At 40.1% G+C, this 288,358-nt stretch overlaps 3 protein-coding genes, 1 long non-coding RNA gene, 1 other non-coding gene and 1 pseudogene across 11 annotated transcripts; 3 read left to right on the top strand and 3 right to left on the bottom strand.

Annotated features, from left to right (window-relative positions):
- The first annotated feature begins 15,056 nt into the window (after positions 1 to 15,056).
- Positions 15,057 to 79,615, top strand: AFTPH (aftiphilin). Of its 2 annotated transcripts, XM_037806712.1 has the most exons (10): positions 15,057 to 15,255; positions 44,662 to 46,622; positions 57,460 to 57,611; positions 59,008 to 59,134; positions 59,561 to 59,617; positions 62,528 to 62,650; positions 68,318 to 68,378; positions 69,905 to 69,988; positions 73,966 to 74,089; positions 78,484 to 79,615. In XM_037806712.1, exons 2-10 carry the CDS (start codon positions 44,694 to 44,696, stop codon positions 78,626 to 78,628), a joined length of 2,802 nt encoding a protein of 933 aa, XP_037662640.1. In that variant the 5' UTR covers positions 15,057 to 15,255; positions 44,662 to 44,693; the 3' UTR covers positions 78,629 to 79,615. The 2 variants fall into 2 exon arrangements, with proteins under 2 accessions (XP_037662640.1, XP_037662641.1); XM_037806713.1 differs by lacking the exon at positions 69,905 to 69,988.
- LOC119512188 (mitotic-spindle organizing protein 1) lies at positions 42,488 to 43,506 on the bottom strand. Its single transcript, XM_037806714.1, has 2 exons — positions 43,397 to 43,506; positions 42,488 to 43,261 (listed from the first exon to the last, which is right to left on the bottom strand). Exons 1-2 carry the CDS (start codon positions 43,479 to 43,481, stop codon positions 43,092 to 43,094), a joined length of 255 nt encoding a protein of 84 aa, XP_037662642.1. The 5' UTR covers positions 43,482 to 43,506; the 3' UTR covers positions 42,488 to 43,091.
- A 6,945-nt stretch (positions 79,616 to 86,560) lies between the features above and the next one.
- Positions 86,561 to 87,671, top strand: LOC119512002. The gene is made up of 3 exons (XR_005212302.1): positions 86,561 to 86,813; positions 86,979 to 87,131; positions 87,380 to 87,671. It is a non-coding gene; the product is annotated as an uncharacterized LOC119512002 (long non-coding RNA).
- Positions 87,672 to 111,620: 23,949 nt separating this feature from the next.
- On the bottom strand, positions 111,621 to 232,688 carry SERTAD2 (SERTA domain containing 2). 6 transcript variants are annotated; one of them, XR_005212348.1, is made up of 4 exons: positions 231,995 to 232,688; positions 210,115 to 210,426; positions 209,078 to 209,248; positions 207,934 to 208,232 (listed from the first exon to the last, which is right to left on the bottom strand). XR_005212348.1 is itself a non-coding variant. In XM_037806827.1 (2 exons), the coding sequence occupies exon 2, from the start codon at positions 116,862 to 116,864 to the stop codon at positions 115,938 to 115,940; it is 927 nt and encodes a 308-aa protein (XP_037662755.1). In that variant the 5' UTR covers positions 116,865 to 116,868; positions 231,995 to 232,688; the 3' UTR covers positions 111,621 to 115,937. The 6 variants fall into 6 exon arrangements, 2 of the variants coding, with proteins under 2 accessions (XP_037662755.1, XP_037662754.1); XR_005212350.1 differs by lacking the exon at positions 231,995 to 232,688 and adding an exon at positions 211,808 to 213,000; XR_005212349.1 differs by lacking the exon at positions 210,115 to 210,426.
- Positions 232,689 to 253,083: 20,395 nt separating this feature from the next.
- LOC119512610 lies at positions 253,084 to 254,748 on the top strand (annotated as a pseudogene).
- Positions 254,749 to 258,082: 3,334 nt separating this feature from the next.
- Positions 258,083 to 258,189, bottom strand: LOC119513016. Its single transcript, XR_005212524.1, has one exon. It is a non-coding gene; the product is annotated as a U6 spliceosomal RNA (small nuclear RNA).
- Between the last annotated feature and the right edge of the window lie 30,169 nt (positions 258,190 to 288,358).

The following is a 288,358-nucleotide window of genomic DNA, read 5'->3' as shown; positions in this document are numbered from 1 at the left end:
AGCTTGCGTGTGTAGTTGGTGTTGCCTGCCCTGTATGTGGGGCGTGTTTCTGGGCAGTTGGGGAGGGAGGGTGGCCCTAACAATCAAATCTCCCTGATGATCCTAGAGTTTTAAAGCTGCTGCAATAGTCTAATCCTTCAGTTCAGTCCTGCCACAGTTTGTCTCTGCCACTGACCCACAAGTCTTTGGTATTGGCGTATGGCTCCTGAGACTTGCAAGTGGGCCCCTCTTCCAGGCCGTGCACCCCGGGTCCTCTGTTGACGGATGACTGTGCTATGTCACAGGTGAGTGCCGTCCCCCCAGGGCAGTTCTGGGCTGCTGGGCTGTGTAGGGAGGCTCCCAGTCTGCTCAAATGATGGCTGATTGGGGCTTTGTTAATTCACACTGCTCCACCTTCCCAGCTCTGGGACAATCAGCTGAGGTTGCAGGGAAGGCTAATGTCCACGCCCAGTTTTGTGGTGTGTGCCTGTTATTTGAAGCACTTCCGTCACACTGGGTTGTCTGGGGCAGCTCTGGGCTATGGGGCTGGCGATGGGCAGGAGTGTTTCCTGTCCACCAGGATGGTGGCTGTGAGCGGACAACCCCCTTTTCTTGGGAAGTTGTGGTGTTTAGTGAATTTTCTCAGCCACTGGATTATTGCCTTTTGTCTCAGAGCTCTCTTAGTTCTGCTCTTGACTTGACGTGCCCAAATTGCAATTCTTTGAAGCTTTCTGTATTGGGCTTCTTAGAGTAATTGTTTTAGAAAAAGAAAAAAGGATTAAAAAAAAAAAAAAAAAAAAGGGCCCTCCTCAGAGATCTAATGGGTTATTGAAATGCTAATAGACAAAGCAACCAGGGCCATTAAGGAAAGGTCCACAGGGCGGAGAGATCAGCTTTTCTTCGGGATTTGCATATGCGCCTCAAGGCCTGAGCTCCGCCCTTCCCCTTTCTGTGTTCACCAGAACTCCAAAAATCCTCTGCTTTTATTTTGGACTTTTTCGTGTTATTTTTTTTTTTCTATGCCCGTCTCCTCTCTGCTGGGCTGGCAGCTCTCAGATTCTCTGGTGTCTGGTCTCAGTCTATCTATGGTTGGAGTTTGAATCAGTAGAATGAGTTTCCGAGAAGGGCTACCACTGCAGTTCTCTCTTCTCCTTCCCGGAGCTGGCAGCCCCTCCTTCCACGGGACTGAGCCTGGCAGGGAGGGGCGCGGGTCCCCTGGCCGCAAAAACTTACAGATTTCGCTGATCTCAGCAGTTTGACATTTTCATGAGTGTTGTATGAAGTATGCCCAAAGACAGATTGCTCTGTGGTGTCCAGTCCACGCAGTTCCTGGCTTTTTACCTACTTTCCTGGAGGAGTAACTAAAACTTACAGCTCACCAGTCTGCCATCTTGCCCCGCCTCTCACCAGAAAGCCATTTTGAAACCAGAACTTTGGAACAGACACCAGTCACATGCCTTCCTAGCTAACAGAGGTTTTCCGGACGCCATTGGCCATTCTCCAGTGAAGGTACCCGATTGCTGATGTGTTACCTTGGACACTTTATGGCCTTAAGACTGTAACTGTGTAACCAAATAAACCCCCTTTTATAAAAGCCAATCCATCTCTGGTGTTTTGCATTCTGGCAGCATTAGCAAACTAGAACAAGCCTCAATAAACTAAAAAATAAAATTGAGTTTATTCAAAGCACGTTCTCTGACCACAGTGTAATACAAATAGAAGTCAATAACTATCAGAGACTTAGAGAATTCACAAACACCTGGAGGGTAAAAATGAGGGGGAGATGAAAACATTCCCAGATAATCAAAAGCTGATGGACTTCATCACCAGTGGATCAGTCCTATAACAAATGCTAAAAGGAGTTGAGCAGGCTGAAAGAAAGGGACACTAAACAATTGACTGAAACTACATGAAGAAATAAAGATTTCCAGTAAAGATTACATTGTAAATATAAATACCAATACTACTGTATTTTTGATTTGTAACTCCACTATTTACTTCCTACAGGATCTAAAATACATAAACTGTATTGATAAATCAGTGGTTTTGGACTCAGTGTAAAATATGTAATTTTTGACAAGAACAGCATAAAGGTGGGGGAATAGTGGAATATAGGAACATAGTTTATGTGTCCTATTGAAGTTAAGTTGGTATCAAAGAAAAACAAGATTGTTATAGATTTAAGAAGTTAAATTTAAGCCCCATGGTAGACACAAAGAAAGTATCAGAGAATATGACCATAGAGATGAATAGTAGAGTAGGGGTTACAAGAAGTGGGGGAAGGGGCAATGGGGAGTTAAGAAATAAGTATAGGGTTTCTGTTTGGGGTGAAGAGAAATTTCTAGTAATGGATGGTGGGAAGGTGATAGCATTGCAACATTCTAAATGTGATTAATCCCACTAACGGAATGCTAGGGAGTGGGTAGAATGGGAAGATTTAGGCTGTATATAGGTTTCCACAATTGAAAAAAAAAGACAGTCTAAACAGATGACAATTAAATGCCAAGGATGATCCTGGATGGGAACTGAGGATGGAGGAGAAGAGGCTCAAAGGGATACAGATGGGACATAAGAAAAAAAAAAAGGAAATACAGAAGGTAAGCTTTGTATCAATGTTGAATTTCTTGAACTTCCTAGCTGCACTTAATGGGATTGCATAAAAGAATGTTCTTGTTCATGGGAAATGTACATGTGAATTATATTGTTTGTTCAAAGATGTGTGTAGCTTGCTCTCATATGTCCAGAGGACATAACAATAGATGATGGATGATAAGGAGGGAGGGAGGGAGAGAAGGAGGGGAAGAAAGAAATGGTGGTGTGACAGGATGTTAAAGTTGGTGGATTGGGGTATTGGGGGAGGCGGGTTGGGGTATGCTGGAGTTCTGTGTATGGGGTTTGTATTTTCAACTGTTCCTGTAAGCTTGAATTTATTTCAAAATAAAATTTAAAAAAAAAAACACAAAACACTATGGTAAGTTCAGGGATGCTAGATTTTCAACACTTGTGACTTTACATGAGGAGGCAGGGAGCTCAAGACCCCCTACCATTCCTCTCTTTAGCTACTTCCAGCAGCTGTTGGGAATTATCCAGTTTCCATTTTTATAAAGTGTTTGGAGAACAGTAACTTTTTATTACTGACTGATGATGGACAGTTCCAATTTCCTTATTGAAGACCTTATTTTCTGGGCTTCGGTGGAAGCTCAATATGAAGTTCTTCAAGTTATAATCTGGATCTGGATTGTAAGATAGCTCATTCTAAAAGCAGAGTTAATACTTTTAAGAAGCAATCTACGGTAGTTGGAAGATTTATGTACCCCAGAAAAGGCCATATTCTTTTAATCCATTCCTGTGGGTGCAGACCTATTGTAGGTGGAACCTTTTGATTAGGTTATTTCAATTGAGATGTGATGCACATCCTTCAAGGTGGGACTTAATCCTCTTACTAAAGTCCTTTATAAGAAGATAAAAGCCACAGATAAGATAAGAGATGAAACTGAGAGAAGCTCACAGAGAAAAGCTGGAGAAGCTAAGAGAGGACCCACAGAAAACAGAGAGGAAGCCACCGAAGCCAGAAGTTGAAAGTAACAAAATCTGGGAGAGAAAGACCAGCAGAGGCCAGCCGTGTGCATTCCCATGTTACGGAAGTGTCCTGGATGCAGACAGCCTGTCTCCCGAGTCCAGGTATAGTCCTGTCAATGTCTTAGTTTGGACAGTTTCACAGCCTAAGAACTTAAATTATATTGTTAATAGCTAGTTCATTTCTGAAATATTGCATTTTGTCAGCTTTACCAAAAAAGGAAACAGAGTCTATATAAGTGGTGTCCTTGCTCATGTGAATAGTGACCCTGTCTCTTTGAAGACCCACTTTGGCACTAAAACCTGTGTTCAGGAGTTCTGAGATGGACCATGGTACTCAGAGTTATGCCTTTCTCTTTTTGGTATGATTCACCCAGCCAAACTACATGCAGTTGGTATATCGGGAAGAGATTGGGTCTATCTCCCACTTGATAGGGATACCACACCCCTGGAATAACCACAACAACATCAGCCACATTTCACAAGTACTGGTACTTATTATATCCCAAGCCCTGTGCCCAATATTTTACTTAAAGCATCTCACCTAGACCGCATATAGATCCATGAGGTAGGGACTGTTTTAAACGCAATTTTATTGACATATTCACATACCATACAAAGCATCTAAAGTATACAATCACTGGCTCACAGTATCATCACATAGTTGTACATGCATCCCCATGATCAATTTTAGAACATTTTCATTACTTCAATAAAGAAATAAAAAGAAAAAAAAAAAAACCCAAATCCTCCCATACCCCTTAAACTTCCCTATTATTATTGACCCATAGTATTGGTGTGGTACATTTGTTACTGTTGATGAAAGAATATTAAAATATTACTGTTAACTATGGTCCATAGTTTGAAATAGGTACATTTTTTTCACATATACCCCTCTATTATTATCTCTCTGCAGTAGTGTTGTACATTTGCTCTAGTTCATGAAAGAGCTTTTTAATATTTCTACAGTTAATCACAGATACTTTCCACCACAATGGTCACTGTATTATACATTCCCATGCTTTAATCTCCAACTTTCCTTCTGGTGACATACATGACTCTAAACTTTCCCTTTCCAGCACATTCACCACACCATACAGCACTGTTAATTATTCTCACAATAATGTGTTAACATCACCTCTATCTATTTCTAAACATTTAAGTTCAACCTAGTTAAACATTCTGCACATATTAAGCAACTGCTCCCCATTCTTTAGCCTCATTCTATAACCTGGTAACTTGTATTCTTTATTTTATGTCTATGAGTTTACATATTATAATTAGTTCATATTACAGAGATCATACAATACTTGTCCTTTTGTGTCTGACTTATTTCACTTAACATAATATCCTCAAGGTTCATCCATGTTGTCACGTGCTTCAGGACTTCATTCCTTCTTACTGCTGAATAACATTCCATTGTGTGTGTGTGTATACATACATATATATACACACACCACATTTTTCTTATCCATTCATTTGTTGTTGGACACTTGGGTTGTTTCCTTCACTTGGAAATTGTGAACAATGCTATTGGAACAATGGGACTGTTATTTTTAATTACTGTTTTTTGAGGTGTAGAACACACAGAAAAGTACACAAAATACATGTAAAACCTTTGTATATACCTGACACTAAGCTGCAAACTCCTGGAGAACAGGGAGTGTCTTATTCATTTTTATGCCCCCAGAGCAGCTGGCACAGGCCCTTAACATACTGGTTAATGTTTGGAAATGGTTAAATTATAAGCAGATAGCCAATAGAAAATAAATGGCCCCTTGCCTCAGTAACTCTCAACTTTTGGTGCACTTCACCATCACCTTTGAATGGTGGAATTTTGAATGATACAGCTGCCAACACCCTGGAAATCTTCATGTACTGGAGGAATCCTAATTCAGTAGCTGGATTATTGACCATACAAAGATTTTCAGTCACCTTTAACCTTGAGAAGAACAAGTTTGCTGTGACTTCGCTAATTCCTAAGGCTAGCAGTATCTTGATGTGCATCTGTTATTTATTTATTTCTAATGTGATTTTTATTAGGCAACTCTTCCTCCCAAATAGTTAAAAATTTCCAGGGAATATCACTATATGAGTCTTTTAAGTCTACCTTTCAACATTTTTACTTGAAAAAGAATAAAAGTATTCATTGGAACAACAATGAAAATTTCTCCGGCAGTACATAAAATGGAACAATTACCAGATTGAGAAGGAATTCATTTAGATTATGGATATAAGTAATATCCAAAGAATTTACCATGATATTGTATTAAAGCAATATTCTAAAATTCGCTCTGTTTTGAATGTTATAGATGTTCTATTAGAACAAGAATGTAAATGATATTAAAAAAACCTACCTTGAAATGATACCTATTTATGTTTAAAGCTGTTATAAATTTAAGGCTAAATTTCACATTATCAACTTCAACCATTTAATTATTCATTCAACAAATGTCAGATGAGCACTTTATTAGGTATTAGAGATAAAGAGATGAAAATATACTTCTTTCCTTTAACAAATTATCAGGTTATGATCAATCCCTGGAACTTTGGGTATCTGTGTGACACTTGAAACTCAGAGCTGGAACTCAGCAGATATGAATGTCAGTATAAGCACATATAGCAACTGTTTAAAAAGCTGAAAAAGAATCCAGACTTCAACTAGAAATATGAATGAAGCAGATGTGGTTATGACTAGGGCAAATTGGGCCAAAGGGTAAAGGACAATACTGACTGCGTTTTAAAACTTCAAATTCCATGTGAGACTAAGGGAAGAGATGTTTAGTTGGGGCTAGATCTTTATTTCCTGAGCAGTTTAACTCACACAGTTCGTTCAAATACCATAATTACATAGGACTTTTAATAGGAAGTAAGACCTGGTAGGTTTGTATAGGTTAGTGTGAAATAGAGACACATCCCAAAGCAATTTGGACAGAAAATAAAAATATATATGCAGGGCCTCTCTGAGGAGCTAGGGGAAAATGCAGAGGTGTCGGGCTTCCTCACCTGGATTATTGCTGATGTTCTCACAAACATTGGGAACTGGCAGTTTGATGTGCCGAGCCCTCTATCACGGGACTTACCCTTATGAAGCTCGTCACTACAAAGGAGAGGCTAAATCTGCTTATAATTGTTCTTAAGAATCTCCCCTTGAGTGCCTCTTCGTTGCTCAGATGTGGTCCTCTCTCTCTCTCTCTAGCTAAGCCAACTCAGCAGGTAAACTCACTGCCTTCCCCCGCTATGTGGGATCTGACTCCCAGGTGTGTAAATCTCCCTGGCAATGTGGGATATGACTCCAGGGGATGAATCTGGACCCGACATCATGGGATTGAGAACATCTTCTTGACCAAAAGAGGGATGAGAAATGAAACAAAATAAAGTTTCAGTGGCTGAGAGATTCCAAATGGAGTCAAGAGGTCACTCTGGTGGGCATTCTTATGCACTAGATAGATAATGCTTTTTAGGTTTTAATGCATTGGAATAGCTAGAAGTAAATACCTGAAACTATCAAACTGCAACCCAGTAGCCTTGACTCTTGAAGATGGTTGTATAGCAATGTAGCTTACATGAGATGACAGTGTGATTGTGAAAGCCTTATGGATCACACTCCCTTTATCTAGTGTATGGATAGATCAGTAGAATAATGGAGACAAAAAACTAAATGAAAAATAGGGTGGGGGGGAGGTTGGGTGTTCTTCTTTACTTTTATTTTTCATTCTTATTTTCCCTTTTTCTGGTACAGGGAAAATGTTCAAAAAATAGATTGGGGTGATGAATGCACAACTATATGATGGTATGGTGAACAATTGATTGTACACTTTGGATGACTGGATGGTATGTGAATACATCTCAATAAATTGAATTAAAAAAATTATCAGGTTAGTAGGATAGACAGTTTAGGAAATCAGAAAATGCAATGGACTATATAAGGGCAATATAATAGATAAACATAAGGTGCTGCAGGGGCTTAGAAGAAGAGCAACAAATTTGGGAGTAGGAAGTCAGGAGGTGGTATCAGTGAAGGCTTTAAGGAGAAGTAACTCTTGAGCTTTGCATTTTTTCTTAAGTTAAAAATAGGAAGTAGCTAGTTTAAGATAAGTGTCTGTCAGAGTTCTTGTCACAAACAACAGAAACCAACTTAGTCACAAGCAACAGAAATCAACTGAGAAGAAAAGAAATTAAAATGATGTTAGGTAACAGAATTTCCTGGATGACTCAAGAATCAGGCTCAGAGGCCACACACCAGAAATATCTCGAAACTCAGGCTGGAGAACTGGTTTAGTGAGCATGCTGCTGATGTTGGTTTTGCCAGTACCAATGGCCTTGGATTTAAACAGCAGCCTGCCCCTGCTGCCTCAGGAGCTCAGTCTTGCTGCAATTGCTACCAGCACCATTAAAAAGGGTTTTCTGTGGTTCTTGCTTCTAGGTGCCATTAGCTCCTAATTCAAAGTCTGGGACAGAGGCATCAGATCAGCAGAGCCTAGAACATATGACATCTAGCTGCAAGGGAAGAAAAGTAGAGAAAGTAGATGCTAAGCTAAGAAAAGTTAAGAAAGTAGATGCTAAGCTAAGAAAAGCTAAGAAAGTAGATGAATACCTGTTTTGGTTATATATTGCTACATAGCAAAGCACCCCCAAACTCAATAGCCTCAACATCAGCTACCATTTATTTTATCACAAGATTCTGTAGGTTGATGGGGTTCAGCAGGACAGTTCTTCTGTTCCATGAGGTGTCTGCTGGGTCTCAGGTCATCAGAAGGCTCACCTGCCTAGAATGCCCAAGATGGCTCACTCACGTGGCTGGCTGCTTGCTGGGGGCTCAGCTGGGGCTTGGCCCAAGTGAGCCTCTTCACATAGATTGGGCTCTCTACAGCCTGGTGCTTTCAGATAAAATAATTGTATATTTAACGCAGTATCTCCCTTTTAAGGTGGAGCATTCCAAACAACGAATCTCCTAACTTGCCCTGTCTGGGAAGTTACCCAGCACCCCTTCCACCAGGTTCTATAGGTCAAACAAGTTACAAGCCAGCACACACTCAAGAATAAAGGAGACAGCTCCATCTCTCAATGCAAAGAGTGGCAAAAGAATTGCAACTATCTTTAATTCCCCACAAAGGGCATTTTTACCTAGACTCATAGAGATTTCTCCAAACATAAGACAGGGGTTCAGATGCTGAGCTGCCAAAACAAATGACAATTGTCCACTATAAGCAGGAGGACTTCCAAACAAAGGGAACCATATTGGTAAGTCACAGAAGAAGCTTCAGCGGATACTGCCATTTAAATAGTGCACTACTCATGATAATGTAATCCCTGCTGTTCTCTTGCTAACACTGTATTAGAACTGCTCCTTGTTGAGCAGAGTTGTAATTCTACAGTATTTGTGCATATTAGAGGGTTTAAACCAATTACAATTGATTTGGAGGTTGCAGTCCTTGCTTATTTTCCCCCTTCTACATCTTTAAAACCCTTTTCAAGAACACTGTTTACAAGATCTGCTCCAGAATAGGAAATTTGTATTTGACACATGGTTGCCTAGGGAATACAGTAATTTGGAAATAATTGCAAGGAAATACAGACCTTATTTGTAGATTCAGAAATTTTTTTAAATAAACTTTTCTTTTTAATTTCATTATGAAAATATTCAAAGTAGCAGGAGAATAGAAAGAATAGTACAATTAGCACTAACATACTGACCACCTAGATTCAATTAAATAATATTAGCATTTTGCCATGTTTGCTTTATATGTCCATCCATTTCCTGAACCACTTTAAAATAAATTACAGGCATCATGACATTTCAGGCATCTCCAAAAGGTAGGGACATTCTCCTACATATCTACAATTTCCTTATTATACCTAAAAAAATTTAACAATAATTCCCTATTGGCATTTAATGCTCAATCCATATTCAGATTTCTTCAATTATCCCCACAATGTCTTTTAGGTCTGACTATTAGAATAATGATCATATCAAGAATAATGTATTGCACTTGGTTGTTATTTCTCTAAATCTCTTCTAATCAAGAATATTCTTTTTGAAGAGAGGCCAAGTTATTTGTCTTGTAGAATAACCCGTGTCCTAGATTTGTATGATGGTTTCCCTGCAGTCCTGTTTAACTTGTTCTTCCAGTGTTTCTTGTAAAGTGGAAGTTAGATTTAAAGGCTTATTTAGATTCAGGTTAAATATATTTGGCAGGAATACTGTGTACTTCTGTGCTCCTGTGCATCCCTTGAGGAGGCTCATTGTGTCTAATCGTCACTGTCTTTTAGTCGAGGGTTTTTTTGTTGTTGTTTTGAAAGGGGAACAAAAATAATGTATATCAGGCTGAATAAGGCAAAATAGTCTGAGACAGATTGGGACGCTGAGAAACAACAATGGGAAGGATAATCCTTATATTCTTTAAGTAATTTACATGATCCTAGCTTTAAAGAAGCCTGAGGTAGTTCAGGAGTTGCAGCAGAACAGTGTCTGGACAAACCACACTTCACGGAAACAGCACAGGGTTGAGAGAAGCACACCCTGAACAACCCCGGATAAGAAAGGGCTGCTGCTATAGAGGGACACAGGGGAAGAGCCCAATGCACTAGGCATCAAGGAGCCCAGCTCCCCTCCAGCAGGACCAAATGGACACAGTGGGGCAAATACGTTTGGAAGTGAAGCATTTCCCGACTACTACAGCAGATCTCCTCTTCTCTGAACTCTGGTTACTTTGATGGTCAGTACTATGCAGCTCAGCATTTGTTCTCCACTTAATAGTATCAGAAGTTTCAAAGTGGCAGTTGTTTTAAGCATATTGGTCTTGTCTCCCTAACTGGACTGTAAACTCTTTTGTTAATGTGCAAGAATCAAGGCCTGTTTCTTTATAGTCCCTCAGCACAGTGCTGAGGGCAAGAAAGTGTCCAATAAATTGTTGTTAATTAAAGGACAAATTATAAAAAGTAATCAAAGATAGATCATGAATTAATTACACCTAGATAACTACAAAACCACGGAAGGACATGATAAACAGAAAAGTCTCAAAGAAAAGCTATTAAAATTAGAAAAAAAAAAATTTCTGGACATGCTCATTCCACTGATTCAAGAGAATGTCATTCATTCAACAAATATTTATTGTTATCAGCCATGGGCCAGGCCGTGTTCTTGAAGCTGGGAATAGAGCAATGAACAAGACAGACAGAAAGCTCTATTCCTAGAAATTATCTCTGTTATATTTCCTGGAATCCTACCACCACGTAAAGTTCAAGACAATGTAGGTTTTTTTTGCAAAGGTAATTCTGTGGTTCAGCATTGTCGTATGTCATTTTTAATTTTCTAGTAGCTACATGTAAAAAAGTGAAAGGAAATAGGTGAAGTTAATTTTAACAATATATTTTATTTAACCAAATATCCAAAATATTATCATTTTAACAAATGGTCAATTTTTTAAATTACTGAGATAATTTATTTTATTTTTGTACTGGGTCTTCAAAATCTGTTGTGCATTCTTACACTTAAAAGCACATCTCAACACAGGCTACACACATTCCAAGTACTCAACTGGTACATGTGGCTAGTTGCAACCACATTGGATAGTGCAGCTCTAGCTATTTTTAAAGGAGCATATTAGATTTGCCAATCCCTTCTGTGATGGCCATTTCAGAGTGTTAATAAAAAGGAGTCAAATTCATACATTAGAATAACCCTCTTTCCCTAATTCCAGGAAATGCCTTGGGAGTCGTTGATTTAAATGTTATGCACAAATAGGTGAATTCTTACTCCCAGGAATCTATCCTTCAAAATTTTGCCCTTGAAAAAGGCCTATATACTGTGGCCTGACATATTGAATATTTCTCCAGAATGTTCTGAGAAACTACTGTAACACCAAATTGTAAAGTTCATTACCTATGCAATAAACTTCATAAGCAAGTCCAAGAAAGACCAGTGGGAATGATTAAGAAATAAAATCTTTGTTGTTTATCACACTTAGGGGACTTTGTGAAATCCCCATCAGACCAGTAACAAAAACATTAGCAATACAAAAAGTTTAATTCCTACCATTAAAGTTTCTTTTTAATACTATATTCCATATGATTAAATGACCCCACAATAACTATAACATAATTTATACCTGACATGAATGTTTTTCTTCAGTACATCTTATATTATGGCCACAGCCAGTTGAGCATACAGAAAACAATTTTATCTAAGTTCCTAATGGTTTTGGTTCCTTATGTCGTTTGGCAAAAAAAAAAAAAAAAAAGATTGTAACAAAAGAGAAGTAGTGTGGGGTAAGAGTGGAAGTTACTCTGGTTTAGGAACATGAAACCTAGCTTCTAGTACCCAGTTCTCTACAAACCAACTGGTTGACTGGGGACGTCATTGCCATTTAACCTTTTAGGACGTTATTAATCTTACCTGTAAAATTAGAAGGGGAGATAGGGAAGAGGCTGCTGTTGGACGAGATGATTTCAAGAATTGCTTCCAGCAACTTTTTCAAACTTTTTCAGCAAATTTTTCAATGTCTCCAATTCTATATACACAATATTTTAGGATATGATAGTGAAGGATCTCTCAGTTTATTAAGTATTCATTGTGAGAAGGAATAAATTCCATAACAAAATAATTCAAACATGAAGAAAATGGGGGAAAGTGTATTAAATAACAAAATAAGTTAAACTGTCTTTGGCTATGAGGAAACTTGAGGGGCTACAATATTACCGTTCTATAAAGTGAGAAGTCCAAACGGTGTAGAGGGAAAGAATTCTAAATCACGAGACCAGGGTTCTAGTGGTAATTCCATCTCTAACTTTTTGATCGTCTACAAATCTCAAACTCTGTTATCATTTCTTCTTCTGTAAAATGGGATTAATCTGCCTCAAGGGATCTGTGTGAGAATCAAAAGCTATAATATACTTGAAAACACTTTGAAAAGTTGTGCAGATCCGACATTTTTTTTCCTTTAATTATTATCTGCTACTGGTGAGGAGGTTGTAAAATTCTCCTATATTACTGGTGGCATTGTAAATTTCCCTTTGGAAAATAATACGAGAAGGTGAATTGCCAAGAAAACATTCATAGCCTTTTGGCCCAGTAATTTTTGTATTAAAGAAATTCCTAAAATTGGACAAAGTCACATGCACAAAATGCTCATTAAATTATTATTTGTAATGGTGGAAAATATCCATAATAGAGTAAGGGATAAATCAAGATATGTCCACTCAATTGAATACCATGTAGGTCATTAAAATTAAGGTTTTATAAGATTTTAAGTAATAGGAGGAAATCCTTACATTACATTAGGTGGAAAAGAGGATACAAAATCTACTTATATCATGATTACAGTTTCGTAAAAGGGAGGAAAAAAAGGAGTAAATACAACAAATAACTGGTTATTTGTTTTTTCTTTTCTTGATGCCAAATCTTTGGTAGTGTGGTTATGGTCATAACTTTAAAATATAAACAAAAACATACTATCATTTGATCCAAATGCAATGAATTTTACTAAGTATATTTTCCACAGATTTATTTTATCATCTTAAAAGATTCAAAGATAAAGACAATTTCATAAGTATTAGAAGCTGTCTTCAGGATTACCTACAAGAGTACCAATTACAGGTTGGTTAACTGCACTTACAAGTCAGCTGGCCAGTTACTCAATTTCCATACACAAAACAGGAAGCTAATTTTTTGAGTTATCCTTAAGTGAGTAAGATTGGCTTCTGCATTTACTTGACAAAAATTCTTCACTTGTGATGTACAGAAATCAGGAAGATATTTTACTGAAAGCAGGGTTTTGATATTTAAATTCATTACTTTGGTTTAAACCTTTTCTTGGTAGGGTGTGCTTTAGGATCTTATCATATTCATATCCCGATACTTGTTTCATATAGCTATCTAACTAAAACAAGCATGTGTTCGTCTAAAATCAATTTCTTTCCAGTTTCTCCACGCACACACACAAGTATTTTTCTTTCTTTCCTTCTCGGTCAATAAACATTTATAGTAACATATATATTTTTTGTTCAGCTTGCAAACGAGCTAAACCAGCAGGGGGCGAGATACAATAGGAATAAATTTGAAAAACCGTATAGCTTTTTCTCACTTGTGACTGAGCAATAACAAAAAATCCAGCACCACCACAAAGCAATCGGTACTCCAATTTAAAGTGATGCAGTCTCCGTATATCTTGAGCGATTGAGTTGTAAAGAGACAAATATGGGTCTATTTTAGCCTCCAGGTTAACTTCTATAGAACATTGCAGAGGCGGGATAAACAGCGATAAACTGCTATTGTCCTTTCTTTCCCTTGATTCGTGTAATTCTTTCACTCAAAGGGGTGGACACTTCTCCATGGCTGAGTGTTTTCCTTCGACTGCTGAGCTTGCTGTTTTGGAACTATTTTAAATTATTCAAATTACCAGTGCAGATTAGGTGAACATGGGCAGAACTGACAGAGCTCATGATTTGCAGGATAGGACCCCGAGTTCATCATCCCAGACGGTAACAATAATCCTTGCAGCCTAGTGACATAGTCTGAGTTCTACAGTGGCCAGTGTTTTAACAGATATTCCTGATAAAGGGGGGCGGGGCTGGGGAGGAAGGTTATAAAAACGCAAACTGCCCAAGACTCATGATAGAAATAGAAACAAAGATCTCTTATGACCTCTGTTAGAGAAATGCTTTTAAATACAGTCGTTATTCGATTTTTTTTAGTTTCATCAGATATTTTCCCGCATGGTCTATGAAAAATGACCATCTTCTCCATCCTTTAGAAAAATTCTGGATTTCTGTGTTGGTGAGGGTCTCGAAGATGATTTGTCAGCTCGGCGGCCGCCTTCCCTCTTGCTTCCCACCTTCAATCTGATTTATAACAATCTCGTCTTTGTTACTTGTTAAACATCGGCTTCCTCTTCTGCCGGTTTAAATAAAAAAGAGGAAGGAACTCTGTGAATGAAAAAGTCGTTTTTCGGGGCGCAAAGGGCAAGCTGATAAGTACTCTCCAGTAGGTTTCTGATGGAAAAAAGATTTTGAAATAAAGAATAGGCTATGTTTCTGTATTTCAAAATCTTTTCAATTTTACTTGCAGAGGGAGAGACTTAACTCTGAGCTGAACGTTAACAGTTTCAACCGGCTGAGAGAAACACCTGTCTCACAGCCGGGAGCTGCCTCAGAAGGCAGTAGGGAGAGGGGGGACGTCTTTCCCTTCAGCTCGATGACTCCCGAGGAAGTAAAAATAAGGGGAGCTTGCCCTCACCCAAAATGGCGGCCGGCGCTCTACGCGACAACGCCTGCGCAGGGGTAAGCGTCTGTGACACTCATTCCTCCGGAGTGTCCTCCCCACCCGACTCCCCCCTTCCGCACCCACCAGCACCCGGCCCCGACCCAGCCACCTGCGCCCGGAAATGACGTATCGGCGGCAGCGGTTCCCCCGCTGCATGATGGGAGAGTGTGTGGAGTGGGCGGGGGGTCTCCGCGGAGTAGGAGGAGGAGGTGGAGGCGGCGGCGGCGGAAGAGGGCGGAGGGTAGTGGGATGGGGGTCCCGCGGAAGCGCTGAAACTCCAGGTGGGCGTTCATGGCACTGCTTCAGTGACAGGGCTGTGAGCAGCCTGTCTTCCGCTCTTACCAGCACCTCGTCGGAATAGCCGGTTCTTCCCCGGGGAGCCAGTCCCTCCCCGTGCCCCTGAGCCATGCTCATCGAGGCCGTCCCGGACGAGCCAGGTAAGCGCCACCGCTCGGCTCCCCAAGCCGCGCGGGGAAAAGAGGGTGCGGAAATCGGGCCCAGCCGGTCGGCCAGATTCCTCATCCGGGCTGGGGGACACTTGCTCGCCAGGGAGCCGGGGATTTGCGGGGACGGAGCCGGCTTGGCGGGCCTCTGGGCTGCGGGTTCTGGGCTCGGGCTCTGCCCTCACTCGCGGCGGGTGCGGGGACGCCGCCGGCGGTGCCCGAAGCGCGCGGCCCTCTCCTCGTCATTCTGGGCACCGGCCGGGTGTGAGACGCTCCCTCCTCCCCAGCCGCCGCCTGCTCGCCCTGCCCCTCGGCTTCCACCTGCCTGCAGCTCGGCGCTGGCCGCTGCCTCCCGGAGCTGTTGAGAAGTTTGGGGCTTTGCTCGGGCTTCCTCTTTCTCCCTCCCTCTCCCTCGTGACAGGTGTAAACACTGCTTTCTTAGCCCAGGCCGGAGGCCGGCCGCGACCGGAGTGTGCTGCTTCCAAGGGTCTCTGAAACAAGAGGATTTCGAATCCTCCAGCAGTCAGAGGAGATGGCCCTAAAGCTTATGCATCCCTTCCTGAAAGGACCTTTTTACTCCCTTCTTGCACTCTTCAAGAAATAATCTGCGTCTCCTCCCCAGATTGCATTTGGAAGAGTTGGACCATTCTTTAAGCGCCCAGTTTGGCAGGTGCTGCGTCTTGCTTGGGCAGAGGAACAGTATGGAGTGAGCGATGATCGGGTTCTTTCTACTTTAGTAACATAGTGGGAACGGCTAGGTTTTTTTTTTTTTTTTTTGGTTTATGCAAATTGTAACTTGGTTTCCCCCTCGAGTCTTCTACTGGGGGGCTGAGGGTAGGACTAATTCATACATGAAAATATTTTACTGAAACAAAAGCAGTCGTTCCTTTTCAAAGTTCTCAGTTTTCGGAGAAGAAAAGTAAAACTACTTTTGAACTTTTCCTAAAGTATAACTCTTCCCTTCTACTGAATACGTTCTCATCCTCCGAGTTTCTGTTTTTGTTTTTCAGGAGGAGAGGGGGTACAGAGAGAGGAAACAGGGTTTATCCTTGAAGGTTACATTAATTGTTGCTTTCAGTTAACCTTTCGGAGAAAGAAATATATGCTCAAGTCTAGGGGAAAACAAATGTTTCAACACTATTGTGTTAATATAAATAGCACAGTTTATCTGCATTTTATGTGGTTTACCAGCTTATATGTTGGGTTTTGCAGTAGTGATTAACTGTTTGCAGAAGTGTATGTGTTTAAACAAAGCATCTGTGGTAGTCTTCTAAATTCTGTCCCTAAAAATATTTAAAATGGGTTAAAAGATGCTGTGTAAAACATCTAGCACAATAAACGGCCCATTAGATCTAGTTGTCCCTCTGTGTGTGTATCAAATTAGATATATTAAGTGATCATCAAAGCATAGATTTACTTTTAAATCTTTAAAAAGCTGTTGAAAGAAATTCAGAATTCACTTAGTATGTAAGGCATTTAAGTTTTGATGTTTTCTGATTATTATGAAAATAATCATATATCAAAACAAAGATAATGTATCCATAATTGCACTGTTAAATTTTGCAGAACCAAATTGCCTTTATGTAAATCCTGTAATTAAGATGAACCCTATTATAAAACATCATTTCACATTTTAATTTGTTCTGCTTAGAGTTAGTTAAAACTAGTAGAGAATAGTAGTAAAATTTCAGTACCAAAGAATGTGTCTCCCTCAACAGACTAAGAAGTCTTTGAATAACATTTTGTTGAGGGATTGCCCCTTCCCTCGCACCTTAGCCTCCCTCCCCAATCTCATTAAAGGAGACCACTGAGTGTTTAAACTGTCAAATTATTTAAATCAGATGTTTACATTCTAATGTAATATAAGCCTACAATTAGTATTTTTAAAAATAAAGGCTTATTTCTTTCTGTGGTTAGCACTTTGAGTTCCTCTTTAAGTAGGCTGGTGAACATCTCCAGCCGGAACTTCATAGTATTTCAAGTATCCATGCAATTTGGAAAATATACGGCATTATATGGATTTTATGTGTTATCTTGGTAACTAATCTTTTCTCAATGAAGTTATCTATATATATACATATATACATATATATGTGTGTGTATATATATAAAATAAACAACCACAGGTACTTTTGCAAGTTATATGGTAATTGCTAACACAGATATAAACTACCTCCTAAGAGCAAGATACTTTTATAAGTGCTTTAAACATATTAACTCATTTAAACACAACTCTGTAAGGTAGTAGATAGTATGATTTTCATTTTTCAAAGAAGAAAACGAAGGATGGAGATTTAAGTAATTTGCCCAAGGTCAGATACCTGGCAAGTGGTAGAGCTAGGATATAATGTGATACCATGTATATAAAGTTTTAAAACATGCAAAACTCTTCTATATATTTTCTATAAATCATGGTATATGTAGCAAAAGTATAAAAACATGCATGGCAATGATAAACAGCAAATCAGAATAAAAGTCACCTGTGGAAAACTGGAGAGTGAGAAAGGATCTAGGAGAGACTCGTGAGTTTTCAGCCATCTTTACTGTCTTTAAAATATATCTGAAGCAGATTTGGGACAAGGTTGAGGTTTTACACAGCTGGACAGTGGGTATTTGATCATTCATTGTATTTTTTTTCCTAAACTTTGTTGAATGCTTCAAATTCTTTATAATAAAATATAAAACTTAGATATATAAAGGAGCACTATATCTTTCAGCATTGTATATTTAAAAGGAGGTCAGGGAGGGATTTAGTGTTTTGTGTAGACTTCTTTTTAAAATAAAAGGAGCCTCTAACATAAAAATAATTGAATTAAGAAACTGTTGCCCTCCCCAGGTTCCCCTACAATAACTTCCCTTTCCTAGGCTCCCCTTTAATTGCTGCCCACACTTTCAACAGTTCTGTATCACACTCCAGGTTTCTATTTCTGGCCTTACCCTATAGTAGGTGATCATGGTTCTGTGAATTAGACCTATTCAATGGGAAACAGAAACCCTATTTGGTGGGAAAGAAGTGGGGGGTGGGGGATGGGGGCGGTGTGGTAGGTCGATGGTCATTGGTTTGAGAGAAGTGAAGAGAAAGATAGTACAAGATTCTAGACTATCCACCACCTCTATTCCAAATAACTAACCTAAAGGTAAACTTTGCAAAGATAAATTGTTAATAAGTTAAAGGTTGCCTATATGCTCAAGCTTAATTTACAAGAACGGTATTAATGAATCATTCCCAGAGGAAAGTTAAGTAGTAAATTGGAATAAATTCACTGTAGGTTTTATTTATGTAAATATTACTGTATGCCATAAAACATTTCAATTAAATATCTGTTGAAACCATGATATTCTTTTCCTTTCATTCACACAGCAAGTATTTACTGAGCACCTGCTATATGCCGTACCATATTCTAGGTATTAGAGATACTGAAATGAACAAATAAGAAAAAAAAACCTGCCTGCATAGAATTTCAGTTCTCATGTGTGTATGCATGTGTACATGTTTCTATATGGAGACAGACAAAGTAAAATAATGTAGAGATGGCAGATGATGTTAAGTCCTATGGAGAAAAATAGAGTTGGTTTTGGTAGATAGAGGAGTACTGACTTTTTGACTTTGAATTGGGGGGTCAGGGCATGCAGCTTGCTATTTATTATAGAGTGCAAAGAAATCTTAAGATTTGAAGGAGGTGAGAATAAGGAAAGAATGGTAAAGGCAGAAGCATTCCTGGAATATTCTAGGAACTGCAGCAGGGATGTCCTTTGGGCTTGGAGTACGGTGAGCAAATAGAAGAAAGAGTAGTAGGAGATGTGATCAGACAGTTAGAGGGTGGGAATTAGAGGGTCTTTGTAGAAATTGTAATGACTTTGACTTTTTCTTGTGAGCTGGGAAACTATCACAGGATTTTTGAATAGAAGTATGACATGATCTATGTCTTAAAATGATCCATTTGGCTGCTGTACAGAAAATAGATTAGAGGAGCACAAAAGTAGAAGCAGGGAATGTCAAGTGGTTGCAGAGATAGAAGAGATAGCAGTGGCTTGAATAGAAATGATAGAGTAGGGGTGATGAGGAGTGATAGGATAGTTCCCTGAACTGGAACCACCAATAATTCCCCATTGCTAAACTCAAAAAACTTGCAGAGGCACGCCCTCCCGAAAATTCCAGGCCCTCGTAACCTACTTTCCAGCTTTCTGCCTGCTCCTTCATATATCCTTCATTCTAACCAGACTCAGTATATAACTTACTGTTCCTTGACAGTGACCTCATGCTCTTTTCTTTAGTGCCTGCCAACTGTCTCCTTCATGAAGCTTTTTCTCGTTTTCACATTCTTCCTTTTCCTAATCAAGTGAGATCTTTTCTGAGAATCTCTGTAGCCACATTTTACTTCATATGATGTTTATATTCTGCTTTGCACTTCTTTTACTGTTCACTCATATCTTTTCCCCCCTAATGAATTGTAAGTTTCTTTAAGGCTGTGACTTCTTTATTCAGTTCCACCCTTTTAAAAACCTAGCAGTTTTGTATGTAGTAAAAGCACAGTAAATTCTGGGTACATGATTTATTTTTTAGATAATTTTTTATTATAGAAACAGTACATGAGCATCCTAGAAAGAGAAAAGGAAATGGAAAAAAAAAAACACATTCCCGCTAATCATAGATTCCCCACTTTTCAGAGTTGAAGTGTATAACTTTCCACGATCTTTATATATTAATGTGTACTTTTTACCAAAATGAAATCTGATTGTAAAACCTGTTTTGTAGGTGTTTTGTTTTGTTTAGTCAGCTAACTCACTTTACTATTTCAGGAAATTTTAAATCTAAATTTCAAATCTAAGCTAGTACTCATGGTCATATTAAAATTCTTCCTCAGTTGACCCAAAAAGGTCTGGTATAAGGTGATTTGCCCAAATCAGTGTTCACTCCTTATTATATTTTTCTGGTTATTAAAATTATGAAAAGGTAATATATTTATTTCAGAAAATTTGGAAAATAATGGAGAAGTGTGAAGAAGATTGATAAGCCCTATGATGACTGTGACCCAGTCTGTCTTTGTGCTTGGCACAGAATGGGCACTCGATAAATACAGGCTAAAAGAAAGGAATAATAGAAGAAAAATGTCACTGGTTATCACACTACAAGAATATAATTTAACATTTTAGTTTTCCATCACTTGTGTTTGTTTCTATGATATGTAAATTTCTTTCATATATGTGTATCCTATGTATATATGAATCATTCATAGGTTTTTCTTTTGCTTACTATTAAATTCTGTTTTTGCATGTTATTAAATAGTCCTTAAAACATTTAATGACTGTAGAATGGCATCAAATGAGTTTCAGGTTATCTCTGCTGACTTATTTTCCTCTGATTGATTGTGTTTTTCCAGTTTTTATGATCATGGACAAAGCATCTCAGTGAACAACTTTGTACATAAATCTTTGACCTTGTCTTTGGTTATTTCCATAGGATAAAGTCTTAGAAGTGGAGTTACTAAATCAAACGGAAAGCCAATTGCTTTCCAAATGTTGTTATAAATTCACTCCCACCAGCAATGCCCATTTCTCTTATCCATCTTCCTATAATTGCCTCAGATGATCAGTAAAGATGCAGTTTTAAAATTACTTACCTGCATTTTTATTTTGGTTTTAGGCTTTTCAGCAGTGTGGAATGTTCGCTTAATTTAAAATTTTTTTAAGGATTGAAACATGAGGCATGTCCTTGTTTGATATGAAATTAAAGTTGCTTAATGCCATGCTGCTTTTTAAAATATATTCCTCTGATTGTGTTTGCAAGCTATTTAAGTACAAGAAATACAATATTATCTTCTAGAACTAGGCTGTCCAATACAACAGTAACTAGCCACATGTGGCGCTTGAGGCTAGTCCAAATTAAGATATGCTGTGACTTCAGATTTCAAAGACTTAGTATGAAAAAAAAAAAGAATGGGAAATATGTCAATAATTTTTATATTGATTACATGTTAACATAATATTTTGGAATAATTTGGGATATGGCTTGCATTATATGATGCTATATATATGCCACTTCTCTAGAACATGTTACTGATATCTGTTTATCTATGGAGAAGAAATAGGATTATGTTCACTGTTCTAGAAAGTAGTAAATAGGTTTTTAAAAATCACACATTATAGTTAAGCCTGTTTTTTATAGTATCCATAGTTTGCACAGTTTTTGAATTGTAAGCATCTAACTAAAGCTATAACTTATTTAGAGTTCTTATACTTTGAAAGAAATATATGTAGGAAGACTTGGGAAGGAGGGTGGTTAGGAAACTTACCTGAGGAATTGATCCCTCACCTAAATAAAGGATGTGTGGGACTGTTTTAGGCATTGAGACTGCAAGTTCAGTGGCACCAAAAAAAAAAAAAAATTGGTATGGGTATTTTTGTTCTATTAATAGATCTAAGGAAAAATTATGTTGTCTGCTTTTAGAAAACAAAGAAGGCCTACCTAGAGTGTTGAGAACAACAGGGGAAGGGAGGCAGAGTGTGGCTGGAGAGATAGGAGGTTTTATTTTTATCACAAACAGGATTGGCTTGATCAAATTTGACTTTTAAAAAGATTACTTGGGTAGGACATGATTGGATACTAGTTAGAAAGACAAGTTTAGATGATAATAGTAGCTTAGACCAGAATGGAGGTCTAAAGAGGAACACATATTCCAGAATTGAGAGATTTATGAAATTTAGACCTAGGGTAGGGTGATGGTGGGAAGCTTTGTCAAGGCTGGCTCTTAAATTTCTGGCCTAGTAACTGGATGGATGGTAGGTTCATTCACTGAGTTACAGAGCCCTGGAAGAGGGCCAGATTTGGTTGATTTAATTTGCAGGAGGGGAGTGATGAAGCGGGAACAGTCAAGGCTAACAGTCAAGGGTAACACTCAGATTTCTGGACAGCATGATTTAGTGCTAGCAACTTAGAATTCAGAATATTGTAGAGGAACAAGTGGTTTCTGTTAATTTCTTGAGTGGAGATTGATTTCAGTTTTGGACTTGGAGAATATGAGATGTCTCTGGGATATCAGGTAGAGATACTTAAAAAGGCATTTGGGTAGGCATATCTGGAGGTAAAGCAGGCCACTGATAGAGGTTTGCACATTATAAACATATAAAAGCAAAGAGGTGGATGAGATATCTCAGGGAGTGTGAAAGATAAGAATATAAGGAGGCCAAGGCCTGAGAACAGCCATGTGTGAGGCAGCAGAAGAACAGACAGGTGAAGAGAAGGAGAAAGTCTATGATGGGTAGGACAATCAGGAGAGAATGCCTTTCAGAAATGCTTTTTCACTTAAAAATGTATTGATAACACAGCTTTATCTTCTTTTTTTAATGGCAGCACTTTTTATTTACCCTCTTCCTTATTGGTAGATATTTGTTTTCAGTCGTTTTTTGTTTTCAACAATGCTGGAATTAACATTTTTTGTGAAAATATCTTTGCACATTTGTATGAATGCATCTGAGGGATTCTTATAGGTGAAATTGCTTAGTGAAAGAGATGTGCATTACAATTTTGGATACATTACTAAATTGCCCTACAAAATGTATGAACCAGTATAGACTCCCACCAACATTATCTTTTAGAGAACTTTTAAATTGTACATACTGCACACAAAATTTAGTATTAGCAAACTTAAACAATTGGTAAATGCCTTCTGAAAGTTAAGTGTCTTGAAATTTGCTAAAATGTTCATGTTTTGTATAATGGGTGCTTTTTAAAAATTTCATCCTTAAAGGGACTTTCTTCCTAGATTGAAGATAGTAAGAATGTGAAGAAAAATAGTTTTTTTAATTTATAATTTTTATGCCAAATTCTATAAAGACAAAAGGAATGCTTTCATTTCATCGTATTATGTGGTTCATTCATATAACGTAATTAATGTAATTTTAAAATGCATTTTGTCTTTGTAAGCACCAGGTCAAGGAGACGATCTTACTTTAATTAGAGGTCTAGTTCTTTGTTTTAAAAATACCCCTGTTCCCACCTCCTCTGTGCTGGGAGCAATAAGCGGATTTAGAGGAAGTGGATCAGAAGGGAAAAAATGATAGTATTATTGTGGGGTGTATTAAACCTCGAACAAAATTGCCATGAACTTACTGGTAATTACTGACACATTATATGAGTTAAGACTTTTCACAGAAAATATTTTGAAATTTAATTTTTTTTGCTTCTTGTAGCAAAATGTAAGCAATGGCTCCAGGACCATAAAATGAAGTTATTCTTATAAAACTTTGCTCAGAGAAGAGGTGATATCCTGGACAATACCCAGTGTAGAAATACTTCAGAAGCTTAACCTACCTTAAATCGCACTGCTCACACAAGCTAAAGGTTAAAAGAAAATGGACAAATTTTACAGCTTAATTTTTTTTTTTTTTATTAGCTGACATTGTTCACAACAGCTGTGTGGAAGGAGCCACTACCTTTCCCCTAACTCAGGGGTACTAAATAGTATTTGGGGGTGGGAGGTGACTAACTGTTAGTTTTAGTCATTTTCTCTAAATTCTTCAGCGTCCCTTATGTCACACTTTTTTATTCTTTGGATTATGACCTATATATATCATTTGTAAAATCAGTTTAGGGGGTTGTGGCTAGCGTTTAAGAAAAAATGAAATAGAACCAAAAATGTAGAATAAATGGAGAGTAAGGGTAAATATGTTTGGTGAAACTTTTTTTTTTTAAATGTATATTTACATATGTTGGGTCATCATATAAAATGCATTTCTTCTGTGGGTCACAGGGACAAAAGGTTTTTAAAAACCCTGATTTACATGATAGGCTAATTCTCAAATCATTTCTAACTAAAGGTATATGGTATATTACAAATAATATGTTATCTGTTTTTTCCCTGTTTACCCATTGGCCTTTCTCCATCTCAGGAAAAAGTAAAACTTTAAGCCATTAAAAGGTCAACCAGCTAGAAATTTGTTTACCAAGGGAATTCCTTTCATAGTTACTGTGGGGTTATCAGTTCAGGTAGACTTACTTGTGACTTGACCTGTATATAACACACACACACACATACACTCATTGAGCACTATTTTAGAATGTTTACTTTTGATTATTCAGATATATGAAACTTTTGTTTTATGGTATTTCCCCCCTAGAATGTAATTATCTGTTTTTATCTGGGAATCATTTATGGCAGTTTTGAAGACTGGTTTGTTGTCTGGTTTCCTTCTGTCACTTCACGTGTCTCTAGGCCATCTTTTTCTCTTAGTTGGTAAGTGGACAGGGAACAAATTCTAGTAAATTAGTAGCACCTGGCAAAGACATAATTTGTAAGGTAAACTTGCCCTTACATAGGTCATATTTTAAGGCCAAATTGTGATTTTTAGATTATCTAGGACATTGCTTTCTTTCTTTCTCATTGGCTCAGATAACTGAGTTCTAACTACCTTTGGTTGCAGTTTTGTAACCTTTACTAGGCACGTCTTTTACTAAAAGGTGAGTTGCTCTTGTAGTAAGCATTTATAATAGGGTAGCACTATCACAGGAAGGGCAGCTGCCAAGACCTGCCAAGGTGTATGTTTTCTTAGTCACCAACTAGAATGGTGTCCTTGCTTTTGAAAATTTACAAGTAGTTTTTTTATTTTCTGAATACCCTACACTCTTGAGGTTTTAGCTCATCAGCCTTGACCAGAATGCTAATTTAAAACTTTACAGCAAGAAATTTCTTTCAGAGCATGTCAGCTATTCATGTTGGCTGATTGCAAAGTCTTCTGTGGGAAATTTTACACGAAGTACTAAAGAAAGTTGATGGGGAGCAGAGAGCTAGAGCAAGGGAAGTTAGTTGGACTATCCAGAGTAGCATCATGCTCTGGTAGTTGATGATTCCACTTATTCTGAGAAATTGCTTCAAATTGAAGCAGATGTTCATTAGCTGATCTGGATACCTGCTAAAAACACACTCACAAATTTTTGTTCTTTAGTTGTTTTCTAGCTTGCATGTAAATTACTTCCCCTCTCAACATATTCTTTCTTTAGGTGGGTTGCAGCCAGAACGATTGGTTTGCTTTCTTTCACATTCTTCACATTTCAGCCAGCCTCCCTCAGATCACATTTACTTAACCTGGATTGAAATTGGGTATTTCCTAACTTACTTAGTGGTGCACTAGAAGACCAGAGGTAGAGTTGTAGAAATATAATGGTGGAAAGGAGAGTCCAAGAGTATCTGTTAAATAAATGTCACTGCGAGAACAATGATAATATAATTAGTCCCAACTGTGAGCCAGGCCCTGAGGATGTAGTGGTAAAAAACAGAGGCCTATGCAGGTACATTTTCTGTCTTTAAAGATCAAATACAGGAACTCTTGCAAGAGCACTTTCAGAGGAGTGGTGGGATGGAAGCCAGATTGTGTTGGGTTGAGGAGTATGTGGGAGGTTAGAAAGTCTAGATAGTGAAATGACAGGGCCCTTTCAAGAAGCTTGATGGTGAGGAGGAGAGCAACAAGAGCACAGAAGGGAAGTGATTTTGTTTGATATTGCTCTGATTTGTTTTGAGGATGGAAGAGTTTTGAACATTTATGGGCTGATGAGAAAGCATCAATAGTGATTGGAGAATTCAAAGAGCCCCCTGAGCAGGCAGTTGGGAAGCAAAATGGAAAGTCCAGGGATTATCCTTGGACAAGATTGTGGATGTAAGCAAGGAACGTGAAGCTGAAGCAGTTCCTGCCTTTTAGATTTTATTTTCGTTGTAAAGTTTCAGATATATTAGGATGGAAAATTAGATGACTAATTAATCCTGCCACTACAGTAGTGGCGGAGAGTACTGTGTGTGTTCGGGTGAAGTGGGGGGGATCTAATGCATCCTGCTGCTTCTATTTTGTTGCCCTTGTTATCATCAGTTACTCAATGCCATCTATCCAATTTCAAGTTGGAATATTTTTTAGGAAAAATAGCTAGCAGACTCTCAAATATACTAAGTTGATGCAAGGTAAAGGTAAAACAATTTCTAGTGTTTTTATTTATCTTGTTTAATTTTAACTGTGAAACTATCCAAACTCAGTTATAAAATGCCTTATAGATTTGTATAGAAGATTAAAAATGTACCGTGAAAAAAGAGGCTTTTCATGGGAATTTTTGAGAACCAGCTTCTGTAAAATAACTTATTGCTGTTTAGCAAGATGTTTTAGTTTCCTAATAGTTAAAACAAATACCATACAATGGGTTGGCTTAAACAACGGCAGTATATTGGCTCACGGTTTTGAGACAAGAAGCCTAAAATTGAGGAATCAGCAAAATGATGCTTTCTCCCAGAAGACTGTGGCATTCTGGGGCTGGCTGTCAGAAGTCCTTGGTCCTTGACTTTTCTGTCACAAGCCATGTACATGGTGGTGTCTTTTCCTTTCTCTTCCAGGTTCTGTTGACGTCCAGTTTCTGGCTGTTCCCGGTGGCATCTCCCTCTATGTCTGAATATCGTTCTGCTTATAAAGTACTCCAGTAATTCAAGTTAAAGCCCAACCTGATTCATTTGAGCCACACCTTAACTTAAGTAGCATGTTCGAGAGATCCTATTTACAATGGGTCCTCACCATCCAGAATGCAGATCAAGACCAAGAATGTCCAAACTGGGTTACATAATTCAGTCCGCCACATAAGATAATTAGCACATGAAGAGTGAAATGTATGTTGCTGCTCATGTTGTAATTGACAAGAATGTACTTTTGTGATGAATCATAATACTTACTGATATCAAAAAAAGGAAAACAGAAAATTTGATATTCACTTTTGGCAGACTGGCCTTTTGATGGTGGTCACCTTGGGCATAAAAATATTTTACTGCTTATTTTCATTGTTTGCTCACATTTAGCATGATGTACATTCGTAAAATAAGATATTCACTTCTTGTTGATTATACTTTCTTCATCTGAACTTACAAGCATCTTGTTTTCCCCTTCAAAATTACTGTGGAAATTTCAGAAAACTTTTTTTTTAACAACTCAGAAATTTTTGGGGGAGAATTCCTGTCAATCATTTCTGCAGTATTATAAGACGCTTCAAATATTTTATTAGCTCGTGACTAATTCACCACTTATTAGTTATATTATCTTAAAAGATTATTTAACCTCTTTAGGCCTTTATTTCTTCCTCTGTAAAATGAAGATAATAATTCCTGATTTCGTAGGTTAGTTGTGAGGGCACAATGAGATAATTCAAGAATGTTCATCACATAATACTGGCACATAGCAAGTCCTCAGTAAATATTAACTTAATATTGATATAGGTGTGAACAAAGAGGGATGGTACACAGAAGATATAATTTATTTAACATATGTCTTAAATAACACTGCATATTATTATGCAGTTGATGGCATGTTGACCTGCAGTGGAGATCTGTGATATCTTGGGATTTTTGTTTTTAAATTGACAAGCTCGGAGGAATTATGATATTTTTTAAGAATATTCAGCTTGGGGTTGTGGAAATTTGATTAAGTAGCCTTAAAGTTTACTGCCTAATGTTAAAGGGAAAATGATAGTCCTAAAACAAAACAACCAAAACTACAAAAACCAAAAACAAAAAAAACCCCACCTTTCTCAGAAATTATCTACTTATAATGGCCCACCCTTTGTTAGCCCCATTGAACTAATATTCTGAGGACAAACCACTCAAAAAGAGAATATTAAGAAATTATCCATTTAATAGATTTAAAATTTTAGAGGCATGAAAACTTTTGTGACATCATGGTCTAATCATCTTTAAATATCTTGAAAACCAAAAAATTAACTGAAATTCAAATCTTTATATGGCTCAGAGGAAGGGCTCTCTCTTCTGTTTCTCTGTGATATGCAAACTCTGCTCCTAATGGGACAAGATGATTCTTAAGCAAAAATGTAGGCTGGGCAGATTCATTGGCAGTACAGTTTGATAGTATCTTAAAACTCCCATGAGGATATTACAGTAAAGATTTGAAGAATTTGAACTACTGCAATACCAGGCAACATTTGTAATGCAAGTTAATGTTAATTGCTTATTAACATTTTCATTCATTTTTCTAATCCGGTTAGAGGATTTTTTTTTTCCCAAATGATTTAACAGGTGACTAATTTAAACCTCAGACATATTGTGGTAAGAAGGCAGTGACTATTTTTTGTGATCTATTAACTATACCTTGCTAGCGTGGTTTGTACTATTGCAATCAGTAGCATAACTTCAGAACTTCAGATACAGTTTTGACTTTCTTTTTCCTGTTTTTTATCACCATCCTTCCACTTATGCTCTCTTTTACTCCCCCATCACAGTCCCTGTTAAAATAAAAGTGTGGAGAGAAGCGTCCTTGGTAAAGCTGGATTGTATAATCTAGGTCTGTTTATTTGGCGTTGGGAGGTGATATACACATTGATTCAGCTAGACTGGTACCCTGTAAAAGATGTGAGTTTCTTTCTCATGATCATTGTGTACTGTAAGCTTTTAGCTTGTCTGGAAGGATCCCTTCATGTTTGATTCTGGGAGAGTCCTACATTAGAGACCACTGCTGCTGCCAAATGTGAGCCCAAGGCCTTTATGATGGGTGATACTTTGTGTGGATGATTGGGAATGCAGGCAGGTTTTCTTTAGAGGAATATGTAGGGTAAATTGAAAAGTCCTTTCCATCCCAACCAGGCACTTACTTTAGACCTTTATTCTTGTGATCTTCTGGATAGTAGATTCAGCCAGTTTACTTCAAGGTGCTGGTGAGAATTTCTAGGTTGTGTTTTCCTATTTCACTTCAAAACTTCATATCTTAACAGACTACTGCTAGTGCCTTGAGTTGGTTGAAAAGTTAGAGACTTAATTCTTCAATCTTGGAGTTCAGATTTGGTGTATTATCAGGTCCCAAGCCTATGACATTAGATAATTATATAAGTTAAATTTCATATTTTCTAGGAATTGCTTATAAAAATTAGCAATAAAGTAAAACTCACATATATTTAGAGTTGTTAGGAATATTTTTCTTAAATAACTTATTATTTCTTTGACCATTTAAAATATGTACAGAGTCATGTGGGTATCTGTGCCAACTAAGCAAACATTGACTAGATTTTGTTAAGGGTAGATTATCATTTGAACCATAGACTTGATGAAAGTTAAAATGTCATAGTAGTTGATATTGAGTGAGGGCATAGAATGTGCCAGGTATTGAAGGTCTGTTATCTTTAATCCTCACAACATCTGTGTAGATGAGGAAACTGATGCTCAGAAAGGGCAAGTCACACAGAAAGAAAATGGGGAAACTAGAATCTGAATTTAGGATCTACGTGATTCCAAATCCAGGATCTTTCCCGTGTACCATACTACCTCCTGAGACATGTATACCTAAATTGCCTTAAATCCCAGAATTAGACAAGGTATAAATAACCGAAGTTTTTTTTTAATAGAATGGTATATTTCTAACTATAGTCATATATTTATCTGCTTGTAATATAGTTGCTGTTAATCTAAGTATGTTGATCTCCTGAGAAACATTTTAATTTTTTATCAATGTAAATATGTAAAGTTCACAAATCTTAAGTGTACAGCTGGATAAATTTTTACAAATGTATATGCCTGTGTAACCAGTACCTACCTAGATCAAGAGACAACATTTTCAACACCCAGCAGGTTCCCTTAGTCTATTTCCTGCCCCCATAGGGAATCGCTATTCTGACTTATCGCCATAGATTAGTTTTGCCTGCTTTGAACTTCATGTAAATGAATCATACAGTATGCATTTTGTTCATGTTTGTCTAGCTTCTTTCACACATTATGTCTGTAACAATCATCCATATTGTTGCATGTAGTAATAGTGCATTTCATAACCATGTAGCATTCCATTGTATGTATATATCACAGTTTATTTTAACCATTCTCCTGTCGGTGGGCATTCAGGTCATTTCCAGTTAAGAATAAAGTTCCCATGAGCATGTCTTTCAATGCACATATGTACTCACTTTTGTGGGGTGTATTCAGTTTTAGTAGATACCATGAAACATTTTTTCAAAAGGATGTTCCAATTTACACCCTCATCAGTAAAGTAAGAGAATCCCAAATGCTCCTTGCCAACAGTAGCTATTGTTAAAATTGTTTTGTTCTAATTTTAGCCATTTTGATGGCTGTGTAGTGGTATCTTGTTGTGGTTTTAATGTGCATTTCCATGATGACTTTTCATATGCTTGCTGGCCTTTTTTATATCCTTTTTTGTGAATTACCTATTGAAATATGGTGGCCGTTTTTCTATTGGGTTGTCTCTATGATTTGTATATTTTGTGATGGTTATGTGTATTGTGAATATCTTCTCCCAAGCAATGGCTTGCCTTTTCACTGTTTTAATGGTGAACTTTTTTTTCTTTTAAATTTTGTGATGACATAAATAACATAAATTTGCCATTTTGACCATTTTTAAGTGAACACTTCATTGGCATTAATTACATTCACAGTGTTGTCCAACTGTCACCACCACCCATTACCAAAACTTTCTCATCACTTCAAGCAGAGACTCTGAACTCATCAGGCACTAACTCCCATTTCCCCTTCCCCAGGTCTGGGTAACCTCTATTCTACTCTCTGTCCTTATGAATTTGCCTATTCTAGGTATTTCATATAAGTGAAATCATACAATATTTGTCCTTTTTTGTCAGGCTTATTTCAGTTAGCATAATGCTTTTCAGGTTCATCCATGTTCAAATATGTATCAGAACTTCATTCCTTTTCATGACTGAATAATATTCTATTGTATAGAAACCACATTTTTTAAATCCATTCATCCGTTGATGGTAGTTTCCAGCTTTAGACTGTTGTGAATAATACTGCCATGAACATTGGTATACAAATATCTGTTTGAGTCCCTGTTTTCAATTCTTTTTGATATATACCTATGAACAGAATATTTGGGTCACATAGTATGGTATGTTTAACCTTTTGAGAAGCCACCAAACTGTTTTCCACAGTAGCTGCACCTTTTTACGTTCCCACCAACAATGTGTGAGGGTTCCAATTTCTCTGCATCCTCACCAACACTTCTATTTTCCATTTTTATATGATAACCATCCTGGTGAGTGTGAAGTGGTATATCATTGTTTTGACTAATGATGCTGAACATTTTTTTTTTTGTGCTAATTAGCCATTTGTATATTCAATCCCTTTGCCAGTTTTTTAATTGGGTTGTTTGTCCTTATGTTGCGTTGTAAGAGTTCTTTATAGATTCTGGATATTAAACCCTTATCAAGTATATAGTTTCCAAATATTTCTTCCCATTCTGTTGATTGTCTTTTATTCACTCTTGATAATGTCCTTTGATGCCAAGTTTTTAATTTTGATGGAGTCCTATTTGTCCATTTTTTCTTTTGTTCCTTATGCTTTTGGTGTAAAGTCTACGAATCCATTGCCAAATCCAAGGTCATGAAGATTTTCCCTTATGTTTGCCTCTAAGAGTTTTATAGTTGTAGCTCTTACATTTAGGTCATTGATCTATTTGAGTTAATTTTTATATATGGCATAAGGTAGGGTTCCTCTTTCATTCTTTTGCATGTGGATATCCAGTTGTCCCAGCACTATTTGTTGAAGAGACTACTTTTTTCTCCATTAAATGGATTTGACACTCTTGTAGAAAATCAGTTGGCCATAGATATATGGGTTCATTTCTGGACTCAATTCTCAATTCTGTTCCATTGGTCTTTATTTCTATTCAGAAGTTTTTAATTTTAATGAAGTCCAATTTATTGATCTTTTCTTTTAATGCTTACTGTGTCGTATTTAAAACATTTTTGCCTTTGCCAAGGCCATGAGAATAATCTCTTATATTATCTTCCAGAAGGTTGATACCTTTCACATTTAGACCTATAATATATCTGGAGCTTGTTTTTGTGTAAGATGTTGGGTAGAACCAAAGACCTTATTTATTTGTCTGTTTATTTTTCTGTGGCTATTCAATTGATCTAGCAGCATTTGTTGAAAAGGCCATCCTTTCCCTACCACACAGCAATGGCAACTTTGTTATAAATCCCACAATCTTGGGATGTAAGCCAAGTCTTTATATCTGGTAGTTTAAGTCCTCCAACTTTGTTATTCTTCAGAAACAATTTTTAAATGGTCAAATTGTGTCACGTAACAGTTGGTCACATTTTCTCCTTTCTTTCCTCTGCCTTCCCAAACCCACCTTGCCTCTTGACCACAGATCTCTCAACCTGTAGGCTCACCATCTCTTTTGTTTTGTGACTCTTTGACAGTCAAAGCTAGAAGGCTAAGGCAAGTGCAGCCCTCTTTTGGTGAGAGATTAATACTTAATCACCTTTATCCATTGTTTGCCCTGCCATCCTAGCTGCTAATTTGGCATGGGGCTTAGGGTTCCACTGCTGATTGCTGCTGAATTTCTGAATTGTTCCCCTGATCCCTGTGTATTATACAAAGTCTGATAAAAAACCTCCTATATTACAATCCCCCAAACCAAGCCCCCTTTATTGTCTTAGTTGATAGCACTGGAAGTCTGCTTTGGCTTGCATTTTTAATTACTGCTATTCACCTATACTGTCTCCTAGTCTCTCTATAAGAATGTGAGTTCCCATGGACAAATCTCCACAATGCAGGAGACCTGCCCTATCTGCTTGCGCTGGCTACTTTTAGAATACTCCATTTACTACCCAATCTTGAAAACTTCATGTCAACTATTGTGTATACTGTAGCTTGAATCTTCTCTCCCTACCAAACCTGTACGTTCATTACTTGTTTACTCCTCTCAAACAAGTCTTGGAATAGCACACATAAAAATGGCAAGTTGAGCACAACCCCCTCTATACACACATACAGAGACACACACAGACATGTGCACAGGTGCTTGTTCAGGTTATAAAGAAATTAGTCAACTTGTTGGGACTCCTTGTGTTGTTTGAATAGTCCATTAAGAAGGATAAAGAGACATTTATTGAGTTTGCTATGTGCCATCCACAGTATTGAAGTAGTTCATCTATCCTTTTTTTTCCCTTAAGTAGGAACAGCTATTTAGAAGAAGTGAATTGGTCTTAATTACTTTATTTGTAAATTCATTATACTAATAATACTTCAGTTAACTAAAGCTTCTTTTAATTAGAATTGGCCTGGACATGGAAGAATTTTCTGGAAAGTTTTGGGCCCCATCTTCTCTGGTTGGTTGGCATTCTTGGCTGAAGTATGGGAGTACTCTCTTAGGCACTCTCTTAGAATTCTGAAGGGTGAGCTGGGCCAGGGCCAAGACCTGCTGGAGGGGGAATGTGCAGCCCAACTTCTTCCCATCAATCAGTGACTCAGTTTTCAGAAATGTTGAAATGTCCATAGTCTGGAATGCTGATAGAGCTTTTCTCACCTGGAAGGGAAAAGTGAGGGAGTACCTTGCCAAGGTGCAACAGGAAGAAAAACTACTTTCTTTATTGTTGCTTTGATTACGAAGTTCTTGATTAAGATGTTTGTATTTGCATTAACACCTGAGTTTGAAATAGACCTTGAAACAATCACATATTTCATTTTCAAACAATGAAAACTTTTGGGAAAAGCAGTAGGCAAATGATCTTGGGGCGTGCCCTTATGAAGCTTGTTGCTGCAAGGGAGAAGCTGAGCCTACTTATAATTGTGCCTGAGAGTCTCCCCCAGAGAACCTCTTTGTTGCTCATATGTGGCCCTCTCTCTCTCTCTCTAAGCCCACATGGCAAGTGAACTCACTACCCTCTCCCCTATGTGGGACATGACTCCCAGGGGTGTGGGTCTCCCTGACAACATGGGACATAACTCCCAGGGATGAGCCTGGACCTGGCATCGTGGGATTGAGAAAATCTTCTTTACCAAAAGGGGGAAGTGAAATGAAACAAAATAAAGTTTCAGTGGCTGAGAGTTTTCAAATGGAGTCGAGAGGTCATTCTAGAGGGCATTCTTATGCGCTGTATAGATATTCCTCTTTAGTTTTTAGTGTATTGGAATAACTAGAAGGAAATACCTGAAACTGTCGAACTGCAACCCGGTGGCCTTGATTCTTGAAGACGATTGCATAACTATGTAGCTTACACTGTGTGACTGTGTGAAAACCTGGTGGCTCACACTCCCTTTATCCAGTGAATGGACAGATGAGTAGAAAAATGGGGACAAAAACTATATGAGAGATAGGGTGGGGTGGGGAGTAGTGGTGGAATGTTTGGGGTATTCCTTTTTACATTTATTTATTTATTTATTTATTTATTTATTTTTGGAGTAAGGAAAATGTTCAAAAGTTGATTCTGATGATGAATGTACAACTATATGATGGTACTGTGAATAGTTGATTATACATTGTGGATGATTGTACAGTATGTGAATGTATCTCAATAAAACTGTATTTTAAAAAAAGCAGTAGGTAAAGAATGAGCAAATTATGCTAGAAAAAAAATCAAATGTTTTTTTAAAAAATAAGGCATTATGGGAGTGTAAAAAAGTACAGCGACTCAGAAAAATAGCGTGACAGTTTTTTATAAAACTTAATATGCACTTACCATAGGACCCCTCAATCACACTGTTGGGCATTTATCCCAGAGAAATGAAAACTTAAATTGACACAAAAACTTGTACACAAGCTTTATTGGTAGCAGTAAAATACTGGAAACAACTTACATGTCCTTCAGTGGGGGGATGGATGAACAAATTGTTGCATCCATACAATGGAATGTTACTGAGCAATGAAAAGGATTGAACTATTGGATACATGCAACAAAGCAGGATGGACCTCAGGGGCATTTTGCAGGTTGAGAAAGCAAGCCTCAAAGGGTTAAGTACTGTATGATTCCATTTACATAACAGTCTTGAAATGTCAAAACTGTAAAGATGGGGAACAGATTAGTGGTTGCCAGGGGACAGGGTTGGGGGTGGGGGGCCGTTCTGTAACTTGATATTGGTGGTAGTTACCCAGATCCGTACGTGGGATAAAATTGAATAGAACTACACATACACACAAACACAAATGAATGCATGTTTAAAAAAATAGTGAAAACTGAGTAAGATCTGTAGTTTGGTTGACAGTAATATACCAGTACCAAGAATGTCAACTTCCTGGTTTTGATATTGTACTACAGCAATATAAGATGTCACCATTGGGAGGAGCTGGGTGAAGGGTGCACAGGACTCTAACAGTTTGTAGCTTTCTGTGTCTATCATTATTTCAAAATAAAAAGTTTTTTTAAAATCAGGTATAATTGCAATAAGTAACACATTTATTATAAAATGTACATTTTTAAATGCAGGCATATACATTTCCTTGGATGCTTTTAATGATTTTCATTTTTCATTTTGAAAAACAAACATAAAAAATTGCAAGTTAAGTTACTAATAACTTCTTTTTCCTGAGCAGCTTGAGAATATGTTGCCAACCCAATGCCCCTGACACTCCCAGATACTTCAGTGTATATTTACTACATTCAAGGACATTCTCTTATATAACCACAATACTACCATCAAGAAATTAACGTCTGTACTTCACAATTATCTAATCCTTGGACCTCATTCAAGTTTTGACAGTTACCCCAATAATGACCTTTATAGAAAGGGGTTCCATTTGAGAATCAAGTATTGTATTTAGTTGTCATGCCTCTTTAGCCTTCTTCTGTCTGGAACAGTTCTTCAGTCTCTCCTCAACTTTCTGACCTTGATACTTTTGAAGATTACAGGCCAATTATTTTGTAGACTGTCCTTCAGTTTGAGTTTGGAGTTTCCATGTGATTAAATTCAGGTTATATGTTTTTGGAGGAGTATTCCAGAAGTGATCCTGTGTTTTTATTGCATTTCGTTAGGTGGTGCATCATGTCTATATTCCTACTACTGATTATGTTCACTCTGATCACCTGATTAAGGTAGTGTCAGCCTTCACCACTGTAAAGTTACACTTTTCCCCTTTGTAATTCAGTATGTTGTAGAGAGGTACTTTGAAACGATGCGAATATCCTGGTTCTCATCGAATTTTCAGTTTATTCACTTACATATTTATAGCTGAGGACCCATAGTTTTTTGTTTTATTCAGTGAGTCATAATTCATTATCTTTATTTCAATGCTCAGTTTGTCCCTGATTTGGCCAGTAAGAGCCCCTTCAGGCTGGTTTTTGTGTTCTTTTGACATGTCTCAATCATTCCAAATGCGTTTATGTTTTTAAAAAATTCAGTCATGTTATTAATGGCTGCATAATATGTCATTATAAGAATATAGCAAAATTGAATTAATCCCTTTGGGGCATTTTGTTTTCCATTTTGCATATCATAAAGTATACTAATCATCTTTTTACCTATCTAATAAGAAATACAAACCTGTATAAATATTTCCTTAGAATGTATCACTGGAAATGCAATTGATGAGTCAAAAAAATGGTGGTTTTTGTTTTGCTTTGTTTCAGGGTTTACATACTTATAAGCAAATTGCCTTCTGGAAGCGTTATAACAATTTCCACTCCCTTCCCGTAGTGTGGGTATGTGCACCTTTCCCCACACTGTCTTTAACAATTAGAGTATATTTAAAGTAATAGGGACTTCATAATTGCAGAGAAACTGTTAAAGATCAAATTTCTCTGCACACAATGTATACTAAGGGAAGTTACTGGGACACCAGACAAGGAATAAAATGGGGTTTATGTGTATCTTTTGTTGTTTTTTCCTTTTCTCTTTAAACCAGCAGCAGAAAAGAAGGATATCTCAGAAGTAAAACAATTATTTCCTTCTTTATGATGCTGATTTAATAAAAAAGATAATTTGAAGTAGATATATTACAGTGGAGTCTTTTATTTTTCTTGTGATTTGCTCATTTCTTTCAGATAACTCATTGACCAACCAGTCGTTGACTTCAAATATCTTTTTCATAATTCTGAAACTCTAACACAAGCATCAGGAGAGATTTGGGTTCTGTTGCCATTCTCCATTAGTTAGTGGTATTGTATGATACTCACCAGTAAACCCTGTTTTTCTTTTCTCTAAATTACATTATGTGGTTTCTAAGGTAACTTCAAACTCTAAAACTGGAAGATCTCCTGAAATTTCATTCTGGAAGAAAATGACTTTTTCTAGCTTGCAAATCTGGTTGGATCCTGTAGTAAACATTTTCCTCGTATATCTAACTTGGCAACTGTGAGTTGCACAAAGTACCACTTCATTGTGTATGGGTTGGAATACTAGGACATTGGTTATAAATCCTGCCTTTGCTTTAAAAAAAAACAAAAAAACAAAAAAACTTTTTGTTTATCCACCAATTTTATAACATTTTGCCACATTTGCCAAATCATTCTGCAGCCAATTAATTATCTGTCAATCCATCTATTGTCTGTATGTCTGTCTGCATATCTATTATCGATCCATTTTCTGACCACTCGAATATAGGTTGTATACGTCAGGCTCCTTGAGCAGTTAATACCGCCGTGTACATCTCCTAAGAACAACGGTATTCACTTATGTGTCCTCCTTAAGTGCAGATATCAAGTTCAAGAAATTTAGCATTAATATAAAGCTTATAGTTTATATTCCAGTTTTTTTCCATATGTCCCAATAATGTCTTTTTGAGCCTTTTCTCCCTTTTAGATCCCATCCAGGATTACATATTGCATTTAATTGTCATCATCTCTTTAGTTGTTCTTTCTTTTTTTGTAGTTGTGGGAACATATCCGCAACATAAACTTTCCCTCCTCATTAATAGGATTAATTAATTACATTGTTGTAGTACCCTCATCACCATCATTTCTAAAATGTCCCCCTCTCCCAAAACAGAAACCCTACACTCATTATGCATTAACTCCCCATTTCCTTTACCCCCCACGCCTGGCAACCTATACTGTAATTTCTGTCTCTGTGAGCTTGCATATTTCTGATATTTTCTTTGTAGTTACCGTGGGGCTTAAATTTAGTATCCTAAATCTGTAACAATATCATCTGCTTAGATACCAACTTAACTTCAATAGTAATCGCAAACTATGTTCCAGTACCCTTCATTCCCATACCGTTACATACTTTTTGTCACAATTGCTTATCTATATATTATGAGTTCAGAACCCATGATTTATCATTACAATTTATTCATTTGCCTTTTAGATCCCATAGAAAATAAAAAGTAGAGTTAGAAACCAAAAATACAGTAGTATGGTATTTATATTATTAATTCATATCATTACCTTTACTGAAAATCTTTATTTATTCATGCAATTTCCGTCTATTGTCTAGTGTCCTTTCCTTTCAACCTGCATAAGTCTCTTTAGCATCTCTTGTAGGATCAGTGGAAATGTCTTAATCTCTCCCTCATTTTTTTTTTAAATCTTCATTTTATTGAGATATATTCACATACCACGCAGACATACAAAACAAATAGTACATTTGATTGTTCACAGTACCATTACATAGTTGTACATTCATCACCTAAATCAATCCCTGACACCTTCATTAGCACACACACAAAAATATATATATTTTTCCCCTCTCTCTATTAATATCCTTTAATGTACCCGTACCGAATCTCTTTAGTACTGAACCTTTCTCCATGTCTCTCTCTCCTTTCTTTGTTTCTCTGTCTGTAGGGCTCCCTTTAGTATCTCCAGTAGGGCAGGTCTCTTGTTAGCAAATTCTCTCAGCATTTCTTTGTGAAAAATTTAAGCTCTCCCTCAAATTTGAAGGAGAGCTTTGCTGGATAAAGTATTCTTGGCTGAAAATTTTTCTCACTCAGAATTTTAAATATATCGTGCCACTGCCTTCTCACCTCCATGGTGGCTGCTGAGTAGTCACTACTTAGTCTTATGCTGTTTCCTTTGTATGTGGTGAATTGCTTTTCTCTTGCTGCTTTCAGAACTTGCTCCTTCTCTTCCATGTTTGACAGTGTGATCAGAATATGTCTTGGAGTGGGTTTATTTGGATTTATTCTATTTGGAGTTTGCTGGGAATTTATGATTTGTGTATTTATGGTGTTTAGAAAATTTGGGAAGTTTTCCCCAACAATTTCTTTGAATACTCTTCCTAGACCTTTACCCTTTTCTTCCCCTTCTGGAACACCAATGAGTCTTATATTCGGATGTTTTATATTATCTATCATATCCCTGAGGTCTGTTTCGATTTTTTTTGATTTTTTTCCCCATTCTTTCTTTTGTGCTTTCATTTTCCATTCTGTCATCTTCCAGGTCACTGATTCGTTGTTCAGCTTCCTCTAGCCTTGTACTATGAGTATCCAGAATCTTTAATTTCCATAAGATATCTATTTTTTTATTTAGTCTTGCAATGTCTTCTTTATGCTCTTCTAGGGTCTTCTTGATATCCTTTGTATCCCGTACTATGGTCTCATTGTTCATCTTTAGTTCTTTGATTAGTTGCTCTAGGTGCTGTGTCTCTTCTGATCTTTTGATTTGGGTGCGTGGGCTTGGGTTATCCATATCGTCTGGTTTTTTCATATGCTTTATAATTTTCTGTTGTTTTTGGCCTCTTGGCATTTGCTGAACTTGATAGGGTTCTTTTAGGATTTGTAGACCAATTGAAGTCCTTATCTCTAATTTATCAGATCTACAGCTTCGTGGAGTACACTTTCTCTAGCTAACCAGCAGGTGGCGTCCACGAGCCACCTGTTCTCCACAAGCCAGTTCTCCCCTGCTTTGCCTTTGTGGTGAGTAGGGGAGTGAGTCTTGTGGGGTCCAATTGGTGTACCAAGCTTGCATGTGTAGTTGGTATTGCCCGCCCTGTATATGGGGCGTGTGTCTGGGCGGTCAGGGAGGGGGGGTGGCTCTAACAATCAAATCTCCCTGGTGGTGTTCCTGGAGTTTTAAAGCTGCTGCAATAGTCTAATCCTTCAGTTCAGTCCTGCCACAGTTTGTCTCTGCCGCTGACCCACAAGTCCTTGGTATTGGAGTATGGCTCCTGAGACTTGAGAGTGGGTTCCTCTTCCTGGCCTTGCACCCCCTGGTCCTCTGTTGAGGGATGACTGTGCTATGTCACAGGTGAGTGCCGTCCCCCCAGGGCGGTTCTGGGCTGCTGGGCTGTGTAGGAAGGCTCCCAGTCTGCTGAAATGATGGCTGAATGGGGCTTTATTAATTCACACTGCTCCACCTTCCCAACTCTGGGACAGCCAGCTGAGAGTGCAGGGAAGGCTAATGTCCACGCCCAGTTTTGTGGTGTGTGCCTGTTATTTGAAGCACTTCCGTCACACTGGGTTGTCTGGGGCAGCTCTGGGCTATGGGGCTGGCGATGGGCAGGAGTGTTTCCTGTCCTCCAGGATGATGGCTGTGAGCGGACACCCCCCTTTTCTTAGGAAGTTGTGGTGTTTAGTGAATTTTCTCAGCCACTGGATTATTGCCTTTTGTCTCAGAGCTCTCTTAGTTCTGCTCTTGTCTTGATCTGCCCAAATTGCAAGTCTTTAAGGTTTTCTGTATTGGGCTTCTTAGAGTAATTGTTTTAGAAAAAGATCTCCCTCAGTTTTGAAAGATGGTTTTGCTGGATATAGAATTCTTTGTTGACAATTTTCTGCTTTCAGCACTTTGAATATGTATCCCACTGCCTTCTTGCTGCCATGGTTTCTGATGAGAAATTGACAGTCTTATTGAGCCTCCCTTGTATGTGACATGTTGCTTCTTTCTTGCAGGTTTCAAATTCTTTCTTTTTCTTTGAAATTTGGAAATTTGATTGTAATATCAAATTGCACTGTGGGTCTATTTGGGTTTATTTGAAGTTCGTTGGACATCTTGAATGTGTATGTTCATGTCTTTCATTAAATTTGGGAAGTTTTCAGCCATTATTTCTTTGCATGTTCTCTCTGCCCTGCCGTTGCTTTTGATGTGAAATCTGACTTGTGGCACTTTTGACTCCGTAGCACAAAAGAACAGCATAATCCAGAAATAAACTCCATGTAAGAGTTCAATGTATGAAACAGAAGATAATCATAAACTAATGAGTATAGGAAGGATTATTCAATAAATGGGATTATAACTGGTTGGCTGTTTTAAAATTTTTTCACTTAGAGCCTTGATTTACAACATAGACCAAAAATAAGTTCCAGATGTATTAAAAATTAAATGTAAAAAATCACCCTAAAACTGAAGAAAATAGAAGTGAATATTTATTAAATCTTAAGCTTATTGATAGCAAAAGAATAAAGAAAATTACAGATGAAAAGATGGATTTGACCACATACAAATTAACTTGGGAAAATATTTTGGCAGTTTCTTACAAAGTTCAACATGCATTTTCCATATGATCTTTTTTTTTTTTTTTTTTTTAACTAAAAAATCATCTAAATATTTATTTAATATCTCTGGGAGCACAAGCTGAATTCACAGATGCAATATTAAATCAAAAGTACATGCCAATACCTCCGAAATGGTTTTAATTTTGTCACTGACAATACGCACACACTGCAACTGCATCGCTATTTTGTTTGATTTCCTTATATTTAAGTACACATTAAAAATATATGTTTACATTTCAGAAATGTAATACATTAAAGAAGCCCTCTGTAAACAATCCCTTTTCAATATATTTTCCGGCTTTGTTTCATACATAAATAACTTAATCTACAAAATCATAAATAAAACTATCAACTTTTAAGGCCTGAGACTATATACAAATTTTGCTCAAATTAAGAGCTTGACAAAAGTGTTTTCTTTATATGATTTTATAAATAACATGCAGTGTTTTCAGTGTTTATCAATCAAATGACTTGTCACAAGTTATTGTCTCTCAATCAGTTCTGTCAATAGACCTTTCCAACGTGCTTAATAAAGATGCCATGTGTTTAAAAAGCCAAACTAGTTAAAAGACTGGATTTTTAAAACAGTAAAGTTGCTATTTAAATATTACTCTTTTTTGAAACCACTTCAGCATGTCTGAAAAAAAAAATGCTACTAAAGAGGGAATGCTTGTACTATCATTTAAATGTCAACTTAAAAAGTCTAAAATTTAAGAAACAATAAAGTCAGATTAAATTCATATTAATCTTGTGAAAAATCTTCTATTGAAATTCTGTTACAGGAAGAGAATAACACTATCCTAAGTTTTACTCAAGATTTGCTAGTTAAGACTCAAATTACTTTTATGTAATAAAACCAAAAGGGAATTTTGCATGTTGGCCATATTTCACTTTATAAATTATTTTTTTAGACCTTCATTTATAGGGTCTAAAACTTAGAAAGTAAAACATTCTCATTAGATTTAAATGAATAAAACTACAAATAATACTAAGTTAAGCACTATCATTAGTTTTAAATCTAAGTTTCTAAGCTTTATTTTTCAGTATAAAAATGATCTGATTCACATTAACAGCCAGCCAAACTTTATGTTTATAAAACTAAACATTCTTCATTAAAGAGTACACAAGAAATGCTTTCTATGCTCTTATTTAAAATAAAAAAATTCTAATATTCATAATGAATCTAAATAAAAATTCACAAATGGTGGCTGCAATTGTCAACTTACAGCTCAACACAACTAAATCCACAATTATTATGCATAAACAATTCAAAATTAAAGTTTATAATGGAAATGTTAACAAGTCATTATTACTATATCACTACTGATGGGTTCCACTAGACTCAACCAATCACAGTGATGTGCACATTTTATAGACAGACTGCTTAGAAAATTAAAGCTATCAGAGCTATAAATAAGGAATACATAAATATGAACACAGCAATGCCAAAGCATTAGGGCCTTTAAAAAAAAATGAATATGATGCGAAGTAAACATATTTGATAGTTCTCTCTTAAGCCACTTTCCACTGATTTATACAGCTATAGTTTATAATTCTTAAAAAAACAAAAACAAAAACAAAATATTTCTATACTGCTGCATGAAGTTCATTCTACATTCCTGACTACAATGCAATCTTTAAATCCTCTTGCAGAGCTGGACATATCTCATCAGGATTTCTCCAGAAAGTCAACTTGTCATATTTTCAGCAGCCTTTAGTGCTTCGGAGGCCTTGCGAAGTTCCTTAATAACTGATGATAAAGCTTCTGGGTTAATTCCTTGTTCACAAAGCCGTACACAAATAGACAGAGTTTCCATATCTAAGCCAGTATTCAAAATTCTTGAAATCTCAAGCAGAACTGATAATCTTTGGATGCCAGACACTGTGACTTGATCTTGTTGAGTGTTGGATATTTATATATTCCTATAAACATTCTTGAGCTTTGTTATATGATGCAGTTATTTGGAAATGGTTTTCAGTTCCTCAAGTTGACCATCCATGGTCTCCCTCACAGCATTCAGATTCGCCGCCGAGGCCGCCCCCGCAGCCGCCGCCCCGGCGCCGCCACTGTTCGCCATCGCTGAGGCCGCTGAGGCGGACGGAGGCGGACGGAGGCGGAGAAGGGCCTGACCCGGAACTTCCATATGATCTTACATTCACACAAAAACCTGTACACAAATGTTCATAGCAGCTTTATTTATATAGTAAAATACTGCAAAGAATCCAAATGTCCTACATGGAGTACATGGATAAACAAACTGTGGTACAGCATAGCCATACAATGGAATATTACTCAGCTATAAAAAAGAATGAACTATTGATACTTGCAATAACTTGAATGAATCTCGAGGGCATTATGCTGAGTGAAAAAAGCCAACCTGAAAGAGTTACATACTGTATGATTCCATTTACATACATTCTTGAAGTAGCAATTTATAATGATGGAGAACAGTCAGTGGTTGTTGAGGAGTTAGGGTTTGGGGACAAGTGTGACAATTAAGGTTTAACACAAGGGAGTTTCTTTGTAATGATGAGACAGTTCTGTATCCTGATTGTAGTTGTGGTTACTCAGATTTATACATGGGTCAAAATGCTATACATACACACACAAAATGGTGGTCATAACCTGAGTTAATAATATTTGCTGATGTCAGTTTCCTGGTTTGAGAACGTACTATGATTATTTACCATATTGTCATTGGGAGAAGCTGGAAGAAGTACACACAGGAATTCTCTACTATTTTTGCAGCATCTTGTGATTCTTAAACTATTTCAAAATTTAAATTTCTAAAATATTTAACTTGAGTCAGAAATAAACTTGAGCAAAGTGAGGAAAATATTTGCAGCAAATATTACAGATAAAATTTTCATATCTCTTATTTATAAAATATAACTCATACAAATCCATAAGGAAAGCACTGAGTCCCCAGTGAACTTAAAAGAGCCTAAGAGGACAAAGAAGTATTCTGAGAGAATTTTTATAAGTGTATATTCAAAATTCTCTGGAATTTCAAAATTCGATAATGTTCTACCAGTTCGCTTGGTGACATACACTAAAAGAGAGAATTTTTTTTTGCCAGTAGATTATAGTTGTGTAAAGTAATATCACCTAAGAGAAAAATAGTTTTAAAGATCCAAAACAGAGCAGTGTAAGTTTGCATTGTTTTAAAGTAGCTTTGGGAGAATTATGAAAAACTTTGTTAAATGTACTCTGTCTCCTTCCAAAGAAAATCTGTTTGTTTGTTTGTTTTTTTTCAGGTGTAAATTAATTCCTTAAAAGCAGTTGAACAATGGAGCCAGACATCATTCGAATGTACTCTTCATCCCCACCACCACTAGACAATGGAGCCGAGGAGGAGGAGGAGGATGAATTTGGGGAATTTGGGGAATTTTCAGAAGTTAGTCCTCCTGGTGTAGGGTTTGTTGATTTTGATACACCAGATTATACTCGTCCCAAGGATGAGTTTGTACCTTCAAACCATTTTATGCCAATTCATGATTTCTCAGAAAATGTTGATAGCCTTACAAGTTTTAAATCCATTAAAAATGGTAATAAGAAGGACATCACTCCTGAACTTTCTACTCCTGTGAAAGGACAGTCGGATGCTTTACTTTCTACCACCAGCAAAGAAATAATTTCAACAAAAACTTTAGATACTTCCACTGATGGAGTGGAAAGTCCAGGAGATTTAAATAAAGTCGTAGAGCAGAGACAGAATATTGAAACATCTGAAGGTTTCTATACAGGAGATATTAGAACTGATTCGAATGTTGTTCTTCAAAACAAGCCATTAGAGAGCTGCAATGGTGAAAAGCCTCCTTGTCTGGAGATTCTAACAAATGGGTTTGCAGTATTAGAAACTGTAAATCCTCAGGGAACAGATGATCTGGACACTATAGCCGATTCAAAGGGAATAACGCCTCTTAGTACTCATAGCACTGAGTATAATTTAGACTCTCCACCTAGTCCTGCTGAGGAGTTTGCAGATTTTGCCACATTTTCCAAAAAGGAAAGGATACAACTAAAAGAAATAGAATGTGCAATTTTAAATGATAGAGAAGCACTAACCATTCAGGAAAATAACAAAATTAACAGAGTCAATGAGCTGAATTCTGTAGAAGAATTGTCTTTGGATAGAAGCCTTGATAATAAAGGACATGCTGGTGGAGAGAATCAGGTTTGTGTTTCAGAAATAAGTGTAGTGAGTAACGAAGATTACAGAATTGAAAAACAAGGCCCTGCCACACTGCAACAGTCTGAATTTTTAAATTCAAGTGTTCAATCAAATGCTTGGAGTTTGTTAGACACAGCTGATAATTCAGAAGCCAGTAGGAGAAAACAATATAAAACTGAGGAAAAACTTGATCTGTTTACTTCTAAATGTGCTGACCTATGCATGGATTACATTAAAACTTCTGATGCTGATGATGGAGTTGGTTCTTCCAAAGAAGAAATTATAAAGTTTACTGATTCCCAAAGCCCCAGCATCAATCCCACAGAAGAAAATGTTTTGGATGATTCTATAAGTGTAAAAAATGATAGTAGTAACGACTTTGTGACTTGCAACGATACCAATGAGGATGATTTCGGTGACTTTGGCACTGCCAGTGGCACAACTCCACCTTTTGTTACTGGTACTCAAGATTCAATGAGTGATGTCACTTTTGAAGAGTCCTCAGAAAACTTTCCACATTTTAGTGAACCAGGTGATGACTTTGGAGAATTTGGAGATACCAGTTCTGTTTCTTGCCAAGAGGAAATTCTATTTACCGAGTCAGACCTAAAACAGACTTACGACAGTTTATCAGAGGAATGTAACTTGGCAAGAAAGTCTACTGGAACAGACACTGAACCTGTTTCAAAACTGAAAAATGACCAAGAAGGTGAATTTGGAGAGTTTGATTCTGTGCCAAATGTTCAAGATGACTGCAGTGCTTTTCAAGACACTGATGATTTTGCAGACTTCAGTTCAGCTGGTCCTAGCCAAGTTGCAGATTGGAATGCATTTGAGGATGGGCAGAAAGATAGTTGCTCATGGGCTGCTTTTGGAGACCAGCAGCCTACTGAATCTCATCATCGAAAAGAAGCCTGGCAGTCACATAGGACAGATGAAAATATCGATACTCCAGGAACCCCCAAAACTAACAGTGTCCCTTTATCAGCTTCCAGAGGAGCAGTTGCTAGTGGACATTTACAGGAATCAGCCATTTCAGTTCAGGTATTTACTGATTTTCTCTATGTTTTATGACATATTCATTGCTGTGGAGGCTTCTAAGTCATCTTTACAAAAGCTATATATATATATATATTTTAAATTTGGTGCCTGTTAAAGGCATCTCTTTATGATACATGAGGCTTACTGATTTGTGGATTAGTTACATTTTTCACAACTCTTTGGTAAATTATAGATTGCCCTATAGTAAAGCTTGGTAACGTTTTTCTTTATCTCAGTGAGGTTCTTTAATATTGATAGAAATTCATTAACTTGATTTTATGGTTTGTTTATGAATGTCAGTAGCATTGATGAAAAAATTCATTGATTAGCTAATTAACAATTATATTGAATCTTTTAATTTTTACGTTTATAGTAATTTAAAAAGAACATTAAACTGCAGTTTAGAAGACTTTTTTTAAAGCTTCAGAAAAAAAATGTATGTTAAATTTTTCTATTGAAGACCTAGGAGATTGAAGTACAGTTTTGATTTCAGGAGAGAATAGGCAGAAGTTGAAACCTCAACCGTGATGAAGACTATGGTGAACTGAACAATAGGAAAAGAATTTGATAAAAGCAGATTTGGATTAAATAATTTGGGAGCCAGTAAAATACCTGGGGTGAGGGTATGGAATAAATTAAGATTTGGACCTAGAACAAGAAATAGCCATAGGTTGACTTATTGTGGTTATATTAATTTGCGTATAATTTCTTGCAAATATATTTATGTTTACTCTATTTAGAGGATAGGTATGTCAGAGAGAATATTTCACCCCTCAGCCCCTGTACTTTATCCTTTTCTGCTCCAGATTCATTTAGAGAAAATTCAGTGAGATTTGTTTTGACCTAAAATGGTTCCAAGAGGTACAACTTGATGTCTAGGTTGTTCCCCAGTCCTGAGTTTTACCCTGTGCTAAATTTCACCTTTCCTCAACCCCAGGGGAGTGGAAGAGGGCACTCCCTTAAAAATCACTGCTTTATACTGATAATTGATATATTTGACAGTAGGTCCACAGGCTTATTTTGAAGATGTGGTGAATAAAATCATATTGTATAAACTTTAGTTCTCCAATTATCTTTTGCTAAGAAAACCATTTTCAATTGGAAATATTTCCAAAGTCCGAGTGTTCATTAAAATGTTTATACACTATTGCATTGATACTTTTGACCCTTTAAAATATCAGAGAAATTATGGTATTACCAGTTGGTATGCCCAGCTAATCACTTTTCATTTGCCTTTGTATGTCTGAATAGTTTAATTTGCTAATTCAGTTATTACATGGTTTGTCTGGTGTGTATTATTCCTATTGAATAATTTATTATTGAGGCAGAAGTTGCAATTTTAAACAAGGAGTGAATTAATTATAATGTTGGTTTTGACCTCTTTCCCTATTTAGTTTCATCTTATTAGAGTATAGAGTGATACTGATATTGGATAATCTTTAACATCATCAGATAATGAATTTTTAAAAGTATGAGCACTTCAAATTGGAATTCCTTGTATTATATAAGTTGATGGAGGTTATTGATGTATAATTTAATAACTGAAATATAGGGGTACTAAAGCATATGGGCATTTTGTAACCTGACAGATCTGATTTGAATATTGACTCAGCCTCTAATAAGATTTATGATTTTGGACAAGTTACTTCTCTGAACTCAGTTGTCTGTAAAAAGGAGATATCTGCTTCAAAGGACTTTTGTGAAGATAAAATGAAAGTAAATGAGAAAATGAGTGAAAAAAATCAATCTGCTGAAAAATAGGAATTTTGCAGTATGATTCTATTTTTGTGAAAATAAACAAAAACTGCATTGATGTGGCAAGATGTGTTGAGACTTACTGAGAAGTACTGAGATATATTTGAGAACCAATAAGTGGGCTTGCTTGCTTAGGTCTCAAGTTTTTATTTTGCTGAATGGATTGTGCAAAGGAGCAGAAATTTGAAGATGGATGTTGGGGAGAAGTTGCCAGAAGGGGCTGTAAAGAAGTTGGGTTAGGGAAGTGGTAAGCCCTGCTGAGAGAGTGAGTTGGAAGTGAATAAAAGATTATACAGTGACTTTCATTCTTACCCTGCTGTTTTTTGTGAAGGCAACTTGTGCCTTGGCCTACGGTTTCTTCTTTGGCCTTCAGATTCTGCTGGAGAAGTACATTAATCTAGTCCCCTTGGAGAGGGTTAGACTTATTAATATTCTTCTTAAAACGTCTCTCCTTACTGCTGCAGTGTTGGGACAGCACAAAAATCTTCATGTGTTAATGACAGTAACGGTTAGGTTTTTTAAATCGTTAAACTTGAAATGATTTATTCCTCTTCAGTCTTATCTGTGTGCAGCTAGCATCCTGAACGGAGTGCCATCAAGTGGTTTTGTCCAAATTCTGCTTTGACAAAATATTTGAGACTTTTTTAGAATTCAGAGCTCACTTAATTCAATTAAACAAACGTGAGAAAGAATTCTTTTTTATGCAAAATCAGACAAATGGTATAGTTATTTCAGATTCTTCTACTTTTCATTATGTTTGGTATGTAACATTATCAAGGTCCCTATTTTTTAGTTCTTTCCTTTTATCAGCCTATCAAAAGATATCTTTAAATTTTAATAAATATATATTCCATGGGTCAAAAGACAATCAATCATTACAGCTTTGTTGCAGTAATTTGTTAGATAGATGGGAAAAAGTCAACCAAGAAGAAATGTTTCAAACATTTAAGACCTTCTCAAACTAGTTCTCAGATGTGGGCCCAGTGAGCCTCAGAGGGCTCAAGCTTTGATGTAAAAACCATACCAAGTATATTTATTGAGAAAGAGACATTCTTTTCTCTTGGATGAATTTTTTTTTCTAAGAATGCAGAGTCCAATATATTTCATTCTCTTAAACATTCTTAAAAATTGAAGAAAAAGGCGAGTGCTGGTATCTCCAGCATACAAATGGGAAAGAAATCAAAACTGTTCTTCAGTTTTAGGGCTAAGATTTAAAACAAAACAAAATGCTGCTGATAAGAAAAACCCTTTTTTTTTTTAGTTCGGTTTTATTGAGATATATTCACATACCGTACAGTCATCCATGGTGTACAATCAGCTGTTCACAGTACCATCATATAGTTGTGCATTGATCACCGCAATCAATTTTTGAACATTTTCCTTGCACCAGAAAGAATAAAAATAAGAATAAAAATGAAAGTAAAAAAGAACACCCAAATCATTCCATCCCTCCCATCCCACCCTATTTTTCATTTAGTTTTAGTCCCTGTTTTTCTACTCATCCATCCATACATTGGATAACCTCTTTACTTTTAAAGCAGTCCTTTTTTCCAAAGATCATTATGTATATTGTTTTAACAATTTTCAGCTCTTTTTTTTTTAACCTTTTAATGTTCCAGAAAGGATTCTTGATTGAAATAGCCTTTTTCTTACATGTATGATAAGAAAGAGAATGTCATAAGTATTCCTTTTAACCCTGAGCTATTGTAAAATTTTTAAAAATCACTCTGGGTGTTTTTTAAGAATTTAGGTGATCTCTTTATATTAATTGGCTATATAAAGGGAGACTATGAGTCATTTTTTGTTGTTAGCCATCTGATGTTGCTAGGAAATCTCATTAGATGAGGTTTAAAATTTTTGAGCGTTTCACAAAAAGGAAAAAGAGGATATGCACTAATATTTTGGCTTATATAATTTCTAGATTACATTATTGATTTGTTCACCAGAAAGTCCAGAATTCTCAAACTGAGTATAACTAATCCTACATTTTTACCTTCATTTATTTAAGCATCTACCTAAGATTTGTACAATTTTTCCCTTCCATGGGTGAATAGTTGAACTTATGATTGAAAGCAAAGGTAAGCAGTAAGGTAACAGAATTATGACTTAAGAAGCTTTGACATTCTCTGGTCTTTAATTCCAAAATAGAATGAAGTTTATCAGACTTATTCCAGAAATTTCATCTTTTTAGATCTTGACAAATATTACAGTTGGTTACTCTTGTTTTTATATATCTTGAAATTAAGGATTGATAAGTATATAATTGTAGATTGTACTTGATATCTTACTTAATATTTAATGATGGTGAGGCATAAGGTACCCTGTTAAATGGAAGATTAAATTACCCAGTGGATTTTATGTTTCTTCTAAACTTCCACTTAAGTGTAAGACCTCATGCTATCAGTACTAAAATTATTGACATTACTCAACTTCTGTTCCTAAGCAAGAAAGAAAAAATAACTGGAAATTTGTTGAAGGAATTTTAAGAGTTACCTAAAATTCAAGATACTTTGAAAGAGGTATGTGTTGGAGTGGCATAGTCTAGAATCCTATGTGCTAATCTTAAACACATCTGGGAAACTGAATGAGACTTTCAAGGCACTTAATATTTTTATACCTTGATGTAGTCATTTATAAGGTAGAGGGGACACCATATGTCCACATGTAGCTTTCAGGATTTTTAAAGACTTGTAACCTGTTTGTGACTGAAACATTCCAGTCAGGAAGTTCTGCATTAGGTAATATGACTAGATTATACCAGTACATAAAATAGAATAGCAGTTTATATACTCAGGGCTTTCTTCTCCCACACCCAGATACAGAGATCTGAAAGTTGTGAATACACCATGCTTTGTCCCTATTGATGAGATAAATGGTTGGGTTCTTACTTTCCCAGAAATCTAATCTGGTTTGAAAAAAATAACTATAGGTACACTCAAGATAATGAAGAATGGTGATAGGAAAACAAATACAGGAGAAATGAGAAAACTGGGAAAGAGAGAGAAATACTATAAAAACCATTGTACCTTTGGGGATGTGGTATAGCCCAGGTCATATTATGACTCATCTGGGCCTCAGATTCAGAGAGTAACAATAGTACCTACTTCAAAACTCTCATTATAATAAAGATAAAATGAAACTGTTTGTATAAAGCTGCTTAGCCCAGTACCTGGCAAGTAGTAGGTGCTCAGTAAATATTGTTGCCCCGTAACCTCAGAAATGAACTTACTTCTTGGAAAATGTTCTTCAAAAGGTGTAGGAAACAGTGTTGCCAACTGGATTTTTTGGTGCATAGTAGAAAGTAGTAGGAAGACAAGTCAGAACTTCTGTGTGCTTGTCCCTAGTTCTGGCTTTTGACAGTATACTCATCTGTCAGGCTATTTTGAGAACAAAAGCTACCACTTTTGGACAGATAGGGACTCTTCTGAGCACAAGTGCACTTCTGTGCAAATAGCAGACTGCTCCTTTGGCTTTATAGCATCGGACACTAATAGAGACAATTAAAAGCAAGTCTGGCATCTGCCTTAAAGAGCATTTGACTTTGAACCCTACATTTCTCAGTCTCGATTCTTAAAGTGTTTAATGGCCATGTATGTTGCTGTTTGCCAGGCTCCAACTTTGGTACATGTATGAATGGAAGGCCATGACTCAGTTACATAAATTGGTATTCAACTAATGAGTCACCAGTTTCCTTATTTCAAACTCTAGGGAGAACTGACTGTTTTTCTTCTTTGTACTTTAGAGTTGAAGGCATATCAAGTTCAGGTAATTGGTGTGAATGGGATTTTATTTAATTTGCAATTTATATAATTTTGTAAACCTCAACTAAATATTTAGTTTGTGTGCACTTACTCGTTACTAATTGTTCTAGTTTGCTAATGCTGCCGGAATGCAAAATATCAGAAACAGATTGGGTTTTATTAAAGGGGGTTTATTTGGTTACACAGTTACAGTCTTAAGGCCATAAAGTGTCCAAGGTAACGCATCAACAATCGGTACTTTCACTGGAGGATGGCCAGTCGCGTATGGAAAACCTCTGTTAGCTGGGAAGGCACATGGCCAGCATCTGCTCCAAGTTCTGGTTTCAAAATGGCTTTCTCCCAGGACATTCCTCTCTAGGTTTCAGCTCCTGAAAAATGTCACTCTTAGTTGCTTTTGGGGCATTTGTCCTCTCTTAGCTTCTCCGGAGCAAAAGTCTGCTTTCAAAGGCCATCCCCAAAATGTCTCTGTAAGCTGAAGCTCCTCTCTCCATCCCAGTGCGTTCTTCAAAGTGTCCGTCTTGGCTGTAGCAAGCCCGCTCCTTCTGTCTGAGCTTATATAGTGCTCCAGTAATTTAATTCAGACCCACCCTGAATGGGTGGGCCAACACCTCCATGGAAATTATCCAGTCAGAGTCATCACCCACAGTTGGGTGGGGCACATCTCCATGGAAACACTCAAAGAATTACAATCTAATTAACACTGATAGGTCTGCCCACACAAGATTACATCAAAGATAATGGCATTTGGGGGACATAATACATTCAAACTGGCACCTACTCATTTAGGTGCAGCACTAGCTCTTTAATAAAAATTTGCAGTTTGCTTTGTCGAAAATTATGAATTATAGCATTACATGAAATAGTTTGCTTTTTAAGCGTAGTTATCACCTCAACTGTTAAAAGTGAACCCTTTATCTGATGGCTGAAAATGTTTGAAAAACTGCAAAAAGTGGGTAAAGGCATGATTTGGTGAAAAGAAGGCAGGCTTTGGAGGGAATCCTTGCTCTGCACCATACCAGCAGTAAGACCGTAATTAGTTATCTCAATCTCCCTCTCCCTGAGCTTTAAATATAACCAACCTGTGTACAAAAATGATTTAAATAGCTTACAATAAGATATACTTTAATAAGTAGAACGAATATGCCCACATACACACACACAGTCTTAAATGAAAGTGAAATGCTGTTTTAACCCAGTGCCCATTGATTCAGTTAGCATTTATGGAATACCAGCTATGTTCAGGAACTTAGGTGCTGGAGATTAAAACATAAAACATGCTCTCTGTCCTCAAGATTCCTATAGTTTTTAGAAATTGGACTTAAAACTCCTTTGATGATAACTTAATATAGTGGTTAAGAGCAGTATTTAATGTTCCTGGGTTAGAATTCTGCCTCTCCACTTAATATGTGGACACAACACAACTTACTTAACCTCTCTGCTCCATTTTCCTTGTTTATAAAATGGGGGTAGTGATACTACTGTTACCTCCCTCCTATGGTAAGAGACTTAAATAAGTTAATATTTGTTAAGCATTTAGCTTAATGCCTAGCACATGCTAAGCACTATGTAAGGGTTTAAACAAAAACTATAATGCACTGTATCAGACTTCTGCAGTTTTTGACCGTGTTTCAGAAAAACTCTTTTAACTGTTTGCTGAATTTAAGCCCTCAGTTTCCTGAACTGGATTATGCTGATGCTTGCTTTACATAGCTGTCTTATCTGCCTAGGGAAAATGGAGCTCAGCCAGGCTGACTTTACCAGGAATTCCAAATACTAGATTATAAGTTTTTAGAATTTTACATCTAATACAAGTTCAAATGTACTTTAATATATTAATAAACATTACTGTTCTCTATCTTCTTTTTCTGAGTAAATTAGCTACAAGAAGTTTTAAAAATTGAGTGGGCCCTCCATTTAATCTACTCTAGTAGTAGATATCCTCTTATGTCTAGATACTCTATTTAGAAACAAGTTCATATAAGCAGGGTAAATGTAAACAAAGTTGGTTTTTTACTCATAGAATAAAGTAGAATAAATCCAAGCTTAAATAATGTTTCACTTTATTGACTCTAGCTGTGAATGAATTTTATTACTGACTTAGCTTTAAGTCTGCTGCATATGTTAAACTATCCTTAGCTGATAGTGCTGAGGAAAAAAAAAAACTGTATATATTTTAAAACCATTAAAATTATTTAGTAAATTTACCCAAAGGAAGTGAAACTTTTCCCAGTATCACAGTTTTTATGTACATTATCTCAGATGCTCAAATTTATGTTCAAAATGATAATGATTTTTTAAAAATTTTGTGTTTGATATAATCTGTTTTGGAAAATTTGTTTCTTGAGAGAAATCCATCTGCTTAGTCACAAGAGAAACCATTCCTGTGGTAGGTTAATTTCTCTTCTCCCAAGCATTTTGTTAGTTAAATTCTTGTACCTTTCTACTTAGCAACTTTCTTGGACTATGTTCCATCATGTGTTTGAACTTTTAACTTTATTTTGCTTCTTGAAGAAGCAAAGAACTCTTAAACTCACCTACAATTGTGTTGGTATGCTTTCTATTTCATAATGCTGTCAAGATTTAAGTTCTAACTGACAACAAGCCAAGCAAAATGTTCACTAATTTCCAAAGTTTATAAGTCCCAAAGATTAGCAATAGCAGATTCTATTTATTTAAGAGGTTCTTAAAAATAGATATTTGAAAACTAGGCAGGGCTTTTGTTATTGTTGTTTAACTCAATAGGAAAATCTTGAGATAATGTAAAAATGCTTAGGTTACTTAATTTCTTATAATATGATAGAAATTGATAGATTGAGAAGACAGTTATTTTCACAATGATTTAAAATGCTAAATAGCAATAGAGAGACCTTCTTAGTGAACTTTGAGTCTAGTTTTGACACTCATTTATTTTATTCCCCGGAGTCTACTTGTATCATCTGTATATTGACAATAGTAGTAATAAAAGCTACCACCTCTTGAGCATGCCCTGAGTGCCAAGTATTTAATCTTCTACTTCATCATCTACCCTGTGATGTAGGCCCTGATATCTCTAGTTTATAAATGCAGAAACTGAATTCAGGCCCTTGGATCCACAGCCCTCTATTGAAGTGTTATAATTATTTTAGCCATTTGTTCACTAGAATACACTAGCAGTAAATTAAATTTGGCATTATTTATTATAATGAACAAGATGGTACTCTTTTCTAAAGGATGCCCTTACTATCAAACTGGTCTTGTGGATTATTGAAAATTGATTTATTTTTAAAAGTAAAATGTCAGACCAAATTTCATTTTAATCAAAATCTTCACTAATTCTGTTAGCTGCTTTTTTTTTGAATTGTTGAGTTCCCTCCTTGTGGTAGGTGATGACATTTACTTAGTGAATTCTGGTTATTTGATTCTAGTTATGTGTTTATTGTTCTACCTCAGGGGTTGGCAAACTATGGCCCATTGAACAAATCTGTCCCTCTCCTGTTTTTGTAAATAAATCTGAATTAGAACACAGTCACGGATGGCCTGCAAAGCCTAAAATATTTACCCATATGGAAAAGATGGCTGACCCCTTCTCGACCTCATTCAACAAAAGATTCAAAATGATCAACTTTAGTATCTGATCCTAAAGACGTGTGGTACTTTCTTTAAAAATCCCATGTAATTTATATCCTTTATGGGAAAAGGTTGAGGAGGAAGTAAACATTGAAGTGATTAGGCTAATGTTTACTTTCCTGGAGTGTACTCCACTAATTTGAGGATTTGCTCATTGGTGTCTTTAAGGTCATTTCTTCCTTCCTTTAATAAACTTTTTTTTTCTATCCCATTAGAAGTATAACAAAGAGGATACATGAAAGATTCTGTTTTAATTTTACAAAGAAAATTTGGTCATGTGTGAGTTTTTGTTTACCTTCCCTGCCCAGGAGGAACAAAAGCTGCATCATGTTTCCAATTAGACAGTTATCTGATCCCTTTAAAAGTGCTGTCTGTCTATACCCTCTGTTGAAGAGAGTAAGTGCCAGGTCCCCTTGACGCACTCAAGTTTCACAAGCCTTGGGATCTTGAGTTTAGGTTTCATAATTGATAGTGAGAACCTTTTCCCATATCACACACATGAGTATAATGAAGGTGTTAGAGTAACTTTTGTAGAGTTAGCAGAAGAGTACCCTGAGACTAATTATGCAGTGTTAAGTTTTTTACCCTGATACAGCTTCCAAAAGAGATATTTTATATTTTGGTTTGGAAAATTTGCTGGTGGAAATTTTTCCTTTTGTTTTTCATTTTCCTAGCTGCTGACTATACTACAACAGAAATCAGGCACTAACTTGTTTTTGTTAGTTGGCAGGAAGTACCTCCATGATGTGGCATTTTCTTGTACAATGAGTGTCATTTCAGTAGTACACTTAATCTTCCTGCAGCTTAACTTATTTTAACAGTTTCTATTTCTACTTGATGTTTAAGTAGTAAATTGAGCTAACTTGGAAAGTATCTTCTGTGGATCTGAAATACAGTTAGTAAAGTGGGAATAAATGTTATTGTAGGTTGCATGTGTAGAATAAACCTAGTTGCACCAAAAGAATGTAAGTTAATCTAATTCAAATACTCCAAGATGTCAAGAAATTTATCTGTTTGACCTTAGTGAAAAGGCTGAAGAGAATATACAGGCTTTGCTTGGAAGGAAGGTAGTTTTGTATTATATTTCTAAGATATATATATCTATATATAAATATATTAAGGCACCATACAAGAGTAGAGAATGAGATTTCTGAAAGATAATACACATCATCAAAATGATAAATGAGCAGTTGAATGTCTTATGTAAAAATTGAGGGTTTTTTTTTTCCTACTTTGGTTTGTATTACTAACGTTAGAGATATTTCTAAAAGGGTTCCTAAGTTAAAATGTTTACATCTAAGAAAAAGGTTTTGTTCAGCTATAATAGCATAATACTTTTCAAAAGCATCCAGTCTTACTGTTCCTAAATATCCAGATACGCCATAGTGCTAAGAAACATCCCAGTGTGATGGAAAAGAAATGAATGCTGGCTGTTAAGTACCAGATATGGTATTTGGTATGTAGTTACATTTTTTGGCATCTACTGTATCATCACCATGATTACTTAAAGTAATCATTTAGAAAATTGTTCTATGAGCAGTTATGTTCCTTTCACTTATTGTTTCTTGTACCTGAGCAGTGGTTTCCCTCTCTCTCAGTAGTGGAGAGGGTGTGTATTTGTTTGTGTGTGTGTGTATGTGTGTGTTTTAATTATATAGCTATGACATTGTTAAAATTAGAGAAATAAAAATAAACCTTTTGGGGGTGTTTTGATGCAGACAGCTTTACTAAACCGCCTGGAGCGAATTTTCGAAGCATGTTTTCCTTCAATCTTTGTCCCCGATACTGAAGAGGAAGTTACTTCTTTGAAGCACTTGCTGGAAACAAGCTCCTTGCCCATAAAAACAAGAGAGGCCTTAGCTGAAAGTGGGTAAGTAGTAGCCAATTTTTGGATAGCATGTATTTTTATTCTAATTTATAAGCCTATTTTAAAACCTTAAGATTTTTAAAACAGTAAGATTGTCTTAAAACATTAAGGTTCTAAAACATTATTGTGTTAAAGTTTAAAATACCGTATTATACTGTATCATATTGTACTAAAAGACTTATAATGAAAAAACTCCCTGCCTCTCCACTTTAAGCTATTTTTTTTGCTATTTCTAAATCAATATTTTAATCAATCAATTTTATAGGTTACATCTTGATTCCTAGTAAGATAGGTCAGAATTTAGATCTTAACAGCTGCTATTCTCCTTTCTTTATCCTCTCACTGTACTTCCATCACAGTTTTTAGTTAAATTGTTATTTGGTATTTTCATTATTAAAATCACTTCTATGATTTTATAGTTTCCTTTATAGTACTTTAGAATACAACTTTTTCCTGGACTTAATAATTGCCTCTTTTCATTTACTAAGTCTACCTCCAACATCCTGTTAATTCAGTTTTACTTGTGGTGAAACTTAATAGATTTTCCATTCTTTTTTTCCCCCTGGAGCCCTCCACCTTCCTATTCCAACCTGGAATGTTTTCAGTCTAGGTGTCTTACACATATCTTGTCCTGGGACTTGTCTTTTTACTTAGATCCCATTTTGCTGGAGTACTTTCTCTAATAGCCTCCTATGAAAAGGGGTACATGGGAGGCAAAATTTTATTTTATTCTACTCTCACATTAAGTTTATAGTTTGGGATCTTTTTTTCTTTTTAAACAGTTGTTCTGGAATTTCACAATGAAGTGGCTTGGTGTAAGGTGTTTTTCATTCATTGATCAGGGCACTAGGTGTAGTACCTTTCAATCCAGAGGCTTCTGTTCTTCACTACTGGGCAATTTCTTGGATTATTGCTTTGACAGTTTCCTTCCTACCATTGTCTTTGTTTTCTGGTCTCCTATTAATTGGATGTTAGAGAATCTAGATTGATTTTCTAATTTTAATTTCAGAGTTATTCTTAATCCTGAGCTGTTCTCTTGCCGTGCTATATTGCTACTTGTATTTGTGGATCGCAACTCAAGGAGAAAACAAATATTGAATAACTGTATTAGGATGGTAGAATGCCAAGTGATATTTTTTCTTCTTTTAAATATTTTTCTGTTTTACAAGAAAAAAGGAATAATATGTAGTCTAAATTTCTGCTTCATTACTGTGAGTTTAACTTACTTTTCTAATGACTAAGTATTAACTGTTGGTGTCATGCAGATAATAGTTGTATGCTCATGTTAGATGTAAGATTAATAGGAATGTATAATATCATTGTCATATTAAAAATAGAATTCATGGTGAAAGCTATTGAGTAATCTATTGTTGGTGGTGACTTCATCATGAACTTGCAGGGAACTGCTGGATGTATGGACTGAGCTACAGGATATCCACGATGCACATGGCTTGAGATATCAGTGGGGTGGCTCCCATAGCAACAAGAAGCTTTTGTGTTCCTTGGGAATAGACACTCGAAACATTGTAAGTTTGTTAGTACCTTTAATCAACCTATAGATGCTTTTTAATTCTGTTACAGTTCTAGTCAAGCTATGATAAACTAGTTCCTCAGAAAAATAAAAATTAGTTTAAATGTTCATAGATTTTGAATATGCCAATTTTTAAATATTAATCTACTTAGATTTTTTTCCAGTCGATATTTGTTTTTATGAAAAGTTGTTTAGTGTTTTTCCTTAGCTATAAAATGAAGGAATTGAACTAGGAGATAAAAAAAAAAAAAACCCATATGGACAGTTTAACAGTTTCTTCACTTTATCATACACAATATAAGTAATTAAGCATTGGAAGCATACTCTGGAAAATATTACATTGTATGACAGATCATTCTCTGAATATGTGCCTTTCTCATTCTCTAAATATGAGTTCTTTCTCTCTAATACATGTATGTAGCTCTTCACGGGCAATAAGAAGCAGCCTGTTATCGTGCCCATGTATGCAGCAGGATTGGTAAGTACAAAAATGTCTCTGTGGTTACTTATCATTACAGCACTTACTCTGTAAAATCATCTTACATAGCATACCATGGAAAGTGTTTTTTAAGGGTCGTTTAGTGTGGGAAGTTTAAGGGTACAAATATCCTTTTTGAACTCAGAAATCACTTCAGTTTTTTTGTTGGTTTTGTTTTGTTTTGTTTTTTTATTTTTCTATATTCCGTTAATTACAAATATTGTTTTGGTTTAGATTGAAAATTATTTTTATCATAGTAGTATTAGCACTCATAACTCTTTGTAAAAAGCACTTTTGGAGGTTTCTTTTTTCTTTTTCTAAATTTGGTTTTAAAATGAAGAAGCTAAAGTGTGTCTCTGGGCTTAAAGATATAATTTGTTTTTATCTGGTTGCGATTAACTTTAAATGCAATTTTGAGGCTGTGGATTTATGTAAAAGCTAGAAATACCAAATTATAGTCAATGAAAATGAGCTAGAACCCATAATTGGTCCTTAGTTTCTCCATTAATGTTTTAAATATGTTACATTTTTTTTTTCAGATCTGCCAGGTAGGTCCAGGATAACTGAGAAATTTTCATTCTGTACCTTATCAAGACTCAATAACATTTTAAAGTTTGATGTATTTGTGTTTGTTCATGTGTCTTTTGAGTTATCAAAGAATAAAAATGTCCTATATATTAAACTAAAAATTTTGAATATTTCACTAATAATTTCCCCTTTTGAAAATAAGGGGAAAATCTTTAAGAAAGAAATTTTTAAAAAACTAAGGAATCCTTGGTATGGAATTTAAATTATAAAACCCATTATGTGCATGTTAAAATGAATTTGCTGTGGAACTTGAGTTTTGTTTTGTTTTGTTTTATCTATAGACTTTTTTCCATGAGCACTAATTATTAAAATTGAATTGGGACATTTTTCTTGGTTTTGTTTTTACAGTTTTGTTTGTTTTGTGAATGGGCAAAAAAAATTCTGTTCTTGAGCTTTTTTTTTTTTTAAATCAATTTCTGCTCCTTTGTACTTTCAGAACACTTTGGTGATTCCTGCATTCTTTTCTATTGTCAGTAAACAGAACATTTCTTTATCTTTTTGGTCATTTGGATTTCTTTGTTTCTAAAGGAGTAGCATTCTACAGAGTGGTGGTGGAGGTCACATTCTCAGTAGGAACTAGGAATTTAATTTATGGGAACTTTCATTCAGCATGCTGAGAAAATGATCTGCTTAATGCTTATGTGTAGCCTCAGCACATTTTCCAGTTCTTTGATGTTTGTGAGGCATTGAAGGCTAAGCATTGTGTTTTATTTTTTCACCTAATTACAATCTTTATTAGTAATAATTCTGCTGCTTTTTATAAACTGTGACACCAAAGTTTATTTAGTGAATGTATCTCCTCCCCATTCCCAACTTTGTGTTGTCTTTCATTTAGAAGTATATTCTTTTTAACATCTGGTTTCCAATTTTAATTATTCCTGAATTTTTCCCATGGAGGAATAGTACCTCAAATGATCATTTAAGTCACTGGGTTCTCAGACTTCAATGTGTATCAGAATAACTTGAAAAACTTTTTAAAACACAGATAACTGGCCCCACCCCCAGAGATTTTTATTCAGCAGGTCTGGGGTGGGGATCAAGAGTTTGCACATCTGACAAGTTTCCAGGTGACACTGAAGCTGCTGCTTGGGGACCACTTTTTGAGAACTACTAGTTTAATTGACAGTTGACATCAGAAAAGGAGGCCGAAGCCAGTAATTGCCGAATATGTTGTCTGCTTGCATAAGAGCACACTAGAGAGCCTGTATAAAGTATATGTATAAAGTATACGGTTTTGAATTAGACCAGGAAATTGTTTTTGTTTTTCTAACTGCTAGAGTCAAGCCTTTCATGTGTACCATTGGTAAGAACTGAACCTGTAAATTGCTTTAGTCAGCCCTATTTTATGGGGAGGAAAAGTTCTCCTGAAAAGTTGTTTTTAGAAATTTACAAATTTTCACATTACCAACACAGCACCTTCAGTTTTTCTCCCAATTAAGGGAGAGTTTTGTCTGGAGTATAGCCTTTGATAAATAGTCAAGGGTTTATCAAATTATTATTTAAAAATGTGTAAAAGCTTGACTTTTTTTGTGGTCACAATCCTGGATTATCATCCATTTAGTGTTTGGTGGAGTGTTGGTGCAAAATGCTGACTGTTTTTTCTTCTTTGTTTCTGTACCCATCCTGAATGTCTTCCTTTCTTATCCAGAAACTGTGTTAGATACGTAACACACTCATTGAAATATATAAGATGTTTTCCCTTCTGTGATGACTGCATCTGTGTTTTGCCAGTCCAAGTAGCTAAGTACCAAGGCTTCAGTGTGTGGGGATCAGGATCAGACATTAAGTTCACAGTGAATGATTTAGTCATCATCACATCATATGGCATGTTTTAGAATGAGCTCTCACTTCTCCAAACACCACATTTTATGTAATGTGTATGAATCGAGTCCTTTCCTGCAATTTCTGTGTCTAAAACATCATAAAAGTATTATATTCTTAGGCCTGGATATAATATTGTTGTGCTCTCCCCATCCCAAATTGTACTTATGCTTTCATATAACATTAATAACTAGGTCCTTTAAAATAAATCTGATTTAAAATTCAAGGTTTTGATTTAAAATACAAGGTTTTGCTTTAAAAAGTTTTGGTTCCAAAGGAATTATTGCAAAGCATTTCCCATTATAGTGCTACAAGATTTTCTGTAAGCAAAACTGAGAATAGTTACTGTTTATCTTTAGTACTTTCCAAATGACTTGGGGTTTTTTGTGTTTTGTTTGTTTGTTTGTTCCTGCTTTCTGCTAGATTAACTTTCTTGTAAAGCCTATAGGTTAATCCCTCCCCACCCCCCACCCCGGTTAATGGCTATATACCTTTTTTCAGGGTATGTTAGAGCCGACCAAGGAACCATTGAAACCACTATCTGCTGCAGAAAAAATAGCTTCCATAGGTCAGACAGCCACCATGACACCAGAGATGAACCCATGTACATCTGATCAGTTCCAGGTAAATATATCCGTATGTATAGATATGTTTACAAATGTATATACACATACATACATACACACACTGTCTTTTCCCTTAATGTATGAATTTTGGTCTTTTAAATATTTTTAGAGTTTTATTTAAAAATGTGATTTTTGATTGTTTATAAAAATCCTTTAGAATACAAAGAACAAATTATGTTTAATTTCAAAAAAACACAAAGGCACAATTTAAGAACTATGTCATTATGGATAAGTCCTTTAAACTCTCTAGGGCTTAGACTCTACCAATAAAATGAAGAGTTTGAAGCAGGTTATTTCTAAAGTCCTTTGCATCTTGAGCATTGTGTGATCTTAATTTTTAACACACAAATCTGATAAGTGGTAAATTTCAAAAAACTGGGATTTACTGCATTTTGACCAACTCTTCTAGTCCACTATTGTGTTTTTCTTGACAAATTTTAAAATCTTAAATTTCCTGAGGATTTTTATATAGTAATAAAATTTAGGTGTGTCTGTTGCCTCAAAAACCACTGTGCAAGAGTCTGAGTAAAACTGTTATTTAAATTGAAAGGATGTGGCCTTAGCAAAACATTTTGTGGATTGGGAGTGAAGGGAGGTTGTCTTACTCTATTTCTATACCTCCTTGCCACATTTAAGCACAAATTTTATTTCAGTCTAATATGTTTAATATTAAAGTCTTCCCTCTTTTTATCTGGGAAACACTGGGTCCTTTTCATCTGTGTACTTTTCCCGCATCAGATTAGAAACTGACTCAGTACAGGTTAAACATTGCTTTTCAGAAGATTAATATTTTTATGTGAACATTACCATTTCTAAAACATGTTCTTGCCATGTTTGTCATTTTTTAAACTTAGATATCGTTTTCAGTTGTATCTAACACAAAAAATGTATGTTTCTACAGCATATTAGTTTCCTAGGGCTGCTGTAACAATTTACCACAAACTGGAGCTAGAAGTTTGACATAAAGGTTTTGGAGGGCCATACTCCCTCTGAAGCTCTAGGGGAAAATTCCTTCCTTGCTTTTTCCAGTTTCTGGTGGCTCCAGGCATTCCTTGGCTTGTGGCAGCATCACTCCAACCTCTGCCTCCATCTTCACATGGCTTTCTTCTCCCTGTGTGTCTCTGTCTCTGAGTTCAAATTTCCCTTTTAGAAGGACACCAGTTGTATTGGATTAGGGCCTACCCTAACCCAGTATGACCTCATCTTAACTTGATTACATCAGCAAGACACTATTGCCAAATAAGGTCATATTCACAAGTACCAGAAGTTAGGACATGAACGTATCTTTTTTTTGTGGGGGTGGGTGGAGAATGCATTTCAACCCACAACAGTCAGCCTTTCCCAAAATGTGCATTCCATAGAACACTTATTTCCTGAGATGCTTCTCTAAAGGAAGGTTCCAAGGTGAAGTAAGTTTGGGAAGTACTTCATATTATACCCCCATCAGCATGCTTGGAGATTCACAACACACGTTAAGGACTCCGAAGAGTCCTACAGTAAATAATCCTTCTTAATTTTAAGTCATCATTTCTCAGATTTACTTGTCCTCAGAACTCTTTTTTGCTGGGGCAAGGGAAGATAACACCTGTAGAACTAGTGTTTGGATAATATACCTTAGAATATAAAGATGTAAAGTATGGATCCTACACTTTCAGATTTGTCTACCAAGAAACATCTAATATTGCTGCTGTATTCCACTGTGGTTTATACTTAGGCATAGCTTAAGCATCACTTTGAAGCCAGCTTCTTACTGGCACTGAATTAGTAGGCAGGGGGGCCTGTCCACTAGGAAGTCCTAGCCTTATCTGATGGTTGGGCAACAGGCAAGGTGGCTAGGGCAAAATATCTTACTAGATAGAATCTGTCCTTAGTTATCTTTCTTTCATTGCCCTGATATTACCCATTGGCTCTCAACAGCTCTCCCAGGCCTGCTTTATTTATGCAGATTCCAAAATTATTTCTCCCATAGCACATCCCCATTTCCACCTTAACATTGTTATTCCTGTAGTGCTAGGAGTAACTACTTGTTACATGTACAGAAAATGAAACTGTTCTTATCTGAGGCCACTTGTTGCCGATTTTGTGTTCTTCCTTCTCTCTTCCTCCTCCATCCAACCCGTTGCTTATTTTATCAGAGGTAGTTGTCATTTGTACCCCTTGCTGATTTGCTCCATCTTATGTATTTCATTTTACTTATACCTTATAACTAATCTACTTTTTGATATTTAATTATAAACTTGACTAAAAGCAGAATATTTAGGTGACCTAATGAAACACGTGAGTGTTAATTGAACAGAAGACTTTTGGAGGGTGGTTCCCACTCCATGATATGTGTTCAGTAATTTATTGTTTAGTACACACATTTCTGTTTCTAAAAATGCACATGTACAAATATTAAATTAACATGTTTACCCTCTGCTATCTTGTGATAGTTTGTGATCCTTGGCTTTAGTTTTTAGATTTGGGGGAGAACCAAAGAAAATAATATTTACCAGTGGAAGCTGTTGTTCAAACTTATTTCTGAATTACCTCAGGCTTGTGTAACATGTAGACACAGTCAAACTGAAGATTTCAGTATGTATATTAGAATTTTTTGTTGAGAGACCCCACTTCCATGGTTGAATTATATAATCTTCATTTGATTCCATACCTCTCATTCAGGTTAAAATATTTAACAAACATCTGAAATGCATTGTAAAGATTCTCTTTATATTTCTTACCACTATTCTTTGGCATGTCGTGTATACTTCTTGGCCATGCTGTAATACTGCCACATCTTCTTGCTGGTCATATTTTTCAGATGAAACAGCCATAGCCTTTAGTACTAGAAGCTTAGCAAAATGTATATCAAGGAAAACCTATTAAAAACTTAAATTTTTTTTTGAAAACATGTACCCAACCTTCCTTTATGTTTTTGCTTTTGACATCATTAAATAGTGACTTCAGACAGCACAGTTGTGTAATTCCTATTATGTTTGCATGTTTTTGGTATATTTACTGCTATCCAAATTTTGATACTCATTTTATTTTTTTTCTTTCAAATTGATTTGAATTCACTAATCTTGTAACCATTGCGTCTCTTGTTTAGGAATTTAATACTTACAAATAACTGTCAATGCTGTTTTCTTTTATGATACGTTTACCTGAAAAGGTGATTTTAGGGTAAAAACATTAATGATGCCTTTGGGTTTTTTTAATCTTCAGCCATTGAATTTCAAGATCACACTATTCATGGAGCCATTACTGATGCCCCTCTTAGTATCAATACTTTAGCCATACTTTATTCAATGTTTAGTAGAGTCAGCTCTCTGGCTAGCAGTTATCCAACCAGTTACCACTGGCACACTTCCTCTCTTAAGCCATTTGATGTGACTATCTCAATTATGAATCAGAATTAGGTGGAAGAAATTTAAAATGACCATCTAATACCATGCTCCCTTTTTACAACAAGAAAACGTATTTGGATAGGCTAAGTGATTCAACCAATATCATATATTGTTGGTACAGTTAGGACTAGAGCCCAATTGTCTCCATTCTCCATTTTTGTGCTCTTTTTATTATGACCTTGTTTCCTTTGGGCTTTTGTCACTGTAGTAATCATTTAAACCACATTGCTTCAAGTTGTTCTGGAATGCCTCATTTCAAGCTTTCTCTTTGAGTTGCCTTACTTGTGATTGTCCTTAGTTAGCCTGTCATTGCTTAGGTGTCCTGTTTTTCATCTTCCACATTTTCACTAAAGTTGATTTGTTTTAGCACCTCATTATTTATAATATTGATGATGCCTTCAAAATGCGTACACCTATATGAAAAGCTAAAATTCCAAGCATATCACTGAAATATTTCTAAGCTTCCAGCTACTTGACATCGTTTAGATTAAAAATGCTAATGAAAGAGCTTTGCTCTATTTATCATAAACCTTATTACCTAGGCTTTGTCCATCCATGCAATACTGAATACAGTCATAAAGTGCCACTGATCTAGAAGTGGAATAATATCATTTGAATCTGTTGGAATGCTTAGAGGTTTTTGTTTGTTTGCTTTTGAGATAAATTAAAGAAGTTCTTTTCTAAATATTGTTTATCAGTTTTGCAGGTAGGTTATAAACTAGTTTACACCAGTATTCTTTATTTTAACATTTTATTTTGAAATAACTATAAATTCACAGGAAGTTGTGAAGATGGTACAGAGAGATCCCATGTACCCTTTATCTAATTTCCCCCATGGTTACATCGTACATAATTATAGTACTCTATCAAAACCAGGGATGTGACATTGGTACAGTATAGTGTGTATCATCATTTTACACGTGTAGATTGGTGTAACCACCACTGCAATTAAGATACAGAAGTATCCCATCACCAGAGAGATCTCCCTTTATAGTCACACTCACCATTCCTAACCCCTGGCAACCACTAATGTTAGCATTTTGTTTGGTTTATACCTCCCCTGACCTCCAGGCCTGATTTCTTTGGGACTAAATGTAATTTGTCTATCATTGGTAGCCCAGTTATCAAGATAACTGTAACAAATATCACAAGTCTAGACTTTCAAAAATTATCTATCTATATCCCTTTCCTACAGGGAGCAATGTCTTAATCGACCCAGAAGGAGATGAAATAAATAGTATTAATAGTGCCTACCATAGAGTAAAGCATAGTGATAAGCAATACCAAAAAAAAAAAAAAAAAGTTGGTCTTTATTCAGAAAAACCTGGAAATATAGGAGTTTTTCTATTTTAAAACCTCTCTAATCTCTACCAACATAATATATTAAGAGTCTGATATAAAGGTTATTTCAATAAGTGTTGTCAGTACCCCCCCACCTGCAAAAAAAGAAGAAAGAAAAACAGAAAAATCCCAACAATTTTTTCTCCTCAAGAATATTCTTAAAATGAAGCAATGCTTATTTTTTAAAAAATTGTTATACAACCATCCATGTTTTATGTACCGTTTGCTCATTTTATCTTTATGTTTTAGCAGTTACAAAATTTAAAAACAGAATATTAAAATCAGTTATGAATATCCTTTTTAGTACATTGCTTTTAAAATTAGATTCTGAGATCTGATCATAAGCGATTTCTAAATTAGAGAAGGTCAATTAAAATAAATATTTTTAATCAGTACTTTTTAATGTAAATGTAGTTCCCATTTACTGGCACATAGTTTTCTCTGGTAAGAAAATTTAGGTAGCTAGTAACTTAAACTAGCATTTTCACCTGTGTCTCATGTTGGACAGAATTCACATGTACTTTTTAAAATAACTCTTTACTGAAAAAAGCAATGTCATTTTTTAATACTTTAACATTCTTATTGTAATCAAGCCAATAGTTGGAATCATGATTTGAGAAACAATTGGAGTCAGGACATAGAATTAGTCCATAAATTTCTGTTTGAAAATTTAAAGATAATTCCAGTTCTCAGATAAAACTCGTTTAAATCAGTAAGCTCTACTGTTTGTCAATTTTGCAATATCAGTTTGTGTTAGTATTTGCAGGTGACCTTCGGAATTAAAAATTACCCCAATTTTGTCTTTAGGTTTTTTGTTGCCTAATGATCTTGCTATTATAGTTTTTTTGTGGGTTTTTGTTGTTATTGTTGTTTTTAAAATTCTTTACATTGCTACAACCTGTACTGATTAATTTTGATTTTCTGGTTTTCAACTCTAGGAGTCTCTACCACCCGTCCAGTTTGACTGGAGTAGCAGTGGCCTTACTAACCCTTTAGATGGTACGTCTCTCCGTAGAGCCTCTAGCACCAGAGCTAGAGTTAAGAAAGCTACAAAGTTCAGACAAACTTCTCTCTGCTGATTTCCTTTTTCATTTGAACATAACTTCTTATTCTTATCTTTGGAAATTCAGGCTTTCTTTCTGAATAGTAATTTGCATAAGAAACCAACTGTCACTATTATTAACAGTATTCATGTCCAAATATAGGTAGTAGGCAGTAGGTAGAATTTTAGTTTCTTTATCTGAAGTCAAAACAAGCTCATTTTTATTTTTCACAGATATCTAGGTACATTACATAATATTTTGGCTAGGTTCAATTTGCTTGAAATTTGTTTCTTCATTTTAATTTGTGGAATTTTCTTGGGTGCAAAGTCTTGTGGCTAGAGGCTGCTTCAAAGCACAAAGCACAATTATTTAACCAAAAACAATGTGCATATTTATTGACTCAAAGTAGTTTTCAAATTTAATAACATTTTATAGAGTACCTATATGCAAATGGAAAATGAGTGGTTTTCACAATCTTTTTCTAAAACTTATCTCCAAATGCTAGTAAGCATTTCCTGAAATAATTGGTTTTACTACGGCTTTTTAAAAATCCTGAAAAAGAAATCATTTATTCCACTAATTTGGGGTCTTTGAAATAACACACAGTGTTAGTTTTCCAGTGTGTTGACAACACAAGTTTTAAGTGGATCCCAAGATACAATTATTCGTACTCCTTGTACTTCATAAGTTGTTTGAACCATTGTCTATAACTCCTGTCACTCTTATCAGCTTTGCCTTATAGTGGGTATCCTAGAGTATCTGGAAAGCATCCAATTGAATAGCAGTGCTGAAAGAAAGCCTGGATGCACCTTTTGCTGTTGTCTGGTGTCTTATTCAGTCAAATCATCATGCTTTCTATTAACAAACAACTTCTTCAAAAATGTATACTATTTCTGTTACTGTTTCAGAGTTAAAGGGGAACAGTACAGCTTGAGGTTGCACATCAGGGTAGGGCAGTCATGGCATTCTTTATCACGATACTTTATGTTAAACTAAGTTAACGTGTTGGTGCCTGTCTTGAAACTGACAACTTTGTCACTTTTTAAAAATCATTAATTAGAAACCAACTTTACTAACATGGAAGATTGGTTTGGGCATGTACAGTGCTTTAACGATGGATTGAGATTAAGGTATTGTTTCCCTTTAACGGGTATACTTTCCCCCTTGGCCTTTCTGGTATGGCTTCCAGTTTTGATTGAAAGAACTGAACTCCTTCCAACTAAAACCTTACTAAGTGTTAAATGATTTACGTTGTACATGAAAAAATGTACATTGAAATAAATTGTTATTTTAGAAATGTCCTTAGTAATGAAAAACTAATACTGTACACATTGTTTTAATGTTGATTTTTAAAATGTGTAATGACTACTAATTATAACCTGCATGTTCAAGTGTGTGTCTTACCCCTTTTTACACATAACCCCTCCTCCCTTGGCTTACCTTCTGTGTGGCTGCCTACCAACACGGTCACTGAATTTCAAGCTAGTGGAGGTTCCACTCTTCTGAACCTTGATTTCTTTGGGCCCGTGGATGACAGTAGCTCTAGCAGCAGCACCACAATCCCAGGTCAGCAGAGTGTTAAAACCACAATTCTAGTTTTTTTACTAAAAGCATGACCATTTGACTTTCCTATAAACAAGGAAACTACTAGATTGTATTCTCTAGAATGTGTTTCTAATACTTTCCTTTTATCTGTCGTTATTTTCTAGTATCTGACTACAACAAATGACTTCACATGAAATGTATTTTGAGGAAAGCATTCTCAGAATGTAGTATTCAGAGCTGAAAGTAGTTTCTAGGAATAAGACAGCCCTAATGTCCTTACACAGTTAAAGGATAGGTTTTTTTTCCCTGTAAGTGGAAAATGTGATATCTTGTATGCTTATTTTTAAAAGCACATTCTATGAAGCCATTTGAAAAAATACAAGTTTAGAGATATAAGAATATTTTAATACAGAAAGATGACTTTACATTGTAGTGCCTGTGACAGTAGAATCTTTACAAATTCTAGCATTCAACTAGTTAATTGTTTATTAGTGATGCTAAATGTATAATTAGTTTCCAAAATGTTGGAGTCTAGAACTTATACAGCCCCACATAGAACTAATACTGTTTTTTGTAGCTCTTAAATAGAAAGTATACTGTTAGTTTTCCATGGAGGAAAAAAATGTTACATAAGTTAATGATAGAAAATAATTGCTATAAGATATAAAAGCTAGAAATTAAAACTTCTTGGAGTGCCTGTTAATGTTCAGCCCTGCAAAAGTTCGTTTCATTGACCGAAGGACTAATGTACTTTGTCATTTTCTAACTGAATAAAAGATTAAAATTATAATGGCATTTTTATGTTTACATTTTATTTAATATGATTTTAATGAGTCCCTGTCATCCCAACTTGTGATCTGGTAATCATGCCCCTTGGTCACCAGACAGCTGCTGGGGTGCTGTATAGATGCTGTTGCCCAGAATGCATGGAGAGGATCTCTCTGCCCCCACTAGGGGCCAGTTTCCCAGCCAACCTGATCCCTGAGAATTTGCTGGTTTTGTTCTGTTCCATTCGATAACCCTGCCACACACTTCTAACAGTTTAGGAGCCCTGATGGGAAATGGGAGAGACCAAGAGAGTCAGCTGAGGGTGAGCCTGGGATCAGGATGCCCTTCTCTAAGATCTGGTTATGGAAATCTGATCCTGTACCAGGAAGTCCCAAGGTCATTAGTAGAATGACTGGATTCCTCAAATCTAAGCCCCTGGCTATCATTTTCATTGTTCTCAAGATTTTACAAATATGAAAAACCAAACTGCCTGGTTTGACTTCAAAATGTTTTTTTTTTACTATATCTTAAATGTCTTCTAAATATATTTGGACTATGAAATAACCTGGGTGAGCTACTTAGTTGTCTGGCATTTTTAAATACTTAATGGGGGGTAGAGGGTAGGGGGGAACAAAAGCTTGTATATCACTGTCCTTATTACTATAGTATTCCCAGGAATAAATTACCAAGCTCCTATTAAATTTGCTCTCAACTTTGTTTTGTCATGATCTGTATTATAGTTTAAGTGAGTTTACTATTTTTCTTTTGGAGGCCTAAAAAACCTGGTTTAAATTTAATCTTTGATTACATTTCAAACTCATTTAAAAACCATCCGTAGGAACACAAATTACCTGACCATATAAAGAAGTACAGAAAAGACCTGATAATCAGGCTCAGAATACAGAGCTGCAAGAAGAGCAAGCAGTTGCAGAAACTTAGAGCTGTAATGGAAGGGAAATTAGTATGGTCAAATGCAGTCCTCATTACTTTGGACTCTTTTAAATATTTTCTTTCAGTATTTTCATTAATATGCCCTAGCTGCTATAGCAATTTGATTACTGTAAATTAGCTTTGGCTTCTTTTTATTGCTCTTGGGTTTTGTTAAAACTTACCATGAAGCTACAGGTATCAGCACTTCCTTGCTATTCCATTTCACCACTTGCTTGCACTTTTTCTGACTTGTTTCTGGGAAAGTCATTTTATCTTAGCTTGCGGTTATTTAATGATTTTGTGTATGAGACTTAGGAGGTTGGCATAGAACTTGGTTGGCTAGCTTTAGTTATGTAACTCAACTATGCCTCATTAAGGTTCAGTTAAAAAAAAAGAAAGCCTCTCCCATTAAAAAAAATTATTCTCCAATCGTTAACGTACAGAAAGTAGTTATCTACTTTTTGAGAAATAAAGCCACAGTAAGTCTTTTTTGTTGGTGGTAGTTGTTTGGGGTTGGGGAAGGAATTGATTTTTTTGTGGTTAATACCATATATATATATTTTTTATCTCCCACTTAACTGTTTGATACACAAGTGGCCAGTATTTTACAAACTCGAGTAAGTTTTTCCTAGCACTATTGTCAGTCAGAAGCAGTTGTTTAGTCTGCATTATGCATTAGACATTAACTTAAATTTTGTGGCTACTTGGTATCTGACCTTTCAGAATGCAGGAGGGCAGTGCCTTGGGTTCATTTTGTCCCTTTACAGACATCCACAATTTTTTTACATTTTAATTACAACCCAGATACTTATTATAGAACTAAAAAGAAAAAGGCCTTTAAGAGTATATTTTTGAAACTATACCTTAATAAAATATTAAGAACTTGGGAGAGTCAACATACATCTTCTATAGCCTTCCTCCCTTGTTGGACATGGTAACTGTGGAAGCCGCTTTTGCTTGTTTGATTTCTGTAAACATCTGAGATCTATGTTTACATCTGCTAATCATCTGCAAAGTTGGTTAAAAAAAACAGTTACTGATTTTTTTTTCTTAAACTTGAAGTATCCTAAAAGGAGAAAACCTCTTAGTATAAATATATGTGCATTTACATATTATTTTATCTGATGATTTTGCAGGGCCTTTTTAGAAATAATAAAAGTTGATGAATTGATAAGCAAGTCTTCCTTACAGTATGCTGAAGTGTTACACCCTGAAAGTACTGAATTTTTTATTTTGTGTGATTTGTTTGTAGCAAGGACAATGCAGTGTTAAAAACTTTTTTTTTAATCTGATTATTTGTATTATCCAAAGTTTAGCTAGAATTTAAAACATTTTATTGTTCTTTCCAGTGTTTTTATAGTCATCACTGTTATTTAATATTATATCTATCTTACATGGGAGAAGTGAAAATTTATATGTACATCTTCACTAGTGAAGTCAGATGGAGAGAGAACTTTTATAGGTTTTTCTAAAATAGATTTTTGCAGTAAATCTAACCCTTTAACTCATCTTCATTTTGAATTGCTGTAATAAGATATTTGAACTTATAGCCTACCAGATTCAGATATGAAACTAGAGAAATATAATTAACCTTTGAGAGAAGAATTTTCATTTGTCCAAAAGTAATGCTTTTTATTCATTTTTTCTGAAAATATTTTATCCTCCCCACCTCTTACTAAAGAAAGAACAATGGGATGTATAGTTTATCTTTAGTAATAATTTGATGCTTTGAGTAATATTTCGTGTCCTCAGATAGTCAGAATCTATTTAAACTAACAAAATCATTTTCCATGTTTGAAACTGTGTATTAGACTCCATCTATTTTGGTATGAAAGAAAATAATAAAGAAAAAATCCCTGGGGTGCAGGAGCAAAGAGAGCCAAAAAATGAAGTTCATCAATTGATTTAAAAATTGAGGATGATTTAAAAATTGTATAACAGTTATGTGTATTTTATTTAACACATTGATACCTTTCTAATTGTAAAATTTGGGAGAGTTTTCTATAGTAGATAGAAATTTTAGAAGTATTCATAGGTATCTGCTACATAAATGTTAGATTAATTAAGGATATATTTATCCCAATTTAAAAGGAATTTTTAAAGATTTTCCTGTTTTATAAAAACTGAAAAGTATAGTTTATAATTTTAAAAGTAAGTGCATTACTACGGTACTCTAAAAATGTGTTGTGCTTGTAAAAGACTCAGATGTTTACAGAATATTGCCTTTTGCATCTTGGATTGTGGCTGATTGAATAATCCATTGCAGCTTGCCATCACTGACTATCATTTTATACTATAAGGTGTGGATCCAGAGTTGTATGAGTTAACAACTTCTAAGCTGGAAATCTCCACCTCAAGCCTCAAAGTGACTGATGCATTTGCCAGACTCATGTCCACAGTAGAGAAGACAAGCACATCGACCAGGTAAACCAGCTAGTGTTAATTACACCCTAGTTTTGAATTCTGTGTGAAATGAAACAGCCCAAATGGAAAAACATGTGAGTTGGCAGTATTTCAGTATATTATATTAAAATGAACTTTATATTTGCAGAAACCAATAGATGCTTAATTCTAGAAAACAGTATCAAATTATATTTAATTAGGAACTTTATTAGAGCAGAGCTATTTTATAAGAGGCTAGAAAGAGCTGACAGATATGGGTTTGTTTATGGTTTTTTTTTTTTCACTTTGTGGAGTAGAATTCTGATTAAGTATTGAAATCACAAAGCCATTATAGAACTTTCCCCTCCCCCACCCCACACCCCCGTAACTACTGAAACGATCATCTTTGGAAACCCAGTTTCACACTCCTACAGTTACCTAGGCTAATCTTTTCACTCTTGGGCTAAGATAGTCTAGGAAATGGCCACTCTGTTATTTTCACGCTTTACCCTGATGTGTTTCTTGGATTTGGGAGTGAGGCTTTGCTTTACCAAGCCTTCAGGGAGCGCCTCAAGACTTGAGAAAAGCAGTTATCATCAACCTGTGTAAGAACAGGTACAAGGACTGTCACTTGGGCCTTGTGTTTAGGATTCAGGAAATCTTTAGTTTTACATAATTAAGCACTGGAATAATCCACTGCTTTGACATGTCAGCCATGAGAATAAGCCAGTTCCTAATAGGAAGGCAGTCATTGTGAACCAGTAATCACTACTGCAAGAGCGAATGCTCACTGGTTGGCATGCCAACTCTGCTGTCCCAAAGCCGTGGTTCAGCAGCATTAAGTGCAAATATTTACCTGTTAGTTGCCCACTTTGGGAACAGTATTATAGATCATTCTTCTAATTAAATACATGCTACTCACATATCAAACTCAGATTTATCTTCTAAACCAATTCTTCTGTAGAAAAAACATCCATCTTAAAATTTTGACTTGATTATCACATTGCCTTTTAACCATTACTGTGTGCTTAAGTATCCATTCATTCAACAAATATTTATTATTAATGCCATTGATATGTATAATAGCAAAAAGCCATTATTATTCTTTCTATAATTATAGATACCCTTACATTTTGTTGGTCCACAGATCCCCTCTCCATTGTCCTCATTGCCCTTAAATTTTGTTTGTTGGTTTGTTTCTTTTGGGGGAAAGGTTACATTTTATTTCAGGGAGACAATGATTTTGCTAGAGGGAAGGACTCATTCTACCTTGGCTTTTTTTTTTCTTTTAATGTTTTGCTTTTGCATCTTTACCCTTGGACTCGAGTGCCTGACCCTCCAAGTCTGCTAAGTCCTTCAGTGACTTTTTATCACACTACATACGGCATTTTTTTGTAGTACAAAGTCAACACGTAGGTCTCTTTTTTTTTTTCTTCCTTTTAGTTAACCTGTAACATTTATTGAATAATAACATACACAGATTATCACTTAAATGCTCAACATATACCCAAATTAATTCATCACCCCCTTCTACCTCTCCAAACATATTCTTTGTCATCTCAGGGAATGACATCACTACTCTCCTAGTGACCTAGTCAGAATCCTAGAGGTCATCTTCACATTTCCCGGTGCTTTCTCACCCCTACACTTTTGTAGTGGGGTACTTGGCACTGTTCAAGCCTCCTAATAAGTGAACCAACTTGTAAATGAAGACCTTGTGGATTTTTTTGCTTGCTTTCTAATTTTACCTCTTTCTAAATAAGTCATATATTCAATTGAAATTATATATTCTCATACAAATTTCTTATCCATTTTTTTCTACGTTAACCAAAATTAAATCTCAAGATTAAAACTAATGCACCTTTGACTTTAAAAACAAAAAAAGCATTGCTTTTCTTGTTAGGCTTTCCCCCTTTAGTTTTAGGATAATCCTTTATGTACCATTTCCTCACCTTTTTACGCTCTCTCATTAAACAAAAGACAGTAGTTTTCAAAGTCCCAACAATGGGAATTCATTCTTTGTGCCATTAGGAGGAGCTCTAAACCACATTGTTAACTTGCTTGCTCTCATTTTTAAACTCAGCCTTGAAACATTGCAGGACACTAGGGTATTTGTTAAGCCCTATCACTTTAATAAGTTATTTTCATTTCCCCCCTTATTCTGTTCTGTTGTGGATCAACTAAACCTATAGTGTATCTCCTGGGTCAATGTTGTAGCTGTATTGAATTACTCGCTAGTATGTGTCCGATTTGATATTTAAAATAAAGTATAAACTGCATTTATCTTCTTGGCTGGTGGCAATACACAGAAGATAGAATGAAAAAGCATTGTGAGGGAATGTAGGGTAAGAGAGGGTTCAAAAACAGTGGTCTGAGTAGGGGAAACTTAACATGTAACAAACCATGCCCCATTCTCTCTCTCTCTCTCTCCCCCCCACCTCCTCTCCCTTTCCCCTCCCTCTCCCTCTCCTTCTCTCCTCCCACTCTTGCTCTTTCTCTCTCTCAGTGTCCTTGACTATGTAAGAGAAAGTACATGTGCTCTTTTCTTTTCATAGAGGTTGTAAAAGTGACTTCTCACTTTGAGTTTTTTAAACAAATGCAAGTTGTTGTTTGAGCCTACTTTTGCAGTCAGTGATCTCCATCTGTCAATTTCAGTAAATTTTCATTTCATCTCATACCCAGCTACATTCAAATTTCCCCAACAGTTTCCTTTCCATCTGGTTTTTCCAAATCAATATTTAGTCCTGGACTATCGTACCTGAATGTTACGTTGCTTAAGTCCCTTTTAAACCCAGCATTTCACTTGCTATTCCCATTTGTTTATCTTCTGTTTAATAACACCAGCTTTCTTTAAATCGGAAGTTTTATCTAAAGGCATGATGGATTCAGGTTAAATACTTTGAGCTAAAATGCATCATAGGCATTGTACCACATTAGAAGATACATGATGTCTGGTCAATTTTATCCAGAATGATACTAAAATTAACCACTAATGAGACAGGTTGACTTTTCCATTATATGGTTCCAGTTTTCACTAGAACTGTGTTCATATGATTGTACTTTGGAATGATGCAGATATCCAGTTTGTCATCAAACATCCATCAAAGAGTTTGGACACCATTTAGGTGCAATTTAAAATGTAGATTTAAACAGACAAAATTTGGATTGTTACTCCATTCTTCTCACAAACTCTAGAACTGAGTTTGGTGTTTGTTAATCTACTGATGGCCTTCAGTGTGCCTGAAGCTGCCTCCCTACTGGAAAAATTTGGTCCTAAAAGTCTGGTGTTGGGTTTTTCACTCATTCTATAAAAACTTGATTTCAGCCTGGATTCAGAAGTACTGACAACAGAAAAGTCTAGGCGCAAAATTAAGGCCTGCATCTGTCTTTTCTTGCTTCACATCCTGACTTCCTGCTCCCCATCTTAAAGGCAAAGAAAATATTGGGGTTGAAGAAATAACCCGTGTTACATCTAATTGAGTTGCAACTATCCTTTACCCTAAAAAAGAATATTGAGATTTTTATAGTCAATAATTTAAAATAAACTTAGTCTAAAATGAATATCTGTATGACTACAACCATTCCTTCAATATATTTGTCATCCTGAAAAAAAAAAAAAAAAATATATATATATATATATATATAGGTTGGATTACAAGCATGGGCTCAATTTGAGCCACATTGAGGTTCAGCTGGCATTTCCTGCAGCTCACCTGGGGTCACCAGGGGTTCTTTGTATCTGTGCTGCACACCAAACTGCCCACTTCTTATATCTGGGGCACTGTGGCAAAATTGTTGTAGGATTTGGAGATTACCCCTCTCTGAGTTCCTTCCTGCCTGTGTACATCCTCAACACCAACAGTCGTACCAGTTGCTGCTGCTTTTGAACCCGCCATTATGCCCCGGTGGGGCTGAGCCTGGGTGTTTCTGAGCTGAGGACTTTTTCTCTCTTGGAATTCCCCACTGGGGATCAGGAAAGCCTGAGGTTAAAATTACTTACAAGGCCTTGTGCCAGACATACTTAGTTTTATGTTGAGGTAATTTGGGTAGTTTCATGGGGAACAGGGGAAAATCCAGTTGGGTGGAGTGTTGTTAGGGCCTCAGCATTGTATTTCTGCTTAGAAGCATTTTTAAATTTGCCTGGATAGAGGCTTCTAGCCTCAGATGAAGCTGTGAGCTTTACACATGCACATGTGAATGTCTCTATATCTGTGTCTACCTTTAATGAACATACATAAACTGGGTGTCCATCTCTCTTCTTAAGAGGTGTGGCAGCTGGCAAGAAGCATGCACAGAACTATGAGATTGAGTAACTGGCAGAGGAAAAGATACTTGAGTCCCACAGTTGCTAACTGCCTAACTTGAGAGTGAATTTTCTCCTGTTTGACTTCCAACAAAGCCACATTAACACACTTTTCTCTTTTATTTGTCAATAGGAAACCTAAAAGAGAAGAGCACCTGAGTGAAGAAGCCGTCAAGGTGATCGCTAGCCTTCCTGACTTAACGTTCATGCATGCCAAGGTGTTGATGTTCCCAGCCACATTGACACCTGCCACAAGCTCCCGAGAGAAGGCAGACTGATAACTGATGTGAACTGGATGATTTCAATTGCTTTTCCTTTCCTCCATCCCTTCCCTACCATCAAAAGCATACCTGCTCTGATTTAAAAAAAAAATTCAAGTCCAGCTGATTTGTTGGTAAGCCGCACTAGAAAGGTATACATAGTAATGTATATTTATTTACATACTGAAGTCTTAAATTTATATTAGAAAAAAATGTAAATAATTGGGGGTGAACATTTTTGAAGATTATTCTTTTTGTGTTGCTGGGGTGTATACATTTATGTCTTTGTGAAATACACTGGTGGTGTCCTTCTTACTAAACTTTTGAAATAAAAAAAAAGAAAATTAAAAACTCAAATCTCCACTGTCTGTGAAATCCCCTTCAGTCTTTTCAGATTGCATTGAATGTCCTATTAATTTTTCATATCATATGTTGACTTCCTTTTGCTGTCATAAGCTCCGAAGTCCCCATTTATTTTATTTTTTAAAATTTTCTGTGTGGTGGGTTTGCTTCAGATCTAGCTTTTGTTAACATTTTGGGGGCTCTTTTTTTAATCTTTTCAATCTGGCATATTGCTGTTTGACCTTCTGCAAGGTACTTTCATCAGTTGCTGTTTTGTTTTAGGGTATGGATCATTGTCAGAATTCGATTGGAGGGGTTTGAAGAGATTGTGTCTGTTTTAAATCAGTTTGATTTGGAGAAGGACCAAATTAGATGAATGTCTTACAATGAAATTTGTTACTGATTTTGTTGTTGTTCTATTGTACCACTATTTTTTTGAGGATTTTGCACAGTGTAAAATGACATAATCATAGATTGCTATGGTTTAGGCTGTACATACAGTAAAAACTATGGGTTTTAAATGTTTGGGGAAATTCCTATGGAAAAAAGAGAGACATGTAGAAGAACCTCTAACAAGGTTAATGTGCATGCCCAAGGTCTTTTGAGATTTCAGTGTGTAAATTTCCTTTTAGCTTACACAGAAATAAAATAATTTAAAAGAAATTTGGCCTGATGTCTTTGTGCTTTGATATCTGAGGGAAAATATAATGAGTTTGAATGTAAACTTCTACTCAGTTTCAGTGTTTTTCAGTCCTGAGGAAATCATTTGGTGGGGCTTCCATTTGGTTGAAACCAGAAAGAATTAGAATCTGGTCCCTAAGAATTGGATCAGTACTTTTAGTAGCTGATCTGTTTTTAGATGTAGAACATAAGATCACAAAAGAAATTCCAGGGATTCGTTGTTACATATTGTCATCAGCATATTGGCAAGGTAGTAATTAAATAGAATTTGTAGGGAATTTTTTTCCTTTCCAAAAAAATATATTCATGAGCAGAAAATTGCTAAAATAATTTAAAATATTGTTTTAGCATAAAATTATGTGACATATTTCATATAATCAGCAGTCTGGCCAACAGTGCTCCACCTCATCCGCAGTGACAGTGTATCCATAGAATCATTTTGCGTCTCTGTTGTTGGCAGAGATTCCTGTATTTGCCCCCTAGGTTATTACTCGGCCATTGCTAAACAGTTGCCTGAGTGTGATGGAGTGACAAGATACTTAACCAGTCCATCTCCCACCATTCCTCAAAATTTTTTGTGTCTTTTCCAGAAAATGCCTTCCTCCCAAATAATCTCAAGTTTTCAGTGCCCAGTAGACCTTCCCAAAATATTCCTCAGCAGAACTTCACACTTTTCAATAATTAAAACTTCAAGAGTCACTTTGACAGTATGCTACAATAAATTGTGTAATGGCAGCTGTCACCAGCCTAAGTTCAGAGCCCACTTGTTAGCTGTGTTAATGTGAGAAGGTTTATCAATTTCTCTGAGCCTTAATTATATTATCTATAGAAATGGGAATGATGCTCCGTCTTGTGGGGTTGATGTATTAAGTGGTAGATGTCAAAACACTTGTCGCCTGAGTAGACAGAGTCAATAAATAAAACAGCAAAGCCTGTGAAGGCTCCTGGACTTTGGACAGATTCAAGAAGCAGTCACAGGAGAAAGGGCCACTTAAAATGTCAAATTATTACATTATTATTTTAAAAGATCAAGTAGGCCTTCCTCTTGAAAGCACCCTGGCTTTAATTAGAGAATGAATGTTTCATCTTTGAACCACTCTTAGACAAGCCAGATTTACCTTTTGTTTGTCATATTGGCCTTTGACATTTTAATCAAAAGAGACACACTAACGTTGCATTGCCATGGGTTAAAGTCAGCAATCAAGTCTTGAGGACCAAAAGTGCTCAGCTTTGAACCGGACCAGGATGTGAATCACACCAGGAAGACACAGCAGTGATAGGGAAAAAACTTCAGCATCTTGCTGGGATCTCAGCAAAGGGAGAGCCTATCAGCTGCAAGCTTGTCTTCATCATCACCTGCTTCTGGTGGCAGCTGCCCATCTGTCTTTCTCAAATTCAACCAGGAAAACCCTGTAGAGTTGGGGACGGGAAGAAACCAAGGAGTCAGAGCCCCTAATGGATACTGGTTAAACAATCAGCTTTGTATCCTTGACATCTTCAAACTAGCTCACTCATCCCCCAGAGTCTTATCCCACTTGATGACCAAATTCAAATAACCATACATATTCCCCTTAATCCAAGCTAGGCTGGGAAGTATAGAACAAAATTCCCTAAGTCAAGTCATGTTTCACGACTATCTTCATGAGTCATTCTTTTATAAAGAAACTTGTTCATCCCTCTATGTGATTATCATGTTCTTTATTTAGAATTTATCATGCTTTCTTTCCTTCATGTTTCTTGAGTAAGTTAGGATTAGGTTTGGCTATGAGTAACAAAAACCCAAAATATTGCATTTCATGTAATAATACTCTTGTCACATTTTAACTTCTCTGAAATTGAAATGTATCATGCAATTGGATATGGCATCCATTTAGTTGGCAGTGGTTTCTTTTTCTTCGTGATGCATAAAACAATGTTACGTCTTACAGCCAATGGCAGTCAATAAAAATGGTAATGGTGCCTTAAACAATAGAAGCTTATTTCTATGTCATGTGAAACACTGGAGGAAAGCAGTCTTAGGGCTGGTGAGGAGGCATCATAAGATCATCAGGGACTGAAGCTCTTAGCATCTTGTTGCTCCGCCATCCTCAACACATGGTTTCTACCTTATGGTCCAAGATGGCTGTTCAAGGTAAAGCCATCCTGCCTGCATTCCAGCCATCATGGAAGGAAAGGTGAAGAACAGCACACTCCTGTTAAGGACACTTTCTATAAGGCATGTTGACAAATACAATCCATTGGCCAGAACTTAGTTGCAGTGCCATAGACAGCTGCTAAAGAGGCTAAAATATTTTTATTCTGGGACAGCCATCTAAAAAGAGAGTCAAATACTAGGGAAGAAGGAAAGAACAGATACTGCTGGACAATCAGAAGTCTGGGTCACACCTATTTTTCTCTTCTCAGCCCATACAAACAGTATTTAATGGAGATAACAGAATACAGAGAAATGAATCCCAGGATCTTTGTCTCGCGCTGTAGTGACTCAGACTGGAACTATTCCTTTCTTGGTACTTTTCCAAGGGGGAAAAGAATCTATAGAGGGCAGCACAGGATTTACTGGGAACTTGGAGAAACAAATGCTAAGACAAACATGGGTGGAAGTAGGGAGCAGCCTGGTGGGTAGAAGGCACAAAGAATTAGACCAGGAGTTGTGTGTTCTAAACAGACCTCTGCCACTAACCAGCCCTAAGATCTTGAATAAATCCCAGGCTTCAGGTACTTCATAACTAAGGGATTGGAGTCCCTAGAATCATAAAAACTAAAGTAGGAAGAAATCTTAGAGAATCATTGACCTTTAGGGCTACAAGATCAGCTGGTCTAGTAGTTTCCAAACTAAGCCCAGGAGCCCTGCAGCAGCTTTCCAGGAGGACTCGGCCCCTGCTATGAGGGGCATGTCCAGTAGTAACACATCGGGCTTATATATCTGGGGGGAGGGTGACTGCAGAAGATTTCATTTGATTTCATTTTGCTACCAAAAGTTGAAAGCCAATGATTTACATTCTCACAGCTGGGAAAAGAAGCCTAGAAAAGGAAACTGACATGTGCAAGGTTACACAGGCAGGACCTGAACCCAGCTTTCCTGACTTGGGCTTTCCACTTAGACCTTCTGGCATGTCCCCTCTGAATAAGTGCCAATCCAGCCACGGCCTAAACACTCGCAGGGACTCCATGTGGGACGAGGAGCTCACAAGGCAGCTCCCCCCCCCCCCCACACACACACACAGGCTTGGTTGGGCAGCACTGATCATTAGGGCGTCTATTAAGTAGAAGTCTGGTTTCCCATATAAGCACCTGTTGGTTCAAGTTGTCTCTGCTCAAGCTGCACAGGATAAGCCTAATCCCTTTTCCACAAATATCTGAAGACCACTAGCCTGTCCCCCATAACCCTCCTTCCGGTGGGTCCCCCACAATGACATGGTTCCCAGGCCTTTCACATACACATCATTCTTCTCTGGATGTTGTTTCCAGTTTGCCAAAGTTCTCTTCAAATATGCTCCTTAAACTGGACCCCAGGCTGGACCAGATGTTGCCTCTTCAGTGGCCTGGGGCTCACTTTACATTATTTCAGACACTTCTTTAAAATGTAGCCTAAAATTGCATTACCACGAATGGCAATGATGCACCCTCTCTAACTCATCGCAGGAACAGCCTTTTCCCCCAACTGCCATCAAGCCAGATTTTCTCTTTCATCTATTTGTGTCACTGAGTTTTGAGAACCGGAAAACAAGGTTTTACATTTATCCTTTCATGACTTTGGTTGGCTTTGGACCATGGTTTCAGCCTGCCCCTCTCATCATATCATCATTACACCTTCCAGAACATGGTCTCAGCCTCCTTCCTCAGCTCTGACCCACATATTGCTAAATATCCTCCATGATCCAAATCTCCAACAGACATCAGCCAGTACATCCCTGCAGCTCCCCTCCTGCATGCTGGGAATGCTCAGGGTATGACTTTTCAACCTGCAGTGATGCCCACATTTCTCCATCTTGCCCACAGATCATAAGAACAAAGGCCTTGTCAAATCCACTCTTCTGTGCCAATGGCATGTCATGGGCCAACCTGAGCATTACTATGGATGATCTCCAAGACCTCATCCAACTTGAGAAATTCTGTGACCTAGTGGTGCTCCAAAGGGTGCATAGAGGTGATGCAACAAGCAGAAGATAAAACAAGGACAATCATATAATCATTCAGAATGGTATCTGGCACACAGTCAGCACTCAGAATTTTTTTTTTTATCATCACCATTCAGCCAGTTCAGTATTTTGTCTTGATGGTGCAGAGAGAAGACTGATTGTAGGAGAATATAGTTGTCTTACTGAAGTAAGTCAAAAAGTCAGCCTGCCCTCAGGAATATTCAAGCTGCCCTTACTGTATCTGTTATGTTTCAATTATCCATCAATTGTCCATCTGAGGACAGCATTTCAAATCAATCGACAACATAATATCTCATTTTGTTTTAAATTTACTTCTTTCAAAAGCTACTCCTTTCCCTAATTTTTAAAATATCAGGACTAGGGGAATAAAATGATGATCGCCTGCTTTAAACCCTGAATTGTTTTGTGAACTCTGGGCTTTCACCCCCCGGACCTGTCTTCTGCCTGGAGCCCATGCTCCTCTCCCGCCTCAGTGTCCCTCTCCTGAGGTCACGAACTAGGTTATGAAAGAACAAAAGGGTTGAGGAGGGAGAATGAGGAGCCCTTGTATAACGAGTGCCATGCCTACACAGGAAAGGGGGCTGCTCTAGTTTCCGCAAAGTATTTCCTATATAATATCCTCCATCAAAACAGTCAAAAACGTTCTTGATTGAGATCCTCATCCTTGCATTTCTCTCTTCCAACAGCCTCCCGGCCATCCCCACCTAGATGTCCCATAGACTCCTCAAATTAAGTGCTTGTACCACAAACCCATGCTCTTATCTGCCTGTCCCAAGCACTCTGCCCACACCCGCCACACCCCCTACCTTGGTGCCCGATTCTCTATTCATGGCTCAAACTCTGGACTCATTCTTGGCCTGCTCCCCTTCCTTGTGCCTAATCCTATCAGTCTTGGAGTCCTATAAGTTATACCTCCTAAATACCCAACCCCTCATGTCTGCTGGGTGATTTTGTAACAGCCTCCTGAGGCCATTCCTCTGCCTTTCCTCCCCTCCAATCTAATCTTCCACTCTGTGGACAGAGTCTCCTTTCCTATTAAAGATCCTTTACAACATCCCTTTGCCCTCTGGACAAAGTCCTAACTCCTTGGCTCCTCACACAACCACGTGTGATCTGTCCCCCTTGCCCTCGGCTGCCTGCTCCGGCCCCTCCGTGGGCTCCTGCCCGGCGACCAAACACACCCTGCTTGCTGGCCCAAGCTAGTCCCTCTCCCAGGAATGCTCTTTCCCACCAGCCAGGCAGCCTCATTTCCTCTGGGGGCCTTTCTGGGCCGACCTCCACCAGGCAGGGCCAACTCTCCATCCTCCCTGAGGATTTTGCAAACCTCTCTGATAATATAACCCTCATCATAACACTACCTGACATTTATCAGGACCACCACTGAGGGCCACGTATGGGCTTCACACACATTCTCTCTCTTAACCCTCCCTAGAACCCTGTGAGGCACCAGAATGTTCTTAGCCCCATTTTACAATTGAAGAAACAGGACCCGGAAGGTTAGGTAACTTCCTCGGGGCACAGAGCCAGCAGGGGCAGGCGTCTTGCTCCCAGGGCTTGAGTCTTCCTCTCAGCACCTCAACACTTAACTACAGCGTATCAGCTGCTCTCGAGTGTGCACCTTGCTTTAAGGTGACCGGATTGCCTGTTCTTCTCCCTCAGGCTGTGTTTGTGTCCCTGGTCCCCCAAACTGCACTTGATATGTGGGCACATTTTCACCTCGTTTGCTTTCTAAACCTGTTTTGCACGAACCCTGGGTGCAGTCGACAGGGATCTTCCCTTTGGCTGCAAATGCTGTGAACCTCACCTTCAGCCACATCTGAAGTCTGTCCTATCCTGTCAATCACTGGTTCAGTCCCCCAGGCCCCAAACACCAACCCCAGTGGCTTCCATTTACCTAATACTATTTGTTTTTGTCTGTTTTTGCCTCAATTCCTGACTTGTGCAGGCATCAGGTAAGGCCACTCCTCGGGTACAGCTCTGCAGCCCTCAACACCAGGCGGCCTCTGGTGGAAAAGCAAACAGCTCTGTAGGACCCTCCAAGCCTGGAATCTGTCCTGATGGCTCCTCAGAAGGAGAAAATTGGGAAATCAATAAAGGGGCCTCTGGGTCCCTGAGCAAGGCCTGAGTGTGGCTCAGGGGGTGAAATGACTGCATTCAAAGGACCGTAGTCACTCAGGTGACTGGCCAGGGGTCCCTGGAGACATGCTCGGGTTGAAACCTGCCAAGCCATCAACCCACCAGCTGTCAACCTCGTATTTACTCTCCCTCCCTCTTTTTTCTTTTCTGCTGTCTAAAGCTGGACTTGTGTTTGGACTGGAGGCGGTATGGGGGCAGGGAGATGCTCTGACTCTGTGGCCCTCAGGCCAGTCTCCCCATCACGACCTCACACTGCAAATCCAGCAGGCAGCTCCCCTCTCCTTATAAATCAAGCCACTCCCAGAGTCCCTCCGATGCATGGAGACATTTTACTGAAATTAGCATTTTTACTTAGCAGGAGGAGAGAAGTGTTTCCTGAGTACGGTCCAGCTCCTCGCTTAATGCTTTGGTCACGGGAAGCATCGGTTGGAGCAGGGGTAGAATCTGTTTCACTTTATTTTTGCTGAGTTGCCTCGGGAGCCTGAACTTTGATCTGGGTGGGAATCATTAATTTGCTCAAGAGAACGGCGTAGACCCGAGATCAACCTCTTGTCAGAATAAAATGATCTCCCTTGGCTCAATGTGAAGAGGCCTGAACTTTTCCCCCATTAACCTAAACTTTGTCACAGCACCCCATCCCACTTCTACCCCTTCCCCCCCACCTTATTTAATCACCTTTCTTGGCTGCCGAGGTCCTGTCAACGTGGCAACAGCTACAAACCAGAAGGCAGGGAGGTGGTGTTTCCCTTCAGCTACTATCTTGTAACTCCCTCTTAATTTACAATCTGTTTGCTATTTCAGATGTTTGGAAAGAAAACTCCTTAGTCAGCGGCCCTGGAAAGCTTCATTTTCAGTGAAATTTGGACACTCCATTCCCACCCCAGGTTTGTTTGGTTTTTGTGGCTTGAACCTAACATCTGTGAGGTGGGCGAACTCGGGGGCCCAGTGTTACCAGACACCTGTTGAAAGGATGCATTCGGGGACAGAAAATCTAGGCAGAGATGTGCAGTGACCGCTGGTATTTATCTAATATCAGCCTGTACCGACAGGGAGATGGAGGGCATCCCAGCGCCGAGAGAGCGGAACAGAGAAAGGTATCCCATCCCAGCTGCAGAAGCTCCTGCCACCCACTGGAAATCCCTCTCCCCAACTGACAACAAAGCCAATGATGTTTGAAGACATCACCACTTTCCTGGCTGCAGGTGAGTGTCTGGGATGGGGACGCCTCCCTCCAGGGGCTGACCTCTGGGTAGAGTCTTCCCAAGCACTTCCATAAAAGGCAACACTGTCAATCTGCCCTTGTCTTTAATCCTCTTGTGGTGTGCTTCTGAAAGATTGTTTAAGAAGGGGCATGGGTTGTTATTTTAGATAATCATTGCAACATGGGGCTTGGTAGGGAACAAAGAACACAACTGAACTGTTTGTGTGTGATGGCTCGGGGCTTTCCTAGGTAGCTGTCCCTAGAGAACAGGTGGTTGTGAACGCTTGGAGGAAATCCCAGGACAAAAGCCTTCAAGGGCCTTGGAGGACGGATGGGACATGATCACCACTACCAGGAGACAGCAGGAATCCAGCAACCAGAGTTTGACTCCTGGCACCTCTACTTCCAGTTGCTTAACATCTGTAAAATGGGATAGGAATTAAAGTAAAAAAGTACCAAATCAGAGTTCTTAGGATTAAAGACATGATGCATGTAAAACACTTTGTGTGACACTTAGAGCACAGTAGATGTTCAATATAGATGTTAGGTATAATTATCATTATTATTATTTAGGACACCAAGTTCTTCTAGGTTCCTACAGTGTGCCTCATCTGACTTGGTGGCTTTTTAGGGTACAAGGATGTTTTACACGCAGCACCTGATTAAATGAAATAATTAGGGACCAGCAGGTTGGCTATCCATGATCAAGTGATTATGGACAGCCTACTCTTGACCTGATGAAGAGGCGACAGTGGTAATCAAGCTCCACGAGTGGACCTGCCCTGCTGGGCTGAGGGGGCCGGGAAGGAAGACACCAGCATTGCTCAGAATCATCCAAGGAGACCTCAGAGGTGGCTCCTGCAGGGATGGATGGGCGGGTGCGAAGTAAAGGTGTGGGGACAGCGTGCTCAGCCAGGGCCCACCCTGGGAGGTGAATCCCAACAAAGGCAGCCCATTCATTCATTCAATGTCTATGAAGCACCCATGTACCGGGCATGCATTCCCATCCTGAACACACAGAGAGTGCCCTGGTCTTGTCACACATGTGGCACCTGGCCAATCCCAAGGGTTGAAATGTCATATTTCTTGGGCATTTCATTCTCCATCCTTGAGCCACTCCAAACCTTAGATACTTTGGATTGTATTTACTTATTTACTTTACAGAACCATTTTAGAATAAATTGTGGCCATCATTACACATCACTTCCAAACACTGCAACATCAGAAAAAATGGGGGGGGGGCATTCTCCTATATAATGCAACACCTTCATCACACCTAACAAATTAATAATAATTTCTGAATATCATTTGATACCTAGTCTATATTTGAACTCCCCCAAGTGTCCCTAAAATGTCTTTTGTAGCTTGCCTGTTCAAACCAGAGTCTGATCAAGGAGTATGTAGTCCATTTGGTTTCATATTTCTTTTAATCTAGAACAGTCCTCCCATCCTTTTATTTTTCATTATATTATACTTTTTGAAGAGGCAGACCAGTTTTCTTGTAGAATGTTCTGCTTTCTGAATTTGTCTGAAGTTTCCTCCTTGTATCATTTGACTTGTTCCTCTACCCCCTGTATTTTCCCTAATAATGTAGCTTTCCTAAATGTCAATGGCTTCAAACATCACCAACTTCATCTAGTTTTCTAGATCAGCAGATGTTCTGGGGCTCTGCAAAAAGTTGGTGCAGACTTTGGTTTCCATTCCAACATGTAAAGAGCTGGAGAGAAAAAAACACCTTACCTGTAGAGGAACACAGATGTGAAATACATCAAACTTCTTTTCACAAACCATACAAACAAGAAGAGAATGGAGTGAAACATTTAATGTGTTGAAAGGAAAAAAACCACCAACCTAGAATTCTATAACCAGTGAAATTATCCCTCAAAAGTGAAGAAGAAATAAAGATTTTCTCAGACAAACAAAAACCAAGGTAAGGTGTCACCAGTAAACCTGCCTGGCAGGAAATGTCAAAAGAAGTTCTTAAGAGAGAAGGAAAATTATACAGGTCAGAAACTCGGACCTACAGGTAGAAAGGAAGAGTGCCAGAGAAAGAATAAATGAAGATGAGCTGACTCAAATGTTGAACATTACATAAAAACAAACAGGCAAAAGGTCAGAATTCTGAAAAAGAATAATGACAAGGGGGAAGTACCTATACAAGAAATTAAAACAAATTTAAAAGCTATAATAACCAAGTGGTTAAAATGGGAAATATTATGGTGTGTGTGTGTGTGTGTGTGTGTGTGTGTGTATATACCACAATAAAAAAAATTTTCTACGCTATAATAATAGCAATATTAAAGAAGATGTGATAGAAGTGTTTCAGTTTCCCAGGTGCTAAAACATATACCATACAATGGTTGGCTCCACAACAGGAATTTACTGGCTCACCGTTTCAGAGGCTAGAAGGCTGGCTTCCCCCCGGGTTGGTATGTTTTGGCTGACTGGCAACCTTTGGGGTTCCCTGGCTTTTCCGTCATGTGGCAATTTGCATATGGCGGCGTCTTCTCCTTTCTCTTCCCGTTCCACTGACTTCCGGTTCCACTGACTTCCGGCTCCACTGACTTCCGGCTTCTGGCTCCTCCCTATGGCTTCCTCTCCTGTATCAAATTTCCTTTGCTTATAAGGACTTCAGCCATACTGATTAAGGCCCGCCCTCATTCAGTTTGGACTAATAACATCTTCAAAGGTCCTGTTGGCAAATGGGTTCACACCCACAAGACCAGAGACTGAGACCCAAGCATGCCTTTTGTGGGGAACATGATTCAATTACCAACAAGGGGGGATGAAGACGAGGGAGAAGCGGTGCTCTCGGCCAAGCAGCGAGGCTGAAACACACAGCCAGAAGAGCACGTGTGCCCCGAGAGGTCCCAGCGGAGGGCCGAGGGCGTTCAGCAGCCTGGCCGCTCGTCTGAGGGAGCTGACCCGGTGAGTAACAGTCCTGCTGGCTGTTCCTGTCCAAGCAGCACTCGCCAGCGGTGGGAGCCTGCCTTCCTCCCCGGGACCGTCCCCAGGCTTCTGCCTGGCTCCCCCCTTGCTCCTTCGGACCTCTGCTTGGGGTGGCCTTCCCTGACACCCAACTAAAACAGTGCAGCCTTCTCCTGCCCTGTTTTTCTGCAGCCTCTCTGCTGTATTTTTCTTCCTAGCACACATTACCATCCAGCATTTATTTCTTACTTACTTCGTGCTGTCCATCCCCCTCTAAGACTTAAGCTTCATTAGGACAGGGAACTGTTGCCTTGTTCCCCGTTGTATGCCTGATGCCAGGAACAGTTTCTCATACAAAGAAGGCATCTAATAAACCTTGGATGGATGGATGGATGGATGGATGGATGGATGGACCGACGGACGGGCCTCACAGCAAACAGCCAATTCCAAGCACATAATTGGCCCCAAGTAAACAGATATTGTCTGGGATTATCTTTGATCTTCATAGAAACATGTACTAAAAATCTGATATTATACTTAACCTCAAATGGAAAAAAGTGCATCATCTGTGAACAGCAGCAGCCAAATCTCCCCCTGCGGGTTGTCTGTTGTTCCCGGCCCTGGGTCGTCCCTGCCCCCTCCTTCCTCCAGCGCAGAGCTGCTGCTGCCAGAGTTTGGGCAACTCCTGGATCACTCAGTTCAGGGTGAGTCCCGGGCCTCTTGGCCATAAATACCGGTTAGTCCCACTCAGCACATAAGAGCCCTGTGAATTATGGCATTTGGTTGGGAGGATGACTCCTTTTGTCTGCTTTTTTTTTTTAGTCTGCCTTTTTTTTTTTTTTTTTTTTTTTTTTCTGTTTTTCTTTTTTAGCCCTCAAATACCGAACAGGTGCTGCATTCAACTCCTAGCCAAGGCTTGTGGCTTGGAGCGGGCACTGTGCCAGGGGGGCCTGGAGAGAGGTGGGGGGAGCCCGGGAGTCAGGGGGGAAGGCAGGTGAAGGGGCCCCTCAGAGGTGCCGCCTACTGAGTGAAGGAGGAGGGCTGGGTTTTGTTTTGTTGGGGTCATACCAACAAATGACACATGGGAGGCCTGTCGTCTTAACGAGGGGCATCCGACCCTGGTCTTCGGGGGGGTCCAGGAGGCCCTCGAGATTGTGTGCCACATATTGTGAAGACTTCTTGGCCCTGGGCCCCCTTCCGGAGAAAGGGTCAGTGGCTTTCACTGGTTTCCCAACAGAGCTTGTGATACCTCCTCCCCCAAAAAAGTCTAAGAAAAACTCAGAGGTAGCACCTGGCAGCCCTTTGGATACATGAATCAACAAAGTGTGTCAAACTCCTGCTCCATCTGTCCTCCTCCCTGCCCCCGACCCATGCTGGTTAACTGGGGAGGCAAAGTCCAACGGGGAGAGGCAAGTTGGGGTGTTTATGTTTCGTTTTCTTGAGTTACCATTGCCTGAGGGCTTCCTGTGTGCACAGCCCAGTGTTAACCCCAATACAATTTTTTAAAAAAAATCATCATCATCATCAAAGCCAGCTCTTTTCTACCACTTTGCACGTGTCAAGCCCTGCTCAGGGTGCATTCCATGTATTAGCTCATTTAACCCCTCAACGGCCCTGTGAAGCAGGTCCCATTATTCTCATCTCGTTTCACAGATCATAAAACTGAGGCACAGAGAGGTTGAGTAGTTTGCCCCATATCCACGGCAGGCCGGATGCAAATCCAGAGAAGCGACCTCACAAGCCTCGTCACCTCATTTGAGGTCCACAGTCACCACCACAACCACCACCACCCCCCCCAAATTACCCCGTCACCTCCCTTTTACGCTTGGTAGCGCTGAGGTGGGATAACACCCCCAAGGTGGCCCCGTGCTTTGCAGGCCTCCCACCATGAGGGCCGAGAGCCAAAGAAAAGTCAGGAATTCAGAGAGCTGAGAGGTCACTCCAGGCAGGGGTCACGGGAGGAGCATGGCAGGAGGCGGTGGGAATCTGGAAAGCCACAAAGCTCAGATACTTGTGCCTGAGGAAGGTTCTTGGGGAGCAGGGAGTCACCAAACAAGCAGGGGGTGTGCGTGGCTCATGGCCTTGGAGGTCTCTGAGTTAATGCCCACTCTTATTCCCTGCTCTGCATCAGAGTTACAGGGGCTTCCTCCCAGGGGTGCTTTCTAGGGCTCTCTAGAGAGAGATTAACAAAGCAGCCTCGCCCAGCCCGGCCCACCCTCCCACTCCCCTGGGGCCTGTTTTCCATTCTCATTGAGCAGGCGCCTGGGAGAGGTCCTCACTGTTCAGAAACTCGGGCCAGTAGGAGACCAGGCTCATTAGGGGCGACACCACAGGGCAATCAGGAAAGGTCGGGCATACTGCCACCGACCCTTGCACCAATGGCACCACATGGTTTTCAGATGGAAGATCATTCGGATATTTTGATTCCCACCACCATCCTACAAAAGAGGTAGAAAGAGAGGATTGTGATTCTCACTTGACAGATGAGAAAACTGAGGCTCATGACTCCTCTGTCATGGAGACTTGCGGTTTCCATCTATGAATCCAGTGCCTTTCTATTCCTGAAACCTATCCTGCTGCCCTAAGGTGGTTCTTAGAGGCTCACAGGGTAGGTAGGGCCTGAGCAATGGCTGTGTGGCAGACAGGTCCCCCCAGTGCAGTGTACCACACACACGCTCAGAGTACAGCATGGCCCCTGGGGAAACCAAGGCACCGTCCCATTGCCTGGTGCATCTTCAATGAGGCCTGTGTGTGTACAGGTACCTCAGGAGGCTATGTTTCTGAGGATCCCCAGGCTGCATGGTTGTCCTGAAAAAACAGGAATGTCCCCAGGGCCACCACGCACTGTGCACTGCACAACTCCAGGCAGCGAGCACCTTCACAGACTCGACAACACAAATGGCACCCCTGGAGGTGCAGTGCACAAGCTGCACCACTGTACAGGATGGTCTTGAACACTTATGCTCAATAGGTCATCTCCCCTCTGCCAGCCTGGCCCTGCCCTTCTGGTAGCAACTGTCCCACAGACTCAGCTGGTGGGACCCTGCCTGAGATTTGTACGGGCTTCAACAGCTCCTGGAGGAGGGGTCTTTGCTTTTTGGAGCTGTTACCAAAAAAGAAAGCAGACTCCCATGCTTCCCCCTTCCTTTTTTAATGTATTTTTTTTCCATTGGAGAAGTTGTAGGTTTACAGAAAAATCATGCAGAAAATAGAGTTCCCTAGCTGTCCCTCCTCCCATCCTCCCCTCCACAGTTTTCCCTACTAACACTTAGCATAGTGTGGGACCTTTGTCAACAACTGGTGAAACAATATTATAATTATACTATTAACTATAGTCCACAGTTTACATTAGAGTTCAACACTGTTTGTGTTGTTCAGTCCTAAGGCTTTTTAAAATTTTATTCCAGTAACATATGTACAACCTAAAATGTATCCCCTTTTAACCACATTCAGTGGAGTTTATTACATTCTCAATGTTGTACTACCATAACCATCATCCATTACCAAAACTTCTCCTTCACCTCAAACAGTTCCAATTAAGCATTAACTCCCCATTCCCTACCCCATCCCAGCCCCTGGTAATCTGTATTCTAGTTTCTGACTCTACAAAGTTGCTTATTCTAATTATTTCCTATCAGTGAAATAATGCAATATTTGTCCTTTTGTGTCTGGCTTATTTCATTCAACATGATGTCTTCACGGTTCATCCATGTTGTCACATGTATCAGAACTTCATTCCTTTTTATGGCTGAATAATATTCCATTGTGTATATGTATCACATTTTGTTTATCCAACTGTTGGTTGATGGACCCTTATTTGGGTTGCTTCCATCTTTTGGCAATTGTGAATAATGCAATTGTGAACATTGGTGTGCAAATATCTTTTAGAGTCTCTGTTTTCAATTTTTTTTGGTATATACCCAGAAGTAGGCTTGCTGGATCCTATGGTAATTCCATACTTAAGTTTCTGAGGAATTGCCAAACTGTTTTCCACAGCTGCTGCACCATTTTATATTCCAACCAGCAAAGAAAGTGTTCCTGTTTCTCCACATCCTCTCCTACACTTGTTATTTTCCATTTTTAAAAAAATAGTCATTCTAGTTGTCTTTGATCTATTTTGAGTTAATTTTTGTATATGGTATGACGTAGGGATCCACCTTCACTTTTTGCATATGGATGTCCAGTTTTCCTATCACCATTTGTTAAAGAGACTGTTCTTTCCCCATTGAGAGGACCTGGCACACTTGTCAAAATCAATTGATCATTCTTGACTGAAAGGGGGAAGCAAAATGAAACAAAATAAAGTTTCAGTGGCTGAGAAATTCCAAATGGAGTTGAAAGGTCATTCTGGAAGTTATTCTTATGTGCTATATAGATATCCCTTTTTAGTTTTTAGTGTATTGGAATAGCTAGAAGGAAATACCTGAAACTGCCGAGCTGCAACCCAGCAGCCTTGATTCTTGAAGACGACTGCATAACTGTGTAGCTTACATGGTGTGACTGTGAGATTGTGAAAACCTTGTTGCTCACACTCCCTTTATCTGGTGTATGGACAGATGAGTAGAAAAATGGGGACAAAAACTAAATGAAAAATAGGGTGGGGTGGTGGTAGAATAATTTTTACTTTTATCATGTCATCTGCATATAGGGAAATTTTTTCTTCTTCCATTCTAATTTGGATGCCCTTTATTTCTTCTTCTTGTCTATTTGCTGTGGCTAAAATGTCCAGTATAATGTTGAGTAACAGTAGTGACAGTGGGCATCCTTGTCTTGTTTCTGATCTTAGAGGGAAGGTTTTCAGTGTTGAAGGTTTTCAGTGTTTCACCAGTGAGTTTGATGTTAGTTGTGGGCTTTTCATCTATGCTCTTTATCCTGTTGAGCCTCTCCCTGGCCCAGGGCCAGGTAGAGCAGTCAAGGCCTCCAGCAGAGGTTTCTCAAATGTTTTGTGCAGCTTGTACGTTGCTCCACCAATGGTGGTGGCCCCTGGGACTGTCTGTTCACCTCCACTTTCAAAAAACAAAACAAAACAAAACAAAAACTGCTGGTGTGGAAGCTGCAGTGTAAGTATGTCTAAGTATAACTTAATCCAGTACCCTGAACCCTGCTGCCTGGTCCAGGTGTGAGCCCCTGACTGAGGCCCTCCAATCGCTAGCACCCTAACTCCTTGGCCACAGAGTCCCTTGCTCCAGATTTATGGAGAAAAATTGAGATGAGGATTGAAATTGTTATGCTTGGGAGCTGCCATCAGAGGTTCCCATCTGTGGAGTGTATGTGTAGAGTCCCAGCCACATTATGCCCTTCCTACAAATTAGTTAGTTAACCTTCACCTGGATTCTGTGAGCACCAACACTCTACCCCAACCCCCTCCCCCCTCCAATTATTTCTTTAAGCTACTAAGAGAGGAGTTCTGTCACTTAAAACCCAAACTGTCTCATGTACTCTTCTGGACCATCTGGACAGTTTGTGGGAGCTCCCCTTCCTGCAAGGGGACAGGAGTAGCTGGGGAGGACAGGAAGACCTTTGGAAGCTGCTGCCAAGCTTAACAATTAAGAACCAGCGTCTTTGAACGCACTGAATAAATCTACAGGAAAAGCATATCGTTTCCACATAGTCTTGGAAGCATGTGTATGCAGCTCCAAAGCTCCAGGTTACTGGACTTTCTTGCTCGGGAGCCCATGGCAGCCACTTCTCTGGACTGGGGTCCCTGGGGACCAGTATTGCACGTGACTGGGCAGGGGCCAGCCAGAACTTCAGCCTCCAGTGTGAGGAAGAGCCACGGGCTGTCTCTTGCCCAGCTGGATTTTCCAGTTGAGCCTGCACGTTCCTTCCTGTTCCTTCCCTCCCCCTCTGGCAAACTCTTGACTGCAAACCCACACACTAGGCGCTGAGCGAGAGAGGGGATTCCCGTGGGCGCCTTCGGTGGCTGGAGGCTGCCAGGGGCTGTGCCAGCGCGCTCTCGGCTGCCAGGACAGCGCGGGCTCCGCACCACCGCCAGGCTGGCCAAGCGGATTCTCCGCGCCCTTCCCCGCGGTCTCTCTTCCTTCCCAGCACCCACCTCACAGCCCTCTGCCTGTTTTCAACCCCTGCTCTCCCCGCCTGCACCAGCCGGGTTCCACCATCTGCCACTTAGACGTGTAAGGTGGAGAATCAAAGCCTTTTAGAGCTTCAGGAGCCTCAGACCCACCGCGTCCAACCCAGTTGCTTTATAGAGAGCGAAAGTGAAGCCAGGGAGGTGAAGCGAGCTGCAAGGGTCCCACAGCTGGGAGGGGCAGACCTGGGGATAGAAACCCCGTGCCAGTGCTCTTTGGGGGAAGGGGTGTATTTGAAGCTTTTGTCTCTTCCCGTGGAGAAGGAGAGACCCGTGCCCCAGTGACAGAAAGCTGGGGAAGCGGAGGGGCGGGACCCAGTCAACTAGACATTCAGGAGGGAAGGGGTGGACAGGCGTCAGCTGACCGTCCCTTCCTTGTGCCTCTGCCCTGGGGCGACGCGACTCCGTGCTTCCCCTTCTCTCCAGGTGGGTGCGTGAGGACTGTCAGCACCGGCCTGGCCCTGTGACTAGCTAGAGGCGGAAGGAGGGAAGGCTGCGGGGCCTTCCAGCCCGAGAGCAGGTCTGTGCCGAGCTGGACGCAGCCCCCAGACGCGGACCCGCACAAAGGCGCTGCACCGCGGGCCAGCAGGGGGCGTCTGAGTTTCCTGCCGGGCCGGGCGTCCGCGTCCGGGGCCCACCTCTGCGCTCGCCCCCTGCGCTGCCTCCCACGCGCTCTTCCCGCCCTCACCCTCTGATCTGAGCCTGGTCCTGTGTCCCCTGTGACGCCAGCCCTGAAGGTTTCGCCCTCCTCACCCCAGAGCCAGCACTCTTCAAAATGTGGTCCCGAGGCCAGAAGCATGGCATCCCCTGGGGACTTGTTAGAAACTGCAATTCTTCGGCCACCCCAGACCTCCCGAAGGGGAATCTCTGGGAGCAGGCCCAAGAATCTGTGTTCAACAAGGCCTCCAGGGGATTGTCGCTTATGCTGAAGTTTGAGAACCGCTACTCACTAAGCCCTTGTCTTCCAGGACAGACTGTGCTCTCCTTGAGGACAGGGTGCCCCATCAGTTAGCAGGGTGCTCTGTGCAGCCATTCCCCTCTGCTGATTATTGATGGGTGGGACAAGGAGAATTGTCCCTACAGGAGCCCCCAGGGTTCGTTAATAAAAATTGGCTTTCCCGGGTGGTGATCTGGAGTGACTTGGAAATGGACACAGGTTTCCTCAAAGAATTGATCCATTTAGCATTTGTTTAGATTACCAGATTGTTTACAGTGGAGCTGGAGAAGCCTCCGGTCTCCCTGACCTAGAAAACTATGGAAAAATGAAAAAACTGTGACCATGATTTTGTCCAGGATGTTCTTTAATATTTTTACGTAATATTTTCAATACATTTTAAAACATGTGCATAACTCTAATGTGGCCTATGCGCTGAGGCCCCAAGAGGGTTAACCTGGTTGCAGTGGTGAGTGGAGAAATACTGGTTTGATGCCCAAGTTCTCCTGCCTGAAGGCCATTTTACAGCTAACAACCTTGAGCCACTCTGGCCTTAACTCAAGCGAGTAATTCTGATGGCGGAGTCATGATCTCAGAGAGGGAGACTTGGGCATACGCTGGCCTGGCCCCTGAAGTCCCACCTCCCCGGTGGCCCCCCACCTGCTTGTTAATGTTTGGAAGGGCAGGGTTTGGGGTTGAGAGCCGGGTGCTAGAGGTTGGGGCTTTCTGGCTGACCTGTGGGTGTGCACTGGGTGGGTGAGGGTGGGAGAGGGCTGGATAGAACAGGAGTTTGTCCAGAGCCAGCTCCTGGAAGTATCCCTTCTCAGTGATTCCACTTCAGGAGTTTCTGTGATGGGAATAATCAGAGTCCCCTAAATGAACAACAGTTTGAGGGTGGTTTAAATCAGAGAGGCAGAACCACATGAGAGAACAATCTGCAGGGATCAAAAACCCCATTTTTGAAAAATTTCTAATGACATGGGGAATCAGTCGCGATGGAAAGTGAAAAAGCAAGATAGGAATTGGTTTTGTAGGATGCCTGTTTTATGCAAAATGCCTATTATTAGTCTCAGTGCTGGAGCCTGGGGCCCAGACACTGAGGCCGTGATTAGCAGGAGGGGGGCAGCCTGGGGCCTGGGAGACCACTTGGGCATCCTCTGCCCCTGAGGAACGAGTAAGTGGAGGGCGGTGGGGATGAAAAAGAGGATGGACATTTGGGAGCTGGACTCGGAGCCCTCAGCCTTGACTGGCAGGGGTAGGGAAAGGGTGAGGAGGGGTTTACACTGAGCAGCCCTGGCATTCACTGAAGCTTTACAAGGTGCTGTGTATACGTGATTTTTAGACCTCTGGGCAACCCCAAACATCACCCTAACTATCTCCATTTCACAGATGAAGAAATTGGGGCTCAGAGTCGCACACTAGCACAAAGTGACCCAGAACTTGTTCTTTCACCTTTGGGGCGCCGCAGCACCCGTAAGCCCTCACCCAGCCATCTCCGACCTGGAGTGGTGCTGTGCCAGTCTGGGGGTTTTCAGGGACCTTCCTGGGTGAATCACCAGAAAGACCCTTTCATCCCGTCCTGTCCCCCAGGTTGGACCAGGCAGCCTGCCCTGGGTGGAACAGAGGTGGAGAGGAAGGAGAGCAGATGGTTTGGATTTTAACTGAAATGAATTCAAATAAGTTTGTTCCAAGAGCGTCATAGCCCCTCAAGAGGACTTAGAGGACGCTGTACCTCCCATTTCAGGGGCCAGGGGTGTGGTTCCTCTCCAGATCACCCAATTCCTCCAGTCCCAACTCTTCCCTTCTCTCAAGCTGACAGCTGAAAGGTGAAATGTCTCAGGCAAACTCTAATCCTCAAATTGAAAGCCCCAGAGAAGGCAAGATTGCTGTGTGTGTTTCTGAAGGTGGGTGCAACGGAGAAGCTAGCATGTTCCTTAAATCCCCAGCTTTCCCTGAGTGTCTAAACGTGAGAGCTCTAAGTGGTGGGGAGGTAAAGTTTAATTGCCCGAGCAAGCTCCTGTAATTTTTTCCAATCCACATGGCAGTGAGCCTGACCACAGCCCCTGTCTCATCCTCCTTCCTGAAGCTTCTGCCTCCTTAATGGGATTTATAGAATTTGGGAAGGTGGAGGCTGTGCTGCTTCACAGTTTTGATGCCCATTTTTCATAAGAGAAAACTGGATGTCAAAGAAATGAGAAGTTGATTCTGCAATGAAAGCATGTAGAGATAATCATGGGAAAAATTTAGTTTATAACACTGGTTTTTGACCAATGACTGCAAATTTGAAGCATTTAAAAATTCTGATGCCCAGGTCCCACCAAATATTAGCCCAGGGGTGGGGGCCATTATTACTTTTTTATGGTATTTTTAAAAAATGTTTCTCAGGTGATTGTAGTATGCCAGTACTCATCTAAAATAAGACAGTTGCTTTAAAAAGAAGTATATCCAATAGAAAAATGGACAGGAACATGAATGGGCAATTCAAGAGAAGAAATAAAAATGGCTAATAGGTACATGAAAAACTGTTGACCCCAATTAATAATTAAAGAAATGCTAAATAAAACAATAAGGAGATAGCATTTCATGTATCAAATTGTCAACCTTTTTTTTTTTTAATGAAAGAAAATTCCCAGGAATAGCAACAGTATGTTTGTGTATGTGTGTGTGTGTGTTTGTGTGTATGTCCCAAACACTGTTTATGAGAATTAATGTCTATAACCTTTTCTGGGGGCAGGTGGCAACCTTTTGACCCATCAGTTTCATGCAAGGAACCAGATAAGGATGTACTGAGATTTAACTAGAGTTGTTGTCTTAGGAAGAACAAAAATTAGAAATTCCTAAATATCTAATATTAGGGGACTAGTTCAATGAATAATAGTGCAGTTGTAGAATAGAATACTATACAGCCGCTAAATATGAGATAGTGTATAAATATGTCCTCAATGGGGAAGATTTTCAGATAAATTAATGAGTAAAAATTTTTTTCCAAAAAATAATACTTTCTTTTTGAAAAATAGAGTATGAAAAGTGTATGTGTGTGAAAAGTTTTGGTAATGGATGGTGTTGATGGTAGTAAACATTGTGAATATAATTAACAATATTGAAATGTATATTGGAAAGTGGTTAAAATGGGGAAATTTATGTTGTTTATGTTACCACAATAAAAATAAAGATCAAAAAAAAGCAAGGGACTATAAAATCCAAGGAGTGAGCCCTAAACTAAACTATGAACTTTAGTTCATAATATAGTTATAATAATATTGGCTCATCAAATGTAACAAATGTAAGACTAGTGCAAAACGTTAGTAATAGGGAAAACTGTAGGGGAGGGGGTGTTACATGGGAATTTTGTACTTTCTGCATGATTTTCCTGTAAAACTATAACTGTTGTAAAATAAAAATTAATTTTTAAAAAGTGTATGTGTCTCCCTTTACCTAATGGGCAGATGCATAAAAAAATAAAGACAATAAATAAATAATGGGGGGGGGGGGTAAAGGGGTATGGGATGTTTTGGGTGTTCTTTTTTATTTTTATTCTTCATATATATATATTTGGAGTAATGAAAATGTTCAAAAAGTGATTGTGGTGATGAATGCCCAACTATATGATGATACTGTGAACCTTTGTATGCTTTGGATGATTATCTGCTATGGGAATGTATCTCAATAAAATTGCATTAAAAAAGTGTATGTGTCTATACTTAGAAAAAATATTGCTAGTATATACAAAAGTGTTAGCAGTAGTACAAATGTGAATGTTCATATTTTTATTTTGTTTCTCAGCATTTTATACCTTCCCCCCACAAAGTACATATTTGCTTTTGTCAAAAAGAAAAAAAATTATTTTTAATGTAGAAACTTACTTTTCAGAGTAAAATTTGCTGACCTGTTTTCTTTGGGGAGGGGAGGAGCTGACATCTCGGACTGATGAAATCCACCTATCCTCATCTCTGTCTCGTCTTTGACCAAGTAGCTGAAATAGATGCTCAGACTGGTTTTTCTTTTCCTCCCAGGCCTTTTCCTCCTTGCTGGGCTGTAAAATGGCTGAGGGAAGGAGAGTTGAGGTAAAAGAGGAGAATCCAGGGGTCTAAAGGGTCCCCATCAGAGTAGAGAAGGGCTTGGGCATGTGACCTTGAGCCAGGCCCTTAGCCTCTCTCAGCCTCAGTGTACACAGATATAAGATGGGGACAATGATGGTGCTGACCTCATGGGCGGATATGAGGCTTTAAGGAGACAGTGTAATGTAAAGAGCATAGCATGTTGCCTGACTCAATAAATGGTGCCTCTGGTCTTTTTTGATTTGGAAAGTGGAGGATGCTTCCCAAAGGGTGGGTAGAGGCACCCAGGGAGCCTCTGAGCAGTGATGGTCCTGACTCTCATCAAGCCCACCTGTGGCCGCGCTGAGAGGGAAACTGGAGAGAGAAGCCAAGCCCCAGAGCCGGGCTCCAGAGGGCCTTCCTGGACTCTGTGCTGGGACCTGCCCCCTGGGAGGCCACACTTGATTAGGGCTCCTGACCCCAGCACCACCTTTCCCTTGCCTCCACCATGTGCTCTGTCATGTTCCCAGAGTCTACTGTCCCCTCCTTCCAAAAAAAAAATAATAATTCAGTTTTATTGAGATATATTCATATACCATACAGTCATCCACAGTGTACAATTAATTGTTCACAGTTACCATCATATAGTTGTGCATTCATCACCAAAATCAATTTTTGAACATTTTCATTACTCCAAAAAAAATAAAAATAAGAATAAAAATAAAAGTAAAAAAGAACACCTAAAGCATTCCATCACCATCCCCCATACCACCCTATTTTTCATTTAACTTTTGTCCCCATTTTTCTACTCATCCATCCATACACTGGATAAAGGAAGTGGGATCCACAAGGTTTTCACAATCACACTGTCACCCCTTGTAAGCTACATTGTTATACAATCGTCTTCAAGAGTCACGGCTACTGGGTTGGAGTTTGATAGTTTCAGGTATTTTCTTCTAGCTATTCCAATACATTAAAACCTTAAAAGGGTTGTCTATATAGTAAGTGAGAATGTCCACCAGAGTGACCTCTCGACTCCATTTGAAATCTCTCAGCCACTGAAACTTTATTTCATTTCATTTCGCATCCTCCTTTTGTTCAAGAAGATGTTCTCAGACCCACGATGCCAGGTCCAGATTCATCCCCAGGAGTCATATCCTGTGTTGCCGGAGAGATTTACACCCCTGGGAGTCAGGTCCCACATAGTGGGGAGGGCAGTGCGTTCACCTCCCGAGTGGGTATTGCCCCCTCTTGACCCTTCCTTACGGTAATTCCATTTATTAAGGTTCACTTGGTGATGGGCCAAAGCCACCCAAGGCCTCTGAATTCATCTTGTGACCATCCTTCCCCCACCCCTTACAAGGATGTGGGACCTGGAGCTCCCGATCCTCTCAGGCCTCTGAGCCCCTTAGTGTCAGCCAAGAGGGAGCCGCTCCCCATCGAGGTCCCCCAGCTCGTTCGTGCAAAGCTGGGTGTCCACGTGGGATGCAGAGATCCCTGGACAGGGCAGCAGCCAAGACGTCTCATCCAGGCACACAGGGGCTTCTCAGCAACCGCGTGGATAGATGCCCTCTGACATAATCAGAACAGATGTGGCCCCTCTGGGAGCTGGAAGAGCTGCACCCGCCCCCAACCCAGAAGAGGCCAGACCTCTAGAGGCAGGAACTGCCCCCTACCCCATCCCCACACCACGAGTGGGGCTGCCTGGGACAGGTCCTCGGGAGCAGTGTTGGCAGGAAAGAGACTTACAGCAGCAGATTGGGCACCTGAGATTTCAAATTCCCTTCCCCAAAGTCCAGGAAAGAGTTGCGAGAACGTGGGGTTTTTAGTACAGAGACTGGTCTTGCCTTCCCCTCTCCTGAATGAGTGAGGGGATGAATGAATGGATCAACCAATGATATGAGTTCCCTCTTTCATTTCTAGAATTGATTCAGGTGGAGAGTGAATAAAACATCTATGGATGTGCTAATGGCCATTAGAAAATAGTTAAATAAGCCTAGACATCGAGCACAGAAATGTCAGTAGATGGCCCCATTTTGTGAGCATCTAAAGCAGAACTTGACCCATGGTGCAATAACTCAGTCCACTATTTGGTGAATGAGGGAAGGAAGGAATGATAGATATTTCCAGGCATCTCAGAAAAGGTGGGAAAAGGGGGTAGAAGCTGCATGTATGTGTCTCCACACACCCAGAGTTAACACGTGCTTCCTGGTGTGATTTGACAACTAGGGTGAGCCTTGGAATCATGCACCACAGAGGGGGACACGCATAAAAAAATAGGAAATTAACAAAGCAGTAGGGGCAGGGGCAGATCAGGGGGTTCAGCTCACATCCCAGGCTGCTCTCTCAGCAAAGCAAAACTAGACCAGAGCATCTGCTGAGTAAGCTAATGAAATAGTGCCTGCCCAGGCAGCAGAGAGCTCCCCTCGGAATTGCCTGGCATGCTACGATGGACACTTGAGCACACACCCCCCACTGCAACCCTGTCCTGGACTGTTCTGAGTGTCTGATGCTTGTGAGGCGTGGACCCCATGAACTGGGACTGGGTGTCTAAGAGCTGCCCCTCCAGAGACCCCAGACATGGGACAGCAGCCTGGTCTCAGGCCCCAGCCTTGCTGCTGACTCAGCTGGGCATGCCTGAGGCTTTGAGACCCTCTTCCGGATCTGCACTTACACCTTAGGGCTCCAATCTTCTGCCTGACCCCTCTCTCCTGTTTCCCACCCTTGGATTCCCCTGGGCAGCATCTAACGTGGAAGGCCAGCCCCTGCCAGGCCTGCTGAGGCTGGTGTTTTCCTCCTGGGGAGTGGCCCCCTTTGTGACTCAGACCCTGGGAATCTGGGAGCCCCACTCAGCTCTGGCTAAAGTTGGGCTCCCAGGGGCCTTCTCCAGGCTCAGTAAATGCACTTGGGTTTCTGAGCCCCTTTTGCAACCCCCCCACCATTCCCCTCAGTGGGTTCCTTTTGTCGTTACTAAATCCCCTCCAATCTCCCCTTCCAAAAGCCAGGCAGATCCAAGTGGAATTCAACACCCAAACACTCACACAAAGGCTGGGATTAATAGCTGGCTTTGTCTGGGCACAGATGTGCGGCAGCTTGGAAGGGGGGACATTCTTCCTGCCACTTGAGTCCACAGGCTGCTCTGCACTTGGGGGAGGCAGGGGGTGCTGCATGGATGCCCCCCTCTAGGGCACATGCCCCACTCCTCTGAGCAGAAATCCTGTTGGGGGCTGGGGGAGGTGGATTCTGGCCCCCACCACAGCTTTGGAGTCCACAAAGCTCCTCCCAGGCTGGGAGGCCTCTCGGCCTCCCCTCTCCTCCCAGCAAGTCACACTCGGCTGGGCCAGCGCTCAGCAGTCTTCTGGATTTGGTCCTGTTCTTCTGGGGCCTGAGCTTTGAAACAGGCCCCAGTGATCCTCAAAGAAACCCTGTGAGCTGAACCACCTGGAGCACTGATAGGAAGTCTATGGAGCTGTATGGGCAGGCAGACAGGGAAGGCTTCCTGGAGGAAGAGGGACTTAACCTGAGCTCCAAAGGATGGGCAGGATTTAATTAGGGAAGGAGGCAAGAATGGCATCCTAAGCAGGGGACTCCAGAAAGTATCAGTGAGGCAGGGGGAGAAGGGCCTTGAAGGCCTAAAAAAAAGGTTGGACTATCTTCTGATGGCAATAGGGAGCCATGAAAAGTTGCAGAGGAAAAGGGGCCTGAGCAGCACAGTGGGGTATAAGGAGAGCTATTTTGCCGTTGGGCATGGGACAGGCTGGAAGATGTGGCAGCCAAGGAGACAAATAGAGTGGCTGGGCCAGAGCCTGTTCTCACTTGCCCCCAACAGATCCTTTTTCTGGGTGATCCATGCTACAGATCAACTATGTGATTGTGGTTCTCATGAATTTGGTTCTTAGCACTTAGGGCAGAAACATCATGTTTCCCTATTGTTTGAGGTCAGGTAAATCATTTCCCAAGCAGAGAGCTGGTGGGAAAGTCAAGTCAGTCAAGTTTGGGTGTCGGGGGTGGCTCCCCCATCCCTAGATGGTACGAGTAGCTGGGGTTCCCAGCACATCTGGTCTCTGAGGTGCTCACTGGCCAAGGCAAGGTTTCCCTGCTGTTAGGGAGTTTCTATGCTAGAGGAGGGAAAAGAGGTAAGAAACAGGAAACAAATGAATAGATGAGATGACTTCAGATGGTGATAAATCCTGCAGAGAAAATAAAATAGTGATGAACCTGACATGGGTAGGGTGGGGATGGGGTGGTCAGGGAAGGCTGCCCTGAGGAGGGGGCATTTGAGCTAAGACTTGGACTCCGAGAAGGAGGGGGATGGACTAGGTGCAACCCTATGTAATCGCTGATATTCAACCTTTTTTGTTCTGAAAAACAAAACAAAACAAAACAGTAATTTAACAGGATTCAATATAATACAAAGATGGGGGGGGTCAGAACCAATAATGGAGCAGTGGTCCTTGGTCAGAAAGACTCATGGCATCACAAGGCATGAGGTGAGGGATTTTCAGTGAGAAGTTGCTGGAGGGTGGGGTGTGGCCTGATTCATGTTTTATTTAAAAGCTTTCTGCAGCACACGCCCCTCTCTCTTCCCGGAAGGGCCTCAGGCAGCCCTTCTCCCTCAACACCAGGGGCCAAGTGCTCTCTCTCCCAGAGCTAAAGCCTGGAAGTGCCCAAAGCAGGGCCTCAGAAAAGGGAAATGCCTCTCACAAGGCAAACCAATATCTCAATCAGTTACCCGGACTGGGCTGATGCCCCAAGGACTCCTCCCTCAGGCTGGAACCCACCTCCTCCCCTCTACCTCTTCTCACCCTCTCTACCCTCTCCAGTGTCTCTGGGGGGCTGGGTTATTCAGGGGCACGAGGCCAGGGCATGGCCCCTGGGCCTGAGGGCCCTCGGGAGCGGAGGGGTTGCAGGGGCCGAAGTTTCTCCTTCTCCCTGCGGGCTGTCCAAGCATGGGCTGTGGGGCAGGGAAAGGTAAGGAGGTCAGGCCACTGACCCAGGGAAAGGACACGGGGAAACCTAAAGAGCTGATAGCAGCAAACAGGAGGCCACACTTCAAATGGGGAGGTGGGGTGGGGTGGGGTGGGATGGTAACGACAGCACCTGTTTGCCCACCTCTAGTGAGGTTCACGGAAAATACTTAGCAGAGCAGACACGGGAAGAGCTGAGGAAGTGTCTCCCAGGACTTAGCCTACTCACCCCCGTGCCACACTGTCCTGCTGAGAAGCACTCGGAGCCCAGGAGCAAACACATCGGGCACTTCTCAATGCGTTGTCTACAGACCAGGATCTCCTGGGAGCTTGTGAAACCTACAGAACCAGAATCTGTTGAATGAATAGGGTTTAGACGGGGTGTGGGGTGGGAAAGGGGAGAATCAAGAGTGACCCCAAGGATTCTGGCCCCACCAGTTGAATGGTGGTGCCGTCTGCGCAGATGGGAAACATGGGGGACGGGCCAGACCACATGAGTGGAATGAATGAACGAATGAGCCACCAGGGCTCCCTACCCTGCCGCTGTCCCAGCCGCAAGTCTTTCTGTTACTACCCACCATCAGACAAGGTTGCAGGTCTTTTCTGGCTGGAAAGGGACCCATCGTCTTGTCCGTTTATGCCCCACAGGATGGTCCCTGTGGGCATGAGCCCATCTGCCTTCCAAAGGTCTTCTGTTGCCCATCCTGTTCTTCCTTGTGGCCAGGGGAATGCAGGCTGCTAGGATTTGGGGAAGCAGAGCTTGTCCTGGCCCCTCACTCCCCTCTGAGCCACGCCCCGAGGAAGGCAGTGGGTCATGCTTGGGGTGTCCCACAGAGGGGTCCGAGCCCCCCAGGTGAGCACACAGTGCAGAACAGACTCCCACAGACCCCAGCTCCCCCTGTTACCAGCTGTGCCACCCTGGGCACTTTGCCTAATGCTTCTGTGCCTCAGTTCCCACCACCATATTGGAAAATACTTACAGACCTTCCCTTCCAGATCAGTGTGAGGGGGGCTGAGATAGTGGCCAGTGAGGGCCCAGCCCAGTGCCCCGCAGAAACAGCATGCTTTATAGAGGGAGACCTTGTCCCCAAGCCCCCAGCCCTCCCTTGGGGCCCCAAGGCACTGAGTCTGTGTCCCCAGTCATGGCTGAGGGGTTGTGTGTTTGGGATGGTGCATGGGGAGGGCCTCAGGGACAGAAGCTCTGAATGGCTTCAGTTCCCACTGAGTCCCTGTTACAAAGCTCTAAGAGGACACATGGCTCTTGGCTCTGCCAGTTTTTCATAATAAAAATGCCAGCCAGTTTCTTTAGGCCTGAAGCACCAGAGGGAAATAAGGTAAGAGTCCAAAGTCTGGGATGCAGTCCCTGCTCCTTCACTCACCTTGTGGCCAAGGCCAGGATCGGCCCCTCCCCGCCTCGGTTTCCTCCCGCCTGCTCAGCTTCCCCCATGGCCACCCCCTCCAGAATCGCCAGGAGAATCAAATGAGGCGGATGTATGCACATGCTTCACACCCCAGTAAGCCACACACAATGTCAAGGATTGTTATCGTCATCTCGGGGACCTCTCCAGGCCCGAGGAAGTGGCATTCCCCGTGAGCGGATGGGTTGGCTCGACTGAGAACAGCACGATCTCAAAAGCGCTCGGCCTGGGGATAAGTGACCATAAATCCTGTCCCAGAGGCGGCCCGACTCCGCGCTGACACGCGAAGACAGTGACCCGCGCTGCCTGCGATAACCACGTCCCTAGGAGACAACTGAAGGCAAAAATGCACGGCTGGTAGACCTGAGGGAGGAGGGGCAGGCCAGGGCCGCGCGCTGTGTCTGCGCGGAGCCCGCGTCGGAGACGCCCCCCTCCCCGCCGCCGTCTGCAGCTCTCTCCCGCCGCCCTCCCGCCGCCCTCCGCAGCCGCTTCTCGTCTCCGCAGAACAATAGGCCTTGCGGGCAGCTGGCAGCTGGGCGGCCGGCCCGGGGCCTTCCGAGGGGAGGGAGGCCGAGGAGGGGAGGGGAGGGAGCACCCCTGGCGGGAAAGTGGGGCTGGAGCCGCCGGGCTGCTGTGCAGGGCTTTCCCAGCTGCAGGGACACGGCCGGCGTGCAAGGAACAGCGGCCACGCCGTCCAGAAGCCTCGAGGGCCCCGCTTCTCCGCCCACCTGAAGGCGCTTGTAACCCCCCGAGGTTGGGGTCCCGTCCCCAGAGATGCCGGCGGAGCCACCCCTCCCAGGTGGTTCTAATGTGTAGCCGGGGAGAAGGGTTGCTCCGAGCAGGCAGCGTGTAGCCCTCCCTCCTTGTTTTGCCACGGAGTCCCCGAGTCCCGGAGAGGGGAAGCCGCCAGCCCAAGGCGGCGAGAACCCAGGGAGCCCTCGGCCCTGGAGAGCCGTCCCAAGTCCTAGTTCACTGACTGCTGGCTCCGCCGGATCATCTCCCACCCCTCGTTCCGCAGGGCGATGGCGGCTACGGCAGAAGGGGCACCCACCCCTAGGAAGCGGAGAGGTAAAGCAACTTGACCTCGGGCAGCTGATAGGTGAAGCTGGGACGGGAGCCGGGTCTCCTGCCTGCCTCCCCCTGCTCAGCCGCCAGGAGTCAGCCTGCCCGAGGACCGCGAAGGCCTCAACAGCGGTGGCCGGGGCAGGGAGGGTGTGCAGATGGGGTTATGAGAGTCAGAGAGACCCGGCTGCAATCTCAGCTCTGCCACCTGCCGGCTGTGTGACCTGTAAGGCGTTGCTTAACCTCTCTGAGCCTGGGCTCCCTCCTCGTCAAGTGGGGGGTGGTAAGATGAACCTCGAAGGGCTGTGGCGAGGAGTCCACAGGATCATGCACACCAGTGCACAGCGGTTCTGGCATATGCAAGTGTTCAGTAAGGGGTGACCCTGGGGACTATCCCCCCCAATCAGTGGGGGCTTTCTTTCCAAGAGGAGCCAAAGCACCTTAAAAGCAAAGACAGACAGGCAGTGGGGAGTCTGGGAATCTTGTGCTCTGTGCAAGCTCAGACCACAGTCCTTAGTAAGTAAACTGCTGACCACCCCAATGACAAGCATGGTATTAGGAAATGGTGATGACCCCACTCCCCACCCCCCAAAAAAGATGCTCCCAGAATTAAGATGCCCCAATTTTGCTTTAATGCCCAACCGAAAACACCACATTGAGAGGCCTGGATTTTATCCCCACCCACTGTCATGTCAGCTATAGATAGTGGACTGTTTATTATGAGCCAGAATTGTTCTAGGTATGCAACAGGCATTGACTCATTTAATCTCTACCCCTCCAAGAGATCGGCTCAATCATGACCCCATTTTATAGATAAGGAAAATGAGGCATGGAGAGGTTCAGGAATTGCCAAGATTACAGCTTATAATGACGGAGTCAGGATTCAAATTCAGGTGGTTTGGCTCCAGAGCCAAAATCTGAACCCTGATGCTATAAACTGTCACCTTAGACAAAAATCAGTTCCTCTCTCTGGGTTCATTTTCATGTCTTTGACCAGAAGCTCCATCTCTAAGGCCCCTCCCAGTTTTAAGTTCTCTGAAGTTCTCTTCTGTGACTTTGCTGACAGCTCTGCCCCCTCCTGACCCAGACCCCCACTTCCTCTGGCACTTGTCCTGTCTTCATCTTTTCAGGTATGCATGTCCCCATTCTTTGTTCAGACACTGCCCTAAGTATTGTGTGGGTTGCAAAGATCAGGATATGGCAAACATTTTCCATCAAGGGTCAGACAGCAAATATTTTAGGCTTTGCTACTCCACTCTGCTATTGTACTGTGAAAGCATCCGTGGACAGCTCATCAATGAAGAGCATGACTGTGTTACGATAAAACTTTATTTATTTATAAGAACAGGCAGTGAGTGGGCAGGATTTGGTCTGGGGCTGTAGTTACCAAGTCCACTCCTGGCAAAGATGAGCATCATGGGGTCATGGCCATAGAGCACCGGAGGAAACAAATGTGTGTGCAGCTAACCTAGGGAAGAAGCAGGACTTGCTGATTATGTCTACAGAGGCACCAAGCCCTGCACAGAGCCCTGCAGGATAGGAAGGGGGGGTTCTGACTGGGAAAGCTTGGAGAAGCCTCCATGGACCAGGAGGCTTTTGAGCTTGGCCTTGAAATGGTGGGTAGAATTTCCATAGGCAGAAGAGGGAAGACAGGGCAAGGACACAGCAATAGCAGACAGCAGATGTGGGTTGGGAGTGGGGAGTGTCCAGAGGGTGAAATGGGAGTTGACCTTAGGGTCAAGCATGTTGAGTACTGTGCCGCTCTCATTCCACAGAGAAGAGTGAGCTAGAGGTGTTTTGTTTCTTTTTTCCCTCCCTCTTTTAACTCAACAGATGTTCTGAATGCCTATTATGTACCAGGCAGTTCTAGATATGAGAGAGTATATGTAACATCAGTAACTCTCATTTTCATTGCACTGTCAACCCTTTCAAAGATGTTTAGGGGCTCTGACTTTTATCTTGTCCTCCCAAGCCACAGAGATTTAATGATTTGCTGAAATTATATCAGTAATTAATAGCAGATGCTTGTAATTCCAGATACAAACCTCTCTCCTGAGTAATAGACCCTTAGTTCTAGCTGCCTAATGAGTAGTCCACTGGGACATCTGGAAAGAACTCATGTCCACCCCCCCACCACTCCCACCCCCCTCATACCCCTTTGCTGATTGAATGGAACCCTCTTCTCCCAGGTCTTGCTCACCCAGCACCCTCCCCTCAGACCCAGGGTTGCCCAGAATAACTCAAGCCCAGGCCAGGCTGGATCCAGACTCCATGGCCCAGGTGCCAAGGAGGTTGCACTGGGTCTCCTCCATTAACCCCTGGAAGACTATGGGGGTGAGGGCTGGATTGCAAAATCAGGGGCAACCGAACCAGGTGAACCCCTAGCACTGTAGAAGGTCACCTTCGCCTTCAGGATGTTACAGAAACGATGGTGGCAAGACTACCCAGGAAGCAGGTATAATATTTGGAGGCCAGGAGGGAAGAGGGCCCAAGTAGGGGAAGCTATGGTGGTGATGGTTGGGGGCAGCAGAGGGGCACGCACCGGGTGAGTCAGGCAGGCAGCCAAGGCAAGGCTGGGAGAAGGGCACCAGGCCCACGAGAGTCCCGCAGGAGGAGCAGCTCCTTTGGGGAAGCTGTTTTAGACACGCTGAGTTTGAGGTGGCAAATCTTGGCAGAGGCTTTTAAGCCCAGAGCTCAGGAGAGAGGTGGGAGCCAGAAATAAGTTTTGAGAGCCCTGAGTGGATTGTCTGACCTTGAAAAAGCCGGCAGTAGAATGAGTGGAGGCTTGGTAAAGAGCTGATCATGGACCAAACTCCGGAGAAAACCAGTGCTCAGAGAGACCTGGGAGAACAGACGGGAAACGAGAGGGGTCTAGAAGGGCCTAGGAGGCAGGGGGAGAACGAGGAGAGAAAAGTGTCATGGAGACCAAAGAAGGTGTGGGAAGGTCAACAGCAACGACTCGAGCAGAGGTTCCAGGTGGACCGTTCCTCGAGCAAATTATAACAAACGCAGCTTGTGCCCTGGTCAGAAGAAAACAATGCAAACATGGCCATCTCATCTTTTGACTGTTTATTGTATAATATAAAACTACAAAAGTAAGACTGCTCATTTCCATGTACATTTAATCTGTCCAATTGTTTAGATTACAGCCCAAACCTACACATGAATACAGCCATCTGGGTTCTGATGTAACGTCTGTAATATTGCATAGAAAAGGCACAGCTCTCAGGTCTGTGGGGGAAAGGTTACACCTCCTTTTTGATAAAAAGCCCTCCTCAAAAACCATGCACCAAACATGTCACTATTTACATCTGTTTCAAAATCTCAGTTGTTTGCATGTATGGATTGCACTTCTCTTCCAAATTTGTTATACCCAAAAGAAGTCCAAAATTTTCATTGGCTTTGTCTGCCAATAACATTTGATCTTGGCTGATTTTCAAGAACTATTTAGACTCATTCTTAGAAGCACTGAAAACAATTGTACATAATAAGCAGGACGCACATACCTCTCTGCCATCAGGGGCAAGGCAGTTACAGGAAGTTAACCATTTACAGCCAGAACAGATTAAGTATGCTCTGTTCATTATTTTCAGAAAATGTATATAGGTCCAATTGCAACAGCAAAGTTTTGAAATTAAGAAAATTCATATATAGTAGAATAACAACAATCGCTGCACAAAGAAGAGTCTTTTAAATTTTTTTTTTTTTACATCTGTCATTTAAGAAGTCTGCCCTGTTGTATCCATAATTCATTGTTTACCACAAAGGTGGTTAATAAATTTAAAGTTTAAAAACGATCCGTAAGTTGATACTTTGGCTCTCTGGAGTTTATTTATTTAAGAAATTTTCCTTGATTGACCTCAGGGCAGCTGGGGCACTCCAAGGGGCTATGGCAATAAAAAGCTCAATTGATAAAAGACACTCGGGTGTAGCAGAGGCTCTGGCTATGTCTCACCCTCTGATACGAACAAGGGTGTCAGTGTGGGTGCCCCTTTTGTCATAAAGAGAAAGTGCTAATAAAAAAAACTTTAAAAATACCAACCCTTTGATGCTTGATTTTCATAAAAATTTGGAGGTATTAAAACATTCCTCATCCATCCCTTTTGCATATTTCAAATAGACCCATTTTGGAGAAGAGAGTAAAAATGAATGCGGACTATGCATACAATGAGAAGACCTGGGGGTCTGGCTCGGACCCCCTTTTAATACAGATTTACATTCCTACAAGAGAATACATTCCTACCATACATTCTGCACATGTTATGATCCAGATGTTATTAGAGCGCCACAGTAAAATAAATATATTTACACAGAAAAAAAGGAATAAATAACTTACGGGGGAAAAATCACTTCAAATTCAAAGCTCTTATTCTGCTCTCCTCTTGTCACTTCATTGCACATCACTGTCAATATTCGTCCCCTCCCTGCCCCAGCCTGCGTGTCCTTCTCATGAAGCCCCCTACGCCGCTTGTCCGACTCTGAAGGCCACGTGACGGCAGTTATGCCAGGAAGGTGCGGCTGCCCAGTGGGATCCGGAAGCACATCCCACCGTCAGGTGGGACTTGGAGACCACACTCGGCTCGTCCTCTTCCTGGAAGGGAAATCACTTTGTAAAATAAGACACAAGGAGAATTTGAGCACTTGTTGGGTTTTGCTCTTTTTGAAAATGGGCCACTGATTTCCCATGTCTTCTTCATTTGACTTTGAATATCAAGAATTTATGGCAAGGATGTTCAAAGTTAAAAAGCACTTGCCTGCTGTTGTGGGGGATTTTGTTTTGCTTCTGAAGGCCGGCCTTACAAGTACAAGCGAGTCCAAGAACCACTTTTAGGCAACACTTCTCTGTGCTTATTTGAACTGTTGCCCAACATATGGGAGTTGTTTAAACACACGAGTCACTAATCCAACGAAAGTACAGTTGTTCTAAGTTACTGTAAATCAGGTTTTGACAATGGTAAATCAACTGCTTTACCATGTCATTGTTGGGAATCAAACACTATTGTATATGTACAAAGACGTGTGCAGCACGTGGCAAGTTTCCTGGGTCCTCCAGTTATAGGAGCCACGGTGTCTGGGGCAGACTTGTTCTTGACAAGAAAGGGAAGCTCTTAAAACTGACAAGCACAGTGACACCGGATGCTCCTACCACAGCCCTCACCCAACTCTATGGCCCCTGGACGTACAGAAGGAAGACAGCACATCTGTAGCAGTAAGAAAGAGGTGTCTGTGGGGAGGCTGCTTGTAGGAGAACAAGGTGCAATTTGATCAGTTTCTCATGGCTCTACTGAGTTGATAATTAGCCTTTAAAACATACTCAAGTGGGAAAAAAGCAAATTAGAATGTAGAGAGATTTAGTTGTGTCATACATGAATCTTAGATGAGCAGTTCCTTCATCACAAATGTTTTCGTTTTGCTATGTGCATTATAAAAATAAAACCATGGCTTGTTTAAAGTGCCATTTTATAAGTTGTCTCTTTTTTTTTTTTTTTTTAATTGGCCAGAAGGACCCAATTTAATCCATGGCAAGAAGTGAGCAGAACTGGTGACTGAATATTGACAAATGACCAACAACAAAAACAACAACAACAACAAAAAACAAAACCCCATAATTTAAAAATTTTAAATAAATATAAAAGTTATTCCTAAAGAAGCCATCTGCATTTCAACAATATAGGTTGTAACCTGCACTCAACAGCTAAAGTACCATTGGGAGAAAGAAAAAAACTGAAACGAAAAGGCCATAAGCAATTTCGGCAACAAGCATGATACACTGCGAACATTTTAAAATTAAATATACACCACTAGGAATAAAAAGCTATTTCTCAAAAGTGTGTGTGTTGGGGGTGGGGGGGTGGGGGAGATGGGGTAGGAGGTGGGCAGGGAGAGAAACATGCATAGAAAGTCCTATCTGCGTATTTGGGTAAAACAGCCTTGTAAAGTGTGAAGTAGTTAAAGCAACCAGATTGGAAGCCGTGACGTAATGTGACAAATTCTAGGTTCAAGAGCCACAAAAGTTACAAAAGTGTGTTGTGTCCCGGGCCGGGCGGAGGTAAGCTGGGCTGGCAGCTTGCTGTGGTGATGGTGAAGGTGCCATTTCCAGCACTTAGCAACAGAGGGAACAAAAGCTCTAGGGAAGGGAAGTTGGAAAAGACAATTCAGCAACATGATGGATGCCTTCTGGGAGAGTTTCTTTTTTAAGAGCCCTAAGAATTGCAATAGAGCTTTAGTTCCATGAAAAGGTTGGTTGCTTTTAATAAAACTTTGTTCGGATGTAAAAATTTCAGGTCATAAGGAAAATTATGCCCAAGAAAAGGAAGCTGTGGGTTTGATATTTTAAAAAACAATTAAAAGCACAAACTTGGCATAAATACACACTTAAGTACTTGGGTGGCCTTCCCCTCAAAAAAAAAGGGAGCTAAAGAGAACCATCAGTTAAACCCCGAGCTCCACAGCCATCTCCCACCAACTGCTTAATGCAAATTTGATGAGCAGGTGCGGCTCTGGCTTTGGGGATCACAGCACTGGCAGGTGTTTGTGCCAGGGGGTCGGTGTTTGTGAAATTTGGGTGCGATAGCGCCTGGCCCTTTCTGAGAGTGGTGTGTGTGTATGCATGTGTGTTTTCTCATTTGGGGATATCAACTGCAGATTGATTTGAGCCAATTTTCTCTTTGCACCATACACGTATAAAACATTACAACTCTATAAAAGTACAAGTGCAACTTGTACATCTGAAGTTTGCAGGAACTATGTGAGCAAATCCTATCAAAATAGCTATCTCATATGTATAAACACCATTTGTTTTTAGAAAAAACAATATCATAAACTGCAGAATCTGTACAAAAATATAAAATAAATTTGGGCAGCAGTTTCTAAACAGCCATGTAAATGCAACACTTACGAGGAGTAGTTAATGCCTCTTAAAAGGCTGAATTGCAAGTCAACCTATACAGGGGCGAAGATACCAGAAAAGGTACTGAGATTATCTAAATAATATATTTTTTTCTTTTTTACCTCTTGCAATAAAACTTATAGAAAAAATAGACAAATATGCACATGCAATTTACAGCTTTTCCAACTTAATCCTTGTGCTTCACTTCAAAACTGTTTTTGTCATTCAACATAGCAACACTGTCTTCAAATGTCTTCTTTCCTATATACCAGAGTAGTAGGTCTCAGAGGAACCACTCAAAAGAGCATATTAAAAGTGGTCATACTTGGATGAAGGCACTCCAACTCTGCTCAAAGCAAAAACTAGTGTGATCCTTTTGTAAAATTTTCTTGTTCTCTGAAAAGGCAAGCGAGGGTGCATGCACAGTGCGGAGGGGTGGTCAGGGCAGCGGGTGCGCTGGCGGGTCCGGGCGAGCCCCGCGGTCTTAGGACCCGACGAGCACCTCCATGATGTGGTCCAGCTCCGTGAGGTCCATCTTGAAAGGCTGGCTCGGGGTGACGGGCTGACTGCTGTACGGGGCCAGGGTCTTGAGGAGGTCGTCAGCAGACACCGGGGCCATTTTTGAGGCTGTCCCTGATGCGGACGTGCAGGGGTCAAAGTCATACATCGATGTGTCAATGTCAGCAAACAGGATGTCGTCCAGAGTCAAGTCTGTCAGGAAACCCGTGGACGTTGTTATTTCAAAATTCCCAGGCAGGGAGTCCAGGAGCTTCGGGTCCTCCGGGCGGCCCTCGGGGAGCCCGTCGGGTCTCGGGACGCTGGGCTCACTGGGGGTCCCTTTCGAGCTGTCAGCTGCTGCCGCCGCGGCCTCTGTGGAGGTAGATGTGGGACAGAGCTCCTCGATCTCGTCCAAGGCGGAGGAGAAACTGTCCTTTTCCAGCGGGAGGGCTGGAGGCGAGGGTTTGGTAGGGGCCGCGGGCGGCACGGCCTGCGAAGTGCAAAAAGTGTCGTGGTCGTCGGCCTCGAGCAGGGAGGCCGGGGTGAGACAGGCCTCCAGGGGCGTAGTGCTTCCGGGGTCGAGGTCGCAGGGCAGGGCGGGCGCCGCCTCCCGGTAGCTGTGGCTCAGGGGGTCGGCGGGCGGCGGGGAGGGCGCCAGCCCCGGCCTCAGGCTGCCTTCCTGTTTGAGTTCCTCCTGGATCCGCCTCAACATGTTGTTAATTAAAACGGTCTTCTGCAGGCTGGGCTCGGTCAGGGGCCTGTGGTTATAGAGCTTCATAAGGGAAATGTTGAAGATAGTCTGGCGCTGTAAGGTGTAGGACACCTTAGATGGACCGTCAGAGGGAGACACGATTTTGCCTTCCAGCCCATCTTCATACTCATCAAACTTCCGCTTTCCTCCTTTACCCAACATATATCTGCCAAGGAGACAGGAAGGAAATGGGATTAGTCCCTGGAAAAGTAATTTCTACAATAGAAAAGATGCTTATGTGGAGGTCGGGAATTGGCACTTTGGTTCCTTGTCCCATTTTATTTAGAAGTGATGAATTAATTGGGGGGGGGGGTCTTTTTGCATCGGAGAGAATTGGGAAATCTACCTTCATATGCCTACGGAGCAATTTTTATCACTAGGTAGCCTGCTAAATGTGTAGGACACAGACAAGTTAAGAGTTACCATGGAAACTGTGGTTTTGACTTTTACCAGCTCATGTGCTTGTGCTGGCACGCCTCACATTATCATGCAGGTTCAATTTCCCTCCCCCAAGTAGATTTATTTTTAAAGCCTAAGAAAACACTTAGAATGCTATGACATAAACAGATATATATATGTCATAAATTTACAGCTTGAACACATTGTGAATGATTAAGAGAATCAAGTTAGAGAAGGGGGAACATGTACAATCTTGGTAGAACTCTATGTGCTTTCAAATGCTTTTTCTATCCTCATGCACAAAGCCTTTCTGCCTGTTTGGTGACATGTGGTGAGGCACCTGGTCTGTGTTAAATGACCATCGCGATTGAGTGGCTACTGCTTTTCCATTCCAGAATGAAGTGGGGGAATTTGTACTTCCCAGCCCAAGTTTCTCCTTGGCTCAGTTTCAACGCATACAGTTGTACTTGAATGTGACTGGATTAATTTAAAAGTAATTTGCTGTGATTGTAAGCATTGCTGGTTGGGTTCTTGAGACATTTCTCGACAAAATCACCCACTGTTAATTCCAGGGAGACATATGTGTTTTAAAGGACCTCATATCTCAAAGCCCGAGAATCTGGCAATGGATTGAATTTTAAAGCCTCTAGGAAGAACGCCTGCCCCATCTCTCCTGACTCTCACAGCTCAGGCTGCCTCCTCCCCGGCTGCCTTAGAGGAGATGCTGTCAGCTGGCTGCCATCCTCTGCAGTGGCCCTGCCTGCACCCCAAGGCCATGCTCTCAATAGAACAATCTCAAGTCCATTGCCCTTGCCTCACAGACCTTACTTCCTAACCACTTGATTTAAAAAGCTGTTCATAGGTTGTCCAGACCAGGATACCTGGTCTCAGTGTTTCTATTAAGCCAGGCAGGCCTATGCTTGTCCCCTCACCCCTCTACAACATGGGCACGGGGAAGTGTCAATTCTCTCCTTGATGTGACTCACTCTTTCCAATATCTTTATATATAAGCCATTGCTCTTTAGTTATCCAATTTTTCATTTAAATTCTACTTAGCTGTTACTGAACTGCTACAGCTGATATTGATCGAGCCCCCTCAGTGCTTTATTAGCTCACTGGGCATCTCAGCTGTCCTAGGCACCCTGCTAGGCACTTCAGGGAGTCCCCCAGATGCACAAAGCCTGGACTTAGAGGGGCTAAATCTCTTGAACACCTCGCTGTCACTTTGAATTACAAGCATCATACTAAAGGAATTAGGCTAAAGGTAATGTAAGCACAGAACTTACTTCTAACACCTCGCTAAAGAAAGCCCCACTGCCCCTCAAGGTGGACAGATAGACACGGGGCATCCTAGAGCCCGGCACACAAATCCTACCTGGAGTGACTGGTTTCACCAGCCTCAGTCTCCAGGAGAGAAATATACAGACGGCTAAAGCTTATCAACCTCAGAGTGAGCTTGAGAATTTGCTAATGCTTATAAAGCATGTGGAGTTGCTTGTAAGAAACACCTTCCCTCATTTTGTAAACATTAAGAAAACGGTTGTCAATCACTAGGACCAAAGATCTCGGTCAAGTAATTTGCCATTCTCTGATGCAAGGAAGGTATAATAAACAATGTACTTATCTAATACTTCACATGCCAGGGATTTCCAAATGTTTAGTGCTAAAAGTCTCATTTGTATATATGTACTTTGCCTAGAACCTTTCCTATCCAAAGTATCTGTGCCATATTAAACTAGGGGATGAATCAGAGTGGAGGTGACTGCACTTTGCATTACAAAACACTTTCGACTTTATGCATTGGAAGTGTTACTACTGGACAACTGTGTTTTGAAACAGAAAACTGTATTCACTGTTATACTATTTGTATTTGCTTTCGATCTAAGCATTTAAATACTCGCAAAAAAAAAAAAAAAACAAAACATGTTTGCCAAAGTGCTTATTAAGTGCATTTAATTCCCATGTAAAGCTGTTGCAAAATAATGTGATCAGGCACAATACATTTAAAAGCATGTGCGTGTGTACACAAAAACAAACATATACACTCTAAAATAGTGTTTCTCAAAGTGTGATCCATGGATGGGGCCAGTCCATGAACTGTTACTTGTCCATGGAGAGGAAAGTAAAGATATTGCAGTATTTAGAAACTTCTATGACAAGTTGACAGTAATTATACGCCTGCTGGATCTAATTCTTAAAAATGGGGCTTATATTTTCTACATCTTTGTATTTTATTTCATTTTTAATAGTAATTATTTTTACTGTGTTTTACCAAAGTATTAGTCTATGAAGGTTAAAAACAACAAACCAAAAAGCTGGCCCCTAACCACTGACAATTTGAGAAGCACTGTCCCAAAATGTAAACACAACACACAGATAAAAATGAATCAGCTTGCCACCACTTTCAATTTGTATGGTGTGCTGGAGTAGAGCTAACACAGGTAAGATAGTGTAGATTTTTTCTTTTCTTTTAGTCACTGATGTAGAATGTCTTTAAGATTTAAAAACATTTGAAGATTTAAAATAAAGATTTAAAAATCTGTTGCCAGAGAAAAACAACAGGACTTTTTCACTGAAATAATCACTGAATCTATACAACCCAAATATTTTTAAAAGTACATTGATCATAAAAAAAAAAAAGTACATTGATCATGCGATACTATAGGTATTTAGCAGGATTCCCATAGCTGAAAAGAGATCTGTCATTGAATTTTCAGAGAGAATTCAATGTGAGAAGCTCCTAATTTCCAATTAGAATGATCCAGCTGGTCATAGCTGTGTGATAATCCCTAATGATTTAGTAAAAGTTTGATAAGACTTTTCCTGGAAGGGGTGGGAAGAGGGCCCTTGTTAAGCAAAATCTGTGAGCAGGAACAGATACACAAACCAAACCTCCAATATGCTTTTCAAAGGGGTAAGGAAGAATTTATGGTACAGTATGTCTCAAGGCAAGTTTGCTTTCATTTATTTCATATGGGGCAAAACTGGCTTCACACACACAAGAAGATTACAAAATGCACACAATCCCAATTTTTAATCCTAATTCCATATAAATTTTTATAGAAAGGAATAAACTGCAACACAATAAAATCTACCCCACTTTTTTTTACTTAAAAATGAAGCCAAGTCTTCCCAAAGTGTGTTTACAGCACTATTTAAAGAGTCTGCCCCCCCCCACACACAAGGTGGTCAGAAGGGGGGGGATGGTCAGTGAGACTAAATGTGGCTGCCAGGGCTTGGTATTAACCTCCACCTCAATAAGCAGAAGGCAACTTTAAGAGGAAAAGAAAACACAGGCTTTTCAAGAACCTGTGGGCAAGAAGCCAAATGATGTCGCCCCTCCTGGCACCTCTGGGCTTGGGGCTCAGGCTGACCAGGGCTGATGCCGTTCCCCAGAAACCTCTTTTCCCTCAGCTGCTCCAAGAAAATGACAATAGTTCTTGACGCCTGATACTGGAGGGGCACATGACCTTTTAAAAAGGCCTCCCTGGGCTGCAGGTTGAAGATGAGGCAGCGTCTGGGGCTCATTAACAGTCTCGAGGTAACCCCAGGGAAGGGGGTGCTCTGCTGTTTTGACCTCAAGGCCCCTCGGCTTAGAGCTGAGGGGCTTGGATGCTGGGAGGGTCTGTGACTCACTTGGTTCCTGGGTCACCTCGGGGCTTTGCCACTGCGCAGTGATGACCAAGCCCCGATCCCATATCTCCTACCCACATTTTCAGACCAGAATCCAGAGAAACCCTGAGCTTCAGGGCTGGGCTGGAGACCCCATGTGGAAGAGTCAGGTGGGCGCTTGAGTGAACTGACCCAGTCCCCTCAGGCCACGGGGGCGGAGCTCCCTCCCTCCCCTGCTGACCCAAAGGGGCCTGAAACTAACCACAGCTACTTTTCTACTGAATATTCATTGACTCTCAATCAAAAATTTGAAATAAACACACTCCCCCTCCCCCAATAACCTTGTTAGAAACAAATGCTTCTCATTAGGAAGGACCCTGCTCTCAAAAGCTACAATGTGTTAGAGAGTTGATGTTAAAATACATCAAAAGTAACAAGCTTTTATCACTAGATAGTGCAAAGAAGTTTCCTCAGAAGACAAAGAACCAGAGGAACAGAAGACTTTGGTTATCTGCCTGGTCAAGGTTTTGCAATTCTAGATTCTGAGTGGCTCCCCGAGTAAAGGGTCAGTGTGGATCCCTTCATGATCACAGTAAGTATCATTCTGGGCTGGGTGGATCAGGGAAGACTTGTGGACATAGACTTGCTGTCCTGCCATTTGCCTCCCAACCCCAGATGGTAGGTCCCACGGGGGCACAGATGATCCGTATCCTCAGTCTGTACAGGGCAGGTTCCTGACACACATTAGATGCTCCATGAACAGTTGCTGAATAAATGGATGGTAAAGAAAAGAATGAGAAAAGGCACAGAAGGGACGGCAGAAGAACGGTACAACAAAGACATTTACAATGTGTGTGTCTTTTGTCCCTGAGTATGAGCTCTGTGTGTGGGAGGGAGGATATGAGAAAGGTGAGAGGTGACCAGATCAGAGAGTAAAGACAGCTTTACAGGGCAGGAAAGCTCCAGCTCAGAAAGTGCTCATGGGCATACCATTCTCGGTCTTAGGTCTTGAGCTTGGATGAGCATTAGAATCAGCGAGAGACCTTTGCCCCTAGAACTTCTCATTCAGCAGGTCTGGGTTAGGGTCTGAGAATTTGCACTTCCAAAAAGTTCCCAGGTGCTGCAGGTCTGTGGACCACCCTTTAAGAACCAGAGTTTAGTCTTTTCTCCATCTGGTCATTTAATGTTTAAGCCTGGGAGTATCTTAACTGAGTAAGTAATCTAGATTCCTCCCAAAGTTTTCCCTATTGGTGCATAAGCACATCAGAAAAAAATGAAAGAACAGTATTTTTGTGATGGTAATTGACAAATGCCATTAAAAAAATACTATATGCAGAATCAAGATGTTTTAAGCTCAAATTTAATGGGAAAGTTCAGCTTCTCAGACTGATACATTGTGTCCCAGTGGCTCAGTGGTGCCCGGATTCTTTGTGCTGCATCTTAAAGTGAGGCCTATGCCCAAGTCCAAAAAGGAACTGAAACAGCACCTGTGTTTAAAAGAGTAACATTTCATAGCTTTAACTTTTAGGGCATTAAGACAAAAAGCCAAACACAAAAAAACAAGTGAATCAAAAAAAGTTCTCTTTAATGCAACGTTTTTCAACTATCTAAAAGCTATGCCACTTAAAAGAAAAATCATTCTGTGCCAGTCAAAAAAAGGTGTAAAAGTCTTCATTAGATTTTAACACAATTCATTCCAAACATTAGTCATTACCCCAGGCGGAAAGACAGTCCTCCATTGCTGAGGGACTTTTTTACGCACTACCCAAAGAAAGATAATAAACGCTACAGAAGGGCTTTGAAAAGGGAAAACTATGATAGCTTAGTCCCAATTTCTGAAGAGAGGAAACAACTGGGGAAGGAGTGACTACCTACATGTCCAAAGGCAGTGAGGATGGAGCAGAGGAGATGCCTGGTTCAGCACGCAGCAGCCCGCAGCAAGTCATCCCTTCCAAACACCTGAAGGCCCAGTTGGTTCATACCTTGTATATTTTCAAGAGCTTGATCCAACTTCCCTCTGGACTTGTAAGTAACAAGTAGAAACTTGGTGTTTTCCCTTCTCAGGAGTGTAGCAGCCTTTACAATTAAGTGACATGTTGTTTTTAAAAAATCAGTTAACAGGCAAAGCTAAGCTATGGTGTCTGCAGCCAGGGAGCGGGGAGTTAGCAGAGGGGCACATGGCTTTGGAGGAAGCTGGTCAGCTTTCCCTGGGGGATGAGGACACACAAGTGTTTGCATTGTGCTAAGTCACTGGCCTGGACACTTAGGATCTGTACACGTTTCTGTGTGCATGCCATACTTTAATAAAAACGATTTTTAAAAATCACTTATAGCTCTCAAGTTTTTCTTGAGCCTTTTTGGCTTCTAATTTAAAAGGGAACTTGAAGAAGCCATATCCCTAATCTCTTCAACTACTGTGTGCAATACGTCCACTGGCTACTCAAGAGCCCAGCAAAGTGGGAGCTCCAACCACAAAACCAACACCAGAATAATGAGGCATTTACATTCGGGTGGACAATTCAGAGAAGTGATTTGTCCTCATGGATCTACAGTACCTCTTTTGAAGAAAAGAAGAAGAAAAACACAACTAAAGAGAAGCTTTGTGATGAGTGCCTTAAGGGAGGCTGTGGGCTCTTTCCTCACTCTGGCATCCGGTGCGGCCCAAACCCGCAGCCCTTTAAATTGAAAGCTGCTGTTTCTGTTTCTTTCGGGGGTGGTGGGAAAAAAGAGAAGTGCCCTTGGCACAGTGGTTGTCTCTCTTCCGAGACAGAGAGGCCGTCTCAAACTTGGGCCAGAAACTGTCTTGAGAAAACTTCTGAAACACAGAGTATTTTCATTTCTCCTCCTCTCCCCACTCCACACACTGGCCTTCAGATACTGCTTCTGGGGTGGTCCAAATGGAGGGTGGCTCTTCACGAGGGGAAGCCCCCCACCCGCCAGGCGGGAAGGACTCTAAGAAACAGTTCCTCTCCAAAGGAGAAACTTCCCTGCAGCCAACTGTCCTAGTGTGCGACAGCAGCTCCCAAGCAGGAAGGAAAAGAGCCATCCTACTTGGGTGGGGGAAGACACAGCTGCTCAGGCCACGTTCTACACTGTTAACATATTACACCTTGGGAAAAAGCACACATAACTAGGAAACCTATAGTATCGATGTTTTTAACATCTCCCCTACCCCAAGCAACAAAGCACACCAACGAGAACAAAAAACCACCCTGCAAAAGACGTGGTGGACGACGTTGGCAGGTCCAGAGAGGAGGCTCCTAAAAACAGGTCACGTCCTGAGAGGGCCTGGGACAAGCGCGGTGCCGCGAGCGTCCAGGAGGGGGCGGCAAGGTGCAGGGGCATCCGTGCGCCCAAAGGCCGACTTCGGACCCCAAAGTGACCGCGTCTGGCCCAGGGGAGTGGCTGAAACAGGGGCAAAACTCCGACGCGGAGCCAGCCTCTCTGCTCATTCACGGACGGGTTTAGTATCCCCGGAACACCTAAAGCTGCCTAGATCAGAGAGTTCTTGTATTTTTATTATTATTATTTTTTTAACTAAGATCATCCAGGAATTCTGAGCTCCCAGAAGTAATATCCATGCTAATTGGTATGTAAGACAAAGCCTTCCCTAACAAATCGGCAATGTAATTATAAAGCCAGTCACCAGATCAAGCCAGTTAGTGCTCCAGCGACGGTCTGTAACCCGATCCCGCCGAGCGCGCACCGGCGCCGCCCCCGGCTCTCCCCAGCCGAGCGCCGGCCCAGCCGAGGCCCGCGGGGCCCCGCAGCCCGCCGCGGCCGGGGTAGGGGCAGACGCTGCTGACCGAGGCCCACGGGAACACCCCTTGGTGCCTGCTTGGCAGGGTCTCAAAGCCTGGAGATAACTGAAATTCGGCCAGGAAGTTTATCTCTAAGTAAACTAATAAAAAAACAAGTTTTACTGACCGGGTTTGTTTTCTAAAGCTCACATTTTAAAAGAAATTCTAGCTTTCCTTCTCAGGATTTTTACACGCTTCTATTAAACTCAAGATAATTTCTAACACTGTTGGTTTGTCAAATATAGCCTTTCCTCCCGGAAAAAAAGAAGTTACACATGTTGACAACTAAGTGCATTTAGAAAGCAAAACAGCCATATTCTGGGGGGAAATCTTGCGAGTACATAAACCTTCTGAATAAATTATGGCCTTGTTAATGAACTTCTGGAAAGAAAAACAGGATTTTTCGAAAATAACTGTTAAGTACTATAAAATATTTTTAATATCCTCTTATTAGTTCCTCTTCAAAGCCGGGAATTTTAGGTTTTAACCCTAACCCTTATGAAGCCGGGGACACCAGAGACCATGGCTATGTTAACAATTTTATATTCTAAGGATCCTTGGCTAAAAGCACGGCACATGTAATTGAAGTAAAAGGTTGAGCAGAAGTACACAGTTTGTCAACTTAGGTTTAACAAAAATATACCCAATGTGATATGGCACCTGGAGTTTGCTTTAAACTACTCCAGAAAAATACTTGCTGTGTAGATGAAACAAGATCAACAAAATGTTGGTTACTGTTAAAGTAGGGCAGTAAGTACATGGAAGTGTGCTGTACTCTTCCCTGTACTTTTGAGTATATTAAAAGGAGGAAAAAAAGCGCAACACACCAATACATACTTTTAAAATTCTGCAAACTTAAAAAAATCAAATAAGCATAATAAATTATTTGCACCCTCAATGAGAACTACTATATTAACTTGCTAGGTTTCTTGCACAGAAGAAAGCTATTAATGCTTTATGTAAACAAGCATGCCCAGTACAAGTCCAACTCCCTTTAAGCTCTTCAAGACTGCAAGTCACATCCAGCCACAAGGGGGCACAGCAGAGCAACAAGGCACCCCTGAAATCTGATTCTTCACTGCAGTTTCTACCTACAGATCTCTCCAAGTATACAAATTTCCAAGATTGTTCCAAATTCAGGCCTCCACAGGCCACTGCGAAGCAAGCTGGTAGTCTTATCAAGAGCGAACTAAATTATATTATGCTATGGTTCAAACTGGAAATTTTGTATGTAGAAAAGGTTGTTGCCTGTGTATAACATTGATGCTTCAAAACCATGATTAAATCCTGGGAGGATTCATTCAGACTTTCCAGCAGGAGGGTGGGGGTGGGGATGATCTAAAGTGGACTCCCAACCACACAGCGAGTGTCAATAAGTTTAACACCAGGAGTTTTACTGGTATAGAAGCCTTCACTAATCTCACTGTTTCTTAATACAATAAATTACCTCTACACTGAACCGCTTCGGGCAGTCATGTGGGAAAAATCTTCATAAAGGATGTTGGGGATGAGCCACTTAACTGTAAAATACAATGCAGTTAACCTTAGGGAGAAGGTAAAGCATGTCGCTGTGTAACTACTTGCTAGAAGTCTTTCTATTCAAATTATAAGTTAAGGTTATATGATCTTGTATGTTCAACAATAATGTTAACAGATGAGCTATTATCAACACTTCATTTAAAAGTTGGTAACTAGGAACATATACTGTTTTTACATATGTAGTATAATCATTTAAATTATGGTGCTACTTCAAAAAAAACCTGATTATCAGGAGCACATCTTTATCATTCTGAATCTAAAAGCCCATCAACATTAAGGTGAGGAATTTTTACATATGAATTTATTTCCCATAAGACTGTATGCTTGGAAAGGCTAGATACCGTTCCCCCAGCCCTCATTCCCTGTGCATAATGAAAATATTTTTTTTTCTCCTGTATTTATAATTGCTTTGAAAGGATTCTGGTTTCAATCCTCCTGTAGCATCTTTTCCCCAAAGATACCTTGTTTTTCCCCTCACACTAGAGACCCTTAATAAACACTATCAGGGAAAACAAAAAAAAAAGTTTAGAGTAGAAACCAAAGGCTTTGCCACATATGTGTGACAGCTTTTTTTTTAAAAAAAGAGGATCATTAGATACATAAACCAGTCACTCTAAAACAGGTCAATGTAATTTTTTAGAGCCATTCTGTGAACAATAAAATAATAAAATTGCATCTTAATTAAAACAAAAGGTGGCCTTCTAGGTTTCATTTGTTAACCAACTGACTATATGTCACTGAAAGGAAAAAAAAAATTTGCTACATCAGAAAGTTTTTTTATGGAAATGTTTTTTAGAAATTAAAATTAGTTTTTACTCTTCTTTTCTTCCACAGTTAGAATGCCTTATTACTCTGAAAAATCCCTTAAATATATTCTTTGTAAATACAGAACATATTTTATCTATTAACTTACACATGTAGTCTAATGAGGAAAACTAGAGAAATGTTACTTCTTTACTTACTGAAAACTAAAATTGTATTGTAAGATCTAAATCTGGACTTCTGAAGAGAAAACTGTATCTACAGCATGACATAAGAGTACAAAAAAATGTAAAGAATAGCACAAAAGAAACATACTTAGAGACATGTAAAAGGGAGGAAATACTATGTAAATACCTGTCCCAAGTAAGTGACAAACACATTTGGAATGTTTATTTTCATTACTTCCAAGAATACAGTAGGCTAGTGACAAGGTTTTAAAAAGCCAATTTAAACTTTATATCATATACTTGAATAATTCATGAACACAGAAAAAGGAAATGGTACAAACTAAACTTGGGAGCACTGAATGATACTTTGTAAATATGGCAGCCATTTGTTTTTAAAAACAATTATTTGGCGGCTATTTTGAGGTAAAATGTATTCCTTCCAGAAGACTTCTGTGTAGTGACAATTAGTAACTCATAGAACTTTTAAGAAATGTCATTTATTCAAGTCAAATCAAAATAATCAGAGTACCACACTAAATGTAATGAATATTCATTTTTCTAAGGACTCTACTTCTTGAATACTTCATCTTCAATTGTCTTTAAGAAAAGCCCTTCCCTCCAACCTACCCAACGATGCCATCTTGTAACATCATATTCATGCCACCACCCCATCTTCAGGTGCTTTAAAAGCAGGGACAAACTGAGGTATCCACATTTTGAATTTGTAAACCAACTACTGTCAGCTAAGACTCTTTACCAAGTGAAATCTATTTTATTTTTCTGTACATTGTAAAAAAAAAAAAAACAGCCTGTTTTAAAAACTGTTCAGAAAGACCATCACCAGGTTATTGATGAGCAGAGAGGCAGTGCAATCTCTTTTTCAGCTGCAGACTCTAGTGCTCAAATTCCAATGTCAGATCGGTTTTCTATGGTATTAAGACAGCAGTACACACACACAAGATGGAGGTTCTCTCCTTAAAAAAAAAAAGAAATCTGAAAAGCAAATCCGTATCGTGTATTATAAAATAGGATAGCCATCAAGAGAGAATCAGTTTAAAACAGATGCTATATCGTTATCTCATTAGTGTGGCTAGAATTTTATGCAAACCTGTTCTGGTGTAGAGATGACCTTGGGACTTTCAGATTCCCTGAGTTTAACTCGGGCAACACTTAAACACAAGGGTGGGGTACTCTAGCAAGCCTCAGTAGCTGCGGTGTGGTGTGGAATGATAAGCAAGCAGCCAGCCAGAGATGAGGAGAGCAAGAGGCTAAAGGTTGATCTGCAGCAAGTGACTTCTTGTAATTTAATGTTTCGAACATGGCATATTCGACTGGTACATTTTACTTTAGTTCAACAGGTTCATTCCAGCCCACTGTAAACATAAGAATATATATAAGAACCAGAATCCCTTTCCCATCACCATTCTATGTGAAACTCCTCAGAAGCATAAAAATGCTGGTTTTAGCTCCTCCTTTTCAGCTAAATGTCTATGAAACTTTTTAAGGAAAAAAAAAATCTTAGAATTAAGTAGTAACTGCAAAGGTACAGGTTTTGCATAGAGACAAAAGATGGTAATGCAGGAATGAATTAGTTACTAGAGAAACAAAGCTGCCTTTGGGCATCTAAAACTAGTCAGACCTGCTGTAGCAGTTGTACAGTCGGCTTCAGATATGCCCGGCACTCTCCTGCCTCCAGCCCCCGCCCTGCGCATCCGCACAGCTCCCTCCACCGGCCAGCTCCGGGCGCACCACGCGTCCTGCCGTTCCTGCTCCCAGGCAGAGTCAGCTCTGGACAGGCAGGAGGCCAGAGGAGGCCGGGCAGGAGGGCAGAGGCCAACACCATCCTGAACCGAAGACTGCAATGGGTGCACAACACAGCTCATGTTAGCTGCCGTCGCTAAAGCAGATACATCAAATCTGGGGGTAAATATTTTTCCAGCCATGTCCAGAGGAGAGACAGAAGACCCTGAGACAGACATAAAGGCCTTTCCAGCTTCCATAACCCTCAGACCACAGCGAGAGTAAAACTTCCAAAGGGGAGTTTACATGGTCTGTATGTGGTGCTTGTTTAAATTATCTGTTTTACTTCATTAGGAATCATGTTTCAAAATATATTGCGATGTTTTTATTTTGAAAATTTCATTTATATTTCAAAGAAAAATTTTAGATGCCAAGCATGTTTTGTTTGTCTCATGGTTTTCTAGAAAATGCAGAACAAGACAAGGAATACATTTATTACCCAGAATAGGAATGTCTCTTATTGGCCTGACATCTGCCATTCACAGATCCATACAAAGAATGAACTGCCTGCAGTGCTAATGGAGAGAGACACAGCTCCACACAATGAGTGATGGGCGCTGCAGGGGACTGTGCCCTTCCGAGGGTTTCCCAGCATCTGCGTGGAGGGCAGAAGTTTGCCCTTAGTACCAACTGCACTGTCCATTTGAGGCAATGATTTTTTGTTTTAAATGGTTAGTAGCTGTTGCCTTCAGAAATACTAAATCTAAATTCCCAAATACTTCTAAAAAAGGAGTTCTAGCTTGTGGGTTTCTGACAATTGCTTTAAGGACTAATTATCAACTGTAGGTAGAATGTATGTGATCTGTGCATAAGTGGTGACCACAGCACTTTTAGATTTTCATGTTCTGCCTGGTCAGAATTAATTCACAGAAAGACCTGAGGACGAATGTCATCTTCATTGTGGGGCCATTTCCACTTAAACTGGAGCTTGCCCTCTGGAGCCTTTGGCAGACAACCTGATCTTTGGACTCAGTAATCAGAGACAGAGCTCTCTCGCTCCCCGCCCCCCCCCCCCCATTTATTTATTTTTTTGCCAAGAAACTACTGCAACTAGAGCTATCTCCTGCAGGATATGCCATAACAATAAAAAGTACATTTCTGTAGCAATAAAGTTTTAAAAATGCTACAAGTGAAATAAAATCCACACTCCTAAATGCCTGTATGTATCTGTGCATATTTTTGTCTAGATTGACCAAGTGGTCTTGATTTTTTTTGATAAAAATAAAATACAAAATAAGGCTCCATACTTTTCCCAGTGCTCTTTAATAAGAAATCACAGGAAAAGAAACATCTAAATGTTTCTATCTGTTGCACTTTAGATTCCTTAAATTTCTAAAGTGTAAATATTTTGACTGAGGATATATGTAGTATAATCTGATACAATTAACTTGTAGTTATGCTACCTTTACTAATAGAAATCATTGTATATATTTGCATTTATACATCTTCAACCTCCTCCCATCCCTTTTTAATTGTGTGTGTGTGTGTGTGTGTGCGTGCGCGCGTGCGTGTGTGACTTTCTAAAGTAATGCCATAACTTTTATTCTGCCTTTGGAGTACTGTTAAAATGGTGAACACAAACTGTCTCCACACAAATGCTAGTGAGTTTTAAAATATCTAAATAAATCTTTTTTTAAAAACTATGCACATTATTAATAATTCAGTGTGTGGCAACTGGATAAAATTTATATTTCAGCTTCTCAAATAAAAAAGCTTTAAAAGAATCTAGAAATTTTCTAAATCTGAGTTAATATTCTTCCCTTAGTTCTTTAAGGGAAACAACCCTGAGCAGCTATTACCTAAGACGTTGTGACAGTTGTCTGACAATAAAAAATGTTTCCTAGGACACCTCCTATTGTACCCTTGGTTGGTATTATAAAATGAGTGCTCTCCCCTACCTGTTGTAATAAAGCAACAGACCCGGGTGCCAAAAAAAAAAAAAAAAAAAAAGGGCTGTCGAATCCATTTAATTAGTTTAAAGGGTCCCAAACTCGATGAACAACATAAACAATTTTATATTACCATATAAATCTAAGTAAATCAGTGAAGCAGAAGCAATACTTTTTAACATTTTTATCTTTTTTTTTCCATGAAGAAACTGATGAAATGAACAGAAAAGCAAAGTTTCATGAAGAAGCTATTCTTGCTCATGCCAGAAACTGGGAACTTGGGATGGGTATTTTCATCCTCACAACACACCCTACCACACTCAAATCAGAATATGACTGCTATAAAAAGGGGGCGGAATGGGAGCTGGGGGGAGGGGTGGGGTGGGTGGTGAGAGATGCCTTTTGGTTAGCTGAGCAACCACCCTTCCCACCCAAATCAGCAAAGCAAGTGAATAAACGAGAGAAGCTCTCAGGTGATGGGTCCTCCAGAGGTTGAGTGGAGCCAAGGGCCCACTTCACTCTTGTCAGAGACTAGTCCCTAATAATAAAAGGCTCCTTTGAACACTGAGGACTCAGTGACCCTACCGGCGATACAACTTCTAAGTTCTTTACATCCCTTATGGACATTTCTTAACATATATTGGGAAATCAAAAAGCATGTTTCAAGAACAAAGCTTGAAAACGTTTAATTTTCTTTAAGTCCAACTGGGGCTGCCCAATTCTATTCAAATAAAAACTGCTTCGGTCTGAGTCTGGATGTCTCCCCCTGCTGCTGGCCCCTCCCATTTCAGCGCCTGTGAAAACTTACTTTCTACACCCTAAAACATCCTGAAACTGCCCAGAGTTTGCAAGCAAAAGTTATTCTAACACGAACTACATCTGATCTTTGTGTGAGACTTAAAGCTAAACATAAACTATGAGCTCTAATCCCACCTCAATCAATTACTACTACTTCGGCTAAAGGTAAAGTATCTCAATGCCAAGAAACAAATAAGGAACAATTTTCTGTCGATGCAAGGGCCCTCTGACGGCACCCCTTGACTTAATGGTACAAAGTCCAGGACTTCGGACAGCTGGCGCCCCTCGGCCCCCTCCTTTTTAGCTGCAGGCAGTCAGCACGAAAATGACTTGAAGATTTCGAATTTAAAAACCGAAGGGATATTAAGTTTAATACACATGGTATTTCCAAAATCAATTCACTTGGGCGCTCAGGGGAAAATACAGCGCTGGACGAAAAGGGGGTAAGTGGTGGAGAGGGAGACTTTTAAACTAACCACACCGGGTAACTCACAGAAACACGCTTTATAGCAAGTTGGATGCAAACCCAGCCACGGATCTCAAAAGTGAAGCAGCCTTCACGCCAGAAATCCAAACCTTATAAAAAGTCTCCCACGTTCACAACAACACAACTGCCACAACACGCACACACATCCCAGCTGTAAAGGGCGACAGCTCCGAGCTCCCTCCGCCCAACTGCTCGGCGCTCGCTGGCTCCCGACCCCCTCCCGACCCGGGCCGTGACTGCCCGTCCTCTGCCCTTCCCCCCGCAGACCTGCCCGCGGACGCGGTGGGTCCCCGGACCTCGGGTCCGGGGATTCAAGGGCGCGGGGCGGGGCAGCGGGGGGCGAGCGATCCTCCGCGAACCTGCTCCCGCCCCAGGTCCCTCTCGCGGAGGCGCCCGCGACCCTCTCGGCCCCCCGCCCCTCCTCCGCCCTCCCCCGCCCCGGCCGGGTCCCGACACCGCCCCCAGCAACCCGGAGCCCCGCGCACCCGAGGATCCCCTCTAAGCCCGGCGCCGGGAGAACTTACCACATGCAGCTCCAGCTGGGAACTAACGCATCAGGAGGGGTTTCTGCCCTCTCCTCAAGCTATACCCGCCCCATGCGGAGTCCCCCGCTCCGGGGGCCCGAGGGTGGCGCCGGGGAGCGGGCAGGAGCGGAGACCAGGGCTAAGATTCCGCCGTCCTCTGCCTGCGCGCTCGGAGCATTATACAATGGTGGAGGCGGCGGCAGCGGCAGGCAGCCGAGGAGGAAGCGGGAGGCGGGCGGAGGGGGCGCCCTGACCGAGCGAGCGGCAGCTCGTGCTCCAGCACTCGCCGTGCAGGAGTGACGTGCGGCCAGCAAGCCTCCCGCGAGCGCCGGCCCGGGCCCGGCAGGCCCCACCCCCGCCCGGCCCGCCCCGCCCTCCGCCGGCCCCGCCCCGCTCCTCCCCTCCCCCGGCGGTCCCGGGAGGCGCGATAAATGCCGAGCAGGGCCGCGGCCGCCCGAGGAGCAGGAAGGAGCAGGCGGAGCACGCGAGACGCCGGGTAGCAGCGCCGCCCCACAGCTCCCTCTACGGCCCGCGCACCCTTTATTTTCTCGTAAGGAAAGAATTAAAGAGGAAGAGAGAGAGACACTCCGGTCTGAGGACCAGAACTATCACCAATAATCTGCCCCTACTCTAGAAAACACTCATGCAAATGACGAAGCCGCTGGTGACAAAGGCGGCGGCCAGCGCGGCGCGCGCACAGCCCGTTAAGTCGTGCGACCGCAAATATGACAAGCATCTGAGCTATTCGGCAACTTGGGGCCGGTCAGCGGGGCAGGCAGGGTCCCTGCAACAGCGGGAGGGAGTAGGGGGCAAAAATTCAGCCCCGAGGCGCTGGGTCCGCTCTGCCCGCCGGGAACTCGAAGCAGGGGTCCGGGGAGGGTGGAGCAGCAGCGTCCGCGGCAGGGACACTCTCACGACTCCCCCGCCTGGGGGTGCACCATGGCCTACAGAGACGTCCGAGTGGCAGGATGGGGGCTCCGGCTGGACCCGGGTATAGAAAAAGCCCCGTGCGGGCCGTAACCCACCCCAAGTGGGTCACCAAGTCAGCAGTACTTTTGGAGCACAGCAGAACCGAGCTGTACCCTTCACGGCAGGCTGCGGGGCGGTGCGGACCCCACAGCCCGCCGCCCGCCCTGGTAAAGCCCACCAGGTAGGGAAGCCAGGCTTGGAGGCGCAACAGGGTCAGAATTGCCATCCTCTGTCCCTAAGTTTCATGCTGATAGCCTTTTCCCTCTCCTTAGGAAAGTTTATGCTCTGAACTACTTATATATACCTGGGAAATTTATACTAGTTGGGAGGGGAGAGGTGTGTGTGCCTAAATGGTGCGAATGTAAGAGCACTAGCAATAGAGGCCAGAGACAGCTCTCCAGGAAAATGAATGATTATTTTTAAAATTGCATGCACTTTCAGTGTAAAGGTACTATAAAAAGCAATTCGGATACCTTAAAATTTTGGCTGCCACCCCAATCAATATCATCTCAGATCACTTGGTCTTTTAATGGTCCACTATACTAGTTGTATTTAAGGATAATAAAGCTTTAAGACCTAACATAAGGGTGATTGTAAGTCGTTAACATCAAGACAAGCTTAGACCTATTCAAGATGTTCTGTAATGATTTGTTATCAATCAAATTGATGATCTTATTGAAATTAAACTTGGGCTGAAATGTTGGTAGAGACTGTTTCCTGTTTTATCTTAAGGGGAATGGAAGAGGACCCTCAGTATAGCTAAAATCTTACAAAGATATTTCTTTAATTTAATTCTAAAAACTATTTGTGGGTGTTTTTCTTTTTGTCCCAAAGTTTGTGCCTGGGTGGCATAACATTCAAACATTCTGCCATGAAGCCAAGTTATTTTTCATTTCCAGAGTTCTGCATTTTAGACACGACACTACCTACTAACAGTTTCCTAACCACCCACTCACATACTTTCGGCACTCACTTTAAGGAAAAGCCATTGAAATAGAAGCTGCAATAATCTCTTCCTGTGATATCTGTAGCTGAAGCCAGAGGCATTAGCTCTGTTGAATTTAAAATGAATTTAAAATATTATTCATGATTTGAAGTTAGCAGAAAGTTAGACTTGCAGAATTTTTGTGACACTCAGGATATTTTCTAGCAAATGGATTACCAAATGCCAAATCCGGTACAAAAGAACTAAGAACAAAAGCACATTTTTTTTTTGTCTCCAGAGTGGACTCCTGAGTCTGGTAAAGCATGTTTTCTGTTTGTGCTCAGTAAAGGTTCAGGTTCTTAGGAGAGCGACCTGAGTTTTGTTTTGAAATAGTTTTCACCTCTTTCTAACTGAAGGCTGTAACCTCTTATCAGTGCACACTTTGCATACAACTCCTTCCTCCCCCCACTTTCAGATTCTGGCATCTTTGACCAAGAAATCAAAGACTGAAGTGGCAGCTTCAACAGCTGCTGATACAGTCCCACACCAGGTGGTTAACCCTTCCCCGGAGGCAGAGTGGCTCACAGGCCGGCGCAGGGATCCCTGCCTCCCCACCGGAAATCCAAGCCCGAAGAAATCCAAGTCTACAGGCAAGGCCCTCTCTGCACTTTTGAAGTCAAACCCCTTCAGTATGAAATGGTCAATAAATGTTTCAAAAACATTAATATTTATTCCTAGCAAATGAACAAGAAATGCTTAGTGAACATGTCAGTTTGGTTTTCATTCTTTCATTCTTTAGGGCATTTAAAATAATCCTACTCTCAAGACAACATTCAGAATTTGGAGTTTCTCCATCTCAGTTACACATAATATAATTTGAGAGCAGTTTAAAGAAATTGGGCCAGTCATCCATAATTAAGTATCAGTAACACATCTGTTTAGAAAGAAAAGAAACATTGATTTTGTAATTGTAGGTACATTTTTACATTTTTAAATTATAAATTAAAAAATTAGATAGTAACTAAAAAAAAAATACTCCTGAGTTTAATTTCAGAGAGGTTATTTCTCAGCATTACTTTGTAGTTCTGGTTGCTAGTTTACACTTCACTGCCTCTCCTTTGCCCTCAACATCTTGCAGACTAGTAAACTACAGCACTAACTGAAGGCCACTTTTAGCACTTAATTAGCATGCACCAAAGAAATAACACAGGGACAAGATGGATATGTAAACTGAGAAACAAAGACTTCAAAACATTTTTCAAAGTTCCATTCAATTTCTCTGCTCTTTTATTACATTTTATCTCTAAGGTTCCACATGAATACTGGTAGTAATTGTCTGTCTATTCCTTGCAAATATTGGTCATGTTGGTTTTACAACCAAAAAAAGGGAAACACTTCAGTTATTAAATTGTATACAGATGACCAGGATAAATAATCTTTTCATCAGACATGAGATCCTAACTGAACGTGGGCTTTTGATTCATCATTCCTTGAAAACTTAGAATAAATCTTCAAAATAAAGTTCCAGAAGCCACATCACCTAACTGATTATCAAGGAGTTGATACAAGATACCAACCATGATTTAGAAAACTAAATAAACTCACAAATATAACACGAGGAGTTAAAACTTTATTATGCTGAAGAACAAGTTAATTCATTTACTTCTGTAAACTTTTCTTCATCCCTTCTTTTTTTTTTATGCTTAATTTTATTAGAGCAGCTACAGATTTACAGAAAAATCATGCAGAAAGTACAGTTCCCATATACCTCCCCCATCACCCCCCTCGCAGTTTTCCCTATTGTTAACATTTTACATAGCGTCTCCGTCTTTTCTTCCACTTTTTTTTTGTCAGATATTTTCCTTCTGCTCCTTGAAGTCACTCTTTACACACACAGAACTTCAATGCCAATGAAGAGCTCCTTTGGCAAATCTTCCCATGTTGTTACTGGACTGCTTTGCAGTGACTCCACCTTATGTACCGAAAGAGGTTTCATTCTTCTGTTGGAGATACACCTTCTTCTCTTTTAAAAATTTGAAAATATTTAAATCCTAGTTTCGAATAAAATCGTAATGACAATATTTGAAGAAAACGCTTGTAAAATCACTTTTTTTCCTCCTAGCAGTTTTGATTAGTCCCTTCTAACCATTATTAGAGATGGCCTCTGTTGGACATTTGCTTCTTTCCTATTCCATTTGCCACTATTTTCTGTTAAAATTCTCAAATAACTTGTGAGGTCCGCCTTTGGAGCAGCCCTCCTCAGAGACTTCCGCTTTTGCTTCCCCTCCCCTGGGCTCAGCTACATAGGCCTTTGCTGGGCCTGGACAACTCCAGTGAGCCCTTCCTGGCGGGACACTGCTCCAAGGAGACTGCCGGCCGCTTCAGACGCATCCCTTCTCACCCCTGGCACAGCACTTCCTGGCACGGCACTCCCCTCCCTTTCTGATGGTCTCTACACGGTGACTCTATTTCCTGTCCCTAAACCATACCCCCTTCTTGAAGAGTTCATTCTCTTCTCAAGACACTCAGCACTCCCGGCTCCCACAGCAAATCTCAATGAATGTTAGAAATCGCACTGCCTCCAGACCTTCTTTCTCCCACGGAGTCAACTTGGTGAGATGAAGAGTGCTGGACCAGGAGTTTGGACACCATGCACAAATAAATCATTTAACTATGATTAAGCTATGAATTTTTAGTTTCTTAATCTGCTGTGTAACTGATTTAGGATTGGTAAGGTCTGGTAGAAAAAGCACAGGGCGTTTTGAGTCAGGAGATTTCAAGTTCAGCACTCAGCCTGACATCCAGCAGTGACCCAGACCCTGGGCATCGCTGAGCCTGATTCTGCACCCCTGGAGAGGGGGAGCTTGGATTCAGAGGTTTCTGTAAGTCCCTTCCCAGAGCTGGGAGTCTATGAAAAGGTGATCACAACAATGTGACTACCCTCATGGAGGAGTTTTAGGGATCAAATGAGAAAAAAATGTAAGTGCTCTGTAGCCTGCTCAGTGCTTAGCTCACTTGGGAGAATAAAAAACCAAGTTCACAGTCATACATTTCTAAAAGAAAGGCCTAGAAACACAAATGATGAGATAATGTGCTCTGTTCAATAGGATATATTCTTTGAATTGTTTTTTCCTGTTCAGAAGATGGATTTGAGCAGAGCCATCCACATTCTCCAGGATTTGGCACCCCTTGTGGTTCAAGTCACCCAGCTGTGAAGTCTGTAATAACCCCCCTCTACTATGTGGATAGGAGTGGGACAATTTCCAAGGCACTTTCATATGGATTCACTTGTTTGCTCTTAACCCCTTCTCTGAGTCACAGGCAGGGCAGGTACTACTGCCTACATCCCACAGATGAGTAAACACAGGCTCAGAGCAGGACTTGCCAATCGAACTCTTCATCCCACCAAGCTGATTCCCAGGGATAAAAAAGGTCTGGAGGCGGCATGATTTCTAACATTCATTGAGATTTTCTACAGAAGCCAGAAGACCTGAGCGCCTTGAGAAGAGAATGAACTCCTCAAGAAGGCAGTGTGGCTTAGGGAAAGGAAATATAGTCACTGTGTAGAGACTGGCAGGAGAGGAGGGGGCGCTGGGCCAGGACCCGGAGGCCATTTTGCTTCTACCTCTTTCCTCAAGTCACAGAAAACAAGTCTATCTTTTTTCACAAAGAACTCAAGTCCTGCTTATCCTTAGCCTCGTTAGCACCACTTTACAACCTGCAGAATTAACAACCCACAACCACCACCACAAAAATGAAATAAAACTCCTCATACCCTCCAGCCCCTCACTCACAGCCAAAACAGTCCATAAAACTGTCATTCTTGTTTGTCACATTCTCTATCCTCTAAAACAGTACCTAACACACAGTAGGCATTCAGTAAATAATCATTGAATGAATGAACGAAATGAATGCTGGAGAGCTTATACCAGCTTCATAAACACAGAGGGGTAATCTTTCCTGCTAAAGTTTCCCCCTCACTACCTTTTCACTGCACTGTGTATACATGCACACGCAAATGGGCACAAACACACACAAATAGCCATACACATACCTTGTTTAAACCATATTTTGGAATCTTCATAACTAGCAGGATCACAGTAAGTGATGTATTATTGCAATTATAATTTTAAAAGATGCCATTTGACTTTAACATAGTTAAAAGGACTCCTGGACACTCACAAAGTAACGTATCATTAAGGGTCTATATGGCCTTACAGATAAAACACCAAATTTTGCCATAAGTCCACCACTCTGAATTTCTTTAATGAGGATTTCCTCTTCCTACTTACTTTAAGAATTAAAATTCTCAGTTAAATCATTTAGAAACACAGCAGCATTTGATATTGATAGGTGAAGCCTGATATAGTCTGGAGAAAACCAAAGGACAAGCTTTGGCAGTTAACCTTGAGATAAATTAAAATTTAAAAAACTCTACCTGCCGATCCAAATTTTCAAGTGGACACTTGAATGAGTCAAATGACCATTAATTATTGACACCTTCACACCCTCTTAGTCATGGTATACAAACATATGCCAATAATCAAATATGTTGTGAATGTCATCAACCAATAGTAATTCCCACAAATTTTTCAAAATGATGATGAGAAAAATAATTTTTTCAAAGGTATAATCTAATGAAGATGTCTTTTATGTCTCAAAAATCAAGATATCACTAGAAAATAAAAATGTCGACAGAGGATAAAGCTTAAATGAAGAGAGTATAGAATTTTTCTTATCTTTTAGTCACTGTTATAGAACTGTTTTTAAAGACCTGTTGTTGGAATAAACAACAGGACTTTTTCAAAATTATCCAATTGTCTAATAATAGTAGTCCCCACTTAAATTTTTTTAAATCACTTTCATATAATTTTTATTTAAAATATCAGAAACATACAGAGTGAAGTCAAGTAGGAAAAAATTAAAGCAAGCATCTCAGAAAAACACCACCACCGCCTTAGATACACTTGTGTAATGGGTCAATTGTTTTTTAAAAGATGCTTTAAATGTCAAGCAAAAGATTCAGTTTTGCCAACTAATATTTGTTTCAAAACTAGTTTCTTAGAGAAGTCTTTTTTGGGTTATATGAAACTCCTTAAATGGGCAATTATCAGAGAGACTGGTTTTAAGGAGAAAATAATAGTGTGAATGATCTATATGCAACTTCCCTTTTTGAAAACAGAAGTTGAATGTGTAACACCAAATTTAGAAAGGAGAGTGGATGGCAGCAAATACCACGAGAATACCATCTATAGCGTAGACGCCCACTGCCATTCTGTTCTTTTACAAATAAATGTATACTCTACTATCTTGAATTTGCTCAAACAATGCATGTATTTAATTGCCCCTAAAGATGATTCTTTTAAAATAAAACATACATCCAAAAGAGTCATAGCAAACCAAAGACCTCAGTTAAAAAGTGCCAAATTCTCTGATTATAACTATAGCAATGATTCATTTGGCCTGGTTACACAGAGCACAGCACAATGCAATACTGGGCCTGCAGATAAATGGCTTTTGTGGGAGTAATATTGCTAATTTCAACTCCATTTACATTTCTGTTTAACTTCCTTTAAGAAATTAATGCCCAAGTTACTAAAGAAAAAAGGTAAGAGTTTTTAAAATTAATCGGGTATTCATTTTTAATCCTTTCTGATTTGTTACCACTTTAGGACTGTTAGATATCATGCCTTCAGTTTTAGTGATAAAAATTAAAAGCTATAAGGATAAAGACCACAGAACCACTATTTTTGCACTACAGCCAAAACTGAAAAATGAGAAGATAAATATCTTTCCAAAAGCTCATCAGATGAAAAGATAAGAATTACTAGAGAGCCATACCACATAATGGACAAGAATATTTAATACTATATAAATGTCAATTCTCCCCAAACACTTCCATAAATTAAATGCAACTCCAATTTAAATCCCAAGGCTTTTTTTTTTTTTTCATGGAACTTGTAAAACATCCTAAAATTCATGTGGACTATAGCAAAGGCCCAAGGATAGATATAATAGTTTTAAAGAACAAAATGGGGGTTGTGTTCTATCAGATATTAAGGCTTATTATAAAGCTCTAGTAATTAAAACAGAGTGGTGTTGGCATAGGGGTAGATAAATAGAACAGAATTGAGATACAGAAATAAACCCACATATGTATGGAGATGTGATATTTGACCAAAGTGAGATTACAGAGCAGGGGAGAGAAAAGACTATTCAATAAATGGCTCAGGGTCACCTGATGATCTGCATGAAAGATAAAAGTAAGTAGCTAACATTAACCCTGAAAATACATTTCAGGTGTATAAAGATCTAAGCATGCAAAACAAAACTTTTAGTAGAGAATACAGGAAAATGTTTATGGCCTTGGGATAAGGAATGTGTGCTAATCATTGTTTGGTTCCTGAGATTCATTCTCCACTTGTCCCTGTGCCTTGAAATGCTGAACTCCAGGGACTGCCTCATCCAAGCTTCCTTGCCAACTGACTTCCAATTCGGTTCTGCCAAAAGAAGGCTTCAGAAAGAGTGGAGTGGGTCAGAGGAGAGAGAGGCTGGGGTATTTTTTCCCTGCTGCTGCCTGCTTCGGGCCCCGGTTCTGGCCCTGTCGGTCCCTCCACAGCACAGCCCCTGCCGGGTGGCCCCTTCTCCAGGGCTCCAACTCCCACTGGGCTCCAGCAGCACCATTTCCTCCCCTTGCCACTTCAGGCCCAGGAATGGTAACAGCTTCACCTGTTGTTGGTTTCCAGGGTCTCTACTTTTGTTACATCTCTATAAAAAAGTTTCTTCATTAAAGTCTCTTTAGTCGAATCATTTGAGTGGAATACTGTTTTCCTGCTGAGACTCTGACTGTTAAGAATAAACCATAAAGACAAAGATCACTACCTTTGATTATGTTAAAAATTAAATATCTATTTAGCAAACAAAATATACTATAAACAAGTTAAAGGCAAGCTAATGACTGTGGAAAGATATATGTGATCCATATAATCAACACAAAATCAATATCCAGAATTAATAAAGAACTCCAATTTCATTTTTAAAAACATACATAACCTAACAGAAAAGTGAGTAGAAGAGGAAGCTCACTCCAAAGAAGATTTACAAATGGTGGATAAGCACATAAAAAGATGTTCAACAGCGCTAGCCATTAGGGAAATGCAAATCAAAACCACAATGAGATACTACCTCACACCCATTAATTTGGCTATTTAAAAAATGGAAAATAAGTGCTGGAGAGGATGTGGAGAAATAGGAACTTTCATGCATTGTTGGTGGGAATGTATCAAGATGTGGCCACTGGAAAAAGTAGTTTGGCGGTTCCTCAGAAAGTTACGTATAGAATTACCATACCAGCAATCCCACTCTAAAGAACTGAAAGCAGGGATTCAGACAGATATTTGCACATCACTGTTCACTGACGCATTATTCACAATACTCAAAAGGTAGAAGCAACCCAAGTGTCCATCAGTGGATGAATGGAGAAACAAAATGTGGTACACACAACATACAGTGGAATATTATTCAGTCATAAAAAAATAATGAAATTCTGATGCATGCAACAACATGGATGAACCTTGAAGACATCATGTTGGCTGAAATAAGCCAGACACAAAAGGACAGATATTGTATGATCTCTCTCACAGGTAAGAAATAATTAGAATAAGCAAATTCATAGTCAGAAACTAGAACACATATTGGTCACCAGGGTGGGGGTGAGGAATAGGAAATTAATGCTTAAATTGTACATGGTTTCTATTTGGGTTGCTTGTAAAGTTTTAGTAATGGATGGTGGTGTGGTAGCACAACATTGTGACTGTAATTAACAGCACTGAATTATATATCTGAATATAGCTAAAAGGGGAAATTTTAGGTTGTATATATGTTACTAGAATAAAAATTTAAAAAAAACATAAGACTATATAACACAAATGGTAAACCCTAATGTAAACCATGGACTACAGCTAATAGAACAATTATAAAAATGTTCTTTCATCAATTGTAACAAATGTATTAAACTAATGCAAGATGTTAATAATAGGTCAGTATATGGGAACTCTGCGTGATTCTTCTGTAAACCTACTTCTCCAGTAAAAAAAAAAAAAAAAAAAAAAAAAGAATGAAGTTCTCAAACATGCTATATCACCAATGAAACTTACCGACATCATGTTGAATGAAATAAGCCAGACCCAAAAGGACAAATATTGCATGATCTTACTTACATGAAAAAACTAAAATATGCAAATTCATAGAGACAGAAAGAAGACTGCAGGTTACAAGGGACTGGGGTGGGGGTGAGGAATGGGGATTAATACTTAATGGGTACAGAGTTGCTCTTTGGGGATGATGGAAAAGTTTTGGTAATGGGTAGTGCTGATGTTAGCACAACATTGTGAATGTAATCAACACCACTTCAAAGTGGCTGCAATGAGAAATGTTATGTTGTATATTATGTTACCACAATAAACTTTTTTTTTAAAAAGAGGAAACATAAATGACTAATAAGCCTGTTAAAAGATACGCAACCTCATCGGTAATAAAAATGCAAATTAGAAAGAGATATTTCATAGCTATCATATTGATAAAAACGCAAGTGTGACAATATAAAGTACTGATGAGAATGTAGATTAAAAAGACACTCAAACACTTGGTGGGTATATAAGTTGGTGCGGCCACTTTGGCGATAATTTGGCATTGTCTAATAAAGTTGGAGATGGACATACCCTTTCTGCATGCAGCCTTTCTCAAATGGGAAATAGTCTCAACATGAGAAAAGTAATCTCTACAGAAAATGATTCAAGTGACTATTTACTCAGTTCTCCTAAGGATGGTGTATAGCCAAAACCAGTGACATGTTGACAAATGTTTCACAATAGGCTGGAGGACTGGGGTGGAAGGAGAGCCCTTATTTGTAGCTTTTGCCTATTTCTGTGGTGTAGATACCTCGGTCATGGCTGATTTCAAGCCTCCCGAATGAACTCAGATTTGGGAAGAGATGCCCACAATCTCTTAGGAGCAGATATCAGTCTAGCTCCAGCCATGACTTGAACCATTCTAACTGTACAGGATGCAATTACATACAATGAATGTCTTAGAGCATCGGGGCTAAATTCTCTCCCAGAATTATGGATGAGAAGGGCTAAATCTAGAATCTGGAGAAACTCTTGTTTTTATCCCCCACGGAGACACAGAGGAATGTTTGTGGCAGCATTATTTGTAACAACAAAAAAGTGGAAACAACCTAAATGTTAATCAAGATGAGAATGAATTAATTCACTTGAAAACTATAGTGGTTAAAAAGAACTAATGCTATATATATCAACATGCCTAAATCTCAAAAACATAATGTTGAATTTTAAAAAGCAGTTGCAAAACACTGCTACATATTGATTACAGTTACACATGTAAGCAATTGTAGAATAAAAATTTATTAGAGATAAAAAACAAATTCAGGAAAGTGATTATCTCTGGGAAAAGGAAGACAGTAATGGAATCAGGGAAAGGTGCACAGGTGGTTTCTATTGTATCTGTTTAATTTGTTTTTTGTTTTTTTTTCTCAAAACATTAAAAGCAAATGAATATGTTGTAATAAACAATCTAAATTTATTGTTTTAAATTTTATTAAATACAGAAATGCTACATTTTATTTTCTTTCCTCCTTATGGTTCCCATGAAGTAGAACATCATAAGGTTTTTTTTCTTACAATTTCTAATCTATTAATAAAGCATTGGAAAATATTTGTATTTCAAGCATTCAATTATTCCCCATGAATTTAGTAATAAATCATTTATTCCTTTCACTCATTTTTGATATGTTATCGTCTTCCTTTTTCTTAATAGACCGTAGACTCTAATGATAATGCTCAAGTTCTTAACTGGAAGCGCAGCTGACAGTCAAATATAAGAGAGTAATTGGTTTAAAACCTGTATTTTGGTAGACTTCTCAACTACCAGGCAAGCTTCTATTATGCTCTAAAGGATAAAAGCTTTCTCATAAAATATTGAAGGCTTCTTGTTACTTTCTTAATATGTCAAAGAACTCAGCCCTAAAAAAAGTGAAATTTTGTTAAAAAAAAAAAAAAAGGAAACTCACTTTCCCCATATAATATCTTTCACTTGGTGTTCTGGTGCCCACCCATTGCTACCCCAAACGCATCTTGGTTCTTCCTTACTGTGTGTCTCTTGGCACGTGGGATCATGGGAATAAAGTCCACACGCTCTCTCAACCTTCAGGAACATGATGCTGTCTCAGTGCATGCACAGTGTGGCTTTTTTTCAAAGAGATTGTCTTGAAATAAGCCCATGTTTTAAGTACACACTTCTCTGCGAGCGAGCAGGCATTCTGAAGCTAGGTGGTTCTAAATAAAGAACTCTAGTCAACAACAGGAAATAACTCCCACAGAAAAAAGGGGCAGAATACAAACTCTCACCAACTCTTTTACACAGTTCACAACGGCCTTTTGTTCCATGCACATTAAGCCTGAAATCTTTACTTTTCAGAGCATGTTTGGGCCTTTGCAGAGCAATTAAACTCTTCTTTTCCTTTAGCTGGTGTCCTTGCCTTCTTCCCTCTGAGGAAGTTATCCATACAACTAACTTCTTACTATGAGATAGCAGATCAGAAAACAAAATCGCTTCTCTCTGAAATTTAACATTTTTTGTTTTTTAATGGAGCTTCACTAGGAAAGAAAACATCAATTCCTGGTTTAAAAGCTCACGTTTTCAACTATACACACAACCACATATCCACACACGTATGTTCTAAAGGAGTATGTTCACCTGCAGTATGTGTTTCTAACTCTATCAACAAGGCTACAGGATCTCATCAACCCGTCAATCTGGATCGATGGCTTATCAACACTTTAACAGTGACATTGCAACAAATCAGTGCAACCAGAAGACAAAATTGTATTCTACTCAAAGGATCCCATCTTGAGTCTTTAGAAAAAGAGGAAGAAAAACCTAGATCCCAAGCTGACCAAAGAGCATGTGGACTTTCTTCCCATGATGAAAGTCTTGTGTCAAGAGACACCCTCTAGCTGGACACGTATATAGACGGTGGGTTTCAAAGTCAAAGTCATTCCTCCTGAGTGGTTGGTGGCATTCAACTATATCACAGCACAGGTACTCCTGACAAGGAAGCGGGACTTAAATATGACTGCAGACTGGCACTTCTTCCCTTTCCTGTACATACTGCCTTTCCCTCTCTACTGGCTCTTCCTGCAGTCAATAAATTATAGACGCAAAGCTCTAGCTCCGCTTTCAAAAACGAGAAACAGTCCTCTCCTGCGTCAATGCTGCAGGAATGCTGGTGGCTCCGCCTGTCTTTACCCTTCCCAGCGTTAATTCTTCCTTCTGCTTCCTCTGGCCTCCGCAGGACACCGACCACCCCAGGAACAAAGGGCACCAATACCCAGTAGCTGCCATGGTCGATGGATACTTCTCCATTCCTTGTATTGCTTAGCCCCTGTAGCATCTGGCTTTGCTGACCACCTCCTTCTTCCTCCAACTGTTTCTTTCAGTAACTTTGGTTGAACTTTGGTCTCCTAGTTCTTTTCTTATCTCTCTGGCCACTCTGTTTCCTTTCCTTTGCTGGCTCCTCTTCCTCCGCAGTTCTTATAAACCTGTAGCACAACTTTTTTTTTTTTTTAAGTTATCTCCAGTTACAATTTGGAGCCAGGCAGGAGTGAGTCCCAGGGTGGCTGGGAGGTGGGTCTGATTGGTTAGCATGTCAGAATCTGGGAAAATTTGGGGGCATGAGTGTTTTGAAAACAGTTTCCCAGTTGGTAATCGCTTCTAAATGTTAGTATTCCCTCTGGTTTTGTCTTTGCCTCCTCTTCCCTTCTTCTCACCCAATAAACTCTCCTTCGGCAACCGCACCCACTTCAGGGCGGCGGTAGGCTCATTACTCACACGTTGTTAACCTTTCTCGCTGAGCTTTAGGTCTGACCTTTCCATGGAGGGAGACCGTACGTCCCAGTTTGTCTGGGTCTTTCTGGGTTTGTGCTTGCTGTCCTGCATCATTATTAATAGCACCACTTTTCACTCTCAGAAGGGTCCTGGTTTAAACAATAAAAGTATATAGTTAGCGGGGTGGGGTCAGTATATGGGAACTCTACTTTCTGCATGATTTTTCTATAAACTCACAGCTGCTCCTAATTTAAAAAAAAAATTTTTTTTTAAAGTATAGTTAGCCTATTTATATCCCCTTGCCTATGAGATATCTCCACTGGGCATCATAAAGGCATCTCCAAGTCAGAGCACATCTAAAATTGTCCCTATTGCATCCGGTCCCTCCCCCTGAATGCCCAAATATGGGTTACGGTGATAACACGCAACCGAGGGTCTAAGTTGGAAATCTAAAATTTGAAGTACCTTCCCTTGCCCTTTCCCTCACATTCAACCAGACACAAAGTCCTGTCAGTTTTACCTCTTAAATATTTTTCAAATATGCCCCTTCTGCTCTGTTTTTCCCACCACTGTCCTAGTCAAGACCATAACTATCTGTCACTCTGATTACTGCAACTATCTGACTACTTCCAGTTTTGAATATTCTCCTCTAATCCATCCCCCACACCACCTCTTGTGTGCCAGGGGGCACACCAGGTACTAGGAATACAAAGAAGAAGAGACACTCCCAAGGAGCTCAAGGGGAAGAAAAACTCATGCCTGGGACACAGTGGGCTGTGCGCTGGTAGAGGCATGTGCAGGGCGGCAGGGAGACACAGAAGGGGCCACAGAGCCTGGCCATGGTGGAAGTAGTCAGAGACGCGGTGGTAGAGTTGAGGGAAAACAGGATTTAGTCAAGTAAAGACAGAAGGTGTGGGTTGGGTTAAGGTCATTAAAAGCAGATGGGACAGCACAAGCAAAGACAGAGAAGTAAGAAACAGCACATGATAGGGGAGCAGATCCGAGGTGCAAATGCCAAACAAGGAGCCGCGATAGGTCAAGACGAGAGAGAGTGGCAGGGGCGGGTCCCCAAGGCCCTGGGGGCCACACTGCGGAGTCTGTAGAAGACTTTTCATGGGGGGTGGCATGATCTGATTTTCATTTTAGGAAGTTGAGTTCACATCTATTCCTGAACTTGAGCGAATGATCCTAAAATTTATTTAGAATAACCAACAAATGAGGACAAAATAAAATTGTAAAGATATTAAAATACATTAAAAAGCAACAATAATTAAGAGAGTTAGGATCTGGTAAAAGAAAAATATAAATGAACCTGAACTGAAAAACCTGAAACAGACTTCAGTGTACATAAAGTTTTAGTATATATACTAAAGATGACATTTCCAGTTAGAGGGGAAAGGAAGATGTATGCAATAGTTTATCATTTAGGGAAAAAAAAAGTTAGATTCTTACATGATACATTATGATAAAACATTAGAGATTAACTAAAGAAAAAATGTATTAAAAATGAGAACTAAAGAGATTACAGGTGAATATCTGAACTTAGATACATAAAGCAAACATAAAACAAAAGAAGAACCATAAAGGAAAAAACTGGCTACATTTAAAAAACAAAAACCAATGTAACTATATATACCATTAGCAAAATTAAAAGAAAAACTAGGAAAAATATTTACAACACAGATAACAAAGAGTTAATAATCTTACAACCTAAAGAGGTCTTATGAATCAATTAGAAAAACACCAATGCTAAATTAGAAAACACTGAAACTCAACTAGAAAAAATGGGCAAAGGACACAAGCTGATCACTTCCAAAGAAAGAAATACATGAAAAAAAGATACAAATTCACCTGATTAAAGCAGTACAAATTAAAAAAAGAGATAAAATTTCACACAGCAAACTGGCTAAAGATGTTTCAAAACTATAGCACTATGAGGATATAGTAGACTGAGTCCTCTCATAGCTACTGATGGGAGTGCAAACTGATTAAATCTTCGGGCAGGAGCTAGTTCTAGGAGCTGGGAATGCAGCAACGAACAAAATACACAAAAATCCGTGTTCTCACAGATCTTACATTCTCGTGGGGAGAAAGAGAAAACAGAATCAATTAGTAAAATATATAATATCTTTTAAATTAAATGCTATGGAGAAAAATAAAGTAGGGAACACAGGTGGGGACTGTGTGCTTGGGTGTGTATGTGTGGGGTGAGGGTGCAATTATAAAGAAGCGGCCACGAAAAGACTCACAGAGATGACATTTGAGTACAGAGCTGAAGAAGCTGAGGGTGCAAGCCAGGCAGCTACCTGGCAGAGAGAATGGCAAAGGCAAGCAGGCCCTGAACAGGGGGGCTGCCCGCAGGCCCCAGGATGTCAGTATGGTGAGAGGAGTGGGTGAGAGGGAGATGGAAGGAGGCGAGATGTAGGGGGCGGGGGAGGTTGTGGAGGGCCTTATAAGCCCAGGCAATGACTCTGGCTTTTACCCCGAGTTAGATGGAGAATGATTATTGCAATGCCTTTGACCCCCATGGTGCTTTCTATGGGTTGCAATTATTGATGATTTGTTTAGTGTTGCTTTGAGTTTTTCATGTCTTCAAGTGTACCAAAAAGTCTAATATTTGTAAATGTGCCACCAACACCAAATGACTGAGAACCACTGTGCTGGCGTAACTGATGAGCTCCAACTCCACAGTCAAGGCAGATCTGCCACCTACAAGCTACGCAAACTTGAACACGTTTCTCAATCTCTTAACTGTAAAAAAGAGGAAAATATTACCCACCCTGTGGTGTTCTATAGATTAAATAAGATAAAGCATTTTTTTTCAAAGTGAGGGTGTGCCACTGGTGGTACATGAGATGACTTTAAAAGGTACAAGGATCTGGCACTAAATGACAGTCTTGGCAGAGGGCAGGAACAACTAGATGAGAGATAAGTGACATTTGAGGGGATGCAAAGATTTCCGAGGGGATGCAAAGATTTCCCAGGGGAAAAGATATTGCCCAACGTTTCTTGCTGTCCACTCAGCTGGAGGTGGCCAGGTGGTACAGTTCTGGCTAGTCAGGTGCAAGAGGACGTCTTCTGAGAGTAGCGATACACAGGCATGCAGGGAGGAATGAGGATGAGAAAACTGAATTTCTCATCCTGAATGAGGATGAGAAAACTGGAGCTGTGGCAGCCCTCTTGTGACCAAGATACCACAAGGCTAAGCCTGAGAATCCAACCCACTGAGGGCAGGAGGGCAGGAGTTGAGGTGGAGCCTGGATCCTTGATGACCCAAATGACCCTAAGACCACCCACCTCCAGATTTCTAGGAAACGGTAAGTATCCTTATGGTTATGTTTGAAACTCTGAAAGTGTGATCCAGGGACCAGGGGCCATGGAAATCACTTAAGGACTTTTTCATAACATAGATCCCTGGGTCCTACTCAGTTCTACTAAAATATACTATCTCTGAGGGTGGGGCTTAAAATCCGCATTTTCATACTTCTAGTTTACATTGGTTTCCTATTGCTCCCGTAACAAAGTATTATAAACTTAGTGGCTTAAAATGACCTAGATTTATTCTCTTATAGTTCTGGGGGTGAGAAATCTAAAATCAAGGTGTTGCCAGGGCTACACTCCCTCTGGAGACTTCAGGGGAGAATCTATTTTTTTGTCCTTTCAGCTCCTAAAGGCCACCTGCTTTCCTTTGCTCACAGCCCCATCTTCCGTCTTCAAAGCACATCCTGCCAGCCTCTACTTCCACTGTCCCATCTCCATCTTCTGCCTTTGACCTCCCTGCCTCTCTCTTACAAGGACACTTGTGATTACACTGAGCCCATGTGGATAATACAGGATAACTTTTCCATCTCAAGATCCTTAACTTAATCACACCTGCAAAGCCCCTTTTAGAATGAAAGTAGCATGGGTGACCATTACTCTGATGCCTACACCAGGTGATTATGGAACCACTGAGAATCACAGGTTTAAGCCACTGTTGGCTTTTCTGTAACCTGCAGATGAAAGCATCTTAACAAACCACATAGAGGTTATAAAAACTTAACCTGGTGGTTCTCACTGGGAGTGGGGGTGGGCTAAGGATGGGGGTTGGAGTAGGGGCAAAAGCATATTCAAATCAGCTAGGATCTTTTTCCAAACCTTACATACCTGGGTCTTGCTCCAGACCTCTGGAACTGGGACATCCAGGGATAAGCAATAGGCAGGGATAGACCGCCCAGGTGATTCAGCTGCAACTCCTAGTTAAGATCTACTAATAACCTCCAATTAAGCCTTAGTATTCTTATCTGTAAAGTGTAAAAACAATATATGTCCTGCCTATGTCTCATGATCGCATGAAGACCAAGGCAGGCAATGCATGTGGAAGCACTTTATAATTAGGTGTGAGCTCGATAAATACCACAGGGGATGATTAGAGGAAACTGATGCAGAATGCAAATGGAAGTGCAAGCAGCACGGTTCATCCAGGGTGACTCCTGTCACTCAGAACTTACCAAGAAAGCAAAAATAAGTCCTTGAGAAAAAAGAAGATACCACAAGGTCCACGCACTAAACCTCATGCATTACCATGTTTTCCTTACGCTCCTATTTAATCTTAATTTAAAGAATATATATTTGGCTTTTTCTCCCCAAACCACAGATTGTAAGTGGAAATTGAGAGGGAACAATGGATTGAAAGAGGCAAACACAATGACAGGAAAAAAAAATAACAGCTAACAACTAGAAGGGGAGGAGGATTAGAAGATGCTGATGCAAAAATTTAAAAATTTTTGTATTCTGGGATGACTTAGAGTGGGGCCATGTACCTCACTAGCCCTAAAAGACTCTGTATTTCAACAATCTATGTGATCGTGAATCATGAAGAAAAGGTAGCATTCTGCTCATGCTCTCAGTGGAAAAAAATGTAATAAAAACAACAAAACAACGAAAATGATTAGGGAAAGATTTTTATCAGGAAAATTCATATGAATCAAGTTTGGGTGCTTAAGGAGATAAACTTCAGGTATCTATAAAATTCACGTGTAGAGAAGGCTGGTCTGCTATATAAACTTGTCAGTGTATAAACTACAGCTGATGTAAATCTACACGTGAGTTCTGCTGATGAAGGAAGTCCTCACACATCACAAGAGCTCAATAAATCTGTGCTGTTTTGGGAGACCAAAATCGGCATCGTCACCTTCACGGATGGAGGATGATGATAAATTGGTCATCTGCTGTCTGTGGAGTATATGTCAACAATATCACACCTTTGAATTTGTGTAATTATTTTTTAAATTGTGTAGTGCTTCCAGATTATAATGCACATTGACAGCATCATCTTATTTGTCCGTCTCTCGTCCCCAGGAGCCCTGAGAGCCAGCTACGCCTCTTCTGTGTTACATTTGAGGAACTGAGGCCCAGAGAAAGCCTCTCAGGAGGGCACAATGACCAAGCAGCAAAGCCCAGCCTGGAACCCAGATCTTCTAATTCAAGATCCAGTTTTCATTTTCAAATTTACATTATTGTCAATATTAGTTCACTTTGCCATTCTAACTCAGACTCTTTGCCAAAGCACATGGTGATTTCTCTACTTATTTATGAAGCAACATGAATCCAAAAAGTGTTAATATATCTATTTTAAAGGTGTACCTTATCTTTTTCTTTTAAATATGCCCACACTTGGGCTAAATTCCTATAAATAGCTTTAGCTTAGAGTGAAATTTTATGACTGAATCTTAAACACTTAAATAAACAGAAAAATCCTAAGATGGTCTTAGCTAGTAAACAAAAGCATTTGCTCCGAAAAGAAAAAAAACCTCAAAACGCACAAATTTCACAAGCGTTTGGTTGTTATATGAAATACTGCAGTTATCCCAGTGGTTCATTTTACTTTTATTTATATTTTTAGCAGACTACTACGTTTCCATGCTACTTCCACCCACACGCGTTGCTGACACAAGCAGAGCCTAAAATGCCGTGATTCATCCAAGGCTGCGACAGTCATGCAGCTCCGTGATGTATCCATCGGAAGCGAAGCCTCACTCTGCGAGATGTACATTCACTCTTGTGCCCCACCATGCACTGCATGTGACTCCACAAAAGCGATTCATCCACCTTCACCCTCTCCTACCTGAGGGAGAAGGCATGTGGTAAAACCAAAGTAAATAAAAGAGGATTACAGAAAGGCACACTTAGTCAGAAACCATCCTTTCTGCATTCACAGTAAATGAATGTCTCCACTACGTATTTCGCCACTTTTACATCATTACCTTTTAGGTTTTTGCAGAGAGATCAAAGTACAAGACACATAGTATTCTGAGATTATTTAACCTGTAATTTAACAAACTGTGGTCAATGTTTGCTGCCATGCATTTCCGAGAACACTGAATTTGCAGTCAGACAGCCCTGGGGCAGACAGGGTCTCAAGGTGCAGCAACTTGACTGAGCCTCAATTTCTCATCTGTAGAAAGGGGATAGACCCAGGACCTGCTGCCCGTGTTACGGTGAGGAGTAAATAAGATAATGCATGGGAAGATGTTAGCCTGGCCTCTGACACAGGAAATGATTCATAAATGGTAGCTATTTTTGTTATTAATACTTGCTCAATCATTCAATGCTCACTAAGCTCACTACCGTGCCAGCGGTCACTGGCATTGGAAGGAGAGCTCCCGGCCTAATCCCCAGCACACCTGACCAGCTCTGCCGGCTGTGATGAATCTTAGGTAAGAGTCTGTGATACACATTACAGAGCTTCACTCACTTAAGGCATTAGGTCAGACTGGAGTGCAGGCAAAAGACATTTTTATTGAATAAATCTCATCATCTGACTAGCATTCAAAATGTTTGGTCCCTGCAATGCAATATAAAACCAATCCCACTTTTTTTTCCTTTGTCTAACATTTACTGAGTGTCCACTTTGCCAGGCCCTAGGCTAAGCTTAAGAAAAGATTCTGTCACAAATAACAAAGGCAGTGTTAAAACTCCGGATTAATTATTTGTAACTCCCCTCTCCTTGTCCTTTTGCTGTATTCTGATGGGAAAAAAATGTGTACTTAAAACATAATCAAGACTAGGAAAGATCAGCTCCCTTCATCAATGGCTTCAAGTAACAGAGGCAACCAGCCTCTTCCTGCTTTCATTGCTGTTAGTGGACTATAATACGTTCTTATTTCCACCTAAAAAATGCCAGTAATGTTTAGCAAGTGAACCCAAGGGAAGAGAGAATGCACACACAAAACAAGGTCGAAAGCGTTAAGCCTCATTTGGAGTAGTCGTGCCATCTTTCTTTAGTTCCCATTATACCAATGCGCTGCTGAACCTCAGGCTCTGAGTTGCTTTGAAATATACTGGTGCTAAACATGGGCGCAAATATCTCCTTTGGCCCATGTTCCTGCTCCCAGGTTGATGGATTATGGGGCTTGAATAGGGTATGAGGATTTACATTTGGCAGCGAGTAAAGAAATACTAACAGTGGCTTAAATGAGTACAAGTGTTTATTTATTTATTTATTTTTCACAAAATTTGGAGTCTGGAGTTAACTTGATGACTCAAAGGTACCTGCTTCATAAACCTTATGGTCCTCAGGGTCAATTAAGCTGCTTACCCACCATGACTTTCATCCACATTCCAGGAAAGAAAAATGTCGGAAAGTCTTATTATCTTCCTGAGGTTAATAAAGAATTAATTTAGGAAAGGAAAGCCTCCTGGGGGACCTCTAGCCTCACCTCACAGACCAGAACAGAGCCAGAACATAACCAACCACCTCAGTTAAAAAAGTAGCTGACATCAAGTATTGTAGCTTAGCCCAGAGCTATCTCAATTTGCCATAAGTGATGAGACACTGTGGGATGAAGGGGTCCAAATCCTATCATGTTCTTTTCACCACATTCATGGTCTTTGCACAACAACTCTGGAAGATTGAGGAAGACACAATCTCTAGGTGAAGTGGAAGTAAAATGGATCAGAAAAATTGTGTGTAAGTTCAGAGACTGAGAAAGGTTAGATAGGCTTTTTTTAAATTCAGTTTTATTGAGATATATTAAAATACCATACAATCATCCACAGTGTACAACCAACTATTAATAGCACTATCATACAGTTGTGAGTTTATCAACAGAATCTATTTTTGAACCTTTTCCTTACTCCAAAATAAAAATAAAAGCAAAAAAGAACACCTAAATCTTTCCATCCCCTCCATCCCACCCTATTCTTCATCTAATTTTTGTCCCCAAAGCCACAGGTTTTCACAATCATACAGTCATAGTACACAGTCTTCATAGTTATACAATCGTCTTCAAGACTCAAGGTCACTGGGTTGCAGTTTGACAGCTTCAGGTATTTCCCTCTAGCCATTCCAACACACTAAAGACTAAAAGGTGATATCTATACAGCACACAAGAATACTCGCCAGCGTGACCTCTCGACTCCATTTGAAATCTCTCAGCCACTGGAACCTGATTTTGTTTCATTTTCCTTACCCCTTTTGGTCAAGAAGATGTTCTCAATCCCACAATGCTGGATCCAGATTCATCCCTGGGAGTCATAACTTGTGTTGTCAGGGAGATATACACCCCTGGGAGTCACGTCCCACATGGGGGGAGGGCAGTGAGTTTACCTGCTGAGTTGGCTTAGAGAGAGAGGCCACATCTGAGCAACAAAGAGGTTCTCTGGAGGTGACTCAGGCACAATTGTAAGTAGGCTTAGCCTCTCCTTTGCAGTAATGAGCTTCTTAAGGGCAATCCCCAAGATCAAGGGCTCAGCCTTCTAAATTGGTAGTCCCCAATGCTTGTGAGAATATCAGTAGTTCCCCAGGTGGGGAAGTCCAACATTCCCACATTTTTCCTCAGTTCCTCAGGGGGGCCCTGAAAATACATTTTCATTCTCTGCCGAAATTACTTTGGGATGTGAGATAGACTTTTGAGGGCTATTCAAGAGAAATGCAATCTGAATCTAGCTAGGTTCACCAAAATGGAGTGTGCCGAATGGAACAGACTCTTCATCAACCCAGCACTCACCCCTTCTCAAAGAGCCATAGTCCCTGTGATAGTATGAACAGCGAAACAGAAAAGGAGTCTCAATATTTAGGTGAACATGGTCAAAGTGTCAAGGCTAGACCTAAAGAAGAAGGGAGAGAGAAAAGAAGGGGAGGAGTGGTTGGGGACAGGGAGCTTTGCGAACTGTGAAACAACCTCCAAAGATTCAGATTAACTAAAACCATGTCACCTAGGATATTATTCCCTTTAATTCAAATATAAATCACAGATGGGTAGTTTTGTCCCAAGGAAACTCAAATTTCAGAGTACTCATATGCAACATATTCAAGCCCAGAACATAGTCAAAGATATATGTTTGAATATCATATAGCCATCAATTAACATTAAAACTTGCTCTTGAACACAGAGTTTCTAACTCAGTCTATTTCCAAATCTTTAACTATTCTGTAGCCTGAAAAAAAAAATAGTATTACAACCTTATTACTAAGCAAAATAATAAAATACTAAAACACAATAGAAGCTATTCTTTTCTAAGCACATATACAATTCCCAGTATAATTAAGAGAGTTGAGCAGACACACATTTGGAGAGAGAGAAAAATACTCTGTAAAGCCTCGGAGCTATTATAAGTGATGCACTGGCTAGCATGTGTGATGCGTGAGCTTCCTAAGACTAAATAAGAAAAGCTTAGAAACTGATTAAATAGTTTTCAAATGTGTACATATCCAATCAATTATTTATTTTGTGTTAATTCTAATTTTAAAAATCACCCCTCAGGAAATGGTTGCATCAGTGATAGATTAGATCATAACTTTTTTCAGAAGAGCAAAGATAACTTAAGCTTAAATAATACCCTACATAAAAGGCTCCCTTTCTCAGTAGAGAAAGCACGTAAATTGAAATGAAGTCTGGAGTCAGTTTCATAATTACTTATAACCCTATCGGTAGTTAAAGAAAAAATTCCTTATAGGAACTTTTTTTTTTTAATTCACAATTCTGTGTTTGGGTAGGTATTCACCCCTAAGTTATACAGATAATAAGGTCTCAAAACCAAATAAATTTACACTGTTAGACTTTTGTCTTTCTCTGAAGAAGAATGCTTGTGGTAGTGGTAGGGTAGGGGGAAGCGGAAAGACAAACCTTTCATTTGAAGATGAAGAAACTGAGGCCCAGAACAAGTAAATCAATGTTCAAGGCCAGAGGCAAGTGACAGAGCTAACACTAGAACTCAAGGCCTTTCAACTCCAGGGGGTGGTCGGTTTGCAAACACACCAAGAGTAAGCTTGTATGTTAAAGGAAAAGGATTCGAGTTTTGTTTACACAGGGAGCTGTAATAAAATAGTGAAAGGATGTCAGTACATACTTCCAAGCATGCATTCTGAAACATTGCTCATGTTAGTATATTCTTTATTAATTCTACTTAATGCCTTCGAAAGTTTAGGTAGATAAACATCGGTTCCATTTATTGAGGTATTTTTGGCTTGTTGCCATAATGAATACTTTTCCTTTACTGTGGTGTGTGTGTTGGGAAAGCTGACTGGATTTTAAATTGTATATTAACCACATGGGTTTACAGGATTTACTGTGTAAAATTAACCAAAAAAAAAAACCACAAAAAATTTAAAAATTAAAAAAAAAAAAGTAAAACATTTTTTTCCCCAAGTGGTCAAGACTTGGGCCCTCTAATGGCTTCATCCGCATAGGTTTTAAAACCTGGAAACTGATTGGGTGACATTTAATCTCAGAGATTAAAATCACTTAGTGAATATTGTATTGTTCCCCTGTTCTCACTGTCATCCCGGCATTCGGGCTCGCTCGGCTGCTTCTGCTGGCGCACTCACCAGCTAATGAAACCTAGCCCAGGAGCAGCTGCCTGAATCTATGTCAAACTGCATCTGGCACCCATCTATCTTCCAGCCATCTAAATTCACCTCTGAAATCGTACAAAAGCTGCGCACAGCTCCCTGCAGCTACACCGACATGCCGGTCTTTGTTTCATCAAGGCTGTAAAGCAATTTTAGACCTTTTTTTTTTTTTTAATTTGCCACATAATTTTAGAGTGACGGCTTTTGAAAAGAGGGAAAGTTGCGGTTTTATTTAAACCTGAGAATATCAAGACTTAAAAATACCCTCTTAAAATTTGGTGGGCCATCCTTAACAGTTTTGGCTGACGCAGTATTTCAGAGCTTTGCCAGTACAGACACACTGGGGCCGACAGATCCCAGACAAGGAGGCATGTCTGCTTAAAATTCTTGAGTTGTCACGGTTACTAAATATGTTGCACCACAAAACCTTCCAGTACCAAAGGTTTTCTCTTTATCAGCTCTGTTGAATAATCAAAAATGCTGATTTTAGCAGGAACATTACTTACACGTCCACTCAAGAACCATTATTTGAGAGAGGAGACAAGCTTTCCTGAATGCGGATATATATATAAGTTTAAAGATTTGCTCTTTTCCAAAAATTGTAATTAGTTGGTTCACTGTGTAGCAATGGACTTTTCTCCTGTCCTTTGGATGATGATAAGCTTTTCTTTAATACAATGACTAAGATTGGAGCCATAAAGAAAGGAACGTAACAAACATGTACTAAAGGGTCTACCAGGAAAGCCGAGTAAGTCATAGATGATGACTAAAACAAACTTAGTTTTTAGACCAGAAATAAGTGAAAAATAGCATTTTAAAACAAATCCTTTAAAACACTATCTTGTCCTTGTAATGAGCAATACATGAGTTCAAGAACTAAAATTCTTTCTGATGTGTGGACCTCTTCAATCGCCTCCACATTGCTAAATTCAGTGGTCAATTCTCAGTCTTCATCTTACTTGAACTACACACAGTTGATCAGCCGATCACTCCCCTCCTCCAGAAAACAATGTCACTCAGGGCCAGGTCCCTGTGCTCTCGGTTTTCTTCCTCCTTCACTGGTCACACCTTCTCAGCCTCTGCTAGTTCCTCTCCCCCTCCCTGACCTCTAAAACTCAGACGTCCCCAGGACCCAGTCCTTGGGCTTCATCGCTACACTTCTCCCTTGGAGATCTCATTTAGTTTCATAGCTTTAAACACCTAAAAATGCTGACAGTTTCCAAATACACAGCTGCGGCCCCATCCCTCTCCTGAACTCCAGGCAGGAATAACCAACTGCCTTTTCAACATTCCACTTAGATGTTGCAAATTTAACATATATTGCACTCCCGCTTCCTCCCAAAGCTGTCCCTCCTGCAGTTTTTACCATCTCAGTTAATGGCAGTGCCATTTATCCAGCTCCTCAGCTCCAGAGCCTTGGATTCATCCTTGATTCTTCTTTCCTTTCTTCATACCCCACATCCAGTCTGGCAGGAAGTCCTGTTGGCTCTATCTTCAAAATGGAACCACCGCTGGAACACTTCTCACCGCTCCACGGCAACCACCCTGGTCCAAATCACCACCCGCTCTTGCCTGGAGTGCTGAAATAGCCCTTTGTTCCTTAACTGTCTATTCTCAACAAGCAGTCAGAATGATCCTTCTAACATGTAAGTCGGGTCTTATCACTCCTCTACTCAAAATCCACCAATGGCTCCCCGTTCCATTAAAGCAGAAGCCAGACTCTAAACACGCCAACAGGCTCTCCACATTCTGCACTCCGGCGGTCCCTCTGGCAGCACCGCCACACTACTCTCTTCCTCATCACTTACTCCGCTAACCCAGGCTGCTCAGCCCAGTGCTGGTCCTTAGAAATGCTAGACGTTTCCACCTCAAAGCCTTCACACCAACTGTTCCTTCTGCCCAGAACTCCATCCCCACCCCCATATATCTGCATGGTTTTCTCCCTCACTTTTCAAGACTTTGTCTCTAAAGCCTGTTTAAGATTGTGATCCACTCACTCCAGCTGTCACTGCTGTATTTCTAGCATTTAAAGGAATGCTTAGCACAAGGTAGATGCTCAATAAATCGTTTTCAAATGATTGGGTCAACAGAGAAATGCCCCTTCCTTTTGGGCTATATTGTCAGTTGCAGGTGCTTAATATGGTTCCATTCAAAGGTTCAACCTCTCTCACACTTAACCCACAAGCATCTTTTAAGCGTCTTCTACGAGTCAGGCACTGTATTAGTTACTGGAGAAATACAGATATCCTTTCCCTCATGAATTTCACAGTCCAATGGCGTTCTATTTTTATTACTTTTTTCTTTTGAGATAATTGTATATTTACGTGAAGTTGTAGGAAAGAATACCGAGAGATACCATGTACCCTTTTCCTAGTTTTCCCCAGGAGCAACTTTGCAAAACTATAGCACAAATCACAATCCAGATATTGGCACTGATATAGTCAAGACACAGAGCATTTCCATCTCCACAAAAACCCCTCCTCTGCCCTTATGCCACACACCTTCCCCTCCATTCCCAGCCCCTCCATCACCCCTGGAGACCACTAATTTCTTCTCTATTTCTATAATTTTGTCTTTTCAAGAATCTTAAATATATGGAATCATACAGTATGCAGCCTGTTGGGATGGGCTTTTCTCACTCAGCACAGTTCATCCAGGTTGTGGCATACATCATTAGTTGGCTCCTTTTCATTGCTGAGTAGTATTCCGTGGTATGGACTTACCATCATTTGTTTAACCAGTCAATTGCTCAAGGACATCTAGGTGGTTTCTAGTTTTTGCCTATTATGAATAAAGCCACTACAGTTAGCCCTCCCACAATGCAGGGGTTAGGGGTGTGGCGCCACCTCCACCCCCCACTCCATCCCTCCCCCACCCCCTGCAATCTGGAAAATCCTCCTAAAATATTTTGGCCCTCCCAGAGTTTGCCTTGAGGGAAGAGAAGTCACTTGCAGACAGCTGAGACAGTGTAAGAAACAATTCAGTTGAAACATCCACCATTACATTGCTCCAAAGAACAACTGGGATAGGCGGAGGTCTGCTCCAAAGGGAGCAGAGGTCTGTTCCAAACGGGGCATTCACTCCGCTCCTGTGGACTATAAACAGGGAATCCCTGGGTCCTCTAGGGAGTACAGGCCCAGGAGAAGAAGCAGGCTGCCAGACTGACTAAATACAGCTCAGATAAGACAGAGAACCCTGCAGTTCCCATTTGCCTCAGGCTGCTCTGAGTGAGAGGAGGGCTAAAATCTGAAGGAGACCACTGGCCAAAGCAGGACCAATTTACAAAGAGAGTGAAAGGTGTTTTTTGCCTTGGAAAAAATAAACATTTTATGCATCTGTGAGTTACTAAACTTTTAAATATCTCTAAATTTCTAGCCTTTGTGTGTCTTCTGCTGGTTTTCATGTTCTTTTTTGCAAACATTAACTTTTTACTTATTTTAATCTTAAAAAAGAAATTGTGCATATTGATGGTATTAAAATATAAAATATGTTGCTATTATACAATGCTATACATATATTTTATGCATTTTTGAGTTTCTAAACTTTTTCTGTTATCTGCTGGCCTCTTCGTGTCATCTGTAGCTTCCACAAAATTCACCCAAAATTCCCATTTAATTTCTTATGCTAACCCACGATATATCAAAACTGCAATGGCAAAGTCACGATGTGGAAGGGATAACTGCATAAAAATGAGAACATGAGTTTCCATTTCTCTGGGATAAATGACCAGAAGTGCAACTGCTGTGTCGTATGGTAGTTGCATGTTTAGTTTTTCTAAGACGCTGCCACGTTCTTTTCCAGAGTGAATGTGTCATTTTACATTCCAACCAGCAATGTATAAATTATCCAGTTTATCCTCAACCTTGTCAGCATTTGACGTTGTCGCTATTTTTTATTTTAGCCATTGTGATAGATGTGCAATGATATCTCATTGTGGTTTTAATCTCCATTTCACCAACAGCTAGTGATGTTGAATGCTCTTTTGCCATCTATGTATCCCCTTTACTGAAATGTCTCTTCATTTCTTTTCCCACTTTCTAATTGAATTGTGTTTTTCACTGTTGACTTTTAAGAGTTCTTGATATACCACACTGTCATATACATGTGGTTTGCAAATATTTACCCGAGTCTGTAGCATATCTTTTCGTCCTTTTAACATGGTCTCCCATAAAGCAAACTTTTTAATTTTGATGAAGTTTAATTTATCAGTTTTTCCTTTTATGAACTGTACATTACTTGTATAATACAGTTTATTTTGTATCGTAATTCATAGTGATAAAAACCATAATGGAGGTTCCTACAAAGAAGCAGGAGAACATGGAGAGACTATCTGTGGAGAAATTTCCAGAGAATCAGAGAAAATGCACCTGGGTGTTGAATGAGTAAGGGTTTGCCAAATGGAGAAAAGGGAAAGAACATTCAAAGCTAAACTATCAGAATTGCAATACTAACTATGGTGACAGTTGACACAAAAAATATGGGAACTGGAGTGCTGTGGACAATGCTACCCCTCTACTAACTCTCTATGTGTAGCCAGAAAGAGCTGTGATATGTAGGGATGGCAGGATGGGGGTGGGGAGTAATTGCTCCACATTTCCAATTTAAAATATTTAGGGATTGGCTAATATCGACTTTTTTAAAACCAAAGAAATTCCTTGTGCCAATCCCTCTGAGACAATATATATAATCCTAGACTCTAGAAATGAATTCAGAAAGCACTCTCCTGTACAAATAATGTGTTGGTAATTAGATAACGGTGAAAAGTAGTGTGAGTAGAGGGGCCTCTCCTTTATTTGACAGAATCGTTTCTACAGAACATCCTACATAACTGAATTTTCTAGATAACTGATGAAGCTTACCTCTTTCAGAATGCCAAAATGTTTTCATGAGCCACAAGGAAGACTCTGGATCATTCTTGCTAAATGTAAGTATTTTACTACATGGTAATGAGTAATATCTCGGGGCTACTCAAGTTCTCAAGACTGTGCACCTATATCAAATTCCTCTGAACTGCCAGCATAGTTTTTGCCTCGGCCTTTGTATGTCCTTATTCGTTACCGGACATTCTGCTCTCAGTTTTTGCAGCTGTCAAGACTCCTGCCTCTCGGTGCACTTCCTCCTAATCTGCAGTGGTTTGGGAAACACTATAACCAAGCTAATCGGAATTCTAAATTAAGAGTAAGAGACCGTGAATGGGGACATGATTTTACTCACCTCTGAGTACAATGTATTAGTGCATGGCTATGTACTAGGCATTTTAAACCTGTTTAAAGCCTTTGGCAGAGTCTTCCAGCTTCCCCTCCACCCCCCAATATATATATTCTCCCTTCTTCCATAACAATACACTTTTTAGTTGAGCCCATGACTGCCCAACCAAAGATTAAATTTCCCACACTCTTTTGTAGCTGGGTGCAGCCATGTGATCATGTTCTGGCAAATGGGATAGAAACTGAAGTGACAGCGGTAGCTTCTGGGTTGTGCTCATCTTCGCAACAAGACAGAAGGTGATGACACAACAGATGTAGTATGCTGTTCCCCAATCCTTTATCTATCACATCTTTGGGTATCACAATTTTTATCAAGAGATATCACAGAATTTTTAGTGGAAAAAAAAGAAAAAAAGAATTCTGATTTAAAACACATATTACAAAGAACTTTCTGAGAGGAATTTTGTGCCAGGCGGCCTCTAAAACGGCCCCTGGTCATACCCTCCCTTGTGTAATCCCCTCCCTTGATTATTAGCTAGACCTACCAACCCACTTCAAACAAACAGAATCCAACAAAAGGGACCGGACGTCACTTTCCATATTAGGTTTACAAAAGGATTGTGGTTTCCATCTTGCTCACTCCCGCCCGCTCTCCCGCTTGCTGGCTCTGATGGAGGTCAGCTGCCAGGCTGTATGCTACTCCTCTGTCCAGCAGCCCATGGGTGACGAAGCCCCTCATCCCAGCAGCCTGGGAGGAACTGAATCCCACCTATGACCACGTGAGTGAGCTTGAAGCAGATCCGCCCTCAGCTGAGCCTTCAAATGAGGCTGCAGCCCTGTGAGAGACCCTGAGGCAGAGGTACTCAAGGTTCCCGGTTCACAGAACCTGTGTGTGATAGTAAATGTTTGCTATTTTAAGCTGCTAAGTTTTGGAGTAATTTGTCATGTAGCAATTGATAACTAATACAGATGTACCAAAATACAACTATCAATAAGAGATCATGATTTCAAAAATGTATTCCCAAATTTCATTTCATGGTTTTGCCACTTTTATACATACTAGAAACTTGTAAGTAGTGTTCATATGAAAATAAAAGGAATACATTATCCAAGGTATGAAAATAACTTTTATATAGCTATAATTTAGACACTAGCATATCTGCCTTTGAAAGTGCCCAAATAATTAATTTTATTTAAATCCTGTAGGACCAATGAGTTCATACAAAGTAATAATCTATGTTATATAGCCACAAAGATTTTTTACTCTTTATCCATGGAAATAAAATAGCATCTTGATTATAATGGAATTCAGGATCAAATTCTATCCATGAAACATAAAATGTTACATAATTCATGAGGGACATCAGTAATAACAAGCATATTTCTAACTGCTCAGATTTGGAAAATTTTAAGTATTGGTGATTTAAAGATTTATATTTTAGTGATTCCAACCCTCTAAATAGACTGTAGCTTAAAGAGGGAGCAAAATCTGCCTTTTTTCCTGTTCATATTCAGTTTTTAAAGCTCAAGTCCAGAGGAGAATTTTTTTTTACGGCTATATTGAGATATAATTCACATACCATAAACTCACCCATTTAAATTGTTCACTCAATGGCATTTAGTATCTTCACATAGCTGCTCTACAACCATTTTTTTGCACTTGGGGTTTTGAGGGGCCAGGATGGAAACAAGGAGAAAGGAGGAACTTTTACAGAAACGACCACTCTTTTTTTTTTTTTTTTTTTTTTTTTTTTTTTTTTTTTTTGTGACCTACTTGTTCCCTTTTTTTTTTTTTTTTTTTTTTTTTTTTAAATCATCATTTTATTGAGATATATTCACATACCACGCAGTCATACAAAACAAATTGTACTTTCGATTGTTTACAGTACCATTACATAGTTGTACATTCATCACCTAAATCAATCCCTGACACCTTCATTAGCACACACACAAAAATAACAAGAATAATAATTAGAGTGAAAAAGAGCAATTGAAGTAAAAAAGAACACTGGGTACCTTTGTCTGTTTGTTTCCTTCCCCTACTTTTCTACACATCCATCCATAAACTAGACAAAGTGGTGTTTGGTCCTTATGGCTTTCCCAATCCCATTGTCACCCCTCATAAGCTACATTTTTATACAACTGTCTTCGAGATTCATGGGTTCTGGGTTGTAGTTTGATAGTTTCAGGTATCCACCACCAGCTACCCCAATTCTTTAGAACCTAAAAAGGGTTGTCTAAAGTGTGCATAAGAGTGCCCACCAGAGTGACCTCTCGGCTCCTTTTGGAATCTCTCTGCCACTGAAGCTTATTTCATTTCCTTTCACATCCCCCTTTTGGTCAAGAAGATGTTCTCCGTCCCACGGTGCCAGGTCTACATTCCTCCCTGGGAGTCATATTCCACGTTGCCAGGGAGATTCACTTCCCTGGGTGTCTGATCCCACGTAGGGGGGAGGGCAGTGATTTCACCTTTCAAGTTGGCTTAGCCAGAGAGAGAGGGCCACATCTGAGCAACAAAGAGGCATTCAGGAGGAGACTCTTAGGCACAAATACAGGGAGGCCTAGCCTCTCCTTTGCAGCAACCGTCTTCCCAAGGGTAAAACTTATGGTAGAGGGCTCAACCCATCAAACCACCAGTCCCCTATGTCTGTGGTCATGTTAGCAACCATGGAGGTGGGGTAGGCGAGTACCCCTGCATTCTCCACAGGCTCCTCAAGGGGGCACTACATCTTTTTTTTTTTTTTTTTTTCCCCTTGTTTGTCTTTTTTCTTTTTTTTTTTTTAACTTTCCCTTCTTTTTTCAAATCACCTGTATGAAAAGAAAAGTTAAAAAGAAAACAAACATACAATAAAAGAGCATTTCAAAGAGACCATAGCAAGGGAGTAAGAAAAAGACAACTAACCTAAGATAACTGCTTAACTTCCAACATGTTCCTACTTTACCCCAAGAAAGTTACATAATATAGCAACATTTCAGTGAACTTGTTCCTACTACAACCATCAGAAATTAACAGACCATAGTCATTTCTGGGCATCCCCAGAACATTAAATAGCTTATCTGTTCTTCCTGGATTATTGTTCCCCCTTCCTTAATTGCTCTCTACTGCTAGTTCCCCTACATTCTACATTATAAACCATTTGTTTTACATTTTTCAAAGTTCACATTAGTGGTAGCATATAATATTTCTCTTTTTGTGCCTGGCTTATTTCGCTCAGCATTATGTCTTCAAGGTTCATCCATGTTGTCATATGTTTCACGAGATCGTTCCTTCTTACTGCCGCGTAGTATTCCATCGTGTGTATATACCACATTTTATTTATCCACTCATCTGTTGAAGGACATTTGGGTTGTTTCCATCTCTTGGCAATTGTGAATAATGCTGCTATGAACATTGGCGTGCAGATATCTGTTCGTGTCACTGCTTTCCGATCTTCCGGGTATATACCGAGGAGTGCAATCGCTGGATCGAATGGTAGCTCTATATCTAGTTTTCTAAGGAACTGCCAGACTGACTTCCAGAGTGGCTGAACCATTATACAGTCCCACCAACAATGAATAAGAGTTCCAATTTCTCCACATCCCCTCCAGCATTTGTAGTTTCCTGTTTGTTTAATGGCAGCCATTCTAACCGGTGTTAGATGGTATCTCATTGTGGTCTTAATTTGCATCTCTCTAATAGCTAGTGAAGCTGAACATTTTTTCATGTGTTTCTTGGTCATTTGTATTTCCTCTTCAGAGAACTGTCTTTTCATATCTTTTGCCCATTTTATAATTGGGCTGTCTGTACTATTGTCATTGAGTTGTAGGATTTCTTTGTATATGCAAGATATCAGTCTTTTGTCAGATACATGGTTTCCAAAAATTTTTTCCCATTGAGTTGGCTGCCTCTTTACCTTTTTGAGAAATTCCTTTGAGGTGCAGAAACTTCTAAGCTTGAGGAGTTCCCATTTATCTATTTTCTCTTTTGTTGCTTGTGCTTTGGGTGTAAAGTCTAGGAAGTGGCCTCCTAATACAAGGTCTTGAAGATGTTTTCCTACATTATCTTCTAGGAGTTTTATGGTACTTTCTTTTATATTGAGATCTTTGGTCCATTTTGAGTTAATTTTTGTGTAGGGGGTGAGGTAGGGGTCCTCTTTCATTCTTTTGGATATGGATATCCAACTCTCCCAGCCCCATTTGTTGAAAAGACCATTATGGCTCAGTTCGGTGACTTTGGGGGCCTTATCAAAGATCAGTCGGCCATAGATCTGAGGGTCTATCTCTGAATTCTCAATTCGATTCCATTGATCTATATGTCTATCTTTGTGCCAGTACCATGCTGTCTTGGCAACTGTGGCTTTATAATAAGCTTCAAAGTCAGGGAGTGTAAGTCCTCCCACTTCGTTTTTCTTTTTTAGAGTGTCTTTAGCAATTCGAGGCATCTTCCCTTTCCAAATAAATTTGATAACTAGCTTTTCCAAGTCTGCAAAGTAGGTTGTTGGAATTTTGATTGGGATTGCATTGAATCTGTAGATGAGTTTGGGTAGAATTGACATCTTAATGACATTTAGCCTTCCTATCCATGAACATGGAATATTTTTCCATCTTTTAAGGTCCACTTCTATTTCTTTTAGTAGAGTTATGTAGTTTTCTTTGTATAGGTCTTTTACATCTTTGGTTAAGTTGATTCCTAGGTACTTGATTTTTTTAGTTGCTATTGAAAATGGTATCTTTTTCTTGAGTGTCTCTTCAGTTTGTTCATTTCTAGCATATAGAAACATTACTGACTTATGTGCATTAATCTTGTATCCCGCTACTTTGCTAAATTTGTTTATTAGCTCTAGTAGGTGTATCGTTGATTTCTCAGGGTTTTCTAGATATAAGATCATATCATCTGCAAACAATGACAGTTTTACTTCTTCTTTTCCAATTTGGATGCCTTTTATTTCTTTGTCTTGCCGGATTGCCCTGGCTAGCACTTCCAGCACAATGTTGAATAACAGTGGTGACAGCGGGCATCCTTGTCTTGTTCCTGATCTTAGAGGGAAGGCTTTCAGTCTCTCACCATTGAGTACTATGCTGGCTGTGGGTTTTTCATATATGCTCTTTATCATGTTGAGGAAGTTTCCTTCAATTCCTACCTTTTGAAGTGTTTTTATCAAAAAGGGATGTTGGATTTTGTCAAATGCTTTTTCAGCATCTATTGAGATGATCAATTGATTTTTCCCTTTCGAGTTTTTAATGTGTTGTAATACATTGATTGTTTTTCTGATGTTGAACCATCCTTGCATGCCTGGAATGAACCCCACTTGGTCATGGTGTATGATTTTTTTAATGTGTCTTTGGATTCGATTTGCAAGTATTTTGTTGAGGATTTTTGCATCTATATTCATTAGGGAGATTGGCCGGTAGTTTTCCTTTTTTGTAGCATCTTTGCCTGGTTTTGGTATTAGATTGATGTTAGCTTCATAAAATGAGTTAGGTAGTGTTCCATTTTTTTCAATGTTTTGAAAGAGTTTGAGTAAGATTGGTGTCAGTTCTTTCTGGAAAGTTTGGTAGAATTCCCCTGTGAAGCCATCTGGCCCTGGGCATTTATTTGTGGGAAGATTTTTGATGACTGATTGGATCTCTTTGCTTGTGATGGGTTGGTTGAGGTCTTCTATTTCTTCTCTGGTCAGTCTAGGTTGTTCATATGTTTCCAGGAAATTGTCCATTTCTTCTACATTATCCAGTTTGTTGCCATACAGTTGTTCATAATATCCTCTTATAATTTTTTTAATTTCTTCAGGATCTGCAGTTATGTCACCTTTTTCATTCATTATTTTGTTTATATGGGTCTTCTCTCTTTTTGATTTTGTCAGTCTAGCTAGGGGCTTGTCAATCTTGTTGATCTTCTCAAAGAACCAACTTTTGGTGATATTTATCCTTTCTATTGTTTTTTTGTTCTCTATGTCATTTATTTCTGCTTTAATCCTTGTTATTTCTTTTCTTCTACTTGGTTTAGGATTGGTTTGCTGTTCATTTTCTAGCTTCTTCAGTTGATCCATTAGTTCTTTGATTTTGGCTCTTTCTTCCTTTTTAATATATGCGTTTAGTGCTATAAATTTCCCCCTTAGCACTGCTTTTGCTGCATCCCATAGGTTTTGGTATGTTGTGTTCTCATTTTCATTCGTCTCTATATATTTAGCAATTTCTCTTGCTATTTCTTCTTTAACCCACTGATTGTTTAGGAGTGTGTTGTTTAACCTCCAGGTATTTGTGAATTTTCTAAGTCTCTGATGGTTATTGACTTCTAATTGTATTCCATTGTGGTCAGAGAATGTGCTTTGAATAATTTCAATCTTTTTAAATTTATTGAGGCTTGTTTTATGTCCCAGCATATGATCTATTCTGGAGAAAGTTCCGTGAGCACTAGAAAAGTATGTGTATCCTGGTGATTTGGGATGTAATGTCCTGTAGATGTCTGTTAAATCTAATTCATTTATCAGATTGTTTAGGTTTTCAATTTCCTTATTGGTCTTCTGTCTGGTTGATCTATCTATAGGAGAGAGTGATGTGTTGAAGTCTCCCACAATTATTGTGGAAACATCAATTGCTTCCTTTAGTTTTGCCAATGTTTCTCTCATGTATTTTGTGGCACCTTGATTGGGTGCATAGACATTTACGATTGTTATTTCTTCTTGCTGAATTGCCCCTTTTATTAGTATGTAGTGGCCTTCTTTGTCTCTCAAAACATCCCTGCATTTGAAGTCTATTTTATCTGAGATTAATATTGCTACACCTGCTTTCTTTTGGCTGTAGCTTGCATGAAATATTTTTTTCCATCCTTTCACTTTCAATTTCTTTGTGTCCCTGTGTCTAAGATGAGTCTCTTGTATGCAACATATTGATGGTTCATTTTTTTGATCCATTCTGCGAATCTATATCTTTTAATTGGGGAGTTTAATCCATTTACATTCAACGTTAAAACCGTGAAGGCATTTCTTGAATCGGCCATCTTATCCTTTGGATTATGTTTGCCATATTTTTCCCTCTCTCTATTAATATCCTTTATTGTACCCATACCGAATCTCTTTAGTACTGAACCTTTCTCCAAGTCTCTCTGTCCTGTCTTTGTTTCTCTGTCTGTAGGGCTCCCTTTAGTATCTCCAGTAGGGCAGGTCTCTTGTTAGCAAATTCTCTCAGCATTTCTTTGTCTGTGAAAAATTTAAGCTCTCCCTCAAATTTGAAGGAGAGCTTTGCTGGATAAAGTATTCTTGGCTGGAAATTCCTCTCTCTCAGAATTTTAAATATATCGTGCCATTGCCTTCTCGCCTCCATGGTGGCTGCTGAGTAGTCACTACTTAGTCTTATGCTGTTTCCTTTGTATGTGGTGAATTGCTTTTCTCTTGCTGCTTTCAGAACTTGCTCCTTCTCTTCTATGTTTGACAGTGTGATCAGTATATGTCTCGGAGTGGGTTTTTTTGGATTTATTCTATTTGGAGTTCGCTGAGCATTTATGATTTGTGTATTTATGTTGTTTAGAAGATTTGGGAAGTTTTCCCCAACAATTTCTTTGAATACTCTTCCTAGACCTTTACCCTTTTCTTCCCCTTCTGGGACACCAATGAGTCTTATATTCGGACGCTTCATATTATCTATCATATCCCTGAGGTCCATTTCGAGTTTTTCAATTTTTTTCCCCATTCTTTCTTTTATGCTTTCATTTTCCATTCTGTCATCTTCCAGGTCACTGATTCGTTGTTCAACTTCCTCTAGTCTTGTACTATGAGTGTCCAGAATCTTTTTAATTTGGTCAACAGTTTCTTTAATTTCCATAAGATCATCCATTTTTTTATTTAGTCTTGCAATGTCTTCTTTATGCTCTTCTAGGGTCTTCTTGATTTCCTTCATATCCCGTACTAGGGTCTCATTGTTCATCTTTAGTTCTTTGAGTAGCTGCTCTAGGTGTGTCTCTTCTGGTCTTTTGATTTGGGTGCTTGGGCTTGGGTTATCCATATCGTCTGGTTTTTTCATATGCTTTATAATTTTCTGTTGTTTTTGGCCTCGTGGCATTTGCTGTCCTTGATAGGGTTCTTTTAGGGTTTGTAGACCAGTTGAAGTCCTTATCTCTAATTTATCAGATCTACAGCTTCGTGGAGTACACTTTCTCTAACTAACCAGCAGGTGGCGTCCACGAGCCACCTGTTCTCCACAAGCCAGATCTCCCCTGCTTAGCCTTTTTGGTGAGTGGGGGAGTGAGTCTTGTGGGGCCCAATTGGTGTCCCAAGCTTGCGTGTGTAGTTGGTGTTGCCTGCCCTGTATGTGGGGCGTGTTTCTGGGCAGTCGGGGAGGGGGGGTGGCCCTAACAATCAAATCTCCCTGATGATCCTAGAGTTTTAAAGCTACTGCAATAGTCTAATCCTTCAGTTCAGTCCTGCCACAGTTTGTCTCTGCCACTGACCCACAAGTCTTTGGTATTGGCGTATGGCTCCTGAGACTTGCAAGTGGGCCCCTCTTCCAGGCTGTGCACCCCGGGTCCTCTGTTGAGGGATGACTGTGCTATGTCACAGGTGAGTGCCGTCCCCCCAGGGCAGTTCTGGGCTGCTGGGCTGTGTTGGGAGGCTCCCAGTCTGCTCAAATGATGGCTGAATGGGGCTCTGTTAATTCACACTGCTCCCCCTTCCCAGCTCTGGGACATTCAGCTGAGGTTGCAGGAAGGCTAATGTCCACGCCCAGTTTTGTGGTGTGTGCCTGTTATTTGAAGCACTTCCGTCACACTGGGTTGTCTGGGGCAGCTCTGGGCTATGGGGCTGGCGATGGGCAGGAGTGTTTCCTGTCCACCAGGATGGTGGCTGTGAGCGGACACCCCCCTTTTCTTGGGAAGTTGTGTTGTTTAGTGAATTTTCTCAGCCACTGGATTATTGCCTTTTGTCTCAGAGCTCTCTTAGTTCTGCTCTTGACTTGACGTGCCCAAATTTCAATTCTTTGAAGCTTTCTGTATTGAGCTTCTTAGAGTAATTGTTTTAGAAAAAGCAAAAAGGATTTAAAAAAAAAAAAAAAAAAAAAAAAAAAAAAAAAAAAAAAAAAAAAACGGCCCTCCTCAGAGATCTAATGGGTTATTGAAATGCTAATAGACAAAGCAACCAGGGCCATTAAGGAAAGGTGCCCTGGGCAGAGAGATCAGCCTTGCTTCGGGATTTGCATATGCGCCTCAAGGCCTGATCTCCGCCCTTCCCCTTTCTGTGTTCACCAGAACTCCAAAAATCCTCTGCTTTTACTTTGGAGCTTCTCGTGTTATTTTCCTTCTATGCCCGTCTCCTCTCTGCTGGGCTGGCTGCTCTCAGAGTCTCTGGTGTCTGGCCTCAGTCTATCTATGGTTGGAGTTTGAATCAGTAGAATGAGTTTCCGATGAGAGCAGCCACTGCAATTCTCCCTTCTCCTTCCTGGAGCTGACAGCCCCTCCTCCCCCGGGACTGAGCCTGGCAGGGAGGGGCGCGGGTCCCCTGGCCGCAAAAACTTACAGATTTCGCTGATCTCAGCAGTTCCACGTTTTCATGAGTGTTGTATGAAGTATGCCCAAAGACAGATTGCTCTGTGGTGTCCAGTCCACGCAGTTCCTGGCTTTTTACCTACTTTCCTGGAGGAGTAACTAAAACATACAGCTCACCAGTCTGCCATCTTGCCCCGCCTCCCGACCACTCTTTTTGAAGGCTTCCAAAGCTAATCTACAGGGATCTTTCAAAGTTTCTCCTTTAGATAACTGACTAAAATTCCTAGATTCCTTTTCAGTTTTTATTCTTAAATGGCTTTGCCCCCTCTCCCCGCCAGCCCCTCAACCATACACTTGCCCTTGGCCTCCGCTCTTTCCCCCTCCCCTCTAACTGTAACCTCCAGATCCAAAGATCTCCAAAACCACATACAACTCTCCAGGTCAGAGCTTCTGGGCAGTGCAAGGCTCCAGGGGTGAGATCCTGAAACCTGGGTCCTCGGGGCAGCCATGGGGAGCCCAAGGCTGAGGAAACCCCTGAACCAGCTGCCTGGTTGCTTCCACAGAGCTCAGTATTTTCTATGTGCCATAATACTAAAAAAGTCACAAAACATTGTTCTGGTTTGATGTATTTAGTGAGCATCAGCCAAGCAAGCTCCAGGCATTCTGCTAGGCACTGGGGCAATATAAATGAATATAAATGAAAAGACAGTCCCTCACAGTTTGGAAGGACTGACATTTAAGAAATTACAATATACCATGACATGAGCTAGCATGCAATGATGTAACAGACTGTTTCCCAGTGTAACAGAATTACAGAGAAAAGAAAGCTCCTAGATCTGGTTTAAGAAACAGAGGAAAAGAGAAAAGGGGGAGTCAGATGAGACACGGCTCCCTTCAGCTAAGGAAACACCTTCTTGCCGAACCTGGAAGATAAGCTTCTTGAGGAGAGGGACAACTGTATCCCACCACCAGCCCAGAGCCTGCCTTACTCCAGAGAGTAAACACATTTTGTTGAATGAATAAAACTCAGACTCCTCTTCTTACATAATGTGACCGGGTAACCAGTTCACTACTGTGGGACTGCAGAATTACAAAACCTTTGGGATTATACGATCATCTGTCTTGAGTCTCTTGGGATTAATTGATCCCTCTCTGGGGACTCCTATAATCTGGTATTTCTCAATTCTGCATTAAACCTATGCACAAGAATTCATCCAATTAATTCAACAAATATTTACTGAGTGTCCACTATGATAGACAGCTTTTATTTTACTGGAAAGTTTTACAGATTTCACAAGACTCATTAAAAAAAAAATGCTACCTGCAAAATAGACCTTGTAAGAATGGCTAAGTCGTAAGGATGTCATGCCCCTTAAATATTTTTTTTAATTTTTTATTTTTTACACGGAGAAGATCCAGTTTTGAGAAGAAATAATCAAGAACTGCCACCCCGCAGAGGAAATGTCTAGGTAAGAGACTAAACAATAAGGAAGAGGGAAGACATAACTTTAGAACGCGAACTCAGAACACAAGCACACTTATAACAAGTCAAAAAGAAAAAGAAACTGAGCATGTATGATCACACGCATTTATTTTCTATCTCTCTGGTAATTTTTGATGACTTTTTAGAACTCACCCTCTGCAACAATAAATCACAGAACTCAAATTTGCCTGGTGTTTATTTCCCACCATTTTATAAATACAATCACAAACAAACCAAAACCAAAACCAAAACCAACCTCCTACTAGAGAGTAAAAAGAGGGAAGATTACAGAAAATACAGTTACAGCTCTATCACATTCTATTTATTTTGTATTATACAAAATACTAATGATGCCACAGCTGTCAAATATGGCAAACTCCAAATATGTGGAAGGAGAACATGTACACAGGTAACAAGTGTGCAAACAATTCCTAACAATAATGTGTGTAATTACTGCTCTGCCACACTCAATCCCTGGGACTCACAGAACTTAAAAGAATTTCTGGTGGCTGAAACTCTTCAACAGGCAGGAAGAATGGCACTCTTCTCCTTAAAACTTGCTCTTCTCTGTGCCAGTTTTCAAAAACTTCCTTCTGATCTAAGCATTGTACCTCACCTAATCAAATGATCAAAATTCTCTCAGAAAACGAATCTTTACAAAGCTTTCCTTGAGTCTGCCATATCAGTCTAGTAACTCTAAATCTTTTGCCTGGAGAGGAAATTCACACTTCAGAAGGAAGATAATCAAAAACAGAAAGAAAGGATTCTTGAGAAGCAGGGGGACAAGAATATTACAAAGTGTGATGTGACTGAATAGAGCTAAAAATTAGAATTTGAAATTAAATTCCACCTATAATCCTAAAATCCCAACTTTTACCGTTTTAACATTGAATATTTTCTTCCCCCACCCCAGCCTACCCTGACCACTTTTATGAAGAAACCTTTTTAAAAACACTATTAGAATATATGTAGCAGAACAGACTGGTTTGGTTTTAATTTTCTTCCTGTATCTGGGAGGCTCATAATCAGTGAAGTGTTTCAAAAGATGAAGAGCAAAATGAAACTGAATGAGGGGGGTGGATTATGTAATTTGATTCTAAGATCTTTTAAGCAAAACAGAAAAGCTGTATAATCCATGAACTAAATAATCACATAACGAACAACCAAGAAAGGATGCTAATAATTCACCAGATATCCCAATGATAAAGAGAATTTTACTTGATTTTATTTTTCCCTCAGGCTTGTATATAGTATTTGCTGAACAACACTAAGTAGCTTATTATCTCATAAGCAGGGTTAAATAGAATTATTTTAGATCACTTTTATTCAGGACAAAATTATTCCTTATACATATTCACCTTTATGAGCTCTATTACAAAATTCTGTCACTGTGAATGATACCTCAAATAGTGGCACAAATTATTTTTACATGGGTTTGATAACTGAAGAGATCAATTATTAAAATTATGTATCATCATTTGGTAAATTGGTGGTTTAGTCCTTGCTACAGTTTTATTTCTTTGGGCAGGTATTTGTTTGTAATCTATGGTATCTAAAAAAAGCCTGGCAATAAATGCTGTGTACTATAAAAACATGTTTCTGGCAAATTAAATCTACAAATGTCCAGCATATGTTTTCAACATCTTTGACTGTATTTTCCCAGAATTTATATTATCACTCTTTATCTCAAACTGTTCATTGCCAACTTTACATACCTTTTTTTGTTCAAAACTGAAAAAATAGAGCACATAACAGAGAAATTATGACGTTATTTTCCCCCCAAATACTATTACACCATAAGAATAAATAATTGTCTTTAAAAGAAACTTTTCTGAAATGTTTGGACAAAAATAAACACAATTCATTTTAACTATATTTGAATCTGCCTCTTATTTAAATAAGTTTTATTGTAGTTCTCAATACCTAGATCTCAAAACAAGGCCCTGCACCTTTAAAAAGAATGATTAAGGATTCAGTATTCTGGTTTTCAAAAATTCATTTTTCTTTGCAAAGAACTAATTTTTGGTTTCATTGATTTTTCCCTATCATGTATCCTTTTACTATTTTATTGATCTCTCTTCCTTATTAGTTCCTTTCTTCTACTCATTTTAGGTTTAATTTGCTCTTCTTTTCCTAGTTTCTCCAGGTGGAAACTTATAACTGATTTTGAATCTATTTTTATTTTCTAGTATAACACTTAAACACTATAAATTTCCCTCAAATGCTGCTTTAACCGCATCCGACAAATTGTGGTATGTTGTGATTTCATTTTCATTCAGTTTACAGTATTTTCTAATTTCCCTTTTGATTTCTTCTTTCAAACATGTTATTTAAAAGTGTGAAGTTTAATTTACTGGTTTTCAGAGAATTTTCCAGATATATTTCTGATATTGACTTTAATTTTGATTCCATCGTGGTCAGAGTAAATGCTTTTCATGATTTTGATCTTTTAAAATTCATTGGAGACTTGTTTTATAGCCCAGAATATGGTCTATCTTGGAAAATGTCCTATGTAGAACTGCAGAGACTGTGTATTCTACTGGTATTGGGCAAAGAGTTCTATAAAAAAATCAATTAAGCCAGGCTCATTGATGATGGTTTTCAAGTCTTCTATATTCTTTCTGATTTTTTGTCTATTTGTTCCATCAATTATTGAGTGGGTTGTGTTGAAATCTTCAACTCTAATTATGGACTTATCTATTCCTGCTTTTTGATCTTCCAGTTTTTGTTTTATGTATTCTGAACCTTTGTTTAGGTGCATACTGGTTTAAGATATGTATGTCTTCCTAAAAAATAGAACGTTTTTTCATTGTATTAGATTTGTACTTCTGTGTAACAAATTACCCCAAACTTGGTATCTCACCCAGATTCTGAGGGTCAGGAATCCAAGAGCAGCTTAGCTGGGTGATTGTGGCTAAGGGTCTTTCATGAGGTGACAGTTAAGATATTTGTTGGGCTGCAATTATCTGAAGGTTTGACTGAGGCTGGAGGATCTGCCCCCACGAAGGATCCTTCACACAGTTCCTTGCACATGGACCTCTCTTCACAGCATGGAAGCTGACTTCCCCCAGAGTGAATGACGGGGAGTAACCACAATGGGAAGCTGCCTTATCTTTTATTTCTTCTACCACATTCTATTTGTGAGTCACAAAGTCCAACCCACATTCAAGTGGAAAGGAATTAAAACCATCGCAATCATTATGAAGTATATCTCTTTGTTCCTGGAAATATTCCGTATTCTGATGCTACTTTGATATTAATATAGTCACTGCAGCTTTCTTTTGATTAGTGTTTGCATGTTATATTCTTCTAAATCTTTTTACTTTTAACCTTTATATTTTAAGTACATAGATAAGTACAACAATATAACTATAGATGGCATATACTTGGCCCTGCTTGTTGACAGCATATAAAATTGAGTCTTCTTGTTTTTTTTTAAATCTATTCAGACTCCTTTTAATTGGAGTGTTTAAACCATTTACACTTAATGTAACTGTCGATTGATATGGGTTGGTTCTAAGTCCAGCATTGTGGTATTTGTTTTCTATTTATTCCATCTGTTCTTTGTTCTGGTTTTCTTCTTTTTCCTCCCTTTTTTTGGACACAATATATTTTACTATTTCTCTTGGTACTAATGTTGTTGTCATATATTTTACTTCTACATACGTTATAAATTCCACAATACATTGTTATTATTTTTGCTTTAAATAGTCAATTTTAATGACTTTTTTAAATGTCATTTTGTATTTACCCCCTTATTTACCATTTCCAGTACTGCTCTTTCTTCCTTTGTATACATCAAAGTTTCCATCTGGGATCTTTTTCCTTTCACCTGAAAAACTTCCACTTACATTTCTTGGCATAAATCTGTTGGCCATGAATTCTCTCAGCTTCTGTTCATCTGAAAAGGCCTTTATTTTTGTCTTCAGTTTTGAAGGATATTTTCACCTAATATATAATTTTATATTGGCTCTTTTTTCTTTTCAGCAGTTTAAAGATGTTATTCCACTGTCTTCTGCTTGTATAATTTCTGATGAGTCTGAAATGTCTCATTTTGAATTCTCTGTATGTAATATGTCTCTTTTTCTAGCTTCTTTTAAGATTTTTGTGATTATCACTTGCTTTCAGCAATTTGATTATGATGTGCCTTGGTACGTTTTCTCTGTGTTTTTTCTGCTTCAGGTTTGTTTAATTTCTTGCTTCTGTGGGTTTGCAGTTTTCATCAAATTTGGAAAATTTTTGGCCATTATTTTGTCTAATTGTTTTCTTCCTCCATCCTTGGAACTTCAATTACATGTATATTAGAAGGCTTGATATTATCCCACAGGTCACTGATGCGCTTTTCATTTTTTTTCAGTCTTTTTTTTTCCTCTATGCCTCCTTTTCATTGTTTCTATTGCTATGTCTTTAAGTTCACTGACATTTTTACTTGCTGTGTCTAATCTGCCATGAATCCCATCCAATGACACTTTCATTTCAGACACTGTCTTCTTCAGCTCTAGAAGTTTCAGTTTAATGCCTTCTGTCTTAGTTCACCAGGGCTCCTATGACAAATACCATACACTTGCTGGCATAACAAAAAGAATTTATTTCCTCACAGTTTTGGAGGCAAGAATTCCCAAATCAAGGTACTGACAAGACCATGCTTTTTCCTCAAAGTCTGTAGGGTTCTGGTGATGGCTAGCTGCAATCTGTGGATTCCTTCATTTTGCATGTCTGCCTCCTGTCATCCAATCCCCTTCTGTCTGCTCTTTTGGTGTCCGCTGACTTCCAGCTCCCCACGCTTTTTTTTTTTTAATTCAGTTTTATTGAAATATATTCACACACCATACAGTCATCAGTGGTATACAATCAACTGTTCACAGTACAATCATATAGTTACGTATTCATAACCACAATCTACTTCTGAACATTTTCCTTACATCAGAAAGAATCAGAATAAGAATAAAATATAAAAGTAAAAAAAGAACACCCAAACCACCCCCCCATCCCACCCTATTTGTCATTTAGTTTTTATCCCCATTTTTCTACTCATCCATCCATACACTAGATAAAGGGAGTGTGATCCACAAAGTTTTCACAATCATACTGTCACCCCTTATAATCTACATTATTATATAATTGTCTTCAGGAGTCCAGACTACTGGGTTGGAGTTTGGTAGTTTCAGGTATTTACTTCTAGCTATTCCAATACATTAAAACCTAAGAGGTGTTATCTATATGGTGCATAAGAATGTCCACCAGAGTGACCTCTCGACTCCATTTGAAATGTCTCAGCCACTGAAACTATTTTGTCTCATTTTGCATCCCCTTTTTGGTCAAGAAGATATTCTCAATCCCACAATGCTGGGTCCAGATTCATCCCTGGGAGTCATAACTTGTGTTGTCAGGGAGATATACACCCCTGGGAGTCGGGTCCCATGTAGTGGGGAGGGCATTGAGTTCACCTGCCAAGGTGGCTCAGTTAGAGAGAGAGAGGGCCGCATCTGAGCAACAAAGAGGTACTCAGGGGGAGACTCTTAGGCACAATTATTTGCAAGTTTAGCCTCTCCTTTGCAGTAACGAGCTTCATAAGGGCAAGTCCCACGATCGAAGGCTCGGCACATCAAACCGCCAGTCCCAACGTTTGTGACAACATCAACACCAGTCCAGGCGAGGAGGTCCAACACTTCTGCACCTTTCCCCAGCTCCACGGGGCAGGAGGGTGGGGGGAGGCTGTAAATATATTTTTTATTCTCTGCCCAAATTACTTTGGGATGTGTTGCTATTTCACTCTAACCTATACTAGCCTACCGTATCTCACTTCCTATTCAAAGTACCATCCAGCTCCCTTTGACATCCCTTTTTAAAGTCTCCAGTAATATGGATTAAGGCCCACCCTGGTTCAGATAGGTCACATCTTAACTAAAAACAACATATTCAGAAGGTCCTATTCACAATGGGTTCACACTCACAGGCACACAGAATAAGAACACATCTTTTGTAGGGGCACATAATTCTATCTACAATATCTTCCCTTTCTGTCTTTATTGTGTTTATTTTTTACTTTAAATCCTTGATCATATTGGTAATAACTGTCTGCTAATGCATCATCTTTGTCATTTCCAGCTCTCTTTGTATCGGCTAATTTTTTTTCTCCTGGTTATGGGTCACATTTCCCTACTTATTCACATGTCTATTAATTTTTTATTGGATGGTGCACATCATAAATGTTACATTGTTAAGTGTCCAGAATCTTGTTTTCCTTTAAAAAGTGACGGTTTTGTTTTAACTGGCATTTAAGTTACTTGCTAACCAATTTGATCCTTTACAGGCTTGTTTTAAAATTTTGTTAGGGTAGGTCTAGAGCATGGTTTCTAAACCTTGATACCACTGATATTTGGGGTAGATAATTCTTTGCAGTGGGGAGCTGACCTGTGCATTGTAGGATGTTTAGCAGCATCCCTGGCCTCCCCCTACTAGATGCCAGTAGTACTCCCTAGTTGCGATGATCCAAAATGTCTCTAGACATTGCCAGATATCCTCTCAGGGTAAAATAGCCCCTAGTTAAGAACCACTGGTCTGGAGTAGCTTTTACCATAGTGTTTGGTTTAGCCCTATTTCTAAGGCATAACATTTCTGGAATCTGTACTGAAAGCCCACTGGCTGCTCAGAATTTAAATGTTCCATCCCTGTGTGAGCTTTGGGAACCACTGGCTTACAGCTCACTCACAGTTCTTTGCCTGGTGTGCAGAAAAAAGTTAACATAGCAGGCCTGACTGCTATCTTTTAAAGGACTATTTCAAGGCTGGCCCCTCGCTGGTGTCTGGGAACTTGGGTTTTGGGAGTGTTCCCAACAGCCTAACTGATAAGGGTGGGTCACTGTGCCTAGACTGCTTTTATAAACAATATGGTTATGCTGAACATCTGCTTTCTCTGTGGAAATCTTGAATACTGGTGTATGCAAGGCAGAAGTTGCCTATGTAAATAGCCCCCAATAAAAACATGGGCACTGAGTCTCTATTGAGCTTCCCTGGTAGAGAGCATTTCACACAAATTGTCACAACTCATTTGCTGGGGGAATTAACTGTGACTTCACGGCGAGTGAACTTTTGGAAGCTTGTGCCTGGTTTCCTCCAGACTTTGCCCCATGCACCTTTTCCCTTCGCTGTTTTTGCTTTGTATCCTTTCTGATATAATAATTCTTAGCCTCCAATATGACTATATGCTGAATCTTGTAAGTCCACCTAACAAATCACTGAACCGGGGCTAATCTGGGGACCACCAACACACCCAGCCCTGTGGAGTTTAACCGCGGGCATGCACAGCTTACTATCAGCAATAGACTCAGGGACTCCTGTGCAGATGCCTGAAGCGCTTTTCCTGCGTAGCTTTCTTCTCTTGTACTCTGTCTCACATACTCCTCTTCAGTCGCACTGAACTCCAATCTCTCTCTCTCTCTCTCTCTGTCCTCAGCTTAGCAAGAAGGCTGTGCTCTGCTTGGGTTTCCCCTCCCTGCACTGTGGACAAACAGTGCCTCCAAGTAGGAAACCGTGCTGATCCTCAGGCTTACCACAGTTCCCGTCTCAAAGATCACAGTCCTGTACTGCCTGCTGTCCAGTATTTGAACATAGTTCTTTCACACATTTTGTCCACTTTCCCAGTTATTTATGGCAGGAGAACAAGACCGGTACCAATTACTCCATCATGGTGGAGAAAGAAGTCCTTATCATAATACATTTTAATTTGGGTATAAACTGAGCTAATCTGAGTATAAAGTCACTTTTTGCAATCCAGTAGCATTCTAACAGAGTTTTATGCATCTGCAGAGGACCAACTTGCATCCACAGTGACTAATGCTGAGTAACCTCTGATGTTACTACTATTTATCAATGCTTTTTCTTACTCACTTCGTCTATGCCCTGATAATTTTTTTTTTACTTCTTACCTGCATCTCTTTCAATAATAACATCTCCTAGCACTCTGTGCCATTTGCCTGTTAATCTGAATGTCATTCATTGGTTTGTTCCAACAAATACACACCTACCATGATGCAGCCTAGTGTGATGGTTAAAGAGCATGGAATTTAAATCCTGGATCCTCCTCTTTCTAGCTTTGAGGCCTTGGACAAGTTACTTAACCTCTCTGTGCCTCCATTTCCTCACCAGTTAAAATGATACAACAGTATCTCCCCAAAAGGGTTGTTGTAAGAATCAAATGAGTTAATAAAGTTTTTAGAACTGTGACTGGTGCATAGGGAATCTATAGAGTGCTTACTAGTAATACTTAAACCAACCATATAGTGCCAAGCAGTACAGTAGATGTTGGACAAAAGTAAGACAGACATAGCCCTTTCCCCCAAAGTATGCACAGTACAGCAAAAGGCACACAACAGGAAGAAATGTAGTAACATTTCAGGGATCCTAATAATAATTATAAACCAACATTTACTGAGCACTAAATAGCTGTATCCACCACTTAATCCTCATAACACGACATGAGTTAGAGACTATAATGTCCATTTTATAAATGAGGAAACTGAGTGCTTGAAGATAAAAGTAATCACTCAAGGTCACACAGCTGCTATACAGCCAGGATCTAAACCCAGCTAGTCGAACTCCACAGCAACAGAGATTTATTGGCTTACCATAGCATAGTGGTTCAAAGCACAAGCTCTGGAGTCACATAAGAAAAAGCCATTAATTCTGCCTAGTGAGTCCAAGGAAGGGATGGCATTTCGGTTGTGTTTAAAGGATGAACAAAATTTCACCAGGCAGAAACAGGTAAAGACAACAACAAAATGAGCTAATTTAAACAGGAGAATGAAATGGCAAAGTGTGTTTAGGATACTGAGATTTGTATGAGGTTATAATGTAAAATGCACTTGGAAGGTGGGAAAAGGTGAAGCCAGAAGTCAGTTGGGGTCATTTTTGGTACAGTCTTGATGGGAGTGTAGATTTTATCCTGGAAACAATATTTTCCAGACTTTCTCACATCACAGCACACAAAGAAGATGATATGCATATAGCACACCACGGAGACTGGATGAACCAGCCTGTAGCTGGAGGCCACCCACTGGGGACTGCAGCCGGCTAGGGCCTCGTGTTCACCTTCAGTGCTGAGGGGACTGGAGGCAGCATGTGGGGAAGGGAGCTGGGTTCCAGTTCAGATGCTGTAGGCAGGGAGAGAATGGCATGACAGGAGAGCGAGAATTCAGGGGATGAGCCGAGGCTGGGGAGAGGTAACAAGGCCAACTCAGGGTATGCTGTGCCAGGGGCTGCCACGCCTCTCAAAGAGCACTTTGTAACACCTTGCTGGAGATTAAGAAAAGGGCCCCGTCCATTATCTGACTCAGCAACCCACACTTTCCAAAATCCATGTTTTCTTACATTATTACATGTAGTGTTGTTTTCAAGCCATGTGTCCAATGTGTTTTGGATATATGAAAAGAAACAATGTTGAGTATGTTTGGGGAAGCGTGTTTATGGGTTGGGGAGAAAGTTTAAGGGTTAGAAGAAGGAGTTGGAGTGAAAATTATAAAACTTTCAGGAAAAGTGACAAGTAGCACTTCTGGTCTGCCCTTCCAAGAGCAGTTTCTACAAGTTAAGGAGGGCAGGTGGCAGCCCAACGATTGGATGTACTTGGTGTTAGGGAAGGTGCAGTTCAACAGTGCAACACTGGAACCTGACCAGGCATTGAGAGACCTGTAAATGTAAAAGGTGCTGCTGACTCCCCAGAACGTGAAAATGCTGTTTTCCTATGCACTAAAGCAAAACTTCTAATCACGCAGACTTCCAGTTCTTATTCCTTAATTCTGAATGTAGTCCGTGACACTTAAGTAAGTGTACAACCAGCAGAGTCTGGTTGCAAATGAGTATGAACCTCAGGGAGTACAATGAAAAGATAATACACAAAAAGGAATATATGAGAAAAACCTTTTACTTACTGATTCCAAAATAGTTCAATGTGTGAATTAACAACTGTGATTCTGTAACGAGAAGCCATGTGGAGAATATACCAACATTTAGTTTATGTTTTCATAAGTATATGCTGACTGCCTCATAATTAAGTACAAAGAGCTCAAAACAGCCAACACTACAGAGCTCTTACTCTGACTGTTAAACATTATAGAAGAGGTTGAGAGATATTTGCTAATGACTACCATAAAAGGAATGGATGACTAAGAACAGAGAGGATGTGTGACTAAAAAGTCCCACTACGGTTCTTTGAAAATTCCCTGAATAACTAGGCATGCCAAATGTGGTCTGCCATAAAATTATTTGATGCTAAACTCTATAGTCAGACAACAAATATATGCTTTGCCCAGACAATAAAGCCTTTGCATAAGTCAATTGCAAAGTGCCTAAACAACAAAAACATCAACAAGTGAAAGTGTTAGTCAAGTTACTGGCCCAGAGTTCAAATGCTCCTGGGCTAGACTTGGCTAGACTGGGCTTGCACCATAGACGATTCAGTCCATTCCTGGGGGGCTTGACCATTGTGCAATAATGACCAGGCACTGCAGGCCACCACTGCTCTTTCTCACACCTGCCCATGTACAGAAAGGCCTGTTTCTCGTAGGTCCTTGAACATCGTGGAATAATCCAACCCAACACATCACAGATTTTCTTTGGTAAATGAACCTTTAATCAAAGACTTACCACAATTATACCAAAACTGCAAATATAAAAAGAAAATCCCAGTATACATTTGGAAATACATCGTATTTCTTTCATATGCACACTGTCTTGGAGTATGCTAATTGGCACAACTGATTTTCCCAAAGAGTGCAACTTTTTCCCTAATAATAATTCCAAATTGCAATAATGATGATAACAATCACTATTGCACAATCTATCTCATTTATTCCTTAAATTCATATTGTAGGCATTACACCATTTCACCGATGGGAACACATACTCAAGGTCACATTGTTTAAGATCAGCTCCAAACCCAAGTCTTGCTGACTCCAAAACCCATGTTCATTTCACTACAATACATTGTTTCTTGACATTTTTCTGTTCAGTCAAGGACTTATTACAAACATTTGTGGGAGAAAAATATTGAGCAAGTACTGACTCAAATGTGGAAATAGTTTTGAATGATTTCAAGAATGTCTTGTAACACACAGCAGTGACTTCTATGCCATGTGACTGAAGGTTTCTTTTTCCCCCAGGGTTCTATTTTTGGCTTTCCTAGTATATACTACTATCTGGACCTCTAAACATGCTTGTTAACACTCTCAGATTTCAGTAATATGGACCTTTAGTAAATGTACATCTCTACCATGTATAAATCTTGCATATTTAAGAATCAATTTTCCATATATACCATGAAAAAGAAGCAATTCTTTACTCCTTTATGTAACAGCTTTCTTTCATTTGATAAAATTGATTCAAAAATGAAGGGTGAAACTTACTTTCCTTACTGGCATTGTAATATTTCTTCTACCTAGTGATTGGTACACGGTGAAAAAGAGTTGATTTAATAAAAAGACATTGTAATTTTCTGAAATAATAAATTGCAAAGTGGCATTTTGTTCCACAGAAAGAATGCAGAATCTAGTAGAATATTTAAAATGCCATATACCATGACTACAGAGAACATCTGTTATTTTTGTCAAATCTATTCCCTTTTTCCATAATAGCATCTCACTTTTCTTTGAGAACCACCTCTGCCTTTTTTTCCCCAGTTTAGCTCCAGGGATGGGCACATGACCTAGGCCTGGCCAATCAAGGTATTCCATCCTCTCGCCACAGTGATTGGCTCATAGATGCTTACATGTTTCAAAACAGGCCCAGGAGATTTAATGCCAAGACTTTTGCACAAGCTATTGGGAAAGCAGTACCTCTTTCTGCTAGGGATGCTCAAAGGCTAAGACTGTCAGTTCTGGCTGTCTTTGCTACCACATGGGTACAATACACCTAAGAACGAAGACTTTACAGGGGAAGACAGCAATGAAGAGAAGTAGAAAAACCACATATTCCTGAAACTACTACTCGAGCAGCAGCAGGGTTGGGGATGTGGAAGGTCTCCTTGTCCAGTTATCCCTGTTGTGTGGCCTTACTCTGGTGCAGGCCACCCAGTTCCCCTTGGCTGCTTCTTGTTTCCAGCCTTCCCGGCAATTCTGTGAGCTTAAGAGTCAGTTTCTGTTTTTGCAATCAAGAGCCCTGTCTAGTCCAATGGGCTAACAATTTTATGATCTTAGAGTGGAGAAGGCCTGCCTAGGAAGATGGATCTGACAATAAAACAATCTAAAAATAGTAAGAAAATAAGAGAAAATAAATTATGGAAAAATAAGGAAAGTATGTGAACATGCAACTCACAAAAGAATAGTAGTCAACATAGACATAAAAAGATATTCAAATTTATGAAAAGAAAAGAAGTGAAAATTAAAAAAAAAAAAAAAAAAAAAAAAAGGTGCTAGCTAGTCTCCCCAAACCACAAGCCCCAGGGAAGACAAGAACTATTTCCATATTGTTTACCATTGAAACCCAAGAACCTGGCACACAGTAGGCACCCAAATATTTATTAAGTAAGTGAATGAATCAGATTAAGAAAAGAAGAAAACGGGTGTAATAAAACAGACCAACTCATGCATTTTTTTAATTGTGGTAACATATATGCATCTTTATTAGTAGGCGCACACACTGGTACAGACTCTTCGAGAGCAAACTGATAACGTAAAATGTTCTAATGTACGTTCTGTTAGACTCAGCAAGCCGAAACCTACAAATTTATTCCATGGAGAAAAATGGAAAAGTATGCAAAGATGTAAGTACAAGTGATGGTCCCAGCAGCACAGTACTTACTAGCACATAGAAACAGAAAATGGCACGAATGTCTAGCAATAAAGTATTGTTGAATAAATTATTATACACCTACTCACATTGCAATACTATGCTGCCGTTTAAAAAGATAGTCTACTATTTACATGGAAAGCACTCTGTGACTTAAAAAAAAAAAGCAAAACAGCACCTATAACCTATAATTAAATACATATATTTATTTATGGAAAGTTATTTATTTTCATATATTTTTCATGGAGGAGGGATGTAGAAGCTTATTTATTAAAAATGATCCCAGTGGGTTCTGAGGGATTTATACTTTCATGGCTTGGATTTCTTGCATAAACACATATTATCTTTTTAAATAAACAAAATAATCACAAACACACAAACATGCACATATACAAAATCAGCATCATTTCCAACAGGGTTAAATTTACTAGAGAGTCAGTTAGGACATGAGAGAATCTTAATCTTTTTGTTAGGGCAATGTAAGCCTAAAATTTCACCAAATTGGCCTAATAGGGAACAAAGTTCCCCTTTTCCATTCTAGGAGTCTAAGACCAAAGGCAAAGAAAGGTCTAGGCTAGAGCAGCAACCAAGGTGAAGCATCCTGAGAAAAGAACCTATTCTGTCTTATAAATGATGCTCTTCTGAATTTAACACAAGAAGCAACAAAGGAAATTAAGCAACCAGGAGGGAACGAACCAAGACCATCAGGAGCTGTTCGGATGGTTGTTGCATCAATTCTTACCAGTCAGGAAAACCACATTTGAAAACATCTGAAATGTAATGGAATTCTTCTGTCCAACACCATCAGCGTCTCTCTTGACTTGCTGCAAACTCAAATATACTCACCTACCACTTGTTCCAAATCCTCAGACACATGATCAATTGAAAAAAATAGTAAGTAAATGCTTGGCATGTCATATGGGAGGCAAGACTAAACGCAGGAAGAGGTTATGTAATACAAGCTGTCAGGACACTACAGTAAATAGACAACCAGCGAGTCTGAAAGTCTTGTTTTAATGGCCCATAATATTCTGAAATATTTAAATTCTCAAGAATTCTACCTGTGAAATGGAAACCTCTCTATGGGTACCATAAGTAATACAATAAATCCAAGTTAATTTTGTAAACCCTCTCCACTTCTTTAAAAATGAAAATACATGAAAATCCAAGCATTCTTAACTCCCGCTCAGAATTTAAATATTCAATTAGAGACAGTCTTGCACAGTGGTCGAGGCCCCGGAGGCAGATCGGGTCAGCACAAATCTCGTTCTGCCACATACTAGCTATGAAATTGTGGGTGAGTGACTTACCCTCGGTGCCTTAATTTTTCATCTATGAAGTGAAGATAACAATAATACGTAGAGTTGTAATGACTAAAAGAGTTCATACATGTAAAGCACTTAGAACAGAGCTTGGCATAGAGAATGCTCAGTGAATATTAGCTCTTATAACCAAGGGGCATTAACAATTGCAGTACTGTAATGTTTTGGGATAGCCATGGGCATTTATAATGCAACTCATTATAGCTCTGACTTAAAGCAAAAAAGTGGTCAATAATGAAACAATTCTTTAAGAAATAATCAAACTCTGTGTTAACTAAATGTTAACCATAGGTTATATAGTACAATCATTTCAAAGAGTTCCAAAGCTTAATCTATTTTCTGAGCTAAAGTGTGGTAATTTTTATTCAAACAGATAATTTCTAAAAGTAGACATATTTATTGGCTGCAGGTTTTATTCTGAACAAAATGACTGCACACATGACATACCTCAAAGAAGGGCTAATGTGGAGCTAACTATCCCTGTAATTACTACAAAATTGAAAGGGGTTGCTGCAAAATCCAAATATATGAAAAGCCTAACATTAAAAAAGTTCTCATCTTAGATGTAATGGTCTTTTCCCCCAAAAAAATCGAAATGGAATTTCTTTCTCTGTACCTCTTTATCTTCATCACTTCATTTTTAGCCATCTCTTAATTTCAATAACACATTGTTAGACTTCATTCCATTGTCTGTTTTCAATGGCAATGCTCTATTAAAATAAATCTCCTTTCCCCTCCCTCTCCCTCTCATTGTTTTCCAAAAATCATGAGACCCAAAAATCTGGCCAATTTATCATATCACTTCATCTAAAAGAGTCTGGCTTTAACACATAGCACCACTGGTTTGGGTTGAGATAACTTATCAAATTTACTTACAATGTATCAAATTTACTGTATCTCAATGTATTTATCATTTATCTTAGTCCAATAAACATGATTTTGTGTTTTCATAGGTGTTTTTGTTTTGTTCTGATTCTGAAAGAGACTTTGGGGCAGGCTCAATTATTTGAAAATTACAAAGAAGCATTTTTGGGGAGTAGTATAATATCTAAACTTTGCCAGCAGCTCTTTCATCTGTTCCCTGATTTGAAAGCTCTTGTGAAAGTCTGAGCTTGTGAGATAAATTGCAGTCTAACATTGTTAGACTTACAAATTAGCACACAGCACTGTTACCACCAACAATCATAATTTCTAACAGCATCGAGTGCTTCACAAGTATCAACTCATCTAGTCTCACATCAACTCTAGGGGGTAGATACTATTTTCATTATGACTTTACAGACAGGAAAGTTGAGGAAAAGACAGATGGAGTAAACTTGCCCCCTTGGGCACACATACTGTGAGTGGCCATGCCAGGATCTGAACTGAGGTGGTCTGAGCCAGGGCCCAAGCTCTTAATCAGTAAATTATACTCTCCCAAAGGTCCAGAGGATGAAAGACATGCATTGTTAGGCATTTAATTTACTCAAATTTAACCACAGTGCTCAATTAAAAGAAAACTTGAAAATGACAATTTAAGGAATATGAGAAATTTCTCTCTGTTTTATTAACTGTTGCCCAGAAGGACAGAAATGGCAACCTAATTTTTTGTACCCTCGGTTGATTGCAGTACTTAAGTGCCCCTCCTTGGTGACCTGAGGACTCCTCCTTAATGAGAGCATTTAATTAAGATGAGTCACATTTTTCATGTAATGTTAGTTGTATGCAAAGCCATTACATCCCCTGGCGCTTGGCTTAAGACACGGTGACGATCCCATGGCTGCCAGGGGAAAACTGGCTCTCTGGAGAGATGGAGTGTCAGTCTCCACTGTACCCCTTCCTAAGGGATCTGCAAGAGCATTACTTCAATAACAGTGAGTAACAGAGGCCAGATAATTACAAAATGCAATTCATGCTCATCCAGGCCATAGCTGTGGCTCTGCAGTCTCTTGGATTCCACATTGCATTTGTTCAGGTTTTTCTCCACTCTCCACAAAATCTCAACTAGAGACACACCCCACTCAAAGGCAGCAGCTAGTCTGTAGAAGACAAACACTTTAAAAGAAGATGAGGACCGTGAAGCACCAATTCTCTCCCATTTATTTTCCTTTCACCCTCTGTATCTTGAAATGGGAATTTTCCCTTTACTGAAACTGCTCTCTCACAAGCTACTGATAACCTGGTTGCCAAGTCCAATCACTTCTCAATCTTCATCACACTACATCTCTCTCTAGCAGTGATTCTCCATCCTGGCTACAAATCAGAAGTCTGCAGTACCACAAAAAGAAAGAAAGAAAAGAAGAAAAAAATACTGATGCCAGGACCCCACCACCAGCTCCAATTTAACTGGTCTTGGGTTGACAGAGGTATGGCTTCAGGTAAGAGCTCCCTGTGTGATTCTAATGTGCACCCAAGGTCTGGAGCCAGTGCTCGACAACATGACCCTGTACATTAACTGTCCCCTTCTACTGAAATTTTTGGTCGCCATGATAGTGTACTCGCCTGGTACTTCCACTTCTCTAATTGCTCCTCTTCAGTATTCTTCTCTTGGGTCTCTTTCTCTCATTCCATTTTCTCTGTCAGTTTTTCATTTTCCAGCCAACCCTTAATTTAAGGTTTGCTAACACCCCTAGGTCTAAATATCTAATCTTGAACTCAAGCTTCAGACCGTTACCATAGATGATGTCTCCCTGGAATTTAAACTGTTATTTGTCCAAAACGGTCAATACTGTGCTAGTTGCCTCTCTCCCAATTATTCACAGTGGCTATGTCAAACTTTCTGCATTTTCCTCAAACCTCTCGTCCTGTCACATTTCTCCTTCTCAGTAGAAAACCTTGCTCCTACTTCACAGAGAAAATAGAAGCCATTGGGCTCTCTTAACTTGACCCCACCCAATGAAGTCACCTCTATCTGCACTTTTTTCTGCACCCACAACCCTTCTGAGGCTCTTGTTTTCAGCCCCCTGGAGACCAAGACTATCAATTATTTCTTTTCCCTCTTCTGGATCCTTCTAAACATCATCTAAGTATATTAAGGCAGTTCCCATTTTCAAAAAAAGAAACTTGGAAAAATACTCAACTCCACATATTTCCTTAAGTATGGAAATGTCTCTTCTCTTTACAGCCAAAATTCTTAACAAGATGTCCACAGTCACTCTCACCCCTTCTCACTGCTCAGCTCATCCAGCCAAGCTTCCACCCACCCCTCCATCCAACTGGTTCCTGTCATGCCCAGCAAGTCTCTCCTCATTACTAAATCCATGGAAATCTTTCTGATTTAGCCTTTTTTTTTATCTCGCTGCAGTCTTATATACTACTGACCATTCCATCCTTCTTAAAATGCTTTCTTCTTCCAGCTTCCAAAACACTTCACCATCTCAATTTTCCCCCTACTTTTTTGGCTACTCTTTTGGAGGCTCCTCTCCCTAAGCCTTCCCCAGGAAGCTGTCCTCACCTATTCAACTATAAACTCTTCCTGTACATTCTCTTCCACTCCCATGACGTCAATTACTGGCTATATGCTGAGGCCTCATAAATATATCTCCCCCAGATCTTTAATGAGATCCAGATTTACAAATTCAAAAGTCCACTCGACTTCTCTTCTGAGAAGTCTTATGGGTATTTTAAATGCAACGTGTCCAAAACTGAACATACCCTCTCCTCCATGCCTCTCCTCAAATGTGGTCCTCTTCCTTTTTCTCAGTGAACAACATCATTGTCATGCATCAAGTTTCCCAAGCCAGAAACCTGGCCAGCATCCTCATCTCCTCTTTCTAAACCCACTACATTCCAGGAATAACTGAGCTCTGCCCATTCCACCCCAACTGCTCCAGTTCACTTTAGACTGAGGCTATCTCTTGCTTGAATTTTACTGTAATAGAATCCTAACCAGCCAGTATGATCTTTCTACAAATGCAAATACAACCACGTCACTCTGCTGCTTAAAATTATTCAAGATGATGGCATTTAACATAGGTATGGGAATAGACAAACAGATTTATGGGACAGAAGAGAGTCTGGAAACAAACCCAGAAAAAAAAATTTATATATGATGACACTTAAAACAGCTTTTAAAATCAGTGGAAGGCGAATGCCTCTTTGTTGCTCAGATGTGGCCCTCTCTCTCTAGCTAAGCCAACTTGAAAGGTGAAATCACTGCCCTCCCCCCTATGTGGGATCAGACACCCAGGGGAGTTAATCTCCCTGGCAACATGGAATATGACTCCCGGGGAGGAATGTAGACCCGGCATCGTGGGACGGAGAACATCTTCTTGACCAAAAGGGGGATGTGAAAGGAAATGAAATAAGCTTCAGTGGCAGAGAGATTCCAAAAGGAGCCGAGAGGTCACTCTGGTGGGCACTCTTACGCACACTTTAGACAACCCTTTTTAGGTTCTAAAGAATTGGGGTAGCTGGTGGTGGATACCTGAAACTATCAAACTACAACCCAGAATCCATGAATCTCGAAGACAATTGTATAAAAATGTAGCTTATGAGGGGTGACAATGGGATCGGGAAAGCCATAAGGACCACACTCTCCTTTGTCTAGTTTATGGATGGATGAGTAGAAAAATAGGGGAAGGAAACAAACAAACAGACAGACAAAGGTACCCAGTGTTCTTTTTTTACTTTAATTGCTCTTTTTCACTTAAATTATTATTCTTGTTATTTTTATGTGTGTGCTAATGAAGGTGCCAGGGATTGATTTGGGTGATGAATGCACAACTATGTAATGGTACTGTGAACAATCGAATGTATAATTTGTTTTGTATGACTGCGTGGTATGTGAATATATCTCAATAAAATGAAGATTAAAAAAAAAAACACTTGAACACAAAAAATAAATAAATAAAATAAAATCAGTGGAAGGATGCACTGTTCAATAAATGGAGTTGGGACAATCAGCTTTCTAATTAGGAAAAAAGACAGTTGTATCCTTACCTCATATAACAACCAAGTATAAATTTCAGATAAATTAAAGATCTAAATGCCCAAAAGAAACCATAAAAGAACTTAGAGGGAAATATATGAGGATATTTTTTACTAAATGAGGATGACTAAGGCACTTGAATAAAACTCCACACTCTTTAGAAGGGCATATAAGGTCTAACCCTTGCTTACCTCCTTTACGTCACCCCTTTCCCCTGCCCCTTCTTCTGCCTTTCAGTACAGTGGAGTTTCCTGTTCCAAGAGATGCACTATCTGCTCTCTCACTTCAACGCCTTTGCGATGTTCTTTGTCTCTCTCCCCAGTTTACTGGACAATCCATCATCTCCCCTCTGATTCTAAATGTTATATTTATCACATACTAAATTTGACTCTAAGTCTTTTTTTCTGGATTCTACTGTGCTCCACTGATCTATTTGTCTCTTCCAGTGCCAATGCCATAATGTTTTAATTACTCTAGATTTAAGTTATACTTTTATACCTCATAGAATTATTCCTCTCATTCTTCTTTATCCAAATTTTTAGAAACACTGGAAGTCAGCTTATCAAATGATATCAAAACTCCCATTGGGACTTTTGGTGAGGATTGCGTTGAATCTACAGACCACTTTGGGAGATGCGCCATCTTCCCATCTGAGCATATATGTGCTTGTCTGCATATCTAGTCCTTCAGCAAAACAATGCTAATAATAATATATGTCTTCCAAAATTACTAATAAAATTTTTCCTGTTTTATAGTTTTAATTGCTATGGTGATTGGGACGATTTCATTTTATTTTCAAAGTGATCATTGATGACGTAGGGAAAAGCTATTGACTTCTATAAACTTACCTTGTATCTGGCCCCTTACTCTTTTCTCTTCTTAGTTCTGATTATTTTTTACCCCAAGGGACTGAAAGGATTGTGTTTCACAGGAAGAAACAAACAAACAAACAGGTAGTAGAAGCAGATTTGTATACAAGATAATATGGTCCCTTTTGGACAGATTGAGTTTAAAATGACAGCATTACACTTAATAGATGACCTAAAAGCAAACAGAGACACAGAACTGGAGCAGAGGGGAGAGGTGGGTCTGGAAGAGAGGTGGGAGTCCTGTGAAATTTTTTCTTAAGATCAATGTCCATGTTAGGATTAATGAAGCAAAAAGTGTGTCTTCTAAAATTGGCTATTAAAATTAGAAAAAGACATTTTTATACTGCCTGGTAGTTTCATATTGCAGTTATTGGGTATAGACCTGTAAATGTACTCTTCCAAAAGAGAATTTCAGGAGAACAAGGGTGGGGTCTCCTGACTGAGGATCTGACAACTACATGACTACTGTTAGATTCATGTGAGAAAAAATCCTGATGATCAAAAGTAAAGGCAGGAAACGGGTGGAGGGAAGGGGAAATGCTGAACTACAAGGTCATGGTCAGGAAACTGATTTGGCAAGGCGTGTGGAAAACCAAGGCATATAGCATCAAGTACCACATACAGCAGTGCACAGTCCAAAGCCAGCTTTGTTTTCATTAACAGGACTCAAGTGGCAGGGCGAAGGCCAGCGCCTGTGAGCCACAGAGGGAACCACCTCAAAATGTGCTGTCAAGCTCATTTTCCTTTAGTTACTCAGACTCCTGAGACAGACTTCTAACTTGAGCCCGGAAGGAAGCCTGGCTGGGTCCTGAGAACTGCATCAGTAACAAATGCCCAATGCTGATTGTCAGCCACAGACACAGTCTCCTTTAAATTCACTTCCATCATCTGTTTTAAACAAGTCAAGAACGACACATGTCAATCATATAATAAAAGAAAATTAAGATATAGTATAACAGACAGATGCTAATTTTATGAAGGGTGTGTATAGATGCTTATGTGTATATATATTATATATGTGCATATTATATATATGTACATATATTATTTATGTCTATATGTCTCCAAAAAAAAAACAAAAAAAGGACATCATTAACCAAAATGTTAAAAGTAAATGGCACTAAGTAGCAGAATGCACAAGTGTTTATTTTCTAACAATCTTTTCTGCATTTTATATAGTTTTCTATGATGGATACGTATTGACTTTGTAATAAGAGAAAAATCCAACAGTTATAAAAATAGAAATCAAAAGAGCTTGATAAAATTTTATTATAAAAGAAAAACAACCACCTCTGTAATACAAAATTTCAGATTACTCAAGCAGCAAGAAATTCTAATTAAATCTTCAAATTTTCAGAATATAAGAAAGAAAATAAAGGAACATATACACGTCAATTTCTCCTTTGGAGAAAGTGAAAAGAAAGGGTGTTTTAAGGACTAAACGCAAACTCCATAGAAATAACCATAGCAGTATGAAAAGAGAACGTAATTCATCGTCTCATTATGGAGGTAGAATGGGAGACAGGTCAGAGAAGACAATGAATCTCAGAAACATCCACTTGAAAACAGCAAGTCAAGAAAATAAACATAAACTCTCCCTGAAACCAACAACATCTACAGGGTTAACTGCAATACAACTCAGGAGGTGAGACGGTCTCCCTCCCGCAGTCACAGGGCAAGGGTCACGCTCCGCTCCGTGGAGGCCAACCCTGCCTCGCCCTGAGACAGCAGTTTCTTAGCCTGGCTCCTACCTTCCCAGCGTACCGAGCCTAGGCTGCCTTCTCGACGCCGGGTAGCTCTGGGTTGTCCCTACCACATCCTACTCCCCATCCTCCCATCCTCATGTCCTCGGAGCACAGACTTCCCTTGTTGTAATTTTTCTAAATTGTAATAACATACATATATAACATAAAATTTGCCATTTTAACCATTTTTAAGCATACAATTCAGTAGCATTAATTACATTTACGATGTTGTGCTACCATCACCACTACCCATTACTAAAATTTTTCATCACCCCCAAACAGAAACTCTGTACCCATTAAGCAATAACTCATTTCCCCTCCCCCAGCCCCTGGTAACCATAATCTACTTTCTGTCTCTATGAATTTGCTTATTCTAGATATTTCACATAAGTGGAATCATGCAATATTTGTCCTTTGGTGTCTGGCTTTTTTCACTCAGCATAATGTTTTCAGTGTTTTCAGGGTTCATCCATGTTGTAGCATGCATTAGAACTTCATTCCTTTTCATGGTTGAATAGCATTCCATTGTATGGATCTGTCACATTCTGTTTTCCTAATTCATCTGTCCATGTCACCTGGGTGGCTTCCACCTTTTGGCTGTTGTGAATACTGCTGTTATGAACATTTGTGTATCTGAGTCCCTACTTTCAATTCTTTGGGTATATGCCTAGGAGTGGAATTGCCAGATCATATGGTAATTCTACGTTTAACTTTTTGAGGAACTAGTGGTTTTCAAATGACTAGATGTGGGAAATGCATATAATTATTATGCTCAATTGAACATATATTTATTAAGTGTCTTCTACATGAAGTATTTGCTAGGTGCTATAGGGGATAAAAAGTGCCATCCTGAGGGTGTTGATAGGGGAAGGGGAGAGAGTAACATACATCAGTAATATCATAATAAAGCAGTACAATAATGAGAAGTAGCACAATATGGAAGGTAAGTGTGGGCTCGGGAGTCAGGACTGAGTCCAGATCCATGGCTTCCTAGCTGTGTGACACTGGGCAACTCACTTAACTTCTCTGTCTTAAGTTTCTTCACCTGTAAAATAATGGTAATAATGGTATCACTTAATAGGGTTGATGGGAAGAGTAGTTAAAACATGAAGAGCTTAGAACAGAGTCTGGCACGTAAGAAAATATTTGCTTATAATTTTGTGCCTACTATGTAACAAACAACGTGCTATTATTTTATGTCTTCTATCAAGCAAGGTAGGCACTATTAGCCCCGTTTGTAGATGAGAAAACTAAGGGTTTGAGAACTCTGTAATCTGGCTAAGATCTCGAGAGAAGGAGCAGAGCTGTGATTTGAGCCCATGTTTGCCTGAATTTGAAGCTTGTGGCTTATACTAGTACAACTACTAACATAGCCTGCAACAGTCATGGTTGATGTGTTTACCGGTCACTTACTCTGTACCAACTACTAGGCAATTACTACAGTGTGCACAATTACAATTACTCTCACAAGATACTAGTTGCCCCCATTTTGCTGAAGAAGAAGCCTGGGCTGAGCGAGGCCCACATCCAGGCTGGAAATCACTGCGCTGGGAAGTAGCAGCCAGAGCTCGAGCTTGCGTCTGCCCGGCCCCAGTGCCAGGGCTACTCACCTATAGCTCCTGGAGATTCCACTGCGGAGCTTTGAAAAGAGAGGGTTCAGAGGGTTCTGGCCAGGGAAATCTGGAGTGGGGAAGCCCGGCCACCCATGAGACCCACCCAGTGGTGCTCATGAGCTTGCAGAGGCCTTTTTGGTCACAGGTCTTAAATGCCAAGTTGAAAAGTGTAAACTCAATTCACCTAGAAATGGGGACTCAATTCAGATTTGTCAGGGAGGTTTTTCAGTAAGCAGTAGTCTAGGAAAATTAATCTGGGGGTAATGAATAGATGGACTAGAAGGGAAAGAAAAGTGTGGCAGAGATTGACTGGTTAGCTAAGCCACAAAGATTAGTTTAGCCTTAACATGGCTATATATCAGACACAGGAAAATAAGCCCTTGGAAAAAGACCTACCTGAAAACAAAATGACTTGCAGTTTGCAGAAAAATATATATTTACATTCCACTAGTTCAAATAAAAACTGGGCTGTACCTTTTCAAAATTAAAAGAAATATATACATGTGTATGCACAAACATCAAATTTTATAAAGTAAACTCTGAGACACACTAGGTACACAAGTATGATTGAATTGGTGTAGTATATTATGAAGAAAAGAAAACCCATGATTTTATAGGGATTTGGATTTTTTAACAAACTAGTGATATAAACATTCTGGAAATGCTGAAAAAAGAAGATAATAATGTGGGATGTTGGGACTATAATCAATAGAAGATATAGCTTATTCAGATAATTATAAACTCATCAACTGAATGTATTTTTAATTTATTTTATAGATATAAATATAAATTTATATTACAGATATAAAAAATGCTTAATTTAAGGGGATAATAGATTTTGTTAATCTGAGATTAAAAAACAAAAATCCAAATTGTGGTAAAGTAATACAGCTTCATATATTTAGGTTTATTACCTTTACAATACTGAGCAGATAAAGAAAGTATTCATTACATGAAGGAACTGAGACAAGGACCATAAAGATATTATACTCTTTGACTCAATAAGTCTACTCCTAGAAATTCATTCCAGGAAAATACTTTAATAGATGCAAAAAGGCATATGTAAAAGATACACCCTGCAGTGTTTCTCTAGTATGTAAAAATAGGGGGAAAATCTAATAAATTATGATTTATAAACATAATAGAATCAATATTTATAATACTAAATTTAGTTTGGTCATAAAACTATATAGTATGGGTTTAGCCATCATTTCAGTGACATATCTGTTTACAAAAGAAAAAAAATGTGCTTAGATGTTGAAAAAAATACAACAGAAATACAAGAAAGTAATTATATTTTAAGTGCATATGCCAGAATTCATAATTCCATGCATATAATTTAAACCTATTTGAAAACATACATACATGGAATAATGGAAATACCAAAAATAAAAAGTCAGTGGTCATGAAAAGGTGTCTTTTTTAAAATAAAGAAAATTAACATTGATCTAGTGTCTCTTAATTGTCTTTTTATCTACTTTTTTAATTTCTTTAAAGCAGAGGAAACTCCCTAATGAAAAGCACCTGCCCACCCCTAATGCATGGGTTGTAACTTGCACCACGTATGGCTTTGCCTGATTGGTCCCAAGCTACCAGCAGCCTTCCTTGTCAGTCTTCATATTTACGTTAACCGGAAGGAACAGAAATCACTCTCCTTCCCAAGACTGTGGCCGGGCTAAGCCAGGCACAGCCAGGAGCGAGGGCCCCCAGCCCTGCCCCTCACTCCCGAACCCAGAGCTCTGCGGCCGCATGGAATGGCTGCCAACAAAACCCTTCCTATTTCTAAATCAAGTATTTCTGTGCTCCTAAGTGGAAATGCATTCAGATTCTCCAGAAGAGTTCATTTTATTTGGGTCATTAGATAAAGAAATGTCTGACAAAGAGAGAATGAGATTCAAACTGTTTTCCAGAGAAGTCCTCTTACCACCAGGTTTTTAGAAATAATTTGGGAGGAACAGTTAGGAACAGGTTGCAACAAAAACACCTTATCTTAAACACATTTTCCAATATTAGGTTCAATTTCAGCCAAGAAAAAAAATCACAGGGGGGGAAAAAGCCATTTTTCAAAAAATGTTCCAGCTTTTCTCTGCCCCTTTCCATCTCTAATAACCCAAGCAGTGATCTGAACTGGGCCCACGTAGGCCTTGCAGGGTAACAAGTAGGCATCGGTCAACAAAAGGGCCAGCCAGAGAATGAGCTTCCTCCGTGGGATCCGGCTGGCTCCTCTCCCCCATTTCCCATTCTCTTCCCCGTCATCCCACCACCATTGTTCATTGTTCCACACTCTAGGCCCTCACTCCTCATACAGCCTCTTTTCTTCAGAAAAGACTGTCTGTGAAAACACATCCACTTCCAGGCATCTCCCCCCAGAAACCCTAAAATGCAAAGCACGATCCACAGATCGCTCTCCTCTTTAAAACCAGCAATAACTTGCCAAATGCCCCAGTGTGGCCCTCAAATCTCTCCCTGATCTACTGTTTGCCTTGATATTTAGGATCTCTCCCTCCCACCCTCCCTGCTTCAAGTGCACAGAACCAGAAACTGCCACCATGTGTGCCCTGAGCTCTTCCACATCAACCCTCTCCTCTCTGGCAGACCTTCTCAGCATCCTCAGGGTCTGAAACTCTGCCCATCCTTTAAGGTCCCATTCAAGCAGCACCTCCTCCAAAACACCTTCCTGCCTGCACTGAGCTACTCTGTCCTTCCCTAAAGTGTCGTCCTAGTTTGTACCTCTATTCTGAAATGGATGAAATCCCGGAAATTTTAGGGTTATTTGTGAATAAATCTCTCCCCAACCTTCAAAGCACTGACAATAGCCTCTCCTCTGCACCCCTCATAATCACTGGATCAATGAAGGATTAGGTTTTGGTGAAGTCGAGACTCCATTAGTATGTTCGCGTGTGGATAAAAAGTTCCTGTTTGTTCAGAACTGGGACTGTTTCCAAGGAAGCCTCCAGAAACACACTTAACCCACATGTAGCTCAAGTGCTTCCCAAACCTGGTTGCACCTGTTACCTGGGGAGCTCCTGGGTCTCAGCACCCCGAGACTTCGATCTGAGGGAGTGGGCAGGCCAGAGAATGGGTACTGTTTGTAAGCTCTGCAGGGGGTTGATGGTGCAGCCAGAAGGCAGCCACAGTATTAACTGTACCTGTCCAAGTCAAGGTCTCAGCAACAGTGAGCATGTAGCTTAACAGGGAGGAGGAGGAGGAGGGATCTCCCCTTTTCTGAAGGAAGAATGCACCCACCCCCCATTTCCCCAGACCATGACGATGCACTAAACCCCCTGAGTTTCTCATCTAGACCTGCCCTTTTCCCTAGCATCTCCACCTTGAAGAGTTCCCTACAGTCCACCCTCTCAAAACATCAGTTCCTCCAGGGACTAGATTTCAATTAGCTATTTGGAATAAAGCATTACATAAAAATAATTTACACTGTAAGGATCATTAGTGAACCTTTAAGTTGTTTAGGTGCATATATGATAAGAGCTAGCATTCACTGAGCGTTTGCCATGTCCTAGGCACAGGCTCATGTCCATTGTATGTATACAGATCTCAATCTAATCCTTAGACTAACTGTATGAGGTAGATACGATCATCTCCATTCACAGAAGACAAAATAAAAGAAAAGCTGGGAGGTGGTAACATCCCATTTCAAGTCTCAACTATCTACTCCAAACAAAGCTCATGCTCTTAAACACACTGTCATATGTCAAAGATAACTCTTATTAAACCCAAACTTGTTGCTCTATTTAGAAGCATTTGACAAGGATAAATAAGAAGAACTCTGGTAGTGGGCAGCAAAGGGCTACAGCATGGCCAGGTGGGCTCTGTTTCTGGGGCCTGATCCCTGGGTTACTATTTCCATAATTGTCCTTCCTTCCTCCACTCTGACCCTCATATTTTTTTTTTTTTTTGAGGGGTCCCTCAGATTTTCTAGAAGCACTGACAATTATCTTCCGTGGCAGCAGCATCTGCGTCTGGTTAGACCAGAGAGCAGCAGCCATTTGTTTGTAGACTGCTCTATTTGAAATACATCAGGAAAACAGCAATTTGTAAATTGACATTTCAGATTTCTGCTATATTTTACTTGTGAAAAACCTGCACTAAGACTTTACATCTTACAAATAATATCCTGGTAGGATTTAATGGCAAAAGTACTTACTGAACATGGACCCTGGTTATGAAGTACAGGGCCTACAAAATCCAAAAATGTTTTTATTTACTCAGGGGCACTAACTTTTAACAAAGATAAATCTTACTTGGGGGAAAAAAAAAAAAGGTTAGGCTAGACAAACTACACATAGAGCATTACTTAATGTATTTTCTAATGGCCATACTCTATTGCCAGAGATGCTTAGCCTGCTTTCGTGAAGACATTTACATGTCCATTTAAATCAGAGCTAGTTCTATGAGTATGCCACTCTGTAGACCCTCCACTGTCCAGACAATCTTTGCCTAACCTCTTATGACCAAACTGAAATAATACTTTTCTCTTAGTGCACATACTTCACACACAAAACCCCAAGTGTGTGAACCCCTGCTAAGGAACAAGATATTCCTATTTAGAGACCAGATACATCTGAAAGTTAACCAGTTTTATTCGCAGCCCACCTTGACCATCTTCTAGTCATCTTGACAGCTGGTGGATGGAGAATAAACGTCCCTCTTACTCGTGGCACGTGGGTCCATGATGAAGCTGTGATCAGTGGCACAGAAAACACACCTCTATGTACTCAGTTTCTAACAGACAAAACTGAACTCAAACTCAGCTGGGGTTTTCTAAATGTTCTTAAGTCTCAGATCAAAAGGAAGCACAATAGATCAGGTCCGTCACTCATGTAGAATAGACTAATGTTCCTGGCCAAAAGTAGGAGAGCTTCACTTGCAGCAATAAGATAAGCAAAGAAAGGACAAAAATGTCCAAATTTCATAAATATCTTGAATTCCTTACAGTTAAACTAGCTTAGTGGGAAATCTAAACTAGTGAAGTCACTGAACTTTTCTGTGCCTCAGTTTTCTTATCTACAAAATGGAAATATTAATACCTGTTATACTACTTCACAGTGTTCTGGAGATAAAATGAGACAACTAAAGTGAAAGTGTTCGAAAATTAAAACATCACCAAATATAAGATAATACAGTAATACAAAAATACGATTTATTTCACTAACAGAGCCACCAAAGTTTTATGATTTAATAACAGAAAAGTAAGCCAGGTTGGTTTAATTCTCCATTTTGCATCATTATACAAGTTACTTTTCATTTTCTTTCCCTTATAGAAAATAAGGATATGGGAATAGCTTCTATGGTAGGGTTCCTAAGTCTTTAAAAATTTCTGAGCACTACACAAAGTTTAGGAGTAAAAAAAAAAGTTTTTTCTTCATAATTTTCACTGCCTTTAGACATGTCAGTAACAAGGGGGAAACGCATGTGAGAAGTTCTTGAATTCCTACCTCAACTGAAAAACAACCAAAGGAACCACAGGCAAAAATGCTGAAAAGGTTAACAAATAGATCACACATCATGCAAAGAGGAAAGCCCCAGCGGATGGTTCCTCTCGGCTCAACACCATTTGCATCACTAAAGCAGCAGCTAACAATGCTAGTAAATGTCAGGGAATCTAAATTTTTTTAAGTTTAAAAATGTAAACATACAACAGATTTACAGAAAAGCACCTAAAAATAAATGTCCTTGCCCAGGTCAAGAAGTAGAACATTATCAGCATGCCACCAGCAACCCTCCCCGCCATGTGCCCCTCCCTGTCAGTCTCCCCACCCCCGCCCCACTGTGAATCCTGGCCCACGGGAACAAGCATTCCCTGGGGCAGTGGTTCTCAAAGTGTGATCCTAACCTCCAGGAGTTACCAGAACCTGGGGGTCTCCAGACCCTTGGGGGAGGTCTACAAAAGTCAAACCAATTTTCATAATAATTCTAAGACGTTGTCATTTGGACGGGTAAAATTACCAGTGCCTCAGCAAGAATCAAGGCAGGAGCACCAAACTGTACTAGCAGGTTACTGCGTTCTTCCCCTCCAGGCACTAAAGAAAATAAGCCCATCTCACTTTAAAAAGTCCTTGGTGAAACAGTAAAGTCTATTAATTTTACTAAATCTCCACCCCTGAGTACCCGTCTTTTTCACATTCTGTGTGACAATATGGGAGAGCACACATAAAGCACTCTGTTGCACACCAAGGTTCGAAGGTTGCCTGGAGGAAAAGCACTTGGGCAATAGTTTACCTTTGAGTTAAGTAGCAGCTTTGGATTTTTCAAGGGACACCATTTTTCTTGAAAGAATGACAGTCAGACAAACTATGGTTATTCAGACTTGAGTATCTGGCAGACAGGGAGACTGTCATTTTGAGAAAAACAGCTGACAGTGTTTGGTGCCAGTGATAAAATTCAGGCTTTCAAGTGAAAATCTGAATTTCAGAAAACTTGTATCTGCCACTAGGAGCCTGACAGCTTCCCAATACTTCAAGTCTTTTCTGGTGAGATCAATGGTGAAATAAAAAAGTGTGATATTTTAATATTGTACAGTGAAATGTGTCAACAATTAAAAGATCTGCATTAACTTAGTGAACCAACGTTTTCCAAACAATCAATGTATGATGTTACAAAATCATGCAAGAGAAAAATCTATTCAAAGTGCAAGATAAACCAGATTTTAATGTGACAGAGTACTAAAAGTCCATTGAAACGGTTCCAGATTTCATGTTGCAACCAGCCTTTAAGAAACTGCCGTTTGTCAAGTTTTGGTGTAGTATCAAAGAAGAATATCCACAATTATTTGAAAAGGTTATTAAAATACTTCTCCTTTTTCCAACCATGTCTCTGTGCGTAAGGTCAAATTTTCTTTATATACTTCAGTCAAAACAACATACAGTATCGCAAGAGATTGAATGCAAAAACACATAGGAGAACCCAGTTACCTTTTATTAAGCTAAAAATCAAAAAGATTTGCAAAAATGTAAAACAATGTCACTCCTCTCACTGATTTTTTAAAAGTTATTTTTCACAAAGAATCAGTTATTTATATTAACATGTAATAGGTTTTTAATGAATGAATAATTTTAAAAATTTCTCCATTTTATTTTCTAAAATGGTAAACATAGAAAGCTCTTATCACATAAATAATTAGGTCCTCAATAATTTCTTTTTAATTTAGCAAATCCTTTCTTTTTTATTTTTTTGTTAGAGAAGTTAGAGGTTTATAGAAAAATCATGCATAAAATACAGTTTCCATATACCACTCTATTATTATCACCTTGCATTAATGTGGTATGTTTGTTACAATTAATGAAAGAACAGTCCTCAATAATTCTTTTTTTTCAGATTTGAGGTTTGCTTGGGTTTTTGTTTTTTTTTAAATTTTATTTTGAAATAAATTCAAAGTTATAGGAACAGTTGCAAAAACAATACAAACTCCACACACAGAACTCCAGCATTCCCTGACCCCCCTCCCCCGATACCCCATCCACTAACTTTAACATGTCACACTGCTATTTATTTCCCTCCCTCCCTCCCTCTCTTCCTATCTATCATCCATCATCTATTGCTCTGTCTTCTGAACATATGAGAGCTAGCTGCACACATCCTTGAACATACACTATAATTCACATATACACTTCCCATGAACAAGAACATTCTTTTATGCAATCCCATTAAGCGCAGCTAAGAAGTACAAAAGATTCAACAATGATACAAAGCTTACATTCTATATTTCCTTTTCCTTATGTCTCAACTGTGTCCCTTTCCTCAATAATTTTTAAATGTGTAAAGGGGTCCTGAGTTCAAAAGATTTGAGGAACTGCTGTTCTAGGGTATACATCTAGGAGTGAAATTGCTGGGGGAATGGGTTTCTTACCTTTAGCTTTACTAGATACAGCCCTAGTTTTCCTTATGACCGTACCAGTTTACATTCCCACCTGTAGTTCTTTATATATCCTGAGTACGATCCCTTTGTCTGTTACGTGTGCTAAATACCTTTCCCAATCCACTTTTCCCAATCTGTTTTTTAATGAATTTACCAACATTAGTCGAATTTATCAATCTTTCTTTTTCTTTGTGGTCAGAGCTTCTTGTGTCTTGTTTTATTAAATCTTTCCTCATTCTGAACTCTATATTCTCCAACATATTCTTCTTAAAGTTTTATTGCTTTGCATTTCAATTAGATCTATGGCACTTTATGCTTACCAGTTATTTCGGATCTCTATAGGCTTTTGCCTGTTTGCAGTAAGGCACTCTATCACTCTCCTTTGATTTTCATATGTCTCATTAAGTAGTCATGTTCTGCTGTCCCGCTTCCATCTGAATCTTTCAATGCAACTTAAGAGATAGGGGGCTGGAGATTCAAATGTTTCAACAGAAGATAAAAAATAGGAGAACTTAGTTTTTCATTTGACTCCTGGATAGGTAAGGACCCTTTATTGGTCGAATCATCAGCAGGAAAGTTGCCCTTCATGCTGCCACAATAAAAAGTTCAAGAAAGCTGTGTCAATGTTTTGTTTTGAGAGAGAATTGAAAGCAATTTGGGAAATTTTCTAGGTCTATAGGATTTCAGTATTTCTCAACGAAAGATAAGTCCAAAACAAAGCGGTGTGCCGCTGGCTGCATAAGGCACTTGTTTTACTTACTTTATTTTACAATGGGCTTGGGAGTGGCTCTAGGATAGTCCTCAGTAGAAAGGCTGTTCATATCCACCAAGGGAACTGGAAAGAGGAGTGCTGGTATTCCTATCACTTGTCACTCTATGAGTGACGTTAGTATTTTTCTAGAAAGTAAGTTCTTTAACAAGATTCAATAAATATCCATGCCCAAAAATCTGTTGACAAGGAACTTACCTATACCTGCTGCTACTTTCAGTGTCTAACATGGTATTTTTCAAGCTACACATTAACCCATTATTGAGTCATGAATCAATTAGGTGGTTTACAATCAGCTCTTTTCTTTTTTTAATGAACTAGAGTAGAATGTAATAAAAAAAAAAAATGAGAATGACTTACACATAGTGAGGATAAGTATTGTTTCAGAAATTTTTTTTGTTTTTCAATTAAAGGTGTGTGTTACATGAGGGTGTCAAGGTAAAATATATTCTTACTCTGGGTTTCTGTCTGAACATTTGAAAGGCACTCGTTTGGCAAGTTGCAGTGAGCAACCATGCTGGGGAATTTTCTTCCCAGCAACCTACTATTATCCTGAGACATACCCTCCCAGCCACCCACAGTCATAGGGTTAAGCGTATGTCACAATGTTTCCACATGAGCCCCACCTCCCTGACACCTGCCAACTGATGGAGGATGGGCACCTGACCCAAGGTGGTCCAAGGAGTTCCTTGCCCACGATTTTTTCACACAGCATCTAGAAGACTTCTCAGTGACTGAAGCTGGAAGATAAACTCTGGTGGCCATGTTTCCAGCCATGTGGAAAAATAGTCTGCCATGGGAATGAATGAACAGACAAGCAGAAAGTGGCAGAGCTGCAAGAGAGAGAGGGGTCTCGGACTGAGGCAAGGCCACTGCATCCCTGCCCTTCTCACCCACAGTTTGGTGACACAAGCCTTTCTTGGATTCTGTCAGCCAATAAGTCCATTTCTTCCCTAAATTGGCTTGACAGAATACATATGTAATGCCCATTTTTCTCCTAAAGTATGGAGGGCTGAAGTAATGAACTAAAAGTTTCAATCCTGATGAATAATGAACCAAGCAAGCTCTTAGCCTCAGATCTATGGAACTCCCCCACCCCCTGCATATCACATAAAGAGGGAAAATTTGCACAACTCATAAAAAGCTACAGAGTAAACATATAAAAGGATACACAATGAGTGGAGGTGGGACCCTCAAAGCCTCTCCAGGAAAGTTTACATACGCACCATTTTTAATATTTTGCCTCCATCTTAGGTCTGATACAAGGCCAGTGAGTCACAATATGGTAGAAAGGTACTGCACAGACTCTTGTCAATGGGCAACATGTTTTTTTAAAAGCTGACCCAAATTCATTCCATCAATTTTTTCAGTCCTGGAGAAATGTGTGAGGGCAGGATTATCTGATTATAACCAAATACTGATGAGCGTGGTTTAAGGATTTAGGAGACACATGAGAGAATAAAAAGAAAAATTGGCTGAAAGGCAAAAACTGGAGCTGACAGAGGTGTGTATGAGCCAAGCCAAAAGACTGGGGAATTGAATGCACCTTTTAAATTAAAGAGAAAAAAGAGAAACTTCTCTTCCTCTAAGAATAAAATAAAGTATCTTCTCATACCTGCTTTGCTGGAGGCTAGTTTGCCCTTGAAATTTACAATCCAACTGTCTTTGCACATCCCTCAACATTACATGCAGGTAATACAGCACAAACTTAACTATTTACACAATGCAGTTTGTTCAACTTTCGGAGCAACTATGGAAAAAAGCAAGTTTCATTCTGATTTAAGTTAAGGTCTTTAAAGGCATTCTGTCAGTGTTCATTGCCCACGTGATCATGTTTATATATTGGAATTTGTAATTATTCTGATCAATTCTGTATTCCCTATCAATTTAGCTTGACCTGGAGGCTGCCCAAATTATCAGGGGTACATTCAGAAAGGCTCTCCAGATTCTCAGCTGAACAGTTCATGGAAGGCCAGGAAGCATGTTGGCTTGTTTGCCACCAACTCTTTGAAAATATACTCCAAGGAGTTAAAAGTTACTAACAGAACTTTTATAACAAGGCACTAGTAATACGTGATTTCCTCAGTCAAAACTTCTAGGGAAACTGCCTGAAGAGAAATCCAGCTAAAAATCATGATCTGATTTGCTTTTAAAGTTTATTCTTGAGCTTCTCAGGCATGGGTGGAATTATTGTGAAAAGCTCCGAAGTGGCCACAGTTGCCATTTTTCATACAAATATGAAGTCATATAAGCACACATAAGAAAGGGCTTCTTCGTAATCGTTTCCTGAGGACGGAGATGAAATTTGGGTGATCCATGAGTCTATCTGTGACACTCACAGTGTTTTATACACACTTACCAGTGAAGCATTTGACCCTAGACTAAGTCTCCTCTGCTAGACCCTAACCTCCGGCAGGGCAGGTTCCAGCACAGGCTTTCACAGTGTAGATGCTAACCAATGTCTGCTAGAAGCTCGAGGCAAGTTAGCTCCTGGGACAAGAACTGCAGCCTCTGTTTACGAAGGTGTTCTTTAGAAGAAAGCGCACCTGGGCTAAGTCTGGGAAAAGGGCCTTAGCCTCTGCAATTAACTGGGGTTTCACTTCCTTAGGAAGGGCTTTATCCCAGAGGAAAAAAAACATAAATTAAAACTGGATGGACCTTGACACAAGAGTTTGCAGATAGAGAGCCATCAACAAATAACAAAAAACAATAATAAAATTAAATTTAAATTATAAAAATAAAACTGAATGGGGAAAAAAAAGAATAGTGGATGGCCCCTAACATTCATTCTGCACTACCATTCTGATTCTAAGCAAGAAATAACAAGGTAAACAAGGTTCCCTTTTAAAAATTTGACTATTAATTTTAATAAAAACATTTTTTAATTTTTTTATTAATTTTTTCAATAGAGAGCTGCTTTGGAAGAGATGTATGTTCCGTGAAATGGTCAGCAGGGTGGACTGGCCGGTGACGGACAGGAAGACCGGGAGCTGAATGTTTCCAAAATGCTTGTTCCTCAGACGGCGGAAGGAACACTGGGGCATCCAGGTTCCTGGTCTGCCCTTCGACAAGTCCCAATCTCAGAATTGTGTCCTCACCTATAAAATGAAGGACAGCGCCTCACAAGGTGGTTGCGAGTGACAAACGGGCAAGTGAGTGCACTTACAAAACTTGCCAACTGCACCACACCGCACAAATACTCAGTGGTGTTATTACCACCAAGATGGTAATTTCAACAAACTCTGAAGGGTTCAAATGGAAAGCTAGTGCTTTCATGAAGCTTAACATTAAAATTCTACTTTGTTTTCTACTCATAGTAGATCCACTATGGAACAGTCAGCAGGATAACCTTACTTAAAAATTAAAATCTGAGCCCAACTCTCCCACCGGCTACCACTGACTAGCTTGTATCCTCAGTTACCAATGACTTCAGTTTTCTAACATAATGTATTTACATCTGTCCCCTGCCCTTACTACTATTTGTTTACAATTACAAACCACCTCATGCAGTGATGGGAACTCCACTGCCTGTTAAATGATAAACAGGGACACTTTTAACTTAAAGGTGAGTTGGGCAGACCCCCCTGCCGCCATACCTGTGAGAAGTGGATGTGGACTTCCCAGAGGACAGTGTCAGGGAAGCCTCACCCCAGACACGCCAGGGGCCACTCATTGTACGGGCCACACACCACACGGGCCACTCACTGCACAGGCCGCATACTGCATGGGCCACACACTGCACGGGTCACACACTGCACGGGCCACTCACTGCACGGGCCACTCACCGTACGGCCGCACACTGTACGGGCCGCACCCCGCACGGGCCACTCACTGCACGGGCTGCACACTGCACGGGCCGCACACTGCACGGGCCACTCACTGCACGGGCCACTCACCGTACGGCCGCACACTGTACGGGCCGCACCCCGCACGGGCCACTCACCTCACAGGCCGCACACCGCACGGGCACTGCATGGGCCGCACACTGCATAGGCCACACACTGCACGGGCCGCACACTGCAAGCACAGCTCTGCTCCAGCAGCAGGCCCAGACTTCGAGACTGCAGAACGGAAGTGAGAGGCTTTGACCAGCAGCTGCTACTTGCTCCTTATTCTTTTGTCACTCATGGAAAAGACCAAAAGATGGTGAGGTGCTAGTAACTTGTTTTCTTTATTAAAGCAGATTTTACATACTTCACCTCTATTCCTCCAACTTCCTATAATTTTAAAAACTGGTAGTATCTTCTTTTAAAGAAAAGCACTTGTGTCTGTTTATTTTTTTCCATTTAATTAAATAAATTGCAAGATAAATAGCTTTTTCTAGTTCATTTTTCATTATTCAATAAAATAAGTTTATTTCACCCAAAATGCACTTTTTTCTTGGTTCTATTTTAGTCATATACTGTATAAATGCTAACTTCTTGAGGTGGCTAATATAGATAACTTCTGATTACTGCTGCTTCACTTAAAAATCATTTTTGACTGCCTAAGAGCATTTTTAAAAATCAATTAATCTTTAAAATGTTATTCCCCTCTTTCGTACAGAGAGATTTGAACACATTTAACACCAACATTAATTTGCATTCTCTAAACAAACGCTTCAAAATCAGGTTAGCTGGCTCCATGTAGAAGCGTTTATCAGAGGAGTTAAGGTCCAGGTAACTTACTGTGGAGAGCCCACACATGTCTAAACACAAGTCCTGCCCATTCTTAAAGTCACATTGAAAAACCGAGCCAGGAGTCACAAACACAAAACCAAGAGTTATCTACAACCTGAAGTATTCTCAAACCACATCTGCACCTATAAATCATGGAAGGAAATTGTTTTTTTTTTCACTCTTTTTTAAATACCTAAATGTAAACTAGAAGTGAACATGTGAGAAAGACAACTATTTTATATAACAAATAACATATATTTTAACCAAGCGGCTCTTCAGGTCTTCCCATCTCCTCCCTCACCAATAAAATTCAGATTTCTACCTAATAGAACAGTCCTTTTGTGTGGGTCTTGGCCTTCCAGTTCACAACACAGAAGAGTTACCATTGTTCATCCTCTAACTTTTGTGTCGCTTGCAGGGCCCAAATGAACAACAAGATCGTCTCTTTAGCTTGTTATGTTGAGGAACTGGTTACTAATAAATCTTTCCAATTTAAAGCTGATGAGTGTAGGCTTCCGCTAGATTTTTGAAAAAGGTTCTCTCTGAGGCAAGGGAGTGAGCTGGTTTCCTTATTGACTAGGAGTTCCCAAATGCAACCAAGACTGTATCAGATTTTAATGCACAGATGTCTTGACTAGAAAAGAAAAAAAAAAAAAAAAACTTGTAAATCATCATCCCACATATTTTAGATGGAAGAGGAAGTAACAGAATAGAACAATTAATGACTACTATTCTAAAGAAGTCATTTAATATAGTGCAAAGAGAGACAAAACAGTGTTTAGAAGACCTGAATTTCAGCCACAGCTCTGCTATTTACTAACTTTTTAATTCTCTGGACTCAAGTTAGCTCATTTCTAAAATGGGAATAACCATAATTCCCTTGCTCATCACACAGGTTGTTGTTAGAATTATATATGAAAAATTCATGGATAAGTACTTTAAAAACGGTTTTAAAGGGCTACCCTAGTACTTCGGACACTAACAAATCTCTCTGCATTGCATTTCCTCAAGTGTGACCAAAGATGATCAAAGCCAGTGACCAAAGATGATCAAAGCCAGTGGCAGCTCTTTCACGGTTCTGCCAGTGAGGGCTCTCTGAAGTGGGTCTGCTGCTATCACTGCTGCATGGGGTGACGTCAGGCTGTTGTTTACAGGAGAAGAATGGCTGCCAATTTCCACTGGGCCGAAAAGCCCGCAGTGGCCAGCCTCCTTTGGCTGTGTGTGAGCAAGAATGGGCTCTTTATGTGTGGCATGTGTGTACATGCCACTGCTCACGTGCGGGGGCACCAAAACAAGAAAACTTCTTTGTGTGTGATTGCCAGCACACAGGATGGATCTTACATTTACACTAACACTAAGCAAAATTGGTCAAAATGCAACTTTTACTTTTGTTACTCCGAAGGAAAAAAAAACCTGCCACTCTCAGCAACATCATCCTCAGTTTGATTTTTTAGAAAGCATTTCAAAAGCAGAACAGTTGATTCTTCTAGTTTTTTTTACAGAATCCTCCACAAGTCCTACAATATTCACTAGCATAAGAAATTATGGAAGATTTGTTTCAAAGCATAAAATATACTCAGACTGCAGGAACCAAGTTTTATAGGAATGACTTCATTTTCAGTATGGTTGGAGTTGCTTCCTCCTTTAAGTTCAGGAAATACTCACTCCAGTATTAACACAGTCTAACTGAATCCACTTTGGGAAGATATTTTGTTAAATTTATTACTCTCAAGTAAAAAAATCTGGCTTATTAACATTTGCTCTTTCATGAAATTTCCTGGCAGAAAGCAAACTGTTAAATCAAATTTAGAAGGGGAAAAAGAAAATAGGGGCTGTATTCATTATAATCTTTCTTCAACTATCCATCACATCCTGGGATAGCAGTCAAATCAGGAATAATATGGTAGCAGATCATGTTTATAACTGGCCCTGAAACTTTACTCCAGACAATAAATTTAGTGTAAACCCTAGCATTGGAACACTAAAGAGGAGACGTAGGAAATATTTTTTGGTACCTGGAAATGTGTTTTCTTTGGTACTGTTGTAAGCATAGCTGAAAAGGAGAGAAATTATGGCTCAATCATAGAATGAAGCTGAAGAAGAATCCAGAGTTCTGCTTTTGGCTGTGTTGCTAATTACAATACAATATAATCCTAGGTCAAATACTTAGATGAGATGTGCCTTATTCTCAGTAAATGAAAAATGGGGATGATAATAGCAAACACTATTTTCCCATGATTAGGAGAAACTAAGGAAAAAAAAGAGGGTAAGAAGTGAAAGTCTCATGCAACATTATAAGAATTAGAAAAGAATAGAAACATACGCTGGGAATCCAACCTCATAGTAGTCAACTTCTTTGAGAGCTAGGGAGGAAAATGTGCTAAACAAATAGGAAATGTTATTGGCACTTCCTCACTTTATGGTTAGGCATAATAGATGCATGAAAACTATGGTACCAGTTCAACTTTTCCAGCATCAGTTCCAGCAAGTAACATGGATCGCATACTCTTAAACACATAAGAAACCTGACGGGCCATCCTTGGGATCCCCCTTAGCATGAAAGCTAAAAAGGATGCCAGAAAACCTGGTAGAGAAATAGGGAAAGAGTCTTAGGTTACACTTGAAAGTGGCAGTTCCCAGCTTCATTCCTTCATGTGACAGGCACCTCACTGCACACGCCAAGGATGAGGCGGGACACATGACAAGGCGATGGAAGGCAGGAACATTAACAATCTCACAGCCAGGGATGTTTAAAGTGCACAGGAATTTTACTGAGTGAACAAAGCAGAGCTTCACACATCCTTGTGCCAGTACAAAGTTCATAAACTTTATCAAAGGAATAAAACTCGACATAAAGGCAAGCAGTCAACTTGTCAGTCAGGCAGTCAGCAAGAGGAAAAGCATGAGAACAAACCAACTTAGCATTTTCCCCTAACCAACTGTTTAAAAAATTCTAAACTTGCCTACTTGGGCTTTATTTCTCTTACCTTGTTTGCCAGTGAAATTGACAAGATCACTATAAAGTAATCATACATGCACGCAGAGAAAACAGAAGGGCATATAAAAAGCAGACATTGATAACTGGATGGACCAAGTGCCTGAGTTTCTATTTGACACCTCATGCTCAGCGGCCACCCTCCAGTAGACCAAACCATCACCTGCTCTATGGTGCAGAAAAGTCAAACATACTTGTTCACTACACATAGGCTTCATAAATTGCCTCCTTGGGAGTACAAAGGCTTCCAAGAACTCACTACACTAATGCTCATAGGTGAGTACTGAGTCATTTCAAATTCAAAGCACACCTAATAAAAGAAAACTCCATTCCATTTCAGTAACTGACTGAACAGGACAGAACTCCAATTTGCCAAGAACTTTTCCCTTGTCATAAATGTGCCTAATTTTTTTCTCATTACATAACGGTGTACTGAGATTGCACTGATATCTGCAAAGAACTAAAGCATAAATATTCCAAAGTGCATCTTATCTTGTATTCCTAAAGTAAGGAGTAGAAGTACTGCTGGATGGAATTTCAACAACTTGGACTCAAAAAAAAAAAAATGTGAAACCTTTTAAAAGAGTAATTCTCACAGCAAAATGCCTATAAGTATGAAAATGGCTAATATAAGATGAAGCAGCAGAACCAAAGAAAAGGCCTTCTCTTTATTAGATTGTCTGTCTTTAGAAAAGCCATCAAAAACAAAAAACCCAAAACATTCTCTCATTCAGGTTATTCATAAATAAATATTACAGTTTCTCCAAAAGATGTGATACCCAGGTCACCAGAACAATCACTATATGGAACGATTAACAGATTACACAGATGAACAAAAAGTGCTGGCAACTAAGTACCTCCCCTCCATCAACCCCCAACATAGATTCTTTGCCCATCTCCCTGGCAAGCCATCAGGTAACAGCAAACAGAAAAAAAGAGTGGCCGAATGCTTTATTTTATGTCTCTATTAGTAATCCTAAATTAGACAAAATAGACAATGCTTTTCACAGGGATTTTTAATCTGCTTTCATCATACTGTTCTTAGGATGCAGAAGTACTGCAAAACCCAAAAACCAAATAACATTCATGACCCATGTCAATATCGTACATTTAGCACTCATTAGTCCCAATGTTAACAATAATTAGCTGTGGTGGAACAGGCCCGCAGTGCTGGGAAAAAAGGAGTGCCCCCCACCCCCCACACACATACCACCCCACCACGAGGTTTTCACGCTAAGGTAGAAAACTAAATTTATGAATATGGACTTCACAGAACTTTTTCTTGCCAATTTTACAGACAAATTTTCTGCCAATCAAAATTTTTGACCATAATACAATTCCTATTACACACTCAAACTACGTTCTGGTTTTATTCAACTGCAAATTTAAATAAATAAATAAACAATAAACAAATAAAATGGAATTGCTTCTCAAAACTCAAGCTGACCAGCATGTGTCACCAACTGCCTCATGACTCAGTAACACACAGCTGAGGATGCACAAACTGAATGGCACAATGTTAGGACAGCAAAATGGACTTGTAGCCTCCAGGCTTCCCCATGGTTTTTGGGTCTTTCAGAAATAATAATAACAAAAATCATTCTCCAAGCATAACCCCTTTTCCAAATAATTTTTTAAAAGCTTCTGTAGATAAACTTTTCTTAGCTGGTCCCTGAACTGGTCGACAATTTTTCTTCAGTCAATCTGCTATTTTCAATGAAAGTTAAGAACTCCTTAGAGAAAAATGAAAACAATAAATGACCTGCAACAAAAGAAGTTTGACTTTAGACTCCATTCTACACAACTTGATGCTGTAGACTGGGCCCATGAGAAGCTCCAAGAGAGGACACAGAAATGACAGTCAAGAAAGAAGAAAGTCAAAGACAAAGCTTAGGCTACAAGCCCTCAGTAATAGAAGGCAGATAATGCCCTGCCAGACTCTTCATTGCTCTCCAGCCAGCTGTCACTTAAAGACTTTTGCTCCATTTTCTTAGATAGACTAAAAAGTAGGTACAAGAAGCACAGTTGAAATATTTCTCTGTTGGGAGGAAAAAAGAAGTTGAGTCAGTACCAACTGCTTCCCTTGATTGTTTTTTTTTTGTTTTTTTTTTTTTTTTTTTTTTTTTAAATCATCATTTTATTGAGATATATTCACATACCACGCAGTCATACAAAACAAATTGTACTTTCGATTGTTTACAGTACCATTACATAGTTGTACATTCATCACCTAAATCAATCCCTGACACCTTCATTAGCACACACACAAAAATAACAAGAATAATAATTAAAGTGAAAAAGAGCAATTGAAGTAAAAAAGAACACTGGGTACCTTTGTCTGTCTGTTTCCCTCCCCTACTTTTCTACACATCCATCCATAAACTAGACAAAGTGGTGTTTGGTCCTTATGGCTTTCCCAATCCCATTGTCACCCCTCATAAGCTACATTTTTATACAACTGTCTTCGAGATTCATGGGTTCTGGGTTGTAGTTTGATAGTTTCAGGTATCCACCACCAGCTACCCCAATTCTTTAGAACCTAAAAAGGGTTGTCTAAAGTGTGCATAAGAGTGCCCACCAGAGTGACCTCTCGGCTCCTTTTGGAATCTCTCTGCCACTGAAGCTTATTTCATTTCCTTTCACATCCCCCTTTTGGTCAAGAAGATGTTCTCCGTCCCACGGTGCCAGGTCTACATTCCTCCCTGGGAGTCATATTCCACGTTGCCAGGGAGATTCACTTCCCTGGGTGTCTGATCCCACGTAGGGGGGAGGGCAGTGATTTCACCTTTCAAGTTGGCTTAGCCAGAGAGAGAGGGCCACATCTGAGCAACAAAGAGGCATTCAGGAGGAGACTCTTAGGCACAAATACAGGGAGGCCTAGCCTCTCCTTTGCAGCAACCGTCTTCCCAAGGGTAAAACTTATGGTAGAGGGCTCAACCCATCAAACCACCAGTCCCCTATGCCTTGATTGTTTTTTACCTGCCTTACTGAGTGTCTAAAGACAGGAAGGCATACTGATCCAATTACTAATCCCAGCAATCAATATAGTCAACTGCACAGTTACAAATGAATGTTTCCTATGCAGGACTTTCACACGGTGGCAAAGCCAGGCCTTATTCTAGTTAGAAAATTAAATTATAGTTTGAGGTTTGGCTCTTGATCTTTGCTTTCTTTTCATTACTCTTTTTCAACACTGAATAGTGGAAATAAAAATAAAATTTGGTAATAGATAGGAAACAACAGCCATTTCACTTAACATTTTGGCCTCTGAGCCACTGGTAACAAACAGTAAAAGCATTTGTTACCAACAAGCAGAATCTTGTCCATAAAACCTCTCTGCAAAGTACTAAAATTTAAAATTTGCCCAAACAAAACCAAGCATCACAAGTTATAATCATATTTCATCCTTCTTAAAAGTAACTGATACCGCCCTCCGCTGGCCTCCTCCTGGGCCCGTGGCCAAGGCCATGCAGGGAAGCAGGGTCCGGCTACCCCATGCGGGCAGCGTGTGTCTGCTGCTCTTCGGGTTCCACCACCAGCCCCCGGTGCGCCCCCAGAGTTCAACAAAACAGGCTGAAGTCCCCACATTGCTCGCTCATCCTTTTAGCAAACATTTGTACCTAATGCTGTGCCACACCCCGTCTGAGGCTCTGGAGTTAACAGCAGTGATGAAAACAACATTCTTACCCTCACATGGCTTTTGCTTTGTGGTGAGTCAGACAAAGAAGTAAGCAGGAATAGGGGGAAGAAGATGGTGGCATAGAGAGGAGTAGAAGCTAGTTAGTCCCCCTGGAACAACTAATAAACAACCAGGAACAACTTGTAAATAATCTGGAATGACTGCTGGGGGACACACATGACCATCTACACATCATACACCAACCTAGATTGGGAGGAATGCCCGAGATCACAACAAAAATCTGTTAAGTAAAAATTGTGGACCAGAGCTGGGAGCCCCTTGCCCACAGCAGCCCAAACTGCAAAGTCTCGCAGTGCTAGACAGCAGCACTCTCCAAGCAAGAGAATATAGCTCAGCCCAGCTCCAACTGGGGTTTTGATTAACAAATGTTGACTGCCCAATACAAGCTACGAATCTCTAACAAGCAGACAGAGGCTTTTGGTGACTACTGACCTTGGAGAGCCGGAAGAACTCTCGGGGAGGGGTGGGGCAGGGGAGCACAGAGGACCAGGTGCTATCTCTGGCAAATGGTGAAACTGAGGGTGGCCATGGACTGGCCCTGAAGGGGGGCTTTCTGTCCCTTTTTCGGCTCAGTGGAGAAACCCTCAGCCATTTTCAGTTCCTACTGCTCTGACCCAGACAAGGGTGGAGATAGCAGAGTCAGAGAGACTATTTGAATGCAAATGATGTCTCCCCAGTAGGTGTATCTTCCCTTAGAGGAAAAAGGTGGTGCCAAGCTCTACTACCCACCTTCCATTAAGAACCAGACCCCATGACGGTGTGATTGTGAAGACCTTGTGGATCACACCCCCTTTATCTACTGTATGGATGAGTGGAGGAATGGGGATAAAAACTAAAGGACAAATGGGGTGGGATGGGGGATGATTTGGGTGTTTTTTTTTCACTTTTATTTTTTATTCTTGTTCTGGTTCTTTTTGATGTAAGGAAAATGTTCAGAGATAGACTGTGGTGATGAACACATAACTATGTTATCATACTGTGGACAGTGGATTGTATATCATGGATGATTGTATGGTGTGTGAATGTATTTCAATAAAACTGAATTTAATTAAAAAAAAAAAAAAAAAGAACCAGACCCCAGAGCCTGGAGGAAAACAGCCACCAGCCACACATCCTTATACCAGTCTGAAGTGGCTGGCTGACAGGCACCACCTGCTGGGCCTCACAGTGGTTTGAGGCCTCAAAGGGTGTATCAATCTTCTAAGACACACCCTCAGGGAGACCTGATACTTAATATTGCCCCCTTCTGAGAACTGAGCCAGTTCTAGTCTGGAAAAACCTAACTGGGGTAACCAAGGAAACCAGATGCCTAGCCAACAGAAAACTAAAACCTAAACTAAGGAAAACAAAGTTATGGCCCAGTCAAAGGAACAAACTTACACTTCAACTGAGATACAGGAATTTACACAACTAATGCTAAATCAATTTAAAAAATTTAGGGAAGACATGGCAAAAGAGATGAAGCATGTAATGAAAACACTGGGTATACATAAGGTAGAAATCGAAAGTTTGAAAAAACAACTGGCAGAATCTTTGTAAATGAAAGGCACAACACAAGAGATGAAAGAGACAATGGAGACATACAACTGCAGATCTCAAGAGGTAGAAGAACTGGAGAACAAGACACCTGAAAGCCTACACACAAAAGAAGAGATAAAGAATGGAAAAATATGAGCAACATCTCCAGGAATTGAATGACAACACAAAACACAAGCATGTATGTGTCATGGGTGTCCCAGAAGAAGAAGAGAAAGGAAAGGGGGCAGAAGCAATAATAGTGGAAATAATCAATGAAAATTTCCCATCTTTTATGAAAGACAAAATTACCAATCCAAGCAGCGCAGCATACCCCAAGCAGAATAGATCTGAATAGGCCTATGCCAAGATACTTAATAGATTATCAAACATCAAAGATAGAGAGAATCCTGAAAGCAGCAAGAGAAAAGCGATCCATCACATACAAAGGAAGCTGGATAAGACTACGTGTGGATTTCTCAGCAGAAACCATGAAGGCAAGAAGAAAGTGGGGTGATATATTTAAGATACTGAAAAAGAAAAACTGCCAACCAAGAATCCTATATTGGGCAAAACTGTCCTTCAAATATGAGGGAGAGCTTAAAATATTCTCGACAAACAGACAATGACAGAGTTTGTGAACAAGATACCTGCTCTACAGAAAACACTAAAGGGAGCACTACAGACACAAAGGAAAAGACAGAAGTGAGAGGTTTGGAACACAATTTTGGGGGATAGTAGCACAGTAATGTAAGTATACTGAACAAAGATGACTGTGAGTATGGTTGAAAGAGGAAGGTTGGGACCATGTGGGACACCAGAAGGAAAGAGGAAAGATAAAGACTGGGACCGTATAGCTCAGTGAAACCTAGGGTGCTCAATGATAGTGATAAAAGGTACAAATATGTTTTTACATGAGGTAGAACAAATGAACGTCAACACTGCAAGGTGTTAAAAATAGGGTGGGATTGGGAAGAAAATACAATTGATGCAAACTAGAGACTATAATTAACAGAAACATTGTATTATCCTTCCTTTAACGTAACAAAGGCAATATACCAAAGCTAAATGCATATGGGAGGGGGGACATAGGGGAGGGGTATGGGACTCTCGGCATTGGTGATGCCATCTGCCTCTTTATTCTATTTTGGTTTAATGCTGTCTTTCCTTTTGTTGCTTCCTAGCTGTCATGTTTTTTTTTTTCTCTCTCTCTCTTTCTTTTTTTTTTCTTTGTTTCTCTACCTTCTTTGACTCTTCCTCCTTCTTTGAGGAAGAAATGGAGATGTCCTTATATAGACAGTGGTGATGGTGGTGAGTACATAAATACATAGCTATACAGGGAACCATCTATTGTTTACTTAGGACAGAATATATGGTGTGTGAACAAAACCATGTTAAAAAAAATGGGTCGGTGAAGAAACCTTGAGGGCACTATATTGAGTGAAATAAGACACATAAGGACAAATATTGCAGGGGTTCACTGAAATGAACTAATTATAATATGTAAACTCATAGACATGAAATATAAGTTACCAGGATATAGAAAGGGGCTAAAGAGTGGGGAGCTGTTGCTTATTATAAGCAAACTGTTCACCTAGGGTGATCTTAATCCTTTGGAAGTGGACAGCACGTTGTGAGAATGACTAACAGTGCTGAATGGTGTGTGAATGTGGTGGAAAGAGGAAGCTCAGAGTCACATATGCCACCAGAAGGAAAGTTGGAGGTTAAAAGATGGGAATGTATAAAACAATGAATCTTGTAGTAGACAATGTCTGTGTATAAATATTAGAAATCTCTCTCATGAACTAGAGCAAATGTATGACACTATAACTAGAAGTTAATAATAGAGGAGCATATAGGAAAAAATATATACCCATTGCAAACTATATACTACAGGTTAGTAGTATTTTAACATTGTTTTCATCAGCAGTAACAAATGTACTATACCAATACTATGAATCAATAATGGGGGGGGGTTGGGGTATGGGAGGATTAGAGTTTCCTTTTTTTGTCTTTATTTCTTTTCTGGAGTAATGAAAATGTTCCAAAAATTGAAAAAAAATTGTGGTGATAGATGCACAGCTGTATGATGGTACCGTGGGCAACTGATTATACACTCTGGATCTCTGGATGATTGTATGGTTTGTGAACAATCTCAATAAAAAATAAAAATTAAAGAAAAAAAGTAACTGATACCACTTCAAGGAAATGCAAAATAAATTTCAAACTTTTGTCTTCCCCAAAACTCTAGCACTTTTAACTAAATGTATAGCCACAATGTCTCTTCTCTGGCTTCTGTAATAAAATTACAACTTATTTCAGAGTTTTGTTTTACTTGTGCTACTTAATGATTCAACGTTTACAGAACTTCCATTTGAGATGTGTAAGAAATACCAATACACATTTAATAGTTCCATTTAAAAATATCCCTCTGGTTGAAACAATTCATGCAGCAGAAGCTTTGAATTATGGATGGAACCATTCAAAATCTAAGGTGATATTTTCAGTATGCACAGAGCTTAAAAGATTGATAGATCTCTCAGCATAATCTAAAAATTAAAGCCAAAGTAAAAAATTGTAACTGAACAGAGACAAGCCAGGGTTCAGCATCTTTAGGTCAAGACTTTCACCCCTTCCTTTCACTGGCCATGGATGCTGGCAGGAATTAAATACAGCAGCATGCCACTTAGAGAGGTCAAGAAGGATGAAGTGCTCTCCTCCAAGAGTGATCCATTGTTTCCGAAGAAATTTCAGAAAATAGGTGAAGATCTCCCCATGTAATTGGGTTGTGACAATTTTGCAAGACTTCACAGGTGTTTTGAAAGAGCTTTAGAAATACCATAGGGGAAAAATATGACAATCCTTCTCTATGTACTTTGAAAATGGCAGGCCTGAACAAAGACCCTTCATTGTTCACATATCTTTGGAAGATGACTTTCTCAGGGTGGATGTGAGAGGGTTCAAACCCAAACAATCCAAAAACGATTTGCTAGTAAGTTAGAAACCATCCTTTTTAGAAAATAAGTTCTGGAGAAACCAGAGCAACTAAATAACTGTGGTAAATCTAGATTTTTCCAAAGCATCAAAGATCTGGTCTATCCTGGACAAATAAGAGAGTGTATTTCAAAATACAGTATTTTATTTTGCTGACTTTTTTTGTGGGCAATGGTGCTTTTCTTTTAATAAAAGGAGAAAATTTATTTCAACTCTTTTGCTTCTATGGATAATAAAATTAAAGGGAGTTTTGTTCATATCTGACCTGACTCAATAAATATGCATGCATTATTGACAGTTTCCCTTCCTCGGCTTTGGAAAAATATATAGTGAAGTTGAAATATATAAGAAAGAATAAGATGGACCAAGATACGTTAATGGAGGGTATCTGACCAATCTGCAAAAAATCCACATGAAATGCTGTTCCCTAGATACGGAGGTGGGAGACCATTTAAGACACCATCTAAGTGAAAATCACTTTCATATGCTTATTGTATGATGTGTGTCACTGTCAAAAAGCGGCAGGATTTTCTATAAGATGGAAAGGAGAAAAGAAAAAAATAGGAATTAGCATTTATTAAATGTCAGCTTTGAGTTAGGTACATTACATATTTTATATAATAGAGGTAGGTATCACGGCTCCCATCTTACAGCAGAGAGAACAGAGGAATGATCGCTGTTAATGGCATGCCCGCCGTCCCTGCCTTCCTCCCCTTAAAACAGCCTCATCCCCGCTTGTGGAGGACACCCAGCTGGGCATGGCACTCCTCTGAAGGTGGCTACTGGTCCAGAGGTGGGCAGACATGCCCAATTCGAAAGGAGGACTGACGGTCCATGCCTGTGGAGAGGTTTCTGTCTTCCTCAGAACAATGGACCGTATGGATGTGAACCAGCGTGAGGAAGGAGCCAAAAAAGAACTTGGAGCGAGCAAGGAATCCAGCACAGAAGAAAGATATTAAGAACCCGAGCTATTCAATCAACCAACTCTGGAGCCTGCCCTACCTCTGGATTGGTTACAAAATGATAAATTTCCTGATGATTCTAGACAACTTGAGGGCGGTTTCTGAAAGCCTCCTAACTGACACAGGAATTTAACTTCCCCAGGGTCACCTTCAGTAAACGGCACGAGTATATGAACCAACACCATTCTGGCTGGGAACCTGGACTTTTTCCAGTAAACCACATATGGCATGAGCTTTGATAAATGTTCTTTCTCATGATATGATTGTGAGATGTTAGAACTACAAAGGATCTTACCTCACCATACAGAAGAAAATGCATTTACCTCATAAAAATGTTTGAAATGGTGACCTTACTACAAACACTGAGAAGAAACGTCTTTAGCAAAAATTGTCAGAATTTCGTATTTCATATGCATTTAATTATTAGTAGATAAAGATAAACCCAATTTGTAAGCCTTTAATTCATGGAAATAAACTTTTGAAAAGCCTTCCAGGTTATTGTTAATTTTCTTCAGTGTGATCACGGTATTGTGGTTATGTAGGAGAAAAACCTTATTCTTAGCAGATGCTCAAGTATTTAACAGTAAGGAGTCATAATGTCCAAAGCTTATTTTCACATGGTACAGGAAAAAGAAAAAGAATATATACAGAGAAAGAGAGAGATTCATAAAGCAAATATGGCAAAAAACTAATAATTAGATGAAAGGAATATGGGTGTTCACTGAATTATTCTTTCAAGTTTTCTACAAGTTGGAAAAGTTTTTACAAAAGAAAGTTTGCTTGTGGGGGAATATGGTGTGGGAAGAAAGCATTGTACAGTATAGTGTGGCTGGATATTAGAATAGCCAGAGGGCTTTTTAAAAAACTGGAGCCAGGGCCCTACCCCAGGATGTGGCCTGGGCACCAATCACTTTCAAGCTGGAGCTTGAAAGTCACAACTCATTAACACCCTGACAGTCCCAACTCCAGAAAAACAACTCTGAAAATTTTTCTAGACTATATTTTATTCATGAAAACTTGCCAATGTTTTAAATTTAATGTAGGCATTAATTCCAATTATGAAGAAATTTCCCTGAAGCATACATTGGATAACAGAATTAAACCACTACTTTAACAAACATGTATCAAGCCTTCTGTGCTGTGCTCAAAATCATTGCGGGCAAGAAGAATGAGAGATTTGTTTCTTCTCTAAACAAGTCTATTATAGTAGTCTATGGCCCAACATGCCAAAATGTAATTTTATGAAAACGCAAGAAGTGGGGGAGGGGGCCAATATTTAAAGAGTAGCATTAAGCTATTTAACAGCTTTTTAAAAAGCCTTACTAAAATCGTTCTTTACTCCATGCCAAAGATAAGTCATAACCAGTTAAACTATAAGAAAAGGAGGATTCCTTGAAGAATACACAACTCCAGTTCTTCAAAATCAAATTAGTGCAAATTATTTCAAGATACTCTGGTGAGTCTTTCATATGCAAAAAAACTCTCAAAGGTCTTATCTAAATTTTAGCCTGTGCACTGGCCTCTTTGTTTCTCTTCGTCTTTTTAACTTGAAATATGTTTCTTGGGTATGGCATATCGGTAAATAAGTGGTAGAAAAAATAAAATAAAGAAATAAAAAGAAATGACAAACTTTAAAACTATAATTCATTCATTAGGGATTTAATCTTGAAAATATACCTTACAACCTAGGTGGCTTTTTTTTTTTTAACAGCTTTATTGATACACAACAAATGTACATATTTAAAATGCACAATTTAATAAGTTTTGAATATGTATATACCCTTGAAACCATCACCACAATCAAGATAATGAACATACCTACCCTAGGTGATCTTTTGAATCAAATATATGTGTGATGGTTCTAATACAGACATGGTTTTCAGGAAAAGAAACTGTTGATAGATTATTACTTAAAAAAAAGTCTCCACACAAGTGTCCAACTACTTTCATTAACAGATATAAATGTTGAAACTTTGGAATTTTCCTCTAATTTAAATCTCAGAGACAAGCATAAATTACATTATTCTATCCTAGATTAGGTACTAATAAACAAACAAATGCAAATATTTTAAGAGTCTTAATATTTTCAAATACCCAAGAAACTTGAAACAAAAGCAATAACCATACAGCATTATATTTGAGAACTTACACACATACAAGTCATAGTTTCAGCTAATTCCAAAGCAAAACAGTTTAGAAAGATTATACATACATATTAAAGCAATATATACAGATTTCCTAAATTTTGCATTTTAGGCCCAGAACAGCCCATATCTCAGGCAGGGCCACTCCAGGCAAAACTGAGGAAGAGCTGGGTCTTCAGTGACTGTCAAACCTCCATCGCCACTTCTTTCCTCCCCTTTTGATGTTTATCCCATTTTTCAGGAAACTGCCCTTATCCACAGGGGATTATCATCAATATATCTGGCTTCCCAAAAATCTGGAACAATTTTCATTCTGAAAAACTGAAAACATATCTGTGCTGCATCCATATATTCTATTCTCAGGCACAGAGTTTCTGCACCCCAAAAGGAAAGCTAACAAATGTAATAACTGGTTAGGATGTGTACTCCTTTCCCTTACCCTCCCCTTCTTTGCTGAGATGCTGCAATAGCTAGAGAAGGGCATGCTAAGTGGCTAGAGACGTGTCTAAGGCATAAAAAAGGCCTGCTAACCATCTTTGCCCAAACATAAAAGCAAGGATAGTTTTCCACCAAGGCCAGCTGGGGCCTCTAGAAGGTGTATCCATTTGATCTAGGACTAGACTCACTCTAGCGGCCTACACCAGACTTCCCATGAAGCTAAATCATGTATTGCCTAATTCAAGAGATTTAAATTTCGCATGGGGATCTTTTGTCTCCATTTAGACTGCGAACACCAATAAAGGCGGGGGCTGTGTGTTATTAGTCTCTGATACTCCCAAGTGCTTGGGACACATATTAAATATTTATGAATAAAAATAAATAAAATAATCAATTGATGTAATCATTGTATTAGATCGTATTAATATACTTAGGTATATCTGCTTTAATATTTGAGGTGGAAATGAACACTATTTGTTTGTTTAGAAAATTATATCATTTTTACAACCACAGAAACAAACAAAAAAATAGTCCTTTACATACACTAGACAAAGCAAACTTAAGATTTTCTTGTTAATTGTGCAACATAGCCGAGATGACTACATCTCTATTGTGCAATTTTCAGTGTTACACTTCTTTTTCTGGCTCTGACACAAAGAAAACAAAGCAACAGGAGAAATCAACTTAAAAAGCATAGGGAAAACCTAGGAGAAATTTCAGACCATGTCCACTGTAGGGTTTTCCAGGGTTCATAAATGAAGATGATTCATGATTTCTGGTGGAAACAACCAGCAGCTTTCTTTTTTTTAAATATTTCAACACAAATTCAAATGAAAATTATCCATTCAAACGTAGTTTCGTTTCAGGATTTAGGATTTGTTTTATAAGGGCATAAAACCCACATAAAGAAACCTAACTTCTTTTTCAGGTTATCATTATACAATGTTTAATTATGACTACCCCAAATAGTAGATAAGTTCTAGACACACAAAAATACTGTGGAATGTAATTTCCACAAGGGCAGGAATATTTACCTGTTTTACTCACATGTGTATCGTATGAGCCTAGGAGAAATAAGCATCTTTTGAATAAACTGAATGAATGGAAGCCTAAAATGGGACATAGGTGTACAAAAAAAGATTAAGCTTCTTCCAAGAGGCGTTGATTTTATAAAGTACGCTTTCTGGAAAATCAGTATTTAATCGACTCCAAAACGTAGTTTAACTCATATTTCTAAATTAAAAGGATTCATTTTGTTTAATCTAATTAAAGGTTTTCTACTACTAATGTCTGAATAATGTCAAGTATTTTGAGAAACTATTAAACATTCTCTCCAAATCAAGAGAGATTGGTCCTGAGGAAAACTTTTATTCATAGGATCTTTATGTAAATCTTTTTTGTTTAAAAATACACACCCATTCATACCCTTTGATTTTCTGAGTAAAAAGAACCCTTAAAATCAAAACAAAAGTTAACCCAAAGAGAAGCATTTAATTTGAGTTGAAGCCATAGAAGACAACAGAGCTTATGGTTACTTCACTAGAAACCATTAATCATTTGACAATGGTGAACCCTGGAAAACCTCAGAGTGGACATGGTGTGATGTTCTGTCTGGTTTTAAGGAGGTCAAAACAAACCAAAACAAAACAAAGGAGCTGCTCTTCATGTCTGATGTGATGTTCTCGGGTCAGCCACCCTCCACGTAGTCAGGTGAGACAGTGGAAGCTGGCTAGGGCACTGGATACAGAGCAAAACAGAATCTTTGAGGCATTTCAAGGTATCAGGGACAGAAAAACTCTGTGGGTTTCCCTGCCCATAAAACAGATTAATAGAAAAGCAGTAAATACTAAACATGTCACAGTTTTACCTTTTTACCACCTCACCTAAGCTAAATAAAGCTTGTTTTTTAGGTCTACAAAACGGCCCCTTAAGCTCTGTGTACAGACAGCTCATGTTTTGAGATAAGGCAAAGCCAATTTTCTATATAAAAAGCTTTTGCATCAGTCTCATATAAAAGCAGACTGAAATAAATGAGACCCCTATTCCATACTTTATACAGAGGCAAAGGCAAAAGCTAAAGGCAAAAAAAAAATGAAGAAAAAAGAATCCCAACATGAAAAGAAGATAAAGCAAAATAAGAAAGATGCTGCATAAAAAGAAAAGACAAACTCCTACGGAAACACTGAGAAAATGAAAGATAATGGTAGAGCAAAGGGAAGAAGTTGTGAAAACACAAAAATTAAATAATAGGTGGATATTTTGGACATTTTATTTAATATGTTAAAATAACTATTCAAAACTAAAAGAGTTACATCACAACATAAAACATTATAAACATCAATGTGGACTTTAAATTCAAAAGTGGAGAACAACTCTGATTATTCTAAGTTTCAGTATGTTGGTTGTTGAACAATAAGGACAAAAGGACACTGTATTTTAAAAAGTTGTTTTCTGCTTAGAAACCTTACTATCACTATTCTTAGTATTAGTTATAATAAATATTTGTTTGTATGCCTTCTTGTTTTCCTAGGTGTAACTCTGAGTATACTAGAATTTCATTTCCACTTAAAAATATAGTATCATGAGATTTGATAGCTCTTCAGCTAATAACTAGAGGTAAGGTGAATTCAAGGAAACTTACTTATATAAATGTGTTAACTCCTGACTGTTTGACTTTTTATAAAGATTCCTACTTCATTTTAAGGGCCACAAGAGAAAAAAACTAGTTTCTTAAAATGCAGCCTTTCTGCATATGCTTTCTCTTGCCTTCCTGAATAAAAGATTTGCTGGAATGAATAAAATTCTCCAAGCCACTATATTTGGAAATGTGCACATTTTATTGTATTCAAGGCATAAAACAAAAAAGCATGGGGGGGGGGGGTCCTACAACCAAGTGATTCTTTTAAAATTTTAAAGTAAATAATATGGTTAATTTTTCTGTTTGCATATATTTCTAATGGAATCTGATCTCTGAATATCTTTTTCCTGCAATGCAAGTACAAGTTTTATAAGCTTTAACTTAATAAAATGTATTATCTCCTAGACACATAAAGTTGTTCTCACAACATCAACATCTGCTATACAGGATGTACAAAACTCAGTGTTAACATTTAAAACCCAGTGAATTAAGCCAAAGTTCTTTGCCTCTTTAAAAAGGTACTTTATACATTTTTCTGAACATACCTATAAGAAGTCCCTTCAAATATAAAAATAAAAGGAAAAATGCCCTTCAGATAAAAGATCTAAAAGGTCACAATTTTCAAATAATGATTAAAAATTATATATTTACTAAATGCTAATGTTTACTTGGTGTTTGCCTGCATTTTGCCCCTCCCATTGCCTCCAAAAAGCACTTACAACTTACCCCTACAGCTTCCTCTGTGAGGGAGAGCAGGGTGGCTGCCTTCCCTCTCCCCACAGGAGGGATAAGAACATGGAGAGTCATGGGGTTACATGTAAGACTTAAGGCCAGGCGCCAGTCAGTAGCATCGCTCAGTCGGGAACTTCATGGACTTTCATTCCGAGTTTATGTTTCTAGACAATGCATATATTACTTTCCTCTCCTTTTGATTTCTGAGTATACAGTTATCCATTTTCCTAATGCTAGAAGACTAGGAGAAAAAATCACAAGCCCTAAAGATTATTTCTACCACTCCGTCCTTTCTTCTTTCCAAATTATTCCTCATCATAAACACTGCTTTTTTAAAAAAAATGGCAACATCATATATAACCATGAAATACTAATAGTTCCCAGAATTTCTTCACCATGAGAGAGAAAATGAGAGAGAAAAAAAAGATTAAATGAAAGAGATGTGAACTGTGGGAACAACGTCATGCTACAATGTATCAAGCAAAAAATAAGTGACCTTCCATCTCTGGTGCAGACCAGAACACTTATGTGTAGTTTCTAAATGCCTATAAGCTCTAAAAAAAGAGCCATTTTAGATGGCTGCTTTAAAAGTATACGAACCAAAAAGGCAAGTTTACAAAATTAATCGTTTTAGCCAATGAAAATGCAATATATTCAAATAAAGAGTGGGTAACTGATGATTTGGTTAAACAAAGAGTTATGTATACAAAATTATCTACACTGTCATAGACATCTCACAAATTTGAAAACCTTTACTAATGTTATGGTAACACTGTAACACTTCTGAAAAGATTATTATTCAGACATTTGTTACTAAGGATACCTCTTGCATGAAAGATATTTCTTGCATTCTATAACTACAGAGAGCACAGTAATTAAATTTTATTGACAAGTAAAAAAGAATGATTCTATAGAAATGAAGCAGGTGGTAAGCCCCATCAATTTTGCTTATTTAAAAAATATATTCATATTCCCTACTTGTGTAATGTCTATTAAGTGTGTGGTAAAGTTTAAGTGTTTTATTTACTATCTGCATATACCTCTTTTATGATTCCTATTACACCATTTACTACAGCTATTTCAATAGCTAATTATTTATTAAGGCTGCTCAAGAGAAAGAAAGCGTTTCATTCTTGAAGGGAAAGAGAAATAAAGCTTCAGTTGTTAAGGAAATAATGCAGTTTTATTTTTACACTGTTAATCTGATAAATTCTCTTCATTATTAATTCTGAAAAAGATAACAATATCACATCATCAATCTGGGAGACTCAAAATCTAATTTGTATAATTCAAATCAACTATAATAACAACCAACAGTGCTAGAAAGTTTGGGAATCAGAAATAAAGTTTTACAATAAAACAATGGATATCAGTTATCAAAGGATGATATTAGATATGTACTTTTCAAACATTTTTAATCTTCAGATTAAAAATATTTTCTTAATAAAAGGTAAGTTACACTGTAATTCTCCCCTTCTTTCTCTATTTGTAAAAATAATGAAAGTGAGTATTCAACAATACAAGTAATCATAATAAATAATACTATTCTCCACAATATTACTTAAAATATTAACTCAGCTACTCAAAAATAACTTGAAACAACATTATTTAATTCATTCCACCAGCATTTATTAAGGTTCTTTATGTACCAGACATTCTGCTAGGCATCAGAGATTAAATTATGAATGCAACAGGATCTTGACTCTTAAAGAGCTTTCTGTTTAATAGGGAGTAAAACCATAGATAACACCAGATGTGTGACAGATATTATAGATACAATAGAGAAGCATGTACATTCAACTATGCAAGTTTAAATGGAGTGGTCAACTCAATTCAATAACTAAGTTTCATAAAGGCTCATACAAACTAGTTTAAAAGTATAGATCCCTTAAAATATCATGCATATTGAGTTTTAAAAATATGCCTATTTTCTTGACAGTAATACTTCTTTATCTTCACAAGAAAAATCTACTTCCAAAGATGCTGAGAAAAAAAAAATAATTGTCACCCATACAAGAAGCATAACAGAGAATTAATTAAACTTAAAAAGGTATGTCACAAAAACTAAATGAAAAATAGGGTGGGGGATGTCTTGGGTGTTCTTTACTTTTATTTTTTATTCTTATTTTCATTTTTTCTGGTACAAGGAAAATGTTCAAAAAATAGATTGGGGTGATGAATGCACAACTATATGATGGTATGGTGAAAACTGATTGTACACTTTGGATGACTGTATGGTATGTGAATATATCTCAATAAAATTGAATAAAAAAAGGTATGTCACACAACCATTCGAGGTCTTTACATTTCTAGTGCTTCATTTTGTCCAAACAATAACCCGATAAGGCAGGTGCTACTATTATCACCATGTCACAGATGAGGAATCTGAGGCAGAAAGAGGTAACATGAAGAACTGCTGGGACTTGAACCTACAAAGCCTGGTTTCAGAGTCCCCACACTTAACCACTACACTCACTAGTCAGTCTCCTGGAAGATGCTGATGTGCGGCAGCTAATGCTGAGTGCTCAGTTCCATGCACTCTTGTTAGTCTTCACAACTCTTTGAGGAGAAATCATTCATCCACCTCATTTACTTGAGAAAACTGGCAAAGGCCAGATTAGAAATTTGGCCAAAGTCACACAGCCTGTGAAGGATGGTGGCAAGATTCAAACTCAGGCAGCATGGCTCACCACTGTATTCTGAGGCCTCTCAATGTTTCCATCTTACACTCATGAGCAAGGTCACATGATGAAGTTTATTAAATAATTCAAAAAGACTTTGTATAAGTCTTCCTGAAACACTTTGCAAGGTTCTGGGGCTTATGGCAAGCATTTCCTTAAGAGAGCATTTACATTTGAGTCACCTTTCAACTTTACTACTTTGGGCTGATCATAACCAGATTTCTGCTCTTTAAAAATTTTTTTTTTCTGTAGTAACTTGGCAGATTTCAGTAGAGGAACAATCTATTCTTTAAAATTAAATTTAGTAACTTATTCTGGTTAGTCTGAAAGGGAAGGAGAGAATGAATTACTAAGAGGCCTTTCCTGTACTTTAATATTTCAAAACGTTTGGTTTGGCCTAATTTGAATCTTGTGGACAACTAGCTCAGAACTTGATTCAAAAAGAGTAACACCATTTTAAATAGGCTCAATTCTCAAAAGCAACCTCAGAAGCAGATTCAGAGTAACTATTTCACATGATTTTTACTTTTATCTCTAAATATGAGATACATAAGGCAAGATTCTCATAAAGCATAAACCATGTGTACTTTTAAACCACCAGCAACCAAGAAACCAAATTAAACCTACTAAAATTCTGTTACAATGACATTGTTTAAAGAGCAATCAAGAATACAAAAGAGGGATATCAAAGGGAAAAAATCCATATTTCTCTTACATCCTTAACACACCCCACTGTTTCCAGTGACTGAGAAATACAAATTCTGTGTTGCAATGCCTCCCTAGAACAGAGGTGAGCTAAAGATGAAGTGTCAAACAAGATTTCCAGCTTACCTTGCTTTCCTCCAACAGGCTCAAAGACCTTTACTTTAATACTGAATTAACAGTGAATTAACTTTAATAGTGAATTACTATATTTTTAAAGGGAAACCCATATTTTATTTTTAAATAGAAACACTAAAAGATGGCACTAGGCAATCTGCCTTCCCTTGCTCTATCACAACAACATTCAAATGAAAAATACCTTTTGCTTCGCCTTTATTGAATAAAAGTTTAACTTTGATTTAGAGGAAAATGAACCCATTAGCCGTTTTACACTTTTTGCAGGTCCTAGGAGTCTATCAGATGACTGATTATTACTGCTCACTAAGCATCCCAAAGGCAGAAGGCATGCCATGACCGCTTATTTTATAAGCGTTATAATGCCCCGATGGTGAAGTCTGGCAATTCTAGAAATACAGCAAGGCTGGTGAATAAGGAGTCGAGGGGCGGAGGAAGGGGGAGGGAGTCGCCCCCTCAAATGCACGCCGGACCGGGAACCTCCAGCCCACAACGTGATCCCTGCCCTCCCCAAAGTGGACTGGCTACATTTTTCCAGATCCCGGAAGACCCAACACGGTACTCACCCTTCTGCGAGTCCAGCTCCGAGACGGGTCGGGGTGGCAGCGAGGGAGGGGACGTCTGGGCCGTGGGCGGGGGTGTCGGTGCGTCACTCGGTGCAGGACGGTGAGTTCGAGGGGCGGGAGCGGGCAGGGAAATCAAGTCACGGCCGAAAAAAAGAGGAGGAACGGGGCGGGGGAAGCCCCCTTCCTAAAATAAACCCACCGGCCCCCACGATCCCCTGCCCCAGGGAGGGAAATCAAATAAAGGAAAATAATAGACGGACAAATAAATCTCTAAAACGACCAGGAGCGAGGAACAGACTTTAATTTAAAGGAGGGGGAATTGAGCGAGGGCTAGAAGGGAGACAGAGAGAAGTGGCTCTGGGTCTATCCCATGCCTTTGCAGTCCCCAAGCAGAGGAGGAGGCAGGCTGAGGGGAAGTTGCAGCCGCTCCTGAGGAGGAGGAGGAGGATGTTACACCGTAACAAGTACAGACAGACAGCCATGGATCAGAGGGGCGCTGCGAGCAGGGGCGGCCGCAGCGGGGACAGCGGCGGCGGCAGCACCGCCTGCTCGGCTCGCTCGAGATATTTAATTGGATTGATGGGTTGTGCAGTGACTCACAGACTTTACAGACTCGTACAGCAGTCCCCGCCCAGCTGGACAGGGGAGATGCGCCGCCGACGGGCGGGGACAGGGGGTCGAGGCAGAGCCGGGAGGAGAGGAGGCGACTGAGAGGGCGAGGCGTTGGGGGGGGCGGGAGCGGAGCGGAATCACCCAATGGAGAAGCCCGCCTCCCCGACAGGCGTGGGCGTCGGCCAATGATGGCGCGGCTCCATCGGCGGCAGGCTTTGCCCAAGGCCCAATGAGTCTTCTAAGGACACTGCCGCGAACCAGGCGGGGGAAGTGGAGTGGGGGGTGGGGAGAGGTGGGTGGACGTTGAAGTAGGGGGTGTGGAAGGAAAGAAGAGATGTCGGAGACCGGCGAAGTCACTCTGCCCCCTCGCTCCCCAAGTGCGCCTTCTGCCAATCCGCGTGCGGCCAGGATTTGATGGGCGCAAGCGTATGACCAATGAGGAGGAGAAGGACTCTGCAGCTAGCCAAAGAGGGAGGAGTGGGCGGGCCGACGCGCTCCCCTCCCGGCTGGGCGCTCCCTCCCGGCCGGCTCGGGTCAGTCACGCAAGTAACGTGTGAGGGCTGGGGCCGAGCTGCTGGCTGCTTGACAGCGAGAGGGACTGGCTGTGCTGCTGACTCCGTGCCGGCAGGAGGCGGCGGCGGCGGCGGCGCAGGCAGGCTCCTTACTCAGCTGCAGGTTGCTGCTGCTGCTGCTCAGCCTCTGTCTCGAGCTGCCTGGGAGCCCCGCGGCCAAACCTGTCTCCTGGTGTCGGGGTGCGGGGCGGGGGAGGTAACCAGATGTGCGGTGAATCGAATCAAAACTTTACCCTCCCCCCCCCCGCCCCCCCGTATATGCAGTGCCCACTCCGTGCGAAGTCGTGCAGGGCTGTGTTCTGTGGCCGCCTCTGGGATCTGAGGAGGCTGGAAGCAAGAGACAGGAGGTTCGGCAACGGGATTTGCCCCCTTCCTTGACTGGTTTCTGGGGAGTCAGGGTAGGCTGTGAACAGGTTGAAACAGCTCCTGAACACATACCGTTTCTTTACTGAGTTTATGGATAAGTCACTTAAACCTGGCATCAGCGAAGCTGTATGGGCTTTGCTTTTTAAATGCCTATATATATACCTTACCTTCCTTCAACTTGCCCTCCCGGACTCCTTTCTGTCCCACTTCTCTGCCCACCTTCTTCACCTTGTATCCTGACAGCAAAGCTCGGGAGCATCCACTACTAGATCTCACTGCTGAGTCCAAAGCCATTGCTTTTCTCAATTTCTTGGCGACTGTCCAGTGATAATATTACAGACCATAATCTTTTCCATGCACTTGTGCTTGGAAGTAACTGCCATCACCAATAAACCTGAATAGCGATACCCACAAAAGCAAATACACTGGCAAAAAAATCCACCATCTTCTCCACAAGGTGCATTTCTGCACATTATTTGAAACTTATGACAACAGTTGCTTCCTATCAAGAAACCAAGGTAAGGCTAATCAGACATCACATCCCTACCAATGGATGTTTTCAAATCCACTTAGAATACCCAATATTCTCGTTTTCCATATACAAGTCAACTAGAGAGACTGTAGGATTGATTTAGGGTTGAAACAAACGTAATTTTCTTTTTCATAATTATAAGATTAAAACTTACAGTGATCTGGAATTCAGAGGATAGATACTAAATGTACATGAAAGTTTACTGTTTATATTGAGGCTTTCTTGACTGTTGTCATTTCACAACTGGGATCTTTCTCCTGGACTTCAGTTGAAAAACTCAACCTGACACCTCTTAACTCTTACTTTTCTGATTTTAGCCCTACAGCAGGTTTCATTCTAGTCCTCAATCCACTGAAGAAAATGAACTGTGGTGCAAACTGCCAGTAGCACACAGCTTGTGCATATATTGCCCCTCAGTGTGGTGAAACGCCTTTGAAATTCCAGTGTAAGGAGGCCAGTGTCCTCATCCCAGTGAGTGGTGATTTGCAGGAGGTGTGCAGTGTTCCCCAAGCCAGGTGGCCCTGTGACAATCTAAACAGACTAGACCTCTCATGTGGGAAAAATCAGCTCTGTTTCTAATGTGGGTTATTGTAGTACAATTTAGAAAGTGCTAATGATACATTTTAGAAAGTCCTTTTATTTCTTCCACCCTGCAGTAATTTTGTGATTCAGGTGAATGCAGTTGGTGAGAGTATTATTTTATGTACTATCATCAGTATTAATAACATAGAAATGGATTTTGAGTCTAGCCATACATACATCAGCATTTTTCAGAGGATCCTCAAATACTCACAATTAGCATCCTATGGCAGAAGTTGCCCCTTTATCAATGGTTATTGGCATTCATCCAGTCCCTACCATGTGTCATTTCCTAATTCTGTGCTCACTATTCCAATATCTCTTAAAAGTTTGTTTAAGGCCTACTCAGATTCCTGAGTCTTCTCTCAGACCTTTCTCTAGGTTGTACCTGGAAATCTGCTTTTTAAACAAATATCCCTAGATGAATAAATATTAAAATTGGCACACTCCTGTTTATTCCTTCCTTTCTTCCTCTTTTTTTTCTTTCTCCCACATCTATTTTCTTCTCTCATCTTGCTTCTCTTTCTCATTATGTGGTCACTTCCCTTCCTCATTTCTTGTACACAGGCTTGTCAGGACCATCCCTAAAAAAGGATGAAGCTGGTAAATCGTCTTTCATAAATGCCATAAGCATATCTCATTCATCTTAATTATTTTTTAAATCCCCATTTTAAAAAGCTTTATGTATGGAATATTTTTCAAATACTCAGAATCTAGCGTAAACGTTGGATCAATACCTTTCACACTTTCATCTCTTCTGTGACTTTCTCCCCCTTTCTAATGTTTAAGCATAGTAAGACACAAATAAAAGCCCAAATGGAATTTAGTTTGGAAAAAAAAAACTGGGTAAAAAATGGTTAAAAAAGAAGCAAGAATGGGAGAAAATAAAGAACAGGAGAGTAAAGAGAAAGATGTTGGGAAATTGAGAGGTAAGAGAGAAATGTAAAAATCAAAATAGAATTGAATCAAATGAAACGAGCAGACTTTGTTGGATTCTGCTTCAAACGAAAAACAATATTTTAAAGAAAATCAAGGAAATTTGAATATGGATTAGATATAGAGGTTATTAAGGAATTATTCATTTTTGTTAGGTGCAAAATGCCATTGCAGTTTAGAAAATGTACTTATTTTATAAAGAATAGGGATAAATGACAGAATGTCGGGCAGTTTTTGTTGTTGGTTTGTTTTATTTTTTTTTTTAGAATTTCAGTGAAAGAGGGGGATGAAGAAAGGAAAGACAAAAATAGAGATTAGAGATTAAGCAAATGTGGCAAAGATTCATAATTATTGAATCTGAGATAGTTATATGAGGGCTCACTATAATCACTTTTTTTTTTAATTTTTAAAAGATGATAGAGAGTATTGGGAAAGGGAAAGAAAACTTTAGAGAGGGCAGGAACCCAGGTGTCTAGAAATAACAAACTTATACTAGTAAGTACAAGCCATGGGCCCAGGACCTTGATGGCAATTTCTCCAAGTATGTAAGAATTTGACTTAAATTGGGTAAATTTTTACAGTGAGAATCTGTAACTGTATAACCAAAAATGTTATTATTTAAAGGACTTTAAAATAAAAGTTATCAAAAACCTGGTACTGTATGTCGTAAGAATACCATTTTCCTTGCCATAGAGATATCATAGCTACAACACTGAAAAGTATGGAGAAGTCAAATAAAAATTTTACAAGCTGAGGAAGCAGTACCTGTGATCAGTATTATGTATGAATCTACAATGTATGTGAAGCTTACTAGTTTAAGATTTCAAAATACACAGAGATAGAATTTTTCATTTGTGAGGGTCATTTCAAAAGTACAGATATCTAGATGTAAACAATACATTTATATTGTTACTATTGCTTTTCCTCCAAACAAAATGTGTAAAGAACTGTGATTGTTATTTTTTTTTTAAAAAGTACTGTATGAGATTTTTGTTCTTTCAAGAGCTTACAATCTAGTTTAGAAGCTCAAAAATACAGAGATGAAACATTTAAATAGCAACCTGAGGAAAAGTCTGGAAAGACTTTGTTTGCCAGAGGTAGTATTTGGTTCATCTTTATCTAATTTTCCTTTTGCTTATATGTACTTTTTAATCTTCTGTTATAATTACAAATTATATGTATAAGTCTTTTAAACCTAAAGTTAAAAATTACATAATATGCAATAAAAGATTTCCTTTTTACTGTTATTGAAATATTTAGGTGGTTGTTACTGATGTTCTCAGTTAGATCATATGCTCCTTAAAAACAGGTTTGAATATACACTACATGAGCCAGGAAACAAAACTCGTTCAACCCAGGCCTCACAGGATTTCCAGATACTCTGGGCAAGCATTAACTCACAATCCAAATTATAAAACAAATGAATAAAAAAGCCATCATAAGCAAGAGGAAGCAGAGACAACAAACAGCAGAAAAAGGACAGTTCAGAAAAGAACAGACCTCTTTCACTTATGAACACAGGGGCAAAACTTCTAAATAAAATATTAGCTAATTGAATTTAACTGCTTACTCCAGTGAGTTTGAGAAACTTTTGTGAGTCATTTCCCTGTCTTTAATTTTGAATACATCTGTGGTGGTTTGGAGGCTTTATGGACCTCTACCTAGCCATCTATCATGAAAACATAATAAATCAAGTAGAGTGTATTCCAGAATTTCAATTATGGCTTAACATCAGAAAACGTATCAATATAATTCATCTCAGAGAAGACTAAGGTAGACTTTTTGTTGCTCAAATGTAGCCCTCTCTCTCTAGCTAAGCCAACTTGGCAGGTGACCTCACTGCCTTCCCCTCTATGTGGGACCTGACTCCCAGGGGTGTAAATCTCCCTGGCAACGCAGGATATGACTCCCCGGGAGGAGCCTGGACCCAGCATCGTGTGGTTGAGAACATCTTCTTGACCAAAAGGAGGAAGCGAAATGAAACAAAATACAATTTGAGTGGCTGAGAGATTTCAAATGGAGTCGGGAGGTCACTCTGGAGGGCATTCTTATGCACTATGTAGATAGCCCTTTTTAGGTTTTAGTGTATTGGAATAGCTAGAACTGAGTGCCTGAAACAATCAAACTGTAACAATTGTGTAACTATGTAGTGTGATTGTGAAAACCTTGTGGATCACACTCCCTTCATCCAGTGTATGGATGGATGAGTAGAAAAATGGGAACAAAACCTAAATGAAAAATAGGGTGGGATGGGGGGAATGATTTGGGTGTTCTTTTTTACTTTTATTTCTTATTCTGATTCTGATTCTTTCTGGTGTAAGGAAAATGTTCAAAAATAGATTGGGGTGATGAATGCACAACTATATGATGGTACTGTGAGCAGCTGATTGTACACCATGGATGATTGTATGGTATGTGAATGTATCTCAATAAAACTGAAATAAAAAAATACTAAGGTAGAAAAAAGCATTTTAGAAATTTCACCACCTTTTTATGTTAAAAAAAAACTTTCAGAAAACTAGGACTAGAAGGAAATTTACTTAACTTTATAAAGGACCAAAAATATACAGCAAAAATTACTTAGTGGATTAATTTTAGACACATTCTGTTTAAGTTTAGGACCAAAACAAGATTGCGACTACTGTTTAACATGGCACTGAAAGTTTGGCTAACAGAATAAGATTTTTTTAAAAGGAAGAAGAAATGAAATAGAAGAATTGGAAGGCAGGAGACAAAACTGGGATTGTATGCAGTAATATGGTTAATCACATAAAAAATCCTACAGGAATAGCAATCTATTAGACTTAATAAGAGGGTTCAGCAAGGTGACAGACATGTTGTTCTTCCCTTCTTCCATAGTAATAGATCTTTTTAGCAAGGCATATGACCAACCAGAATAAGGGCTACATTTTCAATCTTCCTTGCAGCAAAGATTGCTGTGTTCCAGGCAATGGGTTAGAAGCATGTGGTGGTATGTACCTCAGAAAAACATGATCTTAAATCTAATCCATTCCTGTACGTGTAAACCCATTGTAAATATGACTTTTTGTTGAGGCTACTTCAGTTAAGGTGTGACCCTCGTCATCCCGGATGGGTCAGTCCTATTACTGGAGTCCTTTATGAAACAGAATGAATACAGAAAGAGAGGGAGAATGCCACTAAAGTAAGAAGCTGCAATCAATAAAACCCAGATGAGAAGAGAAAGAGCAGCAGACACTGTTACACGCCTTGCCATGTGGCAGAGGAGCCAAGGATCATCGGCAGCCAGTCTTCAGGAAGAAAGTATCGCCTTGATGATACCCTGATTTGAACATTTTCTCAGCCTCAAAACTGTAACTAATATTCCCATTGTTTAAGCCAACCCATTTTATGGTATTTGCTTTAAGCGGCTTAGGAAACTAAAGCAAAGCAGAAGTGCTGTATGGAGCTTCTGAAAAGTATCCTTAAAGGGTGAAAGTGTGTTTTCTTCCTCTTTCCTCCCATCTGAAACACAGATATAATGGCTGGAGCTTCAGCAGCCACTTTAGATCATGAGCTGAGCTTAGATAATACAAACCACACATGGCAAAGCAACAAGACAGAAGGAACCTGCTACACCAGCACCAGTCCTAATGTATTTACTTCCAATCCTCTTGAACTTCTTGAATAAATCTCTAACTTGTTTATGCCACTGTTATCTTTGATGGTTGTCTGAGTATTTGTCAGTTTATGAAAACCAAAGCATTCCTACATAATAGTGCTAACAAACTAGAAAATAAGATACTATTTACAAAATTAATAAAGTTTCCAAGAACTAACCTAAGAAAGAATGCACAAAACCTTTATGGAGAAAAATTTAAAACTCTACTAAAGGACTTCAAAGACCCAAATAAAGGTATATATATTATGTTCAGGGCTAGAATAACTTAACATTATAAAGATATCAGTGATCTATAAATTTATTCATAAACTCAATGGAATTCCATTCAAAATTATAGCAGGATTTGAGGAAGATAATAAACTCATTCTAAAATTCATATGGAAGTTTAAAATTCATTACAACCTGGACATTTTTTAAAAAGAAAATCAGAGATGGGAGATTTTCCCAGTCAGATATTAAGACATATTATAAATTATAGTAACAGATATATAGAACAGAAGAACAGACAAGAGAGCTCCGAAAGAAACCATTTACATATAAGAACTTGATATGCAGTAATAGTAGCACCACAAATCTCTGAGGAAAGGATTTTAAGTTAGTCACTATTGCTGTGATAATTATACTACAAAACAAACAACCCCCAAATATTAGTGGCTTTCAACAGTCATTTATTTTTCTCCCTCATGAGTCTGTTTGTCAACTGGGGTTCAGCTGATCTCATCCAGGCCAGTCAAGGTTTTGTTGAGCTCAGTCAAGTTCAGCTGGGCTTGGCTGCAGGTTGCAGGTCAGATTCAGGTCTTCACCACGTCTTGTTAGGGCAGTGACAGAAGCTCACGAGGTGAAACCAAGTCACTCAAACACATTTATAGCCTCTGCTTACACCACACATACTAACATTCTATTGGCCAAACAAATCGCATGGCAAAGTCCAACATCAATAGTGGGAGGGGCTGCAAAGTCACATGGCAAAGAGTTGGAGTGTATAATTCTATAGTAGGGAGGAAATGAAGGATTGGGAACAATAATCCCCAATCTGTATCAGAGGTTTTGTTTCATAATGTTGAGAAATAGTTCACCTTGGAGAAAAATAATGTTGCATCCATATGTCAAATCATCTGCAAAGGAGACCTTTAGGATGAATAAAAAATCTAAAATAGAATATCTTTGTAATCATAGGATAGGAAAAGGCTTCTTAAATAAGACCTTGAAAGCATAAACCATAAAACCAAAAGAATGATGGACCTGACTACATAAAAATTAAAGTTTTCTGTTCAACAAACAACATAGACAAGAGAAAGTTGATAGATTGGGAGATGCTTAAAAAGGCTAAAACCAACAAGAGATCAATAACTAGAATATACTAGAAATTCCTGAAAATCATTGAGAAAAAAATAGGAAACGCAACAAAAAAAAAATTTAGCAAAAAGAACAGGCAAACTTACTGGAGGAGAAACTTGAGTGACCAACAAGTAGATGAAGTGATACACAAATTTCATTTATAATCAGATAAATGTACATTAAACCACAAGACACCTCTTCACATCCATTAAATAGACAAGAATGTGAAAGTTGGATGACACCAAGTGTTGACTAGGTTGGGAGCAAGCAGGAACCCTCACGCTTTGCTGGTAGAAAGTAAGTCCTAGTACAACCATTTTGGAGAGTTATCCGGCAATAGTTAATGAAATAAATGTAGGATGTGTTTTTCCTGTGACCCAGCAGTTGTAATCCTGGGAACATATATCCCTGAGAGACTCTCACCCAAGTTTAAGAGAGGGCATGGTTGAAAATGTTGACCGCAGCAGCATGTGAGGTGGCAATACATCGGAGTCAACCTTAGTATCCATCACCATACATTGTATAATAAAATGTAGTGAATGCTATGGAATAAAATGCAGCTATTGGATATAATACACTCAATACACCTTTAGCAACATGGATAGACTTTTAAAATGTATTATAAGTAAAAAAAGGTACGTGCAGAACAAGATCACATAAGCCCCAGGACTTGGGATGTCTTTCATTATTGTTTTTCTCAGTGCTGAAGCAAATACTATACAATGGGTTGGCTTAGATGACGAGACTTTATGGGCTCATGGTTTTGAGGCTAGGAGAAGTCCAAATCAAGACGTCATCAAGATTTCTTTCTGAAGCTAGCATTCTGGGGCCGGCTGCCAGTGATCCTTGGTCCTGGGCTCCTCTGTCACAGGGCAATGCACATGGCAGCCTCTTCTGGCCTCTCCCTTCTCTTCTGGGTTCGGTTGACTTTCAGCTTCTTGCTTCCTGTGGCTTTCTCTCTCTGTGTCTGAATTTCATTCTGCTTATAAAGGACTCCAGTAATAGGATTAAGACTCATCCTAAGTAGGGGCAAACCTTAACTGAATAACCTCATCAAAATGTCCTCTTTCAATGGGTTCACAACCACAGGAATGGATTAAGTTTAAGAACATGTTTTTTTCTGGGGTACATGCAGCTCCAAACCACCACATTCGTTAGAGGGTCCATCTCTGTATTTTTCATGTTTTCATGTTTTGTCTTAGCTGGGGCACTTTGAGGGAAGGATAAAGAAGGTATTCTTACAACTCACTTCTGCCTCATATGAGGTGGTGGAAGTTTTTCATCCAGGCCAGCCCCCTGCAGCTGTGACTCCTTCTGCACCCTCCTCACCCCCTCCCACAGTTTCTACCACTATGACACCCCCCCGCCCCCTTCACCATGCTGCGCACTTCTCATTCCTTCCCAGGCTGGGTGGGAGATGAGTGTTGGCTACTGAGCAGTGGACTACAGTCAGAGATAGAGAAAACAATCTTATCAGTCTGCTCTTCACATCTGCTCACTTCCCCATTTTCAAATTAGAAACATCCAGCCAGTTACTGGATTTTGAAAAGCTTTACTTCAAGACTGACCTAAAAGTGCACTTGCTTATGTATTTTTGTATACCTCCGAGTGTACAGTCAGTGTAATAATAACATTAAGGGTGAAATAATGATGGTAATTGTCATAACAGCTTTGTGTCTCTAAGCAGTAGACACAAAGGCCTTTTAAAGTTGAATAAAAGGGATGAGAAGAAAAAAGATGGTTAGCTATAGAAATTTAGGTTAGATATAAAAAAAATAACTCCCTGAAATCAGGTTTGATAAACATGTGAATAAGTTACCAGACGTTTGGGGGGAGATGGGAAGCTGACTGAGAGGATTTGGGGGTTTTCTTACTTAAGGATGGGAATAGATGAGATGGCTCTCGAACTTTCTCCCAGTCTTGGCAATTTATGAACCTTCCCCTAGCAGGCATGTTGAAAACTCAATTGTTTCCCACAAAGGTACTCTCAGAATAGCCCCTGCTTGAATTATACTGCCTTAAAAGCCTATCTCAGCCCAAAGTTTTCCTTAATGGCTCGTAACCAGCATACTAAATTCTGACCCTTAGTAATGGCTAAGATTTCACAGCCCTCAAACTCTTTTACGCAGAAGCCTGCCTAAGCCGAGATAGGGAGCTCTGCGGGGCGACATATGATGAGGCTCAACTGCCTACACCCCTTTCCAGTGGACTGAGCAGCAGCTGCAGGTAATTCTCAGACTAATTTTCTGTCTCTGGACTCTTCAGAAGCCAGAATGTGATCCTGCAGAGATAACCATGCCCAGGAGTGCATGTATTATGGTTCCCATTTAGTATTTAGCAAATTCTTATTACCATCTCCCACTATTGGGACATTAATGTTAGCTTGCATTTATTTCATAACCTTAACCCTAAAAGATCTAAAGACTTAAACACCTGTAGCTTCTGTAAGTCCTAGGAGCTATATAATCGATCATTCTATATTTGCTCAGTTATTACTTACTGAGTTCTAGGGGGTTTAGGGAGTGTTCAAAAAAGTTGATTGAGGTCAGAGTATAGAAGAACATTAAATGACTAGTTAAGAGTTTCAGTTTATAGGATAAGGCCATAGGGAGACTCTGAACGTATTTGGGTACTAGAATAGCATAATGAAAGGATTGTTTTAAATTTAAGTGTGCAAATACTTATTGAGGAAAAAAGCAAACAGCTATTAAGTTCCTGTTCTAGTTTGCTAATGCTGCGGAATTCAAAACACCAGAGATGGATTGGCTTTTATAAAAAGGGGGTTTATTTGGCTACACAGTTACAGTCTTAAGGCCATAAAGTGTCCAACATAACACATCAGTAATCAGATACCTTCGCTGGAGGATGGCCAATGGCGTCTGGAAAACCTCTGTTAGCTGGGAAGGCACGTGGCTGGCATCTGCTCCAAAGTTCTGGTTTCAAAACGGCTTTCTCCCAGGACGTTTCTCTCTAGCAAGCTTGCTCCTCTTCAAAACGTCACTCACAGCTGCACTCCGTCCAGTGTCTTTGAGTCAGCACGTTTATATGGCTCCACCGATCAAGGCCCCCTCCGAATGGGTGGGGCCACGCCTCCACGGAAACATCCCATCAGTCATCATCCACAGTTGGGTGGGGCGCATCCCCACGTAAACAACCCAATCCAAACGTTCCAACTTAATCCCCACTATTATGTCTGCCCCACAAGATTGCACCAAAGAACATGGCTTCTTCTGGGGGAACACAACACATTCAAACCGGCACAGTTCCCAATACAAGAAAGCAAGGAAAGCAGGTAGTGAACACGGGGAAGAAAGAGAGAAGGTCCTCGTCTACAAGGAATTTATAGTCTTTAGGTTTTTGTTTTTAATATAGAGGGGTTGTACTTTCAGGTTTCAAAACGGACTTTAAGAACTCACGGTAGAGACAATCTTTTTGAGAAAAGACCTCCAGAAAAAGGGGATCAGAGACTTCATTTCCCCTAGCCATCTTGTGCTGCCACTGTTTGCCAGCCTCTTTTTGGGGGCAGATCCTGGAAAATCAGTGCAGGCCCCAAGCAAGAAGGGATGAGAAGGGACTCTAACATTCACACTGTGCAAACACTGCACCAGGTGCTTTCATGTATCTTAGCTCATTGAATCCCAACACAACCCTATGGAGCCAGGGTACTTTTATCCCCATTTGACAGACAGCTCAGAGAAACTCATGAGGCGCAGAGAGAGTACTTGATTTACCAAGTTTCCATAGCAAGCAACAGAGCTGGACTATCTGACTCCCACGTCTATGCTGCCCCTCAGGAACTCTTTCACCCAGAACTTCATGGATGGGACCACAATGTTAGTGCTTCTTCCACCCCACCAGCCTGCTCTCCCTAACTGCTTTCCTATATTTACACCCTGGGTACGCATGTCACTGCAAGTCAACAAATGTTTATTGACGGCATCCTGTGTACTCGGTACTAGGGCTTATGGTCTAACAGAATTTGTGTTAAATTTTTTTTATTTGTAAAAATGTACCACATTTTCTTTAATTGTTTGTGAACACACAGGAACATCAAATACTGTCAGAAACAATAAACATCACAGCACAAACCCATTCATCATCTATAGCTCGCTGTCTAGACCATAAGTGCTGTCAGGGCAGGGATTTTTGTCTTTTGTTTATCTAGAAGGACGCCTGGCACATGTTGGCTCTCAGTGAATATTTGATGAATGAAGTTGTTGAATAACCAGGCCATTTTTTTTTTTCTTTTAGGCCGATTCCAAAAGATAAAGTCTTCTCCAACCTCACTCTTCTGTATGCAGAGGCTTTGCCAGAACAGGTTATTCAAACTGGGGCTCTTCCCTGGAAAACACCTGACTTCTTCACTGCCCACGTAATTTAATCTTGTTGTTCTTAAGTAGTCCAACCGGAGTACATTTATCAGAAAGTGTTATTTCTGAGCCGAGGCCAGCAACAATGCAGGCATACACCAGAAAATGAATACACAGACATATGTGGATATACAGCAGGTCTAATCATGCATGGCTGGAGAAGCTTCCTGCTAGGAAAGTGTCTGCCTTGTAGCATGAACACAGGTGCAGATCATGCTTTCCAGCTTCCCAGGCAGTCACTCCAAATCAAATCTAAGATGCTAAAAGGAAAAAGTAGCTGACAAGTATCTCACAGTGTCCTCTTCGGGTTATGGCAATATCATTAAGGACAAATGGCTATGTTGTGATCTCTCCTTTCCTATATCCCAACCAGGTAAGCATGCTACATGAGATGTTTTCAGAAGGTTCACAGACAAACCTCTTTTTTTTAATATTATACACTTACCCACATTTTCTAATTTATATAATAAACATATATTTCATATGTTATTTATATATTATGTGTGTGTATATATAATCTATACACACACACATACACACCTGGCACCTAAGCCATGATTACTGCTTAGAGTAAAGCTAAATTAAAGAGCAAAGTTAGCTTGAAACAATGTTTTAAAAAGTGTTCTACAAATAATAGTATTGATGTGTATGGAGATGGCAAAGATCATGAAAGTGATTCACCACTCAGGGACCCTCTGGTTCTTAAGAAAGGGGAATAAGGGTGTGGGCAGCCCCATCCTAGGACCCCAAACAAGTGGTTGACCTGAGACACTGTTGTAAACCTCTCCCTATTCCAATAATAATCATTCTATTTTGGGCCTTTGTTCTCTGCCAGACTCCGGTAACAAGCTCTATGTACATTAGCTCATGTACACGTAAACTAGTGATATTTCCATTTGTTCAAAGATATCCTTCCTTCTCCTTCTTGTCTTCATCACCATCGTCATCATAAGGCATCAGTGCTGGGTCACCTGAAAGAAACCACCCCGACCACACCTACCCTGCACCTCTTGTTTTTACACTGAAGAGTAAAAACATAAGTGTATGTAAGAAATACCTATAATAGAATTGAAAATATAAGTAATTTGACTTATTTCTGGTATAACCCCCATAGTACACATACCTTGTCTACTTCAAGACTTTTTCTTCACTTTTGTGAAGGAGGCAGAAGCACTCTGTGAATGCTATGACACTGGTATATTTTGAAATCTAACCATTTGATCTTTAGTATTGAAAGCCATTGTAGGAAAATGTGAATTCTGATAAAGAGGCCTTTGTTTTAAGTTATAGTCTGTTGCAAAATAAAATGGCTGAGTTATAAATCTTCTTAAATAACTATTTTTATAATAGACACCCAGTAGAACTTTAACTCTGCCACTATTCCCATTCATAACACAAGAATAGAGAAAAATAAAATATGAACAACAGAGAGCCTTGCTTTAAAAAATGCTAGTAACAAAGTTGTAGCAAACTTCCCGCAAAGAGTTTCTATGATGATTCATAACTTGGGTAGAGCGAGGTTAGAAGAGTGCTGAGGGATAAGAGCTTAACTTTTTTAGTGTTTTTGGCTCCGCAGAAAGATTCTCTAAAATGACAATAATCCCAAATACAGAACATCTACAAATATTTATTATCTACTATGTGCCCTCAGGCCTTCACAGTAAAGCAAAAGAAGAAATCGAAGATTTCCCTCTAAAGACTAATTCACCTATAAATTAAAGACAGGTCTCTCATTTGTGAGTAAATTCAGAAAGAAAGTTAAAGGTTTTTTTTTTTTTAGTTTGAAAATGTTTTAAATAGATGATACAAGCTTGTGGAACAAAATTCAAAGATAAAAATGGGTAGATGGTAGAAAATAATTTTCTCTTCCACCCTAGCCTCCCAGTTCCCTGGAGGCAAACATTGTTACCAGTTTCGAGTGTGTGTGTGTGCAAGACAGTATGTGTGTAGATAGAGATAGACATATATATGAATATAAATACAAGTTAATATATGCATGTGTATTTATTTTTGTAATGTAAATAGTATCATTTTATATTGTTTCTGCGTATCCTGGAGATACTTCTCTATTAGTACAAAAAGGTGCTGCTACTCTACTGCAAAGCTATGAAATAGTACATTATAAAGATGTACCATAACTGTGGGCATTTATATTGTCTTTAACTTTTTGCTAGTACAAAATGGTGTAACAACCAATAATTTCACACCTGTGCAACTACATCTGTAGGATAAAGTCCCAGGGCATGTGCATTTCAAAATTTGATGGCTACTGTCAAATTTGTCTTTCACAAGAGGTTCTACCATCAAATGGGTATTTTATACTGTACTGTAACAACTGCTATTTGGGTAGTCCTTTAACTTTATTAGTGCACAGTATCCTCCACAGCAAAACCATAATAATACTGTTATTACAGACAACCCCTCCTTCATAGACAAAGGATTGGCAAGAGTGGCACATTGTATATTACTCTGCTTGCATTTTGTGGTCATTGAATTACCTGCATGGTAACTGATATGTAATTTACGATGTTTTTTAAAACAGGCCTATATATACATATGTGTATATATACAATCTTTGTTCTGAATATAACTAAAGGATAATATTTCTTGGACTCTGGAGTGTCTGGAGTTTAGAAAGTGAAACAATAGGAACTAAAATGAAAGATAATCATCAAGCTTCCTCTTTAGAGTTGACTGCAACACAACCAACCAAATTATGAGAAATAAATTACAGTTTTTAAAAATTCCATTTTAATTACTGCAAAAGGTAATGTGACTAGGTAAGAATTATTTGTTATCACCTATAATTACGTGGATAGTGTATATCTAAACGCATAAAGTCAGTATCCAAAAGCAATAATTAAAAGAAAGCATAAACAACTTTGCTTTTTTTGAAATGTTGCAATATTTTCCTTTTATATGCTCCCTCTCCCAAATAAAATCTAAGCCTAGAATTGCTGTTTTTTTTTAGTAGGTACAGAACGCCAGCTAAAAATATCCTTTTCTTGAATTCAGTAGGTTTGCATTTACCCAGCTCGGACAAATTCTTAGCTAATATTTCATGAACTCAAGAGAGACGAGTTTACTTGACATGTTTAGAAGGCATGTAAAATAAAGTCGTGTAGGTTTTAAGGCTTCAGAAAATTGGGGAATTCCCTATGACAGAGAGCGATAATTAAACCTGCAATTAATACTTGGATGAGAGATAATTTGGAATTATAAAGGGATGCACAAAATAGAATTCTTCCCTATCATTTGTGTATTATGATCTTCTATTCTTAGTAGGAATTTTCTCTCCCTCCTTCACGAAGGAGAGCGAAGGAGAGCTAGGGCGAGCGAGGTCTGCGGTCTGCGGAGTGTCTATAAATAGAAGGTGAAGCTTTCTAATACCGGGAGGGTGCATCACGGCGTGCCTCCCTCCAGCTGAACGCACCCAGGAGGCTCCGGGAGCCTCAACACGGCACTGGGACGCGGGTCCCGGCTTCCTGCTCGTGACTCGAGCTCAGCCCGGGCCCGCCCCACTCCCTCCCCGGAGCTGAAGGACGGCGGGCTGCTGCGGGGGACTGGGCCTCGGGGGAGGCGCTCGGCGGCCCCTCGCTGCCGGGGTCAACCCTGCGCAAAAGCCAGAGCCTCAGGTTGCATTAGACCCGCTCCCGGGCGCAGGGTCTCCAGCGCAGAGGCGAGGCAGAGAACCCAGGCTCCCCGGCTCGGGTGGCAGCCGAGCGCCGCCGCATTCATCCTCCTGGCTGCTTCCCCGACCCCACCCCACCCCTCCTCCCTCCTGGAGCGGGAAGAACAATAACCCGACCGCGCCGGAGAAGCCGAGACACCCGGGTGCACAGACAATGCGAGAGGAGTTGCGAGGGGGCGGCCCCCGCGCGGGGCGCGTTCCCGCCTGTCTGCACGTCGGGCTTGGGCGGGAGGGCGCGGCCTGGGCCTGCAGGATTGCGGCCGCTGGCGGGCCACGGGGACACCGAGGGATGCCACGTGGAAGATGATTTAAATCTATTAAAATCTAAAAGTGTCTGATCAGGCGGGAGAGAATTTCCTCTAGTCTAGATAAAACATCAGTTGGTTTAAAATACGCACAGCCAGCCAGTGTATTTGGGTCCTTTCCTAATTCAGATTTGAATTCCTGAGTCACTTTTGGAATTTCCATAGGACTCTCTTTTTGTAAACAGATTGCTCTGGGATTTCCCTACGCTGTCTCCTGTCCTACTCTGCCTGTTCTTCTGGCTTGACTCTGCCTGGGTCTCTCTCTCTCTCTTTCTCTCTCTCTCTCCTGGGTCTCTCTCTCTCTCTCTCTCTCTCTCTCTCTGCCTCACACACACACACACACACACACACACTCACACACACAACAATTTTGTTCCCTTTGCACGTTGTTGTTGTTGATTTCCCCCGATTATGGAGTTCTTTTTTATGGGCTGGTTTTTATTTCCATCTCTTATCATTTGTTCCCTCCAATTCGTTTTTTCCTTTGTTTTTCTTTCACAGGTAACCATATCTGCATGATTTTTCTTCCCACTGCCCTAGGGTCTGTCCCCTTACGGAATCACAGGTCCTGGAAAAAAAAAAACCAAGGTGATTTCCTGGCATTTAGCTCAGGGAAATGTGTTGTAGGCTAAAGAAATCACACACCTCTGTTTTGGGTGCTTGTCTGCTTAATTACACTAAAAAGCATGCAGGAAATGCAGAAGAAAGTAATTTCACATTAGGTCTCTAAATGGGGATTTCCTTACCTCCACTGATTTTAAAGCAAAATTTTGGTCAAACAACATTTGAAAGTCACAGCCCTGGGACCCATGAAGTGCTCTCCTTGGTCAGCATGTGCACTAGTCCCCAGTGGTGGAATGTTCAACCTACTTTGTGCTTCCCTGAGTCTTGGTCTTGAGTAAAAAGTACAACTCTTTGTCAGCCATGCTAATCAGAAATAGCTCCTAGACTTGGGACTTGAAAAAAAGACCAGACAAAAGAAGGATTAAAAATTTAACAAAAAGTGTACATTTTGTGAGTAAAATATTTGGAGGCTAGAATAGAGGTGTGTGGCTGGGAGTGAGGTAGGAGCGGACATGGGTTTCATGAGGCTGTTTACTTTGCCAGGAATGACCCTCCAGTTGGGTGGTGCCTGGACATAGTGCAAATCACATTTCTCTGCAGGTAAAATCAGATTGAAATGAACATGATGCAGCCAGGACAGAGGGAAAAAAAGCATATCCAAAGGAGAGGTGACAGGAGGGTAACAGGCAGGTTTATCTTTGTCAACACCAGCTGGGGATGAGGGGGCCTCTTCTCCATCTTGCCACCACTTCCGCCTGCCTTTCTGAGTTACCAAACCCTGCCTTCCTCCAGCCAGGGTCTAGATTGAAGGGGGATCAGGAGTAAGATACAGGTCATGAGCAATCCTACTTGCATAAGCTACCCTCAAGACCTTCAAATAAAATTATAAAGAGGTAAGGGCCTTTGGGTCAGGTCCCCAGCCACCACAATGAAGATCTTAACTGTAAAATAACCACCATTTGTTGAAATTTACTTAATGCTAGGCATTCTGCTATGAACTTTAACATATGATCTTATTGAATTCTCCCAGCAAGAGTTTGAGGTGGACATTATTACCTTCATTTTACATGTGAGGAAACCAAAGCACAGAGTAATACCTAAGGGCTTATTTGCCCAAGACAGTGAATGGTAAAACAAGACTCAAACCCTAATCTGGCTCCAAAGCCTAAACTCTAAACTCCTCTCAACGAAGAGAGGAGATAAAGGCTGTCCCCAGACATGAGGACAATGCCCTGGGAATTCATCCTGAGGCGGGGGAGAGTAGAAGGGCCTTGCTTCTCACTTAGGGGCCCAGGCCTGTGCTTATGGGGCTCTACACACGTGTGCCCAGAAGGTACCCTGACAATCGCCTTTGCCCCTTTGGAACTTGATTCAGGCTGTCTCCTAAGGAGACCTCATCAACCTGAAAGAGTGAGGCTTTCTTGAGAGGACAAAAGCACTCCTCCTAAGCCGTGCCATCAAGGTTGGGGAACAAAGCCTCCTTCCACATGCTGCCACAGAAGAGTTACCTGTTTCCAGCAGCGAGAGGGCAGAACCATTCTCAGGAACAGTCACAGCGGTCTCAGTGCAAGACATAGCAGCTGTGCCGTGGTGGCAAGAGATCAAGCTCTGGAGCAGTAGGGCTGCAGTGGGAGGGGGCCCTGGTCAGAAGCAGTTTGGCCACAGCACCAGAGATGAACCCTGAGCCAATGCCAGGTCAAAGGGCATCGAGGGGGTCCCAGATATTACCAGGGATCATGCAGGCAGCCGCAGGTTGAAGGTGTTTACTTAGGAGTAAAACTGCAATGTTTAAGAAAGAGGATGCTGGAGCTAGACACCCTGGGCTCAAATCCTGCCTTCACACCTTCCCAACTCTATGTCCAATGAGGCTCTCTGTGCCTCAGTTTTCTTGGCTGCAAAATAGGAATGATAATACTATCATATCATGAGGGTTTAATGAGGGAATATATACAAAGAACTTAGGACAGTCCCTGGGCCATCTAAATCCTCTCTCTGAGTCAGCTATTATTATTTAATCACGCAACTTGACACAGGGTGAGCCCCCTGGGCCTGGTAGCGGAGAAGGGGAACAAGAGAATCCCCCTTCTGGTATACAGTCTCACAAAAAGAAAAAAAAAAAAAAAAATGGAAACCAGACAACAGAATGACTCATGGAACTGGAAGTCCAGCAAGAGTCTGAGTAGAAGCTTAAACCTAACGAAGACCTTTGTTCCTCCCTATCCCACTCTGCCCTTACCCGCTGCCTTTCCGGGGGCCAAAGAATCTGGGAAATGAGGGTTCCCTAGAAGGAGCAGCAGCATAAGGACTGAGCCAACATTACAGTAGGTATCGAAAGAAGACTGCACTTGAGTCAGTATTTTAACTTCTCTGAGTCTAAATTTCCATATCTGTAATGTGAATTAGAGTGGATTGTTGTTTGTTTTGTTTTTCATTTCCTTACATATTTTTATTTATTTTTTATTTCTGTATGCAGAAAGTATAGAGTCCCCTTATACCACTGCCACACATAGTTTTCCTTACCAATATTGTGGTACCTTTATTGTAGTTGATGAACCAGAATTACTATAATTATATTATGTGTAGTCACTAGTTTGCATTAAGGTTCACTCTTTGCATTATACAATTCTATGTGTTTTTTTTTATTTTTTAATTAAAATTTTATTTTATGTCTGGTGACATATACAATCCAAAATTTCCCATTTTAACCACTTTTGAGTATACAATCAATGGTGTTAATTACAATCACAATATTGTGCTACCATCACCACCATCCATTACCAAAACTTCCCATTCCCCACCCCAATCCCTGCCCTTGTAAACTGTATTCTAGCATCTGACATTATGAATTTGCATATTCTAATTATTTCTTATCACTGAGATTATACAGTATTTGCCCTTTTGTGTTTGGCTTATTTCACTCAATATGTGTCTTCGAGGTTCAATCATGTTGTCCCATATATCAGAACTTCATTCCTTTTTACTGCTAAATAATATTCCATTGTAATTATATACCGCATTTTATGTATCCATTCATCTGTTGATGCATTTGGGATTGCTTCTACCTTTTCGCAATTATGAATAATGTTGAGAAGAACATCTGTGTGCAAATAACTGTTCAAGTCCCTGCTTTCAATTCTTCTGGATTTATATCTGGAAGTGGGATTGCTGGTTCATAAGCTAATTATATTTCCCTTTTTGCCTAAGCCGTTCAAGTTTGTTTCCTGTCACTTGCAACTCCCAAGGCGCTGACTGATACAGACTAATTTATTTCTAATATCCCTTTAACTCAAAATTTCTATGCTTTTATACAAAAATAAATGAATGGCGTGAGGGACACCGAGGCCCGCCAAGGCGGGGGCGGCGGGTGCAAAGCAGACCCCGCCCACTCGTGGCCGCTGGTGAGGCGCCGGGGGCACTCTCCTTGCGCGCAGGCGCAGACTGGGCAGGGCCGTGGGCAGGCCTTGGGCCGGCGGCGACCCCTCCTTCCCGCTGGCGACGTTCCTTCGATGCTGCTTGGGGCTCGTCAGACCCGAGCGGAAGGTGGGGTCCATCAATGGGCTGGGGTAGGAGACTGGGCCCGGTCGTCTGCGCTGTTGGATGCGCCGTGGCGGCGGCCATGGACGCCTTAGAGGAAGAGAACTTGGCGCTGTCCATCTCTTCCGCCTCTGATGCAGAATTTGATGCTGTGGTGGGATATTTAGAGGACCTTATCACGGATGATGAGTTCCAGTTATTATAGAGAAATTTCATGTACAAGTACTGTCAGGAATTTGAAGACGCGGAAGAAAGTAAACTCACCTACCGTCCCATTTTGAACGAATATATTTCTTTGGTAGAAAAGTATGTGGGTGAACAGCTGCTGGAGAGGATTCCTGGATTTAATTTAACATGCCGGTTTTCACCACAGCATTACAGCAACCTAAAGAGAAAGTGGTTGGTGACATATTTGACATGCTGTTCACGTTTACAAATTTTCTGGCTTTCAAAGAAATTTTTCTGGACTATAGAACAGAAAAAGAAGGCCAGGGACTGGACTGAAGCAGTGGTTTGGTGATGACTTCGTTGTGCAAATCGTCTTCCACGCCGGCTTCCCAGAACAATCTGGGGCACTAATTCCCACCTCCAGGCAGTGGGCTGGGTGAGGCTTCGGCTAATGCCAACAGGAGAATACATCCTGCAAAGACTGACTGTCCTGCGGCTCTTCATTAATGTTAAGTATGGATGGGTCAAAAGTAAATCCCCTAACTCTCGCAGGACCTGTTTCCCCTGAACCACCTTCTCATGTTCAGTAACCCTAGTACTCTTCCTAAAGTAGACACCTCTCTCAGGTGCTTTTGAGAGAAATCCTTCCCGCAGCATAGATGTTTTGTCAACAGTGTGAAGTAACCCACCATCACCAACCCTCCCTGCTCCCAGTATCACAGCAGGCTGTGCACTTTCAGCTCTTTCACTTGGGTCAGAGTTTAAGTCCTTCTGTGTCGGGATGGTCCACCTGGGTGGGTTTTTTATTTGGGAGTGTTTTGTCTAGGGTGTCACTGCCCCTGTCTTGAGATTTCTGGAGCTTTCAGTCTTGGTCATGGCAATCAACTGAAAGAGATGACCTTTACCTGAAAGCCACATGTGAAACTCAGCTTGTGTTTCCAGTTCTGCTGGTCCTGATGTAGTCACACTGTCTCCAGAAGCCTCTATTAAGCACTATTTTTGAAAAATATTTTTATAGCTGAATACTCAGGCTAACCTTGTGGATCTAATCTTGGAATTTCCATGATTACTCACTTAAAGATTAAAGTATTACTATTATATGCCATGTGCTTTTTAGATGTTAGTGTTATGAAGGCGAAAATGCTTTCTGCATTGGTTTTCCTAACTCACTGAGCACCAATGATTGTGAGCTGTGTGCTTAACGTAGACTAAGAAGTATCCTTTACTTATAGCATGATAAGTGTGTTTGTGCAGGTTTGCTTAAAATCCTTTCTGTGTAAATAAATTCGTTAGGTTTTCTGTTGGGTTGGATGTGAGTTTAGTGAAAAACACGACTCTGTAGGCTCTGCAATGCCTTCTTCACGTCAAATCCCTCCTACCAAGATGGTGTTTGACTGCTCTAGCTCCGCAGGAGTAGGAGGTAACAAACAGCTTTCTTTCATGGTCATCTGTCTGGCTTTGATTTAGTAAAATGTTTGATATACCATTACTGACCAGAAAACCTGTATGTCATGTCCCTAGAAAAAAGGAAAAAAACATAGTTTAATTTCCAAGTTGTACCTTTGAAAAAATTTTTAAGTAAAAATAAAAATCTGTACTGATTTTCAAAAAAAAAAATGGTGTTCAAATAGAGCTGTATCTATGAACCATGGAAATCTGTGTGGAATAATCAAAGATTTTAAAAAAAGAGAACTCTCATTAAACTCACTTAAAAGTATAGAATAGGTGCAAGACTTTCTACAGCCTTGTATTGTATCTAAATGAAAGAAATAAATACAATAAGAGCTGGTGCTTTGGTGAACCATGAAGATATCAGCCATTAAATTATAAAACTCTATTTTAAAACTGTTGACGTCGTAACCTGGTTTTGAAATTCAATCCATTTTTCTGTGCCCAGTTTAATATGAGAGGGAGATTAGAAAGTTTGGCTTGATGAAGACCAATAATTTAGAAAGGCAGGGTCACAGTATGGATATTTTTGTTCTGAATTCTCTAGTTTGACTGTCTACACTTCTCATGAGTGACATCTTTTCTTTCCTTTGGTTTAAATGGATAATGTAAACAAACAGCTGTGTCTCCCACTTCTGACTTCTACTCTAATCTATCCATCTTTCTCTGTATTTTAAAAAATAACTTGTTTTAGCTTTCAATAAATAAAATATTTTTTATTTAGGCTTCTTGAGCACTTACAGATTTTAGTATATAAAATATTGCATTTTTTGCCCATGGTAAAATAACTCAGGAATATCTGGTAACAATAAATCTATTTCTAATAGCCTCTTCTCAGTATTAAATTTGAAATTTATGCACATGTATCTATATTTATATCTATAATTATGTTTCAGTCTTCTCCTTCTACTATAGTTAATTCTTGATAATTAATGGTAGTGGAGGATGGTGCTTTCAGAGATAGTGTTAATTGAAATCCACAGAAACTTATGAGAGCTCATTTTTTTTGCTATTATTGTCATTTTAATCTCCTCCCAGGCAAAATAAATCTTTTTTTTAAACCAAAGTTTAATGCATGGTAGTAAAATTAGCTATTTTGAGATTCACAGACTCTCTTAGCCTACTGTTTTTTAGTTGATGACCTCACAAGATGTAAAATCATAGGTTAGTGAAAGGTGAGATGAGGGGTGGAGGCTGGAGCTTGTATACACCGCAACTGGGATATTAATGCATTTGAATAACAAAAACTTGGTGAGGTGAGTTAGAACCCAGAATGTCAGTGGTACCTGCTGACTCGCCTCTGACTCACTGGATCATCACATGGAGTAAAGCAGGAACCCAGTTGTCAACATCACCCCTAGCTAAAAGTCAGTGCTCATGTATCTGGAGCTACCCTCCCATTATTCCCACTTGATAACCCTTGTTTAGTTCCTCCTGTCAGGGAACTGGTAGCCAGGGACAGGCTGAACCAAGTGATGTGGCTTGCACTCTGACCTATGTATACACAATACGGCCACCTGGTCCACTTCTTTGCCCCCTTGCCCGTCTCCACTTTAGACTCCTACCCAGGTACTTCATTGGCCTGCCCTCATGTCTATCACATATTGGCCACAGAATGTCCTGCCTCAGTTTTGACTATTTCTTTCCTTGTGTCTTAGTACCAACTCATTACAATCCGAGGGCCATGGGAAGATTTGTTTCCTGGGAGATAAGGTGTAGGTGGAGTCTGTGAGGTGAGCTCTCTGGACTCTTGGTTGATTTTGGTTTTTAACCTTCTTTCGCCCTGGTTATTGTGTGTGGCCACCGATGCCCATCATGCATGCCTGCTCTTAGTATAGTTCCTGCTTTTGCTTGGAACAATTTGACTGACTCTCAGTTTTCTTTATCCACCCTCTCCTACTTACACAGCTAGAGAGAAATATCCAGCTCTACCTCACTGTAATACACTCAATGGAAGAAGTGAACGCCTGTATACATCCACAGAGAATTACATATCCAAACTTTATAGATAGATACATATTCAAGAGAGGAAACAAAACACTCATATCAACAGTGGCAAGCTTGCATTTTGTTCAAGTTGATAGTCAACAGAGTAGTTTAGTGGTACTCATGTAGTGGACTACAAATGCTGCACCAGTGGGCCAGCATGTTTTTTTTTTACTTTTTTATCTTTATTAGAGAAGTTGTGGGTTTACAGAACAATCATGCATAATACACAGGATTCCCATGTACCACCCTGTTATTAACTGTGATGGTTAGGTTCATGTGTCAACTTGGCCAGGTGACCCAGCTATCTGGTCAAGCAAACACTGGCCTAACAATTGCTGTGAGGACGTTTGAGGCTGGTTGATCAACCAACAGGCTGGTTTAATGGATCATCAGTCAATTGACTGCAGCTGTGACTGAAGACTCATCAAAGGGCGTACCTTCCACAATGAGAGAATGCAGTTGGCTGGATTTGATCCAATTAATCAGTTGAAGACTTATAAGCAAGACAGATGGAGGACCTTCACTTCTTCGGCTGCCCAGTGAAGCATTTCCTGAGGAGTTCGTCGAAGTTGCTGGTTGGTTTCCTGAGGAGTTCATCAAACACGTTCGTCGAAGATCCCAGTTCATTTCCTGAGAAGTTCGTCGAAGTTGCTGGTTCGTTTCCTGAGGAGTTCATCAGACATCTTCCTTGGAGTTGACAGTTTGTTGACAGCTCTACGAAATTTGGATTCGTGCATACCCACAGTTGCGTGAGTCAGTTTTACAATTTGATAATCAGAGACACCTCTCATTGATTCTGTTTCCCTAGAGAACCCTAACTAATACATTAACACCTTGTATTCATGTAGAAGATTGTATTTTTACTTCAATTGAACATACAAATCTTATAACAGTGTTATCAGGTGGTATGGCAACTTGGTGTACAGCTGTGTACAACTTGCTGCAAATATGTTAATACTAAAGAAGTTACACATAATACTGTAGTATGGTTAGATGTATGTAGATATATGGTTAGATGAATGTAGATATATGGCTAGGAAAGTAAACTGAAGATACCATTATAGGAACAGTAGGTAATTTTATAGCTACTGAGAGGCATTGCTTTGGAATCACTGCTCACTTCTTCAGTCTTATTTTGAATTTTTTAATCTTTTCAAATACATAACCAAATTTTCATGAATTTGAATGGCCCAAGAAACACAAAAAAAGGCACTGATATTAGAACTGTGATCAATCTTACGGAATGGACTAAGAACACAGAAAGCCAAGAGAAATAGCTGTGGCAGATATTAGCCAGGCATCACTGCTGATCTGTTTTCAATGACAACAGTCCTGGAGGTGAAGTCCCAGACCTAGCAGGGAAGATTTCCTAACCTATGATGAGAGTGAGGACTGTGAGAAGTTATTTATTCACCCTTTCTTTCTTTTATTTCTTTCTTTTATTCTATCAGTAAAGGTTTCATGAATTTGCACATCATTCTTGTGTAGGGGCCATGCCAATCTGCTCTATATTGTTCCCATTTTAGTATATATGCTGCTTAAGTGAGCACTCAATAAGTGTTTAATGAGCATCTATGACATGCCATGTATTGTGTCCTGGGAAATGGAGCTACAACGATAGGAGAGACACTGTTTCTGCGCTCACTGAGTTTTTATTCTAGTTGGGGAGACAGACAAAAACCAAGTAAACAGACAAACAAACAAAACAGTGACAAATTGTTATGTGTTATGCAGACAGCCACCAAGGGGCCGAAATTGAGAACGGTGTGGCCAGGAGAGGAGAATCACTTCAGAGAGGATGATCTGGGAAGGTCTGTCTGAGGGTAAGACAACCTCCTAATTTTCATTAGTTCTTAGCAGCCAGCAATATAGTGTCTGGAGTTACATGGAGACTTCAGTGAGGGGGTCTCTGTACATTGCCCTATATATTTTCTAAATGATTGAAGAGTGGTATGGAAGGAATCACCACAGAATCACCACAGAAGCATAGGATAACTCAGTGAAGAGAGCTCAATGAAAGTCTCTCCAAGCTGAAAGAAGGAAAGTCTATTACTTTAAGAGAACCAGGACTGAGGGATGTCAAGGAGGTAAGAGGAGAGGATTTCAAGGGTTGACACCAAAGTAGAATATATTGTCATGAATACAGGGGGACCAAAAAAATCAGCAAAAATTTATTGAGTGTGTACTACGTGCCAGGCACTGTGGAGATACAATGGAGAGCAAACAGCAATGGTGAAAAATGAATTGACATTTAAAATTCAGGTTAAAAATTTTACATCAGTCACTGTGGGTGTGGCTAATGTGAGTCCACTGCTAAGAGATGCAGCCTCCTCTAGGTGTGCCGTGAGGAGGGTCAGCCTGTCTTCCTGGACTGAGTTGAATGCACCCAGATTGTTCTCTCTGCTCAGATGGACTTCTTTTCCTTTTCTACTCAGGAATCGTTTCTTATCCATTAAGGGCCAGGCATGATGTAACGAACCTCTTTTCTTCTCCCTCCCTGGCCTTGCCACCTGGTTCCTTCTGCACTCCCAGCACTTGGCAGAGGTTGGCCCATCCCTCAGGTGATGGTCCTCACCTGGTACTGCAGGGTATTGTTTCTGTGTGTGTCTCCCCAACTGTATTGTGAGTCCTTCAAGGACAGGGATCCTTTCCTTACCATATTTCCATTTCCCCAGTAGCTGACATATCAGAGTTTTTTTAAGAGAAGTGGCAATATCCAACTAGCAGTGATGTAGAGGAAGGCTTGGGGGGCGAGAGACAAGAGGCAGAGAGACTTATGAGGAGCTTGGCAGTGTTTCCACTGAAAGATGATGAGATTCTACAAGAAGACAGTAGCAGAAAGAATGAAAAGCAGGGAATGTAGGAAGATCAATCAACGAGGTCCATCAAGCCTCGCTGATGGATTAGATGGCGGGGAGGAGAGGAAGGAGGACTGGAAATTGGGATCTCTGTTGGAGACTTCTAACTGGCCTTGCAGCATCAGCCCTTGTTCTCCTGTAGAACTATACAGAGTATCTAGTCTGTTCTCAACACAGTGGCCAGAGTGAACCAATTTAAAAATTAGATCATCTTCCTCCTCCACTCAAAACCTTCCAATGACTTCCCATGTCTATCCTGCAAGCCAGAGCCCTTAAAGTGATCTTTAACTTCACACCCACTTACCTCTCTGAACTCATTTCCCTCCAGTCTCTCCTTTGCTTACTCTGCTCCAGCTACACAGGGCACCCTGGAACGCACTGTCTCAGGTTTTTGCACTTCCGTTCCCTCTGCCTGGAATCTCTTTCCCCAAAGGGCTTCCTGACTCCCTTCTGGTCTTTACTCAATCATCACCTTTCTAGGGAGGCTTTCCCCAGGCCACCCTATTTAAAAGTGCAAAAACCTCCATCACTTTCTACCTCCTACCCGGCTTTCCATTTCTCCTTACCCTATTATGCTGTGTATTTTAGTTATTTTCTCTCTGCCCCATTAGATTATAAACTCCATGAGGGGAGGGATTTTTGTCTGTTTTGGTCAGTGCTGTATCCCAGGGCCTAGAATAGTCTCTACCTAGCATGTTGGTTCTCAATAAACATTTTCTGATTAACTGCCTTGTCTCCTGAATTAGACCATAACCTCCCTAGACACACTGATTCCCTCATGTGTCTGATAGCACCAGCTATAAGCACCAGGTGTGGACGACTGACAGGGGACCAAGTGGACTTTGGGGAGCGGGCTGTCTTTCTAGCACTTTGGCCTGACTCCCCATGGCTCAATTTCTCTATTTTCCCACAACTTGCTGACCTGCTTACACCCTGACATGAGTACAGTCTGGATGGATGACAAGTGGTGTCCTATAAAGAATGAGCACCATTAAACAGTTCAGCTAGGACACCACTCCCAGTCAATTATGCAGGCAAGGTTGGCCAGTAAAGGCAGTTACAGGGCCAAGATCAGGCTGGATTTGCCCATTTGAGAAATGAAGCAGATAAAGCCTACCTTGCAAAGTTGTTATGAGGATCAGGCATGATGAATACGAAACATCCATGGCACTGCTTGTACATAGTATGTGGTCCATAAATGATGGCTATTAGATGATGATGTGGGGTCAGCCTCATCCAGGGCAGCCATAACGTTGATGATAATGAATATCTGCCTCATTATAAAGCCCAATGCCACTTGGCAGCCTAACCTACTGTTGGTTCTGAGGACACAGTTATTTCTTGAAGCTGCAAGTTTTTGCCAAGACCTACTCATGGATTTCATGCAGGTCATTTCCTTCCTCATCCAGCAACATTGATGACTTCAGATATTAAACATTAGAAGAATGCATCTGTGTCATACTTTAAAACTGATTAGGACTCAGTCCAAAAATAATGCCAAAAGAATTCCCCAGTTTCCAGATAATAGCTGCTGCTGTGAGCTGTTATAATACCATAATTAAAACAAGAGGGGTGCTGCCATCTTTTTTGGCAGGGTGAATTCTCTTTATACATGGAGAAAAAGGTGTTGTCTGTACCATTGGTGAGCTTAACAAGTAGACAAATCATTGATCAACCCCATGAAAGCCCATCTTTTGACTGCCTCACTTTTCCTCTGAAATTTTTTACTATTCTTTTCCTCCCCTTTGCATCCCACTATTTTCCCTCCAATTATTACTTCCTCTCAGCTCCTCCCTATTATTCACCTTCCTGTTTGCCTGCATTTTTTTCTTCTTTCTCCTCTGTGCCTGGCGTGTTTAGACTTCAGTGAGTCACTTTACTTATTCACCTGCCTGCCCCCACTCCTTCCGAAAGGGATCTCTAGTTACTGAGCTGCTTTTTCCCTCCTGGCCAGCTCTTTTGGCCTTTGAGATAGAGTCAAGGCCGCCCTGGCTCAGGAAGCTCCTAACCTCCCTTTTCCACCAACCCTGTTCAGTTTAGAAGCTGTCATCTTGGTTCCATCTGTTTAACGGCCAAGGCCTTAGAGAGACTCTCAGACCTAGGCATGCTTAGTGAATGCTTGTCCCTGATAGCCTGAAAGGTTAACATGCAAACAGCACTTTAAGATTACTAAGGAGAGTATGAACAATCAGGGAAAATAAAGTGTGTTGTATGTTGCTGTCTCGTTGAGGAGGGTGGAGAGGCCAAGAGAGCTCAGAAGGCTTGGCAGGATTTGATAACCCACTGCCGGAGTTCAGGAGAGCCACAGATTGATGTGCCCTGTCTGAGGTCTGTTAGGGGGATCCCGCCACTCCTTGTCCTGTTGTGCCTTCCCCAATCCCCCTCCCAGAGTGCCCAACTCACCTCACCTCTGCCTCTTGGCAAACCCACACTCCAGACCTTGACCCGCTACTTCTCAATCACCAGCCTGCAAAGAGAACAGCTGCTTTTCATTCTCTTCAGGGGAAGTGGGAATTTTTCCCTTGGAACCAGAACCTGTGCTTCCTTTGCAACCCCCTTTTTTTTCTTTTTTGAGATGCTCTATCCTAACTATGCAAGGTGTCCAGGTGAGCCCCAAAGTCTGCTCTTTTTGGTGCAGGATCACCCTTGAGTTACCGCACAGTCAGTGACGGAAAGTCCACGGTGGACGAGTTGCCTCTGTGGTTTCATTTTCCTTTGTCTACATTTGGTTGGCATAAACACTTCTGAAAAATGGGCTGCAGCTGATGACTTTTGGTTTCCTTCCCTTTAAGGAGGGGTTTACAAAAGGACTTTACAATACTGAACACATGTAAGTATAGAGTTACTTGATGTACTGAAACAGTGCTGAAGGACACATAACACATGTTTAAAAATATTCCTAAAATACGTCATTACCCCATGGACCAATCACATACATAATATACATTTTTTAATACACTGTTTAATTGCTACTTACCTAGGAGGCAGAAACTTTTCTGGTCTCTTAGGTTAAGCTACAGATTTTTAGAAACTGTCTAAACACGTATTGGTGGACTGAATTGTGTACCCCAGTTTGGACATGTTCTTGGTCTTTGTCTGCATTCTGGTGGGTATGGATCCATTGTAAATAGAATCTCTTCAAAATGTTACTTCACTGAAGGTGTGGTCCAACTGAATCAGGTTGGGCTTTTAATTCGGATTACTGGAGTCTTTTATAAGCAGAGTGCAAGTCAGAGAGAGAGAAGCCATGGGGAGCAGCCAGAAGCTGGAAGTCAACAGAACCCGGAAGAGAAAGAAGACGCCACCATGTGCATTGCCATGTGACAGAAAAGCCAAGGATCACTGGCAGCCAGCCCCAGAACTCCACAGACTTCTGGGAGAAAGCATCATCTTGCTGATGCCTCAATTTTGTACTTCCAGCCTCAAAACCATGAGCCAACAAATCCCTATTGTTTCAGCCAGCCTACTGTATGGTATTTGTTTTAGCAGCTAGGAAACTAAAACACACATATTTAGTTGGTTCATTCTGGTCTCTTGGGTGAAGAATCCTTTTTCCAAAGTAGTAGTTTTACATGCAAAACAAGAGGATTAAATGCTCGGAGGTGGTGCCTACTAATGAAAAGATTCAGGGATAAAGTTTAGGCCAAACCCTAGAGCCCTAAAAGTAATCCACATCAGTAATACCATATTCTGAAACACCCTCTCCAAATACCACAATTTTTTTTCATCATAACCCTTTCTGTTAAAAATGTCTAAATTGTATCACAGTGCCTTCTTCAAAAGAGAACATTAAGTAGATACAGCCGGATAGCTCCAACAAGTCCAAGGGGGAACTCATTTTTTTCCCTCTCCCCAAATCCTGCTTCTCTGCCCAGATACCCCATCTCAAGAAACAGCACTTATATTCACCCAGTTCCCACATCAGAAACCCAAGCAGCATCTTTTGCTCATTCCTCCCTCTCTGTCACACCTTCATCCAATCAGCAACAATTTGGGTATATCATTTAGCTTCTCTGTGCCTCAGTTTCCTCTTCTGTAAAATGAGGATTATAATAGTACATGTCTGAAAAAGTTGTCATTGTAAATTTTAAATGCAAAGCACCTATGGGAACTCTGTACTTTCAGCATGATTTTTCTGTAAATCTACAACTGTTGTGAAAAAAAAAAATTAAAGTGCTTGGCACGTAGTAAGTGCTATGTGTTTCTAGCACCCCCCCCCACACACACACCTTATTATCTCTGGTATCTGTCCACTTCTCTCCGTCTCCACTGCCAATAAGCTAATTCAAGCTGCAATTATCTCTCACCTGTGCACCTAACTGCTTTCTGTGCACTCACTCTCTTTACTTCCATCTTCCCCTTGTCTCATTCCAATCCATTCTTTGCAAGGAAGCCTTGAGCTGTCTCCCACATTTGTATCTGAGCATGTCAGTCCTATGCCTAAAAGCTGTCCATGGCTCCCCTTTGCTCTTAGGATAAAGTCCAACTTTGAGAAACAGCTTTCAAGGCCCTTCCTGATCTGGCCCTTGCTCCCATGCCAGCCTCATCTATGTTCTGCAAGGTTGGCTATCAAGAGGCTGACCTCAGCAGGAGAGGCATGAGGCTACACTCCTGAAGCACTGTGCAGCCGGATCCCTTCCTGCTAACGAGGAACCCTTTCAACACAGCTGTGAAAAGGCCATGTTCTTTTAATCTATCCCTGTGGGAGCAGCCCTATTGTGGGTGGGACCTTTTGATTAGGTTGTTTCAATTGAGGTGTGACCCAGCCCATTCAAGGTGGTTCTTAATCTTTTACTGGAGTCCTTAATGAGAGGGTAAAAGGCAGAGACATTTGGAGAGAGCCTAGAGCCAGAAACACCATGGAGAATCAAAAAAGGACCCACAGAAACTGAAAGAGCCAGAACCTGAAAGCAACAAAACCCAAGAGAGAAGGGCCAGTGGACATTGCCATGTGCCATCCCATGTGACAGAGGAACCTGGATGCCAGCAGCCTTTCTTCAGAGAAGGTATCCTCTTGCTGATGCCTTAATTTGGACATTTTTCACGACCTTAGAATTGTAAAATTGTAAGCTAATAAATCCCCTTTGTAAAAGCCAACCCATTTCTGGTATACTGCATTTGAGATTTAGCAAACCCAAACAACGGCATTTCAAAAGAGCCAGGAAAACCTTGCTGCCTCCCCTAAATCCTTCCCCTACCAAATAATGTACTGTTAGTTTCCTTGGTTCCTCTAGGAGGGGCAATATTTTAAGCTCTTTCCTACTTATCTTTGGTGGACACCTGGCTTCTCATGACAGATTATAGAGAAATTCAGTTTGTGGCCTGAGAGCTGGACACTGGCTAACAAGGGCTGCGCACAGCATCTTGTCTAAAGTGACAAACCACAACTACCCAGGAAAAGTCTCAGCCTTGTAGTGGGCAGGAAGTGAAGAGAATCAGAGGGAGTCATAAGACAATGGTTCTCAGACTTAGGTGGGCATCAGATTCACCTGGAGAGCTTGAAAAAGTGCAGCCTGCTGGGCCCTACCCCCAGAGTGGGTCTGAAGCATAGTGGAGAATTCATATTTCTCCCACAAGTTCCCAGTTGACCCTGAAGTTGCTGACCCGGGGACCACACTTTGAGAACCATGGTTCCAGGGGACTGTGACAGGGAGACTACAGACCCAAGCGGTAGGAGCAGAATCTCCCTTGCCTCCCCCACCCCCGATCTCTGAAGTCCAGGAATGGGAGGTATATGAAGTGCAGAAATTCTTATTCACCAGAATTCTTAGGGAGAGTTTTGTGTTTCTTTGGAAAAAATCCTTTGGCAAGGATTTGGGGTGGAGGGAGACCCCAAGAGCATGTTCCAGCTAGCAAAAGTGGATACCAAGTCACTTACCTGCAACAAGGAGAGGGGCACATCGTTGTCTGAGAGAGAGGGGGAAGGGAGTAGGTGAGAGAGGTACTCAGATGCCCAAAGGCCCTGGGCTTCAATATGGGACTGTTGCCCATGGCTACTATGTCTTCCGAAAAGGTGACTAAACTCATAAAACACTTGGAGTGATAGGCCTCTTTGTGGACACAGGTGAAGGTCCTGAGCTTTGTGTCTGGCTTGATGCAGTGTGAGTTGAAACAGAGGCAGGAGCCACAGGAGCCAGAGGTGGAGAGAATCAGGGAGATACAAGCCCCAGGAGTCTCCTGGCAATCCTGGCACAGGCTTTGGATTTAGCAAAGTGTGGAAAAATGAGTACTCTTAAGCCAAGAGTACACAGGCTGTTGAGGGCTAGGGAGACCCCAGCAGGCATCCTGTCATGTCCCCCAACATATACATGCTCAAAAGTCCTAACCCCTGTCCTGGAGGTGTGAAATCACTTAAACCTGGGAGTGCCTTAAATCAAATGACTGGAGTCTTTATAAGAAGAAGAAATTGAGACAGAGACTGAGCAGAAGTAGAAGCCAAAGGAGAGAACAGAAGGAGACAGATCCACATATGACAGAGTCAGAGACTGCCAACAAACCACCGCCAGAATGCTACAGCCTTTGGAGAAAGCATGGCCTGCCAATAGCTTGATTTTGGACTTCTAGCCTCCCAAACTGTGAGGCAACACATTCCTGTTGTTTAAGCCAACCAGTTGGTGGTATCTGTCATAGGAGCCCTGGCAGAGTAGGATGCCGCTGGCCTGTGGGAGGAGTAGAGGTGCAGGTGGAGGGGCAGCCCCTCCCTGCTCTGCAGTGGAGCAGACCTGCCTAGAATGTGTGCTGGGCGCCCAAGGGGTGAGCAGGAGAAGCTGGGTGGGCAGCACCCCAAGCCAAGGATACAGAGGTGCTCAACTCTGCTGCCTGCTGCTCGTGGCCTCACCACCAAGGTAAGGAGACAGTAGTATGGGGAGAGGGGAGAGATGCAGGGAATTGCAGAGGCCGAGCAGCGGGGCCCAGGTTCACAGAGGAGCAGTGAGCAGGATCCATGGGCTGGGAGGAACCACTTGGCGACTTTGCCTGGGTTCCATCCTGAGACCACAGGATCTCTTTGTGGCCAGAGTTGTTGAGACCTCTTTGCTTTTTTTGCATTTCCTACCCTCAGGCTTGTGGGGCCTGGGGAACCTCCTGTGAAAGCTGTAACCCGGCAGACTGGGGGGGCAGCCTGGGGGAGGTGGCAGCACACAGCAGTGTCCACCAAAAGTAGAGGCCAAGTCTCTAAAGGTCCAGGGTCAGATGCCCCAGCTTGGGGTTCTCTGAAGGAACTTCCCTACCCTGCTAGCAAGCTCCGGCATCTGTGTCTGATGTTGAGGAGGCGGCCCATTCAGCTTCATTTCAGAATCATTGTTCTCTTTGGGGACACTGAAGACGATGGCCTCAGGGTCCCACATTATCAGGCTCTTCACCTATCTTAATGGAAGGAAGGTAAGCAAGGGGGGATGTTGAGCAGTACAGAGCCCCCCAGGAAGATGAGCATCTGGGGAATGAAAGGGGCAAAGGGCTCAGAACAAGACAGGAAGGGGAATGAGGTCCTCTAGGGTGTGTTTCCAAGGTTACAATCCAGAGGGAGCAGAGGTGTCACTGATACCAGGCCCTGGCTGCTTGCTCTGAACCAAGAAGACTCAAGAGGAGAGACTGACATTGGCCCCTGACAAGTACAAAGAATTTGTATTTGCTATAGCTTCAGGGAGGAGTTGCAAACCACCATTAATGGCTTTAGATTTTTAGGCAGAAGGTGCCAGGCAAGGCTGGCTTCTCTGAGCCAGAGTGACAGATGCTGGGCCCAACTCACTGGGGCTTAAGAACACAAATTTGGAGGCAGAGAGGTTAGGCAATGGGCTGGGACCAAAACAGGTGCAACCACTGGAATGGAATTGAGGGCTCACTTCCCAGCACAAGCCAGCTGAAGCAGCCGAAGCCAAGTGCTGAAGACAGTGAGCAGTCCAGTAGCCGGGGAGACCATGCTGGTTTCCAGGGAAGTCTAAGAGGTGGTGATGCAAAAGTTGAGCTTATCTGGTGCGACAGCTGACGAGGTCCCCAGTGGAAGAACTGTGTGACAAGACTTACAAGGATGTCTAGGGCAGAAACATGATAGCAAAGAAGACATTAGCAAAGATTGAGGTCAATGTAGCAGCAATCTAGGTTCAAACCCAGCTCTGAGGCTCACCAACTGCATGGCCTGAGGCAAGTCCCTTAAACTCTATGACTGTTTTGTCATCTTCAAAACAGGAAATAATAATATCTGCCTAATGAGGTGGTTGTGATAGTGAAATGAGATAAAAACACGTGAAGTGCTCAACATTAGGCCTGGCTTATTGTGAGAACTGATTTTATTATTATTATTGACAAGCAACAATGTCTATGATATACATGAAAAAATAAAACACATGCAAAAAAGAACTATTTAATCCTATATTTCCCTGTGTGTGTGTGTGTGTGTGTGTGTGTGTGTGTGTGTTTATAAACACAAAGAAAAGTCAGGATTAAACTGTCATGAGTGATGACTTCTGGGGAGTAGACTTGGGAAGTGAGTAAAAGGGGTTTCTCCATCACACTATCAAGCACCTGGATTGTTTGTTTTTGGGGTTGATAGAGGTGAAGAGGGTAGAGAATATGGGATTGGGGAAGGGACGTGAGGAGAGCAGCCTTTCTGTCTTAAGGGGCCATGATGTGGGAGCAGGCCTTTGCCAAGGCCTTAGGAATTACTTAATGTTCCAAGAACTTCATGTGTATCCTTGGGAAACACTCGCTGGTCTTTCTTCCTGTAGGTGGTACTGTGCACAAGACACAGGCTGCCTGGCACTTAGCTCCTCCTCTTAGTGGCCCTGCTTTCCCCGTGGCCAGGGATACCTGCCCAGCTCTGCCCCAGCCAGGACACAGCCCTGCCTCAGGCTGCACATCAATCCACAACCTGGATGGGGAAACCCTTAAGTGCCCAAGACTCATTCTTCGGTGCTCAGCAGTGGGTGAGGATTACTGTGTGACCCAAGTTTCCAAGTTCTGATCATGGATGTGACACACCGTTCTCCCCCACCTCCTTTTAAGAATTGAGCACCCGGCTGTAGGGTGAATAATGGCTCCCAAAGACATCAGGTCCTAATCCCTGGAAACAAAGCTTTGTTGGAAAAAAAGGTCTTTATAGATGTTGTGATTAAGTTAAGGATCTTGAGATGGGGAATGTGCAGGGGTCTGACTTCAGGTAAAGAATCACCTGGGCCTGTGGTGAGAAATGCTTTTGATTAACTCTGAGGTACAGAAGGGAACTCATCCAGTGTCCTGGATTAGGCAGCTACTATTTATTTATGTAAAACCGTGAGACAAAGTCATTAAAGCCCCCCATTCCTGGTTTTGTCTCAGAAATTGCATTCCCTAGCCTAGCAATTAGTTGCATACAAAGCAAGAAGATATTGGGTTAATAACTTTGAATTTTTATGACTCAATGAATATTTTCGTTGCTGCAGGCTGCTCTGCTACTGTAAATTTTGAGTACAGTGCTTGTGTATATAAATATTTAGCTAGTCATTGAAGCATCAGTGAAATCATTTCTTCTGCTCTTTAATTTAGAAGATTCTCTTGGCACTGTACTAGTATGAGGGGTTTATTTCAGCTGTTATCATAGATTGGGGAACCAAATTGCTATTGCATTGTATAGTTTATTGCTTTGCCACTTCGCAGATCCATACCACAAGAATCTCATTTAGATTAATTGCCTTCAAATGGATCTTGAATAACCTGTCACTTGCCTCAGATGATTTTGCCGTGATCTTAACTTTACAACCACATTTCTCTATCTGTTTCAAGATTTGCAGTATTTTATGTATGGGGGGGGGTGTGTTTTCTATACTTACATAAATATGTCTACACACCTATGTTAATATTACAGATGTGCTAGGAGTCACAAACAGGACTTATTATTAGGCCCTTCCTTCTAGAATGTGGCAACTTTTTTAAGAAGAGAAACCTATGTTTGCAGAGTCTAAAGTCATTTATGTTCAAAGATGTTTGTAATACAAAAGTTTAAAACAGAGTTCTGTGGTCAAATAAGTTTGAGAAGCCCTGGCTTTAATAAAATAAAATTAAGCATGTTTCTTTACCAAAGACCTTCTCAGGACCTTTATAGGTTAGTGTGTCTGTAAGTCTTTTCATTTTTTTCTTTGCAGAGGATCTCAAAAGACTAATGTTCTGCCAAACACACTAACACACATTAGGAAATACTGGCCTAACAGTCACTTTGTACTGATGAATTGACTACACTGAACACCATTTGACTGCAAGATCAAAGTGAGTGGCTTATACTTTTCTTTCCATTTCTCTACCTATTTCCATCAAAGCAGAGTGCTGTGGTTGAGTTACAGCTTTAGGAAGGTCAGGTGAGCCTTGGTTGTCACTTACTAGCTCTCTAATATCAAGGCAAGTCATTTAACCTCTCCACCCCTCAGTTTTTTTAGTCAGTAAAATTGGGACAACAATAGTACTTATCTTATTGGATTGTCATAGAATAAATGAGATAATGCCCATAGAGCATTTCACACACTGCCTGGTACATGGTAGGTCATCACAATGAATTATTATTATTATTATTATTATTATTATTAATTCTTTAAGAACCAGCTTAGATAGTATCCTCTTTGTGAAGTCTTCTGAGTTTTCTTCACTCAATTAATTCCTTTTTCTTCTGCATTGTGCCAGTTTGAATGTATTATGTTCCCCAAACACCATTATCTTTGATGTAATCTTGTGTGGACAGATGTTATCAGTGTTGATTAGATTGTAGTTCTCTGAGTGTTTCTTTGGAATGTCCCCCACCCAGCTGTGGGTGATGACTCTGATTGGATAATTTCCATGGAGGTGTTGCTCCGCTCATTCAGAATGGGTCTAAGTTGATCAGTGGAGCCATATAAATGAGCTGACATAACAGAAGGAACTCAGTGCAGCTGAGAGTGAACTTTTGAAAAGGAGCTACAGCCAAGAGGGACACTTTGAAGAAATCACAGGAGCTGCAGATGAGAGACAGTTTGAAGATGGCCGTTGAAAGCAGACTCTTGCTCCAAAGAAGCTAAGAGGGGACAAATACTCCAAGAGCAACTAAAAGTGACATTTTTGAGGAACTGCAGCCTAGAGAGGAACGTCCTGGGAGAAAGCCGTTTTGAAACCAGAACTCTGGAGCAGATGCCAGCGGTGTGCCTTCCCAGCTAACAGAGGTTTTCTGGACACCATTGGCCATCCTCCAGTGAAGGTACCCGATTGCTGATGTGTTACCTTGGACACTTTATGGCCTTAAGACTAACTGTGTAACCAAATAAACCCCCTTTTATAAAAGCCAATCCATTTCTGGTGTTTTGCATTCCAGCAGCATTAGCAAACTAGAACATGCATTCTGGCAGTGTTTTTACCTCTAATGTAAGACACGATTAATTGCAAATGTCTAGCGGATAGGGACCATGTTTATTCATCTCTGAATTAAGCCCAAATAGATGAAAATATGATTCTCCCAGAAGATTCAGCTCCATTTACATCCTTGGAAGCCCCGTATAACAATATCACTTATATAGCTTGGTTCAGTCACACCCACCTGCAATGGAGGGTGGGATATGTAGTCTTTATCCCATACTTCTCCATAGTTAAGGCCATGACTCTAATACATATATATATTAGAGAAGTTGTATGTTTGCTGAAAAATGATGCAGAAATTCAGAGTTCCCTTATACCCTACACCACACACATAGTTTTCTCTATTATCAACACTTTGAATTATATGGTACATTTGTTACAGTTAATGAAACAATATTATTATTATGCTATTAACTATAGTCCATATTTTCATTTTATGTTAAGATTCATTGTGTTGTACAGTCCTATTTTTTTAAAAATTTGTGTTCTAGTAACATATATACAACCTAAAATTTCCCCATTTAATCACTTCCAAATACTAAATTCAGTGGTGTTCATTAATTTCACAATACTGCAAATCAACACCATCCATTACCAAAACTTTTCCATCCCCAAACAGAAACTCTGTACTAATTAAGTATTAATTCCCCATTCCCATCCCCTTCCCCAGCCTATATTCTAGTTTCTGACTCTATTAGTTTGCTTATTTTAATTAGTTCATATAAGTGAGATCATACAATAGTTTGTATCTGGTTTATTTCACTCAACATGATGTCTTCAGTGTTCTTTCATGTTATCACATGTATCAGAACTTCACTTCTTTTTTATGGCTGAATAATATTCATTGTAGGTATATACCACATTTTGTTTATCCATTCATCTGTTGATAGACACTTGGGTTGCTTCCATCTTTTAGCAGCAGATAGGTCAATGCAATAGAATAGAGAATCCATAAATAGACCTCAATACTTATTTCAACATATGAAAAGTGTTCTGTCTCATTCATAATAAAAGAAATGTAAATTAAAAATGAGATGTCATTTTTTAATCTTTGGGTTGGCAAAATTCACAAAATGAGGTTATTTCCTTTCTCAACGAGGCCACTCAACAGTGAAGCGCCGAATATGTGAGAGTGAATATATGAGAGTATTTATGGGAGTATGTAAATTGCCTTCCTTCATGAAAAACAGTTTGGCAGTAGCTATTTGAGTGCAATAACTAACAAATAACAGGTGCACATGCTCTCTGCAATTTAACCAAGCAATTCAACTTTTAGGTATTTATTCTACAGATATGCTGGCACAATGGGAAATAATGAGTGTACATAGGTATTCATTGTAGCATTATTTGTAATAGCAAAAGATTTAATGTACATCAATTAGATACTGGTTAAATTAAGATATTTTCATATGATGGAATATTATATAGCTGTTAAGAATGAAGCAATTCTATTCCTAGACATACTGATGTGGAATCTTCCCCAAGATATATTGTTAAGTATAAAAGCAAGGTGCTTGGTAGTTATATAGTAGGCCACCTTTTGGATTAAAAAAAAAAAACAACTACAAATAAAACCAACAAAATTGTAACATAAGCTTAATAAAAGTAGTGTTCTCATGTATTTTGTCTTTCCTACATGCATAGCAGACACTCATTAAATATTTGTTGGTAAATTTCAATAAGAAGGAAAGTCTTCAATGATAAGGGAAAGAGGGGAACAAGGAAAAATAGACAAATAATCATTGTTTATACTTGCTGACCAGTTGGGCAAAGTTTCTCCAAAGAAGAAAGTTAATTCTGACAGTCAGTATAATGGTTTTAGATCATCTGTAGATTTTTTTGTTATCCTCCATGAATTAGTTAGCCATTCCCATGGAAACTTAAGTTGTGTGCTCTTGATTATATCAACTCCTTTCTACCTCAACTAGAAAAGAAAAGCTACTCTATAAAGCTTTGCCTGCCAAAAGCTTGTTCAGCTCAGATCTCTGTTATTTGCATGTTCTTGCTCCTGGATTAACTGATTTCTCACTCTTCTACCACATCAGGAAAATCAAATCAAAGGATGGCTTATAAATTGGCAGAGATATTTGCTCATGATAAAGAAGCAGGTATAATTTGATTAAAGCCAGGGTTTCAAATTGCTGCCTGCATGTTCCTTTGGAAGAAGTGTGACTATATAGTTTAGACCTGGGAAGAAATAACTGTGAAAGCTTGCTGTTGCCAAAGTAAATATCCACATGTTTTCCTGGCAGAATGCTTGGCGTGTGCCTCAGTGGGGACGGCACTGCTACCAAGGCACTGGTATTAATCTTCCTTAATTTGAAGGCTATTTTTCTAAGTAATATTAAAGCATGTCAATACAAAAGATATTTTCTAGGGTGACAAAGGCCCAGTGATATCTATAACATCAGGAAGCTGGTGTTATCTTATCCTGAAATCACTACGCTAAGGTTAGTAAGAGCCTTTTCCACTCACCAGGGAGTGGGCAAAGGATGGGCTCATTGCAGGACCACCTTGACTGTTTGGCTTCATCTCAGGAATGGGACAAGGACACCAAAAATCATGGCCCTATTTGCACACTTATGTTCAGTGCAGCATTATTCATAATTGCCAAAAGAAATAAGCAACCCAAGTGTCCATCAACAGATGAATGGATAAGCAAAACGTGGGTTATAATTATAAGTTCAGTGGTGTGACAATTGGATTGTGTCTGCCCTCTCCCCACTCTAGACTAAAAACTCCATGAGAGCAGGGACATGTCTACTTTTGCTCTACATTCCATTCCCAGCACCTAATATAGGGCCTAGCACTCAATAAAAATACCCTGAGTAAATGAACTCATTGGATTCAACACTATTATTTTATAGGTGAAGAAGCTAAGATCAAAGAGATTAAGAGATTCAAGATCCGACAGCCATCTAAGTGAGAGGTCGAGTTCAACTGTATCTTCTACCTTCTTTTAAAAATATAGGTATATTTTTAATTGAAGAATTTGTAAGTTTACAGAAAAATCATGCAGAAAATACAGTGTTCCCATATACCCTCCATATACATACACACCCAATTTTCTGTTATTAGCACTTTGCATTAGTGTGGTGTCTTTGTTACAGTTGATGAAACAATATTATTATAATTATATTATTAACTATAGTCCACAGTTTACATTGCAGTTCGCTGTTTGGTTGTCCCATATTTTTTAAAAACTTTATTCTAGTAACATATATACAACCTAAATTTCTCCTTTTAACCACATTCAAATATATAATTCTGTGGTGTTAATTACAGGAAACACGACATAGATCATTGAGAGTACCTAACTAAAGGATTTAGGACTTAGGAGGTATAGGAAAGAGGGAGCAGGGAGATGGTAGGGAAGGTTTCCGAAGGAAATGACATGGAAACTGAAGTCTGGTGGGAAATTAGCCTGGTGAAGCCAGAGGTGTGGTGGAGAGGAAGGGCTTTCCACATAAATGTTCTGGCACATGAGAGGGGACTCAAAATGAGCAAAGAAACTTCTGTTGTAGCCAGAGATAGAAAAATGACAGGATAGTGGTAAGAAATTGAAAGGCTAAAGAAGTAGACAGGAACCAATCCTTGTAAAGCCTTGGATAGACATTTTGGTCTTTATTCTAAGCATATGTCTTGCCTGAGATCTCTAGGAAGTAAAGTATGAGTTAAAGACTAAAGTGGTGGTGCTTTATTGGGAGGTGAAAACCCAGGACAGTGAGGATGAGGACAAAGTGCAGCAAGGAAAGATGTGAAGGGATGCAATGTTGTGTTATCATGCTGGTTACTGCTTCACAGAGAGCTGCAGCTGCAAAGAAATACTGCTCCTGGGTTACCAGGTGTGTTTGCTCAGCACACAGGATTTCTCCAGAGAGTATACAAGGAAAACCATTCCTCAGAGCAGTTCTTAGAAGGGAGAAGGAAGGGGTAATTTATCTGCCTGGTGTTCTCCCATCTTCTATTTCCCATTGCTCAAGTCTCACTCTACAGAAAGCTAACTCCCTTGTGCTTCCAGAGTGCATCATCCTGCTCCGCAAAGGCCTTGCCCTGTGGTGTGGCATTTTATCCAAACCTGGGTGTTGAGATGCGGGTGGAACACCAACCAAGAGAGAAAAGAAGGACACGGTCAAGGGAATCTGAGAAGGCACACAACATACTATTAAAGGATTCCATGCAAGAGAGTAACATGATCTGGCTACGTAGTGAAGAGGCTTAGAAAGGGTTGTGCACATGATGTAGGAAGACCAGGGGTTTGGCTATTGCAGTAGTCCAGGAAAGAGCAGATGGTGTCTTGGGTTAGGGTGTAGATGTGGAGATGGAGATAAGTGAATGGATTTAAAAAATATTTAGAAGGCAAAATTTCCAGGGCTAAAAGGAAGTTGAGAGTGGAGAAATAGGGAAAGGTATCAAGGTTGTCTGGATTTCTGACCTGAGCAAGCTGGTGGATGATGGTGCCATTGGCTGAGGAAGGAATCCTAGGGAGAGAACCAAATTTAGGAGAAAGGTTCCTGACCTGGGGGTTGGTTTTGTGCCTGTGAGAAGCCCACCCAGAGATTCTGAGTAGGGGATTAAATATATGAGTCTGATTATTGGAGCCATGGAGGTAAATACCAGTTATTGAATGTTGAGTGAGAAAGGGAAGCTTAAATAACCGAAATATTTGATGGCCGAGTAGAGAAGGATGGGTCTGCGAAGGAGACATAAAGGAGCAGCAGGAGAGGTAGGAGGAAGAGGAGAGTGTTTTGGGTCCTTGAAGCCAAGGGAAAAGATTTCAGGAGGGAATTGTTCCAGAGAGGCCAGGGATGGTGAGGCTTGGGTCCTTTACTTTTTAGCAACATGGAGGTCATTAGCAATTTTAGACAAAATGATGGGGCTGAGGAGTGAGTGGAAGCAATGAAAAGGAAAAGGAGTATAGACAAGCCATTCAAGAATTTTTACTAGGAAGGGGAAAAGAAAAAGTAATAGCAGGAAGGGGCTCTGAGGTTGAAAGTGCTGTTTTTGTTTTATCAGAAACTTAAGGTTGTTTAAATTTAATTCGCAAGGATTCAGGCTCAGGATGGGGTTCAGTACAGAAAGGGAAGGGGACATTGAATATTGTGAGGCTCTGGAGAGAGCAGGAGGGATTGGGATCCACGATGCAGGTGGAGGACCTGACCTCAGGCAAGAAACACCCACAAGGAACGGGAGGAAAGGAAGGGAGGATGGTGCCACGAGGTGGGACAGTAGCAGGAAGCTGAGGATCTGGTTCAATGGCTTCAATTTATGAAAAGTAGGATGCTGGTTATCTACAGAAATATGTGGTGGGGTTAGGGAAGGGTTTGGAAAGGGTTTAAGGAAAGTGGAGAGGGTTCAAAATACTTCTTGAGGAGACTAGAACTTCCCAATGTAATGATCTGGAGAAAATTTCAGTTCATGGGCAGCTTGGAGGAGAGAGAGCTGGTGCAGGGCAGAGGAACTGCAGGGAGAGGAAGAAAGGAAGATGGGTCTCAGGCCAGCCCCACAAATCTGCCTCTTCTGCTTCCCCTGCAGCCAGTCTTGGCTCAGGTCTACCAGCTCTTCTACAAGGAAGCAAACCAGGTGGGTCTGACATTCAGCAACTCACAGTTTTTGGCTTCCAGATAACTAAGAGGGTGTCATTTTTATGACTCACAAATATTAGCTTAACATAAGAACCAACCATTTAGGGAAAACTCTTCTTTTCTTGTGGTATTATGTTGATACTTCCAAATGTTGAAGCTGGAAAACAAAACATTGTGAGCATCCACTAAAATTTTAACAAAGAAATATGTTAAAAGCCTTTTGTTCCTTAAGGCTTTTCTTTCCAACTAGAACAGGACCTAAGTGTTTAACTTGCGGTTAAGAATTATTTGTGCGGGGCACCTCAGTAGGTGAAATATAGTGGGTTTGGCATTTTGCCCAGGGAACACTGGGCAGGCGCTCCGGTTACAAATTGCAGCTGTATAAAATAACAGGAAATGTGGAGCTTTGAAAGATTCCACTGGAAAGATTAAATATTTGGAAAAGAGTTATGCGGCAGCTCTGTGTGTTTTTGGAGAAAAGGTAGCCCACAACATTTTTAATAGTGCAAAAGAAAATTCGGCTACCAGGCGATAGAAGGGAAGAGAAAACCTCTTGTTCCATCTTTTTCTGGAAGGGCTCACGTTTAATTTTAAAACCATCTTTATTCTCTTTGTTAGAAGACAAGGGGTTAGAAATGAGAGCCAGATGGAATCCCGGAAAGATTTGAGGCTTATAAAAGAAAAGATCTGGGTTTCCTAATTCTCCGAGATGCCCTCCTTGTTTTTTTGGGTTTGTTTTTGTTTTGTTTTGTTTTTTTAACTTTTCTACCTACCACCCTCCCCCCCATCTTGCCCCTCAACATTTAACAATTTCCTGGTATATATCAATTTGCCATGGACATTCATTTTCCTGTAGGCATGAGAATGTTATTCAAATAAACTCAGAACTTTTGAGTGGACATTGGCCCTGGATTTAGTGTGTCTGTGATGTCCGGAAGGATAAACCGTTTATTGCACAGCTGGGACAACCCGGAATGATCAGACAAGCCTACACTCGGAGAGACTTCAGTATCGTTTTCTGAAAACAGCTTGCTTCTGCACATTTGAAGTAAAATAATTGAGTCTCCCCAGTGCACACTGATTCCCAACTGCCAAGCAATGGTGGGGGAGTTGTTATTTTAAGGGGCGAAAGGCATTTTCTTGAGTTCCTGAGACATCCATCTATAAAGGTACATAGAAAAGGGCATATGCTTTCATGTACGTTCATCGCTTTGTTTCAACTTGAACATCACTCATCTGAAGCCTGCCCTGGGGAGATTTATTTGGCATGAAGGTTTACTTGTGCAATGGAGGAAGGAAATTTTCCCTTTCCCCTTCTACTTCTTTCTTATTTGAGCCTGACCACCAAGTATGATAGATGTTTGTTATTTGCCGTGATTGGAGATGGGGTATTCAGGTTAATCAATTATTTGTGTTCATAAAGACTGGAAGACTTTATGTGTGGTAATACATACTTCACACCCAATTTTGGCTGCCCTGGAACTCAGACTTTCTGAGATGACCCTGAAAGGACTTCAGAATTGTTCAGTGCCTTTGGTCACCACCACTTATCCTCCCGGAAAGTAGATGTGTAATAAACCAGAGATTTCCAGTTAATAAAAAGCCAGAGAAACACAGCTTTTACTATAGTTCTGTCAAGCTTCAAATTGAATTTTTTAAAGTCAGAGACTAGACATCCATATCCTGAGTCCCAGCCTCTTGCCTACCTCTCCAGACAACAGGAGTTTCACTACCAGCTCTACCACCTTCTCCACCAACTACCTATCCTTGGGCTTGGTCCATTTGCCCGGCCATTGGGTCTGGCTGGCCAGGGGGGCAGCCAGCATCTATGCAGGCACCAGGAGCTCAGGCTCCCAGATCTCTGTGTCCCACTTTTCTAGCTCCTGGGGTGGCTGGAGGTCCAGGGGCCTGGCCAGAGGGATGGCCAGGGGGTTGGCAGGAATGCGGGGCATCCAGGGCAAGAAGCAGACCATGCAAGACCTGAATGACTGCCTGGCCTCCTACCTGGACATGGTGAGGAGCTGGAGACTGAGAATCGGAGACTGAAGGGCAAAATTCAGGAACACCTGGAGAAGAAGGGACCCGAGGTCAGGGACTGGGTCCTCTACTTCAAGACTGTCAAGGAACTGAGGGCTCTGATCTTTGAAAATTCTGTGGACAATGCCTGCCTCCTTCTGCAAATTGACAAGGCCAGGCTGGCTGCTGCTGAGTTCAGAGCAAGTTTGAGACTGAGCTGGACTGTGCCAGGCTGCGAAGAGTGACATCCATGGGCTCCACAAGGTCACTGATGACACCAGCGTCACTCAGCTGCAGCTGGAGATAGAGATGGAGGCTCTCAAAGAGGAGCTGCTCTTCATGAAGAAGAACCATGAGGAGGAAGTAAAGGGCCTACAAGCCCAGATTGCCAGCTCTGGACTGACGGTGGAGGTGAACGCCCTCAAGTCTCAGGACCTTGCAGGACAATGGCAGACATCCAAGTCCAGGCTGAAGAGTTGGCTCAGAAGAACCGGGAGTAGCTGGACAAGTACTGGTCTTAGCAGATTGAAGAGAGCAGCACAGTGGTCACCTCTAAGTCGGCTGAGATGGGAACTGCTGAGATGATGCTCACAGAGCTGCGATGTAGTCCAGTCCTTGGAAATCGATCTAGACTCCATGAAAAATCTGAATGCCAGCTTGCAGAACAGCCTGTGGGATGTGGAAGCCCGCTGCATCCTGCAGATGGATGAGCTCAATGGGGTCCTGCTGCACCTGGAGTCAGAGCTGGCACAGACCTGGGCAGAGGGAGGCACCAGGCCCAGGAGTATGAGGCCCTGCTGAACATCAAGGCCAAGCTGGCTTCCTACCACTGCCTGCTAGGGGAGGACCTGTCTCAGTGGGGCCTGGACAATAGCAACTCCATGCAAACCATCCAGAAGGCCACCACCCACAGGATCGTGGACAGCAAGGTAGTATCTGAGACCAACAAAACTGAAGTTCTGAGGCACTGAGGTAGCAGAAGCAGGGTGCCCTTTGGGGAATGGGTGTCCAATAAAAACTTCAGCATCTTCAAAAGAAAAAGTCAGAGACGTGCAGTTTTGGAGATTGTGATGGTATTGGAGGGATTGTGATGGAAGCACACGGTTTGCCTTCATTTCTGAGATCACACAGTGCAAATAAGAAAGGAAGGGAAGGAGGCGGGGCAAGATGGCAGACTGGTGAGCTGTAAGTTTTAGCTACTCCTCCAAGAAAGTAGGTAAAAAACCAGGAACTGCGTGGACTGGACACCACAGAGCAATCTGACGTTGGGCATACTTCATACAACACTCATGAAAACGTGGAACTGCTGAGATCAGCGAAATCTGTAAGTTTTTGCGGCCAGGGGACCCGCGCCCCTCCCTGCCAGGCTCAGTCCCCGGGGAGGAGGGGCTGTCAGCTCCAGGAAGGAGAAGGGAGAATTGCAGTGGCTGCTCTTATCGGAAACTCATTCTACTGATTCAAACTCCAACCATAGATAGACTGAGACCAGACACCAGAGACTCTGAGAGCAGCCAGCCCAGCAGAGAGGAGACAGGCATAGAAAAAAAACAACACGAAAAACTCCAAAATAAAAGCGGAGGATTTTTGGAGTTCTGGTGAATGCAGAGGGGGGAAGGGCGGAGCTCAGGCCTTGAGGCGCATATGCAAATCCCGAAGCAAAGCTGATCTCTCTGCCCTGTGCACCTTTCCTTAATGGCCCTGGTTGCTTTGTCTATTAGCATTTCAATAACCCATTAGATCTCTGAGGAGGGCCGTTTTTTTTTGTTTTGTTTTTTTTTTTTTAAATCCTTTTTGCTTTTTCTAAAACAATTACTCTAAGAAGCTCAATACAGAAAGCTTCAAAGAATTGCAATTTGGGCACGGCAAGTCAAGAGCAGAACTAAGAGAGCTCTGAGACAAAAGGCAATAATCCAGTGGCTGAGAAAATTCGCTAAACAACACAACTTCCCAAGAAAAGGGGGGTGTCCGCTCACAGCCACCATCCTGGTGGACAGGAAACACTCCTGCCCATTGCCAGCCCCATAGCCCAGAGCTGCCCCAGACAACCCAGTGTGACGGAAGTGCTTCAAATAACAGGCACACACCACAAAACTGGGCGTGGACATTAGCCTTCCCTGCAACCTCAGCTGAATGTCCCAGAGCTGGGAAGGTGGAGCAGTGTGAATTAACAAAGCCCCATTCAGCCATCATTTGAGCAGACTGGGAGCCTCCCTACACAGCCCAGCAGCCCAGAACTGCCCTGGGGGGACGGCACTCACCTGTGACATAGCACAGTCATCCCTCAACAGAGGACCCGGGGTGCACGGCCTGGAAGAGGGGCCCACTTGCAAGTCTCAGGAGCCATACGCCAATACCAAAGACTTGTGGGTCAGTGGCAGAGACAAACTGTGGCAGGACTGAACTGAAGGATTAGACTATTGCAGCAGCTTTAAAACTCTAGGATCATCAGGGAGATTTGATTGTTAGGGCCACCCCCCCTCCCCGACTGCCCAGAAACACGCCCCACATACAGGGCAGGCAACACCAACTACACACGCAAGCTTGGTGCACCAATTGGGCCCCACAAGACTCACTCACCCACTCACCAAAAAGGCTAAGCAGGGGAGATCTGGCTTGTGGAGAACAGGTGGCTCGTGGACGCCACCTGCTGGTTAGTTAGAGAAAGTGTACTCCACGAAGCTGTAGATCTGATAAATTAGAGATAAGGACTTCAACTGGTCTACAAACCCTAAAAGAACCCTATCAAGTTCAGCAAATGCCACGAGGCCAAAAACAACAGAAAATTATAAAGCATATGAAAAAACCAGACGATATGGATAACCCAAGCCCAAGCACCCAAATCAAAAGACCAGAAGAGACACAGCACCTAGAGCAGCTACTCAAAGAACTAAAGATGAACAATGAGACCATAGTACGGGATATGAAGGAAATCAAGAAGACCCTAGAAGAGCATAAAGAAGACATTGCAAGACTAAATAAAAAAATGGATGATCTTATGGAAATTAAAGAAACTGTTGACCAAATTAAAAAGATTCTGGACACTCATAGTACAAGACTAGAGGAAGTTGAACAACGAATCAGTGACCTGGAAGATGACAGAATGGAAAATGAAAGCATAAAAGAAAGAATGGGGAAAAAAATTGAAAAACTCGAAATGGACCTCAGGGATATGATAGATAATATGAAACGTCCAAATATAAGACTCATGGTGTCCCAGAAGGGGAAGAAAAGGGTAAAGGTCTAGGAAGAGTATTCAAAGAAATTGTTGGGGAAAACTTCCCAAATCTTCAAAACAACATAAATACACAAATCATAAATGCTCAGCGAACTCCAAATAGAATAAATCCAAAAAAAACCTACTCCGAGACATATACTGATCACACTGTCAAACATAGAAGAGAAGGAGCAAGTTCTGAAAGCAGCAAGAGAAAAGCAATTCACCACATACAAAGGAAACAGCATAAGACTAAGTAGTGACTACTCAGCAGCCACCATGGAGGCAAGAAGGCAGTGGCACGATATATTTAAAATTCTGAGTGAGAGGAATTTCCAGCCAAGAATACTTTATCCAGCAAAGCTCTCCTTCAAATTTGAGGGAGAGCTTAAATTTTTCACAGACAAACAAATGCTGAGAGAATTTGCTAACAAGAGACCTGCCCTACTGGAGATACTAAAGGGAGCCCTACAGACAGAGAAACAAAGACAGGACAGAGAGACTTGGAGAAAGGTTCAGTACTAAAGAGATTCGGTATGGGTACAATAAAGGATATTAATAGAGAGAGGGAAAAATATGGCAAACGTAATCCAAAGGATAAGATGGCCGATTCAAGAAATGCCTTCACAGTTTTAACGTTGAATGTAAATGGATTAAACTCCCCAATTAAAAGATATAGATTCGCAGAATGGATCAAAAAAAATGAACCATCAATATGTTGCATACAAGAGACTCATCTTAGACACAGGGACACAAAGAAACTGAAAGTGAAAGGATGGAAAAAAATATTTCATGCAAGCTACAGCCAAAAGAAAGCAGGTGTAGCAATATTAATCTCAGATAAAATAGACTTCAAATGCAGGGATGTTTTGAGAGACAAAGAAGGCCACTACATACTAATAAAAGGGGCAATTCAGCAAGAAGAAATAACAATCGTAAATGTCTATGCACCCAATCAAGGTGCCACAAAATACATGAAAGAAACACTGGCAAAACTAAAGGAAGCAATTGATGTTTCCACAATAATTGTGGGAGACTTCAACACATCACTCTCTCCTATAGATAGATCAACCAGACAGAAGACCAATAAGGAAACTGAAAACCTAAACAATCTGATAAATGAATTAGATTTAACAGACATCTACAGGACATTACATCCCAAATCACCAGGATACACATACTTTTCTAGTGCCCACGGAACTTTCTCCAGAATAGATCATATGCTGGGACATCAAACAAGCCTCAATAAATTTTAAAAGATTGAAATTATTCAAAGCACATTCTCTGACCACAATGGAATACAATTAGAAGTCAATAACCATCAGAGACTTAGAAAATTCACAAATACCTGGAGGTTAAACAACACACTCCTAAACAATCAGTGGGTTAAAGAAGAAATAGCAAGAGAATTGCTAAATATATAGAGACGAATGAAAATGAGAACACAACATACCAAAACCTATGGGATGCAGCAAAAGCAGTGCTAAGGGGGAAATTTATAGCACTAAACGCATATATTAAAAAGGAAGAAAGAGCCAAAATCAAAGAACTAATGGATCAACTGAAGAAGCTAGAAAATGAACAGCAAACCAATCCTAAACCAAGTACAAGAAAAGAAATAACAAGGATTAAAGCAGAAATAAATGACATAGAGAACAAAAAAACAATAGAAAGGATAAATATCACCAAAAGTTGGTTCTTTGAGAAGATCAACAAGATTGACAAGCCCCTAGCTAGACTGACAAAATCAAAAAGAGAGAAGACCCATATAAACAAAATAATGAATGAAAAAGGTGACATAACTGCAGATCCTGAAGAAATTAAAAAAATTATAAGAGGATATTATGAACAACTGTATGGCAACAAACTGGATAATGTAGAAGAAATGGACAATTTTCTGGAAACATATGAACAACCTAGACTGACCAGAGAAGAAATAGAAGACCTCAGCCAACCCATCACAAGCAAAGAGATCCAATCAGTCATCAAAAATCTTCCCACAAATAAATGCCCAGGGCCAGATGGCTTCACAGGGGAATTCTACCAAACTTTCCAGAAAGAACTGACACCAATCTTACTCAAACTCTTTCAAAACATTGAAAAAAATGGAACACTACCTAACTCATTTTATGAAGCTAACATCAATCTAATACCAAAACCAGGCAAAGATGCTACAAAAAAGGAAAACTACCGGCCAATCTCCCTAATGAATATAGATGCAAAAATCCTCAACAAAATACTTGCAAATTGAATCCAAAGACACATTAAAAAAATCATACACCATGACCAAGTGGGGTTCATTCCAGGCATGCAAGGATGGTTCAACATAAGAAAAACAATCAATGTATTACAACACATTAAAAACTCGAAAGGGAAAAATCAATTGATCATCTCAATAGATGCTGAAAAAGCATTTGACAAAATCCAACATCCCTTTTTGATAAAAACACTTCAAAAGGTAGGAATTGAAGGAAACTTCCTCAACATGATAAAGAGCATATATGAAAAACCCACAGCCAGCATAGTACTCAATGGTGAGAGACTGAAAGCCTTCCCTCTAAGATCAGGAACAAGACAAGGATGCCCGCTGTCACCACTGTTATTCAACATGGTGCTGGAAGTGCTAGCCCGGGCAATCCGGCAAGACAAAGAAATAAAAGGCATCCAAATTGGAAAAGAAGTAGTAAAACTGTCATTGTTTGCAGATGATATGATCTTATATCTAGAAAACCCTGAGAAATCAACAATACACCTACTAGAGCTAATAAACAAATTTAGCAAAGTAGCGGGATACAAGATTAATGCACATAAGTCAGTAATGTTTCTATATGCTAGAAATGAACAAACTGAAGAGACACTCAAGAAAGATACCATTTTCAATAGCAACTAAAAAAATCAAGTACCTAGGAATAAACTTAACCAAAGATGTAAAAGACCTATACAAAGAAAACTACATAACTCTACTAAAAGAAATAGAAGGGGACCTTAAAAGATGGAAAAATATTCCATGTTCATGGATAGGAAGGCTAAATGTCATTAAGATGTCAATTCTACCCAAACTCATCTACAGATTCAATGCAATCCCAATCAAAATTCCAACAACCTACTTTGCAGACTTGGAAAAGCTAGTTATCAAATTTATTTGGAAAGGGAAGATGCCTCGAATTGCTAAAGACACTCTAAAAAAGAAAAACGAAGTGGGAGGACTTACACTCCCTGACTTTGAAGCTTATTATAAAGCCACAGTTGCCAAAACAGCATGGTACTGGCACAAAGATAGACATATAGATCAATGGAATCGAATTGAGAATTCAGAGATAGACCCTCAGATCTATGGCCGACTGATCTTTGATAAGGCCCCCAAAGTCACTGAACTGAGCCATAATGGTCTTTTCAACAAATGGGGCTGGGAGAGTTGGATATCCATATCCAAAAGAATGAAAGAGGACCCCTACCTCACCCCCTACACAAAAATTAACTCAAAATGGACCAAAGATCTCAATATAAAAGAAAGTACCATAAAACTCCTAGAAGATAATGTAGGAAAACATCTTCAAGACCTTGTATTAGGCGGCCACTTCCTAGACTTTACACCCAAAGCACAAGCAACAAAAGAGAAAATAGATAAATGGGAACTCCTCAAGCTTAGAAGTTTCTGCACCTCAAAGGAATTTCTCAAAAAGGTAAAGAGGCAGCCAACTCAATGGGAAAAAATTTTTGGAAACCATGTATCTGACAAAAGACTGATATCTTGCATATACAAAGAAATCCTACAACTCAATGACAATAGTACAGACAGCCCAATTATAAAATGGGCAAAAGATATGAAAAGACAGTTCTCTGAAGAGGAAATACAAATGGCCAAGAAACACATGAAAATATGTTCAGCTTCACTAGCTATTCGAGAGATGCAAATTAAGACCACAATGAGATACCATCTAACACCGATTAGAATGGCTGCCATTAAACAAACAGGAAACTACAAATGCTGGAGGGGATGTGGAGAAATTGGAACTCTTATTCACTGTTGGTGGGACTGTATAATGGTTCAGCCACTCTGGAAGTCAGTCTGGCAGTTCCTTAGAAAACTAGATATAGAGCTACCATTCGATCCAGCGATTGCACTTCTCGGTATATACCCGGAAGATCGGAAAGCAGTGACACGAACAGATATCTGCACGCCAATGTTCATAGCAGCATTATTCACAATTGCCAAGAGATGGAAACAACCCAAATGTCCTTCAACAGATGAGTGGATAAATAAAATGTGGTATATACACACGATGGAATACTACGCGGCAGTAAGAAGGAACGATCTGGTGAAACATATGACAACATGGATGAACCTTGAAGACATAATGCTGAGCGAAATAAGCCAGGCACAAAAAGAGAAATATTATATGCTACCACTAATGTGAACTTTGAAAAATGTAAAACAAATGGTTTATAATGTAGAATGTAGGGGAACTAGCAGTAGAGAGCAATTAAGGAAGGGGGAACAATAATCCAAGAAGAACAGATAAGCTATTTAACGTTCTGGGGATGCCCAGAAATGACTATGGTCTGTTAATTTCTGATGGATGTAGTAGGAACAAGTTCACTGAAATGTTGCTATATTATGTAACTTTCTTGGGGTAAAGTAGGAACATGTTGGAAGTTAAGCAGTTATCTTAGGTTAGTTGTCTTTTTCTTACTCCCTTGTTATGGTCTCTTTGAAATGTTCTTTTATTGTATGTTTGTTTTCTTTTTAACTTTTTTTTTCATACAGTTGATTTAAAAAAGAAGGGAAAGTTAAAAAAAAAAAAAAAGAAAGAAAAAAGACAAACAAGGAAAAAAAAAAAAAGATGTAGTGCCCCCTTGAGGAGCCTGTGGAGAATGCAGGGGTATTCGCCTACCCCACCTCCATGGTTGCTAACATGACCACAGACATAGGGGACTGGTGGTTTGATGGGTTGAGCCCTCTACCATAAGTTTTACCCTTGGGAAGACGGTTGCTGCAAAGGAGAGGCTAGGCCTCCCTGTATTTGTGCCTAAGAGTCTCCTCCTGAATGCCTCTTTGTTGCTCAGATGTGGCCCTGTCTCTCTGGCTAAGCCAACTTGAAAGGTGAAATCACTGCCCTCCCCCCTACGTGGGATCAGACACCCAGGGAAGTGAATCTCCCTGGCAACGTGGAATATGACTCCCGGGGAGGAATGTAGACCCGGCATCGTGGGATGGAGAACATCTTCTTGACCAAAAGGGGGATGTGAAAGGAAATGAAATAAGCTTCAGTGGCAGAGAGATTCCAAAACGAGCCGAGAGATCACTCTGGTGGGCACTCTTACGCACACTTTAGACAACCTTTTTTAGGTTCTAATGAATTGGGGTAGCTGGTGGTGGATACCTGAAACTTTTAAACTACAACCCAGAACCCATGAATCTCGAAGACAGTTGTATAAAAATGTAGCTTATGAGGGGTGACAGTGGGATTGGGAATGCCATAAGGACCAAACTCCACTTTGTCTAGTTTATGGATGGATGTGTAGAAAAGTAGGGGAAGCAAACAAACAGATAAAGGTACCCAGTGTTCTTTTTTACTTCAATTGCTCTTTTTCACTCTAATTATTATTCTTGTTATTTTTGTGTGTGTGCTAATGAAGGTGTCAGGGATTGATTTAGGTGATGAATGTACAACTATGTAATGGTACTGTAAACAATCGAAAGTACAATTTGTTTTGTATGACTGCGTGGTATGTGAATATATCTCAATAAAATGATGATTAAAAAAAAAAAAAAAAGTAAGGAAGGGATGCTATAGTGATTATGAGCATGACAGTCATCTGTTGTGTCCATGTCTCCATTTTTGCCACTATCCCCGACCCCCCCAACATCTTCTGCACATCTGGCTCTGGTGCCAAGGCCTCTCATTCTCTTCAATAATAAGCTATTTTCCACTATTGTCTCAGCTTTTATTTTTTATTATATATATATTAAATTTTATTGTGGTAACATATATATAACATGAAATTTCCCTTTTTTGACCATTTTTTTAAAGTGTGCCATTCAGTGATATTAATCACATTCGCAGTGTTGTGCTACTGTCACATCTATCCATGAAAAAAACTTTTCCATCACCCCAATTAGAAATTCTGTTACCAATAAGCATTAACTCCCCATTTCCCTTCTACCTGCACCTGGCAACCTGCAATCTACTTTCTGTCTCTATGAATTTGCATATTCTAATTATTTCATATAAGGGAAGTCATACAATATCTGTCCTTTTGTGTCTGGCTTATCCACTCAACATGATGTCTTTGAGGTTTGTCCATGCTGTAGCATGTATCAGGACTTCATTCCTTTTTACAGTTGAATAGTATTTCGTTGTGTGTATATACCACATTTTATTTATCCATTCATCTGTCAATGAATACTTGGGTTGCTTCTAATTTGGGGCTATTGTGAATAATGCTGCTATGAACATCGGTGTTCAAGTATCTGTTTGAGTCCCTGTTTTCAGTTCTTTGGTTATATACCTAGAAGTGGGATTTCTGGGTCATATGGTAATTCCACGTTTAACTTTTGAGGAACTGCCCGTCTGTTTTCCACAGAGAACTGCACCATTTTACATTCCCACCAGCAATACATGAGGGCTCCAATTTCTCTGCATCCTTGCCAATACTTGTTAGTTGTTAGTTTCCTTTTTTTTTTTTTTTGAATAAT

This window comes from Choloepus didactylus, chromosome 17 (genome assembly GCF_015220235.1).
Source record: "Choloepus didactylus isolate mChoDid1 chromosome 17, mChoDid1.pri, whole genome shotgun sequence".
Lineage (NCBI taxonomy): Eukaryota > Metazoa > Chordata > Mammalia > Pilosa > Megalonychidae > Choloepus > Choloepus didactylus.
Note: the sequence above shows the minus strand (reverse complement) of the source record. Positions and strands in the feature narration are given on the sequence as shown.

Coding starts and splice junctions, on each gene's coding strand:
- LOC119512188 (XM_037806714.1), bottom strand. CDS start 43,481: ATGGCGAACAGTGGCGGCGCCGGGGCGGCGGCTGCGGGGGCGGCCTCG. Junction 43,262..43,396: donor TGTGAGGGAGACCATGGATG/GTCAACTTGAGG, acceptor AAAGATTATCAG/TTCTGCTTGAGATTTCAAGA.
- AFTPH (XM_037806712.1), top strand. CDS start 44,694: ATGGAGCCAGACATCATTCGAATGTACTCTTCATCCCCACCACCACTA. Junction 46,623..57,459: donor AATCAGCCATTTCAGTTCAG/GTATTTACTGAT, acceptor GTTTTGATGCAG/ACAGCTTTACTAAACCGCCT. Junction 69,989..73,965: donor CAGCAGCACCACAATCCCAG/GTCAGCAGAGTG, acceptor TTATACTATAAG/GTGTGGATCCAGAGTTGTAT.
- SERTAD2 (XM_037806827.1), bottom strand. CDS start 116,864: ATGTTGGGTAAAGGAGGAAAGCGGAAGTTTGATGAGTATGAAGATGGG.